The 285,231-nt window shown below is 39.5% G+C and overlaps 21 protein-coding genes, 4 long non-coding RNA genes, 1 other non-coding gene and 1 pseudogene across 42 annotated transcripts; 14 read left to right on the top strand and 13 right to left on the bottom strand.

Moving 5' to 3' along the window:
• The first annotated feature begins 22,699 nt into the window (after positions 1-22,699).
• LOC133725463 (polyadenylate-binding protein-interacting protein 3-like) lies at positions 22,700-30,367 on the top strand. 2 transcript variants are annotated; one of them, XM_062152741.1, is made up of 15 exons: positions 22,700-22,974; positions 24,021-24,170; positions 24,253-24,402; positions 24,517-24,653; positions 24,989-25,176; positions 25,967-26,144; positions 26,233-26,448; positions 26,951-27,078; positions 27,369-27,417; positions 27,533-27,566; positions 28,209-28,516; positions 28,721-28,867; positions 29,602-29,694; positions 29,798-29,860; positions 30,018-30,367. In XM_062152741.1, exons 2-15 carry the CDS (start codon positions 24,041-24,043, stop codon positions 30,045-30,047), a joined length of 1,851 nt encoding a protein of 616 aa, XP_062008725.1. In that variant the 5' UTR covers positions 22,700-22,974; positions 24,021-24,040; the 3' UTR covers positions 30,048-30,367. The 2 variants fall into 2 exon arrangements, with proteins under 2 accessions (XP_062008725.1, XP_062008724.1); XM_062152740.1 differs by having other exon boundaries at positions 22,701-22,974; positions 26,233-26,472.
• Positions 30,368-42,967: 12,600 nt separating this feature from the next.
• On the top strand, positions 42,968-47,771 carry LOC133725462 (nuclear transcription factor Y subunit A-3-like). Of its 7 annotated transcripts, none has more exons than XM_062152734.1 (7): positions 42,971-43,311; positions 44,490-44,535; positions 44,629-44,923; positions 45,288-45,397; positions 45,478-45,549; positions 46,690-46,860; positions 46,958-47,771. In XM_062152734.1, exons 3-7 carry the CDS (start codon positions 44,632-44,634, stop codon positions 47,333-47,335), a joined length of 1,023 nt encoding a protein of 340 aa, XP_062008718.1. In that variant the 5' UTR covers positions 42,971-43,311; positions 44,490-44,535; positions 44,629-44,631; the 3' UTR covers positions 47,336-47,771. The 7 variants fall into 7 exon arrangements, with proteins under 7 accessions (XP_062008720.1, XP_062008718.1, XP_062008723.1 ...); XM_062152738.1 differs by having other exon boundaries at positions 42,973-43,311; positions 44,638-44,923; XM_062152736.1 differs by having other exon boundaries at positions 42,968-43,311; positions 44,490-44,923; positions 46,786-46,860.
• Positions 47,772-49,731: 1,960 nt separating this feature from the next.
• Positions 49,732-53,126, top strand: LOC133725461 (PHD finger protein ALFIN-LIKE 4-like). The gene is made up of 5 exons (XM_062152732.1): positions 49,732-49,967; positions 50,938-50,970; positions 51,802-52,030; positions 52,464-52,596; positions 52,724-53,126. The coding sequence occupies exons 1-5, from the start codon at positions 49,856-49,858 to the stop codon at positions 52,997-52,999; spliced, it is 783 nt and encodes a 260-aa protein (XP_062008716.1). The 5' UTR covers positions 49,732-49,855; the 3' UTR covers positions 53,000-53,126.
• Positions 53,127-54,533: 1,407 nt separating this feature from the next.
• LOC133725460 (uncharacterized) lies at positions 54,534-56,454 on the bottom strand. The gene has a single exon (XM_062152731.1). It carries the CDS (start codon positions 55,852-55,854, stop codon positions 54,817-54,819), a length of 1,038 nt encoding a protein of 345 aa, XP_062008715.1. The 5' UTR covers positions 55,855-56,454; the 3' UTR covers positions 54,534-54,816.
• Positions 56,455-68,715: 12,261 nt separating this feature from the next.
• On the top strand, positions 68,716-71,249 carry LOC133741155 (high affinity nitrate transporter 2.5-like). Its single transcript, XM_062169107.1, has 2 exons — positions 68,716-70,116; positions 70,610-71,249. Exons 1-2 carry the CDS (start codon positions 68,984-68,986, stop codon positions 71,016-71,018), a joined length of 1,542 nt encoding a protein of 513 aa, XP_062025091.1. The 5' UTR covers positions 68,716-68,983; the 3' UTR covers positions 71,019-71,249.
• Positions 71,250-82,739: 11,490 nt separating this feature from the next.
• Positions 82,740-116,119, bottom strand: LOC133725458 (midasin). Of its 4 annotated transcripts, none has more exons than XM_062152727.1 (73): positions 115,636-116,119; positions 115,214-115,533; positions 114,135-114,219; positions 112,921-113,198; positions 111,995-112,192; positions 111,640-111,839; positions 110,746-110,855; positions 110,549-110,668; positions 109,469-109,547; positions 108,244-108,366; positions 108,070-108,169; positions 107,898-107,994; positions 107,683-107,817; positions 107,544-107,591; positions 107,257-107,433; positions 107,026-107,151; positions 105,143-106,942; positions 104,694-104,743; positions 104,409-104,604; positions 104,120-104,224; positions 102,957-103,724; positions 102,614-102,746; positions 102,343-102,441; positions 102,131-102,231; positions 101,911-102,000; positions 101,759-101,824; positions 101,495-101,659; positions 101,203-101,410; positions 100,222-101,114; positions 98,581-100,083; positions 98,310-98,490; positions 98,176-98,229; positions 97,995-98,083; positions 97,629-97,877; positions 97,174-97,309; positions 97,015-97,100; positions 96,852-96,937; positions 96,283-96,427; positions 96,121-96,186; positions 95,636-95,828; positions 95,219-95,373; positions 94,914-95,027; positions 94,138-94,296; positions 93,852-94,034; positions 93,580-93,768; positions 93,302-93,403; positions 93,002-93,211; positions 92,778-92,900; positions 91,897-91,978; positions 91,685-91,815; positions 91,428-91,592; positions 91,141-91,213; positions 90,940-91,055; positions 90,460-90,539; positions 90,245-90,358; positions 90,042-90,110; positions 89,692-89,890; positions 88,958-89,121; positions 88,766-88,863; positions 88,465-88,676; positions 88,158-88,364; positions 87,866-88,075; positions 87,628-87,786; positions 87,332-87,541; positions 86,879-87,175; positions 86,648-86,794; positions 85,957-86,160; positions 84,163-85,872; positions 83,794-84,075; positions 83,527-83,706; positions 83,309-83,416; positions 83,069-83,194; positions 82,740-82,987 (listed from the first exon to the last, which is right to left on the bottom strand). In XM_062152727.1, the coding sequence occupies exons 1-73, from the start codon at positions 115,732-115,734 to the stop codon at positions 82,955-82,957; spliced, it is 16,368 nt and encodes a 5,455-aa protein (XP_062008711.1). In that variant the 5' UTR covers positions 115,735-116,119; the 3' UTR covers positions 82,740-82,954. The 4 variants fall into 4 exon arrangements, with proteins under 4 accessions (XP_062008711.1, XP_062008712.1, XP_062008713.1 ...); XM_062152728.1 differs by having other exon boundaries at positions 84,163-85,869; XM_062152729.1 differs by having other exon boundaries at positions 88,465-88,661.
• Positions 116,120-116,934: 815 nt separating this feature from the next.
• LOC133741149 (uncharacterized) lies at positions 116,935-121,375 on the top strand. 2 transcript variants are annotated; one of them, XR_009861653.1, is made up of 8 exons: positions 116,935-119,199; positions 119,280-119,408; positions 119,592-119,619; positions 119,862-119,948; positions 120,307-120,431; positions 120,548-120,634; positions 120,915-120,950; positions 121,047-121,375. It is a non-coding gene; the product is annotated as an uncharacterized LOC133741149 (long non-coding RNA). The 2 variants fall into 2 exon arrangements; XR_009861651.1 differs by having other exon boundaries at positions 119,862-120,431.
• Positions 121,376-122,675: 1,300 nt separating this feature from the next.
• Positions 122,676-131,841, bottom strand: LOC133741135 (uncharacterized). Of its 3 annotated transcripts, none has more exons than XR_009861646.1 (5): positions 131,696-131,841; positions 124,602-124,758; positions 124,061-124,110; positions 123,682-123,983; positions 122,676-123,239 (listed from the first exon to the last, which is right to left on the bottom strand). It is a non-coding gene; the product is annotated as an uncharacterized LOC133741135 (long non-coding RNA). The 3 variants fall into 3 exon arrangements; XR_009861647.1 differs by having other exon boundaries at positions 123,682-123,959; XR_009861643.1 differs by having other exon boundaries at positions 123,682-124,110.
• Positions 131,842-144,702: 12,861 nt separating this feature from the next.
• LOC133725457 (threonine synthase 1, chloroplastic-like) lies at positions 144,703-146,562 on the top strand. Its single transcript, XM_062152726.1, has one exon. The coding sequence runs from the start codon at positions 144,762-144,764 to the stop codon at positions 146,301-146,303; it is 1,542 nt and encodes a 513-aa protein (XP_062008710.1). The 5' UTR covers positions 144,703-144,761; the 3' UTR covers positions 146,304-146,562.
• A 778-nt stretch (positions 146,563-147,340) lies between these two features.
• On the top strand, positions 147,341-153,151 carry LOC133725456 (aminopeptidase M1-like). 2 transcript variants are annotated; one of them, XM_062152724.1, is made up of 19 exons: positions 147,341-147,824; positions 147,910-148,055; positions 148,460-148,562; positions 148,730-148,916; positions 148,993-149,086; positions 149,204-149,357; positions 149,501-149,605; positions 149,704-149,820; positions 150,005-150,118; positions 150,331-150,573; positions 150,643-150,949; positions 151,169-151,290; positions 151,379-151,476; positions 151,598-151,775; positions 151,873-151,987; positions 152,105-152,172; positions 152,253-152,330; positions 152,491-152,568; positions 152,750-153,151. In XM_062152724.1, exons 1-19 carry the CDS (start codon positions 147,600-147,602, stop codon positions 152,930-152,932), a joined length of 2,715 nt encoding a protein of 904 aa, XP_062008708.1. In that variant the 5' UTR covers positions 147,341-147,599; the 3' UTR covers positions 152,933-153,151. The 2 variants fall into 2 exon arrangements, with proteins under 2 accessions (XP_062008708.1, XP_062008709.1); XM_062152725.1 differs by having other exon boundaries at positions 147,349-147,824; positions 150,331-150,513.
• Positions 153,152-153,284: 133 nt separating this feature from the next.
• On the bottom strand, positions 153,285-172,000 carry LOC133730551 (large ribosomal subunit protein bL21m-like; annotated as a pseudogene).
• Positions 172,001-180,296: 8,296 nt separating this feature from the next.
• On the bottom strand, positions 180,297-182,297 carry LOC133725455 (uncharacterized). Its single transcript, XM_062152723.1, has one exon. The coding sequence runs from the start codon at positions 182,177-182,179 to the stop codon at positions 180,455-180,457; it is 1,725 nt and encodes a 574-aa protein (XP_062008707.1). The 5' UTR covers positions 182,180-182,297; the 3' UTR covers positions 180,297-180,454.
• A 2,297-nt stretch (positions 182,298-184,594) lies between these two features.
• Positions 184,595-188,373, bottom strand: LOC133725454 (large ribosomal subunit protein eL20z-like). Of its 2 annotated transcripts, XM_062152721.1 has the most exons (5): positions 188,200-188,373; positions 186,693-186,749; positions 186,029-186,155; positions 185,834-185,951; positions 184,595-185,061 (listed from the first exon to the last, which is right to left on the bottom strand). In XM_062152721.1, exons 2-5 carry the CDS (start codon positions 186,700-186,702, stop codon positions 184,993-184,995), a joined length of 324 nt encoding a protein of 107 aa, XP_062008705.1. In that variant the 5' UTR covers positions 186,703-186,749; positions 188,200-188,373; the 3' UTR covers positions 184,595-184,992. The 2 variants fall into 2 exon arrangements, with proteins under 2 accessions (XP_062008705.1, XP_062008706.1); XM_062152722.1 differs by lacking the exons at positions 186,693-186,749; positions 188,200-188,373 and adding an exon at positions 186,553-186,680.
• A 124-nt stretch (positions 188,374-188,497) lies between these two features.
• On the top strand, positions 188,498-191,889 carry LOC133725453 (DNA-directed RNA polymerase I subunit rpa49). Its single transcript, XM_062152720.1, has 4 exons — positions 188,498-188,979; positions 189,380-189,529; positions 190,266-190,577; positions 191,248-191,889. The coding sequence occupies exons 1-4, from the start codon at positions 188,548-188,550 to the stop codon at positions 191,650-191,652; spliced, it is 1,299 nt and encodes a 432-aa protein (XP_062008704.1). The 5' UTR covers positions 188,498-188,547; the 3' UTR covers positions 191,653-191,889.
• Positions 191,890-192,453: 564 nt separating this feature from the next.
• Positions 192,454-195,970, bottom strand: LOC133725452 (protein phosphatase 2C 16-like). Its single transcript, XM_062152719.1, has 4 exons — positions 194,231-195,970; positions 193,446-193,805; positions 193,230-193,335; positions 192,454-193,054 (listed from the first exon to the last, which is right to left on the bottom strand). Exons 1-4 carry the CDS (start codon positions 195,086-195,088, stop codon positions 192,720-192,722), a joined length of 1,659 nt encoding a protein of 552 aa, XP_062008703.1. The 5' UTR covers positions 195,089-195,970; the 3' UTR covers positions 192,454-192,719.
• Positions 195,971-209,854: 13,884 nt separating this feature from the next.
• LOC133730526 (uncharacterized) lies at positions 209,855-210,540 on the bottom strand. The gene is made up of 2 exons (XM_062158103.1): positions 209,955-210,540; positions 209,855-209,865 (listed from the first exon to the last, which is right to left on the bottom strand). The coding sequence occupies exons 1-2, from the start codon at positions 210,538-210,540 to the stop codon at positions 209,855-209,857; spliced, it is 597 nt and encodes a 198-aa protein (XP_062014087.1).
• A 5,260-nt stretch (positions 210,541-215,800) lies between these two features.
• LOC133741126 (U-box domain-containing protein 35-like) lies at positions 215,801-220,281 on the top strand. The gene is made up of 9 exons (XM_062169076.1): positions 215,801-215,966; positions 216,576-216,673; positions 216,958-217,079; positions 217,172-217,390; positions 217,468-217,735; positions 218,043-218,144; positions 218,231-218,659; positions 218,758-219,543; positions 220,069-220,281. Exons 1-9 carry the CDS (start codon positions 215,801-215,803, stop codon positions 220,279-220,281), a joined length of 2,403 nt encoding a protein of 800 aa, XP_062025060.1.
• Positions 220,282-222,500: 2,219 nt separating this feature from the next.
• LOC133741124 (uncharacterized) lies at positions 222,501-225,343 on the bottom strand. The gene is made up of 3 exons (XR_009861635.1): positions 225,002-225,343; positions 224,417-224,477; positions 222,501-223,372 (listed from the first exon to the last, which is right to left on the bottom strand). It is a non-coding gene; the product is annotated as an uncharacterized LOC133741124 (long non-coding RNA).
• Positions 225,344-225,867: 524 nt separating this feature from the next.
• LOC133741120 (uncharacterized) lies at positions 225,868-228,979 on the bottom strand. Its single transcript, XR_009861623.1, has 3 exons — positions 228,638-228,979; positions 228,053-228,113; positions 225,868-227,008 (listed from the first exon to the last, which is right to left on the bottom strand). It is a non-coding gene; the product is annotated as an uncharacterized LOC133741120 (long non-coding RNA).
• A 6,894-nt stretch (positions 228,980-235,873) lies between these two features.
• On the top strand, positions 235,874-237,870 carry LOC133725451 (mitochondrial import inner membrane translocase subunit TIM23-2-like). Its single transcript, XM_062152718.1, has 2 exons — positions 235,874-236,591; positions 237,630-237,870. The coding sequence occupies exon 1, from the start codon at positions 236,004-236,006 to the stop codon at positions 236,571-236,573; it is 570 nt and encodes a 189-aa protein (XP_062008702.1). The 5' UTR covers positions 235,874-236,003; the 3' UTR covers positions 236,574-236,591; positions 237,630-237,870.
• A 1,028-nt stretch (positions 237,871-238,898) lies between these two features.
• Positions 238,899-245,378, bottom strand: LOC133725450 (dihydrolipoyllysine-residue acetyltransferase component 3 of pyruvate dehydrogenase complex, mitochondrial-like). Of its 2 annotated transcripts, none has more exons than XM_062152716.1 (19): positions 244,998-245,378; positions 244,356-244,446; positions 243,745-243,815; positions 243,522-243,616; positions 243,402-243,442; positions 242,459-242,514; positions 242,304-242,378; positions 242,100-242,192; positions 241,572-241,826; positions 241,405-241,477; positions 241,155-241,255; positions 240,686-240,771; positions 240,529-240,604; positions 240,114-240,181; positions 239,936-240,002; positions 239,757-239,852; positions 239,564-239,666; positions 239,394-239,489; positions 238,899-239,284 (listed from the first exon to the last, which is right to left on the bottom strand). In XM_062152716.1, exons 1-19 carry the CDS (start codon positions 245,037-245,039, stop codon positions 239,214-239,216), a joined length of 1,656 nt encoding a protein of 551 aa, XP_062008700.1. In that variant the 5' UTR covers positions 245,040-245,378; the 3' UTR covers positions 238,899-239,213. The 2 variants fall into 2 exon arrangements, with proteins under 2 accessions (XP_062008700.1, XP_062008701.1); XM_062152717.1 differs by having other exon boundaries at positions 244,365-244,446; positions 244,998-245,376.
• Positions 245,379-254,230: 8,852 nt separating this feature from the next.
• LOC133725449 (telomere repeat-binding factor 4-like) lies at positions 254,231-257,453 on the top strand. Its single transcript, XM_062152715.1, has 6 exons — positions 254,231-254,524; positions 254,894-255,060; positions 255,722-255,806; positions 256,515-256,604; positions 256,906-257,134; positions 257,231-257,453. Exons 1-6 carry the CDS (start codon positions 254,261-254,263, stop codon positions 257,260-257,262), a joined length of 867 nt encoding a protein of 288 aa, XP_062008699.1. The 5' UTR covers positions 254,231-254,260; the 3' UTR covers positions 257,263-257,453.
• Positions 257,454-257,824: 371 nt separating this feature from the next.
• Positions 257,825-260,867, bottom strand: LOC133725448 (glycylpeptide N-tetradecanoyltransferase 1-like). Its single transcript, XM_062152714.1, has 2 exons — positions 260,735-260,867; positions 257,825-259,452 (listed from the first exon to the last, which is right to left on the bottom strand). Exon 2 carries the CDS (start codon positions 259,431-259,433, stop codon positions 258,129-258,131), a length of 1,305 nt encoding a protein of 434 aa, XP_062008698.1. The 5' UTR covers positions 259,434-259,452; positions 260,735-260,867; the 3' UTR covers positions 257,825-258,128.
• Positions 260,868-265,438: 4,571 nt separating this feature from the next.
• LOC133725447 (eukaryotic initiation factor 4A-8) lies at positions 265,439-268,281 on the top strand. The gene is made up of 5 exons (XM_062152713.1): positions 265,439-265,601; positions 266,445-266,514; positions 266,641-266,747; positions 266,907-267,337; positions 267,430-268,281. Exons 2-5 carry the CDS (start codon positions 266,447-266,449, stop codon positions 268,063-268,065), a joined length of 1,242 nt encoding a protein of 413 aa, XP_062008697.1. The 5' UTR covers positions 265,439-265,601; positions 266,445-266,446; the 3' UTR covers positions 268,066-268,281.
• A 525-nt stretch (positions 268,282-268,806) lies between these two features.
• LOC133741105 (eukaryotic initiation factor 4A-10-like) lies at positions 268,807-271,332 on the top strand. The gene is made up of 4 exons (XM_062169048.1): positions 268,807-269,539; positions 269,659-269,765; positions 269,903-270,333; positions 270,413-271,332. Exons 1-4 carry the CDS (start codon positions 269,472-269,474, stop codon positions 271,046-271,048), a joined length of 1,242 nt encoding a protein of 413 aa, XP_062025032.1. The 5' UTR covers positions 268,807-269,471; the 3' UTR covers positions 271,049-271,332.
• Positions 269,253-269,355, top strand: LOC133727565 (small nucleolar RNA snoR98). Its single transcript, XR_009855248.1, has one exon. It is a non-coding gene; the product is annotated as a small nucleolar RNA snoR98 (small nucleolar RNA).
• A 163-nt stretch (positions 271,333-271,495) lies between the features above and the next one.
• LOC133724316 (eukaryotic initiation factor 4A-6-like) lies at positions 271,496-271,975 on the bottom strand. The gene has a single exon (XM_062151007.1). It carries the CDS (start codon positions 271,973-271,975, stop codon positions 271,496-271,498), a length of 480 nt encoding a protein of 159 aa, XP_062006991.1.
• Positions 271,976-285,231: the final 13,256 nt, after the last annotated feature.

Here is a 285,231-nt window from a genome sequence, read left to right as displayed (position 1 = left end):
CTATTCGTTTGCTTCTCAAATATATATCTATACTATTATTAAGAGAAGAGGCTTTGTTAGCCAAAATCTAAAATTTTGATAGAATTAACCCTAGAAGATTAATAAACTTTGAAAATTAATTAAATCACAAGGATAATTAAGACATTTACAAAATATATTTTTATTAAAAAAATTTGAAAAAAAATATCCACAACCCACTTTTCTCTCTCCCATTTTCTTTTCTCTGCAATAACCAACTTTTTTCTTTTTTATTTTCTGAAAAAAAAAAATTTAATAACTTGCACATGCAGAGCATGTGTAGAAAAATGCTAGTATTATTAAGTTACCGTGAGTGTGGAAAAGTAATCTTTCTTGGGGGGAAGTCTAAGGTGTGTTGATGTTTGTCATACATCAACTTTTTAATAAATATATATTAAATTAAATTAGTTGGTGAAACCTGTTTTACAGGTCAACAGGTTATCCACTTATAATTTGACATGTGTACTTAAAAAAAAAAAAATTACCATACTAAGTACTCATTTATTGTTTTATAGGTAAATCGTTCAAAAACTTGTAATGAAGATCGTAAATGTAGTAATTACTTTGATTACAACTATAATTATCACTTAATACGTCCAATGTGGTTGTTTGTTGTAAAATGTCTCATCGATGATATAATTTACAAAAGAAAGGACTCTAGTTACAAAAAGAACAACTGGATTACAAGAATAAAGACTTGAAAAGTTTTAGGTCTAATATGATTATTTACCATATAAACAAAGCATTTGTTGTAGCAGTGGTAAAGTGATCGGTTTTTTTTGTAAATAGGATCATATTTCAAGTAATTATCATGAAAACAACCATAATTACAACGTTATACCTCAATTGTTGTAATTTATAGTAAAATGCATTGTCAAACAAGTAATTATCTCATGGATGATGAGATTTACACAAGAAAATTATTAAATTACAAAATATAGGACTTTAATCAGTTAATGCACAAGTAAGGACTCGTGCCTCATTTACAATATATACATAAATTTTTACCACTTTGAGAACAATTCGTTGTCACATTAGTAAAATGGTTCTCAGACTTGTAATATAAAAAATTACCACAAGTAAGAGCTTGATTGTTACTTCTACAACAATTCGTTGTCTCACCGGTCAAATGGTTCTTAAACTTGTAATATTGAAGAATTACCACAAATACAACCTTGGTTATTACTTTGGACCTCAATTGCTGTAAAATCTAGAAAAAAATATTGTCAAATAAGTAAATAACTCCAAAATGATAGTAGTTACAAAATAGACAACCTTATTTGTCACGCCCCGGATTTTGAATGATAAATTCAAATCCGAAACCTGAATAATTACAATTACAAAAAAACCAAATCTCGAAACTTCGAGTTCATTATTACAATTCACTCTCACAATATATTATAAAGCTCAAATGAGCATAACACACCTCACAACTTACAATTGTTGTAAAACTCTAACAATTGCTCTAACCGCACGATCACCGTCCTGGTTCTCCTGTCCTGTAGGATTACCCGCTACACAATTTGAATAGTGTACCGGGAGTTGCAACAACACAAAACCCGGTAAGCTTTTTACAGCCAGTATGAGTAAACAAGAAAGAACTGTTGATTTATTAGATTTCAAGACTACCACAAACCCACGTTACTTTCTCACTCTCATATATATATATAGACACTTATGAGTTACTCTCAATTTAGCTCATAAGATCACTCACTCTCATATATATATGTAGACACTTATGAGTTACTCTCAATTTAGCTCATAAGATCACTCACTCTCATATATACATATAGACACTTATGAGTTACTCTCAAATTCGCTCATAAGATTTCCCAACATTTGGTAGACAGACTCATATATATATATAGACCCTTATGAGTTACTCTCAATTTCCCTCATAAGGTTACCATATATATATTGACACTTATGAGTTACTCTCAATTTCACTCATAAGGTCACTCCACATTTGGCAGACAGACTAGAGCTCTAACTGAACGTAACCACTCGTCCGGCCACAGACGTGATTACGATTTAATACTATTAATAACCACCAGCCCGGTACGAGAGCGTGATTCACTAATAGATGCCATGGTCACCTCGTGACCTAGTGATCTCCACAGATCACAACAATTTATTGTTCCTCAACAATAAAACTCAACACCTCTCACAATATATTGTTTCTCAACAATAAACTCAATACCTCTCACAATATATTGTTTCTCAACAATAAACTCAACACAACTCCAACAATACATATTATTTCACGTAATAATATATATACAGACATTCACACAGGAATGTCTAATACACCAACAATAGTTCATATGATTGCAAAATAAAGCAATTAAATATATTGGGTTCGTAATATGAACCACGTGAGGTTTACTCACCTCTAATCCAGCTGCGTCTTCTTAACAGCTCCATTAACAATCTCACGAATCGTCCGCCAAATAAATCCATCGATCACCTAATCCAATAATGATCTTAACTTAGCCAACAACTCAAAAGCACACATATACGGAAATCCAACGGTCGGATTCTAATTTAATGATGATCCAACGGTCAGATCGAATTTATACGATGATCCAACGGTCGGATCCTCACGGATCGCCCTTAGGATCATCCTCCAAAATTATCATTAAAGACTCAGATCTTCTTGAATCACTCTAACAAACATCTCCATAAAATTATATGAAAATCCGACGGTCAGATTCTCACGAATCGCCTTCCGAATCACTATTTCTCAATTATACGAAGATCCAACGGTCGGATCTTCGCCCGTGACCTCACAAAGTCACCGGGACAGTCATACGATCAACATATCCAAAATTGAAGCAAAACCGATGGTCAGATCTTCACAGATCGTAAACCGAAGATAAACGTAAAAACGTTAAATAGTAACGTCAAAACGAAAATCCACTATTTATCAACTTTTTTTAACATGACCATGTTATATATCAAAACGCTCGTATGGATGCATAGATCATCGCCTAGATAATGAAAACTCGAAATATGGTCTGATGCGCCGCCACAAGCGGTGGTCAGTGGGCGGTCAACGCGGCGGTCAACGCCGGTCAACCACCTCAGATGGCAAAGTGACCAACTACAAACTGGTTCAAAATGAAAGGGTGGTCGACTTTCATACCTGGAGCTAAGCCTGGTTCGGCCTAGATCGTCCTAAATCAAGCGTTGAAGTTGGATTAATCTCGTGCGTCTGATCAGATTCCAGATTGAATCAGGGACGTCGAAATCTTCAACTCGTGATCTTTCACTCCACACTCCAAATCGTCAAGCAAGGCCTATATGGGGATGATCAGGGGGAGGAGGAGATCACGAAAATGGGGAGGATCGGCCCGTGCAACGCCGGCACGGCCAAGATCCGGTCGGGTCGAATGCTAGGCTCTGGGGGGCTTCGATCCACGTCTGGGGGCAGCGGCGGTGCAAGGGGAGGCCACCAGGCGGCTGGGCGTGGCACGGCGAGTCCGGAGAGGGCCGGGTCGTGGCCGGAGGACGCCGGAGGAGGGAGATGGGTCCGGGTCGGGTCAGTCGGGTCGGCTGCGTAGGGAGGAGAGAGAACGGAGGAAACCGGGGGCCAAAATGCAAAATTTGCATTTTTTCGTCCTTAATGAATAAATCTGATATTTTTCCTATTTATAGAAAATTCCCAATTTTCAAATATTCATAACTTAATCATACGAACTCCGAATATTGCGTTCCACATGTCCACGAACTCGTATCGACGAGCTCTACAACTTTCATGAAGGGAGTTTTCCCAAATTTTGAACGTATAAAAAGTCAACTTTGTTGACCCCCTAAAAACGTTCGTTTTCGAAAATAAAATCGTTCGAACTAATTCCACAACTTCTCCAAGCTTCGTACTCGCTCCTACTATCGTGAAATCATTTCTAAAAATCCACGGAATTTAATTTGGATTTTCCGGGGTATTACAGTCTACCCTCCTTAAAGAAATTTCGTCCCGAAATTTGAGCGTAAGTCAATTCCTCTCGATTAAGGTTGACCTAACCATCGAATATCCATCTTTCCCAAAGCTGTAGTAATCTACAAAGCCTCAACCCTTGTATAAAAATACATTCCTATGGCCACTAAATCCTTTCATCACAAACGTAAACGCACAACACAATTGTTCAACATCAATCCACATCAATTACACAAAATCATCACATGGATCATCTCATAGATCCTCACATAGATCTTCACATAGATCATCACATAGATCTTCACATAGATCATCACTCTGTACTGGCATACAAGCACAGTAAACACTCTCACAAAGTGTTTCGCTACTCAATTAGCATCACGGTAAATCTCCATAGTAAAACTTAAGATGCATCACTCAAAACAAATCATCCCCAAAAGCACGCCAATAAATTATGTCATCCAATGATGATGACTTGGGCTTGCTCAATCCTTGGGTTAAGCACTAGGGCTGGCCAATTGGGCCGAAGAAACCGAACCATCCAAATTTCGAACCGGCCCAAACCACTTTGGGTTTAACATTTGGGCCTACTATTCGGGCCGAACAATTGGGCTTACTATTTGGGCCTACCAATCGGCCCACCAACTTCCAGCTCGGCTACGGTATGAAATTGTACATACCGTATGTACGTATACATACCGTACAGATCGTGTATACGTATGCATACCGTACAACTGTATATACGTATGCATACTGTACAGACCGTATATACGTATGTATACCGTACATACCGTATATACGTCCGTATATCAAGCATATACGAGACCCAAAAATATTTGTAAGAGGTAGGGTTCGAACTCCCGACCTCAAACACGAAGGTTTTGCTCCCAACCACTGAAGCAAGAGCTGCCTTCATTAATATATGCTCACGTGTTATATTTATTATGTCATAAGCGACATAAATAAAATAACGGGGGAGGCAAGGTTCGAAACCTCAACCTGCCGCACGAAACCTTTGTCCCCCAACCACTGGAGCACAAGCTGTGCTTAATATAATGTGTACAAATTTTATACTTATTATGTCATAAACGAACATAATAAAAATAAACAAGAGGCGAGGTTCGAACCTCAGACCTCTTGTACACGAACTGTACACTCAACCACTCGAGCACGGCTGCTCACGTTATTATCCATACCAATCCTTTTATTTAAACCAACTGTTTCAACTGTTTCAACAATTCGGCCCAAAACATCCAAGACTGTTGCAGAAACCCAGCCCAACGTATCCAAAACTGTTACAGAAATCCGGCCCAACTCATCCAAAACTGTTTCAGAAACTCGGCCCATCATGTCCAAAACTGTTTCTGAAACTCGGCCCATCAGGCCTCCACCCACAGCTACAGTGATGCCTTGATCCGAGACAGGCCCAAGTACGGCCCACTTGTGTCACGGCTTATCCCTTCCGTGATTTACGGCAGTCAAATCTGCTTTCGGCTAAAGCTGTCTGCCACAGCATCTCGAGGTTCGGCCTGTCCCCTTACACGCTCTCCACGCGCCAACAACTTTTCCGGGTTTTCGGATGACTTTAATCCAACGCGTGGATTCAAATTCTGAGATCGTTCATCCAACGGTGGAGATCTGCTCACCTTGTTCTATAAATAGGTGCATTCTGGGGAAAAACTGTTCACTCCAAAAGAAAAGAAATTTTCTTCCGAGCTCAAGCCTTTCTCTCTCAACTCTTCAGCCTTTCTCTTCTCAAATCCTTTCTTCATCAATTTCAATCCTTCTCTTCTGATCTTCTCTCCCATCTAGTTGATTCAATCCCATCTTTCCTCTGAACTTTCAGATCTTCAATCTTTTCCTCCAAATCTTCAATCCTTCTTTCTCAGATCTTTTCTTCCATTTGAAGATTCGATCTCATCTTTCCTCTGAGAATCTCAGATCTCCAATCACCAGTTCAACAACTCCAATCCTTCTAACAAAATCTCCCTCAAACACTAAACCATGTATTCCTCGATTTCCACATCCTCTCACCCCATGACCCAAGAGCCACGAACTCTGCAACTAATGGAGCTCCAAACCCCGCAACAAATGGAACCACAACAACAGCAACCAACAGAGGAGGGAGGAAACACCCAAGCAGCTGGAAGTAGTGCCAACATGGATTTCTGGCGAAGCCGTACCAGGTGGATTCCTACTCCAGAACAAATAAGAATCCTCAAGGATCTTTACTACGTCAAGGGATTTAAGTGCCCAACTACAGAGCAGATTCACGAGATCTGTCTCCAGCTGAACCAGTATGGGTATGTTGAGGGTAAGAACATTTACTTTTGGTTCCAGAACGTCAGGGCTCGAGAGAAGCAGATGAATAGGTGTAATCAGGCTGCTCCAGTGCCCATGAGAACTAGTTCTCTTGGTACTGGTAGATCCATTGATCTCAATTTTGGGTCCACTGGTTCTACTGGTGCTGGTGGATCCATCGACATCAATTTTGGGCCAGCTGGTGGATCCATTGACATCAATTTTGGGTCCACTAGTTCTACTGATGATGGTAGATCCATTGATCTCAACTTTGGTTCCACCTATTCTACTGGTAATGAAGGATTTCTTGATTTAAATTCTGTTTCATATTCTTCCTCACACTTCAACACTAATACTAGTACAACTCTTTTGGCACAACAGGAGGACAAACATCCCTGCAACAACGAGGAGGAGATCACCAGGAGGTTCAAACTCTTCCTCTGTTCCCCGTGCACGGCGAGGACGTCTTTGGTAACCTGAAGGCTACTTCCGAGGAAGGTAGCGCTTTTGGTTACTATTCTGGTGGCTCAGGCGGTTACCACAGTGGCTCAAACGTTTCTCTTGAGCTCAGCCTCAACCCATCCGGAGCTGCTGACTAGGCTTAGTATAGCATAGTCCTCGTTTCCCTTTTTGTAATATAAAATCAATAAGATTGTGTGCATGTTTTCTTTTTCTTTTTTTTGTTTAACCACAACAACACCAAGGATCGAACCTTGGTCACTTAATACTCTTTTCAAAACCATCGAGACTCTGCTGCACACATCTTTCAAAATGATTTATCACAAACAATCATTCAAAACCTAGCAATCAATTAAGTCACACAGAGGTCAAGCTAGTATCCTCTGAGTCAAACCAAACACAATAATTTCGTCGCTAGAATTAGGGATTAATAAAGCTAAACACTTCCTGAGTTAGCTAGGAAAAACCCACATCTTTAGAGTCACACTTACAACTCTAAAAAAAATCTCGATCACTCCATCTATCAATTGCTTCAACAAGCAATATGTACCATCTTAGCATCCACTAATCGATACTGGTACCACACTCAGTATCTCACCCACGAATCACCTCACTGCTCATTTGGTGGTAAGTCAACATCTAGTGGGTCAAAATTCTGTGATTATAGCACTTCACACTAACCACGTCATAATCCATAATCTGTCCTCACAACAGTATCTGGCCTCATAAATTAGTTATACAACCCTAGCACTCCTAGAGTTGAAAACAACGTTATTACCTAAGCTCATACATCGACACAATGTCTCTTCACAGTCAATCCTATCACGAGGCCATATCAATCTTTCCATAAGTCAACCATACACAAAATCCATCATAGTAACAACGAATTATGCATTACTACTCAACAATAGTCAGTGAACCAGCACTCCACAATAATTTCCAATACCATCCGCAGATCTCAAACCACACCCCGACATTTAGCTAATATATAGTAGCTATCCTAAACACCAAACAACTGTGCATGAATGAATGCTCCATTATAACACAATTCCATCACTAAGCAACCAATAACTGCTAAGTATTCTTCAACTCAAAACATCTGCATATCCAACTAATGGAAAGTATCACAACTACTAGTCAAATACTCGTAACGACTTTAGATACAAGCATTGGTCAAACACCATGACCCCAACAACCAACGACTACAATGCACATAAGGATACTGTTTTTCGTGAAAACCATCCTCAATAACTCCACCAGAGTTTAATCCAAAGGTTCCCATTCCTCAAAGGTGATAACTCAAAGAAGCTACACAAGCTCCACCACTTCACTTACAAAGTCAACCTATGCCATGATCACTTGACATACTACCCTTATTAAAGGTAACATAAGTATCTCCCAAATTACATCACTACACTCGAACACCAATATAGTCTTGAGAATTCTGTCTCATAATCTCTCACACTCCTATCATCTTGAGTTGGTGAGATCAATTCTCTTTTCAACTATTCCTAGGGTCTCAATCTCTTTCACCATTTCAACCCAAGAATAACATCCATCACATCAACTACAGGTAGACTAGGCAACTCAACCTCTAATGCCTCCACCTCATCCTCAACTGTCTCCATAGAAAGGTCCTGTCCCTACATCAGACTCGACCTCTACCTCACCGACTCATCAGAGTTAAATCCAGAGGTTCCTATTCCTCGAAGATCACAACTCGCGGAAACTAAACTTATTCTAATACGAACTTAGTAGACAACTCTACCGTCCTACGGACTTACACGTTGTCTAGACCCCATACTAAGACATACCCAATGATTTTACCAGTACCGAAGAGTATATGATGGGGATCCGCTGCAGACGGGCCATCACTCGGGAGGTACTGATTATCACCAAATATGTACCTTACGCTCTGATACCAAACTGTCACGCCCCGGATTTTGAATGATAAATTCAAATCCGAAACCTGAATAATTACAATTACAAAAAAACCAAATCTCGAAACTTCGAGTTCATTATTACAATTCACTCTCACAATATATTATAAAGCTCAAATGAGCATAACACACCTCACAACTTACAATTGTTGTAAAACTCTAACAATTGCTCTAACCGCACGATCACCGTCCTGGTTCTCCTGTCCTGTAGGATTACCCGCTACACAATTTGAATAGTGTACCGGGAGTTGCAACAACACAAAACCCGGTAAGCTTTTTACAGCCAGTATGAGTAAACAAGAAAGAACTGTTGATTTATTAGATTTCAAGACTACCACAAACCCACGTTACTTTCTCACTCTCATATATATATATAGACACTTATGAGTTACTCTCAATTTAGCTCATAAGATCACTCACTCTCATATATATATGTAGACACTTATGAGTTACTCTCAATTTAGCTCATAAGATCACTCACTCTCATATATACATATAGACACTTATGAGTTACTCTCAAATTCGCTCATAAGATTTCCCAACATTTGGTAGACAGACTCATATATATATATAGACCCTTATGAGTTACTCTCAATTTCCCTCATAAGGTTACCATATATATATTGACACTTATGAGTTACTCTCAATTTCACTCATAAGGTCACTCCACATTTGGCAGACAGACTAGAGCTCTAACTGAACGTAACCACTCGTCCGGCCACAGACGTGATTACGATTTAATACTATTAATAACCACCAGCCCGGTACGAGAGCGTGATTCACTAATAGATGCCATGGTCACCTCGTGACCTAGTGATCTCCACAGATCACAACAATTTATTGTTCCTCAACAATAAAACTCAACACCTCTCACAATATATTGTTTCTCAACAATAAACTCAATACCTCTCACAATATATTGTTTCTCAACAATAAACTCAACACAACTCCAACAATACATATTATTTCACGTAATAATATATATACAGACATTCACACAGGAATGTCTAATACACCAACAATAGTTCATATGATTGCAAAATAAAGCAATTAAATATATTGGGTTCGTAATATGAACCACGTGAGGTTTACTCACCTCTAATCCAGCTGCGTCTTCTTAACAGCTCCATTAACAATCTCACGAATCGTCCGCCAAATAAATCCATCGATCACCTAATCCAATAATGATCTTAACTTAGCCAACAACTCAAAAGCACACATATACGGAAATCCAACGGTCGGATTCTAATTTAATGATGATCCAACGGTCAGATCGAATTTATACGATGATCCAACGGTCGGATCCTCACGGATCGCCCTTAGGATCATCCTCCAAAATTATCATTAAAGACTCAGATCTTCTTGAATCACTCTAACAAACATCTCCATAAAATTATATGAAAATCCGACGGTCAGATTCTCACGAATCGCCTTCCGAATCACTATTTCTCAATTATACGAAGATCCAACGGTCGGATCTTCGCCCGTGACCTCACAAAGTCACCGGGACAGTCATACGATCAACATATCCAAAATTGAAGCAAAACCGATGGTCAGATCTTCACAGATCGTAAACCGAAGATAAACGTAAAAACGTTAAATAGTAACGTCAAAACGAAAATCCACTATTTATCAACTTTTTTTAACATGACCATGTTATATATCAAAACGCTCGTATGGATGCATAGATCATCGCCTAGATAATGAAAACTCGAAATATGGTCTGATGCGCCGCCACAAGCGGTGGTCAGTGGGCGGTCAACGCGGCGGTCAACGCCGGTCAACCACCTCAGATGGCAAAGTGACCAACTACAAACTGGTTCAAAATGAAAGGGTGGTCGACTTTCATACCTGGAGCTAAGCCTGGTTCGGCCTAGATCGTCCTAAATCAAGCGTTGAAGTTGGATTAATCTCGTGCGTCTGATCAGATTCCAGATTGAATCAGGGACGTCGAAATCTTCAACTCGTGATCTTTCACTCCACACTCCAAATCGTCAAGCAAGGCCTATATGGGGATGATCAGGGGGAGGAGGAGATCACGAAAATGGGGAGGATCGGCCCGTGCAACGCCGGCACGGCCAAGATCCGGTCGGGTCGAATGCTAGGCTCTGGGGGGCTTCGATCCACGTCTGGGGGCAGCGGCGGTGCAAGGGGAGGCCACCAGGCGGCTGGGCGTGGCACGGCGAGTCCGGAGAGGGCCGGGTCGTGGCCGGAGGACGCCGGAGGAGGGAGATGGGTCCGGGTCGGGTCAGTCGGGTCGGCTGCGTAGGGAGGAGAGAGAACGGAGGAAACCGGGGGCCAAAATGCAAAATTTGCATTTTTTCGTCCTTAATGAATAAATCTGATATTTTTCCTATTTATAGAAAATTCCCAATTTTCAAATATTCATAACTTAATCATACGAACTCCGAATATTGCGTTCCACATGTCCACGAACTCGTATCGACGAGCTCTACAACTTTCATGAAGGGAGTTTTCCCAAATTTTGAACGTATAAAAAGTCAACTTTGTTGACCCCCTAAAAACGTTCGTTTTCGAAAATAAAATCGTTCGAACTAATTCCACAACTTCTCCAAGCTTCGTACTCGCTCCTACTATCGTGAAATCATTTCTAAAAATCCACGGAATTTAATTTGGATTTTCCGGGGTATTACATTATTACACCGTAAAGGACTTACCGCAAATTTACATAAATATATGAAGTTTTACCATTATAACAACCATTCGTTGTTTTATTAGTAAAATGGTTCTAAAAACTTGTAATAGTTAAGTATTAAAACTTAATACAACTAAATTACCACTTTTTACCACAATTCGTTGTTTTATTGGTAAAACGCTTCTCAAACTTGTTATAGTGAAATATTAACACTAATTACAACTTGACTACCACTTTTTACAATAATTCGTTCTATCATCAATTCTACCACTTTGTGTTGAAGCATTATCAAAATTACAACCTTAATTACTACTATTGACCATCAAAAGAGAACATGGTTAGTCAAGTGATTTTTTTTTTTTTTGGATAATGAAATACTTCCATTAAAGAGGCCTTTCCCACAGAACCCGAATAAAGCCCAAGATAAACCTTACAGGAAAGAAAGGAAACTCAACTGCACTCCAGACAAGTGCAGTAGAAGAGTCGAAACAGAACTAAAAGAAGAAACTGCCAGTACAAGCTGCAGTTCATATCTCCTCAACATGGGGGCAAGGGAGGCCAACGTTTCGGAGCACCATTGCAAGGGAAGGTGGTGGCTGATCAGCCCATCTATGAAGACCCACCGACCGATAGGCAAGCGAAGCTGCTATGTGAGCTGCTTTGTTCGCTTCATGGGGAACCCAGTCCCAACTGATATCATCAAAGAAGGTACTTCTCCTCCTGATTTCTTTGATTATTGGAAATATTCTCCAATTTTTGCAATTGACTGGTGATGAAATTTCTGATAAAATCCCCTGAGAGTCACTCTCCATTATTACTCGTTTCAGATTCATCTCAATTGCCATATTGACACCAGAAGAGCAGCCTGTGCCTCTGCAATCTCCACAGATCCATAAGTACCCGATCTTGAAGCTGCAGTAATAAAAGAGGCCGTATGGCTCTGAATAACTACACCCAATCCACCAACAAATTTCTCATCGGGTTGGTGAGAGTTGATTTGGGTTCTTTACTATTATTTTACCATCGGGTAAAGCTTGTGGGCGCCGTCCTCTTCGTCTTCTTCGTCGTGATCGCTGCGGCGGTGCCGTTAATCAACACGCAGACGTGTCTTCCTGAGAGCCTCTTCCCAAGCGTCTTGATTGAGCTCAAGAACTGGTACGCGCGTGAGTATGACGACTATCTCATGACCCAGAAGCCTCATTTCATCATTGGGATCGTCTGTGGCTTGAGCTACTGTTTCAGTGGCCTCTTGCTCTTGTCAACCTGTACGGAATTTTGGCCTCCAAGTCTTGGTTTAACACCACCTACTTGAAACAGACTAGCCAGCTAAGAGAATTCTGTAAACTTCCACCTGCTATTAACATCAGTTAAATTGTAACAGCAAAATGGTGTAAGAGCTGTCAGCTCACTCTGAACCTCTGATGATGCATTTATGTCAGATTATGTCTCATTTTAGGTATGCATTGGATTAGAAACAGAACAACATTGCCAGATAAGAAATGTGTTTAAGCCACCAACTTGTCCTTAAAACACTTGTAGTGATGAAAATTTTATAATTGGGTTGTGAGGGATGGAGATTTTCTATTTTCTAAAGTCTGAATTGTTGAAATTCTGTTTCATATTGGATTGTCTATCTCTGCAACTTTCTTTTGTTTGATATTCTTTGCTTTTGTGAAATTTCATGTGACTATATTATCAGAACTGATTCAGTCTGGCAAGGCTTCTGATAAGCTGCTGTTTACGTACTTCCCTTTCCTGGGGTTGGGTGTTTTGGCCATGCTGCGTGGGCTGCTGACAACTTCCAGGATGAGTAGTTCAATGATTGGCAAGAGACCTTTGCTGGGCAGGAAAAAGAAGGCTCGAGATACACAACTCACTGACTCAGACTTTGTAATTCTATCGTCATTTTGGGAATTTCGTATTTGTCATTTTTTCTGATTGAAATGCTCATTGTGTTTGTTGTAGAATCGCTGTAAATCTGTATGTAATTAGGTTTTTATTTAATTATGATATCCTGTAATTATGGAAAGATTGTTTCCTATTAGAGTTAGACTACTCCTTTGTACTTGTATATATACCCTCTTTGTGGGATGAATAGAATCATCGAATTAACCCTGAATTGAAGTATTCTTTTCTACTTGGTATCAGAGCAGGTTCAATCCTTTGAACTTGCGCTGCATCCTTTGAATCCTGAATCCTGAATCCCGAAGAACACCACAAACCGCTGCGTACCACCACCGTTGAAATCAAACCATCCTGAATTTCAAACCACCATCACCCTACCTTTTTTTCGAAAAAAAAAAAAAAAAAAAATTCAAAAACATTCGTATCCATCTTGAAACCCTTGAAAATCCAATCCTGCGAAAATCATGAATTCCTCAATGATGCAATCAGAGAAACAGGCTATGGGGAATTCGGTGACTACCGAATTTTCTGTTATGGATCAACGCAAACAGGGTCCTCCAGGCTTCTCAAGACCTTCTCCACACTGTCCTCTAGGTAAACCAAATCCATATGCAAACAAAAGGTGCATTATCTGTGGGGAGTTAGGTCATAGCAAGGAGCGGTGCTATGAAGTGATTGGTTACCCTGATTGGTGGGACTTCACCAAGAAACCGCGAAAGAATCTGGGCAAGGCCGCTGTTGCTACTAAAGAGGAAGTTTACCTAGACAATGCCTCCGCTAATGTAGCGCAGTCAGGTATGAAGGGTAAGGTTACTTTTAATAGTACATGGATAATTGATACAGGTGCATCTGACCATATGACCAATGACCCAAGTCTTGTGAAAAACCTTAGACGTTCCCCTCAAGACGTTGTCTCTACTGCTGATGGTACTCCAACTCCGGTAACCGGAGAAGGTTCTATTGCTTTATCTGATACCTTAACCCTTGAATCTGTCTTAGTTGTTCCATCACTAGCTTATAATCTCCTGTCTGTTGGTCAAGTTATTTTAGCTCTTGCATGTATTGTGACCTTCTATCCGTCTTTCTGTGTGTTTCAGGACATTCTGACTCGACGGATTCTTGATTATGGTGTTAGAAGGGGGAAATTATACTATCTGGATCTGACAGAGACTGGAAAGAAACAGAAGCATCTTTTGGGACAAGCTAATCAGATCAACGGGGTAGAGAATGCGAAGGAAGCTGTATGGTTATGGCATCGCCGTTTAGGTCATCTATCCTTTCATTATCTTAAGAAGCTGCAACCTCAATTGTTTTCAGTTGTTAGTGATTTGGATTTCCACTGTGACATCTGTGAACTGGCCAAGAGTCACCGTATTTCATATTCACCAAGTCTTAATAAAAGTCCTGTTCCTTTTATGAAGATTCACTCCGATGTCTGGGGTCCTGCGAAAATTCCTTCTCTTTCTGGAGCTCGGTATTTTGTAACATTTATTGATGATTGCACTCGCATGACATGGGTGTCATTACTGAAGAATAAGAGTGATGTATTTGGAATGTTTACCGAATTTCACAAAATGGTGGCAACTCAGTATCAACAATCCATCAGAGTGTTTCAGTCTGATAATGGTGGAGAGTTTGTGAATGGCCCTATGATTGAGTTTTGCCGGTCACATGGAATTCGTCATCAAACCTCCAATTCTTATACTCCTCAACAGAATGGTTTAGCAGAACGGAAGAACAGGCAGTTGATGGAAGTTGTTCGTGCTTCCTTATTTGGCATGAATGTACCTCGGTCCTATTGGGGAGAAGCAATAAAATCAGCAGCATATCTTATCAACCGTACTCCTTCACGGGTGATTGAGTTTCAGAATCCTCATCAGAAGCTTCATACACTTTTAACCATCCCTTCTATGCCTAATTTGGAGCCCCGAGTGTTTGGGTGCACAGCCTATGTTCATATTCCCAAGCCTCAACGCAGCAAGCTTGATCCCCGTGCTCGTAAGTGTATCTTTGTTGGTTATGCTGACTTCCATAAGGGTTATCGATGTTATGATCCCCTTACTGGCACTATACATGTCTCTCTTGATGTTGCTTTTCGTGAATCCGAGCCTTATTACTCAGGGGGAGCTTCTCAGTCTTCCCTTCAGGGGGAGAGAGGTTGTGAAGGGAATCCTCGTTCTATTATTGATTTTGATGTCTTTGAAGACTTGGAAAATTTGGAGGATAGATTTGAAGGTAGAAATTCGGAAACAGAAAATGCAGTTGCCGAACAGAGCATTGTAAATTCCGAAATAGACAATGCGACTGCCGAACGAAATGTTGCAAATTCCGAAACAGAAAATGCGACTGCCGAACAGAATGCGACTGCCGAACGAAGTGTCGTGAATTTCGAAATAGGAAATGTAACTGCCGAACAGAGTGTTGTGAATTCCGAGACAGAAGAGACAACTTTTCTGGATAGTTTGAATCAAAATCAAGACATATATGAAGCTCACACACAAGATATTTCCCCTTCTGCATCACCAACTGAAGATCCCGGTCAGAATGATCCACCTCAGGTACCCCTAAACTGTAATGAGTATTCTGGGTTAGAAAGTGTCGAACCTAGGAAATCACAAAGGGTTACCAAGGGAATTCCTAAGAAACAATATGAACCAGATATCAAAGCCAAAGCTAAATACCCTATAGCTAATTTTATGTCTAACCATAGGATTTCTGGGTCACATGCACTTGTTGTTGATCAATTATCTACTGTATCTATTCCTAGTAACGTGCAGGATGCATTGACGGATACAAAATGGACAAAGGCGATGAATGAAGAATTGGAAGCTCTTCAAAAGAATGCAACATGGGAGCTAGTACCTATGCCGGTTGGAAAGAAGACTGTAGGATGTCGTTGGGTATTTACTGTGAAGCTTAATGCAGATGGAACTATTAATAGATACAAGGCGAGGTTGGTTGCCAAAGGATATACACAACGCTATGGGATTGATTATGAGGAGACTTTTGCACCTGTGGCAAAGATTAATACTGTCCGAATTCTAATCTCACTTGCAGCAAACAAAGATTGGCCCTTGCACCAGTTTGATGTGAAGAATGCGTTTCTTAATGGGAATTTGGAAGAAGAAGTGTACATGGATATGCCCCTAGGTGTTAAGAATTACCCAAGTGACGTTGGCAAGGTGTGTAAATTGAAGAAGTCTTTGTATGGCCTGAAGCAGTCTCCAAGAGCTTGGATTGGAAGATTTTCAAAGTCCATGAAAGCCTTTGGATACAGACAGAGCAATTCTGACCATACCTTGTTCATCAAGCGCAAGAGTGGTAAGATTACAGCTCTTATTGTGTATGTTGATGACATGATTGTTACAGGGGATGATCCGAAAGAGATAAATGAATTGCAAAAGTATTTGTCAAAGGAGTTTGAAATGAAGGATCTGGGACAACTGAAGTATTTTTTGGGTATTGAAGTTGCAAGGTCTAAGAAGGGGATTTCACTTTCACAGGGGAAATATGTTCTTGATTTACTTGCTGAAACGGGGATGCTGGACTGCAGACCCATCGAGACACCCATTGAGATGAATCACGGACTTGCTATCTATCCTGATCAAGTTCCAACTGATAAAGGGAGGTATCAACGTCTTGTAGGAAGGTTGATTTATCTTTCACATACTAGACCTGATATTGCTTATGCTGTAAGTGTTGTTAGTCAATTTATGCATTGTCCTAGTGAAGAGCATATGGATGCAGTCTTTCGTATTTTAAAGTACTTGAAGATGGCGCCAGGTAAAGGGTTACTGTTTCAGAAAAAAGATGAATTGGAAGTTGTTGGTACACAGATGCAGATTGGGCTGGTGATAAAGCTGACAGACGTTCTACATCTGGGTACTTCACTTTTGTTGGAGGGAACCTTGTCACTTGGCGTAGCAAAAAGCAGAAAGTTGTTGCCAGATCAAGTGCAGAAGCTGAGTTCCGAGGTATGGCACACGGAGTCTGTGAAATGTTGTGGATTCGTAATGTCTTGAAAGACCTGGGATACAAGCTTAAAAAGCCTATGGATTTGCATTGTGATAATACAGCTGCCATTGAGATTGCACATAATCCAGTTCAGCATGATAGAACAAAGCATGTGGAGGTTGACCGTCATTTTATTAAAGAAAATCTTGACAGAAAGGTTATTCGCTTTCCATTTGTAAACTCAGAGGAGCAATTAGCTGATGTTCTTACTAAAGGAGTGTCCAGGAAGGTATTTGACAGCTCAGTTGACAAGTTGGGCATGATAGATATCTATGCACCAACTTGAGGGGGAGTGTAGAATCGCTGTAAATCTGTATGTAATTAGGTTTTTATTTAATTATGATATCCTGTAATTATGGAAAGATTGTTTCCTATTAGAGTTAGACTACTCCTTTGTACTTGTATATATACCCTCTTTGTGGGATGAATAGAATCATCGAATTAACCCTGAATTGAAGTATTCTTTTCTACTTTTGTGACCTCAATCTTTTGATGAAACTAATCTTATGAATGAATGACAGATTTATACAAAAGGATTCGTTGGTAGATCCATATATCTTGAATCTGATCAAATTCCTTTCTTTCAATGTTAGATATCCTCTACTTTGATGCTCAACTCCTTAGAGATTGTATATGAATACTCTGATAAACTGCTTTCATCTCCATTCGTATTAACATGAAACATCCCTTCTCTGATAACCATATATTCCTTAAAGATTTGAAATTTAGGACATGTAAGATTTATAATAACAAATCAGATCTGAGGAAACTATAAAAACTATTCATCATTGTGTGGATTCTGACCTCCTCGAAATAATTGCTTTCTAGATTTGACAGCTTTAAAACCTCACTGAATGTGGTCATAAGAACTTTGGCTGCCCATCTAAATGAATTGAAGAGAGCAGATCGATTAATGTTTCTCAACTTCTAAAATCCACTCAGTGCACTCTTGTAGAAATTGAAATTTCTAATGAATTGCAATTTTCAAGATTAACCGCATCTTTTCACAAAATTCAGTTGCGTCTTCCTTACAGCTAAAAGAGCCGGCACATCCACATTGTTCTGCTAAATGTGCAGCTTTCACTTGGTTACACCTGAGACACACCAGATCCTGTAGGTGGTAGAGACGCTCTCTCTGCTGTACAATCTGAAGAAGGGTATTCTCCATCATCTCTCTGTCATAAGGCTGCCCGCATTGGGGCACAGCACATCGCCACTCCCCAGCTAGTAGAGCTGAATCACGGCAGATGTCTAGGTCTCTACAGTCATTGCAGTAGCTGTCAATCAAGGAAAAAAAAAAAAAAAGAGTAATGAGCAGGCAAGTTGAAAATTCAGATAATGGAAACAGATGATGGCTTGCCAGAACACCACGTTTAAAGACATTGAATTAGTGGAGAAACAAACTTAGATCATGCGCAAACCTAGATCCCTAATTTTCACCAGATTGCAAAGATAAAGATGCACCACTTTGAAGTGTTAAAAAAGAACCAACCCCCAATTAGTGAACCTTGAGAAGATCATCAGTTAACCTCTTGGAATATCATTTTGGCCTCCTAAGAAAGGTTAAAATTATAGGATTGTGACGTTTGACATGGGCAGTGAGGAGTTTCAAGAACTCATGGTGCCAGATAGTGTGTCCTCTGGGGCACTTATTCATCTTTACAAAGATTTGATTTGCCTCTCATTACTATCTTGAAGGACAAAGACAGATCCTGGACTTATCAAGTATGAAAGAACAAACTTTAGAGAAGTTGCACACAATGTCTCCTCTGGAAGGAGAATTGTATTTCCCTCTTAGCTTTACCATAGATAATGAACTAGTATTCCTTAGCTTAAAAGATGAAGATGAAGATGGAATAGTATTTGATCAAATGGCTTTATGTAACCTTGGATCCAAACTACAATTAAAACTGAAATTAGGTTGGCACATATTGGTGGCAAGTTTTATATATGCTGGTACTTGCATTGAAATTTAGCTGGTTTTGCTCAGTGATTAAGTAGAGGTCAAGAAACTTTTTTTAGCATTATGTACATAACTGATTTCTTTTTGCTGTTTAAAGTAACTTAGAATGTTTTGTTTAATAGAATGGAAGTACTTAGAAACGTCTCGACTGATCCATGTAAAATTACTTAAAAACTGGTTTTGTTCAATGTGAAGGAATTGTGTCCTAAAACAATCATTTTGATGTAATTATTATTGTAATTATTATTATTCAAAAGGGCAAGTTTATTGTTCATTGCTTATACTTAATATTTGATTGAACAAGGTCCAAGGAATATGAGTTAAAGAGAAAGTAATCTAAAGAGTTAGATGTGTGAGACCTTTACTCTTTCACACTCTTATCCTAAAAGGTTCCTAGTCATAGGATTATCACTTGGACATTGATAATCCGGAAAGACTAGCACATACTATGTATTCTCAATATGGAGGATGATATGTCTCTTGTCATTTGTGTAGAGACACTAATACAAGTATGTGGGTGCTCTTAACTTAAAGAGTATACTGAACGCGATCATTAGAGTTCTTGTATGGAGTCTTACTTACATGTCAAACTTGAACTCTAAATTTCAATAATACAAATTAGTCCTTTGACCTGAGACACCATAGTTGTCTTATGAGTGAATGGATTATCTCTTGATGATGCAATAATATCGTGTCCCTTAATGGATATAATAGATGCATTCATTGGTATAATCAATTCGGTCATGGAGACATGTGAGTGTACAACAAGGAATCTCTATCCTTAAGTAAATAAGGTGTATGTTCAAAGATGTGATTCAATGAGTCTTTGGCCAAAGCATTGAATGAGATTTAAAAAGGAGTTTTTAATCACATTCTAAGAATCACATAAGAATGAAAATCACATTAGGGGATTGACATATCAATTCCATACCCCGATGATGTGATTTAGAACATAGTGTTAGAGAAGGACCGTATTGTATTGTAATTCCAATTGAATAGGTTCTTTGTCATTCTACATTAACTAGGGTAGTCATGATATGTTGCAAGACGTCACTCATGACTTGTGAAGTCCCCGAGGATTAATAAACATTTATTATCCTAATAACAAGGGAGAATCAAAAATGGAGTTTTTGATTCGTAAACAAAATAGAATGGTTTCTATAAACTTCACTGCCTTGTTAATTAGAACCTAAGAGATCGCACACCATATAAGTGGATCCTTGAGATAGTATATGAAGAAGATTAAACAAGAGTTGGTTATGAGCAAATAATTAATTAGATTTATTATTTGAACATAATTAGGATTTTCGGGTAAAACCGAACCTATTGGGCCTAAACGATTGTCGGGTTTTTTGGTGTGGACTTGGGCTTCACTAAATGAGATTTAAATGAAAGCCCAAGACACATTTTTAGCGCCCAATAACATGTATGGACCAGCCAAAATATTGGCTTTATGAAAGTCAATATTTTTCTTTTAGTAATTGGAGTTATTTCCTATTATATAAAAGGGAAAGCATGGACAAAGAAAAGTGAGTGTCTCCACACTATTATTTTCAGATTAGAGAGAGAGAAAGAGAGTTCTCTCTTGGTCCATTTTTCAGAAATTAAAGGAAAGAAGAACACTTGCATAATTTCTTCTTTTCTTTCATCTTTCTTCATCTCTTGATTCACTTGGTGAAGATCCTTAGAGGCCATATATTTTTGTGGCTTTACTTGTTACATCAAGGAGGAGATTACAAGCACAAGAATGAGTATAAGAAGGAGTTCTTAATTCAAGGTGCTTCAAGGTGGAGGAAACACACACAAGGAGAGATCAAGGAGAGGAACTTTGGTGGTTCACTTGGATCGGATTAAAATCACGCTCCAAGGGTGAGTATAACATAAACTCCCTCTTTGTTCTTCCTTACTATGCATGCTTTGTTAATATACATATCACAATAAGCCAAGATCATGGGTTAAAGGAATGGATTTTATGTTTAGTTAGTAGTTTAATTGTTAAACTTATTCCGCACTAATTAAAATATTTTGAAATCCATCCATTCCTTCACAATGTTCATGTTTGGTAACATTGGTTTTTACTTTTTCTTCTTAGGTTGTCATTGTAGTATACTGCAAGGTGTTGAAGTATTGCAAAGGAAGCAATGTGAAAGTAGAGAAAGATGTTTCTTGCTCAATACAATTAACAAGAAACATCTTTTTGTTTAGTAGGGGCTGTATTTATTTTCTAGCTCCAACGACTTAAACTGCTCCTCATCTGTCACTCTGGTTTTTTCGCATATTATCAAATGCTGGCCTTTTAAAAAGAGAATGCAGTTGGCATAAAACAGAAAGAGCTATTTAATTTGTAAAAAAGAGAGAGAGAAAGAGCTATAGATATCATGCAACATTCCATCAGATTGATACTTCTCATTTCATTATTTGATCTAGATTATTGTAGTGCTCGAGTGTCATCCGGTGCTGGCTCAAACCTACTGTGGTCGGAATTTTGGTGATCCAAAAAAAGGGCCACGACTCTTTAAGGGTTGCATTATTTTGGTTAATTTTACAGCGCTTCCCCACCCAATTACTTCTTATGGACTCATAGTTACATTCCCTTTGTCTAATCAGAATACTAATATATGTGATGCTGGTTTCTTTTGCCAAATTGACCAGGACAAGCTCTTCCCCACCTATAGCATAGATTGAGTTCTGAAACTTGTTATTTTTTTGGTAGATGTCAACTTTTATTTGAGAAGATAAATAGATCCAAAGAAGACATCAAAACAGCCTGTATTGCGTTTCTTGTCCTCTACAAGGGTCCTGTAGACTGAGTTGGAATGGGGATGTGGAAGTGGGTCTTGGATTCCAATTACCATGCTTAGCTTCTACTTTTGGACTGAAGGCATCCATATAACTCTCTGTCTGTAAATCGTACAGGGGTTTTATCTACTTTCAAATCCACGCAATGTGTTCCGTTAATTATTGGCATTATTCAAATGGATCTCTAATGCAGCATATTGTCCAAAATTTGCAGACTGATCACATTAATTACTTTCGTGCTGAATTACGTTCATCATCACACCCTTTCCTTAACATTACTTCCAAATTTTCAATGACTTCGTTTACTACAATGGTTCAAAAACAACCCGTAAACTTCATATTTTAAAGTACATTTTTAGATTTTCATTTAGAGATTCTCAAATCAAAGATATTATATGCAAAAATAATGTCTGAAAATGAACAAAATCTTCACGTCGGAATTCCTATTTAATTTTCACTACTATTTAAGTCATCTACATGAAGAGCTAATTTAATACCCTGTCCTAATGGTACTAAGACATTGTCTTAATGGCACCAATCAATGATCTCTCTCAAGAAGTAAAAACGAAAAGAAGTCATAGAACAAGGAAAGAAAAAGAAGAAAAAGAAAAAAAAAGAGCTATATTATTTTACCATAGGGCCGAGCACAGGGGAACACAAACGCCTGCGAAATTTACAGCGGGGTGTGTCGTCGTTTCTATTTCTTCACACATCTTCAAAATCTCAAAACTCTTTTTCCTCCTTCCTCCGTTTTGCTCCGATCACACCCTCTCCTCCCTTCCCTCCCTCTATTCTCTCTTTCTCTCTCCTTTTCCTCGTGATTCGCGCCTCTGGGTTTCCAGCTCCGCTCTTCTGCCCCCCCCAAACGAAACCCTAATTCGAACCCCCAACCCTAATCTGCAGTGACTCCAATCCCCTAGCTTCTCCCACCAACTCGGAAGCAGCCTCGGAGTTATTATAGGCTTTCATTAAGCTTATTAAGGTCAGGATCACCTTTCCAATTTCCTATCTTCACCGCTTTATTTCTTTATTTTATCGGTTTTTCCTAATTCTTGTGCATTTTGGGAGGAGATTTAAGGCTAGTTAATTCAAATTTGTGGGCTTTTTATTAATGGAAAATCTAAGATTGGAGCCCTAGCCCGTGTTGTTACTATCTCTGTGGTCTAGGATGTATAAGCTAAGGAATCGAAATATTGATACTATGGTGTATCAAAGAACATATACTTTTCGTGCCGAATTGAAAGAGGAGACAAAATTAAAGGAGTTTAACTTCTATTTACCCTAGCATTTCTCTCCCAGTTTCTGTAGTTTCATTTTTGCTAATGGCCATTGTTTACGGATTATTTCCTTTCATCCAGTTAGTAAATGTTATTTCCGAGATCCAATTTGCCTCTCCATTACTCCTTGCCAGCTTCAGTGAAGCTCAATTTAGCTCCTTGCCCTTTAATATTGCTCTTGATGCTGATTGAACCTGGTGTTGCATATGAATTTGGCGATTGTTGGTTGTTTGGGATTCGAATGCTTATATTTCCCTGGTTTGTTTTTTCTCATCACGTATATATTGAGTGTCAGCCTCTCCGTGTGTTTGTTCATGTCCGTCTGTCTGTCTTTGTATATGTTGAGCAACTACATTGTTTTGTTCTTTTTGCCCTGAAGATCAACTGCGCATGTATTAGCATTTCCACTCGTGTACTTGGATGGAATTTTCGAAAGTCGATTGCTTCCTTGGTTCATGTTCTTTTGAGCCATGAACTAGATTTTGATTATGTTATTGCAATTAAAATTTAATACTATAATAGGTTGTGTAGCATATATGCACCCTAAAACATTATATAGCTTCTTCGCCTCATGGTTCGTTCCTGTTTCTTATGTTTATTCTTTGCCTCATGGTTCCTTTTTAATATATATATACACTTCATATAGAGGTGCAAGATATACCCGTCTGTCTGATTTTTTTTTATTTATGTATTTTTTTTTATATATTAGTAGTATGTTTAAACAGGCTTTAATTTTTTTTTTTTTTCATAGGTTAGAGGTTGCTACCGAGGATGAATATGCAACCAGCTGTCCATTCTAAATCATCTGCTAATGGTTTTGGTCGTCGAAGAAGTGAAAGAGAAGGGGGTGCTAGGGTCGAGAATAAGTCGCAGTCGGGGAAGGCAAACCATAGCAAATCAAGTAATACTGATGAAATTGCTAATATCAAATTGCTTGTGTATTACATTATTTTTCCTTTTCTAACTGTTACATGCTCGAACAGGCAGCAAAGCTGGTAACTATGAGAGTCCTTCGCGTGATCGCGTAGTATTTTTAACTACATGTCTTATTGGACATCATGTGGAGGCTCAGGTGAAAAATGGATCCATATACACCGGAATATTTCATGCAACGAATGCTGATAAAGATTTTGGTATAGTTTTTTCCTTATTGATGTTGAATTTGGTTTTCTTCAAGAGACTACAATTTACGCTAGCATTTTTGCTTTGTTGAGTGATCATGCATTTGTCCTGATTTTCACTTTCAGGAATCATATTGAAAATGGCTCGCATGATAAAGGATGGTTCCTTACGAGGGCAGAAGTCTATGTCAGATTCAGTTAGCAAGGCTCCTTTAAAGACATTAATTATACCTTCCAAAGAACTTGTGCAAGTGATAGCAAAGGTATTGCTGCATTTTCTAGCAATGTTATTGTTTGAACCGTGTAAAATCATTAAACTATTATTATTATTGATTTACTATCATTGTATCATTTTGCCGTGCGAGTGAATTAGTTTAAAGTGTCTTTTCTTTTCCAAAGGAATGTGGTGGTTGTCTTCTTGTTCTGTGTTCATGATTCCCTCTTTGCCGAGTCGTATACTAGGAGTAATAGCTAGTAGAGAGAGAAGGATTATGCAATAATAAAGTAGTAGATCTTGTGGTAGATTAAGCAGCTACTTTTATATTTTGTTCCTCTGATCTCTTGTGAACTAATTGCATGTTTAAATGATTAATGACAGGATGTCTCAATAAGTAGAGAGGGATTGTTGAGTGAGGTCCAGCATGAAAAACATCAGGAGCTTATGCTAGATTCCTCCATATCACAATCCCGCCGTGGTGAGATGGAGAGAGAGCTGGAGCCGTGGATCCCTGATGAAGATGATCCACGTCCTGAGTTGGAAAATATATTTGATGGACATTGGAATAGGTTGTTATATAGTAAATTTCTTTCCCCAAATCTCTTGGTAATTGTTCAACTGTTCAGTAGCTTCTCTACTTGACTCCAGTGCCATCTGGAAATTATTTTTTCAATTGGTTACATGACTTTTGCTATATCCTGTTAAAGTGGTAATCAGCTTTAATAATCTGATAGCATATTATTCCAGAATATCTGATTATTCTTGGTTACTTATGTTATCAGGGAGCTTTGTGCCATGGTGTGATATTTTCAGTTGATTGATTTTTTTTTGTTATTATTGATGGAACCTTGAATTGTTTTGAACATACTTTAAGGGTGTAGGGATGGGCTATAGTTGAGCAGTTAATGTCCTTTTGTGAAATTCTAAGTCATGTGGAAATTATGATTTGATGGGGCTAGCATTATGTGAAATCTAGCCCTTTCATTATATATTTTCTGAAGAGAGGTGTGGTGCCGAATTTCTTTGTAGCATGGTGCCTCTATTTTTCTGTATGTTGTCATTTAGTTTCCTGAGAAAGTGAAGAAGTTAAATGGGAGGAGATGGACCAATGATGTACTAGTTTACTTTATATGATGCTATTTTTAGACATGGATTTGAGAAATATAATAGCCTTCAGAGTCATATAGTAGGAGTGATAATTGCAAGTAGCGTTTTGGTTTATTGAATATAGGATTGGTGCTTAGTTCTCAAAGCATTTTGTTATTTGTATCAAATGAAACACAAATAATTTCTATAATTTATCTCAGAAGAAAGGAAAATTGTGGTTGCTAAATGTTTTCTTTATTCTTTTCTATTTAGGAACTGGGATCAATTTGAAACAAATGAAGCATTATTTGGGGTAAAAAGCACATTTGATGAGGAACTTTACACAACAAAGCTTGAGAAAGGTCCTAAAATGAGAGAGTTGGAAAGGGAAGCTTTACGAATAGCAAGAGAAATTGAGGGTGAGGATACCCAGGATCTGCATGCCGCAGAGGTGAGGCTTTGTTGATGTGATTTCATGCTTGTACAAATTTTCACTTATCCTCATCCCTTATATCTTACATGTTAATATGTTTTCACAGGAAAGAGGCATGCAGCCGTATGAAAATTTTGATATTGATGAGGAGACCAGATACTCCTCTGTTTATCGGGGTGAGGTAGTTGATGATAGTGGATACAATGAAGATGAGGATATTTTATTGGATTCACGTAATACTGAGACCTTTGGAGGTTCTCCTGGTTCTGAGCAAAAGAGTTCAATCGATTGGACCAGTGGAAAAGGCAACCATGGAGTTCAGGTGCCTTCAAGCTCTTCATCTGTGGTACTTCCTCACTATTATCTCATTATTCTGACCATAGTTGGCTGGGACTGGTGGGTTTAGTTTCTAAGTTCTATAGTGTGTAATTTGTTTGGCTGGGGATATCGTCCTGTAGGACATCTATGTAGATGCCATAAATAGTTTCTGTGCTAAGTTTCTAAGTTCTGGGTAGTCACTGAAGCATGAGACTTTTTTTTTTAATATATTTTTTTCCATCCTTTCCCTCATTCTACATTTTTTAAGGGCACTCTCGTTACTCAAAATGACAGCAATTAAGACAAATGTATGGGGAGCTTATCAGTCCTCCCTCCATCAATAATGGAGGCCTACAATTTTTACCCCAAAGTTTATCGGAGTTGATCTCATATTATTATGGATTGATTCAGTCTTTTTTGCTTGTTTGTGAGTTTCTTTTAAAGTCATTTGACAACAACTCATTTATCAATGGTGAACAGTATATTGATCATATTTTGCTTTGCAGGATTACACACACTATTCTGAATCAAATGTCGCCCCAGAGTTATATCGTTCTGGATCTTATGACCATGCTAGGCAGCTGGCATCAGAACCACCTAATAAAAGTTTTGCCAGTACAGCCGGTGAAAGCAGGTCTGATTTCTGGTTCTTTTCCAAGTCTGAATAGCTTCTTGTTACCTTGCAAGTAGGATTAGTTTTATTGTAGAGGTGTGACCCACCATCTGCTCTGCACTTCTGTTTATCGATTATTTTCATTGTGGTTACACAAAAACACCCATTTTTTGCTATGTTGGGATGGTTTTAAACTCATTATCTGTCATTTCCCATGTTCCTCCGACTGCCTGGGCTAGCCCCCAGGGTTTATGAAAATATTTTTTTTCTTTTTGGTTTTCCTTCTGATTAACAATGTGCATGATTTCCAGTGAACATGTAGATACCGACAGTGCTACTGACTCTGTAGAAAAGCATATGGTGAGTGATGGTTCCGTTCTATTATGTGAAATGTTTAAGGTGCCCTGTATTATTATTATTATTTGTTCGGGAGTCTAAAATCAGTGCTTCATGATCTATGCTCTTGTCAATACAGCTGGCCGGGGACAGTCAAACGTCAAAACCAGATGGTGAGTGCCATTCTATGTGCTTCTTCCTTAGACATCTAAAGGGAGGTTTTTATTAGATGTGGTTTTCTAAAGTTGAGCTAACTATGAATTTTTGTATTTAAATGTGCTATATTCATTTATCTTCGTGAACTTTACACTCAAAATTGTTTGTGCTCTTGAACTTCTAATTTGATCACATATGCCCTTATACTCTCCAATTTGATCAATCATAGCCAACTCTTATCTAATCCATCCATATATTTGTTCATGAATTGTTGATATGGTGAGCCCACTTAAACTAGTTTTTGGTTGTGTCACCCAAGAAACACACCGTTTACATAGTCAAGGCTAAAAATTGACCCTAGTGGACTCGCCACATCATCAATTCATGGAAAAATTGAGGGATTAGTTGGCAGATGGTTATGATTGATCAAATTGGAGAGTATAAGAACATATGTGATCAAATTAGAACTCTAGGGGCACAAATGTTTTTTTGTAAAGTCCAGAAAGGGATTTAACCCTATTTAATTATTCATGGTAATTCTTGATCTTGCTCTATCTGTGTGATTCTTCGCTTCTTAGCGCAAAAGGATGCTAAGCATTATATTATAATAGTTTGTCATTATTCTAGTTGAGAACTGATTTGTTGATTATCGGATGTAGATTCAGAGAAGACAAAAAATGCATTTGATACAGATGTGCTATCCTCGAATGCCACCTCTTATGCTCCACCTCCTGTTTCATCAAAAGGTCAGGAGAAGATGAGTTCTAGTGAACTGGAGGGTCCAGTGACGGGTAAAGCACATGCACAGACACACACAGTAAATACTCATGGACGACCTGGTAGTTCTGCATCTTCCAATTCAGAATGTGCAGGTGCTGTGTCTGCTTCTGGTGGCCGTGGTTTATCACCAAGCTCATCGCTTGGTTCCTTGTCCTCTGAAAAGTCGACATTGAATCCCAATGCTAAGGTGTGTGATGCAGCTTATGTTTTGTTGATACCCTTATTATAGTAGGCCTGAAGTGCACACAAGTACTCATCGTCATCATTAATCAGAAATACTCACTTGCTAAAATTAGGTACCTTTGTATGATGGGTAACTGATACATCCAGCTATTATAAATTTCCCTTATTTTTATTATTTTTAATTTTTAATTTTTGATTTTATTTTCAGGAATTCAAATTCAACCCACATGCAAAGAGTTTCGTTCCATCTCAAACCCCTGTTAGGCCTCCTTCCCCAGTGTCGGATGGTTCCTTCTATTATCCAACTAACATGCCTGCTGTACCACATATGCCTGGCATGCCTGTTGGCATTGGAGTAAGTACTTTGATGCTTTGTTTAGTTCTTGCACCTTTATTCACTCCCCTCTGTTTTTTTTTCTTGGTACGGACTTGTTTTAGATATGGTGCCCCCCTCTGTTTTTTTTTCTTGGTACGGACTTGTTTTAGATATGGTACGGACTTGTTTTATGTCTGCTAGACAATCTATGATTGTGTTCATACTTCACTACAAGGCATCTTACCCAGACTCGGGACCTGGAGAAGCAACTAGAAATTCAACTGTTTTCTTATTAAATTTTTATTTTAATTTCTAGGTTCTATATTCCCCAATCCCTTCTGCACTGGTATAGATAGAAATCTTAGTTTATCAAGAGTAAAGGCACTATGTCCGATGCATAACCTCGATAATACTGACCTGAATTGAAAAGATGCTACATCTCTGGAAATGTTAAGTGACATGAATTCAAAATTATATAATAAATTGATCACTTAAAATAAGAAGGTGGCTTGAATTTGATTTTAAATTCTTAATGCTATGTTTTATAGATTTTTTTTTGTTATTACTTTTTTTCTGTGTTATACTGTTATATTAGGGCGTAGGGAAGGGATTAAATTAGATGAAAGAGGAAGCTGCTACCTAGATTATTTTGAAGCATTGCACTTTTTCCCTTACAGATCTTACATTTTGGCCTACATTATTTCTTTTGGAACTCTAAATTCAACCTTTTTATTAAAGATTCTTAACCAAGATTATTTCTATGATGTATGCAGGGACACTCTTTTGCACACCAACCTGTTATGTTTAATCCACAGGTGGGGCAGATGCAAGCACCCCAAGCATATTATCATCCCAATGGGCCTCAGGTGCGACTCTCTCTTGAAGTTCATTTCACAGGTCATGTGTAAAGTTCTCGATCACACAGAGTTTAAGCTCCTGATATTCTTACATTTGTTCATCTAATTGCAGTATGGACAACAGATGCTTCTTGGACACCCTAGACAAGTTGTATACATGCCGAACTACCAACCTGTAAGCCATTTACAATGTGCTCCAACATATTTTGGCTTAGTTGATTGAGATATTCTATTTTCTTGTAGAATCACAATTTACTTGCCACTTTATCTAAAGAATATAAATTTAGTTCAAATATCAAATATAACCTATCCCTTTGTATTTGTCTTTCCAGGAAATGCCATATAAAGGACGAGATTATTAACCATTTATTTGGATGAATGCATTCTGGCTGTTCCGGTCTGCACCTAAAGAATAATTCCTCGAAGACTTGGATTAATTTTTCACGGAAGAGAGCCCTTGAGTCCAAAAGATGCTACATATTTTATGAACCTTTGTGTGCCAGGGAAGTTTTCTCCTTCCCGGATATACCTTCGTGACCTATGCATTAACCTGTACCTTAACCCGCACTGATGACTCTGGATTTCCCAATTTCATATAGCATGTTGCCAGTGTTCTTTTTCCTTTATGCAAACAGTTATATTTCAAGGAGTTCTTTGTTTGGGTTAATGTACTATTAATTCACATTTTGCTTTTTTGCCAAGCTTGTGAATGCCATATGCATACATGTGGGGTCTGTTATTTGATCGACCCACAATTTGATGTGTTTTCATTTATATGTACAAATATTGGGTATTATTGCCATGTATCATTAGGTTTTGTTGTAACAATATTTGCAAATTATTAGGATTTTTAACTTCAGTGTAGCAAGTTCTGGCAATTATAATATTGTGTTTGGGTATGACAAATTGTCGAAAGAAAGTGTTCACGAGGTAGATTTTCAAGATTGTAGGTTCTCATGTGATTTTAAGGTGTATTTTGGAAAATAAATAGAATTTTGACCTAACTTTCCAATTTCTTATTTTTTCTATATATGTAGAAGGAAGGGGAGAGAAATTAAGACCCTCTTTTCTACAAATTATATCCTTCCTCGTTTTCTTTGCACAAGTCCTACATATATAATTAACCCAAAAATAGCAGATCCAAATTATAAGAAATCCCATTGAGGCCACAATTGCAGAATTTACACTTTCATCATTTTTATTTGTTATAGTATTGGTTTATACATTACTTTTAGTCTCAACTCAAAAAGTGTTTGCGATTGGCCCAGAAGAAATGAAACAAAAGATACGGCAGTGCTAGGACAGTTATTGTATGAGGTCTACTCGATGCTAGATGCAGAGACGCATAGTAGATAGATCTGAACATCATGAGCTGTCCCGTAATAAAACCAATGGTTGTTGTTTCTTCTCTGTTCCATCTTCTCCTTCTTCCATAACCCAAGCTTGAAGAAGGAAGAGATAATAGGACTCTATGGAGAATGTGGTCAGAAATCCATAATAGAGTTTGACCACAAGCAGTGAAGGATTCCTTTTTTGGATCATCTTAAGGGGTCGTTTATTAGACTAATTTTTCAATCACATATTGGCATCTCGACCGTTCAGTTTTTAGGTCTATATAAGTATATCACTTCTGCAAATTTTCAGCAAAACATTGTTAACACATTCATAACTGTGATTTATAATATGAACATGAACAGTTTAGGTTGGACAGATTTGATTCGTCCATTGATTTAATCTAGTTTGGAACCTTCACAGCCATCAATTTGGCTAAAAATTTACATAAGTGATACACTCATGGGGTCCTAAGAACTGAACGGTCGAGATGTTGATGTGATTGAAAAGTGGCTCCCCCAGACGATCTCTTAAAATGACAAAAAAATGGGATCCCTTAGTGCAAGTGCCATCACACACACACAAACTAACTATATACACACACGCACACACAAACTACCTATATATACTTGTCATTTTAAGAATTTAAGGGATCATTTGGGGGACACACACACACACACTAACTATATATACTTGTCATTTTAAGAATTTGGGGAACCCACTTTTCAATCACATATCGGTATCTCGACTATTCAGCTTTTAAGATACCGAATAAGAACAAATCAATAGATGAACTGAATTTGTCCACCATGAACCGTTCATGTTCATAATAGTAAATCACGATTATAAATACTCAAACAATTATCAAGTGCGTCTGGTTGTAGTAGTCAAAGACTTGGTTGATCTCATGAAGGAGTGGGGCAAACAGACGGCACTGAGCGTGGTGGTTAGGGCGAGCTTTAGTGTGTGCCAACGAGGTGCCTTGCTTCATCCTATAGGCGTCGGAGAACTTGGAAATGATGCGTTGGTGTAGACAACCCCTTCACATGATGATGATTGCACCCCTCTGTCTGTTCTTAAAGCTAATGAGAATCAACCGCATCTAATAAAAACATAAATTTTAATTATTTATATGTTTTTGGTTCGATTTGGTTTTTCTTACATATTAACTGAAACCCACACCGCAACCATCGATTCAGTTAGAATTCTGTTAGTTTTCAAGTAAGTTTGATTCAGTGCGGTGTATCAGTATTCAGCTCCAAAAACTCTACCCCTAATTAGCTGCATCCGTTCCTTGGCAATGTCAACTTTGTTAGCCTTGGCCATCTTTGGACTAGTCTCTTTGTTTGTTTTTTTGCGTAGTATGTGCACCCAAGAGATTTTTTATTTTATTTTTTTATTATATATTTTTTTAACATTTTTTGAGGGAAAGGAGGTCAGGTTTTATTGAATAAAGATGTCTAAAAATTACACAACTTCAGCTGCTAATGCAGCTTGTAAAAAAGAAGGGGAAGAAAAATAAAAAGTCTCCACAGGGAGAGTCCTAGTATGAGCAGCCATCAGATGTGCCACCCTATTTGCACTTCTCTTTGTATGAACTACGCGCAGGTTTGCATAAGCATCCAAAATGTACTCCATATCATCATAAACACGTCCCAAGATGGACAAGTTACTCCCCTCTCGGCTAAGCAATTGTCGATACACCAATTGCGAATCAGTCTCCACAATAGCTGGCAAATAATGATTTGTAACTACAAACTCAATGGCCTGTTTGCAGGCTACAGCTTCCACATGTTCAGGTGATAGTAAACCCGAAAGAGATTTACCTCCTCCTGCTATAAATGAGCCCTGCCAATCCCTGACAACAAAACCAGTGCTCCCTTTTTTAGATGCTTGAAAGAAAGAACCATCTACATTGACTTTAAAACAGCCCACAGAGGGAGCAACCCACCGAGTCATTCTAATAGTACCAGCTCCACTATTCCCAATCTTCCCTTGCAGAAAACGAAATTCATGCAGCGTTGACATAGACACGATAACTACATCAACAGCCGTACCAACTTTGTTTTCCCAAATTCGATTATTTCGTTCTTTCCACACCCCCAAAGAAGGTATACCAACTCACCAAGTAACTGTAGAGATAAGTCTCTGGCACAAGAACTAATCCATTCCAACAGACCCAAATGAGCAAAATGAGGATTATAACAAACCTGTGACAACACCCCATGTGTTTGCAGCACTTGTCTAGTGAACTGACAGTCACGACACAAATGCAGTGTTGTTTCCAACTCCTGCATACACAACGGACAAGTCATGGAATCCAACACAACTCTCTTTGAGATTAATCTCTCCAAAGATGGGAGGATATTGTGACACACCCGCCATATATGAACTTTGGCTGCATTAGGGATGACAACCTTCCACAGCTTTTTCCAAAAACTCACCCCAACTGGCAGCTCAAAAGGGCTCTTAGAAGAAGAAATAGAGAAAGAGTATCGGTAAGCAGTCTTCACCGAAAACTTGCCATTCTTTTCAAGTCTCCAAACCTCCCTGTCATGCACCTCCCTAGAAGATAGAGGAATTGATAAGATTGCTTCAGCTTCATCAACCGAAAACACCCTTCGAATGAGATTAATGTCCCAAACCCCTGTATGACAAATCAAGTCACTCACCCTATTGACTTCATTCATAGCCAAATTACCTTCTCTAGGCTTACAATCCGGCACCCCAGGAATCCACGAATCCCTCCATATGTTCACCAATGTCCCATCGCCTATCTGCCAGTAAGTGCCTTTCCTTAACAAATCCCTTGTGGAAAAGATACTTCGCCAGGAATAAGAAGGAGAGGCATGGGATGAAGCTGTCCAAAAAGAACCTTCTGGATAGTACTTAGCTTTAAAGAGTCGAGCTATCAGCGATTGAGGATTGCTGATCACACGCCATGCTTGTTTGGCTAGCATAGCGGAATTAAATTCTGATAAACTACGGAAACCTAGCCCTCCTTCCTCTTTAGGATTGCACAAAGCCTTCCAAGTCTTCCAGTGAATTTTTCTTTTATCAAGAGTACTCCCCCACCAGAACTTGGCACAAAGTTGTTCAAGATCCTCACAGAAATTTTTTGTTAATTGGAAGACACTCATTGCATAAGTTGGAAGAGCTTGTGCCACCACTCTGATGAGAATGTCTCTACCTGCACCACTCAAAAATTTTCCTTGCCAATTGGAGACCTTCTTGGACAAATTCTCCTTGATATACTGGAAGGTAGCAGTTTTCTTCCTCCCTACATACGTTGGAAGACCCAAATATTTTGCATGGGAAGCCACCACCTCAACTCCCAATAGGCTGGACACCTCATCTTTCATAACTTCTGAAACATTTTTACTGAAAACAATAGAGCTTTTATCAAAATTAACCAATTGACCAGATGCCCTACCATATGTTTCTATAACATCCTGTATCTGGAAACAGGCCTCTAGAGAAGCGTCAGCATAAAGCATGCTATCATCAGCAAAAAGTAAATGATTCACCCGAGGGGCTTCACTGCGAATCTCAATCCCAGGGAGCAATCCCAATTCCTGCTTTTGCTGTAATAAGGCTGAGAAACCCTCTGCCCCAATTAGAAATAAATATGGGGACAGAGGATCACCTTGCCGTAATCCTCTACTCGGAATAACAAGACCACGAGGCTTTCCACGCAGCAAAAAAGAGTATCTGACAGAGCAGACACACTGCATCACCATCTCTATCCATACCGGATCAAAACCAAACCTTTCCATCACCTTCCTAAGAAAAACCCATTCCATCCTATCATAGGCTTTGCTCAAGTCTAGTTTAAGAGCCATACACCCATCACCACCATCCCTTTTGTTATGAACAAAATGAGCAAGTTCATTAGCGACAAGTATATTATCAGTAATTAACCTGCCAGGCACAAAAGCACTCTGATATGGAGAAATCAAGTCTGGCAAAATCAACTTCAACCTGTTTGCTATGACTTTCGAACAAAGCTTGTAGATTACATTACATAATGCAATAGGTCTTAAATCTGACATGTGCTCCGGATCATTCACTTTTGGGATAAGACAAATATGTGTGAAATTAATTTGTCGTAACAGCTGACCTGAATGTAAAAAACTCTGAACAGCAGCAGTCACCTCAGCTCCTATTGACTCCCAATAGTGTTGGAAGAATAGAGGAGGCATACCATCTGGCCCTGGCGATTTAGTTGGGTACATTTGAAACAAGGCACACCGAACCTCTTCTTGAGAATATTGAGCACACAATTGTTCATTCATAGTTTCAGAAACACATGGTTGAATAGCCTCTAATGTAGCACCCATGGCCTCAACATCTATGTCCCCTGCTTTGAACATATTAGAAAAGTAGGAAGTCACCACTCGCTCCAACCCCTCATCATCCTCACACCACTCACCAGCCTCATTAAATAGACCATGTATAGTATTTTTCCTTTTTCTATTTGCTGCCTTCCGGTGAAAATAACCCGTGTTACGATCTCCTTCCTTCAACCAAGTTACTTTCGATCTTTGTCGCCAGAAAGATTCTTCTTGAGATAATAAAGTTTGGAGACGTTCAGACAAAAGCTTCTTCTCCATAATCACAGCATCAGAAAGCGTTGCATCTAGCAACTCCTCCAAACGTGCTCGAACCCCTAACATTTCCATCTGTCTACCCTTGAACGTCTTCCTCTGCCAAGCATCCAGATGCATTCTAGTATAAGCTATCTTCTTGGACAATTGATACATTGGCAAACCGGACACATCTGTCTGCCAGGCTTGGTGTACAACGCCATCACATTCTTCATGTTGCAACCAATGTGCTTCAAATTTGAAGCGATGATGACGAGGACGTGTGGGAAGAGGAACAGTACTAGCTTGTAGCAGTATTGGCACATGATCGGAATCACTTGGTGGGAGATGCTTCAGACGTGCAAAACCAAAAATATCACACCAGGTCGGTGTACACACAACCCTGTCCAACCGTAACTGGGTTTCAGAATTCCACCAAGTTGCCTGAGGCCCCTGAAAACCAAGATCAAGCAAATCCCCATACCCTAGGGCTTCTCTAAAACCACGCATCTGCCTCTCTGCCCTAATCGGACCATCTTTCTTCTCACTGCTATTTAGGATTTCATTAAAATCCCCGATAACGACCCAGGTAAGGGTCTCCAAATCACTCAAATCACGCAAAAGCTGCCATGATTTGTCTCTATCCACCGTTCGAGCAAATCCGTAAAAACCTGTAAGTCTCCACCTAGGGGTTCCAGGTCCTCCATCAACCATAATATCAATATGATGTTGTGACGTCGTACCCACCTCCACCTTCACATCATCATTCCAGAACATGCCCAAACCACCAGACTGTCCTACACTCAACACTTCCTGAGCCTGAGAAAAACCAAGCGCCAAACGCAGATCGTTAAAGGCCCTGATATTGTTGATTTTGGTTTCGCAAAGAAAAATAATTTGGGGTCTGTTTTGGGATATCAAATCCTTCAACGCCCGAATTGTGATGTCATTGTAGATTCCTCTGCTATTCCAACTCAGTATGTCCATATCCATGGTCAATTGAATCTTGCTTTCTAGAAACCTAGAAAGTAAACCCTAGCAGAGGAGGCTAGGTCAAAAAAAATAATTAAATAATAATATATATATATATATATATATATATATATATTTTTTTTTTAACATGAAACTAAGCATTACAATTTACAATTTACAAAGACGTTCCAGGGATTTTATACAAAGCTTTATCAAAAACACTAGTAGGGAAGTTCTGAAATTAAACAATATTATGAAGAACATTTTGACTTAAAGCTGCAAAATAATTTGCTATTATATTGGAGAAATTTTAAATACACACTCCTAACCTTTTTTTTTTTTTTTTTGAACCAAATCAATCATTTCATTCAACTCAAGCCAGAATGGCACGGATACATACCTTCCCTTGCCATACCTAAGACAAGTTTAGGACGTGGTATGCTAGCACCACCCATTAGACAACCAATGCTCACTTATTCTAAAGCGAGCCTAATACTATGAAAATGAAGCATAGTAATTAGGCAAAGTTTAGCAAAATACGAAAATTAAAATTTCTCCTTGCCCTTAACAGTAGGGCTAGGAGGCTTTGAGAGATAAGCATAACAGATCTCTTGTGCATCAGTCACCTTCTTCGACTTTGGAGGATTTTTGTTTTTTGCCCCCAACGGCCTTCCTCTCTTCTTGTTTGGTGCAGGGTTGGCAGAGACCATCTCCTTTGGTACAAGAATATGTCCAGGTGCCTCAACCATTCCCAGGGATCTAGCAGAGAACTTACTGGTGAACATTGGCAGCTTTTGTTTCTTTGCTTGAACTTCGGGGAGGAGCGGTTTGAAGAGTTCTGGTAGCAGGAACTTGAGCTTTTGGGGGGATTTAGTAGGAGAGGGAAGCAGTTGACGTTTGTCAACCCTATTCGCCTTAGCTATGGTCTCCACTACTGCAGGTATACTTGTGTCTTCAAGAGTTTTTAGACTTGGAGTGTTCTCAACCGGTATGAATGGTGACACTTCCGTAACCTGCAAGCATGCTTCTGGAGCATTTACTTCAGGGTCGGGGATCACTGCCAGTGCCAGAGGTTGAGGAAACTCCGCACCTATCTCAGATAGAGCTAGGTCTCTTGCATGCAGGATAATAGGTTTACGTGGTTTGCATGCTTCCTTGGATTGGAAGAGTGACCTGCAAACATTTGGTAAAATCGGTGTTTGGACACCCTGAAAACGAAAGGTCCCATCAACAAATTTGTTAGCAGTAAAACCCAATGAAGGACCAACGATTTCTTTTCTTTGATCAGCTGTATTCGGTGTGGCATGACGCCCAAGTAGAGGGCAATGATCACTCTCATGATAAATCAAATTGCAGTGATCACACTTTCCCACCAAGTTCTCAAAAAAATATGAAATTTCAGCTTCCACCCCAGATGCAAGTTTTAGGGTTTTCTTGAGGAAAAATGGTTTTGAGATATCATGAGCCACACGCACTCTAACCTTGCCCTGATTCGCAAACAGTTTATCATCCAGTTCAAGGAACTTACCAGCCACCGAAGCTATATTCCTAATCATGTCAGGCTCTTCAAACAGCGGCGGGATGTTTATGATGCGAACCCAGAAGAAGAGTAGAGTCAGAGCGACATCCTCAATAGGCGTAACGCCGTCATACTCCTGCAGTACGATCAGGGCGTGACTGAAACGCCATGGTCCTCCCTTCAAAACTTTATTTCGATCCTTTCTCAGGTCGAACGCTAGGACAAAACGGTTTGGAGCTCTTTCTTGAATCTTAAAATCCTTGTCCAAGACCCAAACTCGCTTGAGAAAGCGCTTCAGATCGTTCAAGGAGGCCGGCTTCTTCACCAGAGGACGTGCCAACAGAAAGGACTGCTTGGCCCGTCGTTGGATTCCACCAGAGGCATTGGAGACATCAATCACATCCCTGCTAGCAAGCGCCAGCGATGCAGCAAAGGAAGAGGTGACAGCGTCGATGGTGGACATGATGGCGGTACTGAGATCGAAGGAGGAGCGACGTACGTCGCTCAGTTTGCTAGGGTTGGGCGGCTGCACACAGAGCGCTGCCTTAGGGTTTTTTTTTTTGTCCACTCCTAACATCTTAATACACATGCCTATAATTTTATATTTCAAATCAGATTTTATAGGTACATTAAATTGTCCAAAACAAACATCTATTTATTAGAAGAAGAAAAATAGTCATATTTTCTTTATATTATTCTATAATTATAAATAAATAGATAGATAAACACAATAAATTTGTATACAATGACTCCACATTTAATACAGGAATAAAGTTAGAAACCATCTAATTTAAATTTTCCTTAAACAGATAGTAATTAAATGGAGTGAGAGAACATATAATTCAGAACTTTGGAATCAATGGCATTAAATATTTTGCATCAATGTAAAAATGCCGCTCCCAAAACCTAGCCGTCTGTGCTCGGTGATCCAAACATGGCGACCGCTGCTGGTCTCCATCCTAAGTGGAGAAACCCGCTCCACCTCCCACGATCCAATCTCAGCCCTCCAACGCTGGTTCTTCCCGGCGACCACCCAACAACATGAGGGTTCTGTAATTTTCCAGGTTTCTGATCCTTGCCGAATTGACTTCGGTCCAGACCGCGGTAGACCTCTAGAGGCGAGCCTCATGCGCTTTGATTCGAGTCTCCGATCTGTCCAACTTTGGGACATGAGGAGGGTGGTGAAATCAGTGTTTCATCGCCGATGCAAGCATATCGAGGAGGATGAGTTTGCTGAGATCGGACGGGCTCGACCGCCTCGGGGTCTTCTCAAATTAAGAATTCTTGATTCTCCGCTTTGGATGCATAGGCTGATATGGGGAGACATGTCTCAGCACTCAGGCTGGAGACGAGATCGACTGCATCTCATTTGTGCGGCGGCGATTATGGTTGCGACGGAGATGGAGGCCGCAAAAGTGGGTGCTCCCAATCGGGGTGGGTTGCCTTCGAGGGGACGTGATTGCGTGTTCCATAGTACTGTGACTGTGATCGAAGGCTTCCGTTCCCCGGGAGCGATGGCAGCCGACACTGATCTCCGAGCAGAGCATAAGATGGCGAGGTCGATGGTGGCAAAGGGCAACATGGTCGCCGGTGGGGTGTCCAAATCATTTAGGTGGCCCATTTTATGTGGGTGGCCTAAATCAAACTGCTCGTTTTGGACCCAGGTGTGGCCCAATTTAAAGAGTTTGGGTCCTTTGGGTTTTCGTATTTGGCACCCCGGCGAATTCTGGTACTTCACTAATGGGCTCAGGTTCTTCATGGTTTCGCCTTTGGAATCTAGGAGGATCGACTCAGAACATCACATTACAGTCTTTCCATTCCTCCTGGCCCAACTGTTTGGGGCAATGAAAATTTAAAGTTTTGTTTTTTCTTTCTAAATTGTGCCTAATTCCTATGTTTAGTTTTCATAGTTATTAGGCTCGCTTTTGAATAAGTGAGCACTGGTTGTCTAATGGGTGGTGCTAGCATACCACGTCCTAAACTTGTCTAGGGATGGCAAGGGAAGGTATGTATCCGTGCCATTCTGGCTTGAGTTGAATGAAATGAATGATTTGGATCAAAAAAAAAAAAGGCATTAAATATTTTTAAAATATATCGTTTAACTCCCATTTTTTAGTTAATTTTCATTTTTTGTTCTAAAACTTATGCTAAGTCAATTTATTATTATCTAATATGATACATCACAGGTAGAAGACTCTGTAATTTTTGGCCCCTCTAATGACAATTTTGTAGTTCTGCCACTGTTGACAAACTATTGATATAATTTTGTTGAATGTTCAACTAAAATTTTTATACTTGATCATTAGGTGTTTGGTGGATGAGAACTCAAATAGTACAAAATCTGTTTCTAGGCGATAATAAATCTTTATGGACTTTCTAATAATTAAAACAAGTAATCAATATGGTCATTTACAAAACGTCAATATATTAAATAGTAACCTTAATATAGTCAAATAATATGATATTTAATAGTTTTTGAGATTAAGGATATTTTGGGTACTTTGGGTTGTGTATTTAGTAAAATATTAAAATGAGATATTAAATGGGTGATGTATTGAGTATTGTATGTATATTAAGTAATTAGGAGTGTGTATTTAAAAACTCTCATTATATTAGCCTCTTAGAAATATGCCGGAAAACATATAACACAACATGTTTTGTTTTTTGGGCAAGAGTTATTTATATTCCAAGGGATGGTAATTAAAATCTTTGTTCATTATACATTAAATGTAGCAATTCTCCTATAAGATGACAACCATGGCGCCTTCACGTGAGAATTTTGGTCACTTAAATGCTAGCTAATCCTTTTGCCCTCTTTTCTTGTTTTGTTCTGTGTTTGTTTTTTCGCTCTTTTCTGTTTCTCCATGTGAAAATGAAATTTTCAATTTGATCTAATCTCATGGTCTCTCATGGTCTGGCCACTAATTGAATATTGGCTCACTCGTTTAAATATATGCTGAAAGTCAATCTCTTTGAGCCAGCCCTCTATTATAAATCTCCATGACCAGTGACTAGGCAATTTTTTGTGATGCCAAGTTTCATTGGTTTTCTTAATGACAATTAAAAATTAACACCAAGGCATGTGGAGTTCTATTAATTGTTAATCTCTCTTAGCTAGGTTACAATTTCCTTGATCTTGATTTTAAGTGTTAAAAAGTATTTGTGTTCATAGCTGTTAGATTAAAATATTACTGAAAGGGCGCAATATAAGTATAATTTGAAATTGTATTGTCAACCTCTTACTTATTATACTTATTAGATGTAATTCATGTAAAGCTCTCTTAAATGTTTACGATTCAAGGTACTTACCGCAATGTTGTCTTTGACAAAATTAGAACTAATTTAACTACGTAAATATAGAAAAGTTATTTAGAGGTCACCCGTTATTCACCATCAGTCTTCAATTTTCTTCCGTTTATATAAGAAAAATGAGAAGAATGAGGAAGCGAAACAGATGATTCTAAATACCTAGTAGACACTTTTGTTATCTCTAAATTCAAACTTCACTAGCGAAATATTAAAGAACTACCATTGTGTAACTCTCGGAGCTTTTGGGAGGCTATATGAAATTATGAATATGAGTTGACACAACAAGCTTCTATTAATGTAATCCTAAGTTAGAATTAAACTACAATTAGACACTATTAATACTTCCAAATAATAATGGATAGCCATGGCAGATGGCACTTATGTATTAAATAACCCTAATACAGCTGTGTGGGAGCTGCCTTATCTTCTCTCAAGTGCTTTAGCCTTTCATGCCTTATCTTTCTTAAGAAAAGGTGAAGAGAAAACTCATGACCACAGTTCCACTCTCTTTTCAAGCGTGTATAAGAGAATAAATAAGAGCATAAATTAAGATAATGTGTAAAGGAAGTTGAAGCGAACAAGAGGTCAAGAGTGGTGATATAGACTTAGATGTTAAGCTAAGTAAATGAACTGATAATAAGTGTGTATAAACGACATTTCTAATTGAATAATGGTAATCTAATACTTGCAACCATGCATCAAATGTGGTTCTCAAACATTTTACTAGCTTGCGTTGTAAGTCGAAGGCTTCAGGCTCATGGCCTTGTGTCATTTGTGATTTTGTGTCAAACGTACAGATCTTACAGTCTTCAATCGAGATATAAGTTAGTTTGAGACTCAATATCTTTAAATTTGTAGTTACATGTTAGGGTTAGATCACCGTAAGATTTAAGCTCGAAGTTCATTATTTGAAACTCAAAATTTAGAGCTTATGAACAACTGTACTAACTTGATACTCAAGACTAGCTACAAGGCCCGATGTTAACACCTAACAACATGAGTTAATTAAAATCAAATGTATAATACGAAAAATAAATTAGTAGATGATTATTTCACAGTACTATAGTCGCGTGTCACCATCTCCTTCAAACCTTCAAAACTTAGATAGTTAGTTTAGACTTTAGCATAGAGTTTAGCTCAGGAAAGAATCAGGATCCCTCTGCAAGAATCTAACGATACCCAAAGACCTCTACAGCTTTGTCCCTTACATTACAACATAACGATCGACAGCTACTATTCTTCATACGGTCAACAATACCCCAATTCCAGTTCCCCACGTCTCATGAGCCAACTGTTCCTAAGGTTCCTAACACCCTGGACGCCGAGGAATAGATCACCGTCCGATGCAGGACCCCACCTCATCCAAGGGTCCCCAGATTACCGTACCATTCGAACGCACGACGTTGACCCAAAAAGCTCCACGCGAAGTAGCAGCGCGTGGCTGGCTGATTATCCAAAGGACGGCGTCGTAGGTGGGCATTGAATAGTGACAACGGGTATTTAAAAAGAGCAGAAGACGACAAAGTCGGAACTACTAAGGATACAGACGAAGTACCAAACGAGAAGGATCATTATCCGAAGGATTAAATAGATTAAATGACACTCGGGAAATGATTAATTTATAGTTAAAAGGACAGAGAAGGTGGGAAGGTGGTGAGAGGGATTTAATGGGTGTCGAGAGAGATTGATCTGAGTCTCTGTGTATTCTAGTGTGTGACTTTGTGAGTCTGATGCAATGAAGTCCGTCGTTTAAGGAGAGATTTGGCGACGTAAAAGAAGCTTTGCTTTGTTTGATGAGAGAGAGAGAGAGAGAGAGAGACAGTGAGTTTCTGAGGAGGAGACGGTTGTTACAAGCAAGCAAGCAAGAAGAAGAAAGACGTGTACAATTCTGAGCTGACAATCCAAAAGGTGTGTTCTTTGTCTCTGTCTCTGACTTGCTCACTCACTCTCTCTGACTCTGCTTCTTTTTCTTGACCTGGGTTTGTTTTCTTTCAGTTATTTTGGTGGAACTTACCAAAGTTTATTTTTTTTTTAGAATTTATTTTGGGAATCCTGTTTTTAAATCTACTGTGTGGTAGAAGGGGAGCCTTTGATTTGATTGCATGTGGGAATTGAGATGATTGAAGTGCTTTCTGGGTTTGAAATTATGGGTTTCTTATTTTGGGCAAGACAAAAGAGTCAATGTTTCTCTGCTGATTTCAAGAGTTATTCTTGTTATTGGGTGTAGAAAGTATCATATGGATTTTGCTTTTCTAGTATTGAGATTCTTATTCTTGGTGTTGCATGTATGAGATGGCATCCAATTCTGTGCAACATTTTTCAGCTCTGCATTTATTCCGTATCAGAAATAAATTCTGAGTTATATACCAAAATTAACGAATGATTCATTTGAACTACGCAGTGTGGTTTACCAAAATTCAAGTTATTTACTTGATTTACTTTTCTTTTTTGGAGCATCAAATATGCTTATCTGTTCCCCCCGTAATACGCTTGTTTCAATAGTGATTTGGTTGTGATTGGTGCTAATACTTTTATCCAAGTTCAAATGATGCTTGAGAGTAGAAACGGTGTTTGCATGTCTTAGATTTTCTTTATTTCATGAATATCCAAATTGTTACCATGGCTCCTGAAGTAATATGTGCATCGCAGTGGATGAGATAATAGCTCAAGTTCTGTGGCGAATTCTAATTGATGGGATGGATTCTGCTTTTCTGTGTATATCAGTAGTGCAGGGCATTGTCTTTTCTCAAATCCGATATGTCTGGGAAAATTTTGCAGATTAGTTTACCATCCCCTAGATAGTTTTCCTTTGATTACATCCATGGTTCTTGCTGGAGCTCTTCTATACTTAGTATCCTGAATAATTTTAATTGGTGTACCGTATGTAATATACTCTCATACATCATATCTACCCTTTTGGGTTTGGTGAGGTGATATGTTTCTAGTTATGCATCATATTTACTATCACTACCTCAGTTCCCTCTAGTTATATTGTTCTTCTTTCATATTCAGTCGAAATTTCTTAGTGTCATTACTACATTTGTAAGTCCATACTGTACTTTATGACTCAAATACCACTGTGGCAGTTTGGACTTAATTGGACACCTGGTTGCTGATTGGTGGACAATTCAAGTAAAAGTTCAGGACTTTCTCTTTTAACATATCTGAATATAACTACTAAGTTTCAACTCTTCAATTTGTCAACAAGCTGAATAGTTGTTTAAGACTATGCAGAGTTTGAATAGTAAAACCTCCTGTAGTTCTGCCCACTCGACATCTTCATTCATTGTTGGATCCTCTTCATGGGATAATTCTGTTGAAACTCACACTCTACAGTCATCTATATCGAAAAGTGTAATCTTGAAGATGGGTGTGCCACTACAACATTGTCGGAACACCACGAAATTTGGAATACACCTTCAAGATCAGGATTCATCCTCAACTCAATCCACTGGTCAATCGCGCTCTGAATTGGCTAGTTTGAAAGAAGGCAACCCTTGTGGGCAAGGCGTAGTTTCAGGTCCATATACTCATATCCCTATGCTTTCTTTCCCCTGTAGTCTTTTTCTTCATATCTATATAAGAAATTTCTTATTCTTGATGCATTTTTGGATTTTGTCCATTTTAAGTGGTATATTTTTTGTATAATGGGTTTATACAAAAGATATGAAAAAGAGATGACTTGACTTTACATTAATGTGCTAGAGTAGATGTTATCAATCAGGATGTGGACATCAATGTCGTGTCTTTATTCTGTTTGGAGTTGACATTCCACGATATTAATTGAGAACTTCCCCTAATAAAGTGCATGTTTTCTGCACATTGATTTCTTTAGTTACCAGACCAGATCACTTTCTAATTTTGTTAGTCATGTTCTTGCACAGGATATAATGAAACACAGGGGAGGCCTGTTGGGGGCCACAAGAAATCTCTCTCCTCAATCACAAGTCAGGAACTTGTCTTCCCTTCACAGCTTGATTTTAGCCATTCCATGGTAGGTTGATCACTGCTTTTGTATTTTGTGGTTGTTGAGTGAAGATTAAAATCTTAATCATTTGATGGCTAATAATTCAGGCTCATGTTCCATTCCACTGTGCTGAACCATACTTTGGTGGCTTACTTGCTGCTTATGGGCCACAAGCTATGGTAAGTGACTAAGTGCTTCAAAGTTAATTCATTTAATCCCTGTTTGCAACTTGTATTTGTTTGCTTCTGTGTTATGTTAGAAACTAAAAAATTATACTTTCCAATGTTTGGCTTATCAAATGAAATCACTAAAGGTTAGTTGTTCTTATTGAACTTGCTACTTGATGAATAGTAATGGGGAATGGCTATTTCCTTCAATGTGGTCGCACAGCTTCTTGAACTAAATATGGTGACTTGGGCATTAACTGTTGTCTATATGTAATAGAAAGTTGTGACTATGAAGGGAATCTCTTTTCCAGGATTCCGTAACTTATCATGAGCTTCAAAACATGAAAATCTTATTTGGAGAAAGTTTAAAATGGATTTTCTACAGCAGTAGGTTCTTGTAACTATATCTGAGGTTACATAATTAAATTGTATTTCATTATGACAATTGCAATTACAATACTGTAAAAATAATCTTTAAAGGAAATTTTGAAATCTTATGTAGGACAATATTTGTATTTCTAGCTTTTTTTTTTTTTTTATCTTCATTCTCGTTTTTAAGTGCTGTGGTTAGGTGACTGTCTTTATTAGGTAGGATAAAGGGTCCATTATCAACTCAGCATATACATATTTAAAGTTTAGACTGTACAGAGCCATTAAGCACTTTCCTAGGCCTCTGTTTGCAAATTTTTTAGCCATATACCTCAGTATTCTTAAAGTAGGTAATTATTTTATAATTCTTTTGTTCTATTTTGCTTCGCATCTCCTTTGCTCTTATTGTTCTCTATTTTGTTGATTTGGTGATTGTTTATAGTACAAAATATTCTTCTTGTCCATGTAAGCTTAGACTAGATCTTATGAAGTTAGAACATTTAAGGCATATATGCAAAGTGGGGTTAATCTTGAAGAGATTTTCTTGTTGGGATCAAAAGTCTAATCTCAAAAGTTTACAAATACTCGATTATATTCATCTCTGGATGTATCCTGTTGATTCTACAATCTAGTGGTGTTGACATAGATTCTGATTCTTTTGTCCTTCAGTCTAACTATGTCCTAAAGGTTTATATAAGAAAACACCTCTCTGGCTGTTTTTCCATGAGAATGTGTGTTTTCTGTTGCCTATTTATGAGATATTTATCATTTGTACATCTCCAGTTTCATCATCCCCAGATGATGGGGATTTCTCCTGGTCGGGTTCCTTTGCCTCTTGATCTCACAGAAAATGAACCGATTTATGTAAACGCAAAACAGTACCGCGCAATTCTGAGGCGGAGGCAATTTCGTGCCAAGCTTGAAGCTCAAAACAAGCTTACCAAAGTTCGGAAGGTATGCATTTGTAGGACATTGTGTAAAGGAGAGTTGTACTTTTTTTTATAACTGACAAGAGTGTATTCTAAGAAAGGCCATTGTGATATATTTGCAGCCGTATCTTCATGAATCTCGACATGTTCATGCATTAAAGAGGGCTAGGGGATCTGGTGGGCGCTTTCTCAACATGAAAAAGCTCCAAGATTCTAAGCCTAACTCCACAAGCCATAGAGTGGATGCTTCAGGTTCTGCTCAGCTACATTTGACCGGAAATATGTCAGAATCTGATGTTCATGAGGCTGACAACTTTCGAGATGGTGCTTCCGCAACCTCTTGCTCCGACGTCACTAGCACCTCTAACAGTGACGACATCTTTCCACGGCAAGATTTCAGGTTCTCTGGCTACCCGTCTCACATTGGTTGGACGCTGCAAGTTCCGCTAGTTGATGTGCGTGGTGGTGGAAACCAGCACCATGTTTCCTTCTTCCGGTGAACAGTCAACTCAGCAGTCTGTATTCCGACATTCTGTTGGAGAATACAGCTGCTAGTGTTGTTCCCTTTCCCTTTGGAAAGTCATCCTTGGCTCATTCAAGTTACTCTTCTACTGTTTCTTTATCGTCAGTGTTAACCTGTGCTGGCGATGGTTTAACCCTTTTTCAAGCAATGCAAGCATGCTTGAAGAACCGATGGTTAACTGGTACATTGTGACAAAGAACATGATTTTTCTTGCATGGTGATGAATAATCTGTTCTTGTGCATACAATTGACATACGGTTGAAGAAGTTTATGTATGCAATGATATTCAATTTGTGTATTCGTGCAAAGAATAGTAATGACTCGGTTTAAATTTGTGCTGAAGAGCAAACAGCCACTTTGATCAATGAAATGAATAATTAGTGAGAGGCCTCACTTTGTATGCTTTTTTTTAAGTGCCCACTTGTGTCAAAATTGATCTTTTTATGATGAACATTGAACAATGCTTGGGTCAAACCAGATTGATAGTTTAAACGCTACAGCTTAACCCAAGTATTATCCTTGCTGCTATCTGCATTAATCAATTAGACGCTGCAAACTCGATAGAACCTAAGATAGTGAACAGAGCCGGAGTTCATTGGCATTTGATAACCCCCTGATGAAAGCCATTAAAAATTAAACTTTGATGCTGCTGTAGATAACCAGGGAAGACGCTGGAATGGCGATCATAAACTTCAAAGGAGAGATGTTGGGTGTGTTGGACGGACAATATCGAGATAGAAGGACATGATATCAAATGTGGCTCATCCGTAAACCAATTACATGGCACAAAGAAAACAAACTTGAATGGACAGAGAAAATTGTCTTAATTTATTCTCGTCTAAAATATAAGATAACAAGATTGAAATTGCAAATATAAAGTTGTTCGTATAAAAGCGATATGGACAAAACTTCAAACAAAAGAAAAAAGTACCACTTGTAACATAACTACAATGACCAATGACATCTCAAAACCAAGAGTTGACTAGAAAAACACATCGAGGAGGCTGCAAACTGAGTTAAATGACCATATTAATGCCGTGGACTTGTACTAGAATATATCTGTTGCGACAGCCTTGCAAGTCGGAAGTAGCCAATGCTAAATAGAGTAATATATAGTAGTAAAGACTATAAAGTAGAGACTTGGTTGTGGAGCCCCAACATACTTAAATTGTTAGCAAACTAGGTGCTAGGTCTGAACATTGTTTAACATCTTTAGCCTTGATAGGGTGATTAGGCTCAACATGTCCCAAAATTGCATCCCAAAATTGCATAGGGACATAGCCTTCAATCATCACCGGAGCTCGACAGACATTTTATACAACTACTAAGACTCTACAATTTACATAACCTCTATCTAAAATGATTCATTTTACTATTGTTAATATTATTAAAGTATACGAATTATTGAATCAAATCCTCAGTCCAGATAATAAGTGTAAAAAACTCAAATCTAGAGCCCGAAGCTATGGAGAGAGCCAAAATGGATCTCAAATTTGAATATGAATTCAAATAGATCTAAAAATGGGTTCTATACTCAACCCGATTCTAAAAAATCAATACTCATCCTTATATTTTAAAACGTGTCCCACAAATGGTGCATCTTCCCTATTTAGTGCCACCACTCATTAAGAATCCACCATCCAAGTTGAAGTCAAAATCCACCAACAACTAACCTAAAAACGAATTCCAAACGACAGATTCTTAGGTAAAGTTGGCGTAGTGGCGCGCCACGTCCGGTCAATCATTGCTTATGCAAGGGGGTGTTTTGGGTATTTCATTATAATTAAACATGGATTGTTTTAGAATACAATTAAAAAATAAAGAGACGTGATTGGCTGGACTTACCACGTGGCTGGTACGTTTGCCCTACCTAAGAATTTCTCTAAAAACGAATTCCAAACATAGATCCATTTACTATTGTCTGATGAGCAAAGACAAGAAGACAGCCAAAATAACAATTCAAATTGAAAAAAATAGATCAAAATAAAATCAACATAAAATCTGAAAGCCCCCCACGGTCTAACCAATATCGTAAACATTAGCAAGACTGGGACCAAAAGTGGCTTCACAACCAAAGTCAGAGACAAAGGAGCGAAACACACAAGTAGAGGACAACTTCAGACCTAACAAAAAAAGATCTCACCGCAAAAATAAAAAAACCAACCGTCAGTACAAGAAGCCGATGACAATGCTAGCTATTAGATATAGGCTATCGAGAACTGCGTCACCGTCGGAGGGTGTCGCAGTCCAAAAAAAAAAAAAAATTTATATGTTATAATGATGACCTAAGAATATAAAAATTAGAGAAAGGGTAAATGTGGAAAAAGGAAGGTAGAAAAGTCTAGATCGATATAACACAAGAAGAAAGAAGGTTTGAAGGCGAAGGCTAACAAAATTCACATATTGCGTTTTTGATATAAACTCTGGCTCTGACTCAATAATAACTTATTGACTTGGTTTTCCGAGCGCACTCACTGACTGAAACACAGAGAGAGAGATGGCTTTGAACGGAGCTGGCGCCGCAGCAGCCTATAATCCTCGCACCGTTGAAGAGGTTTTCCGAGATTTCAAGGGCCGCCGGACTGGTTTGATCAAGGCTCTAACTACTGGTATTTTACCCCTTTCCTTTATTCAATTTCTGCTCAATTAGCTTCTACTTTGCCTTTTCAGAACACCCAGAAACGCAATTGGTGATTCTGGGGTTTTTGTTGTTTTCAATTTTGAATTTTGAATTGGAAATTGCCCTATTTTTTTTGTCTCTTACTGGGTCTAGCTTGTTGTGAATTTGGTTGCGGACAGATAGCCCAGGAAGTAAAACTACGCAGAATAAGGAATTGTAGAGTAAAGTGATGTTTTTTTTGGTTCGGAATAATGTGGCTTTATTCCATTGAGGTGCAGTTCTAGGGTGATGGGGGAATAACTCTTTTCCTGCATTTTGGAATTGAGATTTGGCTTATTTGGTTATCTGTGTTCTGTATCTGAAGAAATGGATAAAGGAATGGTGAATTGAGTTCATTTAGGAGTAAAGTTTTGAGCTTTGTTTTCATTTGGTCCTTTTTTTCAGATGGTTGTTGAGTTCATTGAGGAACACAGGATGAACTATTTTGATCTTGGAATCGTACGTTGTATTGTAGCTTCAGTGTTAGTTTTCAGGGAATTCCTTAAGAAAAGTGGCTAAAACGATACTTCATTTCATCGTCCAACGTATTATTAGAGGATGACATGTGTTTGCAGGTTTAGACTTAATGTTAGGAAACTTGAGTCCCTTATAACCCTAAATGGTGAATTCTTATGAAAAGAAAATCAACCTCTATTGGGATCATTGGATGTGAAGAAAACATAGGGAATGAAAAAAGAAAAGTGTAAAGAAGTTCTTAGCATGTGTGATAAGAGCTGTGACTAAAAAGGACACTGCTTTAAATCTGTTTCGTTTCTTTGTGTCTGTGTGTTTCTATCATAATGGGTCATTTCAGTTTGCTTTTAAAAAAATTTGTTGGAGCTTTACTTGTTTACAGTAATAACTGATTTTTGTTTTGTTTTGATTGAGTGATTTACACGCTTTTACATTTTTTATTGCAGATGCTGAAGAGTTCCATCAGCAGTGTGATCCTGGTAAGTATTTTTCTTTGTGTGCTTTTTAAATGCTTCTGTAAATGTGGGACCTAGTTGTAGAATAGCTTCTGTGCAATATATAAATTGTTCCTTTGTTCTTGGAGCTGTAAATGAGAGGTCTGCAACAAAATATCATCTTCAGTTTCTGTTAGCAATCGTGCACATAAATGAGCATGTTCAAGGTTCTTGTGATGTCACATTAAAAAAAAAGGGACACTTTAAGTCCTTTCCATTGCTCGAATTTCTAGTGTCGAATATTTCTGTTCTGGAAGTTGTTGAATGATGCAATTATTGAATATATTGAAATTGGTGAAATACTATTTAATTGAAATCAGCCAAATAGTGATTTTGGAGAACGAAGAAAGAAATCTTAATTTTTTCTGAGTGCTAGCTTTATTTGTGTTGTGAAATTTAGATTTCTTTAGAGCTGTAGTCAAAGGAGAGTTACCCGTCTTTTCAAATTTAGAGATGCTACATTCTGGATGAGGCTTTTATGAAGTAATGGTGACAATTCTGATTGTTGTTGTTGCTACTTATACAATGTTTGTGCTGTTCCTTTTGGTTTTTTATGCATGAGTGATTAGCCCTTATACTATTTTTTGACCAATCATATACCTAAATATCTCTATAGACACACACACACACACACACCAGGCCTTATAAAATCTTCGAATTGCTTTCTAATCTTTGAAGATCAAGCTATTAACAACAAAAGCTGTATCTAATCGAATTTTCCAATCAGTTGTCATTTGTTGATTGCTACTTCTTATTTTTGGCTATGTTTCCAGTGTTTTTTTCAACTAGTGTTTTTGAGTTGTTTTCTATTTACAGAGAAGGAGAATCTTTCCTTGTATGGATACCCTAGTGAGCAATGGGAAGTCAACTTACCTGCTGAAGAAGTGCCTCCGGAGCTGCCAGAGCCTGCACTGGGTATCAACTTTGCAAGAGATGGTATGGCAGAAAAGGACTGGCTAGCTTTGGTTGCTGTCCACAGTGATGCATGGCTACTTTCTGTTGCCTTCTATTTTGGATCCAGATTTGGGTTCGATAAGGTTGATAGGTGAGTCCACCAACTATATAGAGTTTCTTTGTTAGTTGAAGCTGTTCAAATTTAAATTCTTCTTTTCCCAGGGTGGAGAGTTAATTTGGTTAGATTTGGCCCGATGGTAAAGAATAGTCTATGGTACAGAACCAATGTTGATGCTTGCATATTATGTTTTCATAGTGTTTTATTTTCGTAGGATCTTCAGGTATACTGAAATAAATACCAGCTTCTAGCTCTATTTTGTTTTCTGGGTTTTCCCCATCATTTAAAAGAAAAAAAAGGAACAAGGAAACAAGGGCGTTTGTTTTCGATGACTTCTGGTTAATTTGATTTGTGAAGTTCAGTTACAAGTTAAAGAATATTCTATGTTTCATTGCCTTATCTTTTTGTGAGATTGACTATTTGCTTCATTTTGTTTTCTATAACTTATTGCTGTTTGGTGGTGCAGGAAGAAACTTTTTAGCATGATAAATGAACTTCCAACAATATTTGAAGTTGTGACTGGTACTGCAAAGAAGGAAGTAAAGGAGAAGCCATCTTCAAACCACGGTAGCAACAAATCCAAGTCAAACTCCAAAGCGGTAAAATAACTTTTCTGTGCATACTTATTAGCACTTATGCAAAAGTTAGGGGGAAGCTTATCCTAATTATTCTTTCTTTATAAACTAACATGCTTTATTTTCTTTTCTGTTGGTGACCAAAAAGCAGAGAGGATCAGAATCCCAAGCAAGACATTTGGAAGTGCTGCCAGCAAAAGATGAAGATGAGGGGTTAGACGAAGATGAGGAAGACGAACATGAAGAAGAGACTTGTGGAGCTTGTGGCCGAGGCGGGCCATCTTCATTAGATGAACCCTGGATTTTGTGTGATTTCTGTGAGACGTGGTTCCACATGAAGTGTGTGAAGGTGACCCCTGCAAAAGCAAAGCAGATTAAGCAGTACAAATGCCCTTCATGCAGCAACAAGAGGGCTCGCCCAATGTAATTTTCTTCTAATGGCTTTTTTCTAGTCGTAAACATACTTTCAGAACACATTAGTGATAGCTTGTTGTTTATTATTATAAAACGTTTGACTGTTTAATGTTTCTATGTAATTCTTAGCATTTTAGTACTGCAGTACATTGCTAAATTCTTAAGTATAAATATCGATGATAATCTCGATATTTTTAAAAAGACCAAAGAGTTTCCAATTCGCATGGGTTAACCTTCCCCGATATTTAGGCCATATTCCACCAGATGTTATCTAATATTTATATTAAGACATAAAAGAACTTGCAATTTCACTAAAACACAGGAGTTTATGTTAATGGGTTTTAGCTCAGGCTAAATTTGAAGCGGGAGTCAAAACAGAAATTTATGAAAGAATAGGTTTTTGAGGTTCCCTTATTTAAAACATATGAAGCGTCTAAACCATTAGGAATCTACTCAATAACTTGGAAACTAAACATGTAAATTGCTAAATTACAAGCATTTGGGCTTTTGAGCTCGATCCTCTAAAATAGCAAATAATTTTATAATTTATGATATTTTAGGGGTTTTTTTTTTTTTTTTTTTTAATGTTTTAGGATCTTTTCTAGCATTCACATTTCACACGTGAAAATATTAATTGATTAACAAAGTGAATTTTGCACAAAAACTCGTTTGTAACAGTTTTTAGCCAATGATATACAGCAATTTGATAGTTCTTCTTGCATTACCTTGTCTTTTCAATTCAACCCGTAATTTTGATAGATTAATTAATTTTTACCCTCTAAAAAATTTCAATAAGTACTCTTGTCGTATAAGACAACTCTTTCACAATGAAGTGAGTCTGTACCCGAGAATTTAATGTATAATTCATGGATTGTGATATAAAACTAGCAATTCCCAATGTTACATCCAGCACATGGGCCACATAATCATACAAATCCTGATTTGCATACAGTATATAATACAAGTGAAAACCAAGTTGGTCTGTATCCCAACGATTCCTTAAATAAACAAGTTATGGGACACAACTATGGATTAGACTAACCATCTAATGAACCCGTCATGGATAAACCACAATAAAAAAGTAGAGGTGGAATATTGATGTGATGGGTGGCCCCCTGATTAATTGAAAGTTTGGTAGAGCCCCCACCATTTAATCTAGACTTATCCACAAGGAAACCACATCCTTAATCTAGAATTTTACTCCACCAACTTGGTGGATTTGGTCGAAACTTGAGATCTAAGATAAACTCAATGTACATACCGACATACCACCAGCAGAGTAGCAGTAGCTCTAAGAGCAAGTTCACTGCTTTTTATGTGTTATTTTATTCTCTGGGTCACGAGTATAGTGTATTTCGTGACCTGGGTCACCCTGGATCACTTTCTAGGTCACCATGGTGACCTGCACAGTGTATTTCGTGCCCTGGGTCCCAGACACAGTGTATTTCATGACCCAGAGAGTGAAAATATACACTAAAAAGCAGTGAATAGTAGGTGACCCAACGGGTGAACTTGCTCTAAGGTTCAGCTACCTCGAGAGATTAGAATGATTCTCAGAAACATTGAATCACTAGTGTTATGTGACTGAGCTTTCTTATATGGTAAACCAGAAAAGTTCCGATTCTGTAAAAGATCCCCATTGGTTTAACAGCAATTAGGGGATAACATAAAAACCTGCATTGTATTACAATTGATGATCAACAACCTGTGCAGGTTCACATAAACATAAAAAAAGACAACTTCTTGCTTGCAAGAAGAGAAAACAACAATGACAACATTAAAAATAAGCAGGATCTAGAAGAAGGCATCTGAGTCTCTCTAGTTCGATCATCAGGTAAAAACCTCTTGATTCTTAGTGGAGAGCCGTTTGAGAAACTCATAGGTGGTGATCATGGTGGTTGCAGAAATCGACATTGAAGCCCATCTTGGCCCCAATCCTCTGTAACAAGCCATCCACCCGCCTTCTTTAACCAAATTCCGAACAGTCTGCCCAATGCTTGGTCCGCGCCGCCCATTGTCATCCCCATCCAGAACTTGCAGCCTCGTCTTGACCGTGTCGAGTGGCATTGTGATCAAAGCTGACATGCCACCCGCCATGGCTGCACTGGCTCCCTGAACTGCCATTATTGTCTTCGAATCAGGTCTATACGCATTAACCCCATTCTCATTCGTCTGGCTACAATAACACCCAACTCCATTCCAAACCATCCTCTGAGCAACAGAGTATGATGCCCACCAAACCGCATTGGATGGTGCATATGTCAAAATCGAAATCCCAAACCCTCTATACAACCCCCTCAGCCCATCAGTCTGAAGAATTTTCCGGAAAGCATCATACCCATTAACATATTTACAAGAGGACGCTTTAGGAAACTTCGCATTCGGATTCACACCGCCTTGCACCATCAGTCTCTGACTCACAACATCAGTTGGAGTCCACACAAGCTGAGCCGCCATCGCAGCACTCAACCCTGCAACCGCATTGGCAATTGCGGCAGCGGACGACTCCGAAAACCCTAACCTAACGGTGGCAGTGCCCACATTACTCTTGGTGATCTCAAGCGCCGCCATGTACAGCGCCCGGGCAGGTATTGTACCCATCAAAGAAGTCCCAAAGCCTCTATACAATGCCCGAAATCCTTCATGCCTGACGATCGAAAACGCCGTCTTGATACACGAGAGCTGAGATTGAGATACTTGTTGCCTGGTTTTCAAAACCACGACAGGGTAGAGAGTCGCCGATACGCCGGAAAAGAGCGCCGCTCCGAGGAAAAAGAACTTGGATTTATCAAGCATTTCCCAGTCGATTTCGGCCGGGATATGAATCTCTTTTTTCGCCGATTCATCCTCGGCGGCTCTCAAGTTCATTTCAGCCAGTTTCCAGATGAATTTTCACCCCAAAAAATTTAAAAACCTAACACCAAAACCTATCAAATTTCAATCGAAATTTCACCAAACCTCTTCGAATCTATAATCCTAACTGTACAAAATTTACAAAACTGGAAACGAATCTAATTATTGGCGCTGTACAACAATAAAAAAAAAAAAAGCGTTTAAAATATGATACACAGATATGGATTGAATTTAAGAGATCCAAATCAACGAATGAGCGTCTTTTTCCTCCTGTGGAACCAGGTATTGGATCGGAAAAGGGGACCGCCGAATGCGTCTAACATTTTGGGGTACAGCCGAAGAACCTTACCGGAAAAGAGGTCATCGGAAACCGGAGACCTCGCCGGTGGAGCAAAGCTAAGGTTCCAAAGAAGTGAAGAACATCAAACGGAGAATAGAGTTCCCTAAAAGGAGGAGAGAGAGAGAGAGAGGTGGGTGACCGGACTTAATTTTAGGCAGGAGGCGAAAGAGGAAATGGGTTTTTAGTGGTGAGTGCGGAGGAAGAGGAACCGGTAACTGAAACGTGTCGGTTTTGGATTAGGGAGTTTCTGACATGCCAGGTTTAGGGTTATTGGGATTTGTTCGGTTGCCAAGGTGACGATGGAGGCGGAGTGTCCGAGCCAGCGACAGCGTGTGACGTGTGATCCTATCCGTTTCACATGAAAATACAAATTTGACCTTGAAGCTTAAAAACTTTGTCGACCTTTAGAGCAAACGCACGCACCCCAAAGAGGCTTTACGCAAAGGCAAAAGGCAAGGTTTTGCCTCCCATTTGTGCACTATTCACTAATATTGTCTTTGCCTTTCAATTTTTTCATGCACCCCAAATTGGCAAGGTATTGGCCTCTCAATCATTCACTAATTAATCCAATGGTTTTTTTTTTTTGGATCACATCTCAAATGGTTATTGTGCAATGATATTTTTTTTATCTCATCTCCATCAATCTCATTGTGCCACGTTAGAACAAGAAAAACTAATTCAAATATGCATGGTCCCACCATGTTCAACAACCATAATCTTACGCCAGAAGCCCATCTGCCCATATTGGTCAGACCAAGTCAAAGTCCAAGACTTGCCAGTGGGCTTGGTTGGGAAGGCCTCAGGTCGTCAAAAAAAAAAAAAAACATTGGGGTGCCTGTGACTTGTTTTCTTTTTGGCCTTTTGGGCTTGTCTTGAACGTCCAAGATCATTGGGGGTGCATTTGCTCTTATCGAAGGGATATTCTTTTAATAATAGTACTAGCTTCATACCCGTTTGATGCACATTGAAGTTTGAAATGACTTAAATCTAATTTTTTTTTTTTTTTTTTTTTTGTTCTATGAAGCACATCAAAATACATTTCTTCTATAAACACACTGACAATCACCGTTTAAAATTGTTGTTGCATAGAAAAGTTGAAGAAGGGTGTTCAAAAAAATGGAAAGGAAACCCGCACGAAATAAAACTAGTTGAACCCACACGATTAAAAAGTGGATCGGCCGCAAATCAAGGGTCAACTTGCCAACACGAAGTAAACTCGTATAACCCGATTATGCTATACTTCTTCTTGAAATTTTGGACGTTGAGAGTATTTGATCCTAGGATTAGACAAATTGAAATATTTTGCTTCATCATTATAAGATTTAATTATTTATGAATTATATATAATAATTTATATTTTTCTTCTTGTGGAGTTTTCAGTGAATTTAATCAATTTATGCATTTTTTTTAGTTAAATCAGTCACAATGTTAACCCTTAAATGAGTCGTTTTGTCCAACACGACACGACCTATTTATTTATGAGTTAAGCGGGTTGGAAACGAGTAACCCGTTTAATAAATAGGTTGGATTTGAGTTTTGTTGTAAATATTATTTCTTATGTGGCTGTCCACGTTATTAGTTAGAGACCTACATGTAATATCTCAATAGTCTGAACACTTATCATGTAAACCCTACCTCTATATAAGGGAGGCCTCTGAGACTAAATAATATACTTCTCCATTTTCCCCTCATCTCTCTTTATACATTTCTTACTCTCTACAAAATAAGTCAATACTTTATAACACGTTATCAGCACGAATTGCTCTTCTATTCTTACTCTATGATGATCCAGATGTTTTATGGTGCAACGTCGTTGCCTTGAACTATAAAACGTGATCTATGAGTTCATTCTTTTTAGAATTCCCATTTGTTTACTTTACTGGTGAACTGAGCTTTGCAAATATCTTTCACGTCATCACCATATATATTGATGCCATGCAATCTTGATTCAATTGATCAACATATCTTCTGATGGCCTATGTATTCTTATATTCATAGATGTCCATGTTTGCTGTGATACATGTGCATGATTATCTCTATTGCATGATTATCTCAATGTTGTCACGATATGTATATAAGATATATGTTATTAACGTAATGGATATATCTTTGCTGTTTCATTTCTTATCGCATATCTAATATTTATTTAATTAAATTTATCTTATATGTTTTATCAAGCATACTTAATATTCATAATACAAGTGAACCTGAAGTTTCACTACTGCTACTCGAGCCTGAAGTTTCGAGTACATATTTGTTTGAACCCGAAGTTCAAAAATACGAAATTTTAGAACCTGAAGTTCTAATCATAAGAACACGAACCTGAAGTTTCGTGCATATAATTGCGATCCAATGTTCATTTTTCGAACCTGAAGTTTCGACACTGATTGCTTATTTGTTAAGAACCTGTAGTTCTAACACTATATATGGATCCTAACATACGTCATCTTCATTATGGCAGGAAGATGATGAATTTGACAAAATTGGATTTTGTCGCCCTTGACATCTTTGGCAAGAACTACATGTCCTGGGCCCTTGATGTCGAGATTCATCTTGAAGCCCAAAACCTTGGGCCTACTGTAACGCCCCAAAACTTGTTGACGTCACAGCGCCGCGTATCTTACGAAGCTTAAGTATTGACAAAGTAATACTCAAACTTCCTAAGATGCGCAAGGCTAAAGATAACGAAACTGAGTTTTTGGGCAGCTGCAAACTTGATATTTGGGATCAACGTGTCTTAACCTTTGGTGAAAGAAAAGAAACAACATAAACTCAAGTGAAGTCTGATGTTAAATAAACTCGAGGTAGCTAAACTAAATAGACTTCAAAGAGGTTTGAAATCTGAGGCTTTACACTAAAATTTGTGGAAAAATTTCAAGTAATGACAACAACAAATAGAATTTATCCAACTGAAATAACAAGCTTAGTAAGAGTAGTTAGAAACTTGAAAATATAAGATAGAAGGATGCAAATCTAGTTCACAAATTAGGGCTGAGAAACATGGCCTTTAATATATACATGGCTCAAAATAGATCACTGAGAGTGATTCAAAAGAAGACTGGCCTAGACATTTACATGAGGCAGAAGTAAGCCTTTCAACAAATTTACAACACACTGAGTTCAACTTTCCACAACAAAAGTTCAAGCAAAATAGAGGTTCAAAACACCAAAGAACATCAGGATTTCAAAATAGGATAGAAGACCTCAAAAGGCAGGAGTTGACAAACAGCAAAATGCCAAAAGCCACCACTTCAGTTCTGCTCCCTTTCAACTTCGTGCACAGTACCTGAAATGAGTAGGGGTGAGCATCACTTACGTTCATATGCTCAGTAGGAAGTAATGCTAGCCAAGTTTGAAAACTAATTGAAGTTGGTACCAATAAAACTTTAAACAACAGTAGCAGAAAACTAAAGTTTGTATGAGAGTTTCCAGTGAAAAGTATGCATGAAGGGTACCCATTTTTCTACAAACCGATGACCGGTCTTAATGCCAACTACTTACTTGCTAAAGTAAATGCACAAACAACCAGCAAGAAGTAGCGAGAGTGGCCGTTTACGCCATACCACCTAGGAGTAACACCACACCTCAAAGGATGTTAGACGTCCTCCAGTCAGTATAGCCCCTCCGGAGGTTTAGGGGATTGAAACCCAAGGTAGTCGCTTTGCTCCCTTCACTCTTAAGTCACCACTTAAAAACAATGCAATGTGTATGCACAAAAACATAGAAATCTTTTCAAGAAAAGCTCTAACTAGTGAAGACCCCCTACCTGGAATCCTTGATGTGTAACTCCCAGCAAGTACCACAGAACCACTCTTCAAATCACTTGAGTCCTTGATCCTATTATGAACATGTAAACCACCATCAGTCCTAATAATATTTCTCCCTTAGACTAAATCACTCAATTAGAGACTGGGCAATAGCTAGAGCTTCACCATATGTGGGCTTATTCCAAAAAGAGAACAAAGGTAGCTTGGTTTCGTTAACTGAGTGGTTGGTTGTAAAAGAGTCTAGATAATGAATATAAATGTGACTTTTTAAATAAACTAAGTAAACATAGGCTAAAAGACTTTTGTTAATGAAATATGCTGAAAAGGTAAGAAATAAATTAAAAGCGGGAATTATTTGATTTCTAGTTGAAGTAGAAGAAATATGACGAAATGGAAGAACAGGACTATGACTCATTTATAAATCGGGATAGGTATTTACCAAGGTTGAGGAATGCTCACTTTTGACTAGGTAACTCCCTAAGTTAGTTCCTAGAATTTAAGGCTCTCACACCTACAATCAAGGAAGGAAACTCAGCGTCCGCGCAGAATAAAGCTAAGGCCATGATTTTTCTGTGCCACCATCTCCATCAGGGATTGAAGGATGAGTACTTAATTTTCAAAGACCCACTTGAGCTATGGACAGGCTTGGCAGATAGATTCGCTCATCAAAAGACTGTTGTGCTCCCTAGGGCACGTTATGAAAGGACGCATCTGTGCCTTCAAGATTACAGTTCTGTGATAGATTACAATTCCGCTATGTTCAGGATCACCTCCCAAATGAATCTTTGTGGAGAAACTGTCACTCAGGCCATGATGCTTGAAAAGACCTTCTCCACCTTTCATGCCTCAAATATGGTCTTACAGCAACAATACCGAGAAAGAGGATTCACCAAATACTCTGATCTCATATCTTGTCTTCTGGTGGCTGAGCAAAACAATGAGCTCTTAATGAAGAACCATCAGTCTCGCCCTACAGGATCACAGTCATTCCCTAAAGCGAATGCTATTTTTACTAGTGGTCATGGCAATAGACGTGGTGGAACGCATGGCAAAGCCCGTAACCGTCGTCATAGACGTGGTCAGAGTCAACAAAATGGTCAAGCTCGTGGGGGTACAACCAGCAGTTGGGCCCAAGGAACAATGCCAAGATTATAAAAGGAAATGGTCAGATGATCAAAACTCATAAAAATGAAGACAGTGTTTGTCTTAGATGTGGTGGTAAAGGCCATTGAGTTCGTACCTGTCGTGCAGAAATTTGGTGGCACTCTATAAAGCTTCCCTAAAAAAGAAAAATGTGGAGACAAACTACATTGATCACTCTGACCCTTGGGATTCATCTGAGCCTCTGGACATTACCCCCCTTGATGTCTCAGATTTTTTTTGCGAACAATGGAAGCAATTTTGATGATATGACTAGTGGTGGAGTCCTTGACGACAACTAGTTGTTAGCCTATGCTTAGGCACTTTTTCCTTTATGTTTTCCTCGCATTAGTCGTATTTCCCTTTGTTTTGGTCTCTAAATTGGATGTTTTTATTAGTTGTATTTTGCTCTCTAGTTTGGAAGTTCAATAAAAGAAGAATGTTTCTAGGGTGGTTCTATTCATACCTCACAATTTACTCTTTGGACCTCCCATTTTAATTTTTACCATTAAACTTCTTATTTTACCCTTATAATTACCTTTTCGATCTTCGTTCTAGCAACCTCCACATGAGTCACCACCCACCATCCTTATATTACCTTCTCAATTCGATACAGTAGGTGCGAAATGATCAAATGTTGTGTTGAGCAAAAATAGTACTTGATTAATGCATGGAGGAGTCGATCTGTTCTACTGCAAAAGAAAAAATTAATCCACATGAGAAAACCATTTCCTCAAGACTCAAGCTGAAGCTCCTTTCATAATACAAAGTTCCCCTAAGATATGCCAAGCTTTCCGTATTAGATATGTCGTAATTAGCCAAGATCAATTAAGTCAACAAGGCCAGAAGCCTAGAACTTCATATTTTATAAACAAGTCTAAGTCTTCAACAACGAGAAAATAATAAATTTCTGTCCATGTAGTTTGAAATCTAGAAAAAATTGCATTCGACAACTGATAAACTTCCACCTTCCAATGACAATTTAAGCTTCAGTCAGAGAATGGGGAGAGGGAGAGAAGATTGTTGTGCTGCTTCTTCTGTTATAATCTTCTTCTTTTTTTACTTGAGGGATAAAATGGAGATTAAATTTTTACAAAAATAAAGAGAGGTCTAAAGAGCAAATTTGGAGGTCTGACTTGTTTCTATTCTATTATATATTTTTTTCTTCCCGAACAATTTGAATTTCCATTTTTTTTGTTATGATAATTACTCTACTTGTCTCTAATTATGGTTTAATTATAACTTTCACAGTTTTTTTTCTGGTCTTGCTAAAAAGAAAAAAAAAGTCCAAAAAGAAGTCCTTGTTCAAGCGTGCATGCACACATACAATCATCATAGAATCTTTTTTAACGTTTTTCAAAGTAGAATATTTGTTGTAGTAATACAGCATGCAGATAAAGATCAGTGAAACCAACTCGTGCATGGAATGTTTAATTACGTACTTTTCTTTGTGCAAGGAATATCACCAATAATTATCATTTTATCACAAGTAGATATCTCAATGACTTTATGTCTTGCGACTATAGTTATCGGTAGGAAGTTGTATTTAAAACTACTTCTAACTAGTCTTCCTTGATTATTTTTTATTATTTAAACTTCCGTTTGGAAAAAAGAGAAATTTATATTTATAAATTAAATATACGAACTCAGAGCTCCGCGATGCGCGGACGAAAGCGAGCGAACCCTAGCGCTCGAGAAAGCGATGGCGGCAATCTCCCCTCGCCTCGGGTAGAGTAGGCCGATCTGGCCTCTGGTGTGTTCGTGGTCAATGGTCGCGAGAATCTTGGTTTGGATCTGGAAGATGTTGGTTTCCGGGGGTTGTTGGCGGCAGGGTCTGGAGGATCTTCGATCTCCTTGGTTCCTGTCGGTCAGACAGAGGGCGAGTCGTTGCGGCGGCCGGCGGTATGGTGGGTTGGAGTTCGGAGGCTGAACTGGTTTAGACGTCGGTGGGCTTCTTTAGTGCTTCGGTGTGGCGTGGTCGAGGATTGCTGCAGCGGACTAGGTTGCTGCTCGGCCAGTTGATGTGGAAAGGTCTGCCGCCGGAGAACATGATGGCAGCGGAGGCAAAGGTGCAGAAGAGCACGGCGTCTCCTACGTTGTTGGCTCGGGTTTGGGCCTGGGCTCACTCGTGGGCTGATGAGGCAGGGGCAAGATCTGATTTGGGCTTGGGCTCAAGTCAAGGCAGTCTGGGCCCTAATTTATTAGGGTATTGAGCCTGTGTGAGGTTGGATTAACTTCTATGAGTCTTCTATGACGTTTCTAGTATCTTGCTTGTACCACAATTGCGTGATTGGCAAGTAGGGACTAGTTGAATGATTTCTTTTCCGTAGGAGGTGAAGTTTTTTCATTCTTGTATAGGCTCGCTTAAATGTGAGCGTCCCAGAGATTTTAATGATCTGCTCTAGCTTAGATAGTTTAGTTCGGATTTTCTTGCCGAGTTTTGCTTATGTAAGTTATGGTAGACTCTAGCCTATTGGCTGTTGATCTAATGAAATCAACTTCTATTTAAAAAAAAAAGAGAAATTTATATTTCTTTTTGGCGCCCAACTCAATGACTAAATTGTTTTGTCAATAAGAATATAAACAAATACAATATTATGCCTTAGTCAGATTGATTAATTGTTATTATTTCTTTTTATGAAGGCATGGAAAGAGATTTCGGGTGCTCTCAAGTTATGAAGGATGGAGAAAATATATGTGTTGCTGACAGTGCCACTACACATACGATCCTTCGCGATCGGGTTTATTTCTCCACTTTAACACCTTCTAAAGCCAATGTGACTACTATCTCAGGTCCTACAGACCTGATTGAAGGCTCCGGAAGAGCCCACATTAGGCTACCAAATGGAACTCAATTGTCCATTCAAGAGGCTTTATACTCTTCGAGATCCAGAAGAAATCTCCTCAGTTTTAGAGATATCCGTTTAAATGGATACCACATTGAGACCACAAATGATAATTGTGTGAAATATCTTTGCATACGTCCAATAAAAATTGTCAAAAGCAGATATTGGAAAAATTGGTTGCCCTATCATCTGGGTTGTATTACACAACCATTAAACCAATTGAGGCATACCATGTTGTGAACCAGCAGTTCAAAAATCAATATACTTTTATGCTTTGGCATGACCGTTTGGGTCACCCCAGATCCACCATGGATGCATAGGATCATTACAAATTTCAATGGACATTCATTGATGACTAAACATATTGTTTTGCCAAGCAACCCTTGCAAAGCTTGCTCACAAGGGAAATTGAATTAGTGGTTAAACCATCTTATGCAAAGATAGATATCGAATCCCCATCTTTTCTACAAAGAATTTAAGGGGACATTTGTGGACCTATTGACCCATCTTGTGGACCATTTCGATATTTTATGGTCCTAGTTGATGCCTCTACAAGATGGTCACATGTTTGCCTCTTGTCTACCTGTAATGTGGCATTTCCCAAACTACTTGCTCAGATAATTAAATTACGAGCTCAATTCCCGGATTACTCTATCAAGTCCATTTGTTTAGACAATGTTGGTGAATTTATATCTCAAACCTTTGCTGATCATTGCATGTCTATGAGAATTGAAATTGAACATTCGGTTCCTCATGTTCATACACAAAATGGTTTGGCAGAAGCTTTTATTAAGAGATTTCAAATAATAGCGAGCACTTTGCTAATGAAAACAAAGATGCCAGTTTCTGCATGGGGACATGCAATTTTGCATGCAGCAGCTTTAATTCGGTTGAGGCCCATAGCCAACCATCAATATTCCCCATTACAACTTGTTTCTGGGAGCCAGCCCAATATCTCCCATCTTCGAACATTTGGTTGTGCTATTTATGTGCCTATCGCACCGCCACAACGTACAAAAATGGGCCCTCAACGTCGATTAGGAATCTACATTGGCTTTGATTTACCATCCATTATTCGGTATTTAGAACCCATGACGGGTGATACCTTCACTGCACGGTTTGCAGATTGCCATTTTGATGAGACAATATTCCCGCCGTTAGGGGGAGATAAGACTGTTCTAAATGAACGTCGTGAATTAATGTGGACTGTACCCACTATATCTCATCTTGATCCTCGTACTAAAGAAAGTGAAATTGAAGTACGAAGGATTCTGCACCTTCAAAATATTGCTAACACAATGCCTGATGCATTCACTGACACAACAAAAGTGACAATATCACATATCCTAGCAATAAATGCACCGGCAAGAATTAATGTCCAAATTGGACAAAATAATGTGGCGGCCAATGAGCCATCTGTTGCACGCCTGAAGCGTGGCAGACCTGTAGGTTCAAAAGATTCAGTTCCCAGAAAGAGGAAATCAAAGGCACATCTGAATCCAAATGAAATCGCCCCTGAAGAGAATATTGGGCAAGACATTAATGTCTGATCCACAATTCATGATTCTGTGACTACAGAAGAGGAAAATGATATCGGTGAGACACTAGCCCATGAAGAGGCTCAGGTACCTGAAAATAAGGAAATTTCCATAAACTATGTGTACACCAATGAGTTGTGGGATCGTAGAGATATGATCATAGACAATATATTCTCATTCGCAGTAGCTACTGAAATAATAAAAGGCGATGACACTGAACCTCGCTCTGTTAATGAATGTAGACAGAGATATGATTGGCTCAAATGGAAAGATGCAATCCAAACTGAATTAAATTCTCTAGAAAAATGCAGTGTTTTCGGACCTGTTGTCCAAACACCACCCCAATGTCAAACTGGTTGGATATAAATGGGTATTTGTAAGAAAGCGTAATGAGAAAAATGAGATTGCAAGATATAAGGCGCGACTTGTTGCTCAAGGTTTTTCACAAAGGCCTGAGATAGATTATGAGGAAACATATTCTCCTGTAAGGGATGCTATCACATTCCGCTATCTAATAAGTTTAGTAGTTTTGGAAAAATTTGATATGCGACTTATGGATGTTGTTACTGCATACCTATACGGTGAGTTAGATACTGATATCTACATGAAAGTCCCAGAAGGACTTAGGTTGCTTGAAGCAACTACAAAACCACGCAATATGTACTCAATCAAACTGAGACGATCCTTATATGGATTGAAGCAATCTGGACGAATGTGGTACAACCGCCTCAGTGAGTATCTACTTAAGAAAGGATATGTCAATGATCCTATATGTCCTTGCGTGTTCATTAAGAAATCAAATTCTGGTTTTTGCAATAGTCGCAGTTTATGTCGATGACATGAATCTGATTGGAAGTTCTTCAGAACTTGGAAAAACTGTTGAATATTTAAAGAAAGAATTTGAAATGAAAGACCTTGGAAAAACAAGGTATTGCCTTGGGCTGCAGATTGAGCATTTGGATAGTGGGATTCTTGTCCATCAATCTGCTTATACCGAAAAAATTATGAAGAGATTTGGTATGGAAAAGGCTCACCCACTGAGTACCCAAATGGTTGTTCAAAGTCTTGACACTATGAAAGATCCATTTCGTCCAAGACAAGATGACGAAATTATCCTCGGTCCTGAAGTACCATATCTTAGTGCTATTGGTGCCCTACTTTATTTGGCACAATGTACAAGACCAGACATTGCATTTGCAGTTAGTGTGTTAGCCAGATATAGCTCTGCTCCAACATCACCCCATTGGAAAGGCGTAAAAGACATTTTACGCTACCTTCGTGGTACAACAGATATGGGTTTATTCTATACAAATAAATCTGTTGATAATCCCACGATTGTTGGATATGCTGATGCAGGATATCTCTCTGATCCGCATAGAAGTTGCTCTCAAACAGGATATGTTTTTACATGTGGAGACACAGCAATTTCATGGCGATCATTTAAGCAAACACTCGTGACAACTTCCTCTAATCATTCAGAAACCAAATTTTTAATACGATTAGTAAATGAGTTGACAACCCACTTCAATATTACACAGGTTGCTAAGCCCGACCCTTTGCTTCAGGCTCAAAGCACAAGCCCCATCTTTTGCAAGCCCAAGTGACAGCTGTAGTTTGGTTTTCAGGACACCACGTGCAAGGGCAAAATTCAATCTGGACCAAAACATCTAAATTTTCTTTTCCTATTTTATTGAAAGGTATCAATTTTGTCGTATACCTATTTAACTGTTTATCAGACAAATTGATTGTTCGTCAATTCAAAACTTCACCTATTACTGAACGATTTGGTCAATAATGACTAACAAAGAGTTTCAATCATAATATTCTATAAAGAGATGCGACAAATAACAAAGAATTTGGATAATTCGGTCCAACATACTTTGAACTTAAGTATATTGATACTTTTACTTAAGACCTCGTTTGGTTCGCAGAATTGAAGACTCAGGAAAAGAAAATCATTACTTTCCTTTGTTTGGTAACCACAAACTCCGGAAATACTTTCCTGACAGAGGGGAAAGTAGGGGGGGAAATCATTCCACTCAAACCCCATGGGATTGATTTTCCCTTCCCAATTCCCAGCATTTATTATAAAAGTTTTGGACAACAATACCCTCTCTTGCATAAAAAATTGATGTACTTTTGAATTTTTATGATGTTGTTTTTATTTTAAAATACAAGGGTATTATTGAAACATTGATACATTTTTACTTTCCTTTCCTGCACCAACTAAACACCGGAAGGGAAATCAAATTATCTTTTCTGAATACTTTCCCTGCTTTACCAAACAAAGGAAAGGAAACCTGACAGAAAATTTAGTTTCCCTTCCCCATGGGAAAGACAAAGGAATTGATTTCTCTTCCGTAAACCAAACGAGGCCTAAGTATAGCACCCACTAATTAGCGCTCAAGTAAATGTTCTCAAGTGGAAAAATTTAACCAGTTAGGTAATTACTTAATTTGTGGACTTGTGATCACTTAGAATTCTATATGTTAGATTGTGAGGTCGGACTTCAGACAAATTAGTCATCTTTCATTGGCTGGGATGAAAAAGGTACCTCCATCGTCTTCACCATTGTCCTTTCCATGAGTTCTTTAATTACGAAATATTAATATATATGCAACTAAATCATATGCGTTTACCACCTAAGTACAAACTTATAGGTTATAAGTGGAGGAGTTTCCAACTCAATAGTGATGGGAAGAGCACGATAATATACGAGTGGTCTTTCAGTCCTCCATATATATAGGGAAATTACCTCCTCCATAGATGAGGGTTACTTCTCTTTCTTTTTCAAGATGCTGTATGTAATACAAACAAGTTTTTGGTTTGTAATATTTGGATTTGCATGCATTATCATCCACGTAGTCCTAGCTAAACTAGTCATTTGCGTCGTATATATTTTAAGAGATTACCATATACGAATTAAGAATACATGGTGATTCTTCTTCAACCTGCTGGTATTTGGAAGTCGTTGACATGTTTTACTTTTTAATTGGTCTTGTATTTTAGAGTCGGCTTTCTAAGGAATTGTAATGCCTTTGGCCTCTTTAGTACGTTCAATAGGACATCTCATTGTTTATTCCGACCGATTGGTATGAGATACTCGTGATTTCGAAATCAAACTTCTCGAACTCTATTTAGCATATATGAGGATATATAGGTATATTCACAATATGGTTAAACTTGATATCTAAACTTTAGATAAATGCTCTTAATCATTATAATTAATTTACTATGTAAAACATCCTAAATGCTTAAAAGGCTAATGCTAAATACAACACGAGAGAGAAGAAAAAGTCAACAAGGAATCAAGCCTGATTCCATGACATCCTTTTTGGTTAAACCTAGAGTCAGATTGTCTTTTTTTTTTCTTTTCTTTTTTTTGGAAGACGAAAACGAAATTCTCTTAAGAGTCAGATAGTCTATTCACTCATAATTTGTCTATATAACTTCAAAATTCCATCTTCTTCTATACCCCTATAGAGTGAGTGAGTTAGTTCCTTAAATCCTGTCATGGAATACGATTCCCAGTCCCCAAAGTTTGCTCTGCCCGTGGACTCTGATCACAAGGCAACAGAGTTCAGAATCTTCTCCATAGACAAACCTCACATGCGAGCTTTTCACTTAGCCTGGTTCTCATACTTCTCATGCTTCCTCACCACTTTTGCCGCAGCACCTCTACTCCCCATAATCCGGGACAACCTCAACCTCACCACCACCGGCATCGGCAAAGCCGGAATCGCTTCGGTCTCCGGCGCAGTCTTTGCCCGTATAGCCATGGGAACTCTTTCCGACTTATTCGGACCGCGCCTCGCCTCTGCCTCACTCCTACTCCTCACCGCACCAGCTGTCTTCTTGTTCTCAATGGCCTCGTCCCCATTTTCTTTTCTCTTCTTGCGTTTTTGCGTCGGTATCTCTTTGGCCAACTTTGTTCCAACTTTGTTCTGGATGAGCTCTATGTTTTCACCTCCGGTGGTCGGCACGGCAAATGGATTTGCCGGAGGTTGGGGGAACTTTGGTGGTGGAGCGACACAGCTGATCATGCCACTTGTGTTTGGCATCATTCAACATAACGTTGGTGCTGCCAAGTTCACTGCTTGGCGAATAGCGTTTCAAATCCCTGCCGTGTTTCAGATGCTCTCCGCAATTGCAATCTTGCTTTTCGGGCAGGACATGCCGGACGGTAACTTCCACCGGTTGGAGAAGTCCGGTGACAAACCGAAAGACAAGTTCTCGAATGTTTTCTGGCACGGGGTTAAAAATTACAGAGGGTGGATTCTGGCATTGACATATGGCTATTGCTTTGGTGTTGAGCTCACTGTGGATAATATCATAGCTGAGTACTTTTACGACAGATTCAATCTCAAGCTTCACACTGCAGGGATGATAGCGGCGACTTTCGGGTTGGCCAATATTGTTTCTAGACCGACAGGAGGGGTTTTATCGGATTTGATGGCGAGGAGGTTTGGGATGAGGGGGAGGCTGTGGACTTTGTGGGTGGTGCAAACTTTGGGGGGTGTGTTCTGTGTGATTCTTGGAAGAGTTGGTTCTGTGAAGGCTTCTATTGGTGTCATGATTTTGTTCTCCTTGTGTTGCCAAAGTGCTTGTGGGCTTACATTTGGAGTGGTTCCTTTTGTTTCCAGAAGGTACGTTTTCAACTTTGACACATTAAAATAAATATAGTTTAGGAAAGTGAAATCTACATTTAATTTCTTTTCTTTTTTGGTTGAAATTCTTAACAAAAGACAATTTAAGTTACTAAAGATAAAATTTTAAGTTACTAAAAAGGAAAACATCGGGTGTGGATTGTAAAATGGAGAGTGTAGATTTCACTCCCCATAGTTTATGCTATGTTGATGTCCCAATATGATGATGAATGCAATTTCCATATTAGAATGCTCAAAGTACATAGGAGTATAGGACTATTTATGGTTATGGAATTGTTATTTTTTATATGGATATGTGTGTGTGTGGGGTATTTGATGGATTTGATAATGTTTAGTAGTGTATTTGATTAATTGTTGCTTGACATGTCAACAATCAAGGATATAACATTTTGTCCTCCGGTTTAAGTTAACATATGCAATCCATATATATGTGCATCATTAGGCTTGATTATAATTTTAATCTTGTTTTCAGGTCACTAGGTGTCATCTCTGGTATGATAGGGGGTGGTGGAAGCTTGGGTGCAGTTATGACCCAACTTATTTTCTTCAAAGGATCCGAGTATTCGAAAGAAACAGGGCTTACTCTAATGGGGGTCATGATCATATGTTGCACTCTCCCATTGACGCTAATATATTTCCCGCAATGGGGTGGAATGTTGAGTGCTCCATCATCTATAAACACCGGTACTGAAGAGGAGTACTACATGTCCGAATGGACTTCAGTGGAGAAGGAGAAAGGTTTTCATCGCGCAAGTGTGAAATTTGCTGAGAACAGCAGAAGCGAAAGGGGAAAATCGGACTCTTTAACAAGGACCTCTGATGATATTCGACCAACAGGCAACAGTACTTGTTTATCTAGCTTGTACTACATCAACTGTTAAGCTTGGAGCTTCAAACCAAAAGCTAGCTCCAAATAATGGGACTGATGCTGGTAGCTTTAAAATTGATCGATACTATATAATGACTATACTAGCCTCTTAATACATGCTTACGCATGTGTCAATGATTTGTTTTTTCTCTGTATACATAGTACTTTTGTGGCTAGAGAATTTTGTTTGATACTAAAAAAAAAAAACAAAAAAAAAAATGCTTTGTTTGATTCTCTAATAATACTTGGCTAACCAGCTATGGCGTAGCTAATAATAAGAGAACATGTGTCCAATAACCAGCTAAAAGTGTTTGACAAGAATGTGAAGAATATTCTACCTCAATTACTATGAGTATTATCCTTGTTAACTGGACACGTATCCTCTTGTTATTGGCTACAGTTGGCTAACTATTTTTTGACTTTGTCAAGGGGAACCCAAAGGCTTCCTAGGCCCAAGATAAACCCATTTGGCGCATGTGAAATGCTCCAACTGTACATTGCAGCACAGTGTCTGGCCACTTTGACAGCTTCGGGGTTCGAACCTAGATTGGGGAGCACATCCAACTAGGCAAGAACCACTAGGCCACTTGCAGTGGTTACAGTTGGCTAACCATAACTGGTTATCCAAATATTATCCTTGATTCTCTTCAATAAAGTAAAAAATAAAAAACAACAAGTAAAAAGACAAAAAAAATTGTGATTGTAGTAACTGTTCGCATGTTTCGATATCTTTTTTTTTTTTTGGTTACAAACGGGGCCTAAAAGACCCAAGCAAAAACAACAGAAAAGCTAAGAATTAGAGCAGGAACATCTCCTTGCTCTAGAGACAGCAGAGATGTCATCAAGATAGGCCTGGGCAGCATGAACAGGAGGGTACTCAAAAATGATTGGACCAAGCTCATGATTGATGCTATTCTTAGCCAAAGAGTCAGCCGTCATATTGCACTCTTTGAAGATGTGAGAGAGTTGAGCATTCCCCATAGCATCCATAATATTTGAGCAGCCCTTGAGGAGGGAACCAGGAGGGTGGAGAGAGAATTCAGCTTTCTGCATTAGCTGCACTAAAATGGCAGAGTCAGACTCAATTTCAAGGTGAGAGATATGGAGACTCAAGGCAAGTTTAAGGCCATAGAGTAAGCCCCAAGTTTCAGCATCAAGGATCTCCCCAATTCCCAAATTAACTTGGAAACCAGTGATCCAATTACCAAGATGATCCCTTATCACACCCCCAGCACCAATTTTGCCAGTTGACGAAGATCTAGTCCCATCAATATTTAACTTGTAAAAATTAGCAATAGGTTTCTTCCAAGCAAGCACAGTATATCTGTGGACTGTATCAGTATTTAACTTGAAGTTAGCACTAGTCCATTCTTCAGCATAACTCCAAATTATTTTGTCAGGACAAACGGGCATGATAAAATTTGGCTCAAAAACATCCTTATTTCTCCATTTCCAGATGAACCAGCAAATAAAGATAAAGAGATTGCACCATTTAATATTGTTCTTGATCACAATCTGGCAATGCAATTGGGCAGCCACCCATCCATTCCAATCCAGAGAGAAAGAGTTAAGGATAGTACCAGGCTTGAGAAAAGCATTCCAGATAGCAAGAGACCTAGGACAATCCTTGAACAAGTGGAGGAGAGTTTCATCAGCAGTCTTGCAAATAGGACATAAGGAGGTGGAAGTGAAACCTCGTTTAACTCTTTTAACATTAGTTAGAAGCTTTCTATGGAAGGCAGCCCAGAGGAAAGTTTTCAGCTTAGGAGGGACATTACTCTTCCAAACAACTGTCCATTGAGGATGCTGAAGGCTGAGAGAATCAAAGTTAGAATTATAGGCAGACTTGACAGTAAAACAACCATTAGATGTAGCTCCCCAAATCAAAGAGTCACAACCACAATTATCAAAACCAGTGGGAATATTAATAATTTGATTGACGATGTCACCTGGGACCATGGAGGAGAGAAGATCCAAGTTACAGCCATCATCAGTCCAAAAATCATTGATGGTTGCATTGATATTAATGTCAGCAGTAGGGAGAGCCAGGCTGATGAGGGGTGTGGGGAGAAGCCAATGATCAAACCAAAACTTGATTAAGCTACCATCACCAACACGCCATTTTAGACATTTCCTAAGGAGCACAGCACCATGAGAAATGCTTCTCCAAGTGCTGGAGCAATCAGGAGGGGGTTTATAACTTGTATCAATAGTACTGGAGTTCTGCAGATATTTTGCAGCATACATTGAGGCCCAAAGACCAGTGTCATTTTGAAAAATCCTCCAACTGGCTTTAGCAAGCATAGCATGATTCATCTCAGATGTTTTCTTAACCCCAAGTCCACCCAACTGCTTAGGTTTACAAAGAGTATCCCCGTTCACTAGATGCACCTTCTTTTTCTCATCAGTGTCACCCCAAATAAAATCTTTATTGAGTTTATCAATTTTGTCACACAAACTCACATGCAATTTGGCTGTCTGCATGGCGTAGTTAGGAATAGCAGAAGTCACAGATTGCACCAGGGTGAGCCTGCCAGCCATACTCAAAACTTTACTTTTCCAACTAGAGAGCCTGCACTGAATCTTGTCAAATATACTAGCATAAGTATATTTATTGACTCTAGAATGGATGAGGGGCATGCCTAAATATTTACCAAGATCATTGGTTAATGGAGAACCACAAATTCTACTAACATCAGCAGCAGTCCTCTTGCAAGTGTTAGGGGAGCAGTAGATAAGGGATTTTTCATAACTCACAGCTTGTCCAGAAAGAGAACAAAAAAGATCAAGGCATTTTTTAATCTTGCAGGCCTGAAGAGAAGAGGCCTCAGCAAATAGCATTAAGTCATCAGCAAAGAAGAGATGGGAGACCTTAGGACCCGATTGGGATGCTCTCACAGGTTTCCAGTTCCCAATGTCAACATTAGCTTGAATGAGGTGAGAAAGTTTTTCCAAGCACAGAACAAAGATGTAAGGAGATAGGGGATCACCTTGCCTAATGCCTCTTTGAGCTTTAAAAGTAGTCAGCTCACCATTAAAGCAGATTTGAAAGCTAGTTGATGATGTAATACAGTGCATAATGAGCTTAACAAGAGACTGGGGAAACTGGGCTTCATATAAAACCATCTCAATAAAGTCCCATCTCAATCTATCATAAGCCTTAGAAAGATCAACCTTCCAAGCAAAAAACCCCAAGTGTCCAGAGGATCTTTTAAATTTAAAAAGCATTTCTTGAGCAATCATGATATTATCAGAAATATGCCTACCAGGAACATAACTTACCTAATTAGGACTGATTAAGTGCTGCATCAAAGGCCGAATTCTAGCAACAATTATCTTGGAGATGACCTTATAAATGGTTGTACACAAACTGATGGGTCTGAAGTTGGACATATGCTGGGGGGCCATCAATTTTTGGGATGAGAGCAATGGTAGTATGATTTAGGTCTGAAGGAATTTTGCAGGAACTGAAGGCTTCATGAACAACTTTGAAAATTTCACCAGAGTAAGATTGCCAGTGGTTCTGAAAGAAAATGGCAGGGAAGCCATCATAGCCCGAAGCCTTGAGACCTCCAATAGCAAATAACGAGTTTTTGACCTCTAACAGAGTGATAGGCTTACAAATATTATCTAAATCCATCTGACCAATAGCAGGGAAAAGCCAAGGGATGGTAAATCTAATGTCCTCATAATTTTTTAGAGAAAAAAGATCAACAAAAAATTCCACAGAAATATTTTTCATGCTTGCAGAGTCAGTGAACCAGCAACCATCTTTGTCAAATAAACCTTCAATCTTGTTTCTCCTTCTTCTAACAAGAGTAGTTAGATGGAAGAACCTGGTATTTCTGTCACCTCCATGTAACCATTTATCCCTGGATTTCTGTCTCTATAATAAGTTTTCTTGATCTCTGATGGTCTCATATTCCTGAATGAGATCAGCTTCTAGATTAATTAAGAAAGGATTCTCATGTCTATCTCTAGCCTTCTGAATACCACCTATTCTAGCCAAAATCCTCTTTTTCTTGTGAAACAAGTGACCAAAAACTTCATTGTTCCATTGAGCAAGGGCCACAGAAAGAGCTTTAATTTTGGTAGAAAAATCACCAGTTGAAGCAGTCCAAGTAGTAGAGACAAACTCCTGGTAATTAACATGAGAAAGCCACATGGCCTGGAATTTAAAAGCAGTGGCCTCCCTGTTGACAGAATTATTAGAGTAAAGCTGCATCAAGATAGGGCAATGATCAGATCTAGTCTTAGGGAGATGCTGAATAAAAGCCTCAGCAAAGGAAGACCTCCAAGAGCAATTACAAAAACCCCTATCCAATCTCTCCTTAACTCTATTGTTGCTCCAGGTAAAACAAGAACCTTGAAACCCCATATCAATCAAGGCATTCCTGTTAACCCAATCTCTGAACCCCCCAAATCTTCCAAAAAAAGGACCACAACTTTTATCAGCAACTGAAATCAACTCATTAAAATCACCAATAAAAGTACAAGGAAGATTGACATCAGCAATGAGATTATCCAAATAAGGCCATAATTCAGCTCTAACAGAGTTAGTGGGACTAGCATAGATCACAGAGAGCATCCAAGTAGGACTACCAGGGAGAGTTACCTTCACAGAAACAGACTGAAAGTTTTTATCAATGAAATCCACTTGAACATTAAGGCTGTTCCATAGAAGCCAAATACCACCAGAAAAACCCTTAGTTTCCACAATTTGATAATCAGAGAATCCAAGTGATTTGAGAGTATCCTTAGCCCTACTGAATTGAACACGAGGTTCACAAATAGCTAAAATATCAACAGAATGTAATTTCACTAAACCTGCAATAGCATATCGAAAGCTCTCACTTCCAGCACCTCTGGCATTCCAAAAAAGAATTTTAAACATTGAGATGCAAAGAAAGAGAGGGTTGTGATGCCCCGGAAATTCGTTATTATTTTCCGAGGATTTTCCGGAATCTAATTTGTGATTATTGGACGGTTTCATGGCTCGTGGACGGAGCGGAAGTGTTTCGGACGAATTTTTATTCGAAAAGTGTGGATTTAGGGGGGCACAAAGGTTGACTTTTGATACGTTGGGATTCTCCGAAAACTTCCTTCACGAAAGTTGTAGAGCACGTCGATACGAGTTCATGGACATGTGGAACGCGAGAATCGGAGTTTGTATGAGAAAGTTATGGCCATTGGAAGGAATTTCCATTTTGGTATAAATAGAAGTTTCCCAAGTTGGAAACTTACTATTTTCATTATTTCCATTTCCGGAAAACTCATTTTCTCTCTCTTTTCTCTCTCGGTCGACTCTTTCAGAAACAAAATTTTCCGTCTGACCCGACCCGAACCAGGCGACCCGACCTGGCTTTTCCGGCGAACTGCGGCGGTCTCCGGCGACGAAACTTTCCAGATAGGATCGCCTCCTCCGTCTGGTCGTCCCTGTGGTGTTCTCTAGCGGCGATATCCACCGTGCACGGCGCAGCAAGGCGGTGCAGATTGGTCTTTTCAGACCCGACCGGAAAACGCAGTTCCGACGACGGCACGGCTTCAAGTTTCCTTCCTTGGCTTCGTGGGGGTCGTCTGAGTCGATCTATGGTGTTTGTTTGGATCGATTTACGTGGAAATCGGTTCAACTCAGATTGAGCAAAAATCCAAAGCTTGTGAGGTAGTTTTCGACCCTTTGTGCTTGTTTTCTGACTTCGAGCTAGTTATGAGAATTCACAAGCATGCTTAGATGAAGCTTTTTGATGTTGGAAGTTTTGTGAAATATTGAGTTTTGGCCGGCGGCAGTGCGCCACTTCCTGTGGCGGCGTTCTGGCGGTGTTCCGGCCATGTATGGGATTGTTTCTGGTACTATATGTCTTCTACTCGTCGATACGAGCGTTTTGATATATAATACGCATATTTTGGAGTTCGTATGAAATTGTTATGATTTTTACGGTTTCATGCCGGTTGATTTATTCGATCCGTGAGGATTCGAGCGTCCGATCGACTTGTGGTTCGAACATATCGATCGTATAAGTATTCCGGAGACATTGGGTGGTCTCGGATGTGGTTTCGCCTCATTTGGCGTCACTTTGGGAATTTTGGTTCGATTTAGAGTTTCGAACGTTATTCTTTGTGATTCATTAACTAAATCAGAGCTGTAATTCCTTAGGTACGTGCCGAGGTATTCTTTGGACAGCTAATTTGGGTGGTTTGGCTGCCTTGTTCTGTATTGAAGACTCAGCGGGAGTTTTGAGGTGAGTAAATCTCGCAATATGTGTTATGAGCCTAGTTACCATATTGTCTTGGAGTTATGGGATTAACTGTGACTATAGATGGTATTAGTGGCATTTCTGAATGGATGACTATGTGTGTGTATATATATATTATGGGGTATATATATACATATGTATTCATGTATTAGTGGCAATTCTGAGTGGATGACTATGTGTGTATATATGTATATTATGGGGTATAAATATATACATATGTATTCATGTATTAGTGGCTTCGTGATGAATCTTTGTGATGATTGTAATGTAAAGCTTGTGTAGAAATATCTATGTAGCTTGTGTAGGAATATTTGTGTGATGATTGCTATCTGTGTGATGACTAGCAATGAAGCTAGGTGATGATCGCTATCTGTGTGATGATTAGTTGAAGGATCGCTATCTGTGTGATGACTGGCGATATTTGTGTGATGATTAGTTGGATGATCGCTATCTGTGTGATGACTGGCGATATCTGTGTGATGATTAGTTGAAGGATCGCTATCTGTGTGATGACTGGCGATATCTGTGGGATGATTAGTTGAATGATCGCTATCTGTGTGATGACTGGCGACATCTGTGTGATGATTAGTTGAATGATCGCTATCTGTGTGATGACTGACGACACCTGTGTGATGATCAGTAGGATGATGGCTATCTGTGTGATGATCGGTGAAATCTGTGTGATGATCAGTGTGATGACAGCTCGGTAGCGAAGCTGAATTGTTATTAAGTTAACAATAATCGAAAGGACTGCTGTGATGGTCGGGGCTACCTACAGACGTCAGAGTGTGGGATTACGATGACTACTTTGACTTGAATTGCTTGAGTTAATGTGACCTCCTGAACTAAATTATATGCAGGGGTTACTATGAATTGTTTTGCTTGTTTTGAATTGTGATTGCCTTGTTTTCTTCTTGATTTGATTGATTTTTGGTTTGATTTATCTTGAAGACCATAGTGGTGACTATTGTGCTCTGTGTGAGGATAGAAAGGTAATTCATTGTTTTCACCTTTGATGTCATGTTGATGACAAAGGCTCCTAGTGGGGAGGAAATGAGCGTGGTTTGGGATTCGCCGTAGGGCGTTAGAATGACATCAAACATTGCTTGAGGAAGTCTTGTTTGATTAAATTTGTGTAATGGGACGCTAGTTGAGAATCTAAGCATGAGGCTGTAGTCACCAGTTGACTTATGTAGGCACGATATAGAAGATTATGGAATTGATGGCCATAGGTGTGAGCTATGTGTATATCGTGTCTAGGTTGAGGTGACTTAAGAAATGTGTTTTGCTTTGTGGTTTTGAGTTTACTCATACGAGCTTCATAAGCTTACCGGGTTTGTTGTGTGGCAACCCGGTGCACTATTCAATGGAATTGTGTAGGGGTTAATCCTGCAGATCAGGGAAATCGTGGCTGAAGTTGAGGTGGCGTGCTGACAGCATTACGGTAGGAAGCCCATTTTGTGACTTTACCGTGTTTTGACTTTCGCTTGTAGCAAAACTCTGAGGAGCATTTACGTTTTATTTTGTGATGGCAATTTAATTCGTAAGCTTATGTAATATATGACTCTGTGGGCGGGTCAATATTGATATAGTGGGTTCAGGGCATCAATATGTATGTTGTATAAGGGAAAAGTTTTCCAGGTATTTGGTATTGATGGCTGAACGTTCACGCATGTATAATTATGAGGTTATATGTCAATTTTTATTTGTGTTAAAAATCAGGGGCGTGACAAGGGTAGAGACCCTAATTAGGCATCAACCATGCTCTCCCCATCATGGGAAGGCAGGTCATCATTAATTGTCAACAAGCTATTAGCAGCAAATGTTTTTTCCACAAAGTTTGCAGAGTCATGATTAATAGATGGTTGCAAATCATCAATTGAAACAGACTCCTCAGGTGGGCAGTGGCCAAAAATGGCAGAGATTCCATCACCAGAAGCATCAGACCCCATGTTTTCAAAAGAAAATTTTTAAAAAACATTAGTCTGGTGTTTGGTAGCAGAGTTGGCTCCCCTTTAGTCTTTCTTTGGTAGTGCAAGTCCACTTTGGATCCACTACAACTTCCAATGTTAGAAACATCTTTCATAGGGATTCTAGATAGGCTTTTACTCTTCATGCTAGAGTTATCAGAGAATACAGAATTAACTTTAGTAGGAGAGAGGTTACCAGGTTGTTTAGAGCTCTTCGAAGTGGCAGCAGCAATTTTAACTTTTGTGGACATAGGGGCAACTTTCTTTTTCTCTTGAAAACTCTTCCAAAGCTTGACAATAGGGACAGTGGTCTCAACAGGATTATCATTCATAGTCTTCTCAGGCATATCAGATTCCATGCCACTCTCATCTTGCAAAACAGAAAATCTAGAACCAGAGTTCCCATTTTTTTTTGCTGCACTAGTGTCATTACCTTTTTTCTTGTTTCTATAGCTCATAAGCATCCAAGGCCCCATATCTTCTTTAATCACATCACCTGAAGGAGGAGAGACAAGCCCATTTTGCACACTTGTCATGTTCACATCAGCAAGGACAACACTGTCAGAAGTTCAGAACTATTAGAATGAGGCAGGCTAGCAGCTTGTTGGTCAGTATTGTCATTTGCAGGAACTTTGAGTGTGGGACATTTGTCCTTAGCATGACCAAAGCAGCCACACTCAAAGCAAATGAGAGAGATGCCTTCATACACAACATTGTATGCAACAGATTCAACTTCAACATATGGACGCAGTGGCTTACATAAATCAATTTCAATATAGACGCGAGCGAATTTTCCTCTAGATTGTCCAATAGTAAGTTTGTCAACCTTCACAACATCACCCAAAATTTTCCCAATTTTAGCAACAGTAAACTCCTTGAAGTACTTGACAGGCAAACCAAAAATTCTGACCCATAAGGCCATTTTTCCAATGAACTCATTCAAAGGATCAAAGTCAGGTCGCCATTTCCTCACAATCAAGGTCTGGCCAGCCAAAATCCAAGGTCCCCCACACAAAGCATAGTTCATATCCTCTTCTAAGTTGAATTTGACAATGAAGAAATCATTAGGCAGGTCAATTAGCTGCCAACCACCTTTAACTTGCCATTTCCTTCTTAAGCCTCTCAGCATAAAGTCAAAAGTATTGGTGGAATTAGGTTTTCCCATAAGTTTAACAATCACAGCACACCGCCAATCAAAATCAAGCTTATTATGAACTTTTTCAGAGAAGGAAACGTTCTGGCCATGCTTACCTTGAGAGTATGAACAGTCATCATCAGTAAACTCAAAATCCTCCGTCATGGTTTGCCTGTAGCGATCCACCGGATTTTTGAGTGTGCTAGCGTAAGTCATCTGAGGAAGTAAAGCAGGAGGAGCCTGCACAAAGGAATCTGGATCTTCCACACGGAGAGCCTCCAGATCAGTGCTAATATCACCTCCATTTTTCACCCGTTTGTGTTGAATCGACATCAGATTCTTATCTCCGCCGCTTCCCGGTGGAAGGGCGGAGAAGACAAAGGCCGGCGAAGCCACCAGAACGATTAGATGAACCAGAGAACGACGGAAATAAGGGAGTCAACGAGGCCAATCAGAGCAAGAGTTAGGCAATGGCTAAGAGTTTTGAGAAAGGCGCGTGAGGCGAGTTCCAGGCAAACCGCTTTAGTTTTCCTACATGTTTCGATATCTTTGTTTCAATTTTTCCTTTTGTTTTTGTTTTTTTTACCATTTTAACCTTTATATATTAAATTACAGATTTTTGGCCTTTACTTCCGTAGCTGGAGGGAGGCTAATGATTCATGTGCTTACATTGATTGTTCTATTTTCCATGCAAGTTACCAAGTTAGAACACTAGCATATGGGATTAGTTTGTCTTCATTTAATTTGTTAAGAAATGCAGCATCATTTTTTTGGGAGGAGATCACTTGTCCCATTTTGTCACATCCATTAATCTCTCGACATTTGTCATCTCACTAAACCAGAGTTAACTTTGTTAGTTAAAAAAAAAAAAAAAAGACTTCGCAATATTATACTGTTTCTCAGAACCCGGAAAAACTGTGAGATTTTGAGGATCTAATATCAGGGCTAGCTCTGAACAGGTGCAATAAGGGCGTAGCACTAGGCCCCAATTTTTTTTTTTTTTTTTTAAGCTTTATGTTTACATGATTAAATATCAGGGCCTCGTTTGGTTTGCAAAATAAAAATGTTGGGAAAGGAAAGTTGATCATTTCTTGTGTTTGACACATCCAATGAAATGAACAACTTTCCTGCATGAAGGGAAAATAGGGGGAAAATGGATCCTCCTCGCACACCCCACCCCATCAGATTCATTTTCCCTACATTAATTACCTACTCTAAAAATATATATAAAAAATATATTATTTTAATGGTTGTTATTACCAAATTATCCAAGAAACTTTTGAATCTTGAATTGTTTATGTTTTGATAATAAGCATATTATTGAAAAACTGATGTTATCTACTTTCCTATTCATGCACAAACCAAACATTGGAAAGGAAAGTAAAATACATTTTTCGATTACTTTCCCTGCGTTTCCACACATGGGTAGGGCTCTCAATTCCGATACGACTCGAAAACCACACGAAATAAAACAGGTTGAACCCACACGATTAAAAAACGGGTTGGCCGCGGTTCAACCCGCTACGACCCATTTAATAAAGGGTCAGCCGTGGGTCAACCCACCAACACGAATGAACCCGTATATCTCATTTATTAAGCGAGTGGGGTTATATATTTTATATCCTGTGTAGACGTTTCATTTAAAAAAAAAAAAAAAAAAATAATATTATTATTATATGTAATAACAGTCGAATAAGTCTTTTCTCACTTTTAACTAAAGTTACCACTTCACCGTTGACACTATAAATTCTCTAGTGAATTTAATCAATTAAGGCAATTTTGTAGTTAAAGGGGTTGCACTGTTAACCCTTAAATGGGTCACTTTGTCCAACATGACACGACTTATTTATTAAATTAGTTAAGCGGGTTGGAAACGGATAATCTATTTAATAAATGGGTTAGGTTTGAGTTTAAATTTTCAACACGGTTATTAAATGAGTTGGGTTTGGGTTGGTCTCTTGTGACACGAATAATACATTAACCTAACACGAACCTAACCCAACATGACCCATTGACAGCCCTACTTGTACTTTGACCATTTGAAAGTCTACACCCAAAGCCCGACTCAAATACTCACTATGGATTGCTACAATGGTTTGAAATAGTATGTTCACATGATCAATAACTGATTAAGAAAATTATGCCCAATTATTGTTGAATGTAAAAAGAATTATTTTCAACGACTCTTAAATATAAATTTAACAATTGAAATAATAATTTTTACATTCAACTATGATTGGGCATAATTTTCTTAATCAATTAGTCAGTTGAACATTTTTACTAGTATAAAATATTATTGATATTTAGAATGCGAGTGTCATCCATTTAGGATTGTATAGGTTGAGATGGTGTGTGGTGGTAGAGGACGCAAAAAGAGACGAACGGAAAACTTGCTGATTCATTGATGATAAGTTGAGTCGATGATGTAATAGTTTCCTGTTTCCCTATACAAGAATTTCTTTGGTGGGTATTTCCCATACACTAGAAGTTTCATCATCTACTATACAAATTCTTCCTTTTTGTTCTTGATTCCAGCAACATACATCCCGCAAAGGGGTGCCACTTCATTGGCAATTGCATCACTTCGATTTCAGTCCCTTCTCTGCTGCATGAGCTCAAACCACTGCAAAGGACAGGTAAAGGATTTCAGAAAATAGCAACCAAGTATGTTCACGCAAAATATGCAACAGGTTTTTATGATTACCTGTCTCAGTAGATCAGCAAGGGTCCTAGGTAGTGCTTCAACATTCCTTAGTACAATGTAGTATGGGAAGGGAAAAGATTCCATGTACTTTGTAAATTTGACCTGCCCGCCCTCATAACATGTTTCCTAAAGGACATTGCAGAGAAGAAAGTTCTGGAATTAGACCCACTTGACTAAAAAGAGAAACGTTTTAGAAAAATACACGACTATAACAGTGAAATGAAAAGTATAGATAATTACGAGCATGTTCGTCACGGAATTCTGTGGGTTCTGTGGGTTATCAACAAGCAAAAATGCAACCATCCGGTTCTTAGCCAAGGCATCCCTAACACAACGTTTCAACCTCTCCTGCACAGATGAAATTTTTAACAGTGACATAAAGAAACATTGAAGTTGAACAATATAGGCAGCAACAATAGCTTGTTGGTCAATCAAAAGAGAAAGAAAATGAAAGTTACCTTCTCATGTAAATGACCATCTGCAATTATCAAAACAAGCTGTTGTAATGGATTCCGTCCAGACGGCAGTCTTGCTCTTGCAACTGCTGTGTCTAGCTTCTTGTTCACAAACGTCAATAGGTCAACAACTGGTTCATCAAGAATAGTATTTTCTTGCTTGAATGACAAACCAGAGATCATCTGTGCCATCACAATAGTAAATTCAGCTTCAGCTCCAAAGGAATTATCAAATTCATTAGAAATAAAACTGATATCAAGGGTACTGACCTTAACTCCAGCGTCTCCAGTAAAGGGCTGATCAAAGTCATGGAGCAACCTTATGTTGCCTTTCTTTCCAAAGCTTGCAACAGCAAGGCTGCCCATTTCCAGTTGTGACATTGCACGACACACTGTAACCAGAGCTTCAATAGCAACATCCCCACAGGAACTCTCAGACATACTGCGGGAATCATCAACAGCAATAACAACTTGATAATCACGTTTGTTAGGCCGGGTCCGTCTTAGCCATATTTTATCTTTCTGGTACTCACTCGCTATGTAGGGAATCACCTAATAAATAAATATAACAGCACAAGAAAAATCAACAAACTATACAAAAATACGTAACAGTTACAAAAAAGGCCATCTTTCATTTACCTTCTTCATGTTAATACGTTTCCCAGTCTTATAATCTCCTTCAAGCTTGCTGGCCAGGGTAGGTTCCATGACTAAACGCAATTGTTCAGCCAACTCTTGGGACAACCTTGTCGTGACCCTCTCATATCTACTCCAGAGAGCAGTAGCATTCTTTGTAACTTCATCAGAAAACTCCCCAGGATCTTGTGCTTTCCCCATGTCATCGTCATCTACAGAAAGTTTACTGAGCTGATGTATGTCATCACTCAAATACGATTTCTTGATAGAAACCACATCCTCAACCATGCTTTCAGGTTCACCATCATCATGATTACGCTGAGATCCCTCATCAGGAAATTTCTCTAGACCAGAAAGATGCATCTGATCCTCTACCCTATTTTTAAGGATCGAGTCGCAACTCCTGTTAGGGAGGGTTTCATTTTGTAGCTTCTCAATTTCCATCTCAACGAAGTCATCTTCGTGCGTTGAAATACCATCTTCATTGGTCTTATTACCATTGGCATTTTTGTCAATCTGCTCTGATGTTGCAGGTCCCAAAGCCTGAGCCGTCCCCTTTTCATACTCAGAAACATATCCAAACTCCTCCACATTTTCATTCTCGATATCATCCTGTGCCCCTAGATCAGCCTCCTGAAGATCTACAGACACTCTTACTCTTTCCTCCCACTCCTTCAGTGCATCCCCAATACTACGGTAAGGATTTGGTTGACTTCTACAAACAGATGGCATTTCCTGCTTAGGCTGTTGACCTTTTGGCAGCTCACCAACATTTCTGCCATTATTTGATGAGTCCGAAGTCATCATATCCATCTCAGAGGTATTATTGGAAGGTAAACCTCTGATTGGTGTGAGCTCATTATTGACTTCATTGTTAGTTGCCCAGTTTGACTCTGGTGCTATATCCTCTGCATCTGATGTCTTTGAGTCACCCTTTGGTTGTGTTGAAGATTCTGCATTAGGCTCAGTACCATTGATGGAGTCAGATAATCCTGATTCGAACACATCTTTTCTCATTCCAGAATTCATCTCAGTATTTTCTTCCTTATCCCTACTAGAGTCATCCCTTTCTAAGGTTGCATCTATTTCTTCTACCATTGCCTCTGGTTCTTCCATGGTTTCATCGCTTGGATGTTCATGGTCATCTTCATGTGTAATATTCTCATCATAATTATCATGCACTTCAGGATCATCCAAATCCATTTCTTCAGCAGAATTTTGATCCATGCCATCAGGATCATCAGGAGTTAATTCTGTAGGGTCCAAATCTGCTTGTTTATCCAGGTTCTTGTCATCTACATTCTCCACAGGGTCATCCTGGCTTCCAGTTTCACCGTTTGGTTCGTCAAGTTCATCAGAATCAAGCTCTCCCAGTTCCTTAGTGGCATCAGAATCTCCCTTCGCTCTAAGCTCCCTAGAGCTTGCATCTTTATCAACAACTGAACTCCCAGGATTATACTTCTCATCTGAATTATTAGGATTTTCATCTTCATCCTTATTCCCACCTTTCTCGTCAACTGATGCACCATCTTCTCCAGTCTTTCCAATTTCAGTGTCTAAATCCTCATCATCCTCATCATCATTTGGATTTGTATCGTCTTCGGAGTCCTCACTGACACTAAATTTCTCAGCTTCAAAATCTTCCTCCATCTCAATCCCTTTATCATCTTTACTTGGGGCTTGACCTGGGGCATCTTTTTCCTCGCTGGGCTGCTGAAAAATGAAAAAGAAAAATTAATAACCTCTCAAGGCAAACCACCTAAATTGTTTGAAAATATCACGTGCTCAAATCAATACCTTTTCTGATGCCACAATCAACTGGTCTTCATTTGTAATCTGATCGCTGACATCAGTCCGCCCAACACCCTCCCCCATACCTGTTCCATTTTGTTCTTGAGAAACATCACGAGTAGCATCATCCCCATTGTCCTCAGGAGATATCACAGGGCCATTTGAAGATAAAGCCAAAAGACTCGCGAGTATATGAGTCGTTAGAGACACCTGCACACAAGCGTACATATTTAATATAAGAACCTGAAGAACCACACGATGACTCGGTCTATCATATATCTACCAACATAAATTTCAAACGACAGGACAACTACCATTCAATATAATATTATAGTGTCTTGTGTCGTAAATTTAAACAAACATGACATACAACATAGAAAATGAGGCCATTATATGGATTATTAGTGGCCAAGCTTTTGTCTTGGGTTGAGCAACAATCAGTACTTGTGGATCTCTAGATGTTCAAGTCAAGCTTTTGTATGTGGGGTGCTGGTTGGTGAAAGAGAGGCATGCTGTGATGGCAGAATGGGGAGGAAGGAGAAGAATAACATAACGCAATGCAGACAATGGTAAATGGTGCATAGTACAGGCTTGGTCAGTAGCATTATGGTAACGGGCAGGTGGTAACCAAAAGACAACAAGAAGAGACCACATTTGAGATATACTCGAGATGAAGATGCAGATAAGACCAACTTACAGTTTTCTGCATGGCCAAAAGTTCTTTTAACAAAGCATGGCCAAAATCCAAGAAGAAGTCCAAACACAGACGCAGCTGCTTAAAATCAGCTTCAACTCGGATGAGTGGACTGCTAGATCCACCACCCCTATGATTCACCATTTTTTCCTGAAGATAGCACATAAGATGATTATTGGGTATTCATCCAGAAGTAAAAAAAAACAAAGAAAACATAGACGTGATAGAACTCACAGCAGAAAATATTGTTCTTAGAAGCTTATCACATAATTGATCCAAGCTCAGATTTTCGACAAATATGTTAAATATTTTTTCCCAGGAGGTAATTTGCCCCAAAGACTTGTCCGGATGAACCTGGCCATTACTTGGTGAACCCAATTTCTGCATTGCTTCAACAATATGTTCAAATGTACTTCTAAGGGCTTGCTGATATGCAGCATCTGTTTTATGGTAATCGTCCATATCATGTTCACTGATTGAATCCTTTTTCTTGTCCATCGCTGAATTAAATACAACTTCCAACAATTTTACCTGAAAAATAACAAACAAAACAATTTGAGTTCATTCATAACAAAGCCTAAAAGTTATATTCAGGAAAGTTTTAACTCCGATATAACAAATCCATTTGTCATACCAACAATATTAAAAAAAGATCATATTCAGAGGAAAGGACAAACTTAGAAATACCTTCTCAAATATTTCCAGAAGATGATGGAGCAAAATATCTTTAACAGAGTTTTTCACATCTTGGGCTTGGAAAGCAAGAAGATGGGCCTCAAACTGCCTTATAACCTCAAAATTTTGAATCACTAATTTTTCCATCTGCTTTGAAGTAATAAAGGATTGAGAAGGCTGAATTGTTCTCTCTGGGCCAAGAAGATAATTGTCCAAGGATTCCTGTTACAGTTGTGCAAGGAATTAGTGTGAAAGCTACCGCATTTAGAGTAGAAGTCTAGAACACACAAGGAACAGAAAACACAAACCTTAGACTTTTGGAGCTCTGGAATTAATTTCTCGACAGAAGCAAGAAACTCATTTGCTTCATTCTTCGTAATATGACATTTGTTTAAATGGGTGTTCTCAAATATCCTTAGCAACAAAACCTCATCATGCATCACAGCATACAGACTATCAAACAGTTGCTGCAACATAACATACATTATGAGTAAAGCAAAAACAAATCAAATAATTGGATAGCGAAATCCCAAGACGAGAAACTACCTTCTGCTGCCACATACAATTCAATGTGGCATGTTGATTTTGACTGATAGAGCACTTGCTACCATTTCCATCATCAAAATCAATGCATTTTTCAAAAGTAGAAATGCATTCCTTCAAACGCCTTAACTTCTCTGCAAACTTATTAGCAGCTTGGTGTTGATCTTGTTGTATTTTGATGAATTGTTGCAGATAAGGGTCTGGCACACCAACCTGCAACGTGTCTAATATTAACACAAAAAGCCTCGGGAGAAGACAAAACATCAAGCCTCACTTTTGAAACCAGGTGTATTACCTGTTGGTGAGTGAAAAGAACAGATTCCACACTTGTGAAATAGTATGCATTGGCCATTCTCCATTCTGTAACCAAATTCTGATGGGAAGAACATTGGAGGTTGCCTGGAAGAGCTGCATCAGAAAGATGGGGCAGTCTACTCTGTGTTAGCAGCAAATGCTGAACATCGAATGATGGCTCAACGAACCACCAAGAATTAACTTCATCCTATCAAATGCAAATCAGCAACAGAAAAACCAATTAGCGTACAAATTGAGATAAAGTGTCCTCAGACAAACCAATTAACACAACCATATAACATTCATACCTCAGTAAATACATCTCTAGATAAACCACTGCTTTTTAAAAGATTCAGAAGGTCAGAGAAACTCCGCCCCTTCTTTTGACTCTTGTTTGCATCCTTCCACAGCTCACAACAATCCATCGCCTTCCTAATTATTCTTTGAAGTGTGTCCCACACAGCACTCCATTGGTTGGGAACTCCTGTAACCTCTGAGCAGATTCCTGAGTTATTAAGACCTGAAATTTAAGTAAATTAAATATGCAAGAATGAAGAAAGAGAAACAATAAGAAAACAATCATAAAAAAAATGAATAGACTTGCAGCACCTTCAGATTCTGAATGTCCAAACTCAACTAATGTATCACACTGTAATTTGCGCAGGGCAGAATCCGCTTTCTTGGTCCAACCAGTATACCACATACACCTATTACAAAGTAATCATGTCAGAAGTCTAGATTTAGACTGCTTGCATTTTGAAATAAAGCATAAGCAATAATTAAATAAGTAACAAGAATTACCTGTCTTCATCATTGATAACTGTCCAATCAAAAGCAGCATCCATCAACTTAATTTTTTTGTTCACATTATCAATGACGAAATTCTGACCTTGATGAGAACAAGTTTCAGTTCCTTTAGCGGCATCTTGCTCAAGGAAGACAATCACAGGTTGTTCCAGCAGAACCTAGGCAACAAAACACATGATTAGTATTGCTCCTTGCAATAATGTGTGAAAGTACTTGACTAAGTACATGACTGGGGAGTATTGGCCCCTTCATAAGGTAGCACAGTGAATCAACCGCTATCACACAACAGACTATATCAGACTACCTGACAAAAAGTTTGCTCCATAATTGGATATTATAAACACTCCCAACATTAGACTTTCTGCATCATAACTATATTATTTCATTTCCCTTGAGGTCATATGCTTGTAAAAAATGTGATTAGCTGAATCTATTCAAAATCATTTTTACCTTATTATCCCATGTAAGAGATACTAACCCTAATATGCACACAACTGAGAGTGTTCTTATATTGATATACAGAAACGACCTTTCAAATCCTTGGGCCCTTGCCAAACATGATGAAAAAATTATGCTGATTGCATTGGAGGAAATAATGAGGGATAAATCATCGAGTTACTAGTTCAGCATTGAGGAACACCACCAGCTGAACCACTAATTAAGTATTCTGCGCTGTATGTAAATTACTTCAAGCTGATATAAGAAATGAAATCAAATAGTTCACTTACTGTGTACTCCTGTATAATCTTCCTGAGCTTCTGCCTTGTTGTTTTGGACTTTTCAACAGACAGAAGATCTGCACGTTTCTTCTCAATAATGTTCCTGAGCTCCTGAGAACTCTCATGATGCTCCCAGTGATATGGCTTGAGAAGATCTTTGAGTTTCTTCTCAATAACACTTCTACCAGATTCTATGTGCGCGAGAATTCTAAAATGAAAAGACTATATATCAAATGCTCCTGAGAGGGAGTGAAGGAAGAGAAGGGAGGAGGAGGAGGAGGAGGAGGGGGGATGTGTGTGTGTGTGTGTGTGTGTGCAGGAGAGAGAGTAATAATAGTGTCAACTTATAAGCAACTTACTTTGGTAAGAATTGCACATAATATCCAAATGCATTGTACAAAATCTCTTCATTTTCCTTCTCGTAATAACTGCACAAATTATTACTGGTTAGTTGAGCAACCATGTTCTTGTGGGCAAGTAATTGTGGGGAAGAGGTAAAAGGCCATGAGTGCCTGTTTGTAATCAAACACCAAGGTATCTTTAAGAGTATTTATAATTCTACCTTGAGTAAACTTCCAGGCATACGCCAGTTTTTATATGGCCAAGGAACGCGAAAAGAAGTTGTAGTCTTTTTCTAAATTCGCCAATGCTGGATGTGCGAATGAAGTCCTCCACACTGTAAAGTTACAATTGTGTCATACAACCTCAAAGATATTAGAAGAAAGTTTCTGCATAAAGCAGCTTCATTATTTAAGTAAATAGTTTCTCTCAACATACCTTTGGATAGTAGACAATTTGTACGCAGCAGCATCAGGAGAAGTTCGCTTTCGTAGAACTGAGTAAAGAGGAAACCACAACTGCAAAATTTTGAAACAAATTATTAAATTAGGTAATCAAAATCATCACTTAAATCCAGGACAGCTTGCAGACCAAGGCAACACAGTTCACAATGCCATAGAGTAAGAGGCTAATGTATATTCATATCAGTTGATTAATAATTTATGCTACAGGATTCCCTCAATTACAATTAAAGTCAGAACATTGATAAATAAAATAATATAAAATAAAATTGAAACATAAGTTATTACGACACAAAGACGACAACACATCGGTTTTGTGCAAAGTTAATGTTACTTGCATCTAGTTTATTATTTCACCAGACCCCTGTAGACAATCTGAGTTCTTAGCCAAACTGTATTTCAACAGATTCAACCTTTACAAATATAAGTAGCCGGACTGACCCAGTCAAGGATTTACCTTTCCAGCATTAATCTCATATTGATCCTGCACTTCGTCAAGCAATGCCGGCCATGACTCCAATTCCAACTTTCTCCATGCATACAGCAGATCATAAATGGGCTTCTTCACTTGATCTATAAGCAGTCACAAGAAAAACATAGTACACAACAAAGCAATTCCAGGAAAGAAAGAAAATGCTTATTGAGCGAGAACTGGTACCAGCAAAAGAGAATTTTGAGCCATCTTCTAATGAATCGAGACATCTAACTAGAAACTGCAATCCTGAGAGAGTCTGGAAAAATAAAAATAAATTTAAATAGCTGATACTTTCTAGTTTCCACATAAGATAATTAGCAACAAAAACAAGCACGCAGACTTGTAGTTGAGGCACACAGACAAACACACAGCAATCCCCCAAAAAAAAATAAGTATATCCTTACAATAAGAGCATTGAGCCAGTTCTTATTACACAACTAAAAAAACAGTACCAATAGGAGTATCAATACCTTAGCCAAGGAGGTGCGCAATGGAATATTCAAAAGCATTTCAATTATATCCAATATTTTCTGAAGCTGTGGATGATCTTCATATTCATTTAAAAGGGAATAAATTCGCTGCTGAAGAGGGATAAGCGCTTCCACCATTTCATACATCTTTGTGGTATTTGGATCCTACAATAGGGATGCAATCACACAACAAAATAAATCAATATTTGATAGGACTGTAGTAAATTTTCCATATTACTACTTCAATGTATCCGGACCTTGTAAAAATTGTATCTGAAGGATGATTTGTGCGATGAATTGAACACCTGCTCATGCTCCAAACAAATACGAAACAAATTTTCTGGCACCAGTTTGGCTTCCAAACTGGCAAGAAACGAACACCCTAAACCTGGAAATAGAAGAGAGTAAACACATACAAACAAGGAGTATAATCAAATCCAACCCAAAAAGGGAATCTCCGACAGCATACCTTTAAGCATCTCTACTCCAAGTGTATGTGAAGCAGTGAATGAAAGCACTCTTTCCGAATCATGGATGAGATGATGACCCGGCTGAATTGAGAAAATGAAAACATTAAAGTTCCAATTGCATTTAGAGTTTTAGTAGTAAAAAACAAGGGGATCCAAGACACTATACATTTTCATAGGAATCATATCATTATTAAGTTCACAGAACAGTTGACAAGATATGCATTAATGCACTAAAACCAACAAAAAGCTTCATTCCAAAAATGAAATTTATTGCTAAACAGGAGAAGGTGAAAGCAGAGTCCCAACACAGCTTAGCCTCCCAAAAAAGGCTTGTCCAAAGAGCCAATGCAATAAGACAAGGTGAAAGCATCTGATTTATACTCTGCCAGTCCCTCCATATATACCAAGACCACCACCATGGGATCTGAACGATGTTTTTCCGAGATCCAAAACTTACAATTAATATAAAATCAAAAATCGTTTCACCAATTGATTACAATGATGATTATTTTCGGTGTTTATCTCAAACTATTCTATTTATTTGGTCATAATCAAACCTATTTATTCGGAATGTTAAAAATATCATTATGGCTTTTGGTCGCAGCTCTTAAAGATGACTATCTCAGCTATTTGGCTGGAGTGCAAGGCAATCAGGCTGTTTGTGTATTTGGATTATTCAATGACTATGTCTAACAAAAATGTAATATTGCTTTTGTGTATTAGGTGCCACATATACAATTATATAACTGAATGGTGCAAATAGAAGGGGAAAAGGAAGCCAGTTTTATAAATCAACAAACACAACATAGAACCTCCAAATAGGAGAACTTTTCAGCAGTAAATGAAAGTAAATTTCAATTGACTTTCTCAAAATTCTTACCGCTATGACAAGATTACTTGTCCCAAATAACTGATTGTGAATATCAACTACGTCTTTCACACTAGCATCCTCCATATGATTCAATTCTTCCTCTGAGTTTTCTTGTTCCTTCAAAGCTTCCTCCTGAGTTTTTATGAGACAAAGGAAAGAAAGAAAGAGGAAAGGTAAGAAAAATGCACCATGCAGGCAGAACACCTTGAACAAATATACAAATAAATTTGTACCTCTTCAGCAAGAAAATCCTTCCATTCTGAAAAGCTTTCATTAGCAAACGACTTCTCGAGAGACGAAATATCAAGTTCAATTATACTCTCAAGTTTAAATGCACGAGCCCTAAACTTGTATTGCTGCGAAGAATAGTCTTGTTTGGCTTTCATGTGAATCTTTGTACTCATCCAATTCTTTGCAGATTCACTAAATATCTTATCCAAGAGCTGATTCAAAAAACACATCACATCATTAGATGCCAGCTACTCCAAAAGTGATACAAAAATAACATAAACAAAGAAAAATTAAAAGCAGACCTTAAAAGATTCACAATCCATCAGTCTTGCATTGGTAACAAAATGGGCAACACGCACAAGAATGTTTTGATATAGAGCAGCTTTGAGTTGTGTAACAGAAACCTGGTACAAATAGGAACGTGTTTTAATCACTACTAACTTTCATAGTTGGTCGGTAGTCATAATACAGAACAAGAAAATAAATTCAGCAGGAAACAGCCAAACATAAGAGGGACAACCACTATCAGGCTCTTAAAAAAAAAAAAAAAAAAAAAGAATGTATAACATTAAATACATACTCGATTATTAAACCCAATATCGCTTGAAAAGGTAAGCAATTTCTCCAGAAGACCTATATCCTCAGCATCGAATACTGTAGGAATTTCCAACTTAAAAGAGGGAAATTCACTGGAACCGGTGTTTAAGTTGACAGAAATGGTCTTGGAAGAAGCTAACCTTGGGAACCTCATAAATGAATAAATAGATCCCTGCAAGAATTTCCAGTCAGATAATTGAAGCCAGAAGACCAGTAAGTTGAAGCCATAAGATGTTTAAAGAGTCAAAGAAGTACCAAAATCATATCTGTATTGTCCAGCTGAACTCTATTCAGGATTCTTTTTTGCATTACACTTGAAAGAATCAGTGACAAGCCCAATTTTATTTCATATAATGCAACCAGAATGGGTTGAACAAAGTCACTGTACTCGATGTACTTCTCTGATAACAGTTGTTCAATAAAACCAGTTGCCATTTTCTGAGAACAAAATAATGTGAACAAAAATTAGTGGTTTAAGAACAGCGCAACTTAGAAGAAATTCAAAAAGAATGACTATCAACAAATACATTCATAATTATACCTGCCAGTTGGAGCCTTGATCAATAAGCTGTTGTGAATTCATGGCGGACTTATCATTTGTAACATGTTGAAAAAACACATCAGAGGTGACACATTCAAGAAATTTATCGCATTCATGTTTTAACCCCTTAAATTTCCGAAAGTCGGAGCGGAAGATGATCTAAAGCATAAAAAAAAATTACCATTAGTTAAAAGTAAAAAGACAACTAAGAGAAGAACCTGCAGCACACTATTACTGAAGAGTATAACATATTAGACTGTCATTCCCCTGCACTTTTCAAAATCATCAAGTAACTTTGTTGACAACCAATCAACATTCAGACCGAAAACCAATCAATATTCAAAATCATTGATGCTAGTCAACAACCAATCAACATTCAAGACCAAAAACCAAACAGAGTCCTGACCAAACAAGCTAACAACCACCGATGTCATGCTCCCATGGCCAGCAAATCACATGAAGTATTCCCGTTAAAATCTGTAGTGACCGAAAACCATAAAGCTGACCAACTTTTAACTCAATCTTCCAATCCCCTTTGTAAATTCTACCGTGCCGAAACACCCCAATAACCCAAAAAACTGCAACCAACAAACAACTCCGCAAAGTTTTTCCCTGCTCTCATCAAGTAACTTTGTTTTTTAGTTTCTTAAGAGAAGAAGTTTCATTGACATAAAGATTTTAGACTGTTATTCCCCTGAAGATACCATAGCTCATCTAACACGTAGAAATTTAGACCACTGATCTGGTAGTTGAATACAAGAAAAAAAATTTAAGACCTTTCTCTGCAGCTTTCTGTGCTCCACTTCAAGCTTTTTCAATGTCTGTACCCTTTTTTCATCAGAATCTCTGTTACCAATACGCCCAGCTAAATAATCACATTTTTGTCGCACCTACAAAATCAAATTATAAACCTTTACTTTCTTCTGACTAGAAAAAATAGCATAACCCAAGTATAATAAACACATGCACAGAGTGATAGTTAATATTTTGAAAACCAATTCTAGAAAACTTGGCTTATGAATAATAAAAGAATGTTTGAAGACTGAAAATGGACTGGCAGAATATCGTCATGGAGGACAACCTGAATTTCAAGTTTCAGCAAAGAGATCTTTTCTGCTATCTGTGAATGCTTGTAATAGTATTTCATGGCAGGATCCATATCATCACAGCTAAGCAGTAGTCTAAAACGTAATATCCCAAGCCGCGACCAAGCACAACCATGATTAAAGTGAAAATCTGGAGTCAGACAGCAAATAATGAAGTCAACAATAAGATAAAAAGGAGAAAACTGAAGAAAATATGCAATCTCATAAAGAACAAAAGTAAGCACTCCCAAGATCAGTATAATATCATGGCTACATTCAATTAGATCCCCCCTCAAAACAGATATAACATTTGTGAACCAAAAACAATAATCAGATAGATAGCAACAATATGCAAACATTACTTGCTACAGATTCCAAATTTACGTGAACAAAATAAGTAAAAGAAAGATGACCTTTAGATAAGCAATGCGGCAGATACAGGTTATAAAGCAGTGGCTTGATAAACTTATCCACAGACTCTTTCAGCCCGTGATGACTTGATTCTGAAATAAGAGATCCCACATGCTCGATAAATTTTTCCATCGACTCTTTCATCCCATTGTGTCTTGACTTTGAAAGAAGAGACTCCACAAGAATGTTTCCTTTCTGTTACCATAAGAACATGTAGTGTGCAGTCAATATCTTTCAGTTTTAGAAATCAACTTGGTTTCCTATCATAGAATATCAGTATGATTGGAGTACAATTTCTTCTACATATAAGAACCATGGTATACCAGTTATGCAGTTTCAAACATTAAAGTGCATAACGGCAGAATGGTATAAACGTATGACCAATTGTAGCATCGAGAGATTACATGGTACTAATGAAATTTTGGAACATCAATTTACAAGCATCTCGGGATACATAGACCAACTACTCTCCACTTAAACAACATACCTCAAATACAGACTTTATTTCAGCAAAGTGATCAGCATCAAAAGATTTCTCATGTGCATATACAATCTGCAAGGGGGCAGAAGATTTAGATGGAGAGGATTTCATTTGATAATGCAGTTAAACAATAAAAAGCTACAGAGGAAGTCACAAAAATTAGTCTACCTGCTGGAACAAAGAGTGAGCAGCAGACAGTAAGAAACCGGGTAAATTTGCTCCAGGGTGTGAGCTATTCCAAAGATTAGATGATGCGACTCTAAGCTTTAGAGAACCCGTGAAATAATCCTTAATAGCAGAGGTGCTGCTTTGCCTATTTTGCACACCAAACAGAGTTATGAAACTTATCTATTTAAAATACACCAAAAAACTGCAGGACATATATAATATCATGCATATGTCTTCAATTGTGCATATATGGAAGAGAAAGCAGCTCCTTCAGCAAGAAACTGGCAACCACTAAATAACCGGGAACTTCTTTGGGACAAACAACCTAGCTGTTGAATTACTTTTGAAATTATATTTACCAAACATGAGAGGAACAACATACATGCATTGTTTATCCCAATGTGATTATAAATTCATCCTAATAGTCCTTTTTACAGATAGAAAGGATCATCAGTAAGAAAATCTACAATACCAGTTGCACAAGAAGCAAACATGCATGCATTATTTAGCTTCCATTTCTAATCATATGGGAGAAACAGTAATCCTGGAAAGAGAAATAAACATCTTACACTATCTGGAAGACTGTTGCTGTTACCACAGGCTGAAGGAGCACATCAGGTACTGGAATATTATAATCATCAGTCCCTGAGAAGCTCTGTATACAATAGGAAGTCCATCAATGAAACATACCAATACTATAACTATACATACAGAATAAGTTAATATATGTACCTTAACTGAAAGAGGGCAATAGATCCACAAAGATTGATGCCACCTGAACCACAGTTCGAGCACAAAACTGGCCATTTTTACATTTGCTGCAACACAAGGAAATACATAAGGGTACAGATTCCAGCAAAAGTGAAATAATACAAGAGGAAGTTCATTTACCTGCATCCACTGAACTCCACACATCCAGTATCCACAAAATCTTTTGATGTGGCAAAAACACTTGAGGTGGTCTTGATGAGAAGTCCAATGAGAAATCCAACGCATACTTCAGATGGCCAGATAGTTTGGCTACATCCTGTGATTTACAGATAAATAAACATTTGATATAGAAATGAAATGAGAGCATTGTATTCTAAGGGAGCAACCTCTCTTTGGGTTCGAAAAGCAGTCGATCTAAAAGAAAACTTAAAGAACCACAAAGAGAACTTGAAAAGCTAAACCCAGAAAGAATCAGATATCCCTAAATTAAAAGACTGCACATACAATTAAGAGATATTATCTGTAAGGGGTTAAGGAAACCCAATTGACCAATTAAAAATCAGAACTCATAAAACCTGAAACATATGTAGCTTATAGTTATATATACCGACAGAGTACACTATAGATGATCTTACTTGCTGCATTCTTTTGGGATCAGTTAAAAGAACATGTGATAACTCCAGAAGTAGCTTCATATCCAGGGCAAAACTGGTACTGTCAACTAGGGGAGAAGTGTCCCGCCAAGTATCATACCCAGATGTGTGGCCTAATGCCTCAGTTGAATAAGAACAACAACTAGATAAATTTGATCCAGAGAAAAGCTTGTTAGATGATGAAATCTCCTTCAATTTGATTCTTTGCTTTTCAAACATTTGTAGGAGCTTCTGCAGAGGGGAAAAATATACATATATACATATGTTTCCATTAGCACAGTATTGACAGATTCATGTGCTCATTGTTTCTCTTGATTACACAAAATTATACATATGAGGAGCCACAACCTGATAAATGGCGTCCAACTGCGTAAAAAGGTGCTCTTCATCCTCGACAGAATCAGATTTTCCAGTGATGCACGAAGTGATAGAAACACCTACATGAATAACAAATGTCAATAGGAAATTGAGATGGTACATCAATGAATAAATGTGGTTCCGAGAAATTGCAAGTAGGATAAGATTCTACCTTCCAGAACACGGAAGCGCATATCCGACGAAACAAAGCCAATAGGATCATTAACTGTAACAATAAACACTAGTGACCATTTTATTTCAAAATAAAAAGTTGCAATAACCAAAGAAACAGGAAATTAACATTACCATGCGCCAATAATTTTAGGGACATTGGCCAAACTGACTCGCAAAGTTCTGAAATCAGGAGTTGTTTTTCAAATATTTTAGCAGAGCATGGCAATATAGGGTGACCACCATGAACCCACAACAAAGACTTCTCTGAGTGAAATCGCCACGAAGAGATCTTTTCCAGATTCTTGCTCTCCTTCTATATCAGACAACCAAAAAAATTAATAAATAAATCAAGCTGAAGGTATATTACAGAAAAAGTAAAACAGCATATCAATATTCAACCTACCAGTAGATCATCTACTGCTTGTGGACAGAAAACCTTCAATTTTGAAGCACCCTTTAGTAATATATGCCAGGAAATTAGTGAGAGTTCAAATTCAGATGACTCAAGAGCATCCCAAAATAACATGTGATCTTCAAGAAGGTCAGTGTACATCTCAATAAGTGCATCGAAAGAAGGAGACTCAATGAGAGATAACTCAAGGAACTTATTGATAAATTGCTCCTCCAACTTCCGCAAAGATTTTAACACTTGTTTAAAACAGCTAGCTTTTTCACACATGTTGCTGTCCTCAGAATTCCACTGTTGATAACTAAGCCTCAGCGGCATTATACAGCACATGGCGTTGTGGAGAAACTTGATGGAGTCATTTGATTCGGGCACATCAAATAATTCAAAAGATAGCATTGGCACTAGCCTCTTTTCAAACTCTACTTGGAAAAGAGATGTCAGCAGATGGTAATGACAGGAGACATATTTCCAAATCTTATGCTCCATGGTGAGTGTAATTGACTTCACCAAAGAATCAAAGAAGTCACAGAAGGGCTGTAATTGAGAACGAAACCAGCTAAAAGACAGGAGATAGAGCTTCAGATCACTTTCAGTAGCTTGTTCAAACGCCCAGTTGGCAGCAAACAATAGCTTTTTCTCAACCCTGGCCAATGCCTTGTGAATTTCGGCATTCTCCCTGGGGGTTAATGTATTAAGATGGGGAGCCTTATGAATCTTCAAACCCATCAAGTAAGACACTGCAAATCCACAGGCAATTGAATCCTGGTAAATAGAGCACCTATTCCTGGCTAGATGTAATTTATATGATGCATACTTAGCCCCCAGGTACTCTAGGTACATGCAGTTAGTCATCACAGAAGACTCTTTTGAGTGCCACACAAGATCCCTGGGCTTCATAGACATGGGAAATCCTCCAGGCAAACACAAATATGGAGACAGTGATGAGCCAGATACACGTAAGTCGGTCATGGATAAATATGTATATTTCACATAACTAATAACATTTTCACCAATGGCCTCACCAAATGAACTAAGATATATGTGTTCCCAACTTGTTTGTAGGCTCCACAAAGGTTGGCTGCCAGTTTTGAGAAGTTGTTGAAACAACTGAACCCAGCGTGAAAGCTCAAGATATGTGATACAAACATTAAAACGAAATCCTTCCTCTTTAGCATATATATGTGATTTGGCCATTGAATAGACCAATTTAGCAAAGGGTATACCAGATAGAACAAGGAATCTTTTCACATCGTTTAGTTCAATTCTTCCACGACTTCTCATGTTCTCATTCATTAGCCAATATGGTGGCATCACAAATATTTCAACTCCTCTGTTCCTCATTGCTCGGGAGACTTCACCAAACCTTGGGTTAACTGTCAGGAACACACGAAAATTAGAATGCGGCTGCAGAACAACTGGCCTTCCATCAATGACCCCGCACTCATTAAGTGTAATGGATCCGGAGGGTTCCACCAAAGAGTTGATCCTATCAAGTACCTAAATTTAAAAAATAAAAAGAAACCAAATGAGAAGATAAGTGAACATTGATGAATTGGAAAATTTGGTATTACATAGGACAACAGCATAGTAACAAGAGAAGAAAGATAAGTCAACAACATAGCAGAACTTGCGTACCGAGGGATTACAACAATTTGCATTCTCTAGGACAATCCACTCCCCTCGTTCTACAGCCTTTATTAGTACTCCTGTCACCCATTCAAACTTCCCTGGCCGTCTCTCATATCCTTCTTGCAACTTGAAAATTGTCTTCATGACTTTATCGAGTTCTTTGCTTGACCAACTTATAGATAAGTTGTTGTCCTCCAGTACCAGCTTTAAATGTTTGATAATCTTAACCAACAGAGTGAGAATGCTTGAAAATCTCTCTCTATCCTCCACGTGAGTAGAAGTGAAACAAGAAACAGAGTCCTGGTCCATGCTTGATAATAAAGCAAACCATCTGGATATAGAATTATCTTTTATGATTGATAAAAAAGCTTCGTTTGACGACTCCAATTGCAAACTGCAAAACTCGTTTACCCAGAACTTGACCCGAGTAATAACCGAACGTAAGTTACGGAAGGCATTGTATTGCTCAAAGCATCCAAGCAATTCAGATATGTCAGTCCCAGATGACAGATGTAATTCATTTAGCACATTTCCAGTGAGCTGAGCCAGTAACCTGATCAATGAGGTCTTACCGGAGGAAGCTGGACCTACCAGGATACACATCCATTCATGCTCTACACAACATGCAGCAGCTTCCAAGCTCTGACGAATTCCAGGTAAAATCTGAAGCGAATTACTAGGGAGTGCAGATGACTGGGCACAACTCCTCCTTACAGCAGTATTTCCAACATATAAGTATTGAGAATTGAGCTGAACCCGTGGATGAGGATTTATATATGGCTTCATCTCAAAAATCTGCTCGTACAACTGTAGGACTTTTCTCCGGTCTGACTCTGTACGCATCCTTTGAACATAGACAACATCCAGAAAGCAATAATCTTTGGACTTTGATGGTGAATCTGAGATTGAATACAACATCTTAGAAACCAGCAACATTACATAAAATACTGAAGAAATAAATGAATAGGAAAAACAAGTGGTTCAAACCCTTTATTATTTGACAGGATCGAATCACATCTCGTAGATTAAACTCCCAGGGAGAACCATCCAGAGCAAACTTGCGATGCAACATGGTGTCTTCATGCATCCGTTTATTAAATAAAATCAGTTTTGAAAGCAGAGATGTACAGATTGAAGGATAAAGTGAGCTACAGATAAAAAGATAGTCATCATCAACCAACTCCTCCACATAAACCTGAAACAAATTAAAGGACATGGATTAAAATATTGAAATATATAAGCATCAGATTCACACACAGGTAAATTCAAGGACAAATACCTTTGTGAAACGGTTGAGGAAGGACTTTGGAAGGCCTTTTCTGCCGCCGCCTTGATGAGAAGGATTTTGACAAGCAAATATTCTAAATGATGATGGACACTTAAAAGTACAGCCCAACTCTGGTATGAAGACCTCAGCTCGATGATCCAGAATAGCATTCAAACCCTGATAAAAATCAATTCCTTATTACCCATCATGACCATCAAATAATAAAAATTAAAAACAAGAAAAATAATTCCGAGGAAAAAAGGATGAGGGATATGCCTCCAATACAGACTGCGGTGCAAGATTGAGTTCATCGAGCAAAACCCAAGCACCTTCTTTCAAAGCCTGCAAGAGTTGCACATAAGAAAGAATAATGAGAATCGTGAAAACTCGAGTCACGGAGTAATACATTCAAGTTCAGGTGCTTTAACCTGCAGTAAGATTCCATCTGACCAGGCAAACTTCATTCCTTCGTCACTTTCAACTGGTAAATCTGATCCCAACAAGTCCATCATATCAGTCTGCACCAGAAGCAGGAGAACCGTCATGGTTGCATGGAAAAGGCAAGAAGAGAGAGCAATGGAGATGTTTGCGATGAATATAGCAGTGCAACAGGTAAAAAAAATTTGGAAAAAAAAAAATATTACATACCTGCTCAGACAAATTTATCCTTACAACTTTGTGACCAGAAAATTTTCCCAAGGCAACTATCAAACTAGTTTTCCCAACACCTGGACTACCTTCTAATAGAACTGGAATGCATAAAACAATTGAGAATGTTAAAGAGGACGAAATGAAACAAAGAAGAGAACAACTCAAGACAAAGAGGACACTCAGAAGAGGCACGCATAATGCAAAATTACCAGGTTTAGGAAGCTGCATAGCTCGTAGAACACGCAATGCATTTCTCCTGGTGGTTGGTGCCAAAATCTCAAAACCTTCAGCATCACAATTCTCAGCACCTATACACCGCAATGCAAAAGGAACTGTATAAGACTGAAGATCTAGAACATCAAAAAGAAACTCACTGGAAACCAAAAAATGAGGGGGGGGGGGGGGTATATCCTGTCTCCATTGTTCCCAAATAAAAATCATTTCCTTTGAGAAAGTCCGAACCATGCAAGAAATAGTTACCTTTTTCTATGTAGAATGGATAGACACCAAAAATGTTGTCGCACTGCATGCTATCAATGCACAAATCGCTTCTAGCTGTTTCAAGATCACCCCAACCAAAATTTTGCATCGGGTAAACATGTTTATCAGTGCCCTGTTTTACCATCAGTGAACAGAAGCAAGGTTACTTTAAATTGATGGTGAAAACACTACAATTTTACACTCAAAACTAATAGTTTTACCGGTAAAGAATAGAATAGGAAAAAAAAAAACAATTTCTTTAATCAATTAATACTGAATTATATAATAAAATAAGACAGATTCAGCAGGGAGAGAAGCGTTACAAAAGGAAAACCACACACACCTTTAACTGCACTAAAAGATATGATAGGCATTGCTGTCTTAGCTCCTGAGCGTTGCTTTTAGAAATCCCACTCCCTAAACTGAGACCATCAAGCAAAACAAGGAATGCACCGTGAAGAAATGCATACTGAGGCCCTAATGTGATTTCAGTTACATTGATAAAGTCAACCCAAGACAGCAGATCTCTCACGGTAAGCATCCTCCCCAGTTTTAGGTCATTGAACCACTTCCAAAAACTCAACATAGGATCCAGGATGCACGTGAGCTTCGGAGAGGACAACCTCTTCAATGCAATACTTCTGAGCTCAGCTATATCATCTACAGGAGGTACCCAAATCTCTGTAAACCGGTTACGAAGAGCTGGAGACAGTTCCTTCTTGCCAAAATCACCACCAGGATTCATTGTAGCAAGCAAAAAGAACCTTTCATGAGCAACAATTTCCTCCAGATCAGGACCTCCTCTCTCGGCCAAAGACAGAGTTCTTTCTGGCTCCAATACACTGTTCAACCTTTCAAGTACACTATCATCAGCAAGGGAAATCTCATCCACGAGAAAGAGATCACCCTTCCTCATTGCCTGAACAAGGGGCCCATCTTGCCACATAAAAAGTTTTTTCCACTCTTGGTGCATCTTCGAGAGCTTCACCATCATCTCTTGTAAAGTCCTTCTATCTTCACTTGTGACATCAGAACTGCCTTCGTAATATCTGAACATCTTGTCTAGATACGACAACACTGGAGAGGCTTGACCTATGTCTGAAGAAAGAATCTGCAGAAAAGAGAGATGCATGAGAAAACAACAAACATACTAAACAGCAAGAAATTGCAAATAACTCCTCATAAAGCAAACTCATTTTTTGGCTGGACACCAGATCTGTAAGCGCCGTCAATTTTCTCAAAAAATAAAAATATAAAAATAAAATATAAAAAAAGAAGATGCATTTTTTCTGCAGGAAATAAATTATTAAACTTATATAAACAGATGAGAAAGAATTAATTACAAAAGAAAGTCCCATTTGTTCAATCTCCTTTCAAAGGATAGTCAAAAGCATCTAAACTACTAGACCAATAGTCCACATTCAATTAGTGTACTCTCAAGTCTCAACTAATACCACCTTCCATACAGATGCTGTAGAACAGAAAACAACTAATTAAGATGCTTACATGGTCCAGATGGAAGCGTTTAGACACTTCTGCAGTCATTAGTTCTTCAATTCCTTCCTTAAAATCTGACATCAGTCTTGATCTATCTCGAATAGGATAAAACCCCTGAAATAAGTTCATTAACTACCAGTCCAATTTCTAGAAGAATAAAAATGAGATGCTTTACAAAACACTAAGCATCATCAATCGAAAAAAATAAAAAAATAAAAATAAAAACACTAAGCATCTACAGAATACCAAATAGGAATTAAAATTAAGCCACAAACAGAATATAAGAAAAATAACCTACCCCAAGAAAATCAGAAGTCTCTGAGTACTGATGACAGTTCAAAATGTGCAATTTCGAACGTAAAATAATACTCAGTAACTGACAGACAGTTGTCTTTCCAGCCCCTGTTTCACCAACAAGAAGCACAGGCTCCTTCACTCTATAGCAACGGTCCACAAGAAAGTACAATCTCCGCATACTATTCGTCCAACTCACACTACATCGTACATAATTACTAGTGTGAGTGCAAACAATATTCATAAAACAATCAGAAGCACTAGCACTACATAAAATCTTAGCACATACTTGAGACTCTCTGGTAGTTCAGGACAATTAGGCAAGTCGGGAACATGCCCCTGCAATGAAAATAAATAAATAAATAAGAACAAGATTTCACAAATATTCAATATAATACAATTTGTGATATTTCAAACAAAGTATCTAAGCAATAGTAATTTTCTCCTGGACACACAAAAAAAAAAAAAAAACAAACAAACAAACAAACAAGGGATTTGAAATTTCTTCCAACAACATAATAAAGACTGCAAGTCCAGTGAAATAAATCCATTTCAAGTTAATGTGAGATTGACAAGTGACCAAATATGATAATACACCAATGATACAGCGCATGTTAACTAGAAAATAAAATTCAAATGCAAGTTTAAACCCAAGAAAAACAAGCCAGACCCAAAAGAACCTCAAAGCAGGAATGCCCCAAAGACAAACATAAACATAAAGGAGAAGAAAGATGGTACCTGACTATAAAGGTCAGCAAGGTTCACACGGAAGGTTGCCTCCAGAACTTCTTTAACAACACATTTCTCGCCTTCATCCCGCAACCTCTCTGCCAGAAGATAATAACCATCTCGGACCAGATCCTCTGGCTTGGCCCCAAGTTCTATGTAACGATCAGCCCAGCGGAACAAATCACGCGGAGTAATAAACCCATGCTTCCCAGCAAAAACGTTGCTTGTCTGCCTCTTCTCTTGCAATTTCTTCATCACAGCAACCATATTCTTTGCCACATTTGGAGATATTCCAGGCGGCCGCCTCTCTAAGATTGTGCTCAACTCAGAATCAGGAATTTCATCTACATGGATCTCTACAAAACGATTGCGGAAAGCCCGAGAAAGCATTTTACGCCCACCATAAAGACCAGGTGGATTCTGCGTAGCAAAAAGCATAAAATTGGGATGTGCATGAATACTTTCTTGCAGCTCAGGCACAAAAAGCTCCCTGTTATCGTCCAATAATCGATTTAATGCTTCCAGCACATCGGATGGAGCCAAGTTAAGCTCATCTAGAACAATCCAATCGCCATTTCGTACAGCTTTTACCAACGCACCTTCCTGGAATACAAGGTTCCCAGAAATATCAACTACATAGGAACCAAGATATTCCTGCAAATCTGTGTGTTCATGGTTATTTATCCGTACAAAATTATGATTCGTTACTGCAGCAAGATACCGCACAAGGCTAGTTTTGCCACTGGATGTAGGCCCCTGCAAGAGCACAGGATACTTCTGATTTTTTGTCCAAATAGCACGAGCCAAATTCCTGAGATGCTTCTCAACACTTGCAGTTATAATGTACCTCTTTTTAAACTCATCAGAGTTCTCTCCAATGGTGTAGCATTTGGACAAGTAACGATCATATGATACTCTCTTCGGAGTCTTCTTCTCCAACAAATTTTCTAAGATCACTTTTTCCATGGCTACAGCACTACTTCTATCCAATAAAGTGAGAAAAAACATACAGAACCCATCATATATTGCTTTTTCAAATCCAAAATATCTTTCTGCCTCCTCTGCATATTTTAAAGCACGGTACAGAGACCTTAAACTATATTGCGGTTTCTGATTAGCTCCATCCTGCAGCTTTTCTTCAGATAGTTTCTTCGCTGTCTTGTAAAAATACACAATCTTCTTTACTAAATCCTCTTTCAATTTTAGGTCTCCAAAAGTCTCCTTAACAAATCTTTCCAGATCTTTATCATCTAAAACCTCATCAACAAAGTACTCTGTAAATCTGCTCCTTAGAGATAAGGGCAAATCCCGCTTTCCAGCATCAGTAGCAGGATTCATACAGGCAAATACCCGGAAGTTAGGGTGTCGTTCTATATAACTAATATCCCCTCTTTCTGCTAAGCAGAGTGACCCGTGCTCTCCTTCAAGAACACCCATAATCCTCTGCAAGGTCTCCGGAGGGGCCAAATTCACCTCATCAAGCAAAACCCACTCACCATTTTTCATTGCAGTTATAAAAGCTCCTTCTACAAATGAAAATATCATTCCATGAACATTCTCCAGGTTGAATTTAAAGTTTTCCCATGCTTTGATTTCTTCATCAGTCCGAGGTTTCACCCGTTTCCGTTTTTTAAGAGACTCAGATCTTGTCTCTTCGACTGACTCAATTGTTTCCTTTTTTACCAACTCCATTCTTTCCTTCGCAGACTTCCGGAAGTGATCAACAGCCTTTGTTAAGATTTTTCTCACCTTTTTCCAATCTTTTCTGTAAAGATCCTCGTGTAAACGCGTAAGAAATTTATCGTTATTCTGCATATGAGCATAAACAACATAAGTTATCAGATGACTGTAACAAACAAGCAGTAGCAAAGAACGTTTGGATTAAATAATACCTCCACAGGAAATGATTTCTTGAATAGATTCTCAAACTCCTTACACAAGAGAGGGTACACAGAACTTTCATCCACGGGTTTATATCCCCCTAATAAGTCAGTAACATCACTTTGCTGACTTAAGTTCTGAAACAAATATATTCACATTAAACTTGCTTCAAAGGATACGCCTATAAATAAGGTATTAACCACAGATTAGAGAGAAACAGTGAGGGGGACTAGTGATAGTACCAAAACTGTTAGTTTCTGATCAAGCCTCCCAGCCAGGTCCTGAACAAGTGTAGTCTTCCCAGTCCCAGTTTCACCAACCAGGAGAACAGGCTCGTTCCACTTTACTGATGAAGCTAGTCTCTCGAGTAAACAAATGGACCTATCTAAATCAATAAAAGACTTCCTTTTGCCACATAACTGCAAGAGTACATAGAAATATCAAACCTAACTCCATGTTCGAAGTTTTACATCTTATCAAAATAAATAAATAAAACAAACTTAGACAAGGTGAAGAGCTCAGGACTAACAGTGCTCTGAGGGTAACGGAAGCAAACTCTTAATTCTGAGAGTAATTCCTGCAATACAGTTCAAATTATGAGAAACTGATGATGCCACCAAATTATAAACTAAGTTTAATGCGATCTAAGTTTTGAAATTAACTTAGACCTGGAGTTTGTGTTTGTTAGAAGGATACAAGGTCTCTGAATAATCTGATGGCACTTCCCATAACCTGGCGATCTCTTTCATTATAGTTAACCGACTTTTCATAGATGTTGAGAAAGCAGCAAATATGGCCACAGCCTAAGATCACAAGACAATGTTCACAATATGTAGCAAAGAATATATAAGGATAAAAGGGAAGGAAGGCATTCAAGTATCACCTCCTCATAGATGCGTACTCTCACATCACAATCCAAATTATCTCCATAAAAGCTTAATTTCAGCCCTTCTATGCGCTTGCACCATTTGAGGAGATCCCTGTCATTAAATTTAGTGAAAGATCCCTAAAAATCCACAGAAACTAAACAAAAACCAGAGTCCAACTCCACTTACCTTGAAGAGAATCTACTTGGGTAACTAACAGAAGCAGAGTTCCCGGGTTGATATCCACCAATTTGGTGTAATATGACAGAGTTGACACTTCCAAGTGTTTCTGGAACAGACACTAGTCAGCAGTTTGTAAATTCATGTAATATGAAACAATTTCCAACATGGTATAGAGCAAACCTGTGAGCTTGACAGAGAGAGACCCTAAACTTGGATAACACACTTTCACTATCGTTTGCAAGTCATCAATAGTTGAAGGTGCAACCATCACTCTCCTCCAAACAGCAGAAAGTGAACTCCCACCTGCCGCAAAGAGTTTTGACGTGAACTAATGAACTGAAATATAAAATATCACTTGTTCTAACGTGTAAATGCCGTTCAACACTATCCCATCTTTGAGTACAATGGTTGACAACGTAAGATTTTTTGTATTTAAAAAGGCAAAAAATTACTAATAGTCACTGTGTTTTGACCTGTTTGATGCTTAACTCACTGATATTTTAAAAATATCACTTAACTCACTCACACTTAACATTATCTTACACTTAACTCAATGTCGTTAAATTTTCCGTTAGAAGCCGTTAAAATTGAGGGTATATTTGACACTTCAAAATATATTTCCAACTTTGAAAAAAAAAAAATCTAAGTTTATTAAGTATTTTTTTCAATTTTTTTATTTCTGAAATTTCTAATAGAAAAGGCTTTTTTTTAAAAAATTGAAATATAATTTGAAAAAAATATTTGTCCTTTTTTCTTCAGAAAAAAATATATCAAGTTAGAAATGCCTTTTTTTAGTGTTTAGACAAATATACCCTCAATTTTAACGGCTTCTTACGATAGTATTAACGACAGTGAGTTAAGTGAAAGACTGATGTAAAAGTGAGTGAGTTAAATGATATTGTTGAAAATACAATGAGTTAAGTGTCGAACGTGTCATACCTCGGTGACCATTTGTGATATTTTCCCATTTAAGAAGAAAACAGAATAAAAACAAAAAGAACAGTACAAGCTGTGAACATGAAGTCCAATAAAACAAATTTAAAAAAATATTTTAAAAAAAATTTTAAAAAGGAAACCTATCCTAGAACAGCTAGGCTTCCACATCTAGACAAAGAGAACTAAACAACTAGGTAACTCTTCCAACACAACTGCATTTCAGTCTGGCAAAATTAGGAAGAAATACAATCAACAAAAATTTAAGACCAAAAACAAAAAATTTCAAAACTTCCACTAAACCTCTCTACAGAGCCAGAAAAAATTACCTGTATACTCTGTTTTCCAATTTACTTATGCAAATTAAGCCATAAAAGTTCCAACACCAAATAATAGATCGAGAACTAAATGACATTATATAGTGCTATGTACAATTATTAAGCCTTGGGACAAAAAGAAATAGGTCACCAACCTTCTGCGATGGAAGATACATCAAGATTTGAAGTTGAAATTGTCGAAAAAAGTCGAAAACTTTCTGCCACCCTAATCTCCTGCAAATGTCCCAGAAATACTTCAAGAACATTTAAAGGCTAGAATAGAAATGCAAGTTTGCACTGATGAAGAAACCACTTTCGCCGCACATAAATAAATACATAATACTCGCAACATAGATCAAAACAAAAAATCAAGGAAATCAGGGACAGCAACCAGGAAAAAAAATAAAAATAAAAATAAAAATAAAAAACAAGCACCGAAGCAACTATTTCCTCCAGGCTTTTTCATTTCTCTTTTTATAGGTCAGGACCATATAGTTGCAACAATGACTGAGTAAAATAAGAGGATAGAAGATATGTAGAGGGTTTAATACAGAAACATAGACGCACCGACCAAATATTGATATCAAAAGAACTATAAGAAAAATGCTTATTTATATCAAACCTTTTCATAAAGGAAATGTCAGGGATATTATTGATAATTTAGACCCTGACCAAAAAAATAAATTTAAATTTTCATTCATCTAAATTATGACATCTGTCAACTAAACAGATAGACAGAGACTAGATTTTGCAAAAGAATGTAAAGAGCTTGTTTACGGTCCAAGGTAAAATGTCAATTGTGGGTGTCTAACAAACATCGCTGGGATTGTTGCTTGATTTTTGCATTACCTGTTACTTTACTTGTTCAGTTGGTTAAGAAGAAAAGTTTCACAGATTTCTGAACTTCTCCAGAGCTATGGAATCCGTTACAAGTTGTTTTTATCAAAAAGAAAACAAAGTGTTCCAGTCCCGATGTTGTTTCACTGATCTACGGTCTATGCACCTCAAAAAACTCATTCAAATCCGTTGGGTGGCTGGCATACTCATAGCAGATCTATTGTGGGATCCCATAAACTTACTCGAACTTAATGATACATTGCAAGCATCCTCTGACTATGACTTAATTAGTTTCCTCTGATCCTTGAACTAAGGCTCAGTAATAATACCGATTACTACTTGACAATAAGAGTAGATTTGTTTTACTGGAGTTAGCAATACAAGAAAAGCAGAATAACCTGTCCATGCCCTGTTGCAAACGAGCGTGCACCATCCAGTAAGGGTGATAAGATAGAATGCACATCAGATGGTGCTTTGTCTATATCCTCAAAGACAACCCAATACCCCATAGAAACAGCCTGCAATAAGGAGAATTTGAGGTTAGAGAATACTTGTATGCACAAAAAGAAAATGTATATGAAAAAGGTTTACAAACCTGGGTAAGTGACCCCGGCTGCCATCTAAATTCGCCAGGTTTTTCAGTACAGACATAACTACCGATGAGTGTTCTACTATCAATTTGATCATCCATGTGAATTGATAAAACTGCAATACAGAGAGCAGATACCAGTCACACAAGAAAATAGAATCACTAGCATGAAACTAGAAACACTAGCCGCAAAGAAAAGACTAGACATAGCTAAAGAGCATGAAAGTAGAAACCGGAATTCAGATTTAAAGAACATGAAACTAGAAACACTAGCCATACATAAATCACTGAATTCATAGCTAAAGCACGTTCAACACTACCCAAGGACTCTTAAGGCATAAGCAGAAATTTATGTCCAACATTTCTAGACCACTTATTTATGCTTGCTGTATCTCAATAGGATGCCTATTACTTTTTTTTTTTTTTTTTTTTTGGAATGCCTATTACTTTTGTAGTGCCAATGTTAACAAAATACAAAAATTTCCCCATGGGCAGTATCATTTTCCTTTTATCTCATCATCTGTTTTGTTCGATAGCAATCCCAAGTCTTCATGCATCAAGCCAAATTCTGGATTCTCACTTTCACTATAGAAAAAGTTCAAACAGAGAGATGTTCCAGCTTTTGTGCCAAACACAATATCCTTGAGGATATTGCGTCTGCAAATGAGTTTCTGCTTTTACGAAAAAAGCAACACAGACTAGTTAAGGTTCTACTTTTAACAGTTCAAGGTGCACCATTCAATAGAAACCATTACTTAATGGGGTTTCTCTTGCCCGTGACCTAAATCAGTTTTAAAAATAAACGTTATGCATTCCATACTCCATCCTAAAGTACTGTAAAGTTACTTGTGTAAATTTTGGTTTAGAAGATCTGATACTAGAATATCAACTTGCATATACCTTGATTGCCACTGTCCTGGGACAACTTGCTGATGAGAGCAGATTTCCCGCTGCCGGTGGGACCATAAAGAAGAACGGGCCACCTTTGACTCACAGCTAAGAGCATCATCTCATAACTTTTCTTCACAGCTGATGTCAAGACAAATGGATTTGCACCTGATATATCATTGGGCAGAGGATTTGCACCTGATCTCTCATTCCTAAGCATACAAATAAAATTTATGCAACATGAGAAACCAAAGACCAAAGAACAGTTGTGAATGAATGTGCGTGTGAGGGAGAGAGAGAGACATAGCAGAGTTCTTAGTGGATAATATTTCATGTTCTAGCAAAAGAGAACAACCATGTAGCTCACCTTTGTCGCTTAATTTGTGGCTCAATTCCGTAACACTGTGATGAAGGAATAGGCATTGTATTAAGGCTACTAGGCTGCAAACAGCTTCTCTGACGGTAATCAATGCTCTCATTCTGTGACTCCGATTCCTCTCCATTGAATAAATCAACATACAAGCCCGCATCCTCCAACGATACATCCCGACAAAACTCTTTCCACCTAGAATAATGAAATAAAGATAAATATTGGCATAACAACCACAGATAATTAAGTTTTTCCATCTTGCGGGGTGGGGGTTGGGGGTGGTTGAACTTCAAACTTCATCCAACATCGTGAAGAAATGGCAGTAGATAACAACTATTAAAATAGCAGTCCCTATTTCTTTCTTGTTTCTCGGATTTGGAAATTGATGGTCCCTCCTAAAGGCGTCTAGGTTTGACTGGTGGATATTAGGTTAGTCAACACATGCGGTCTTGTGCAAAGGAGGACTTTTGTGTCTCTTTTACTTCATTGATGGAGAGAAAAATGGAAATTATGCATTCCTCCATTGTCCTTATTGGAAGTTGATTAGGGAGACTTCGCTGCATTATTCCAGAAAGGTGCTATGAGCTTTTGGGCACATGTTTCCAGCTTTAGGAACGAAAGCTAAAGTCTAATGGAGCTGTTTATTGGAGCAATTTTTGATGGAGCAGAGCAAACAAATTTTGAGGTTTATGAGGGGGTGGCAATAAAACTGATTGGGGATCAAGTGATGCTCGGGCTTTTTACGCACTATTTTATCGTTCTATTACAATCAACCTGTTAATGGTTGTGAAGTAAGGCTAGCTTCTGGAGTGTTCTAATTGCTAGTCTTTTGTGTTTTTTCTCAGCTCTAGGCTGTGGAGTCCTCATTCACTCCTTTGTATCGCTCTCTACATTTAACTATTTCAGAGTGAACAAAAACCAACCTCAATAAACATGAAAATGCATCCTCATCTCCAATACCCAAATTCGAAATTGCTTTATCGCTGAGCTTAAGAATAAGCGACACTATCTGCAGTCCACACCATCTTATGTCTGTGATAACCTCCACAATATCTGGAGTACTGCAGCGCAGATCAAGATTTGCATAATGGCTAACAAGTTCCAAGAAACAGGCCAAGTCCCAAACTTCAGAAAATTTATTATATTCCGTTAAAAGGAGGCGGTAAGAAATCCGTACTGCATACAATACACCAGTTCCAACCTACAAAAATAAGAAGTGAAATAAGATAAATTGATAAATGTGGACCAATCAGCTGACAAATGCCAAAGGTCACCAAAATGTAACTATGTTTTGTTTCCACTTCTCCCCACTCACTGAAGAGCTATCTTTTTTTTGTTTTCATGAGGTGAAGTTCAAAAACAGAACACTCTCCAAGTATGCAAAGAAAATTCTACATTACTGCAAGGCGCTAGAAGCTAAGGCACATATAATTTATTCATTTCAGAAAAGGCATGTTCAAGTATATTTTGAACATCTATGACGAAAATGTAGTTGAGGTTTTGATATACATTTTGGAGCATTTTGATGGGAATCTTTTTCGACCATTTTTTCACCACAAAAACATTCCATCAGGTTTGAACCATTATTATGTATTTCCAGTCTTCGTTTTTACAACAATTGAGAAAAAGTTTCTGCAATATTCTGCTACCATATAAGATCAAACTAATTCTAAAAACACAAGAAAAGCATATGAAATAAGACAAAAGTGGAAGCAGCATCAAAAAGATTATGTAGTGATATCATTTGGGGCAAATATATCAACGATGATTATTTGGAAGAGGGAATGGCATACACAACAAGTTTAGCCAATATATACTGTTGAACCTATAAGTGAAAATGTATATCTAGTGCGTCAATGTAAAAGTGCTGCCTAATCATCCAATCTCCATATTATTGAAAAATAAAACAGCAAGTACAAAAATGAGTAATAACCCCAGTAGAGACTGGCACAATTTGTACGAAATTACAGACAATAAAAAAGCTGAACCAAAATATATGCAATTGGAAATTAGAAGGAAAAAAAATAACAATAAATAGATCAACTCTTTCTTAAATTTATTTATTGGTCTCAGAAGGCAGCAAGGAAGACATAGATTTCCATATTTACAGAAACACTTGCTAGAAAATTTTACATACCTCAAAAGAGAGATCAGAAGTTTTTGGCCTCTTCAAAATGCGCTCAAATGGAGGTGGAGCAAATTTGAAATAACTTTCTACAGACCTGCAAAAATGGGAAAAGAGTAGACGGAATACATGATACAACTTCTACAGTTAAACTTCCAACATCAACCTGATAGCACATGTAAACATTTTCCAAATACCGAGAGAAAGTTGCATCTACGTACAACAATAGTTTAAAGAAAATGCTCAAGAATTAGTTTCTAAAGCAATATTCCTTTATTTCAAAAAAAACAAATGAAGCAAGGTAATGACAAAATGAGTTGACACAAGATAAATAATAAACTAAAAAGTTTCACAAATCAATGATTTATGCTTTTGGTCATAAAGATTACTGAGATTTTAACTTATTTTTTCTTGTTACGCTGAAGGAGTGATATCCTTGTGGATTACAAGTCAAGTTCCTTATATGATTACTAGCATTAGCAATTTAGCATCAGCTTAGACAGCTGAGGGAGAAAATAATCATAGAGGAGAGCACAAAATCCATCCCTTATCCACTAGCCTTTCGAGGGATTGCAGGGGGAAAGTAGTTGCTCCTGCAAAATTACACCATTTTTGCATCGGCAACCGTGGTCCACAATCTTAAGAGTCCAAGCACCAATATATTGCCCAACAACCAATAACAAACCATATTTCATCTTTTAAGTTACATTCCAAAGCTGAGATACACACAGATATGAAAGTATTCTATACAACACTTCTCTTTCATCCTAAGCAGTGGCCATGACTACGAAAAGCTACAGAAACAGACTCTGTTCCATAATAGGTAGGTTCTGCCCAAATAATCATTCGGATATTTATAAAGTTTATGCTCCTAAGAAAGCAACTTGCTTCATTCCTCAGATCACTATTCATTTATATTTGATATCTAAGTTAATCTAGTTATGTTTATGTTCCAATAATTTATCACTAAATAATACCTTGGGTAGTATATAAAATTACACACAAACACGCAAACAAGACACATATGCATGCACACAACACATAGATTATACATTATCATTCGGCTTAAACAGATAAACAGATGAACCTACCCCAACAAAAAAGGAGCCAAATCAAGGGCGCAACAGAAGGCCAAACAAGCATGCTCATGAAGATCCAATCCCCTCCCAGCTCTATTGTAGAACTCAATAACACTGTACACTTCACTTAAATCTCTATCTTCCCCAAAACTTCCACCTCTCTTGTCGGTATTAGTCCCCAAATTGGGCACCAGCCGAAGCAACTCCACAGTCTTATCCACAACCTCCTCAGCTATAGGGCGAAAACATCCTATCAGGGGAATAGTGTAACTAGGATTCACAAACACCTCAACTAGCGCTTTCACCACTTCATCTTCAGTAACTTTGTCTCCCTGCATCAAAAGGAACAAAATTCACTCACATCATTCATATTCTAGTCACTTTTTGTTCTTCAATTTCTTCAGCAACCAAACAATTGAGAATGAAATGGTTACCTTTTTCGAGAGCCAATCGAATTTCGGAAACGATCGGAGCTTTGGGCAACGATCGAGTAACCTCTCCAGTGCAGAATCCAGACTGAAACTCCCATCCATGGCGGCTTTGAAAACTCAATTGCAAAAGATGATTAAAACTATACTGGGTATATATATGTTAGTAGATACTATATATATAATCTCAAAACCAAAATCAAACCAAAACAAAATTATATGAATGTAGTTCAGTGAAAATGGAGAAATTTCGTTTCCAAAAACACAAAGCCCGTTTTGTTTTTTTCAAAGTTCAAATGAATTTGACAAAACAGATTTTCCCAAAACTTTTGAAAACGATTTTCAATTGCAGAACTCGTAACCAGAAGACGAAGAGAAATTAGGGTTTTGGCGTAGAGATTTGCTTTTCGTGGACGAAGGGTTTGAGCTAGAAAGCTTGACGTTAGGGTTTATGTGATCCTTGGTTCAGCCTCTGAGGTTTTAGTTTTTTAGGGTTTAGGGTTTAGGGGCAGAGGGGTTTTATAGAAGACAACCGGACACCGCTTAGCCAGGTGACATTCAATTAAATAATACCGGAAAACAAGAAAAAAGGAAAAAACCCCAAAAGAAAATAATAAAAATTGGGTCCAATCTTTTTTTGATGTTTTTTGTTTTTTTTAAGAAAAACGGTGGCTCTAGTTGGATATCTAAATTTAATATTTAGAACTTCATCTTTTTTTAATTGTTAATCTTTGCCTAATCATATACTCTTCTTACCTTTACGACAAATCTCGTCAATTTTTCTTTTTAATTTCACTATATTCTCTCTTCAATCTCTCATGTTTGTTGAAATTTTCAATTAGTTATTATTTCCGATCAAACTCCCTTTTGTGAAGTTCACATAAGCATCTAAAACTGGTTACATTCTGCCATTTTCTGATTAACAGAAGCTTAACTCTCTTAACTTTTTTTTTTTATTAATAGAAAATGAGAAGTTTAGGTACTATGTCCCCTCCAAGGTCTAGTGATATCTCATTCATCAATAATACAAATGGTTAGGGGTGCTTCATCCCCTACCTTTCCCTAAAAAAAAATACCTCTAACTACTTAATACACACTCCTTACTCAATACCAATGATTTAATTTCTTATTGTAATATTTTAATAAATACACAACTCAAAATACCTAAAACCCTTCTCAAAAATCATGAAATATCTTATTATTTGACAATATTAAGGTTACCATTTAATATGATTAGTATATATTAGTATATTGACGTTGTGTAAATGACCAAATTGATTATTTGTTTTAGTTTATTAGGAAATCAATAAAGATGTATTATTGTCAAAGAGATGGCCAGAAATTATAATCGTCAATTTGATTGAAATTAACAAGCTCATGCTCTTTTTACAAGTATGAATCAAATTAATGATTTGATTTTCTAATTCAAGTTTGCTAATATAATGTATCTAGATAATCATATGCTTTGAATTTGTTAAAAATAAAAATAAAAATAAAATTCCTCGAGGGAAACTATTACTCATCCTATTGAATGGAGATGTTGGAATTTAGTAGCTTTCAATATACATGTACAGGGTCATTCAAATAAGCTGCAAATCTCCAATTACATCGCAATCACAGCACCCAACAACAGATTACAACCAAAGACAAATAACTCTATACTCATCCAACACATTCTCACTCTAAAGAGTATACACTAACATGGCAATGGATCTAACGACGAAACATGAATTGGCCAGGTGATCAAGCTAAATTGACCAAAATAGGTCCCAATTAATGACCACGTACAATAGATAACTATTGGGTGGATCATCCCAGGATCTCCAGGAAACGCACGACCTTAAGCCGGCAGGAGACTTGGTTCTATTAACAATGAACCAGCTACCCGAATCCATCCACTCGTTGGAATCCATGACCACAACCTTAACTAACAGTAATGTGGCCTTATTTGAAATCTAAAAACATTTTCAAAAACTAAAAACCACAACCAGAGAAAGACAAAAATATGTGGCGCAGCATACTGATGGCAATAAACTGATACTCGGACAAACAAAGAGTCTCACAATCACAAACCGAACCAATACTAATCAACCACCAATCTGGAACCATACGACTATTCCAATGGTCGACCTAGCCACCACTATGAGTAATAGCCTCCACTTTTCCCATCATCAAAGTCTAGGGATGTTTGCCTTTATGTGACCACGTATGGCCCGACCAACCAGCCGCCGACCACCGTCCTACCTCCATCTGCAGCCACTTCACTAGAAAACTTATTAAAGAGCAACCACAACCCCAGCAGACTCCAAGATCTTTGTTGCCGATTGGAAGCAATCGATCCAAACATAGAAACCCACAATGCCACAACGCCTCCACGGCAGATCGTGCTTATAGACCGTAGTTTCCCCAGATGGATCCACAAACCACCCACCATTGTGCGCCGATCAGTCATGCTTTCCTCTGCTGCAGATTCAAGAAAAGCAAGTATGATTCGATTAAACGACTCCACTATCAACAATCGATATCCACCACCCTTACTACGCCTATGCTAAAGAATATTGCATGTTGAGGACTTTGGACCATCCAACGACGAGGAAACTGTTTTTTCTAGGGTTTTGTCATCGTGTGCTCGAGAGAGGCAAGAGTTTTTTCTTAAAACTAAAGATGTTAACTTCTATTTTTAAAATAAAAATGCAAGTAATCAAGACCCTGCGAACCTCCTCTCCCTTTTATTCATTGATTCTCTATCAAAGACAAAGTTTGGGCTTCGACCAACAAACTAAGTTTATTACCTAGAAATAGATGAAAGTACACAAAAAAAAATAGGCAACTCCCTTACAAAATTCTTCGTAGTTGAATTGATAGAGATAAATAAATAAAAAAATAAAAAACCAACAACAACAACAACATCAAAAAATAGTTGAAGATCGACAAAGATGTAATTGTTCAAGGGTTTTTGATAAAATTAAGAATGTGTATTTAGCTTTTTAAGTATTTAAAAAAGTAAATTTGAGGTTTAATAGGAGAGGTCCAAATATCAAATTTGGAGGTTCAACTAGAACTACCCTGAGGAAAAAAAAAAAAAAAAAAAAAAGGGACAATGATAAAAAAGGTCATTTTAAAGTACTTTATGATAATCCAGACACCACAAATGTCCTCCTGATAATTAAGGTCAGCTATTAACAACCTACCACTAGAGTTAAACTTAATTACAAAAACTGCCACCGCTGGCTCTCTCTCCCTCCCTTCCGTTAATATGTTATCCGTTCAAATTCAACTCTTTACCAAAATCTCTCTCTCTCTCTCCACAAACCCTTACCATCCCAACCTCCTTGACCGCGACTCCTTGAGACCTTCCTCGACTTCTCCGACTCGCCGCCCTTCACCATCGATATCTCCTTCGAGTGGATCCTCGACTCCCGTGACTCCGACACCGATCAGATCAAGCTCATTGATCGCGCCCTGCAGTTGAGATCGATGCTCCTCGAGGCCGGTAAGAGCTCGGCGAGACGACGAGCCTCCAATCACAACTCCATCTCCTGGGCTCTCCCTCTCGACCTCACCATCAAGGTAAGCCCAGGTTTTATTGTTGAAGTAAAATTTGAACTGTAATTGTTGCCGGAAACTGGTTTGATCGTGTTTGTTTTTAGGCATTCCGATTCTTTCGTTTCGAAGCTGCACTTAGTGGTGGAGAATCATGGTTTAGGAACAATATATGTATTACTTGATGCTGGTTGAGAGAGGACAGATCATATTACCTTGCGAAAGGTGTCCTGAAGGTACGTTGTTATTGTTTCATTCTTAAGTATCCTTTTATTGTTTGGCCCTTTTTTGTGTGATTCTCTTTGGTGATGTTCTCTATATTAGCTTAGAGGAGCTGACCTCAATACTCTTATTTTTAAATTTGGCTGGTTTAAATTTTCAATTTTGTTTAATTTTTTAATTTTTTGGAATTCTCACAGGAAACTCAGCGTCTCCTCAGTGAACCTGGTTAGTGCTTCATTCTTAGTCACCGGTTTTTTTTGGAGCTGGAATGTTGAATTGAGCTGTTGATTAGTTTGATTTGGGGTTTTGTTTGTTTTGTTAAAGCGATTCACGTAAAAGTGTGAGCTTGATATTGTTTGGTTGGGTTTTTGTTTTGATGTAATGTAAAGAATTGAGCTTTTGGTTTTTGGTTTTATGGGGATTTGTGGGTTTGCTAGATTTTGTTTTACTGTGTTGTGATTTTACAGCTCCGGGAATTAGTGCTTCGCCATCGGAAGACAATATGCGGTATTTCAATGTGATGATCTTTGGCCCGACTCAATCTCCGTATGAAGGTATAAATTACTGAACTTCATTCCTTTGTGGAAATGTTATGCCTTACAAGGAGATTTTGGGGTTTATTTTATCCGATGTTCATATTGTGATTAGTAGGGTATTAGTTCTGTTCATGAATTTGGAAGATTGAGCTCTAGTTTTGGTGTAAAAGCTTGATGGTAACTCTGATCCGGGAATCCTTTTCATATTCATTTATTCTGTAAGTGCATGTATTTTCTTACATGTACTGGAATGATGATATATGATGCTGGAAATCGATGATCTGCATTATTGGGTGCTTGCATTGTCAAATTTTTTCACCCATAGTTTTTCTAACCATGCATGTGTTGGGACTCGCATCATATGTGCATTCTTTAGATTGGTGATTTGGGATTGTAAATCAAAGTCAAACAACAGACATTAGTGTCTGGAGCTGTTCATGGAACTTTGCCTTGGATGGCACCTGAGCTTTTAATGGGAAAAGTCATATGGTGACAGAGAAGGTAATACTGATGCCACCTTTATACATATGTTGAAGTTTCGGGCTCTTATGATTATTGACTCTTCAAATTGGTGACTAGCTTCCGAGTTGTCATGTGTTGTTATTTTGATATTGTAGATTGATGTTTACTCGTTTAGGATTGTTATATGGGAACTGCTTACTGGCGATGAACCTATACAGATATGCATTGTGCTTCTATAATTGGTAAGGACCAATGTTTTGGAGGCTTATGATCTATTTGTGTATTGTGAATGATTCCTTCCATTTTACATTTGGTAGGTTCACTTATATAGGTTACTGTTATCATTTTTTTAATATGTGCACACCAATCTTAGAGAAGCTTCACCTTATGTGCATATACAAATTTGATTTAAATTTCATTTCTTGCTTGGAATTGTCGTCACTATCGTCTACTTCATATTTGTGTGTGTCAAATTATCTTTATGAAGTGTCAAATATGTGGTTCTTACCGGCAATGCTTCAGGATACCCAATAGGAGCTATGATGACACGACATCAAGGTGAGTTTAGCTATTTACTGATTTTACTCTACGGAACTTAATTATATCAATGTTTTGTCTTTAGTAGTGTTGAACTGACTTTGGCTTCCTTTACAGGTTTTTCTTATTTTGGTTGGGGACTATGGTACTCTGATATCGAAGCCCAGCTTTCCTTTTGAAGACGTGTATATAATAAATTAATCGTGAGTACCATGGTGAAAGCTATGTCATGAGATATAGCTTTGTGCTTCCAAATTAGACTACTGCACCAATTTTTGTTATTTTTCATTTTCAGCATATGCTTCTTTATGTCAGATGTTACATTCAGGGACATCATTTTATATGTCCAGCTTATGCTTTTGTTCAATATAAAAAGTGATTGATTATCTGTAAGAACATCTTCATCATTTTATATTGGCTATGTAGAGCACGGTAGCCTAATAAACCTCATACTTGACCTGGTGTTATTGTTTAGATCATATATGACATTAGGATTTGCTTCAGCTATCACATTGTCTCTGCAAATAGGGACAGACGTTGTCTTATTGAATGAGCATATGATGTTTCATAATCTAGTCAAGTCACTGATCATGTCGCCGTTAATCCCTGGTCAAGTCACTGGCCAAGTTATGTCACTGGCTATGTCATAGTCATGAACATGTCACTGGCAATCCCTGGCCAAGTCACTGACCATGTTACTGGCCAAGTTGCATGTCACTTATTATGTCGCTGTAGTGATATGGCCAAGTCACTAACCATATCACTACAAATACCTGACAAAGTCACTGTTAACCTCCAACAAAGTCACTAATCATGTCGCTGTTAATTCCTGGCCAAGTTATCGACTACGTCACTGGCTATGGCATTATTTAATTTACTGTTAGCCTCAAATCACCGACAAAGTCACTGACCATGTCACTAGCCAAGTTGCATGTCACTTTCCATGTTATTGTTATACACGTCACTGACCATGTCACTTACAATGTATGTAACTGATCATGTAACTGAACATGTAACTGATCATGTCACTTACAATATATGTAACTGACCATGTAACTGATCATGTCACTGACATGGCCTGTGACAACCTCACTGGCCAGGTCGCTAGACAAGTCATTGGCCAGAGAAGTCACTGAAAAAGGCCAACTCCTTGGGAACGTGTGTTAACCTCATGTCACAGATTATGTAACTGATCATGTAACTGACCATGTAATTGATCATGTCACTGACATTGTCATTGACATGGCCTGTGACTTTACTGGGCCAACTCCTTGGCAACGTGTGTTAACCTCATGTCACAGATTATATAACTGATCATGTAAATGACCATGTCACAAATTATATAACTGATCATGTAAATGACCATGTCACTTACAATGTATGTAACTGATCATGTAACTTACAATGTATGTAACTGACCATGTAACTGACATTTTGAATCATGGATACTAAATGCATCCATTGCTGTAATCTCAAGTCACTGACTATGTTACTGACCATGTCACAATCATGATCATGTAAATGTCAAAGCCACTGACCAAGTCACTGTAACCTCAGGTCACTGACTATGTTACTGGCCATGTCACAATCATGATCATGTAACTGTCAAAGTCACTGACCAAGTAACTGTCAATGACATGTGACTCATCAAGTCACTTTCAATCACCACTTATCAAGTCACTGATCGGGTCACATTACATGTCAGCTAAAACAAACTTGTATGATGACATGAATAAAAAACATAGATTAACTGTGAACATATAGGAGTGTTATGAGTCTTGACTCTTAAAAATAGCAGAGCTACATCTATTATTGAATAAAGGAAATACAACAAGAGGCTGACTGCAAATGATATAAATATTGCACATATGCAGCTAGGTTGAGTAAACATCTTTTCATTGGCCAAATACAATGGAAGTAAGTGTTGAGTGAGCCTAGATGTCACCAAGTCTGAAGAAAACCATTCGGGTACAACTATCACACAAGGAGACCGTGGAATCATGATCAACAAGAAACTTCACAGTTTGATTGGCCAGAGCCTTTGGAGTACTCTTCTTCTGCTACCAATGAGTTACTCTCAAAAGTTGAATTTTTAAAGGTCTGATGCATCAGGTGGCTCAGAGAATTTGAATTGTCTCCGTGGAAGGAAGTAGTCATCATGAAGGGTTTTAATCCACTGTAGCCCTTCATTTCTTCACCAATCACAGAGTTGACAATGATAGGGACAATCGGAGATGACACTGAATCGATTCTCTGCTTCTTAGGCTTGTGTTCCTGCTGGTGACCTGGTAGAGAACTTCCCACCATAACCTGATTTATCAGAAAAACAGAATATTAGATTATATGATAAAGATCAGTAAAATTAACATTAATGTGTCGAACTAATCAAAAATATTAGATTGATTTTATAGTGGTCAGAAATGCGCTTTCGTAGTTGATAGTAAAACAAAAGATAAACTCGACCATAATAACTCTATTAACACACTATTTTGGCCTCACTCCTCTTCTTTAGAGAAGAATCAACACAATGAATTAGTGATTTTCTAGCAATAACAGAATATCAATAAGCAACTCCTATATCCCAATGATAAAAGAACTCAGAATTCATTTAGTTACAACTGTTTTAATCACCATTGTGTCAAACTAGTGGTAGGTACTAACATTTTACCAAAAGATTTCATCATTACTTAGTCATTCAGCAGTAAATATGCTAAGATAATAAAAGTAGAATACTTTTATGAGTTCATCATACCCACTCTGGCTTCCATGACCTCCATTTGGGTTAAGAGTTAAGACGGAGTACCCCACATGGTAAGTTCAGGTCATCAGGGAACTACAAACAAGGACAAATAAACACAAGAGATATGCGCTCAAGTAACGAAACATCAAAATGGAAGAAGAGAAAAGAGTACTGCCTCTGGAATAACTTCACGAAATTACGAGAGTACTCTGTAGTACAGAGAAAAAACTTTGTGCTTACTTTTAAGATCAAGACGGCAGCAAAACATCAATACTCAATCTTTCTCCACGCTACCATTCCAGAGCAATTTTTATCTAAGAGATCAAGAATTATCAAATTCTTTAGTCACTTCTCCAAAGTTTTATTAAAGCAGCAAAAGTAGCAAACAAACCTGGCATTCCACTCTGCAGTCATTGCTCCCCTAGCCCTCTATACAGTGATCTAGATGATGAGAACAAAGCAATAGCAACAAAATCAGCTAAAGTGGCACTTTTGAGAAATGAACAAATTGATGGCAAAACCAGAACCCTAAGAATTTAGTGGCAGTAGTAACCACCATGATTCTTGAACCCAGTGTGTTGGATCATGTATGCGTACTACCTTACTGCTTCCATGAATTTAGTACACACAAGACTAAGCTTGAACATACATAACATTACAACAATCTTTTTCACATTAACAGATGTAACTATTTTTCCATTTATCATATAATGCCGCTCTTCATATTCTGGCCTTTGGAACCTAGGAGTAACTAACTGCTCACTCTACTAGGAACATCAGTTTGAGGCAAACTTAAAACTTTTTAGGAACCAAACTTAAACTTTTCAATGGGTATCTAAAAGAAGCTTGACTTTAGATAATACAAAAAGAATCACCAAAAGAACAAAAAAAAAAAACACAGACATGAGGGAACTCAAAAGATGAAGTCTTACAGCATCCTTAAATGCAATAAAAGCATCCTTTGGAGAGTATGCATACGTCGTTCCACTATCCAAGACAATTCCATGCTTTTCATCAAACACCTTTGGGTAAAACTTCAAAGCCTTTCCAGCCACATGTATCTCCATCAATTCAATATTGTAATATGGACTGTTGTGTCACACCCCAAACCCGAGACCAATATTATACTGAAATATGGTACCCGAATTCGTGATGTGGGTTATTACAAATAAAACTTCCTCAATGGATAAATTAAAGTAAAAGAATTTGCAAATAAGTCTGAATAATACTTTTATTAGAAATTGAAATTATTATTTTTACAATACTAAAGCTGAACAAAATATATTACATTATTTCTTTTGAGAAAGCGGTAGAAAATAAAACATTCATTTATTTAGAGAATCGCCCCATTTTCCCCAAGCGTCTAATCGCTACCTGAAAACAAGAAGGTGTAGCATCATGAGCAACACAAGCCCAGTAAGTACACAACATACATTCTTATATTAATGTGTCTTATAGGAAATCAAAGTGAATAACCAAGTAAAAATGTACCGGGAACCATTTATATGTTCATACGAATTCTTAAATATGTATATGTATACGCACAATACACACACACATATATACAAATATATTCATCCGTGTGAATGGTTTATAATAAATCATATAGTCACATCTCCTTATTGAACCAACAATATATTGCAGCATTAATATGTGAAATAACCTCAAAGAAATGCATGCTCAATTCTCTTTTTCACTTATCATCGTAACATATTAATAATATATCACAGACAGATATTTGATCGAAATAATATAAGTACACTTCTCTTCTTAGTGAATTTTCGGATTAACTGGTAATAAATCATAAATACAAGTGCTAGGGTCCAACGTACTATACCCAAAGCACGAGTAAGCCAGGTTGACTGGTAACAAATCATAAATCCACGTGCTAGGGTCCATAATACCAAAGCACGGGTAAGCCGCAGCATACAGAGGACAAATCCAAAGTATGTATACTCAAGGAGAACACCTCTTTCCTAAGAGTATAATAGTGCACTATCTGTAGGGACTAGGGCCCAGGCTAACTCCTCATAACACCAAAACACATTTACCAGTAATTCACTTAAGTACGGGGTAATACTAATCACTCGGCTTCACAATTGTACTTTTCAAACATAATCAAATCCTCAAAATACAATCTTTATGAATTATAGATCGTAATATATATGTATATGTACACCCACATAAAGAGACATATACTTAGGAATAATCTCATATGAAAACATATGTAACATAATTGTATAACACAATTAAGTAAATTCACTAGCAAACAACATAATTACAAATAAGCTTATACATAATTGAAATCAAGTAAAATATGTAATAATAAAGCACAAGCATTAAATGAATAACTATACACAATTTAAGAAAATTATATTATAGTTAGTATTTCAGTTCTTATGTCCAAATCCATTGAAGTTCATCAACCGTGTTCATGTTTCTCCGATTAGAGTCATCAAACTTCAAGATGTGTTATATTGTCCATCACAAGTCCGAATTAGTCAAATGAGTACACCATTTCAAAGGGTTTTTCACAAGGAATTCAATGGAATAAGTCATGTAGTCCAGATCAGAGGGATATAGTCCAGAAATGGTGAAGAACCATAACAGTGCAGAAACCGATATTTTTGATACTGACCTTTGGTGTTTAAGTCTTTACGTTCCTTGTATTTTACCATTAATTCTCAAACTCTCCAGATCACAAGTAGAGGTCCTAAGCTTCAAATTGATATAAAGTTTGTAGAAAATGATTAAGGAATGAGGGAGATATGAATTTTTGAAGTTGTAGTGGCTGTATGAGATTTCCAGCGAGTTTAAAAGTTGAAAACTTTGATTAGCCATAACTTCTTCATTTCTTAACCTTTTTTAGTGATTCAAAAGCCTAAACTGAAGAACTTTTGATGAGGAATTTAATACTGTAAATAGTTTTAACAAAACAGACTTTGTTATATACGAAAATACAGGTTTGCAGCAAAGCAGATCCTTTTCCATTTTATCACATTGATTATGTAGTTTGATAAATCTTAAAGACAAAAGAATATAGAAATGTATTCATGTATTCATGTACTTACTTAAGGAACTCAGAAGGTCTTGTGATCAAACTTTGGACTTCTTTCACAAAAGGTTCACAAAAGGAAACTTCTTAAGGGAAATAGGATGAAGGATTTGTGTGAGGAACTTTTAGTTGGGTTTTCTCTTCAACTAAGGGAGTTTTTTGATCAAATTTTGCATTTGATCTTCAAGTTGAGTATGATCAGATCATAATGATATATATAGGCTAGAATTAAGCACTAAGATAAGTGAGTGACTAATATTGTAATGCAAGTGGCTAATCCACTAGTTAGGTTAAATGATTAAAAGGAAGAGTAAAATTAAAAGAGTAGTAAAAGAAAGAAAACATAAAGCAGCTTTGCCAATTATATATATATATATATATACATGCACACATCCATAAATATATAGATACACATTTACCTAATTGATAAGTAAAGAACTTTAGTGCTTTGTTACACCACATAACAAAAACATCATCACTCTCATTTCAACATATCGAGAAAAAAAGTGAAACTTCTTGAAACCTAGGGTTTTGCCGCCCGGGTTCTAGGGTTTCTGCATAGCCGTTTACGGCCCGGAGGAAGAAGACAACTCGTCTTCTTTGGTGAAAGATGAATATCTTGGTCTGGAATTGCCAAGGAATCGTGAATCGGAAGACCCGGCATGCGCTCAAACTTCTTACCCAGAAGCACCAGCCTCGTCTTGTCTTCCTGAGTGAAACTCATTGCACCAAGCCGCAGCATCAATCTCTTCCCCAGGCGGTGGGGCTGCCAAACATAATCCATTTCGATAGAGTGGATCGTGCTGGAGGGCTTGCCCTCCTTTATGATGATTCGATCACGGTAACTGTACGAGACGTAAACTTTTTCTTCATTGATGTGGATGTGAAAGGGCCTGATGACATCCAATGGCGGTTCACTGGTTTTTATGGGCACCCGGAGACAGGGCAGCGACATCTCTCATGGGATCTGCTCCGTTCCCTCGCGCGCCGATCGACAGACAAATGGATCGTAGCCGGGGATTTTAATGAGATATTGGAACTGAGTGAGAAATCTGGAGGAAGGCTCCGAAGTCAGCAACAGATGAACGCATTTCGCCAAGCTTTGCTGGACTGCAATCTTGTAGACCTGGGGGCAGCTGGCGGACCCTTCACATGGAGTGATGCCCACACAAAGGAGAGGTTAGATAGGGTTGTTGGTTCCTCAACGTGGCAAGGGGCTTTCGGCTTTTCCAGGGTAGTTCACTTGCCCCCTAGCAGATCTGACCACGTTCCTATGCTTCTGGAAGTCCGAACGGAACAGATTGTGCATCATAGAGGCAGGAGGCGGTTTCGATTCGAAGAAATGTGGTGTTCCCATGAATCTTTTACCCAGGTTGTGGAGGAGGCCTGGACGGTACCCCAGAATGGGAGCCCGATAGTGCAAGTGTGTCGAAAAATAAAGGATACGGGAAAGACGTTGTTGGATTGGGACAGAACAACTTTCAAAAGTAGGAGGGAAGAGTTGGATTCGGTCCGATGCCGATTGGATTTGCTGCTGCAGAAGCCTTTTGACTCGGGTGACCAAGCTGAAAAGCTCCAGTTATCTCGGCGATTGAGTGAGTTGATGTCCATTGATGAAACTTATTGGCGTCAACGATCACGTGCAATTTGGCTTAAAGATGGAGATAGGAACTCTAAATTTTTCCACCAAAGAGCCTCGAATCGTAAGCAGAAGAATAAGATTAAAGGTTTGTTTGATGATAATGGGGTATGGCAGACTTCCTCTAATGACATTGAAGACGTGGTTATGAAATACTTCCAGCAGGTTTATGCTAGTCAGGCACCAGATGTTAGAGCTCAAGAAGTGGTGTTGCAGACAATTGGTTCAAGAGTTACTGTCGAAATGAACGAGTCGTTATTGGCTCCTTATAGTATGGAGGAGGTTCGAAATGCCCTCTTCCAAATGCATCCCTCCAAAGCACCTGGACCGGATGGCATGTCTCCCTTCTTTTTCCAGAAGTACTGGGATCTTGTGGGGTCAGAGGTTAGTAGAGCAGTGATTTCTTTGTTGACAACTAAGGATATGCCTTCGGATTTGAACTTTACTCATGTGGTTTTGATTCCGAAGGTGAAAGAAGTACAGCATATGTCACAACTACGACCTATTTCTTTATGCAATGTCCTTTACAAAATAGCTTCAAAGGTGTTGGCTAATAGATTGAAAGTGCTATTACCGGCCATTATCTCCCCACAGCAGAGTGCGTTTGTCCCAGATAGGTTAATCTCTGACAATACTTTAGTGGCCACTGAACTTGCTCATTATATGAATAAGTTGCGAAGAGGCCAGGAAGGATTTTTGGCTCTCAAATTGGATATTACTAAAGCCTACGACCGTTTGGAGTGGGATTTCCTCAGGAAAATAATGCTCAAAATGGGATTTGCGGTTCAATGGGTGGATTTGATCATGTTCTGCCTCTCCACAGTCCGGTATTCTTTCCTCATTAATGGGATTCCAAGCGGGTTTGTTACTCCTCATCGAGGATTGAGGCAAGGTGATCCCATCTCTCCTTATTTATTTCTATTATGTGCTGAAGGATTGTCAACCCTTATTTCTCACTCTGTGGCTAATGGTCAGTGGCAAGGGTTGCGGGTTTGTGATGGGGCCCCTGTTATTAGTCATTTGCTTTTTGCAGATGATAGTATGTTGTACTCTAATGCTTCTTCTCAGGATTGCCTTTTGATTCGGAATATATTAAATGTCTATGAGAGAGCTTCGGGGCAAAAGATTAACTTGCAAAAGAGTAGTGTGGTATTTAGTGGGAGTGTGCCTTCCATTCTACAGCGCTCATTGGCTGACATTCTAGACGTTCAGGTAGTGGACAAGCATGAGAAGTATCTTGGCATTCCTACTCTGGTAGGTAGATCGAAAGCTGACACTTTTGCTTATATCAAAGATAATTTGTCAAAGAAGCTTACAGGTTGGCGTACCAAATTATTAAGTGCAGCTGGTAAGGAGATCCTGATAAAAGTCATAGCACAGGCAATGCCCCTGTACACTATGAATTGCTACCTTCTACCGCAGAATTTGATCCATGAACTCCACCAACTTTGTGCCCAATTTTGGTGGGGGAGTACAGAAGATAAAAAAGCTATGCATTGGAGAGCTTGGGATGAGTTATGTAAACCTAAAGTGATGGGTGGAATGGGATTTCGTCATCTGTTTGCTTTTAATCTGGCTATGTTAGCTAAACAAGGATGGCGTCTAATTCAAGATCCTGGGTCTTTGGTTGGTAAGCTGTTGAAGGCAATCTATTTTCCCCATTGTACTTTTTGGGATGCGGAGGTTGGTTCAGCTCCATCCTATGCTTGGCGGAGCATTCTGAATGGTAGAGATATTCTGCAGGCCGGTATTCGGCGTCATATTGGGGATGGTAAGTCCACCAACGTGTGGACTGATCCTTGGTTGATAGGGGAGGATTTGACTTCTTTCTATACTCCTCGAGTTAATATGGTTTCAGATCTTATTTTATCTCCAGGTGTTTGGAACCAGGCTTTACTACAGGAGCTCTTCCCTTTACATATTACACAAAAGATCTTGGCGCTACCGCTTAGTAATCGTATGCATGCTGATCGGTGGATTTGGTCTGGTGATAAGAAGGGAGGCTTCACCGTCAAATCCGCCTACCATATAGCACGGGATAGAGTTTTGGGTGAGAATTCTAGCATGCCTAACCCTAGTGCCGAGCTTTGGAACAGGATTTGGCAAGCCCCGGTCCCGGGGAAGGTTAAAATTTGTGTATGGAAGGCGGCGTCCAATATTCTTCCATCTCGGAGTCGGCTAAGTGAAAGGGGTATAGACATTGATACCCAATGCCCATTCTGTGACGAAGAAATTGAGTCCCCTCTACATGCATTAAGAGATTGCTCTCATGCAAAATCCTTTCTTCAATTGGCAAATATTCCCACTGTTCCCTCTTCTGCAAGCGTGATAGAGTGGTTAGTAGCTTCTTATTCTCAGTCCCCTACTACCTTTGCTACCTTGTTGATGGTGATTTGGGCAACTTGGCGTAATCGAAACGCGAAAGTGTGGGGAGATGAAGCTAAGTTAGCTTCGGAAGTTGTGCCACTTACTCTAGGATGGTGGGAGGAATTTAAGGTTGCTCATTCATCTTCTCGCCTAGCATCTCCAATACAGAATGTTAGATGGAAGAAGCCTCCTATAGGGATGATCAAACTAAATGTGGATGCGGCTTTTAGCACTGCGGATGGGAGTGTAGGTGTTGGGGGTGTGTTTCGAGACTTTGAGGGCTCTTGTTTGGGAGGTTTTCGCCACACACTTCCTGCAGCTTCTTCCGCTCGGCATGCGGAACTGGTAGCGCTGCTGGTGGGTGTCCAGCTAGCTATCTCTCATCAATTTGTCCCTCTGATAGTGGAGACTGATTGTCAAGACTTGGTACAAGCTGTGGTGCATGCCTCCTTTGATCATTCGGAGCTGGGCTACCTATTAGGTGACCTTCGAGAGGTCTTGCAGCTAGCATCCTTTGCGCAAGTTCATCATGTGCGCCGAGCAGCAAACATAGTGGCTCATACTTTAGCACAAGATGCTAGACATGGGCAGTTTTTTATGCAGTTCTTTACTGTACCTCCTCCAAATGTGGTGGAGCTTATATCCATTGATTGTAATGACTTGTAAGTCAATGAAATCTATTTCATTTCCCTCAAAAAAAAACTTTAGTGCTTTGTTAAGGTAAAAAGAAAATATCAATAATTAGTACTAAAATGACATGCATCATAAAAATAATATGGATGAGAGTCTTGAGCTTAATAACAAAGTAAGACATTTCGAATATAACTAATAATATAGTACTCTATAGTTGACACTAATTTTCGGGTTATTACATGTTGCCCCAAAAATAAAGTGTATATGTGAGATGAAGAAAACACATTACTCAATAAAACAAACTAAATTAAAGGCATTATGAAAGTATGTACCTGCAAAAAGGATCCAAATGGGCAAGCACCATATCCCGGGGGGATTTAATCCCACCTAGAACCATAACGCCCCCACCTACACCCATTCCTCCATAACACATAAAAATGAATCACTGATAACACCTTTAGCAACAAGCTGGTCCATGACGTAAATGAATCACTGATAACTGATTACTATCCCTTAGAGCAAAAATATGCACATTGAACTTTTGCAATAGCAACAAAGGAACGTGAGAACTTCTGATTCATGGCTAGACACGTCCTACATTGAAGAAAACTAATATTTTGGTACGACTTGATGGCTTCAGTTGATTGGGCTCATACTTTGCCTTAAACACTATTATTCCCATCAAGATCAAACCAAGTTTACATACATTGTATTGTAATAAGTACTCTAAATGCTTGAAAGAAATTGGCCAAGAAAACAAGAATAGAGCACCGGGTGTGTTTTTAGTGGAGTTATAACTTTAACCTTACAATCTGAATATCAGACAAGTTCAGCAAAAGCAGCAATCAAACAATTTCTCCTGTCATCCAATGGAACATGAGTTGCCGCACATAAAAGATTATGAAGCACAACTATCCAAACTATTTAGATTGTTCTAATTCAACAAATGAATTTCGTAACAGCATGCCACAGGAATCATTTCAACAAGCACAAAGGAAAAACAACAGAACTTCAGTTCTCGAATAACCTTGCACAATTAATGACTCTCACAGCTAATTACCAAAGAATCAAATCAAACAAGTCCAATTTCATTCAATCCATGAAAAACTAATAACTACACAAAAATTACAGCTTTGAAAAACAAGTTCAATAATTCCCTAGACCATTTGATGCAGAAAAATAACAGCAGAAGTACATAAACATAATTTTTCCGGCTCTAAACAAAAGAAATGAAGGAAACACAGCTAAACTAGTGAATCTGATTTCGAATTCTTTTGGTTCCTACCTTCTTGTCAAAAGCTTCATACTTAATTTTAATTAAGCACATTAATCGCTAAGCTCTTATTAAATGACCCTCAACCATCGTAATAATCACAAAAGTAACTAAGTTATTGACTAATTCAAGCATGGAAATGAAGCCGAACCTGATGGTTATCGCATGCTTCACAGTCAGAACAAGGCACATAAGTGACTAGTACTTCCCGTATCCACAATCAGAGCGAACATCTGAGGCAGTGTTCCAATCCACAACCGCGTCGTGTAGTACCTGATTCCAATTCCAAGTTCCAAAACCTTCAGTTCACTACAACTACAAATACCAAAGCTGAAGAAAAAAAAAAGCTAGGGAGAATTGAGAAGAGAATCAAACCCGTTGGTAAGGAGATCATGTAGAGCCTCGTGCGCGTTTGGCTCCGATCTCTGGAGACGTCGACCATTGAAGGCTCGCCGGATTGCTGGCACTGCTTCAAGAACTCATCCACTGATCCCAACGATGCATCGTTCTTCGCCATTGACACTCTCGAGGTCTATAAGTGGACGACGCTCTCGGGAACGACCGCTCCATTTTCAACATTTTCCAAGCTCGAAATTGATTTCAAATCCAAATCACGTCCTGCTCCAGATGCGAAGCGACGGTAGAGAAACAGAGCTCCGGCTTCTTCAACTCGACTTCTTCTCCTCCACGCCCTTGGCTTTCTACAGCACGGCCTCTTCATCGCTGTCCTCATCGTACTGATCGTTGGACAGGAGCTTGGGTAGAGAGAGAGAAAAAGAGAGAGGATTTGAGCTTCAAAGTTATAAACGTATATTAGGCTTTTAAGGGCAAAATCGGAATCAGAAACATTAAAAACTGACCTTTTTTAACATCACTTCATTATTTATAAGGATTAAATTAATATTACTAACAATTCATTATGGATCTTTTTATCATGTGGGAAACTTAGTGATCTTTTTATCATTTCACTCTCTAAAGTGACCTTTTCCATCATTTGCCTAAAAAAAAAAGACATAATTCACATTTTTTTTTTCTTTATAAGCAAAGCTACAAGCAACAATATGCAATAATTGGATAATAATCTCCTCATTTCAATGGTAAATTTTACTCTCTAAACAATGTAGTGTTTTCAATAGAGTATGAAATTTTTTTATTTTAAAATACCTTGATTTGTCTTTGTTAGATGTGTTCACGCCCGGGGTTAAAAATCCTTTTAAGAAAATCTATTACTTAGTGATGGATCTATTAACTACATATAGTTGGAAATAGACTCACAGCATGGCGCTGCTCCATAGATAAAATAAATTAAAACAAAATAACGATTTTTTGTGATGTTGGCTTTACATGGTAACACAAATGACAATACATATATACCAATACGAAAATAGATCATACAATACCACCAGTTGCAATACAGTGGTTGCTTCCCCACTTATTAATTTAGAAGGCGAAAATGGTCATTGTGCAAATGGCCAACAAAGTGAGGAGAAGATGAACTCAAGATTATTGGCGTACAAGCCATAAAGACTTTAGGTACAATTATGAAGCACAACCTATATACCAAATTCAAATTCTACATGGCTTCTAAACCAATATGTTATTCAATTGTCTTATCTGGATTTGAGATCCAAGCAATAATATGTCACACGCCATACCAAAATTAGCCAAAAGAGAAAAAAGTTGCACTTAATTGTTTGAGATGTAAGAAAAAACTATGTGTTTTACAAACTTCAAGTATATGATAAAATTGAGAGCATTATATGTATCCATAATTTAACGTCACACTTATCTTTTATTTTCTTTACGCAAACTAACTAATCTTTGATAGATAAGTAAATGCATATGTTTTATAATTCCAAGTATATGATAAATTGAAAGCATCAAATACATCCATAATCTAACATCACATGTCACACTTTAACTTTGCTTATCCGTGAACAAATTAACCACAAACTTTGGCATTTGAGTGAGACAGTTGCATTAAGATGCTAAATCATATATATGTGCTATATATGGTAAGTATATGATAAAATTGAGAGCATTATATGTATCCATAATTTAACGTCACACTTACATTTTCTTTTCTTTACGCAAACTAACTAATCTTTGATATATAAGTAAATACAATTCCAAGTATATGATCAATTGAGAGCATCAAATACATCCATAATCTAATATCACACGTCACACTTTAACTTTGCTTATCCGTGAACAAATTAACCACAAATTTTGGCATTTGAGTGAGACAGTTGCATTAAGATGCTAAATCATACATATGTGCTATATATGGTAGGTCTTGAATGAGAGCTTGATGTTCTTGAGGGCATGGCCAATAACTTATGTGAACTAAGAAGCATAATACATCTTCGCAATGAAAACGAGAAAATTTTTGTTTCTGAAGTATAATTTTGTTGGTCAGTTAAGATGTATAGAGCAAATACAAAGATAGTTATATTTAAACTTCTCATTTTCTATATGAAATTTCTTCATCATGCATCAAAATCAGACAAACACATTTTACCCTTCTTTTTTCTTCCTCCCAATTCACTCTCATCCGGTCTTCTCTTTCTCCTTACATTTAGCAAATATGAAAATATGGGTTTGCATCATTCTTGAATCTTTAGAGTGGGAGTGATTCTTGAATCTTCAAGGTCATATTAGGTTATGTTCCAGCTCACATTTTTAGTGATTTGCCACATTCCCACATTTCACTTCAAGATCTGTACTATTAATCTTAACTATGGAGAACAAACTTGTGGAATTGGGCAATCTCTGAAAGTAAGTGTGGAACATATCGCTAGAGTTAAGTGTTTCGAAAAGCGAATCAAGTGGCACATCTTGCTTCTTCGTTGAGTGTTAAGATTGTGGAACTGAAAAGTTGGGCCGACAAACCACCACTGTCTTTGGTTCATGTGCTGGCGAACGATGATATTCCTTGCATGTCCTCCTTCTATAATAGAAAGGTAGGATGCTTTTTAACCTTTCCTTAATTAGAATTTAAAGGGTTAGATCTATTGTCCTATTTTCTCTGAAGTAGGTTTGATATAATTTTTCCTATATTGCTTTCTCTGTTCTTGGGCACTTTGTTGTTCCAGTTTTGGGTGAGGTGCTTTTTGCCTCTAAAAAAATGTGGAACGTGATGCTGAGCTTGGCCGTGTAATTAAAAGTTCCAATTTTTCCTCTAAATACCATGTTTCCATGACAAAATTGTGATTTTTCTTTTTAAAAGACTACTTCAAAGTGTTTTAATTTTTCTATAGATTATCCATCATTTACATAACTATTAACCAAATAGCATATGATTGTTAAAACGGTGATATCAACTCCTTGACAAATTAAGGTTGAAAGATTTTTCTGATGTCCTTTTACTTGATTCACTGACAGGCAAAGGAACAGATATGCAGATTAATCCAATTTGGTGCTGAAAGTGATGTCAGGCTATTGCTTAAGAAATATACATATTTCATTCTTGCAATTTTTACATAAACTATCTATGGGACGCAAATCACCTCAAATGAGGTTGTTCAACAACATTCGGGCATTGTCCATATTTAAAGCACATTTTTGATAAGACAAACTTTTATCAATAAGTCACGAAATAGAGTAATATCCTTTATCAAAGTCCTTTGGCGACATCATGGTATTGAGTAAGCTACTTGGGAGCTTAAGCTTGGGTCTGGGATTTTAAAGAAATATCATTTCTTAAACCAAGACTTAGATATGTGGTTCATCACTTCTGATTGGCTCTCTCAAATTGTGCACATATTTTATACAAAGGTGGCTGAACTATATATTTTATCAAATTGTGGTTCATCACTTCACTTTCAATCTAGCATGTTGGGTAGAACTATATTTCCTTATTTTATGATATGCATTGTATATCAAATCTTGTTTGCGAGTTGTCATTTTAATGAGACAATCATTCCGCCATTATGAAAAAAATATCGTTTGTGAATTGGTGTGAGGTTTTATCCACCATGTCTCATTTAATATTTGAGAAAAAGTCTCAACCCATTATCTTTTTTACCTAAAAATTGATTTGGGCTCGCCACCCACTAATGGATTTTCAATCCAATATCTATAAACACATATTTTGTGTGGTCATATCTGATAGTCTTCTCGCTGTTAGGGAGAGGAAATACTAATGTAAGGGCGTGAATTATGTAAAATATATAAGTCCAATGTTTAAAGCATCATATATCATGAGGTTATACAAATATTCACATTCTTTAATTAATTTATCCTTGATAGAAAACAGATGCCCTAAAAAAGGCATGGATACCTGATATGAATAAGCTTATTATAGCTAATGCATGCATATATGAATTTGCGGGATCGCAAATTGATGATACATCTTATATATAGTAGCTACTAATCAAGGGCCGTATACTATACCACATTTCGTTGTGTTGACAAACTATACTATTGGCCAAATTAGAAAGAAGCAATTCCAATGAATTTGAGTAATTGTGATGATATACTTGGATTTTATCAACCCTAAAAATTACAAGAGAGTGTACTAAAGTGAATTGAACTCACTATAACACAAATTTCTTTATATATAGTGACTCAAGATTATGAATATCATTCTAACGACAACTTTTCTATAAGTACAGTGTTACATATAGCTGTTATATTGACGAGAGGCTTATGGTAGGTTGTCTTGGTTATTATAAATATCTTAAAGACACATTGCTAAAAGCAAATCCTCAAATCGTATGTGTCATTATAAGCATATTGCTTAATCAAATCCTAAAGGATTCATATTGCCCACATGACATGTCCATGTATGTATGAATGAGCTTCAAGCTCACTCATGGAATCAAAGAGTCTAAAGTCGATCATATACTCATTCTATTATAGTCAAAGTGACTTATTACCTCAATGTGTATTATGACAAGACTAAGATATCGAATTCGAGTAATGTTGCAACATATTCTAACTTTCACGAAGTTATGAATTATCTAGAGCTCCTATAGAGCCTATGTAAAATTATAAGTTGTACAAATTGATATATATGGCCAAGCATGTCATACTATGCAAATATAGTACTACTCACTTATTCTTTTTTGAGAAGGTACCATCACCCTTACGGGATACTTTATATACAAAACAATGCCAAATGAGCTACTGACACTCCTGGCCAAGATAAAGTCTTACGCATGGACAACTTCAATATTCTTATCAAATTTGCGCCACTTACGAACGGCTCTAGATACGTTCTCATCTACACCCTTTCAATTTGAGCTAATGCTATACTTCACATACTTCATTGATCATTAATCCAAACATGTGCCTACATGTGATCATCTTAGTAGCATATTCGCTATGCCTTAATGTTGATGCAATGTTTTAAATGTCTCCATGATTATCAAGTATGACTATAAAATGCACAATATTATTAGTATCTCCACTGCGATTACATACTAAACACACATGTCATGATTTTATCTTGATTACATTACTACGTATACACTTGCGATACTCGCTTCACAAACTGTGACATGCATAGAGGCCCAAACAGTGTCATGCACACAAAATTGCCCATTGAGCTATACTCAATACTCTTATTTAAACACTTTAATCTTATATACACATGCTGCTACATGTTTAGCACCTCTATTGCTTAGTTACATGACATCTCACCAGCGAGATCAATCCTCGCTCTTGCCATGGTAAATGTCCTATACTGGGGGGGACTTGTACACCATACTCGCCATGCCTGAATGATATCATACACTCACCATGCCTGAATGGTATACACTCGCCATATTTGAATGACATAACACTCACCATGATAAATGTTCTCAATACCAGGGGACTTGTACATTCTACTTGTTACTCTGGAATGGCGTAACAATCGCCATGCTCCAGTGGCGTACACTCGCCATGCTTCAGCAGTACCTTATCTATGCTTCAACGTACGTGTTATCTATGCTTCAGCGATCTGTACTCGCCACACTTCAGCAATATATTATCCATGCTTCAGCATTTCATTTATACTTCAGCAACATATTATCCAGGCCTCAACGATATATTCTCTATGCTTCAATAGTATCTCATCTATGCTCCAGCAGTATCTCACCTATGCTTGACTTGATTCATAAACTCTCGCAAGCGTACGAATCGTTGTCAAGTAAAGGAAGCATTTGGACCTTGATTATCGTACCTCGGGGATTAGGCGTTGGACCTAATCAAGGTAATTGGCGCTAGGATACTAAAAGCACACAATAAAAAAAATAAAATAAAAATAAAGTAAAATAATATTCACAAGGCACCAAGCCTCGGAAATGCTCGGCTTAGCTCACACTAAGCCTAATCAAAGCCACTAACTTGTAGCCCAAATGAGTTATGCACAATGGAATGTAGAATTTCGTTTGGGAGTTTTGAATTGGGAATTAACTAAATTAAATGCAAACTAAAGTAAAAGCAAACAACTAATTATCAAGCAAGAAATTAAATTCGGATTTTCAAATTAATGGAAATATGAGAGTGTCGGGTGATTCACACTAACTATCTTGTAAACATCGATGCTAATTTCATAAATGCATGCATTTCCTATATGTGTCGAGTCCCGTATCTAGTACCGGTTAAGGCTACTAAACCAATTATTCTTTCAGTGTATTGACTATGCCGGTTAAGGCCACAATCAACTCTCTAATTTGGGCATTACGCCGGTTAAGGCCACAATATCCAAAATTAGAGGCCTAGAGAGCAAGATAATAGAGACCCAAGCAAGCTTAGCTACAATTAAGCTAGCTAATGGTTACCACACTTAAATCCTAGATGCCACAAGATTAATAAGTTGTCAATTTATCAATCTATTCATCATAATTGCCCACAACATAATTTCAAAGGGTGACAAAGCCTAGAAACATGCTTCTAAAGACCAATACATTCGGATTTAAAGCATACACAATGAAAATTGCATTTATTAAAATTAAAGCATCAATATTTATACAAGATGAGTTAGGGCTTCACAACCCTAACTCCCAAAATTGAACTACTCACTACCCATACTCAAATACATCATCAAATACATAAGAAATTAAGAGAAATGATAGAGGAGAGAGGGAACACAAACTAGGTTCACTATTTGTTATAGGCAAACATGAACCCAACTTGAAATTAAGCCCCTACTCTTTACCAAATGTAAAATATATTTGTGTTGATGAGCAATTGATGATGTGGGTAGTAAAAGCCCTTTGATTTTCTTTGGAAAATGGTGGAGAATGATAAATTGGGTGAGGAGGTTCTTGGTGAGGTGAAGAAATCTTAGTGAAGTGATTCTTGGTGAGGTTATGGGTGAGAGAAAATGGGAAGGAATGATAAATGGAGGTGGGTGTGTGCTGCGGTTGCTGTTGGGGAAGAGAGAGAATTGGGGTGTGCGGCTACTGTTTGGGGCTCGGATGAATGAGGTCTGCGGCAGGTGAGGAAGAGGTAATTGAGAAAATGGATCTGGGGTGTGCGGCTGGTGTTGTGCGTGCAGAGAATATGGAATAGATGAGGCCACGTGGCAAGAAAGGAGAGGGAGAGGGAAGAAAATCGGTGTGTGAAAAAGAGGATGGACGAGATGAGAATTATGGTTTAATTAAACCATGGGTGCCACATGTCAAAGCTGAATTAGTTTTCAACCAATTATATACAAATCTGCACTTGCATGCAATGTTGCTCAACTGTCTTACTTAATTAATCAAATTAATGATTAATTAACCAAATCAGTGATTAATTAACACTTTTCTTCAATTTCCTCCCTCTTCTTCTTGTAATTTCACGCACATACCCATAACTATGCGTAATAGCCCTATGCTTCTTTCTTGGCTTTGACTTTAGTTGACCACATCGGCAATTCGTCTTTTTGTCGATAATTCCAATTAACTCCATTTTCGCACAATTTCTTCCAAAATCCACAGCTTCGCCTATTTACTACAAAATAAATAAAAATAGATTAATTATATAATAATTGACTTGAGGATTTACTTATTTCTAGTGTTTTAGATACAATTACATGCATAAAAATGCGTGTAATCAATGCTTCAGCAGTAACTCCCCTATGTTTCAGCTGTATATTATCTATCTTTTAGCGGTAATTATATATGCTTCAGAATCATCTATGCATCAACGATATATCCTTCATGCTTCACCGACACATTCTCCACGCTTCAATAATATCTTCTCTAGACCTTAACGATATATTATCCACACTTCAACGATACACTATCCATACTTCAGTGATGTCATATACATGCTCCGCGATATGTTATTCATGCTTCAGCGGCATCTCACCCATGTCTCAGGCGACCTACATTAGTTATATCTCAACGCGGCGTACTCACCATGTTTCGAAGGACACACTCGCTATGTCTCAACTGCACACTCGCCATGCCTCAGCGACATATTCAACGTACTCGCCATAGACTCGCCCATACGTACTTTAGCTTCACGCTTATACCCTAACAGACACTCTCTTAACTCCCCGCTCGTGCCCTAGCGGTACTCGGGACTATACTCTTACAAAACTGCCCCTCTAGAACTCTACCAATTCTCCAATGATCTCAATGTATTCTCCAATTATCTCAATGTGTTCTCCAATGATCGCAATGTATTACTAATGATCTTAAGGAATCCTCCAATGATTGCCATATATATATATATTCTCTAATGATATTCTCCAATGATCGCCATGTATTCTCGGACGACCGCCACGTCTTCACCCATGATCGCCATGTATTCACCCACGATCGCCTTGTATTCTATCACTGCCTTTGGCAGTTTTCAATGAAATTGGCTCGATATCACCATTTCTTATCTCTCTCCATCAAAATATCGCTAAAGGCATGGGCACGCTGTATAGCAATCCCAAACTATTGCCTAACGCATAACCAAACCGCAATGGCTCAAATCAATAATATCGCTAACGGCTGGTTGTGCTGATATAGCACTATAAGTGCTATCACTTGCAAACCCTTGTATTGCCAATGCGATCAATGTGAAATGCTTAAATGTGATCACAATGAAATGGCTAAATGCAATCCAGCCGAAATGCCTAAATGAAATGACTAAATGCGATCAAGCCAAAATGCCTAAATGAAATGGTTAAATGCGATCAAGCCGAAATGATCAAATGCTTAAATGAAATGGCTAAATGCGATCAAAATGAAATGGCTAAATGTGATCAAAGTGAAATACCTAAACGAAACTCCTAAATGAAAGGCGATCAAGGCAAAATGCCTAAATGAAAGGCAACCAAGGCGAAATGCCTAAATGAAAGGTGATCAAGGCGAAACGCCTAAATGAAATGCAATCAAGATGAAATGCTTAAATGCGACCAAAATGAAATGGCTAAATGAAATACAATCAAGGTGAAATGTCTAAATGCGATCAAGCTGAAATGGCTAAACGCATGATCAAGATGAAATAACTACAAGCATGGTTGAGGTACATAGCCTAGCACTATTCTAGAAAACATCTAATATCACCACATGCATAATTATGACACGCTCTTCTTTATTTGATATCGCCATGTGTTCTCTCCAATATATGATATCGGCATGCATACATGGATTATCTTTCTCCGATACACAGTATTGCTATGTTTTATCTATATTATGTGACATTGCCATGTTCTATCTCCATTGCACGATATCGCCATGTTTTATCTCTATTATACGATACGAAATCTCTAAATCTTCTCTCCATTATACAATATCACTATGTGCATGTTCTCTCCATTATATGATATCGACATGTGTTATCTTTCTCCAACACGCGGTATCGCCATGTTTTATCTCTCTATTATACATTACCATGTTTTATCTCCATTACATGATATCGTCATGTCTCATCTCTCCATTACACGACACGATATCGCCATGTGTTCTCTCCACAAGTACACATTGTATCGAGCACACCTGATGCCATATGATAGCAAACCCTAGTCAAGACCCCCTTATCTAGGTCTTGGGGGACTGGTTACCCCAAGGAAGACACTCTTGCCAAATGTCCAATGAATGCTTGCGCCATTTTTACTTGGAAAATGAAATCATCACCCTAGTCAAGTCTCTTCTTAGCTGGGGACTTGGGGGACTAGGGGTAATGCCCGTAATAGTTGTACGGAAGCCACGTGGCAAAGATACTCGCCTTGCACTTCCGATACTTCTACCAAAGACAAACTCCCCACCCAAGAGAACTCTTGACCGGGGACTTAAAGGACTTGTTGGTATAGATACCTCTCAGGAACAAGTATCGGAAGCACAAGGCTCATTAGCCACTTAAAGTAACGCCAATAAAGCCCAGACATGATGCCGATACCATACACTTGTGGTATCGGGTAGACCACAGCTAGTTCCACATTGGAAATAAAAGGGTGACAAACCCATCCCCACACTATAATCATGTGAGATAAGATTTATTGAGAATATCATAGTTTTATTGGTATTACCCTAACACATGGTCTCACTTATGTGATCAACACATCATATCCACTATACATGGTACATGTATTTTATTAGATTCATGATTGAAGCTTGCATCAATCAGCGAGATATTCTCATCAGGAGGAGCATTAAAAATTATGTTACCTAGCTAGGACATATGCACCTTGCACTCTTTTTCTCCTTCGACCAGGGTTGTTTTTCTCCCACTGAGATTTTGTTACCTGGTAAAGGTTTTTAACGAGACAACATCAAGCGTGTCCAACACCATATCATTCATTGGTGGACATTCAACGGAGAGTGTTATAATTAAATATTATATATATGTGGTTGTCCACGTAAATACTCATAGTTATATTTTTATGATGTAAACATTAGTACTCATATATAAATGGGTCTAATGAGAGAATGAATTAAACACTTCTACCTCTTCATATATTTTGTATCTCTCTGTTCTCTGTCTCTTATTCTTTAGTTTATATCAAGAAAAATTTTGTTTTTGAAGTATACATTTTCTAGTTAGTTAAGTATGTAGAGCAAATACAAATATAACTTTAGGGGGAATATCACAAATGGTCACTGAGTTATGACTTATTCGACACTTAACTCACTGCATTTTCAACAATATCACTTAACTCACTCAGTTTTACATCCGTCTTTCACTTTACTCACTGCCGTTAATTCTACCGTTAGAAGCCGTTAAAATTGAGGGTATATTTGTCAAAACACTTAAAGATCATTTTTAACTTAAAAAAACTACATTTATTAGACTTTTTTTTTCAATTTTTTTAAATTTCTAATAAAAAATGATTTTTTTTAACTTAAATATAATTTGAAAAAAATTTCTCTTTTTTTTTTATAAAAAAAGTTAGAAATGTATTTTTTTAGTGTTTAGATAAATATACCCTCAATTTACATTTATTAGACTTTTTTCAATTTTTTAAATTTATGAGATTTCTAATAAAAAATGATTTTTTTAACTTAAATATAATTTGAAAAAAAATTGTCTTTAAAAAAAAAAAAAAAGAAGTTAGAAATGCATTTTTTTAGTGTTTAGACAAATATACCCTCAATTTTAATAGCTTTTAACGGCAAAATTAACGACAGTGAGTTAAGTGAAAAACGGATGTAAAACTGAGTGAGTTAAGTGATATTGTTGAAAATACAGTGAGTTAAGTGTCGAATAAGTCATGACTCAGTGACTATTGATGATGTTTTCCCATAACTTTATTCAAACTTTACACTTTGTTATATGAAATTCCTTCATCCTACATCAAAATCAGACAAACGCATTTTATTCTTCTTTTTTGTTCTTTACATCTTTTCCTCATATAATTTTTACATCAACCATTTATGGCAATACAAATCACCTCAAAGTGTTGTTGTCTAACAACATTCGACACTGTCCCTATATGGAGCACCATTTTGATGAAACAAACTTCTAGTAATAAGTCACTCAAATAGTTCATAACTTCTGAGTGGTTCTTATCAAATTGTGCACACATTTAACATTTATACGAAGGCGGCTGAAATATTAATTTATCACCGCATAAAGTTAATATAAAAAAAAAAATAAAGGTAACCTATCCTAAACCCTACCCTACACCAACGTCACTAGTACTAGTAGCAAAACCAGATACCCCTTTCAGATCTCTCCACCTGACCCACACCAAAACCTCTCAAATCTCAACAATGGCGTCTTCCTCTCTCTTCCAATCCCCCTCCTTCTCTCTCAAACCCCAGAAACCCATTTCCCCACCCTCCACCAAACCCCGTTTCACCACCATCAAATGCTCCTCCTCCTCCGCCGCCAAATGCCGCGACAACATCCGCGACGACGCCCACCGCCACAACACCACCCACACCCACCACTTCTCCGCCAAGTACGTCCCCTTCAACTCCTCCGCCAACGACGACACGTCGTCCGAGTCCTACTCCCTCGACGAGGTCGTCTACCGCTCCCAGTCCGGCGGCCTCCTCGACGTCCAGCACGACATGGCCGCCCTCAAGAACTACGACGGCAAGTACTGGCGCGACCTCTTCGACTCCCGCGTCGGCAAAACCACCTGGCCCTACGGCTCCGGCGTCTGGTCCAAAAAGGAGTGGGTCCTCCCTGAGATCGACAGCGACGACATCATCTCCGCCTTCGAGGGCAACTCCAACCTCTTCTGGGCCGAGCGCTACGGCAAAAAAGTCCTCGGCATGAACGAGCTCTGGGTCAAGCACTGCGGCATCAGCCACACCGGCTCCTTCAAGGACCTAGGCATGACCGTCCTCGTCAGCCAGGTCAACCGCCTCCGCAAAATGAACCGCCCCGTCGTCGGCGTCGGATGCGCCTCCACCGGCGACACCTCCGCCGCCCTGTCCGCCTACTGCGCCTCCGCCGGGATCCCCTCCATTGTGTTTCTGCCGGCGAATAAGATCTCGATGGCCCAGCTGGTCCAGCCCATCGCAAACGGGGCCTTTGTGCTGAGCATCGACACCGATTTCGATGGCTGTATGAATCTGATTCGAGAAGTGACTGCAGAATTGCCGATTTATTTAGCTAATTCTCTCAACAGTTTGAGACTGGAGGGCCAGAAAACAGCAGCTATTGAGATTCTGCAGCAGTTTGATTGGCAGGTCCCGGATTGGGTTATAGTTCCGGGAGGCAATCTCGGAAATATATATGCATTCTACAAAGGGTTTCATATGTGTAAGGAGTTGGGGCTGGTTGATAAGATTCCTAGACTTGTGTGTGCTCAAGCTGCAAATGCAAACCCTTTGTACTTGCATTACAAGTCGGGGTGGGATGAGGAGTTCAAGCCTGTGAAGGCAAACACTACGTTTGCGTCTGCAATTCAGATTGGGGATCCTGTTTCCATTGACAGGGCCGTGTATGCGCTGAAGAAGTCGGATGGGATTGTGGAGGAGGCGACCGAGGAGGAGTTGATGGATGCCATGGCGCAGGCGGATTCTACTGGCATGTTTATATGTCCTCACACTGGTGTGGCGCTGGCGGCGTTGATCAAGCTCCGGAATAAGGGGGTTATAGGCCCCACGGAGAGGACTGTGGTGGTGAGCACGGCTCATGGGTTGAAGTTTACGCAGGCGAAGATTGATTATCACTCTAAGGAGATTCCGGATTTGGCTTGCCGGTTTGCTAACCCACCGGTTCAAGTGAGGGCAGATTTTGGGTCGGTTATGGATGTTTTGAAGAAGTATTTGAGTAAGTCGGAGGCTCCAAAGCATTAGTTTTGTAGGGGGCAGTGTCCTAGTGTGTTATTTGTTATTTTGCTTAGAGCGTTTAGGCATTGGTATCGTTCTCTATGTGCTTTTTGCTTTGGTGATTCAATGTAGGATGAGGAACTGTTTTAGCTTGTAGTGCTCAGAATATGGTGGAGAAGGGAGAGTCATTTATAAGGCAGCATCGCCAAATTTTGTGTATGAGTTCATTATCATATGAATTTCACCACATTTTTCCTTATAACAAGTTTTCTTTAGCTTCCAAGTCTCTACTTGCATTCTGTTTCCCACAGATTTCTCCTTTCCACTTATTTTGCTGTGAATTGCTTGTTTCCTTGCTTTGTTCGGTATCTGATAATAAGCAGGAGAAACTTCTGATTGCTTCCTTGCTTGCTTAATTGCTGAAAGAGCAGTGAAATCGTTAGCCCCTTCCCCAAGGGCAGCTGAGGCCTTGGCAATCATGGAGGCAATTTACCTAGCAAGCTCTTTTTCCAATGTACACATTGTCATATCCTCAGATTCTCAAGGTCTCATCGATGCTATTAAGAAGCACTTATCTGTTTCAGATTGGAAAGCCTTAACAATCCTCATTCAAGTCCGGTACCCCCGGCATTTTGACTGGTCATGGATCAGTAGAAAAGCTAACAAAGCAGCTCACCTTGTTGTTTCGTTGGTTCATAGCTGGAAGTGTCCTCCTGATTGGGTTCTCCAACCACCTTCCCTCTTAGTTGAAATTTTACTGTTCGATGGTTTACTAAGTCCTTCGTCTGTTTACGAGTGGATAAGGGTTCTGCTTGGGTTCTTATTCTCCTTGCTTTCTGTTTATGGTTCTCATTACCAAAAAAAAAACAAAAAAAAACCATGTGCTTAAGGTTCTAACTTTCATTAAACAAGTGAAAATTTCACTCGAGTTCAACTTCTTTTATGCTTTCTGTACCCCTCATCTATCTGGACCACTTTTCTTTCTCAGTTCTCAATGTCTAAAATGATGGCACCCCTTACATTAAGGCAATCTATGTTATAAAAATAGAGGGATCCATGATTCATTGGCCTTTCACCCATTTATGTCTGTGTTGACTAAATGACAGAAGCAAAGACAAGATAAGGTTCATCGTTATCCTAAGACAGCCTACATAGCCATCCATGCATGACTTTCTACGCAAAGATGCAAAACTGAAACATCAGCTAACCGTCTGTTTTTTGGGTCTGCAAAGAATCATTCTATGAAGTTTTTCTCCTATCACTACCAGAGAATATATATCTAGCTCACTTGTTTAGCTTTCCTGCACAAAGCTACATAGAGATATGGAACAGAAGCAAGGCATAGAGCAATTTAAAGGCCAAGCAAGGTTACCGAATTTTGCAATCCCGAAACGCTATGATCTTCATCTCAAACTTGATCTCTCTGCCTGCACCTTCTCCGGCACCGTGCAGATTAACGTTAGCATCGTTGAAGAGACCAAGTTTCTTGTCTTGAACGCTCTTGAACTTGATGTTCATCAAGTTTGGTTCACCAACTCTCACGGCCAAGTAACAATTCTGAATCAATGATTTTGTTTTATCAAGTTGGTTTATTGGGTTTCCACTAAGAAATATCTTCATTCTTAATTTGCAGAAGTACCACCCCTGCGATGTTGTTTTGGATGGAGATGATGAAGTTCTTGTTTTGGTATTTGATAAAGCACTTGGTATTGGTGAGGGAGTCTTGGGGGTTGACTTTTCTGCAGTCCTTAATGCGCACTTGGTGGGGTTATATAAATGGTAAGAAATTTTGTTTGATTTTCCAGATAAACTAGCAGTTGCAGCACTGAAATGATATATTTCTGAAATGTACGAACTACTAAGTAGGCGTGTAGAACAGAAGAAATGCATGTCAGGCTATCTAGTTAGTTACATGGAGTCTTCATTGTTACCACTTTCTTGTCTGTTTGGTTGCCAAGGAAAAAGGAGATAAAAGATATGAATGTAGATAGATGCAGATACTACATATCAGAGTATTAATCTAACTCAGCTAAACTTAAACAAGTTATGCTCTGTGGAGTTGGAAAATTTTGATGTACTAAAAGTCCTAGACAAGTGGGAATGCTATTATCTAATTCTCTCTACCTGTAGCATCTTTGCTAACAAACTAGATTTCTAATGAAATCATTCAATGATTTTCACAGTGCTTATATGGATGGGGAAGAGAAAAAGAATATGGCTGTTACTCAATTCGAAGCTGTGGATGCTAGGCGATGCTTTCCCTGTTGGGATGAACCTGCTCTCAAGGTACTTGGGTTTGAAAAGTTCGCATAATTGGTTGAAACTCAATTTTTATCTAATAAAAAACCCCTCAATAAATTATATATTTTTCCACCACATATTATCAAACAGTCATACAAATATAAAGCATTTTGGCAATTCTAATTCGTCTGCTTCAACTGATTTCTTAACAGGCTAGATTCAAGATAGCATTAGATGTACCATCAGAGCTGACAGCTTTATCCAATATGCCTATTATTAATGAAAAGTGTGATGGAGATGTTAAGACTGTGTCTTTTGAGGAATCTCCACTCATGTCAACTTATTTGGTGGCTGTTGTTGTTGGCCTATTTGATCATATTGAAGATACAACATCTGATGGTATGCATATAGCAATGGAGAATTTGTTCAATTGTTAAACTGATTTCTTTATGTAGTATTGAAAGTTCGTTTGCAGGGGTAAAGGTTCGTGCATATTGCCCTGTTGGGAAGAGTGATAAAGGGGAATTTGCTTTAAATATTGCTGTTAAGACCCTTGATCTTTTCTCCAAGTAATTTCCTTCACTCTCAAATGTTGCTGTTCAATTCAGTAGTCATACAGACTAATAAGATTTCTTTCACTGGTCATTGCGGTGTTAAACTCCTTCTAACCTTGTTTTGTCATCTAGATACTTCTCAACGCCTTACTCACTCCCCAAACTTGATATGGTTGCGGTTCCTGAATTTGCCGGTGGGGCCATGGAGAATTATGGTTTGATCACATACCGTGAAACTGAACTGCTTTTTGATCCTTTGCATTCCACAGCAGCAAGAAAGCAAAGAGTGAGTTTAATATCTGACTCTGTTTTAAGCTTTGTTTCTCTTTTGCTGTCGCTCCTCTCAATGAATCACAACATTCCATTGTTTTGTTAGGTAGGGTTTTCTCTTTTGTGGTATGCTTTGTAATTCTTTTCTTGTGTTTTCAGATGGCAATTGTTGTATCACATGAAGTAGCACATCAGTGGTTTGGCAATCTGGTAACAATGGAATGGTGGACTGATTTATGGCTTAACGAGGGTTTTGCAACATGGGTACTTTTGAGACTTTCAGCTCTCTACTTTTTGAATATTTTTTTTCCTGGATATAGTTCTCTTATTTGTTGTATGCCTGCTTGATCATGTTTTGCCAGATAAGTTATATGGCCACTGATATTTTGTTTCCTGAGTGGAAAGTTTGGTCTCAATTTCTTCAATACACTACTGGTGGCCTAATTATGGATGCCCTGGAACAATCACATCCAATTCAGGTAACGAAATATACTAATGTTAATATTTGCAAAAAAATGCTCTGGACTTCATAAAAGATAGACTGTCTGTCTGTTCATATGCTGCAAGGAAAAAATATATATTATCACTCCTATACATTTCAGTTCCTGTAAATGGATAATTTTGATCCATCATCTACTAATATACTGTTCTGCATAATGTCAGGTAGAGGTACACCACGCACGTTCAGTTCTTGAAATATTCGATGCTATCAGCTATGAAAAGGGATCTGCTGTTATACGAATGCTGCAGGCTTATCTTGGTGATGATATATTCCAGGTACAAAATTAATGTTCTTAAGTTACAGAAACCTTTGCACCAATAACTTCATGTTTTCATAATGAATATCATATGTGGAAATGCTCTTCTAATCACTCAGCGTGTTATGAAGTCATTCTAGTTTGCAGTATCAATTTATCTATAATAAGTGAAAATCTATTAGCATTTTTTTTATTTATCACTTTAACTGTGTGACCTCGTTATCAAATCAGAAATCGTTAAGTTCCTACATAAAAAGATATTCTGAGAAAAATGCAAAGACAGAAGATTTATGGAGTGTTCTGTCGGAGGAATCTGGTGTCAAAATCAGTGAAATGATGGATGATTGGACTAAGAAACAAGGATATCCTGTGATCTCTGTAACAGCAAAGGATCATATTTTGGAATTTGAGCAGGTAATATTGATCACTTTCATAAACCAGTCTTTCAAGGATCATATTTTGGAATTTGAGCAGGTAATATTGATCACTTTCATAAACCAGTCTTATTATCTGTGAAAGACTAAAAGAGTTTTGGTTTGGCAGACACAGTTTCTGTCAGCAGGTTTGCATAGTGAAGGGAAATGGATTGTTCCAGTAACTATTTCACTTGGTTCATATGAGAGACGCAAGAATTTCCTTTTGGAATCAAAGTCCAGTGAAGTGGACATATCAGATCTTGTTGACACTTCTGATACTCATTTAAAGAATAAAGAGACATGTGATGAACAACTGTGGGTCAAGGTTAATATCGAGCAGAGTGGTTTTTATAGGGTAAAGTATGAAGATAAGCTAGCAGCTCGACTTAGGAAGGCTATTGAGAATAATAGCTTGGAAGCAACAGACAAATTTGGTATGCGTCTCTTATTAATTTCAACTAGTGATGACTGTGTTACTTTATTTATGCTGCATTCATTCAAATAATCACTGAACATTTTCTTCTGGTTAGGAGGAAAATGACCAATTCTGTGTTGGTTCTCTTCTTACATTGTTTACTATATTCTATATTTCTACAGCATATATGTTAAACTACTGAAATAAAGATGATGTATAACTCCACGTATCATTGCAGGTATTCTGGATGATGCATACGCCCTTTGCGAAGCTTGTGAACAGTCACTATCATCTTTTCTTTCCTTGATGGATGTATACAGAAAAGAAGCTGATTATATTGTCTTATCAAAACTTATAGACGTAAGTAAAAGTTTTTTGTCGGTGAGCATCAGTTACACTTACACCAACTTCTTATGGTAGCATAACTCTTATCTCATCTGTTCTGTAGGTATGTTACAACATTGTTAAAGTATCAAGCGAGGCCATCCCTGATTCAGTGAATGAGTTGAAGCAATTTTGCATCAATCTCCTCATGTTTCCAGCAGAGTAAGCAGTACTCACCCATATTTATTATGCTATACCTTCTTTATTTAAACTTAATGAGGATTGCCCGAGAAACTTTTTATGCTACCATATTTACATATCATGTTTGACTGTTTCTTCACAGAAAATTAGGCTGGGAACCAGTACCTGGAGAGAGTCACTTCAGTACACTTTTGAGAGCAGAAGTCTTGCAGGCCTTGGTTACATTTGGCCATGATAAAACTCAGAATGAAGCATTAGATCGATTTCAGAAATTATTGAATGATAGAAACACTCCGCTTCTTACTGCAGATACAAGAGCGGTAATTAATCATAGCTTTATATGTATGTCACCTCTTCATCCTTTTTGGCATTTTAAAAGTTAATTAATAGGTAGAAGTTCCAAATATTGTCCTGTAGGCTGCTTACATTGCAGTGATGAGGAATGCTGGCAGCTCACACAAGGAAGGCTTTGAGTCACTATTAAATGTTTACAGAGAAGCTGATACAATGCAAGAGAAGGAACGAATTCTACGTAAGTTTTTTGTAACAGTGAACTGAAATGCATTTTCTGTCATTTCCATTTCCTCTATCTGTCTCTTGTCTGGTTTAAAGTGACCTAAGATTATGAATTATGTTCTTCCTTGTACAGGTTATTTTGCGTCTTCTCCAGACCCAGATACAGTTGTTGATGTTTTGAACTTTTTCTTATCTGATGAGGTATTTATTTGTACACTGACTTGGGGTGTGCTTTCACTTTCTTTGCCACTTTAACAGCTACTTCATCTCAATATTTTCAGGTTCGAGATCAGGACATTGTATTTGGACTCCCTGGTGTAAGCTTAGAATGCCGTGAAACAGCATGGAAATGGATGAAGGTATAGGGTTCATGACTTCTTCGATATATGTTTCAGATGAACATTACATCATTCACTACCACATTTTCCGTAATTGGTATTAGGAAGCCACTTTTACAGTTGTATTTTTGGTTTCTACCATCTGGACTCTGGAGAATTAAATGTCTGGTTATGAATGCAGGAGAACTGGGACCTGATCCTCACCAAGTATGGTGCTGGATTGCTACTCACCCGTTTCGTAAGAGACATTGTAACACCGGTAAGCAGAATTACGTCCGTCCTTACAGTGCTAGCTAGATAATTGAGCCTTGGAATATGATACATGCTCAAGTTAAAATATCGAAAGGTCCAAGGGCTTGTATGATAACATAGAAAGCATAGAACATTGTTGCTGCTTAGTATACCATTTGGTGTTACTGACAAACTCCTTCCGTTGAAAGTTTTGTAGCAATGAAAAGGCTGATGAGGTTGAAGAATTTTTTGCAAACCGGGTGCATCCTTCCATTGCTATGACTCTGAAGCAAAGCATTGAGCATGTCCGAATCAAGGCGAGGTGGGTTCAAAGCGCAAGGCAGGAGCAATCTCTTCAAGAGCTAGTCAAACAGTTGGCAGGCAAGAAATGAATATTGCTTGTCATGCACATAATTTGATCTTGAATATTTCCCTTCTGAAAATGTATTTTGATCAGCTGCTTAAGCATCACCTGTAGGGGTCTAAATATGCTAAACTCGTTTATTGGTAAGAACAAATATTTCTTGTTCATTATGTATTAACCCTGTCAGTCTGTTGGTCAAACCCAAAATCCAAAGCTTAATATTTCTCATTGAGATTCTTTTTCTTTAGCCGACTTCTCTCCACCATCATTATAGAATAAAACTAGATAGACTAATAATAGCTTGCTGGTGTAATTTTTGATTATGATCCGAATTTGATAACTCTTAACGTTATATATAACAGATAAAAAATGAAATAAGCACAGTACGTATTCTCAGTTACATCGCAGTCACAATGTATACGTACATCTTTCAGATCTCTCCAGAACTGAGCTCTAAGGAACCTAGCTCTCTTCATTCTGAACAACAATGTCACTTTATCTATTTATAAGATGTTTCACATGTGGTATGTATGAGCATTCTCAGAATAAAAACCATTAGACAAACAATTGCACAACTACACCAGTGCAAATTATTTTATGTTATTCGTTTTTGGGTCTATATATTTCATGCTACATCTATGATTCTATGGTGATGATTTGCATGATAATTCTTACAACAAAAATCTTAACCCAAATACAGCCATCACCTATTTAGCAGGAGTATAGTCAGTATACAAGTCTTTAACAGGCTTATCATACCTGTTCATCCTCATTCCTGAGCTTCCTAGCCCATCAGCCTAAACATCAATACCTTGTAAAGAGAATATGTCTTTGTGGTGACATATGGTTCAAGCTTTCCCCCCACCCAAATGGGTTTTCCAATGTTTCACATACAAATTGAAGGCAAGAGATTAGTTCAACGGGTCATGTATAAGACATCAATTGATCCTGTCACCGATTATGCTTAAGCAAAGAAAGAGCCTGATGCAGCACAGTAAATTTGAGTGTGATCTATTAGATATGATAAATAGATGCAACTTGAAAATCTGCAAATCGATTGGAGGCACAAGAATTTCACTCATGTTACAATGCTTGCATGATATGAATTTGGCTTCGGCAAAACTCAAGCATCAAAAGCAAAACAGAAAGATTCCTCAAGACAATGAAATTATCTATCCGGGAACAAAACCGATTCATTCAGCTCAAGGTTTCATAACTTGCACTACGAAATACAGATAATACAAATGGGCAAAATCTATGTCACCAATCCTATATCTATCCAATTCCATTGTAAGCTTTCTATTTCATATGACATCCCAAGATGTACCTGCAGCAATTCAGGAATCTTAACATTCTCACCTTTGGGCACAAGACCATGACTGGGGTGCCATTATTACCAATAAACAACCGTAGGGAATATTTCTCCTATGCAGCAACTGCAACCTTTTCTGGCTTCTTACCAGGTGCTTTTAAAGGTTTTTCGGTGACTACAGGTTCAGGTTTCTGAATCCCTTGAATATCAATAATCCTCAACTTGGTTAATTCCCGCTGTTTGAGCCCAAAAGTAATTTTGGCAATATCCTTCAGTGGATCTAGCACAGCGGGCCGATACCTGCGGCCCAAAAATAAACATACTTGGTTGTGGGTTACAACTCCGCCTATTCCGGAATCCATGAGGAGAGCGAAGTCCTATTGGAATCAAGTAATAGAGATTGACTAGGAAACTCCAGTCAATAATCCTTCTACGACAAGGAGCGGTCGAAACCCTAGGTATATATACCAGGTTTCGAGGACAGATTAAGGACCTCTCTCATATCAATCAATCCTAGCGATTACAAAGCCTCCCCGGAGCAAACCTTCAACCTTGTTGAAACCCGGTGACCGTGCGCCAGTCCCAGTCTCTCCAAGAGCCGACTGTCAGCATCACCAGACCAACCCGGCGACCGTACTTCCAGTCCCAGTCTCCCAGCGAGCCGACTGCGAGCGCAACCGCCACCGTTACTACCAGCGAAGCAAGGGTAACGCCCTCGCAACCCAGCGAAGCTAAAGTCACGCTTTAGCAAAAACCCGTGCTTCTCCCAACTTCCCAGTGATTGCTCTGCTTAGTCTACAACACTAAGTATCGATTCGGTGAACGCAAGAGACCACAACCAAAGTCCTTATCCGTAAGGCAGAAGTCCTTTTCCGAAAGGCTAGAGAAGAACCCTGTGACGAGGTTGGTGCTCTCCTCGTCCACAGCGCTTGAAGAAGAAGTCAGGTCAAGGGACTACCCCAACGACTGCACCCCGCGGTGCTGGCACGCCTGCGCAATCACTCGCCCAAAAGAGACAGTTTGCAAGCCAACTGGTTTTGGAGCCAAACATTTTGGCACGCCCAGTGGGACCAAACTAGTGTCTCTTCGTGAACGTAGCCATTGGGAAGTCAAGCGAAAACCCCTACCAAAAGGTTTACGCTAACTGCCCAAAGCATAAGACCTCCAGTTACAAGCCGCATTCTCGAGCGGATTGTCGTGGTCTTTCTGAGCAACAAGTGACTCAAAGATTCGCTCTTCATCCCCATCCAACCGAGATGTCGACGGGAAAAGGAGAGAATCGCCCGACCGCCGCTGAGGGTCAAACTGTCACTAACAACCAGGCCAACGAGCCGGTTGACACTGTCGCTAGCTCCAACGCAGCGACAAGAGTGCAAAGAGAGGCTTTCGTTCCGAAGCCTATCCCAGAAGGGGCCTCCTCCGAGGTCGCGTTTGCAATTATCCTGGAGAACATCGAAAACCACAGCAAGAAAATAGCTGCTGACCTTGAGAGGGATAATGCGAGAGCCGACCAGGTCATACGCGAGATAAACCAGCGTATTTCCCAACAAGCTGAGGAAACTAAGCAGCAAATCTCACAGACTGAGAATGCTTTGATGGCCCATGCTTCAGGTATCGCAGAAGAGCAGAACCAGCGCCAGAAAGGAATAATAGAGGCCATTGCGAACCATACGAAGCAAACAACGGCTGACATGGCTGGTCTCCGTAAAGATGGAGAGATCCTCGCAACCGAGGTTGCCATGCAGAGGGCCGAGCTGAACCAGGCTAAGGAGGTATTAAACCAGACATTGGGTGATCCCAATGCTATCCTTGGTTCTCTTGGCCAACCATCCGGTTCGGGCAAATACTTGCCACCGAACCAGCGCGAGAAGGTTAGCAGCCATACTGCTATACCTGCCGCAACCGTTGCTGCCACGCCGCTGAAAAACAAAGAACAAGCGCTAGTTATCGGCGGCAGCAAAGATAAAGGTACTGCCTCAGGTGGGCAGACTACCAGGCAGAAGCACCAGGCCTCAAAGGGCGCTGGAACCTCGTCCGATTCTACGTTCGTTCAATACGACAGCGACGGGGCAGAGAACGTATATCAAGAGCTGCCGGGAAGCTACTATGGGATTGACCAGGCTGGTAATCCGGTTAGGATAACAGCGCTGGCAAAGGAGATGCCCATACCGGCAGTAACTCTGCAGCAGCCAGGTACGACCCGCGTTGTGCACGTAGGAGAAGGGACAGCGACTGTAAACCAAGCAATACCTGTGCAGCCTGTTCGCCATGCAGCGGCCATACCACCTCCTCCGCCTCCGGGTCCAGAATATGTGAGACGAGATGAGGTAGAGGAGATGATTAGACAGGCTAACCCTAGGACCCAGATGGATGGGATCTATGAGGGACCTTTCCCGCCGCATATAATGCTCGCGCCTTTCCCCAGGGGCTATAAGAATATTATATTTGCTACTTTCTCAGGGGAAGACTCCGAGAATGCGGCAACCCATCTGGCTAGGTTCAGGGTACAATGCGGCCAGTACCAGAACGATGACATCCTCAAGTGCAGGATTTTTGGCACTTCTCTCTCAGGAGCTGCCTTCAGGTGGTTCTCCAAATTGCGGCCAGGAACTGTAGCAGATTGGCCTGCAATGGAAAAGCTTTTCCGGGAGACTTTCGGGGCCACAGAACCTGAGGTAGACTTGGCCTCTCTCACCCAGATGGCCCAACAACCCACAGAGTCCGCTGTGGCCTATCTTCAGCGCTTCCAGATTCAGAAGGCCAAGCTGAATGTGATCCTGCCAGAGAAAGAATTGATCAAGTTGGCGATCAAGGGCTTAGAGCCTCGCCAGCGAAAGAAGCAGCATGGCAGCATGATCCAGTCAATGGGAGAGCTCATCACAGAGGTGGGAAGCTTCGAACACCTCCTCAGAGAAACTGACGCCAGGAAGAATGCGTCCAGAGGCACATACGTACCAGGGAAACATCGCACTGTAGCGGCCCTGAGCTACCAGCCGGCTACGTATGATCCTTACTACCACTATCACAGTGAGGATGTGGCCCAGGAGGACGAGGAGAAAGATGAAAGCGACATCGCCGCTTATGAGCTGACAGGGAGAAAGAACCCAGCCTTAAAGCAATTGAAAATCTCCAAGGAACCTGTCAAGCTCAAATCGATGGCCTTCACTAAACCTGAATTCGCGACATATACATATGATGCCAACAAGGCACACGAGATTCTAGATGAGATGATCGCCGCGAAGATGGTGAAGACCGACTTCGGACCTTTTCCTCGACCAGAACAGCTGAAAGGAAAGAAGTACTGCAAATTCCATAACCTGTGGAACCATAATACAGCTGATTGTGTGAAGCTCAAGGACCAGATTCAGGTATGGCTCAACAACGGTAGTCTTCAGGTGGAAGCTCCAGTAACTGCAGCAGCGCTTGTTGACCTAAACCCTTTTCCTGATACTGGGATTAACATGGTCGATGTGAACTGGACCAAGCAGAACCAGAGGAAACCAACTCTGGATTTGTCCACGAAAGGACAAGAAACAGAGCCTAAAGAGGTTCCTGCCCAGAAGAAGGCTAAACCATTTGGTCAAGCCTCGCTAGTAGTGTTATGCTCGCGGTGCAAAGAAGAGTGTGGCATCCAAGTGCCGCACGAAGAGGTCGAGCAGACATTTCGTTTTGGCTCTTTCCCGCCCATTAAGTGGGCTTCGCCATCACGACACTACCAGCCTTCCAGCCCAAGAGAAAAGGAGAGAATGGGATCGCCTGCATCGCCAAAGGACTCCAATCTGTTCAAGAAGCTGAAGGCAGCTACGGCTGACCAGAAGATGGAGGAAAAGGTCGCGAACAAGCACAAAGACATTCTGACCAAGCCCTACATACCACCAGCTTCAACCGCTACCATCAAAGAAGGAAAGTGGTACACCAGGGAGAAGGGGAAGGCAGTGGAGATAAGTCCTTCCAAGAAGCGAAAACTGCAGCGCAGATTTGGTGAAGCCAAGCGCGCGCTAGAGGCTTTAGACCAGGGCCTGATCAAACCTTCACAGTTGGTCAAATCTCCTGAGCAGTATCAGAAGGAGATGGAAGCGCTCGCTGCCAAGCCATTAGTGGCTCCTCGCAGTCTGCGAAAGCCAGCGAGCTCAGAATCTGGGGCATCTAAGCCCAATGTTTTTTGTAGGATTACCAAGGAGAGAACACCTCCGCTGGCCAGAAAGGAGAGCTCACCGTCCAGGCGACCACACGTCAGGCGCAGGTTGTCTCGCGAGGAACCAGAAGCCAAACCCTCGGTTTTCGAGAGACTGGGGGGCAAAGACAAGACTACCGACACTTTACAGTGGAGACCTAAGAAAGTCCAGAGTTTGGTGGTCGCTCCCCCAAAGGCGGACATTGCTAGGGAACTAAAGCCAGATTCCTTTGAACAAGCTTCAGTGGTTCAAGAGCTCGAACAATGTGAAGTAAAAGGCCTCACCGAGGAATCCTTAGTGGACAGGTTGGTCAAACAATTCAACACGGATATCCCTGTCCACGAACCCAAGCTTAACTTGGAGGACGACATAGATGAATTCGAAACGTCCTGCAATATGGTTTATGTGCTTCCAGCGCGGTATGCAATGCCGGTCGCTGCTCAGGAATGCGTAGAAGTTGAGGAATGTAATACACAGCCTTTGCAGATCACGTCAGCGGTCACGGCACCTGTTGAAGAGGCTGTCTTTCTGGAAACAGAGGACGCCAACAGTAAAGAATTCTTCATGAGCTTCACTAGGCCGACACCTGCTACGGTCCAACACATGAGACCTCTATACATCACAGCAGAAGTTGGCGGTACCAAAGTAAGCAAGATCATGGTTGATACCGGAGCTGCTGTTAATGTCATTACTACCAGGACCATGCACCTGCTAGGGATCAAGAAGGAGAAGATCCAGTCGACGTCTCTTACTCTCAAGAACTTCGCGGGGACTGTAACAAAAACCTTGGGTTTACTTTTCTTGCGTATCAAGGTAGGTCCAGCAGAGGGAGTTTACGCTTTCTTTGTGACAGACTGCTATGCGGCCTACAACGCTATCCTGGGCAGGGATTGGATTCACCGGAGCTACTGTGTTCCGTCAACCCTCCATCAGGAACTTATTATGTGGAACAGGGAGACGAACAAAGCTGAGGTGATCAAAGCGGACCCTCGTCCTTTCCCAGTATCCGCAAACTATGTAGATGCCAGGTACTACTTGGAGCCTATCGCTCCATTGCAAGTCAGTGGCATCGATAGCAAAGGCCGCCCCACAGGGGTGACGGCCTCTGAACTGGCACAGTGGGGGCTTACGCTCGCAAAAGAAGGCTTAGAAAGGCCTGGCCACGCTGTGCCTAAACCCTTGAACGATTAATGGATTACGACCTTCCAGAGGAAGGGATAGAGGCCCTCCACTCGCTGCATGAAAGATTATCATCATATCTAGTGGAAAAAGAGGCCTATGAGCAAATCGCGACTTTGGAAATCGTTGAAGAGGGACTCTCTGATCAGGAACAAGAGGATGAGGTAGAAATCCAGCTCGCTCCGGCAGCGTTGGACGACACGCCTCCTAAGGTCAGAGATCCTACCGAGAAAGTCAATCTCGGAACAGCAGATGAGCCTATGGAAGTGGCTATCAGCGCTTACTTAGAGCCTAGCGAGAAACAGAGGCTTATTGACTTATTACTAGAATTCAAGGACTGCTTTGCGGAAAAGTATGAGGATATGCCTGGCCTGTCACCGGACTTGGTCTGCCATCAGCTACCAACACTCCCTGACAAGAGGCCTGTGAAACAAGAGCCGCGAAGAATGAATTCAGAGACTCAAATCCTCGTCAAGGAGGAGGTTGAAAAAATGCATAAATCAGGCATTATCAGGGTGGCCAAATACAATCAGTGGCTATCTAACATAGTGCCTGTCCGCAAGAAGAATGGCAAGATGAGGGTCTGCGTAGACTATAGAGACCTTAATACTGCTACGCCTAAGGATGTCTACCCCATGCCGGTCGCGGATATGTTGGTCGACGCCGTTGCGCGACATGAATTATTGTCCTTCATGGATGGCACTGCAGGATATCACCAGATTCCGGTCGCCGAAGAAGACAGACACAAAACCGCGTTTCGCTGCCCTGGGTTCGCGGGCGTTTTTGAATACGTGGTTATGCCTTTTGGACTGAAGAACGCTGGCGCGACTTATCAACGAGCCATGAACCTGATCTTCCATGACATCCTTGGAAAGATTTTGGAGGTTTACATTGATGACGTGGTTGTCAAATCTCAGAAAAGAGGGGACCACATCACAGATCTCAGGAAAGTGTTTGAGCGCATGCGACAGCACAAGCTTAAAATGAATCCCGCTAAGTGCGTTTTTAGGGTTCAAGCAGGAGACTTTCTTGGGTTCATTGTCCATCAGAGGGGAATTGAGGTCCCTGAAGATAAAGCGAGCGCCGTCATCAACGCGTCTCCGCCACGCACGAAGAAAGAGTTGCAGCGTTTGCTCGGTAAAATCAACTTTTTGAGACGCTTTATCTCTAACTCTGCAGGTAAGATCCAGCCCTTCTCTCCTCTGCTGAAGCTACAGGGCCAGAGCGAGTTCGTCTGGGAGCATAAACACCAAGAGGCTTTTGATAAAATCAAGGCCTACCTGGCGAGCCCACCAGTGCTCGTTCCTCCTAGGGCTGGATTCCCATTAAAACTATATATTTCAGCAGCTGAGGCTTCCATTGGCAGCCTGCTCGCCCAAGACGATGAGGATGGTGTCGAACATGCTATATTCTATCTTAGTAGGACACTCACAGACTGCGAGACAAGGTACACTCCAATGGAAAAGTTGTGTCTCACATTGTACTTCTCAGCATGCAAGCTGCGCCACTACATGTTGTCCTTTACCACTTGCATCATCGCTCAGACTGACTTGGTCAAGTACATGCTGTCGCGGCCTATTTTGAGAGGCCGCATTGGCAAATGGGTATTGGCTTTATCTGAATTCTCGCTTCAGTACGTGCCACAAAAGGCAGTAAAGGGACAGGCTATCGCAGATTTCCTGGCACACCACCCTACCTTGGACATCCCCGTAGTGAAGGAGCTAGAGATAGCAACTGTAACCATAACTCGGCCAGATTTAGCGCGCATCCCAGAATACGCTATTCGGTATCAAGCCACAGTCTCCTTGCAGCCCTGGATACTGTACTTTGATGGTTCAAGAACGGAAACGTTAGCAGGGGCAGGGATTGTTCTGGAGAATCCAGCGGGCGATCGTTTCTCTTATTCTTTCCAGTTGGAGTTCAAATGTACAAACAATCAAGCAGAGTATGAGGCCCTGATCATTGGCCTAGAAGTTTTGCTAGAGTTGGGAGTCAGGGACGTTCAGGTACACGGCGACTCTTTGCTTATCATCAATCAGCTCCAAGGAAAGTACAAGTGTGAAAGCCTTTTGCTTATACCCTATTTGCATCGCGCCATTGAGCTTCTGGATCAATTCGAGGAGGCAGATTTGGAGCACATACCCCGTGAACGCAACTTTGCGGCCAATGAGCTCGCTCAATTGGCTACAGGCATTACATTGAAGTATGGCGTTCGCGAGCGCATCCTGAAGGTCGAGCGCCGCACACTGCCTTCGTGGCTCGCGCGGCCTGACCCACCGGATGATCCAGTTGTCGCGGTTCTCGAGCCTATTGACGTCGATTGGCGCATACTGCTGATTGACTACCTCAAGAACCCAGACCCTACAGCAGACAGGAAGACTCGTTTTCTCTCCTTGAATTATTTTCTCAGAGGTGACGAGCTGCGACGACGTGGGGAAGATGGCGTAGACTTTCGCTGTGTCTATGGCCGCGAAGCCAAGAGGTTGATGCGCGAAGTGCACGCAGGAGTGTGTGGAGCCCATCAGGCAGGCCCCAAGATGCGTTGGCTTATCAGAAGACATGGGTATTATTGGCCCAGCATTTTGAAGGACTGTATCGCGTTCGCGAAAGGTTGCCAAGACTGTCAGGCGCATGGTCCAGTGCAGCACATTCCCAATATTCCCATGCAACCTATTATTAAACCTTGGCCTGCCAGAGGCTGGGCTTTGGACTTGATTGGGATGATTCACCCTCATTCTTCGCTCCAGCATAAGTTCATCATTGTAGCCACTGATTTCTTCATGAAGTGGGTTGAGGCTGAACCTTTGAAGGAAGCTTCCAGCGCTATCATTCGCCAGTTTATTTTTCAGAATATTATTTGCAGGTTCGGTATTCCAGAAGTGTTGGTCTCAGACAGGGGGGCAACATTTATGGGCGGCGAGGTAGAGAAACTTGTCACGGACTTGGGCATCCAGTTCGTCCACAGCACACCTTATTATGCCCAATCCAATGGTCAAGCAGAGGCCAGTAACAAGATCATTATCACCTTGCTCAAGAAGATGCTTGTTGAAAACCCTAGACAGTGGCACGAGACGTTGTATGAGACCTTATGGGCTTATCGTACCTCCAAGAGAAATCCCACTGCTACGACCCCCTATGCGCTAATGTTCGGTCATGATGCCATCTTACCATTGGAAATCAACGTCCAGTCTCTGCGCGTCCAAGATCAGCACCATTTGATCGGGGAAGACTATGTTCAGGCGATGTGGCAAGAACACGAGGATCTCAGCGAGCAACGCTTGGCAGCTTTGGACAACTTAGTTTTGGAAAAGCAGAGGATTGCTCGCGCCTATGATAAGAGGACACGTGGCCGTAGTTACAAATAGGGTGATTTGGTTTGGAAGGCTGTTTTGCCTTTTGGCGAGAAGTTGACCGGTCGCGGTAAATGGACTCCGCGATGGGAAGGACCCTTCGTTGTTCATCGCATTCTGGAGCGCGGGGCCTTTCACCTCAAAGATTTGGATGGCGACCTCCACCGCAATCCCATTAACGGGCGTTTCCTGAAGAAATACTACCCTAGTGTTTGGGAGTTTGACGATCCACCGGATCAACCTTCTTCTCAGACAGGGGGGCAACCTTAGTCTCCCCAGGTTCGCTTCATCCATATTCAGGCCTTTCCTGTGGCCTTAGTATCCTGTACTTGCTTCACCTACGCATACTAGGGGGGCAACACTCTGTACATTCAGGCCTTATTTGAGGCTTTTCGTTCAAAAATGTTCAATTTCAATGTTTCTTTTCTTTGACATTATGGTGTTAAGAATGCATGTAATGGCCTATACCTGAGGCCTTATTTTATACTTTGATTTGCAAAAAGTGTTAAAAACTTTCATTCATAAAGTGGCTTTGCTGCCAAAAGCAGTACAAAGTGCAAATCAAAATAATTACATTTGCGGTTTACAAGGCCAGAAGTGGCTTAGAGTAAAAACCATAAAGTTACAGATCTACTGAGAGTTTCTGGATCTTGTGGCAGCAAAGGGGCTGTGCTCGGGCATTCCTACTCTCCCTCTCTTCACCCACATGTCTCCTCTGCTTCGAGTTGCAGCCGCTACCGTCTGTACCGGACCAAAAGGAAGGAAATAATCCATCACGACCCTTTTGGTTGGATTACCCTCCGGGATGGAGATGGTCTTCACAGAGAAGCGCAACTCACAACCACATCTACCTCCAGGGGAAAAACATAAGTCACGTAGTCAGACCCTGGAGGCAGGCTACGGAGCAAGAACAGGCGACCCATATTGGTCTTCCGCCCTTCTTCCTCCTGCTCCACGCGGGCAGTTTGAGAGAGGAGACCCCTCAGAATCGGGTTCCGCCGCTACGGGAGCACCACATGTTCTTTGGTCTAAATGAAACCGGTGGGTTTCACCGCGACTTCCAGAGACCAAAGACATGAGGTTGGACCTGAGGTTAGGCCATAAGACCTACCCAGGTATTGAGGTTAAGCCATAAGACCTAGGGGTTTGAGGCTAAGGCTGATATCGTGAGGAGAAGATCGTAGAAACTGGAGAAAGAGAAGTAGAGATTGCGATACTATTTCTGGGAAAGCCATATTGCGTTTGTGTCTATCATCTCTCCAGAGTGCAGGTATTTATAGCGCCAATCTCAGTGGCCTCAACCGTACGATGGGCAGTTGTGATATTCTCACTGTCATCAATGAGCGTATCAACAAGGTTAAATGCGAAGATCTCGGAAATGAAGGTAATTGAAGGCGCGTGGGAGACGGGGCAGTCTCCAAGGAGGTAACTGCTCCATTTCGAGATTATCTTTTCAATCTTTTCAAACGGTTTTAAAGCAATAAAGGCAACTTAAAGCGTTGAACCGTTTGAGAGAATAAGTTATGATTTGGGCCAAGCAAAGTGGGCTAAATAGTAAGTTAATAATAATAATAATATTGTTCATACAAAATATGGGCCTAATTCTAGGGGCCCAAAAGTCTTCGGCCTGCATGGGTCAGGCGAAGGAAGAGTTCGTCCAAACGAAAACTGGCGTCCGCAGCAGCTTGTGCGGCTTGTTGGGCTGCCACGCGTGCCTGAGCCAGTTCCTGGGATAGCGTCTCGAGAGCAGCGAGGGGTTGTTCCAACTGAGGCTCTGCATGAACGAGTATAGCAGTAACATCGGTTAACCGGGCTTGAAAGGCTTTAATTTGGGACCTCAAGTGGTTCCTCTCGAGCGTCAGTTCCCTGATGAGGTTAGCTTGGTCACCCAAGAAGTCGCGCGCGGTCTCCGTTTGCTGAGTAAGGTTCTGATAATGCATTTCGGTTTGCCTGGCCTGCGCATTCGCGACTGCCCGCTCGTTGAGCCCTTGAGGAAGATCCTGCAACAGTTGATCGATTTCCTGGAATTGTTCCTCAGTGATGGCTCCCTCGCGGAGGAGCACCCTCAAGTATTCTAAGACCCTCACAGGCGCACCAGGAATCAAGATGTCAGGGCCCAGGAAGCGGCGAAGGCCTTCTCTGACTTCATCTACGACCCCAGGGGGGGGCACTTCAAGTACACGAGCTAACCTTTCCAAAGTAGAGGGAGTAGGAGGCTCAGCGACAGGGGCCTCAGGAGGTTCAGCGATAGGTACTTCTGGCACTGGTTCAGGTACCTCCGGCGCTGGTTCAGGAAGGTCTTCCAATTCTTCAGCTTCAGCGACTTGGGGGGCAGGGGGAGGAAGTTCCTGATCAACCACGTTAGGAACAGGCTCAGCAGCTTCTGCTTCTACTACTCCGATTACATCGTCCCCAGTTCCAACGACGTTTGGAACCTGGAAAAAGACATTGTCAGAATACTTGAACCAGGAAATAATGATGAAATAGTTGGTTAGGGGGAATACCTCTTCGATTGGGGGCTCATACACAATGATCGCGAGCATTGTCTCTGGGCTAGCTTCGCTGGGAACAGGAATTGATTCAGGCGCTATCTGTTCCAGGACAGGAACGTCGCTTGGTTCCTCGCGAGGTGCGTCTAGTGGCAGTACTCTATTTTCAGCCTCCGGCGAGCTATCATCTATGATCTGCACTGGTATCAAGGCCAATTGTGCATTATCTACAGCGCCCGCAGGAGGTGGAGAGTGGTTCACAACAGTTGGCGTTGGAGCTTGGGAAGCAGATGTGCCTTCACCAACAGTTGAAGATCCTTCTTCAGCATGTCTCGAGGACCTGTGGCGAACCTGCAAATGAGGATTGTTACAGAGTCGCACAGAATGAAAAGAAATTTCTAACAAGTGCTTAGTGTGCTTGTGTCTTACCAGTCGGTCAGCGATTGGTTCATCTTCTGCCCACAGGTCAGTTCGAGGATCAGAACGAGCGCGCTTCCGAGCCGAGAGAGCAGCGATCTGTTAGAGGCAGGGGATTAGGTATGACTCGTAAAGGAAGCATGATTTGTACAAACAGAGGGCTCTTACCGTTTGCATGTCATCATCATTAGAGGAGGATTCTTTGTCCTCAGGCTCTACCATTACTGCCTTTTGCTTCCCAGACCGGCCAGCGGCTTGGGAAGCGTTGGCTGCGCGACTGCCAGAAAGTGGCGCGCTCCCCTGGAAAAACAAAGTTTGAATTTAAAGGGGAAGGGATAAAAGAACAAAGGGGACAAAACATGAGTCAAGATTAGTTACCTCTTGAAGGGGTTCGCGGATTACGATACCAGCTTGGGCCTGACGTGGGGCTCGCGCGGGCCGCGGAGCCGGTTCAGCAGCAGGAGGAGGAGCTTGTGCAGCGTCTTCAGGGATGCGAGCAAGTTGATCAACGTCGGCGGCGTAGGGATATCGCAGTTCCCCGAAGATGGCAGCGAATACCTCATCGTGCTGTTGCCGCCAACAGTTAACAGAGACTTCTGCCCACCATGCATCATATCCTTCCTCAGTCGCGTCCACAGAGTCAATCTCTTTGGCCCAGTCAGGAAGATCAACTAGCGCGAGCGTGCTTTGTGCTGGCGGAGGCCCAGAAAGGGGCCCAATTCTACGCCAAGAAGTGTTGTAGTTCCAAGCATCATGTAGAGGGAATGGCACTAATTGGACAAGACCAAGTTGACGAGCGAAATGGTTGGGAGTGTAGAGCTCATAACTGAGTTCGTCAGCGGCAATCCTGATGTCGGAACAGGAGATCGCGCGGCGAAAAGCCAAGCGCACGCGATCACTGTAGCGAGAGGCGCCAGGGAGGAATCCATGTTCAAGCGGAGCTGGGAATCTTCTACTCAGCACTAAGTCGCAGTACGGCATCTCGTGCAGTAAGTACAAGTATGTGAAGCACTCAAAATAAGGAGGGGATGTGTATCTTTCGCCGCGACTGAGCCATCGACCCAAGAGTTGGTCAGTAGGTGGAAGCAATGGGATGTCGTCGCGACGAAAGTATGGAAAGTAAATTTGAATCCAGAAGTCAAGGATCCAAAAGGGGCCAGAAATGCTAGTCTCAAAGGGATGCATTGTGGCTTGATACAAAGTACGGTAGAGGGCACCTAATACTGGTTGTCCTAGTCCCACACGGTGGCCGTTGTAGAGGGCCGTCGCCAGAGAAGTCCAGGCACCAGTGGGCTTACAGGAGGAAGTGCAGAAAATAAATTTACAGAGCCAGTACTCCAAGAATGCAATCCCGCCAGTCGCATTGTGCTCCTGGCGGTAATAGGCCAGCCACCGCGGATAGGAGCTGTTATGGGCACCGCGACCATGTTGGGCCATGGTGGAGGTGAAAGTATCAGAGTCGAATTGGCCATGCAGATAGGGTTCACCATCAATGGGTAGGCCAGTAATGGTGAGAATGTCCAATAAAGTGACACTCATTTGGCCAAATCGAAAATCAAAGGTGTTGGTAGCAGTGTTCCAGAAACAAAGAAAGGCAGCGAGTGGCGAACGATTGCCACCGCGCGGAAGACGAAAACAAAGATCGATAGTATGGGTGATACCTGCTGCGTTCCAGCGGGCTAGATCTCGAGCGCGTGCTTCCCGGTACCAAGAAAGCTCTTCCGCACTGATGGAGGATGGCCAATGCCCTATTTTTGATCGATGGTTAGGGGCACTCCAACTGGTAAAATCCCCAGGAGTCCTTCGGAGGACTGGGATGGGGCGGCGAACAGGTAGACCATAAAAGGCGATAGCGTCGGCCGGGAACGCATCTCGCGGCGTTGGGCCCAGTCCGGCATGATTATTCGAGAGTCGGAGGAGCAGAGGTCTTTGATGGTGGTCTGGAGAATCAGGCTGGCGCCAATCCCAGTTCCCCAAGAGCGTGCAGCCTGTTCATTCAGTTCTTCTTCTTGGTCGATAACCATCTTTTTCGGGGGAGCCATTTCTGGGTTTCTGTGAGAAGGATGTGTGCAAAAGAGGGTTTCTGGGTTTAGGAGACTAAAAGAGTTTCTGATGTGACAGGTCTGAAGTGGCTGCGGATTTAAATAAGAGATTTTGTGAGGGAAACGATGCGACAAAAGGCGTTTCGCGAGTGAAAAGACGCAACCCTCATTAATGACATCGTTTCGAGCATCGAACGCGTCGTTTTAGTCCCCTTCAATCAGTTACACTTTCATGGGCCTGATTTCGAGGCCTGGGGGGCAATGTTTGAGCCCAAAAGTAATTTTGGCAATATCCTTCAGTGGATCTAGCACAGCGGGCCGATACCTGCGGCCCAAAAATAAACATACTTGGTTGTGGGTTACAACTCCGCCTATTCCGGAATCCATGAGGAGAGCGAAGTCCTATTGGAATCAAGTAATAGAGATTGACTAGGAAACTCCAGTCAATAATCCTTCTACGACAAGGAGCGGTCGAAACCCTAGGTATATATACCAGGTTTCGAGGACAGATTAAGGACCTCTCTCATATCAATCAATCCTAGCGATTACAAAGCCTCCCCGGAGCAAACCTTCAACCTTGTTGAAACCCGGTGACCGTGCGCCAGTCCCAGTCTCTCCAAGAGCCGACTGTCAGCATCACCAGACCAACCCGGCGACCGTACTTCCAGTCCCAGTCTCCCAGCGAGCCGACTGCGAGCGCAACCGCCACCGTTACTACCAGCGAAGCAAGGGTAACGCCCTCGCAACCCAGCGAAGCTAAAGTCACGCTTTAGCAAAAACCCGTGCTTCTCCCAACTTCCCAGTGATTGCTCTGCTTAGTCTACAACACTAAGTATCGATTCGGTGAACGCAAGAGACCACAACCAAAGTCCTTATCCGTAAGGCAGAAGTCCTTTTCCGAAAGGCTAGAGAAGAACCCTATGACGAGGTTGGTGCTCTCCTCGTCCACAGCGCTTGAAGAAGAAGTCAGGTCAAGGGACTACCCCAACGACTGCACCCCGCGGTGCTGGCACGCCTGCGCAATCACTCGCCCAAAAGAGACAGTTTGCAAGCCAACTGGTTTTGGAGCCAAACACCCGCAAAAGAATTCCAAGAAAAATGACTATCAATGTACCCAAACAAGCACATTACAACTGTTTAGACAAGGGATTTTTGAACATACCTGGCGATGACCTTTGGTCTGACGGTAATTCTTTCTCCTCTTTTTCTTAAAAATAAGTACCTTTGCATCTAATGCCAGCGTTAAAAGGGAATATCTGAAATATATATATATATATATATATATATATATATATATATATATATATATATATACAGATCCTATCCAGAGCGGAGCTCCGCTTTGAAAATTAAAGTGTGAAGTTCGAGTTTTGGGTCACTTTTCGGTCGCACATCCACATCTCGACCGTTCAGTTTTTAGGTACTAGTGTATAGATCATCTCTGCAAATTTTCAGCCAAATTGATGATCGTTAAGGTATCTAACTCGCTTAAACCAATGGACGGACTGAATCTGTCAACCTGAACCGTACTAGCTTTAAGGCAGTTATCAATGCCTTAACGATCATCATTTTGGTTGAAAGTTTGCAGAGATGATCTATACACTAGTACCTAAAAACTGAACGGTCGAGATGTGGATGTGCGACCGAAAAGGGACCAAAAACTCGAACTTCACACGTTAATTTTCAAAGCGGAGCTCTGCTCTGGATAGGATCTATATATATATATATATATATATATATATATATATATATATATTCCAAATTTTAGGGAGCAAAGACATCTAACAACGAGTTACAAATCTTTAGTCTAGTGCCAGTCAAATTGTTATCCCACTTCAATCATCAAGTATTTAGTCGATGTTTCATACATTTATAAAGCTAGATTCTCTACTCTCTTCTCCAGAGTTGGCTACAGAACCCTCATCTTCATTTGGAAACTTTATTCTTTTGCTCTTCTAATCCCATTTGGTTGTGCGAAAAATGCACAGTTAGTACTACTCACACTCACGCACACACGAGGAATAAAAGAATGAAAAGGAGGCACACTTACATGCTCTTCAACAACTGCATGAACTGCTGCATCTGGAACTATTGGCCTGCCGATCATTGTCTGACTACTTGTGAGTTGTGCCCACCAAGAGAACCTTATTCAATATCAACTGCAGTAGACAAGCAAACCAAGCATTAAAACTAAGCACCCATATATGTAAAGTTTAAAGTGCAAAAGCTTAACTATTCAAATCTTGTCCATGGATCAGATTTTCATAGCAAGGTGATATACACAATGCTAAATGTGACGTGAAAGTGCACCAATCGACGTTAGCACTTAAAACGTACATACCTACCTTATCATTGACCTCACAAAACTTCAATCTTTCAGTGAAAATGGAGTCCCCATTACTAACTTTAAACTGATGCGAACCAATCTACAACAACAAATGCAATGACAACCCATTACCATGTTAACAGTTTGATCCAAATTGCAAATGCAAATGATGTAGCCAAACCTGAATGACAGCGAAAACGGGCTCATAGGGCTTGAAAACCCCACCATCAGTGTTGTCAAGCGGCCCAACCACTTTGTACCCAATGTTTGAATCCAAAATTAACATTTTTTCCCGACAAGGGGGACTCGAAGAAATCGGGCCAATATTGGTGGCCTAAGCCTATATTTTCGACAAGCTCGGAATATATTGTTTAGAGGCTAAATAAAGCCTACTTGAAGATCAAGCAATCTTGAAGTAAATCTGGATATTCCTCGATTTACTATTTAATTATCAAATATTTGATAATTAATGGTGATTTGTATGCTTGATTACCAAGATTATGCAAGAGAAAATAATAACGTGCCCATGCAAATATTCATATATTCCCATGCAATTAATGTGCAATGGCATATATGGAAGCATGCAATCATGCTTGATGGTGGTCAAAGAGGAATATATATATATATGATGTATGAATGGTGGCTCATGCATGGTTCAAGTAAGGAAGATTCCCCATGCAATTAAACATGGCAACGTGCTGTCCTTCTCCACTTATATTCAAGAGTATTCATGCAATTAAATAGCATGGTGAGCCATCATTCACCAGCCAATCATATTTAAGCGACCAAATGCTTGCCCATGCAATTGATGATTGTAGAGTCCCCGTGAGGAGTCCTCGCCAAGTCGCGAAGATATATATGAACATATATACATGCATATCCAACAGTTTGCTGAAGAGAAAGATTACGTCCAGGACTCTAAAAGGTAATTAACCTTGCCTAGAAGATTGCTACAACAGAGTTAATCTTTCATTGACTACGATATATATCTTAACTATTAAGAGTTTTGATTTGATTCAAAGGCCAATAACTGTGGCCTAAAATATAGTATTTCATTCATATTTGGAAGGAGAATCTACAAGCAGCCTATATATAGAGGCTAAAGCGATACAACAAAGGACGAACAACTCTTCAATCAATCTCTACGATTGCCCAAGTCTCCCCGGAGCAGCCTCTCTTACCGGTGACCACACTCCAGTCCCAGTCTCTTCAAGAGCCGACTGTCAGTGCCACCAAACCAACCCGGCGACCGTGCTTCCAGTCCCAGTCTCCCAGGAGCCGACTGTTAGTGCTACTGCCACCGTTACTTCCAGCGAAGCAAGGGTAACGCCCTCGCAACCCAGCGAAGCTAAAGTCACGCTTTAGCAAAACCCGTGCTTCTCCAGACTTCCCGGTGATTGCTCTGCTCAACCTACAACGTTGGGTATCGATTCGGTGAACGCAAAGAGACCACAATCAAAGCCCTTACCAGTAAGGCAAAAAGTCATTTTCCGAAAGGCATAGAAAAGAACCTTGTGACGAGGTTGGTGCTCTCCTTGTCCACATCGTTTGAGAAGAAGTCAGGTCAAGGGACGCCCCGATGACTGCACCCCACGGTGCTGGCACGCTCGCGCATTCAAAAGAGACAGTTTGTACCAGACTGATTTTGGGAGCCAAACACCCAATACCCGCCGCCTCCGCCTCCATCTCCTCTCTTTTCGACCACCCACCACCACCTTTCGAAAAACTCCCATCGTCACTACTATACCCAATTTCATCATAGTTGTCGGCATCGTCTTCTTTACTGTCCTCATTTACGTCGTCGTTTCAGTCTGACGAGAAATGGCGGGAGACGCGGCGGGTCAGGAAGCCATGGCGGTGGTTTTTGTGCTTTGGGTTTTGAAATTTTTAGCGTTTTGAGTTGGGTTTAGAGGGCAGTGGTAAAAAAAATTATTTAACAGTATAGTTTAGTAAGTTTTCAAAAATATTATACACGTCGCATTTTTAAAAGATTCGTTGAAGTCAAAATAGATACAAACATCCATACTAGTAGATAGATACATAAATGTGACGAAAGAATACTCGATGTCACTTGGAGGCCTGCTAGAGGAAGATTTTCGAACCACCGGAATTACAAGCAGAACAGGATGATGCAAATATAATTTACAAGATTGATGCAAATATACTTGATACAGGGACTGAAGCAGGCTTCAGTATAAGTAAGCAATACGAGTTGAAAGAACAAATCTGTACGTATGAAATTAATATTGCATAAGCGCTAGAGTCGTTTTACCCAAAAAGACAGAAAAATATTGTACACATGCAGAATATTGAGATGAAACAATTAAAAGACCTAATCTCTTTGCTAACTTTCCAAAATTCCAAACACAATTTCAAAATTATCTAGTTCTCCATTCTCCTCAAACGTTGACCATTGAAACTCTATGATTGTTTTAAATTTACTTTATAGAATCTGGTTGGGCCGTATGATTTTGTTGAGTTTGGCTTTGTTGTTCTTGAGTGGTGTTGGATTTTCGATTGCAGATTTGAGATGATTGTTAGTTCACTTACTAGGTTTGTTTTTGGAGAGAGATCTGGGTTTGCTTTTGGAAGAAGAAGAGGGAGATAAACAGAGGAGGAGAGAGAGCTGGAAGAAGAATGGGTAAAAAGAAAAAAAAAAAAAAAAGAGAAAAGAGAGGAAAAAAAAAATAGTTAGTGAGGGTAAAATAGACATTTTAGCATGAAAATGGTGCCACGTCAGCAATTTAACGGAGAATTTGACGGAGAAGTGACGGTAATGACTAATCGTGTGAAATTGGAGAGTTTAGGGGGTTTTTAAGTGAAATTAAAAGGCGAGGGACTGAAACGTCGACTCCCTGTAAGTATAGAGAGTAAACAGTATTTTGTCCTTTGTATATCCTTATTATGTAGGTGTATATTTTGTAAATTTCTTTTTGATTACGAGCAATTACTTACCATATAATTGATTAGCTTCCTATTTGCTCACCTAAGAGACAGTTTTAAGGGATAGTGAGGGACAAATGCATCTCTTGGATGTATTAAATATAAAAACAGAAACTATTACAACTTAAAACTAGTATTAAATATAAAAACAGAAACTATTACAACTTAAAACTATACATTTATTTTCAGCCGTCAGATTCACTTGTCCCTCACAGTCCCTTAAAAACTTTTCCTTTAGGTGAGCAGACATTTCATTACATATATTAGTTTGATTTTTGATTTGGTATACATTACATTCAGAGCCAAAGTCTTGATTTACCCAACGGGTGAAAAGTTAAGCCCAACACAACTATAAACGACAAATTATTATACATTTATTTTCAGCCGTCAGATTCACTTGTCCCTCACAGTCCCTTAAAAACTTTTCCTTTAGGTGAGCAGACATTTCATTACATATATTAGTTTGATTTCTGATTTGGTATACATTACATTCAGAGCCAAAGTCTTGATTTACCCAACGAGTGAAAAGTTAAGCCCAACACAACTATAAACGACAAATTATTCATTGGCAGAAAAAAGAAGAACGATCGAGCCCAAGTCGAAGCACCACCTTGAGCCGGCACTCTTTGTCTCCGGTCTGCATAAAGCGTTTGTGGACTGCCATCCTATAGGATCGTCATGCCTGCATATAATTAGAGACTTTTTTTTTTTTGGTCTGATGCATGTAATTAGGGACTTGGGGAGTGATGCCTTACTAAAAATAATAGATATAGTGAAGGGATCACGGATTTCTTTTTTGATCGTCACTGCCCACCATTTTCTTTCTTTTTTCCATCTTAACCTTCACACACCATGCACAAGTTAGTTAAATCATGTCCCGCTCTGTACTTTATAGCGTGAGCGCACATTAATCAATAATTATTTGATAATTAACGCAAAAATTAAATTTATTTTCTTATATTATAATAAGTTAACTCGCTCTATGCACCTCATTAGAAAAATCAACTCAGAAATTTGGTTAAACCAACTACATTGTGTGAAATTTGATGATTTTTCAGTTTTCTCCACCATCCTATCATATAAGTGACTACATATTGTGCTTGCATATTATTTCTAGTTTTCTACATGCTAACTTTCATGCATTTTGTAGTCCGTCACGGTAAAAGTATTGAACATTTTTCACATGAAAATTAAGCTAGCTAGTTAAAATGAAATTATATATGTCCATGATTAACTACTAGTGTCATACGTCCAACCTGAAAATATATGATATCAACCCTATATTTGGGAAGATGATTGGTGAACCCAAGATTAATATATGCACATGAAGCTACAAGAGAAACCCTAATAAAGGTTTTAACTTGCCTTCTAGTACACATTACCTTGACATCAATGTTGGAGAAGTGTGGCTTAAAAATTAGAGCCCTTTGGAATCCCACATCAGAAATGTGAAGAGTCTGTTAGAAAGTTAATCTTGCATATCTTCCGTATGAGATAAGCATGATCTATGTATATCTGTGAATATTTGTATTCCTTGGTTGTAGTTCCTTAATTGTAGCTGTAGCTTGATTGTAGGAATAGTTACCTTGTAATTAGGAGTCACTCCTTGTATATCTATTCACCGTGAATGAATGAAAATCTATTCTAGCCAAATATCTCTTTTTCATGGTATCAAAGCAGGACTAGAATCCTGACTCCATAGCCGCTGCACCTTGTCCCCTGTGCAACAAATTTTTTCTTCTCATTCCATTGTACTCTATATCTCGTACAACAATCCTCGATCTCGTCTCCATGGGAAATCAAAATTTCAAATCATTTTTCATTGATCATTCTGATCATCCAGCCTTGGTGATAGTGTTCAATCAACATAATCGACCAAATCAATCTAATCGGCAAAACGGTTCCTCCAGTTGCAATCCTCTCTCCGAGCAACAACTTCAGCAAGTTTTGGCTATTTTGAATCACAAAGGATTTGATGATTCTTCTAGTCCTCAATCACATTCGGCTGCCATGGCAGTTAAGAGCAACATGCCCAATCAGTCCTATTCTTCAGGTTTATCTAAGATCGCTTCCCGCAACTGGATCATTGACAGCGGGGCGACGGATCACATCTCTTCATCTCCTAAATTATTTTCGCATAAGAGTAAAAATTGTTCATTGCCTTCTGTGTTATTACCTAGCGGAGAAAAGGCTAAAATTGTTGCAAAAGGATCATTGCCTCTGAATTCTGTGTATTATCTGCTTGATGTATTATGTGTGCCTACATTCAAAGTTGATCTGTTATCGGTCAGTCGTCTGACAAGGGGCTTGAATTGTTCAGTGACATTTTTCCCATATTGGTGTGTTTTGCAGGATCTGGCTACAAGGAGGATGATTGGTTTGGGTAAGCAGCGTGATGGATTATACTATTTAAAAGCATTGGCAACGAAGAAAACCTTGACCAATTCCTATTCATCACCAAACCATCTACCAGCCTGCAACCTCACAACCTCCTCTACTAATCTCTGGCATAGCCGTTTAGGTCATGTTTCTCATTCCCCGTTAAAATTCATTGCTAAAAACTTCTTAAATCTTTCCGTTCAGCCTATCGATGCTTGCCCTATTTGTCCTTTGGCTAAACAACATCGCTTGCCATTTGGTGTTAGTTCCATTTCATCGGAAAGACCTTTTGATCTTATTCATTGTGATATTTGGGGTCGATACAAAAACCCTTCTCTTTCTGGTGCTCATTACTTTCTTACTATAGTGGATGATTACACACGTTTTACTTGGATATTTTTGATGAGACACAAAGATGAAGCACAATCACTTTTAAGACATTTCTTTCATTATGTGTCCACTCAATTCACATCTCGTATTAAAACTTTTCGAAGTGATAATGGTGCAGAATTTCTTTCACTTCAATCTTTCTTCAAAGATAATGGGGTTGTTTTTCAACACTCTTGTGTTTACACGCCTCAACAGAATGGGGTAGTGGAACGCAAACATCGTCACATTTTGCAAGTAGCACGAGCTCTCAAATTCCATGCACTACTCCCTACCCAATTTTGGGGGGAGTGTGTTCTTTCTGCAGTCCATATCATTAATCGTCTCCCCACTCCTCTTCTCTCTTTCCAAACACCTTTTGAACGTCTTTATAATAAATCTCCTTCTTTTTCTCACCTTCGGACAATCGGTTGCTTAGCTTATGCTACCAACCCTCGTGTCATTCATAAATTCTCCCCTCGTGCTATCAAATGTGTGTTCATCGGATACCCAGTTGGTCAGAAGGCTTACAAACTGTTTGATTTAACAACCCGAAAAGTTTTCACCAGTAGAGATGTAGTTTTTCACGAAAACACCTTCCCTTATGCATCTGTAGAATCCAGCCCCATTCCCTCACCTTTGGCCCACACATCTGGCCCAATTCATTTCCCCATTCACGACCCAACTCCATCTCTTGACCCTATGTTTGACTCTGCCCCTATTCCACCTGGCACTTCTCTCGAATCCACCGAGCACACAGCAGCCTCACCTCTCCCATCTCCTGCCATACCCATCGTCCTTTCTCCCTCAGCCACAACATCCTTGTCACCGGAACCACCTGTTCCCTCCTCTCCGTCACCTTCGCCTTCACCGGCGTCTTCACCAGAACCCTCACCCGACCCACCCGCCCCTGCTCCCGAGCCTCTTCGTCGCTCCAGCCGCACCACCGCCCCACCGGTGAAATTCCGAGATTATCTCTGTTCTCAGGTCACGCTTTCACCCTCCGACCGGTCATCTCCTTTGTTTCCAGGTCCACACAAGGGCACTCGCTATCCTCTCTCCAACTATGTCTCCTATCACCGCTACCCGCCTGCACATCGCTCATTCATCGCTCAGATCAGTCAGGTCACCGAACCGCGATCCTATTCGGAAGCTGCCGCCCATCCTGAGTGGCAGGAAGCGATGCGGTCTGAGTTGCAGGCCCTCCAAGCTAATGGCACGTGGACTCTCACTTCTCTTCCAGCCGGCAAGATCCCGATTGGCTGCCGTTGGGTGTACAAGATCAAACATCGCTCTGATGGCTCCATCGAAAGGTATAAAGCTCGTTTAGTGGCCAAGGGCTTCACACAAGTGGAAGGTGTTGATTATCAGGATACTTTTTCTCCCACTGCCAAAATTATTTCTGTGCGTTGTTTACTTGCTTTGGCAGCAGCTCGTGGATGGTCCCTTCACCAATTGGATGTTAATAATGCCTTCCTCCACGGGGATCTCCACGAAGAAATCTATATGTCTCCACCGCCAGGGCTTCGGAGACATGGGGAGGAACACTTGGTCTGCCGACTTCATAAGTCGTTGTATGGTCTGAAACAGGCGTCTCGCCAATGGTTCGCAAAGTTCTCTGAAGCTATTCGATCCGCTGGTTATGTACAATCCAGAGCTGATTACTCTTTGTTCACCAGAAAACAAGGCAAGTCCTTTACTGCTCTTTTAATATATGTTGATGACATCCTAATTACTGGAAATGATCCTGTGAGTATTGCTGTACTCAAGAAATTTCTTCATAGTCATTTTCGTATTAAGGATCTTGGGGACTTGAAATATTTCCTTGGAATTGAGTTTTCTGCTTCTAGAAATGGGATTTTTATTTCCCAACGTAAATATGCATTGGAAATCATTAAGGATACAGGGTTGATGGGAGCAGCCCCTGTTGACACTCCTATGGAACGAGGATTAAAATTGTCTGACAAAAGTGACCTGCTCAAGGATCCGGCTCGTTACAGAAGACTAGTCGGGAGATTGATATATCTTACTGTTTCGCGGCCGGATATCACATATTCTGTACATGTATTAAGTAGGTTCATGCATCAGCCTCGACAACTTCATATGGAAGCAGCTCTACGTGTTGTACGTTATCTTAAAAATGCTCCTGGACAAGGTTTGTTTTTCTCTTCAACAAGTGATTTCAGACTGCGGGCCTACTGTGATTCAGATTGGGCAGGCTGCCCGATTACTAGACGATCAACCACAGGCTATTGTGTTTTTCTTGGTCCTTCGCTGGTTTCATGGAGATCCAAACGACAGAAAACGGTGTCGCTTTCTTCAGCTGAAGCAGAGTATCGAGCCATGACCGGTGCTTGTTGTGAGTTAACATGGCTTCGATATCTTCTCAGAGATTTAGGAGTGATGCATCAGGAACCCGCCTTGCTATATTGTGATAATAAAGCCGCATTGCACATTGCAGCAAACCCTGTTTTCCATGAGCGAACTCGACACATTGAGATGGACTGCCACTACATCAGAGATAAAATCCAAGATGGTTCAGTTGCTACAAAATTTGTCAGTTCTACACATCAATTGGCGGATGTCTTAACCAAGGCTTTGGGAAAGGAGATTTTTACTCCTATGATTCGCAAGTTGGGAGTTCGAGATATTCACTCTCCAACTTGAGGGGGAGTGTTAGAAAGTTAATCTTGCATATCTTCCGTATGAGATAAGCATGATCTATGTATATCTGTGAATATTTGTATTCCTTGGTTGTAGTTCCTTAATTGTAGCTGTAGCTTGATTGTAGGAATAGTTACCTTGTAATTAGGAGTCACTCCTTGTATATCTATTCACCGTGAATGAATGAAAATCTATTCTAGCCAAATATCTCTTTTTCAGAGTCATCCTTAGGTTATAAGGAATGATACCACAAACATTAATGCCGAGACCTTTTGTATTAAAACCCCATACCCGTTCTGCACCGGGTGACTAAAGTGGGGGGAGTATCGGCATTATTAGATCCGTGTGTGGGACTCATTTGCCACTTCCGCACAACAATCAAATAGGGGTCAGCATTGGGAGAGTTTGTTGGTTGTTTGGCCGGCTCGTGGACACGAGCCGGTATGCATCGAGCTTCAATTGCGGGCAACATAAATGAATATTTTCCGTCATTTATATAATTTAATGTTTACCTATTTCACTTCTGAATCATATGCTTAAGCAACATTTACAACGATGCTAACTTGGTAATTAATTCGTATATATACCATTGGTAAGCATCATTTATAAACCATACTTAATTGGTCATTAATTACGTTGCAAATTTAGCTGTTCAAGTTCTTGGTCAAACCAAAAACAACAAATTTATATGATAATTAAGTTCTAATCAAGTTTCTTTTGCTTCTAGTTTACTTCTACATATGATTGCCAAGAGTTGCGCGCAGCCTGTAGACAACTTATCTAGGTATGCAAGTTGTTGACCACTGTTCTCTACCACAGAAACAATGTGTCTAATAAGCATGGATTATAAACGGGTTGGTTTTCTTGCTTTACAAATCACAAGTTGGGTTGGTTCTAGCCTTGATCTAAAAGCAAGAAAAGGATATAAATTAGTTTGGGATATATAATTACAGCCGCCTTAATTGTTAGCTGTTATTTCTTAAGGTCACTAATTCTTTTGAACAAACTATTCAGCTCTTGAAAACTTCCGTTGTCAACCTAGCTTTGTGTGTTGGTTGCATAAATTACGGCAGCATCAGTCATCGATCATTTACTATATATTAAACCAGATCGACACTGTTCATCGGTTTAGTAACGATACTGGTTCGAGCCGAGCCGCTAAATTAAAAGACCGTTTTGTCCTTATCTTTCTCTTCCTGCGCTCGCTCTCCTCCCTCTCTCACCTCTGCACATCTTTCTGTGTTTGCTGAGGTTTTTCCAGCCTATCTCACTTGCAGACGACTTTGTAAAACATTTTTTTTGATGCGACTTTGTAGAAACATTACGTGCTTGTGGGATTCACAAGTCATAACTAATACATGAAGCCTAGAAAACCACTTCAACATATACAGCTCGTTGTTTAATCAAATGAATTATGTTAGCAAAAACTTCTTACCTCTTAAGAAATAAATATGATGACACACCTAATTAGAGTATGTAATTAATCGTGTATTCCAATTTTATAGAGAAAAACTATTGTATATGTAAAGATCTCTCATTTATTATAAACGAAGGTTACCATTATTATTCGCTCTCATATAGTCGAGCATGTATTGTATAAAGAATATATATCAAAATTCAAATTAAAAAATTGGTATCAAATTTACTCATAAACAAATTAATATATAAAAACTAATGAATTCCATACAAAGTCTGACAATCATGAAATCCAAATTCCCAGGCTCACAAAATAAAATGAAAGAATTGTACCTCCAAGAACTAAATATTGTGTATACTGTTTGTATATGTTAGAAAACTCCATAAACAAGTAAACAACTCAACTCAACTCAACTCATATAAACATATCTACCATATCCTCAACCTCAATGTATCCATAACCGAGTAACCTCAACTTGGGCCTAATGGGCCTCATCCTTCCCTCGAATCCGGGCCCAAATTAGACCTCCTCTCATTCACAGAGTTGATCTTCTCCAACCTCAGACCAGCTCTGAACCTCGCAATGAAGGTATCAGCTTTCGTGTTCACATCTGGGCTCGGACAGAATATGGGTCTTGCCGGCGATTCATTTCCACTCAATGGGCTAGTCTCACTGGTCGGCGAATCCTCACCTCCGTCATCTAAATCCGGCGACCCACTTCTTGAGCTGTTGTTGCTTTTGATTCTAACAAAATCGCCGTGCACAGCATACTTCAGCTCCGGCATTCTGAACGGCGGCAATGGCGGCGGCGGAGGAATGCGTGACATTAGTGGTGAGTCCCCTCCGCTGTTTGCATTATCATCTTCTATAATGTTGGAGCTCTTAACCTTGACCGGCAATGGCGGCTTCTGAGCCGTCATCATGGGCCTGACTTGGGCCTTGTTTCTCGACAATCGAGTGGCGGAAGTGACCGGCGGCGATGGAGGCGGCGGCGGTTGCTGTGAATTTGAGTGATGAGATTTTTTGGGTTTTGGTTTCTTTGATTGGAACAAGCTGTGGAAGACTGATGGTGGCGGCGGCGGTGGGGGTGGCGGAGGTGGCGGCGACGGCGGAGGATGTAGAGGCATTGAAGAAGAAGCCGCAGCAGAGTTGAGTAGAGCTTCGAAATTTTCGAGACTCTTTTGTCTCTGCTTCTTTTTCTTCCTCCTCAGTGAAGTTATCAAGAACTCTTTAGTAGTGGCAACTCCTCTCTTCTTCACATTCTTCCCTCTCTTTTTCTCCACCTCTTCATATTCCGGCAACGCCGCCCATTTCGGCGGCGATGGTGAAGCCGGTACAGGCGCTGGCTGTCGGAAATTACTCTTCACATCCGAATCATCATTTCTGCTCTCTTTCTCCCCAACAGCTTGGTACGTCCTCTTCGACTTCCGCGGCTGAGGCGCCACCTCATGCGGCGGAGATAACGGCGGAGAAGGCGACGATACCGGCGGCAGAACAACAGACTCCTCGGATGTTGGTGTAGATGATGGAGAAGCTTGTTCCGTACGGATCACATAAGTGTCCACCGGAATATTCTTGATGCGACTCGCATCATATCCATATGCTTCGTGCCAGGACGCCCGACGGCGGTGTTGCCGGACCTGATCGGAGTCGGGAACCCGGTAGTTGCTGACGTGGGTATCGTCGTAGAATCGCCACCTGTCATCTCTGGCGATCCATTCGGAGTCTTGTCGGAGATCAGGGTACGAGCTGCTGCTTCTCATGGAGCCCACTCTGTTAACAACACGATCATTGTACACCGTCGGATCTGAATACTCGTACCACTGACGCGGCGTGGACGGGATTGATTTGACCACCTCTTGCGGCTGAGCAGCAGCAGCAGCAGTAGCCGGAACGCCGCTGCGATCGCCGTCGTCGTCGTTGCCGGCGGTGTTTCTGCCTAGAAAGCCGCAGACAATGGCGAAGAGGACGAGGACAAAGTTGAGGGAGTCCCAGCTCTTCTTCACCGTGTTGGGTCTGAAAATCTGAGAAGTAAAGGAATGCACAGATGGGACTATGATAAATATGAAGGCAAGAGCTACGGCGAGGAGGAGGAGGAGGATGAAGGCGCCGGAGCTGAAGAGGAGAGAGGATGTAGAGCGGCGGAGGCTGCGGCGGGGAGTGTTGGGTTGCTGCCGGAGCCAGAAAGGTGGAGACATATCTTCGTCTTCTTCCATGAGAAATTCTGGGTTCTTGTTCGTTTTGGCTTTGGTTAAGAAAGTTGGGAGCTTTTGTGAGAAAGAAGAGAATAATGGTGTGGTTTTGCTTCTGGTGCTGTTTTTTTTGCTTTAGCTTTTGCGGGTTATATAATAAGAGAAGCATAAGTTGTGTGCTGCCTGTCATTGCTCGAATGACAGCGAAACCAAATTGTTTGTTTTTGTAACACATGCAGAGAAAGAGAGAGTAAAACCATGTGCTCTATGATTGAGATTTTTCTTGGAATTTTTTTATGGTCATACACTCATACACATTCCGCGTATGAGCGCAATCATTATACAAGAAAAGAAGAAAATGACATAACTTTGAAATAGAATACTCTAGGATGAGTGACGTGCATAAGTGCATTGGCTTATAGAAACTTATTGAGGCTCCTCTCAAGTCTCCCCCAAGTACTATGTATCATCTATTTTGTTGTGTCTCTAAAAGCAATTCCCTTTTTTTTATATAGTATATATCAAGAATTTCATGGGGAAGTACTGTAGCAAGCTTTGGCCGCAAGAAAGGCATGGATTTTGGACTTTTTGGTCTTGGAAATGGCCAGGGCATAGTGTTTTTGTTCTCATTTAGCTACAATTGAAATCCCACTAAACTATTTTGGCAATGTACCTTGCCAATAGAGAGGCACAAGTTACTCGGAAACTTTGCTCGGCAAGATTTTTCAATCCACGAAACATAATCTTCTCAAAGAGGATTAACATGGTATTCGTTTGGTTGGAGGAGATTTTAAGTTTGAATTATCTAATAAATTGTTGGGTTGATTTGTACTTATTCACTTCGTTCGTATCATCTTACTTAAATGGCTAGACCTACATTACGCGTGACGTGTGTGGCCGACCTTAGTTTTCTAGCCTAAGTAGCAATTTTCAAACTAAGAGTTAATAATTTTTCTTCTAAAAATATATACCATTTATTTCTTAAATGAAAGTAGGAGATCTAATTTTGAGTAAAAATAGGGAGGTGCCTTACACTCTTGCCCCAAATCCAGGTTGACCCGGGTTTTGCAAGAAGAACAAGTAGCAAGTACAGCTTGCAAACACACTAACTTGTGTTTGAAGACACTGTCTATCCCAGCTGGGTGGCATAAACTGAACTTTCAACCCGCTGAAAAAGAGGCTGCCTTACATTGCATGAAAATCAAAACTGTCAAAAATTAAAAAAGACGACCCTCAATAAGTTTTATTTTCTTTTTCATCTTTTTCTTCATACAGATCAGGTAGGAAGGAGATACTGGACCTCAGTAGACGACAGCATGGGTATGATATAGACGATGGTAAGTCTGGAGTCCCTCCAAAACAAGGCTTCTTTCGGCGTCAGAGTAACAGCTCTTATTGCCAGAGGAGGGATTCCAAGCACGTGATGTATCAATGGTTTTGTTCAAGCACTCAGGCTAAATGGTATATTATAGGGTATATGCTGCTGGATTAAAAATAATGTGAATGCTGTATACGCAATGTGAAAAGCTAGTTTTGATTCTAGTCAAAATGTAGGGTGAATTACATAAAAATAAAGGTGAAATGGGAGACACACCAGACGGAGAGATTTTTTTTGTTGGTACTTCGAAACGTGACATACTTAAATTTTATTACAATAAGGTGAGGAAACCCAAAATATATCTTAACACCAATAAGTTTTCGCAATTGAAATTGCTAAATGGGACTTAATTTCCACACAAACGCAAACATGAACTTTCACATTCACATTTGTAGGTTATAAGCTTTAGCATCTCTGAGCTATCCGCTGAGTTGTTGTGTATCGTATCACAACTATAGTTTAGATAATTCAAATCTGTATCACTATTTTTTCTTCACAAGGTGAAAAGGTCTTTGACCACCACCAGAATCATTTCATTTTGTTTATAGCGCCACTGTCCCATTGATGTTGAAAAGCATCGGTCATGCCCCATCCAAAAGAGAAAAGGGTGTTCAGACCGGCCGACCATGATATTTTATGTATAAATGGGGCACAAGTGAAGTTGGTGATGAAGGTAAAGGGATTAGGTATAACGACAGATCAGTTTTATCGATTCTGAAAGCCAAACGCCATTATAATTCTGCATGTAATACATGTGAAAAGCAGATCATCCCAAAGAAGTTACTATTACTTTGGATAGAAATTTTTTTGCATTGACTAATAAACAAGAAACTGAAGAAAGGGCAAAACCACCAGATCATTAAAACAGAAGTATACCTTTCTGTATACCTCATAGTGCAGGACTTCCAATAGCTCAAAGAAAGTGGCAAACTGAAGAATAACTCGATCAAAATCGAGGTCTTGTAGGAGCTTGCAATCAAACAGAAGCAACATTTTCAAGACAGATTCGTATCCTAAGCTCCTAATTGACTATGAAAATACGTCAAGGCACAGAAGGAAAATAAAGAATGGAATCAAATTCTTACTTGCTGATAATTAACCATGGACCAAATATTATTTAAACAGGGACCAAACCTAAGTTGCAGCCTCTAGCACTTGACTTCAGTTGCTTCACAGATGCAAGCATGTCAAATGAAAGTTTCTCTCTAAGGTTGGTGCAAGTACTATTTTTCTACAATATTTTCTGTACATCAATACCCTACTAAGGGGAGCTAAGCTGTAGCATGCTACTGTACACGGTTTGCATCGTGCAAACTATCACACGTAAACCTGAAATTCTTCAGAAACCAGTACCCCTAGCATTCCATAATGCCAATTTTTCTTGTTGACCGTGATTTGATTACAGGAGGACGCTTGATCTGAACATCATCAGCACTGGGATATTTATATGATGCCAATGTTATGGATGCAAGGATTTGATAACAATGACTATCACGGCTATCAAAACACCAACTGTACAAACCGAAGCCTGCAACAACAATCACAACGTTTGTGATCAGTGACAGGGTGATGGGGGAGCACAATCTTCATCACTACAAAGTAGTTTAGGTATACGTACATAGTTCAATACGTAAGAGATATTTCACTAATGCACAACATGGTTATCAGCCAACAAGGAAGCATAAGAATAAGGCCAGTCCCTAAGACAGTGAGTAATGCTACATGGTGCTTTAGCTAATTAAAGTATGCCAGCCTCACTACACTGAAGATTCACATACTGAGGTCTCTCTATCACATTATGATCATGGATGTAGAAACATAAGCAAGGGAAGCGCACTCAAATGTAAAACTAACCAAAATATTGTAGACAAAAGGAAGATTTGAGAAGGGAACTGTTAAATCCATAACAGAGTACAACTTAATTTGGGGTTCTATTTCCAGAATCTTGTATGCCCATCATACCCTCACACTAAAAGATTTCAAAAGTTTATAATTTTAACCTCTCATATTCTTTAATTTCTGGTAACTTTAAATATTAAAAATTGACTGGTCCAGGCAACACCCACAGTCCCATACAGCCATAACAAGGTGGTGCCAGGGCCTGCAAACATTTAAAAATAGAAAAAAGAAAAACCAGGGTTCCGGGGAGAAGGGGAAGAGGAAACAATAATCCTTTTTATTTTTTTCATCTTTCAAACCTGGATGAATAAGAGCAACATGAGTATCACACTATCTCGCATGGGTGCAGTGAGAAGAAGACGGGTACAAATAGATTCAACTTCAATCTAGCATAAACTTACAGCTACTGCCGAAGCACCAAGCCCAGATCGTTCCCTTGGGTCTTTATCATAATATTTATAAAAGTAGAGAAATGCAGCATAGTACCACATCACTGGGAATACAAATCCAAGCAGAAGTCTGCAAAAGGTCCATTCATGAGAGAAGGAGAGACAAGAAGTAGAGGATACAAAGACAGTGAAAGCAGGAAGACTCACGAAAACCATCCAATTCCACAACCACAAAAAGGAAGGGGTTTGTCAAACATTCCCAACTCTGGGTCCTCTGGACCATCGATACGAACATAGTTGCCATTCTTATGGTTCATTGCATCTGTTGAGAGCCCTGTGCCCACAAAATCACTGTCAGAAAGTAATCCAAGAACATCTTGCCATAAATTATTAAAAACTGATTATTACTCTTTTTTTTTTTTTTTTTTACAAGCTTAATCACCAACGAGAATATTGGATAAAATGAAGACATAATGAATTCTAAAGTTGCAAGTTTGAAATTTCCTCGATGTTAAGGACTTCTAGTTGTCTTCCAAAAAATATTTTCAGTGAATGGTCTGACCTGTGAACCCGTAAATAAGGACCTTTGCAGTTTTAGAGAACTAAGCAACCTAGCAACCTACATAAGGAGATCTCCCTATAGTTTTTATGCCAACTGATGTTGAATCTTGAAAACCAATAACTAAGCAGACAACACCATTCCAATCGGAAATTACAAAGAAAACTGATACCTAGATATTTGTGTACAAAACAACGGAAGGTGGGTGCTTGGATGTGTGTGCAGAAGTTGGTATCATAGAAACTTTCTACATGTTCCTGCTACCATGCATAGAATATTGAATAAAAATAGCATCAAGGAGGGGTTCCGTACTCTGATCCATGTGTCCCAAAGACAATCCCTCAGTTCTCCTCTCTGCCCCAAAGGTAACTGTTACATGAAGAATCCATTTTATCACACAAGTGAAGATATGCTGAAATATATGCTTAAAATGTAAACAGCACAAGTCACCCAAGACAATATAAAAAGGATAGTGAGAATAAAATATAGGGCACTATAGTTGTGGAAATTAATATTCCCACAAAGAACAGGCATGTTATAATTGGCAGAGGCTCAAAATACTTATTAATCATGTGACACATATAATCACTTTGGTTTTTAAGCCTGAAGTCTTGAACACATATCATCCCATTTCCGTATAACCTGGATATCTGATATGGGCTAATCATAACTCAAGCAGTATTTACTCTCAAGAGATCGTTATTCTTTTCAGTTCATACTAAACCTTTAGAAGCTATACATGGATAAGGGGTCAAAAGAAAAGAAAATGCCTCCAACCAAAAGAAATGCATAGAACTCCTTCCTAGAGTATTGATAGTGCATCCAACAAGGAAAATATTGATCGAACGATGAGTCTGGCTTGCTAAAAAGAGATACAGTGGTCCTGAATATGATCTGATCATCACATTTAAAGCCTACTCACATTCTACACCTGGTACAGTAACTGCATTAAGATCTTTGACTTAACAAAGAATTTGTAATTAATATCATTTCCACTCTCAGACATGTGACTGCCAATGGTAACTGCCTGAGATTGAAACTTATATTATACTGATCGTGGAATTTCCAACAGGTAAAAGAACGGCCAAAATACAGAACGTAATACGGTTGATGCATTAAATAGACCTGTCATTTAAATAACTATCACAATATCTTTAGTTCCTTAAGAACTTCCCCCATACAATATGTAGCAAATACCCAGATTTATCAATTCTGATTCTCAGTTGCACCCATGCCAAAATGAAAGAAAGAAGAGCCACCTCTATCCAATTGTTCCCCAAAACACCACTACTCTTGTAGACTTAAGAGGGCCAACTAGCACACATCATGACAGATCTTTACTTCTCTTCTTTAGCTACTCAAAGTAGAACATAATCAGAAGTCAAACTATATTTGATTTTAGCACCACCCAGGAAAGACATTAACTTGAGAATCAATCAAATATATCCAATTCCACAGACACTCGATCGAAACAAACATAAAGAACACCATAAGAGCTTTGTAGGTCTAAACAGCATTGTGATTAACACCCCTGGAAACCTTCCTTTAGTTTTTGCAGAGAAGACTTTGAATTGAATGATCATGCAAATCCCTCACCAGAAAACAATGTAACAGTACGAAACTTTTGAGAAGTACAGGAGAGTTATGACCAAAATTCAACAATCCCAGATTTGGGCTTCCCTTATTCAAAACACCATAGATTACTGTAAACACGTAGAAAGTTCACCAGCACAGCTAAAAAATCAAAACAAGAAAACTAACAGAAACGAACCCAACTCGAAATTTCCAATCTTGAGCCAAAAAAGACTGAACATTTTACCTCAGAAGCAACAGTAGCCGAGAAGCTCAATCAGCAGATTAAGCTTTTTCTTTTAATAGAAAAAGCAATTCCTGATGCCAAGCAAGCAAGGAATGAAAACAAATTGGGTTTTCTGGTAAGAAGTGATTTTCTCCGTATTTAAAGTACGAACCTTCCTCTCTCCATTTACGCCACTGTTTCTATTTCTTAAAGTTTTGACAGTTTTAGACGAAAAGGAAAAGAACGGTAGGTCAGGTGGTGGGGGCATAAAAACGACACGTCGTCAGCGTCTTAAATGGAGTTAAAAACCCTACCAAAACCCCCTAAATAGCTCTAAACCCCCAAAAAGCTTTAATCTTTTGTGAGCCAATGGATTCAGACACAGAAGAAACCAGGTCCCAAGTGACCGCAACCAAAGCAGAGCCATCGCGCAAGCACAAGAAGAGGAAGAAGCTCGCATCAGAAGGCAACCCAGAGAAGCCCAAATCAGTGCAAGCCACCATCAAGGTCATCCCGGGAAACCCAGAGAGAATCCCACCTCTGGTGGGCTATTTCCCATCTGGGTTCGACCCGACCCAGAACCCAGACCCGGATTCGACCAAAGTTGGGGTCTTTAGGCACAAGGAGAGAGGTGGGACTAGGCTTCAGGTTGTGGTGACCCCAAATAAGGAGGCTAAGGTTGATTTTGTTGGGACTAGCTATGCTGGTGAGGCTCAGGCTGGGGAGCTCTGCTCTTTTGGACTTGGGATTCTTGATAAGGACACCCAGACTTTGAAGATCGTGCCTATTGCTAGCAACAAGGTAATTTTGGACCATTACTTCTTGAATTATCTGAAACTTTTGCCATGTATATAATGTGGGTTTAGGGTTTAATAATTTGTTTTGTTCATGTTTGTTTAATTTGTAGCTGGGTTTACTTGTATACTACTTGGGTGCTATGTGAGTGCAGTTGTTTCAAGTTAGAAGGATTACTGAGAAAATGAACTTTTGCTCTATTTAATTTACATTGGTTGGTTAATGATGCACTGTATAATGTGTGAAGTTTACCTATGGACATGTCTTGAGTGGAGAAGTAAAGTAAGAACCTTACTTGAAAATTCAAGGATAGAAGAACATGTGTTGTGTTGTATACTGAGTACTTTTCTTTAAGTTGTCATTGTGAGGATATACTTGTGAACTTACTTGGTATACAAATTTTCAGATATTTAGATTGGAGCCAAAAATTCAAGGCCTTCACTTCTCTGGTAAGGAGCCTGCAAGTTTAGCGATGGGAGAACTTTCTGCACATGAGAAGGCAGAAAAACGTATGGACCTTCATAATCGTTATGGAACAAAGAAGTCAATACGGCAGGTAAGACCCCTTTTTTTTTTTTTTTTTTTTTTTGGAGTTTTGAAGGGATCATCACCAGCATTTGTGCAGTCACAGGTGCCTTGTCTGATTGTGTCTGTTCGTAATTAGAAATGTAGTTCAAAAAAAAAAAAAGATTAAATATTTCAAATTTACTAAACATTATAGTAGGACTGTAATTGTACTTGAAACAGTGACTAGATGTCTATATACTTTACATAGAATTCAACTTATTGGTTTTAATGATTGTGAAAGAAATATTCCTTTAAACTATGGTGTGCAAAATTTTGTGCATTATATGATGTTTAGTGTGCTTGTTTAGTGAAAAGAAATGAAATATTAGGAAAATGATAGGGAAAACTCTACCCCATGTGTACGAGCATGTTTCTGTTGTACTAAATTCCATTATTACTGTTTGTTTTCTCCATGTCTGCTTTTCTTACTTTGCAGTATTGAGAATATAATAATAAAAGACCAAGGATTGAAGAAAATTTAAAACGAAAAAAACCAATACTGATCAGTAGCTATGTATTTTGCAGACGGTACCTTTCTACTTGATTTCATTCTTTTTTATTAATGGTTTAAAATTTTAATGGAGAAATTTGTGAAAGGACTTGATATCAACTAGAACTATGTGGGGTTCATGATATTTCAATTGAGACTATTTCAAAATCTCTGTCCAATGATAACTTAAACTGAAAGCATTAGTTTGTAAATTTTTTCTTCTGTGGCATTGTAGAATAAAAAAATGCAGACCTTGAAGCAAGAAGATGATCCTGATTCTCAAAATGATATGGATGCAATCAAACAAGGTATGACAAACAAGGAGGATACTGAAGCTTCTGAAGGCCATACAGACCGCAATACCCCACCATTTAATGCTTCTGCCACCACTCCCCAGGAGGCTTATCCACTGGATAAAATCATCACCACAGGGGAGTGGAAATTCCTCCAAGATATTAATAAGCTTTTGGAAGGTGGAGCAGAAATCTCACAGAATTCTTTTCCAACATTTGTTTGCAACCGGATCCATAAACTGCAGCTGATTGAGGTCAGGGTTCGAAAGTTAGTTGTAATGTTTAATTTTCAGTTGTGTTTAGGTGAATTATGAAGTTCCACTTCTAATGACCATTAAACTAGTGTAGCATGTGATTGATAGTTTGCATTACTATGTAAGGCCGATTATCCATTTTGTTTCTAGGAGAGCATATTGAACTGAATAGCCAATCATTTTCAGTTGATTACAGATTACAAGTTCGAAGAATTAGACAAGCTTGGTAAAAGAATCAAAACTTAGGTTTACTGCAGTAGTTACCAATTTTTTACACTCATCCACTTTCTTTCTTCTCACCTATTTTTGCCTGCAATACCTTCCATTATCACATACATGGAGATGTCTATTATTGTATAACCCAAAAATGGCTGGTACCACCGTGCCACTAATCTGCTGCATACAAACAGTAGTGAAGATATGAGTCTTAAGCCTCTTTAGTGTGGTGAGTTGCTGACTAAGGGTTAATATCTGTGAAGTTCAGTTTTTGATGTTGTCCCTTAATGGTTGCGTGTTCATGTCAATTAAGTTGTGTAATCTACTAGCATAAGAAAAGGAAAACATTAGAGATCTGGAGCCATGATATTTTTGTTTATCTAGTGTGATTTGAAACATCATGGTGTTTCTTATCATTTTCAATACTCATTTTTTTTTTTGTCTATGGTTGTAGGATGAAGACAAGAAGTATAAGCTATCTTGTATTTTCTCATATATTATGCATCTTATAAAGTTCAAAGATCTCCACTCCATGGATGGGTTTTCCTCGGCAAAGGCCCACAGATTCCCAGGCATTATAAGGGATAGATTTTCAAGCATGTTTGATGCAGTGTCGAAGAGGCTATCAACTGAGAAAAGTAATCTTCTCATTAGTTATGTCTTGGTGCTCACTCTTTTTGCGGATGAATTCCAAACAAGTATGACAGACATAGCGAAGGATCTGAGAATGGGGACTGCAACTTTGAGGACGCATTATGAGAAGTTGGGTTGCAAGGTGTCTAAGAAGAATGGCGTATCAACGGTTACCCTTCCTGTCCCCCTCCAATTTCCAACAGTGAGGCGCAAGCGACGCAATTGATGATTACTTTGTTGAATCTTTTTTATTGTGATTGATTGACGGCACATGGAAGAATACGGGTACTTGGCTCAGAAAATGTCATGACCTTTACATTCTGTTTGTATGTTTTATGTTACTGTGCTTGTGCAGCAGTAATCAAATGAAAGTATGGCCTTGCCTTTTGTGGTTGCTATATATTGATTTCTTCGATACACTTTTGTTGGCTAAGCTAACTAGTTATTAAATCATATTGCCCTATGCTCCTTTGTGTCATGAAAATCTGAGCTTGACATCTTCTATGGTTATTTGAAGAACTAGGAAGTTTAAAATGTGTGGTAACAGTGGCTGCAAATTTTGCTTTGTTAAGATTGCCAACTCTTAACGCACTCTCAAACTAGCTTCATTCCATGCTTTCCGTAGCATCCAGAGCATCAACAGCAAAAAAAATAAGAGAGCCTGGACTCCATATTCCCTTGCTACTTTTACATCCCCAAACTGCAAGTATTATATCTTCCTCACACTAATTTGAACGAAGCCTAGAAGATGCACCTTTCTTTGTTTAAGTGTTATACTTCCTCACACTAATTCAAATAGTGATGTATTTTACAGAATTCGTTGGAATTGCAGCTATTCAGGGCACTAACCAAACCATTAGATTATTTTTTCTAACAAGAATATTGCTACATGCACTACATTTGCTGATCACTGTGGGTTTTCTTTTATCTTGGTAGAATCTACACTTTTTTCAATTGTCACCTAAGTGGTAATCATTTCCACGCACAATAAGTCTATTAATAGACAACTAAAGTGGGCTCATTCAGATAATAAAATGCAAAATGCATAAAATTTACATTACTAGTTGAAAATGCACATCTTCAGATACTGTGTATCTAGAATGTTGCAAAATACACAAAAAGCAAATATGCCAATGCATTACAGTTGCTACAGTACATAGTACATACAGATTTCTATAATTGTACACACAGAGTCCATGAGGAAAATCAGTAGACCACCATCTCTATATAATTATCTATCTTAGATATAAGAAAATAGCCAAGGCCATTCAATGTGGCTAAACCTTTCCTCATTCAAGATTTGCACTTGAACTTTCTATGAGCTTTCAAGTCCACCAGAATCACAGAGATATTGTCTCTGCTTCCTTTTTGGAGGGCAAGAGTTGAAAGATATGAAGCCGCTTCCTGCGCTGCCGGATCAACTCCTGTGCCTCTTTCCGCCAGAGGAGTAACCCCGTTCTTTTTGTGCCACAGCAGTATGCGCCTTCGAGCCACTTCACATGCTTCCTCGTTCGTCATGACATCCCATAATCCATCACTAGCCAAAATGAGGAATTCATCGTCTCTGGCTCTAGGGACAATCATGACTTCTGGATCTGGAATTATCCAGGGTTTCAAATATCTATCCCCTGTAGTATAATGAAAAAGGTTAAAAAGAAAAAAAAGTCATTCTGAATCTGAGATACTACTCACAATATATGCATGCATTTGTTCAGACATTTCAAGCAACTCATAAAGGAACAGATGATATCAATTTCTTCTCTTTTCTTTTCAATTGCATGACGGGGTAGAGTATAGACATACCAATGGACCTCGACATTGCAAGAACTCCAAATACACGATGTCCATTCCACTGTATGACCTTCCCTCCAGAAGCCTCAATTCTTGCGTATTCATCTTCTCTGTTTGGCTGATAAAAAGTAACGAAGTAACAAGATAAAAGGGTCAGTTTCTATATAAGAGATAAAATTTAAGTTGTTAACAACTAACAAGTAATAGGCCTTCCACAAACACACTTACTTTATGATCTACTGATAATGGTACTGGTTGTTTGCCACGACAAAGAACGGCTCTTGAATCACCACAGTTCGCAACTATAATATGGGAAGAACAGACTAATGCAACCACAGCTGTAGACCCCACAGTTTCTGCGGCAACAGGCTCAAAGCTGGAGCCAGAAGCATCCTCATTACTTCCGGTGATGCCTCTGCTGACTTTTCCTCCTGTCTCATCATCTACACTCTGGAAGCAATTAGTGAATGCTTTCTCCCACTTCACCTGCTGAGTTTCTCCCATTATTCCATCAGTCAAATCATCCTCAATAATTTGAAGCTCTTCAGCCAAAGCTGAATGAAGCCGTTCACAACAATAGTTAGCAACCTGCAAGAGTGTCCTTTCAATCAGGTTAACAGATTCTGAAATCCGTTCAGTGGAAGGACATTTCAATCCAAATATTTGTACTCCATTATGGACATGAAAGAAAATAGTCATTTCCTAATTTCCTAATCTATATAATGGGGTTGAAAAAAAAAATCTAAATAATGGGGTTGAAAAAAAAAAAAAAAAGAAGCAATTTAAGGAAAAGAAGCATGTACTGCCATCAAAAAATTTGTTTAGTATAGCTTATGCTTCAATTAGTTACCAGTATCCCTTTCCACTACCCTGGGATTCATTTTGAAATCATTGAACCATACAAATACAGAAAACATAATAAGCCTAAAAGATTTACTGAAATACATCCAGTTGCAGGAGAATATACTTTAAACTTCAATGAACAAAATAAATGTATGCAAGAAGGTACATACCTGAGATCCTCCATGCCCATCATAAATACCAAAAAAATGACTGGTTAGGTGGGTCAAACTTGGGCTTATTCCATTGTACACATGATTGCCAATAAGCATTTTAATTGGAATATTAATGAACTGAGGCACAGCAGCAATTGCATCTTCCATTTCTGGTCTTCTTCCACAGATTGAAATGGAACCCCAAAGAGGAATACAGTCCAGCTCAAAAACACTTCGGATGGCTGCTTTACTAACATTCTTCTCCCCGTTTGACTGCAAATCCACTGCTGTAGAGGCTGCTAATTCAGTTTTACCAGGTAACTCAGAAACTGGAGTTACTGCTGCCACAATGACTTCACCAGAAGGCACTTGCCCTATAGTAGATTCGACCAAGACAATAGCTTTTGCAACAATCTGACCCTCGCCAGTATTTCCCATCTCCACAACCTCTGTCAAGCTTATCTCAGACCCCAACTCTAACGTTAGCAACTGCTCACTAACAATTCCATTAGTATCATATCTAAAGGATAAGATTTCTTCCTCACTTTCTTTAACCACGGAATCATTAATAACCAAACTGTGTCCATTCTTTGGCAGCAACTTCAACACATCAGCTCCCCCATTGTTATCGTCTTGTGATGGCACGGTTACCACACTAATTTCATTCCTAGTATCATTGCCACTTCCATTTGAAATCAACTCCAAAGGCACCACCTTAGTGGTATCCGATGAAAGATTTCCTGGGTCTGTTACTAGCTTTAGCCATGCGAACTCCACATTGGTTGCAATTGCGGAATTATCACACACAGTATTACCTAAACTAAGTGTCACTGCAACTGCTGGAGACATGTCCTCCATTAATTTCCTTGTCTTCATACAATTTCGACAGTCACTCCAAACCCCCCTCGGTAAATTAACGATTCTTTTTTTTAAGTTTAGACAACAACCCTCTCTTTGCAGATTACATCACTGATCCACTAATTCTCTCACAATTATAGTGATATAAACACAGTTCTGCACCACTATGACCAAACAAAGATGGGCTACGTGCTTAACATGAGCACAACGAAAAGGGGTATCAGATCTGACCAGCAACAACGAATCTAAACTCCCAATGACACAAATTTCAAGACTTCACAGGTGAATTAAGTTCCTTATAAAGCTTAGCTTAGGAAACACTTCCTCTTTCTGGCAAAGACTCAGCCACATGAGACCGAAATCCTATCCTCACCACCAACCCTCAAATATACACCTAAGCATATGAAAATGACTGCAATCCAAACTCTATTTATAAACCCAAGATGAGAAAGCAGAGGGTTCATGAGAAAGAACCTAGGAAAGACAGAAAAGCAACCCTAATGAATCACAAGAAAACCCCCAGCAAAAGGTGGAAGCTTTTTTCACATAAAACTTGGGTTTTCCTGGATCTAAAGGCAACCCATCTCAATCTAATCTGAAAAGGGTCTCAGTTACATTTCTTCTCCTTCTCCCAAGAAACACAGTCAACCCCAAATCAACATCAATCATCACAAATTGACCATCTCAAAGACATTTATCATCATCTGGGTATGCTATTAAAAACATGATCTTTATCATTCCCCAACACAAAAATTGAAAACAAAAATCACACAAAATCTAAGAAAAACTTTAGTGGGTTAATCTTACCAAGGAACAAAGACTAACCTGAGTCAGTGGTCAGTGAAGCCCTCCTCTCCTCTTTTCCCTAAAGCTGTTATCTTTGGTTGTTTTTGTTTTGGCGCAAACAGAGAGAGAGAGAGAGAGAGAGAGAGATTCTGTGTGTGTGGAAACCTCAATGCCTTCTACCCATTGGGGGACCTCGTTGGGGGACACGTATACACGTACACGTACTGTGGTGACGTCACCGGCTGTGTGCGACAGAAAATGGTGAGCTGAGACAGTGCTGACACGAAGACAACTAACCCGGCCATGGACTTTTCGTGAGACAAAACTTTGAGGAGGGACACGTGTCCCCTGGGCCTGACAAGGACACCTGGGACGGCCTATCATGTCATGTCTCTCTACCTGCACTTAATGCACAGTGGCCTCCATAGCGACCGCTGCTCCTTTACTCCTTACTGGTTTGTCGGTTACTACTTACCAGTCTTCTTATTATTGTTTTGCTTTTTTTTTCTTTTTTTTTTTGGTTACAATCGGGGCCTAAAAGACCCAAGCAAAAACAACAAAAAGGCTAAGAATTAGAGCAGGAGCTCCTCCTTGCTCTAGAAACAGCAGAGATGTCGTCAAGATAGGGTTTAGGTGAGCATTTTCCATAGCATCCATAATATTTGAGCAGCCCTTGAGGAGAGAACCAAGGGGATGGAGGGAGAATTCAGCTTTTTGCATTAGTTGCACAAGGATGACAGAATCAGACTCGACTTCAAGGTGAGAGATATGGAGGTTCAAGGCTAGTTTAAGACCATAGAGTAAGCCCCAAGCTTCAGCATCAAGGATTTCCCCAGTTCCCAAATTCACTTGGAATCCAGTGATCCAATTGCCAATCTGATCTCTGATAACACCACCAGCACCAATTTTGCCAGTGGATGAGGACCTAGTCCCATCAATATTTAACTTGTAATAATTGGCAATAGGTTTTTTTCCAAGCAAGCAAAGTGTATCTGCAAACAGTATCAGTATGTACCTTGACATTAGCACTAGTCCATTCATTAGCATAGCTCCAAATCACCTTGTCAGGACACGCCGGTATGATAAAACTTGGATCAAAAACAGTCTTATTCCTCCATTTCCAGATAAACCAGCAAATGAAAACAAACAGATTGCACCATTTAATATTCTTCTGAATCAAAGTCTGACAATGCAACTGTTCAGCAACCCAGCCATTCCAGTCTAAAGTAAAAGAGTTAAAAGTAGTCTCATGGCTTAAGAAAGGCCTTCCATATAGCAAGAGATCTAGGACAGTCCCTGAACAAGTGAAGAAGAGTTTCATCAGCAACCTTACAAATAGGACATGAGGAGGTGGAGGAAAACCCTCTCCTAGCTCTTTGAACATTAGTCAGAAGCTTTCTATGGAGAGCAGCCCAAAGGAAAGTTTTCAACTTAGGAGGAACATTGCTTTTCCACACAACAGTCCATTGAGGATTTTGAAGGTTAGGAAAATCAAATTTAGAGTTGTAGGCGGACTTGACAGTGAAGCAACCATTAGAAGTAGCTCCCCAAATTAAAGAGTCACAACCACAATTATCAAAACCAGTAGGAGTATTAATAATTTGATTAACAATATCACCTGGGACCATGGAGGAGAGAAGATTCAAGTTCCAACCATCAACAGTCCAGAAATCATTGATGGTTGCATTGATGTTAATGTCAGCAGTAGGAAGAGCCAAGCTGATGAGGGGAGTAGTAAGAAGCCATTGATCAAGCCAAAATTTAATTGAGCTGCCATCACCAACACGCCATTTTAGGCAATTCCTTAACAACACAGCACCATGAGAGATACTCCTCCAAGTACTGGAGCAGTCAAGAGGGGGTTTATAGCTTGTATCAATAATACTGGAATTCTGCAGATATTTAGCAGCATACATAGAAGCCCAAAGACCAGTGTCATTTTGAAAGATCCTCCAACTGGCTTTAGCAAGCATAGCCTGATTCATCTCCGCAGTTTTCTTAATACCAAGGCCCCCCAACTGCTTAGGTTGATAGACAATATCCCAATTAACTAAATGGACTTTCTTTTTCTCATCAGTGTCACCCCAAATGAAATCTCTATTTAGTTTATCAATTTTATCACACAAACTCACAGGCAACTTGGCAGTCTGCATGGCATAGTTAGGAATAGCAGAAGTAACAGATTGCACCAGAGTGAGTCTGCCAGCCATGCTCAAGACTTTACTTTTCCAACTAGATAGCCTGCATTGAATCTTGTCAAATATACTAGCATAAGTATGCTTATTGACCCTGGAATGGATGAGGGACATGCCTAAGTATTTACCAAGATCATTGGTCAAGGGAGAACCACAAATTCTACTGATTTCAGCAGCAGGTCTCTTGCAAGTGTTAGGGGAGCAGTAGATAAGGGACTTCTCATAGCTAACAGCTTGGCCAGACAAGGAGCAAAACAGATCAAGACATTTCTTGAGTTTACAAGCCTGAAGAGAAGAAGCCTTAGCAAACAACATTAAATCATCAGCAAAAAACAGATGGGAGATCTTAGGGCCAGATTGAGATGCTCTAACAGGTTTCCAACTCCCAATATCAACATTAGATTGGATGAGGTGTGAGAGCTTCTCCATGCAAAGAACAAAAATGTAGGGAGAAAGGGGGTCACCTTGTCTAATGCCTCGTTGAGCTACAAAAGAATCAGTTAGCTCATCATTAAAACAAATCTGAAAGCTAGTTGATGTAATACAGTGCATAATTAGCTTAACAAGAGGCTGAGGAAATTGGGCTTCATATAGGACCATCTCAATAAAATCCCATCTCAGTCTATCATAAGCTTTAGAGAGGTCAACTTTCCAAGCAAAAAATCCCAGCTTTCCAGAGGATCTTTTAAATTTGAAGAGCATTTCTTGAGCAATCATAATATTATCTGAAATATGCCTGCCCGAGACATAACTAACCTGATTAGGGCTAATTAGGTGCTGCATCAAAGGCCTGATTCTAGCAACAATGATCTTAGAAATGACCTTATAGATGGTTGTACACAAGCTGATGGGTCTGAAATTGGCCATATGCTGGGGGCCATCAATTTTTGGAATAAGAGCAATGATAGTGTGATTCAAACCTGGGGGAATTTTGCAGGATCTGAAGGCTTCATGAACAACTCTAAAAATTTCACCAGAATATGTTTGCCAATGATTCTGATAGAAAATGGCAGGAAAACCATCATGACCAGGAGCCTTGAGACCACCAATGGCAAATAAGAAGTTTTTAACCTCCAGCAAAGTGATAGGCTTACTTATGGTGTCTAAAGTTATCTGATCAATAGCAGGGAAAAGCCAAGGGATGGTGAATCTAATATCCTCATCATTTTTAAGAGAGAACAAGTCAACAAAAAAATCAACAGAAATATTCTTCATGCTTGTAGAATCAATAAACCAGTTCCCATCTTTATCAAATAAACCCTCAATTTTATTTTTCCTTCTTCTAACAAGAGTAGTTAGATGAAAGAACCTGGTATTTCGATCTCCACCTTGCAGCCAATTGTCCCTGGATTTCTGCCTCCAGAATAAATTCTCTTGATCTCTGATGGCCTCATATTCCTGAATAAGATCAGCTTCCAGATTAATTAAGAAAGGATTTTCATGTCTGTCCCTAGCCTTCCGTATACCCCCAATTCTAGCCAAGAGCTTCCTTTTCCTGTGAAACAAGTGACCAAAAACATCTTTGTTCCATTGAGCAAGGGCCACAGAGAGAGCTTTAATTTTATTAGAGAAATCACCAGTTAGTGCATTCCAAGTAGTAGAGACAAATTCAAAGTACTTAGCATGGGAGAACCACATGGCCTGGAATCTAAAAGCAGTTGTGATGACCTGGATTTCTGTTATTTAATTTTGGTAATTAATAATGGACCAGTTGTACGAATAATTATTATTGTGCTTTATTCGTAGATTGTATGTGAAGTGGAATGGTTTTCGTACGTATAAATATTTGAATTTCACAGTTTAGGGGGTCGTGTGAAGTTTGACTTTTTATATGTTGAGATTCTTGGAAAACTTCCTTCACGAAAGTTGTAGAGCGCGTCGATACGAGTTCGTGGACATGTGGAATGTGGGAATCGGAGTTCGTATGAGGAAGTTATGGCTATCGGAAGAAGTTTCCGTTTTAGTATAAATATGGAAAATCAGAATTTTATTTCATTTTTCCCTTTCCTTTTCCGGAAACCCTTTCCCTTCTCTCTCTTCTCTCTCGGTCGACCCCTTCAGAAACGAAAATCTTCGACTGACCCGACCCGGACCCGGCCGACCCGACCCGACTTTTCCGGCGGACTGCGGCGGTCTCCGGCGACGAAACTTTCCAGACAGGTTCGCCTCCTTGCTCCGGTCGTCTCTGTGGTGGTCTCTATCGACGATTCTCCTCCACGGCGGCGCTGCAAGGCGGTGCAGTTCGTGGTTTTTCAACCCGACCGGAAAACGCAGCTCCGACGTCGGCGGCGCTTCAACCTTGGCCTGGGGAGTTCGCAGCAGCCTCCTTGTGCGAGCTGTGGTGGTTGTTTGGAAGGATACACGTGAAAACTCGATCAACTCAGTTGGGTTTACTGTTCACTGCTTGTGAGGTAGTTTTCGATCCCTTATGGTTGTTTTCTGACTTCGAGCTAGTTATGTGTTGGCACAAGCATGCTTAGATGGAGCTTTTTGATGTTGGGAGTTTTGTGAAATATTGAGTTTTGGTCGGCGGCGGTGCGCCTCCGTCTGTGGCGGCGTTCCGGCGGTGTTCCGTCCATGTATGAGACAGTTTCTGGTATTATATGTCTTCTACTCGTTGATACGAGCATTTCGATATATAATATGCAAGTTTTGGAGTTCGAATGAATTTGTTATGATTTTTATCGTTTCATATCGATAAATTTATTCAATCCGTGAGGATTTGAGTATCCGATCGACTTGTGGTTTGGACACATCGATCATGGAAGTGTTCCGGTGACCTTGGGAGGTCTCGGATGTGGTTTTGCCTCGATTGGCGCCACTTTGGGGATTTTAGTCCAAAACAGGGGTTTCGGATTTAAATCAAATGTGAATCGTTACTAAGTGGATACCGTTGTGATTAGGTACTTGACGAAGTATTTGGACGGTTAATTGGCGGATTTACCACTTTGTTCTTTGTTGAAGACGCAGCGGGAATTCAAGGTGAGTAAATCTCACAAGGATCTTTATGAACAGAAGTACCATTATTGTTTTGGCGTTAATTATTTAACTGCAAACTATAGTTGGTATTAGTAGGCATTCCTGAGCGAATGACTACGTATATATATATTTACGTGATATATATATATTCTTGTGGGTGGTATTTGATGAATAATATGCATGATGATGCTTATATTATTGTTGAATATGACTTTTCATGGAAACAATATTGTGGAAAAAGATGTTTTCTATTGTTGAAATGTATTGATGTTTGATGTTACATTTTTGAGTCAAGCGTGACTCATTTAAATGTATTGGTCTTTGTACCAAGAGTCACAGATGGTGAGCAGGGATAAGGAAAGCCGAGATTAGATGTTAGTAACGTTTTAGGTCAGGTGTGACTTACTTAACGTTCGACTTTGAGACCGGACAGGGTCTGAAGGTCATAGGTCACAGATGGTGACAGGTTGCAGATGGCGACCTTGATGTTTGATTTCATGATCAGACGGGGTCTGAAATCATATGTCACAGATGGTGACAGGTCGCAGATGGTGACCAAGGCAGGAAGTTGGTAATCACGTCCTTGGTAGGACAAGTGATTACGATTTCAATAGAGCTCTAGTCTGTCTGTCATGATAGCTTATGGGAGTAACGGTCGAGGTTGCTTGAGACTCATAGGTATGCAGCTTAAAGGAGAGTTCTGATGGCATTCTTCTTTAATTGTCTAGATGAGACTTGAATTGTTACTTGATGGTTAAGTTAGCAAATAGGGCATGGTCATAGCGGTGACTCATGTTGTCCTTTCTATGGAAAGGATATGGAATGTTAGAAGGAAATCATGGTGGCATGTTTCCTTAAGTAGATTGACGTGAGTTGTTGATTGATGTTCATGAGTTACTCATACGAGCTTGAAGAAGCTTACCGGGTTTGTTGTTTGGCAACCCCGGTGCACCATTCTATGGTGTAGGGGCTAATCCTGCAGGTCAGGAAAATCGTGGCTGAAGCTGAAGGAGCTTGTTGGCAGCAGAACGGGTAGGAAGCAATTTTTGTTGGCTTTGCCAATATATGACTTCCGCTATGCAGTAAACTCTGAGGAGCATTTACGTTTTATTTTGTGATGACAATTTAAATTCGTAAATCTTTGTAATATATAACTCTGTGGAGCGAGTGTATATTAACTTGGATGGTTCAGTGTATCAGTAAGTACTTGTTTTAAGGGAAAGATGTTCCAGGTATTTGTATTGATGACTGAACATTCACGCATGTATAATTATGGGATTATATATATCGATTTTTATTGTTGTTAAAAATCAGGGGCGTGACAGATTGGTATCAGAGCGTAAGGTACATATTTGGTGACAGTCAATACTCCTCGAGTGATGGCCCGTCTGCAGTGGATCCCCATCGGATGCTCTTCGGTATTGACATAGTCATTGGGTATGTAGTGAGTCGTCAGGGTAGTGTTGGCTCAGTGGATGAAGGTTAGGAGCTAGATGTAGCTTCTATGAGTTAAAGACTTTTGAGGAATGATGACCTTTAGTTTTAACTCAAGATTGACGTAGGGGATGGAATTGTATCCTCTGACGTAGTATCGTGGTTGATTGAGTCATAGCGTTGACTTATACTTGTGTTTGAGAGTTATACAGGTATTAACCACATGTTGCTATGCTCCTTAGGTGATGGATTCTCAAGGAGGCAGAGCTAGGGGTCGCGGTAGACCCAGAGGCAGGGGTAGAGCCCGAGGTAGGGGCAGGATTCCTCCTCCTGTTGAAGAGGTATTCGATAATGACGTTGAGGCATCGAATGTTGAGCTGCCTGTTCCACCTGTTGTGGAGGCCGCAAATGTTGTAGATCCCATTCGTTTGTCAAAGTTGGCAAAGGAGATATCGAGGTTGGGAGGAGTCCCATTTCAGGGAGGTACGGATCACATGTTGGCAGATCAATGGATCGAGAACATGAAGACCTACTTCGAGATGGTCGTCTGCGACGACATTGAGAAGAGGAAGATTGCCACATTTATGCTCCAAGGCGATGCACGGGTGTGGTGGAACGGCACACAGAGGGTGATGGATGTGTCCACCATGACCTGGGACGGTTTTGTGGAACTGTTCAGGAGGAAGTACTTTCCGCCTTCTGTGAGGGAGCAATTGGAAAGGGATTTTGTCTCGTTAGTCCAAGGGACTAAGAGTGTGAGGGAGTATGAGGCTGAGTTCTCAAGGTTGTACCGCTTTGTAAGGCAGATGGATGCTGAGAGCTTAGCTATGAAGTTTCAGTGGGGACTGAATGCTTCAATCCGGCGCGATGTCGCTGTTCTGGAACTGAAGACGGTGGAACTCATTTTCGCTAAGGCTATGGCCATTGAGCAGGAGAACCTGACTTTCCAGGAACAGGAATCGGCTGAGAGAGATTTCCAAAGAAAGGGAAAGGCAATTGCGGGGAGCAGTAAAGCATCTGGAAATCGAAGTGGATTCTGGAAGAGACAGAGGACTAATCAGCAGGCGCCAGCTAGGGCTGCAGCTGCACCTGCTAGGGTTGCGCCTAATAGGCAGGTGGCAAACCCTAAGTGTTTCAATTGCAATGAGATGGGCCATGTTGCTCGAGCTTGCACGAAACCTAAGAACTTGGCATGCTTCACATGTGGCCAGACGGGGCACTTCTCAAAGGATTGTACCCAGCAGGGTAGGGGACAAGGGAATCAGCAGAGGCAACTGCCTCAGGGGCAGGCTAGGGTGTTTGCTATTGGTCAGCAGAATGCCGGAGTGGAAGGTACCTTATCCTTATTTGATTTCTTTGCTAGGGTGTTATTTGATACGGGAGCGTCCCACTCTTTCATATCTAGTTCTGTGGTTGATATGTTAGGTTTGACTCCTAGGCCTCTTGCTAGACCCTTGTGTGTTATTTCCCCACTTGGTGTTTCCCTTGAGCTTGATATGTTTTGTGATGCATGTCCAATTGTGATTGGTGGTAAGGAGTTTACCGCGACCTTGATTGTGTTAGCAGATCATAAGTATGATGTCATTTTGGGTATTGATTGGCTGAGGCCAAATCATGCTATGATTGATTGCTTTGAAATGGTAGTGTCATTTCATATACCTGGACAGCCAGTGTTTCGTTACCGGTGTCTTAGGTCAGATACTGCTATGAGGGCAGGATTCTTAGCTCACGTGGAGTCAGTGAGTTGTGCTGCGGTTATGACAGAGATTTCTGTGGTTTCCGAGTACAGTGATGTATTTCAGGATATACCAGGGTTACCTCCAAGGAGGGTAGTGGACTTTGCTATCGATGTGATACCAGGTACTGCACCTGTATCTATGGCACCATTTCGGATGGCACCAACTGAACTTAGAGAGTTGAAGGAGCAAATTGATGGTTTACTTGAGCAGGGGTTCATTAGACCTAGTACTTCTCCTTGGGGTGCACCTGTGGTGTTTGCGAAGAAGAAGGATGGTTCACTAAGGTTGTGTGTGGATTATCGGCAGTTGAACAAGGTGACGATTAAGAATAGGTACCCTTTACCTAGGATTGATGACTTGTTTGACCAGCTTAAGAAAGCTACTGTATTCTCGAAGATTGATTTGAGATCTGGATATCACCAGTTGAGGGTGAAGGACGAGGATATTCCTAAGACTGCTTTTAGGACCAGGTATGGACACTTTGAGTTTGTTGTCATGCCTTTTGGTCTAACCAATGCACCTGCTGCATTTATGGACTTGATGAACCGTATGTTCAGTCCGTACTTAGATAAGTTCGTGGTAGTGTTCGTGGATGATATTTTGGTTTATTCCAAGACGTTGGAAGATCATGATAGGCATCTGCGGATTGTGCTACAGATTTTGAGAGAAAAGGAGTTGTTTGCGAAATTCGAAAAGTGCGAATTTTGGCAAAGAGAAGTTAAGTTCCTTGGTCATGTAGTTTCGAAGGATGGAGTCTCTGTGGATCCTTCTAAGGTGGAAGCAGTGATGAACTGGGGCCAACCCACTACAGTTACTGAGGTACGTAGTTTTCTGGGTTTGGCAGGTTATTATCGGAGATTCATTGAAGGATTTGCTAGTATTGCTTCAGCTTTGACCAAGTTGACCAGGAAGGATGTTCAGTTTGTGTGGACTGAGAAATGTGAGCGAGCATTCAATGAGTTGAAGAGAAGATTGACCACAGCCCCAGTGTTGACTATTCCCACAAGCGGTGGTGGTTTAGTCATCTATAGTGATGCATCTCATCAGGGTTTGGGGTGTGTGTTGATGCAGCATGGCGGTGTTGTCGCTTATGGCTCTAGACAGTTGAAGGTGCATGAGCGTAATTATCCCACTCATGATTTGGAGTTGGCTGCAGTTGTTTTTGCCTTGAAGATTTGGAGGCATTACTTGTATGGAGAGAAGTTCGAACTCTTTTCGGATCATAAGAGTTTGAAGTATCTGTTCTCTCAGAAGGAGTTGAACATGAGACAGAGAAGGTGGATGGAACTCATAAAGGACTATGATTTCACCTTGGAGTATCATCCAGGAAAGGCCAATGTGGTGGCGGATGCTTTGAGTAGGAAGCCCAGAGGTATTGTTGCTTCTGTTATGGTCCAGGAGTGGCTTATGTTGGAGACTGCATCTGAATTTGACCTTGTACAACCAAGAGTTGAGAATGGGAGTTTCCTTGGAAGTATCACGGTACAGCCTACCCTGATTTCCAGGATTATTCAGGGTCAAGCGCAGGATGTGTTCTCACGTGCAAGGCTGGCAGAGTTAGTTGCAGATTTGATTGATGATTGTCCTTCTGAGTGGGCAGTTGGATCCGATGGTGGTTTGAGGTTGAGATCGAGGTTGTGTGTTCCGGATTGTGATGAACTCAAGGGGGAGATCCTTCGGGAAGCACATCGATCTCGATACACTGTACACCCTGGAAATACTAAGATGTATCGGGATTTGCGAAGGCAATTCTGGTGGAATGGGATGAAGAAGGACGTGGCAGAGTATGTTTCCAAGTGTCTTACTTGCCAACGTGTGAAGGCTGAGCATCAGAGACCTGCAGGTATGTTGAAGCCATTACCTATTCCCGTGTGGAAATGGGAGCAGATCTCAATGGATTTTGTCACTGGACTGCCTAGGTCCAAACGGAATCACGATGCAGTGTGGGTGATCGTGGACCGTTTGACGAAGTCGGCACACTTCCTACCTGTGTCAATGACGTATTCGGTTGACAAGTTATGCGAGCTTTACATCGAGGTGGTCGTGAAACTTCATGGAGTGCCTGTGTCGATTGTTTCTGATCGTGATGCTCGGTTTACTTCAAAATTTTGGAGCGGTTTCCAAAAGGCCATGGGAACTGACTTAGATATGAGTACGGCATTTCACCCTCAGACTGATGGGCAGACTGAGCGAGTGAATCAGGTGTTGGAGGATATGTTGAGAGCCTGTGTGTTGGACTTCAAGGGAAGTTGGGAGGATCATCTGCCGTTGATTGAATTCTCCTACAACAACAGTTATCACTCCAGTATTGGCATGGCACCATATGAGGCCCTGTATGGTAGGCCATGTAGATCTCCGATCTGCTGGGCAGAAGCGGGAGATAAAGTGTTATTGGGTCCTGAGATTGTGCAGGAGACCACTGAAAAGATTTCAGTTATCAGGGACCGGATTCGAACAGCACAGAGTAGACAGAAGAGTTATGCAGATTTGAAAAGGAGACATGTTGAATTTAATGAGGGTGATCATGTGTTCTTGAAGGTCTCACCCATGAAGGGTGTGGTGAGATTTGGCAAGAAGGGGAAGTTATCACCAAGGTTTGTTGGACCTTTTGAAATTCTGGAAAGGGTAGGAGATTTGGCTTATAGGCTTGCCTTACCTCCTAGTATGTCTGGTGTGCATAATGTGTTCCATGTGTCTATGTTGAAGAAGTATGTCCAGGATGTGTCACATGTGATCGATTATGGCCCGATTGAGGTGCATGCGGATACGACCTTTGTTGTTGAACCTGTTCGTATTCTGGATAGGTCAACAAAGCAACTTCGAAGGAAGGAAGTTGACTTGGTCAAGGTATTGTGGAGTCACCATGACGAGGGTGATGCTTCTTGGGAGTTGGAGTCGGATATGAGAGCGAAGTACCCACAGTTGTTTGTTGATGAGCAAGCGTGAATTTCGGGACGAAATTCCTTTAAGGAGGGTAGAATGTGATGACCTGGATTTCTGTTATTTAATTTTGGTAATTAATAATGGACCAGTTGTACGAATAATTATTATTGTGCTTTATTCGTAGATTGTATGTGAAGTGGAATGGTTTTCGTACGTATAAATATTTGAATTTCACAGTTTAGGGGGTCGTGTGAAGTTTGACTTTTTATATGTTGAGATTCTTGGAAAACTTCCTTCACGAAAGTTGTAGAGCGCGTCGATACGAGTTCGTGGACATGTGGAATGTGGGAATCGGAGTTCGTATGAGGAAGTTATGGCTATCGGAAGAAGTTTCCGTTTTAGTATAAATATGGAAAATCAGAATTTTATTTCATTTTTCCCTTTCCTTTTCCGGAAACCCTTTCCCTTCTCTCTCTTCTCTCTCGGTCGACCCCTTCAGAAACGAAAATCTTCGACTGACCCGACCCGGACCCGGCCGACCCGACCCGACTTTTCCGGCGGACTGCGGCGGTCTCCGGCGACGAAACTTTCCAGACAGGTTCGCCTCCTTGCTCCGGTCGTCTCTGTGGTGGTCTCTATCGACGATTCTCCTCCACGGCGGCGCTGCAAGGCGGTGCAGTTCGTGGTTTTTCAACCCGACCGGAAAACGCAGCTCCGACGTCGGCGGCGCTTCAACCTTGGCCTGGGGAGTTCGCAGCAGCCTCCTTGTGCGAGCTGTGGTGGTTGTTTGGAAGGATACACGTGAAAACTCGATCAACTCAGTTGGGTTTACTGTTCACTGCTTGTGAGGTAGTTTTCGATCCCTTATGGTTGTTTTCTGACTTCGAGCTAGTTATGTGTTGGCACAAGCATGCTTAGATGGAGCTTTTTGATGTTGGGAGTTTTGTGAAATATTGAGTTTTGGTCGGCGGCGGTGCGCCTCCGTCTGTGGCGGCGTTCCGGCGGTGTTCCGTCCATGTATGAGACAGTTTCTGGTATTATATGTCTTCTACTCGTTGATACGAGCATTTCGATATATAATATGCAAGTTTTGGAGTTCGAATGAATTTGTTATGATTTTTATCGTTTCATATCGATAAATTTATTCAATCCGTGAGGATTTGAGTATCCGATCGACTTGTGGTTTGGACACATCGATCATGGAAGTGTTCCGGTGACCTTGGGAGGTCTCGGATGTGGTTTTGCCTCGATTGGCGCCACTTTGGGGATTTTAGTCCAAAACAGGGGTTTCGGATTTAAATCAAATGTGAATCGTTACTAAGTGGATACCGTTGTGATTAGGTACTTGACGAAGTATTTGGACGGTTAATTGGCGGATTTACCACTTTGTTCTTTGTTGAAGACGCAGCGGGAATTCAAGGTGAGTAAATCTCACAAGGATCTTTATGAACAGAAGTACCATTATTGTTTTGGCGTTAATTATTTAACTGCAAACTATAGTTGGTATTAGTAGGCATTCCTGAGCGAATGACTACGTATATATATATTTACGTGATATATATATATTCTTGTGGGTGGTATTTGATGAATAATATGCATGATGATGCTTATATTATTGTTGAATATGACTTTTCATGGAAACAATATTGTGGAAAAAGATGTTTTCTATTGTTGAAATGTATTGATGTTTGATGTTACATTTTTGAGTCAAGCGTGACTCATTTAAATGTATTGGTCTTTGTACCAAGAGTCACAGATGGTGAGCAGGGATAAGGAAAGCCGAGATTAGATGTTAGTAACGTTTTAGGTCAGGTGTGACTTACTTAACGTTCGACTTTGAGACCGGACAGGGTCTGAAGGTCATAGGTCACAGATGGTGACAGGTTGCAGATGGCGACCTTGATGTTTGATTTCATGATCAGACGGGGTCTGAAATCATATGTCACAGATGGTGACAGGTCGCAGATGGTGACCAAGGCAGGAAGTTGGTAATCACGTCCTTGGTAGGACAAGTGATTACGATTTCAATAGAGCTCTAGTCTGTCTGTCATGATAGCTTATGGGAGTAACGGTCGAGGTTGCTTGAGACTCATAGGTATGCAGCTTAAAGGAGAGTTCTGATGGCATTCTTCTTTAATTGTCTAGATGAGACTTGAATTGTTACTTGATGGTTAAGTTAGCAAATAGGGCATGGTCATAGCGGTGACTCATGTTGTCCTTTCTATGGAAAGGATATGGAATGTTAGAAGGAAATCATGGTGGCATGTTTCCTTAAGTAGATTGACGTGAGTTGTTGATTGATGTTCATGAGTTACTCATACGAGCTTGAAGAAGCTTACCGGGTTTGTTGTTTGGCAACCCCGGTGCACCATTCTATGGTGTAGGGGCTAATCCTGCAGGTCAGGAAAATCGTGGCTGAAGCTGAAGGAGCTTGTTGGCAGCAGAACGGGTAGGAAGCAATTTTTGTTGGCTTTGCCAATATATGACTTCCGCTATGCAGTAAACTCTGAGGAGCATTTACGTTTTATTTTGTGATGACAATTTAAATTCGTAAATCTTTGTAATATATAACTCTGTGGAGCGAGTGTATATTAACTTGGATGGTTCAGTGTATCAGTAAGTACTTGTTTTAAGGGAAAGATGTTCCAGGTATTTGTATTGATGACTGAACATTCACGCATGTATAATTATGGGATTATATATATCGATTTTTATTGTTGTTAAAAATCAGGGGCGTGACAGCAGTAGCTTCTCTATTGACAGAATTATTAGAATAGAGCTGCATCAAAATAGGGCAATGATCAGATCTAGTCTTGGGAAGATGTTGAATAAATGCCTCAGCAAAAGAAGACCTCCAAGAGCAATTACAGAACCCTCTGTCCAATCTCTCCTTAATTCTATTATTACTCCAAGTGAAACAAGACCCTTGGAACCCCATATCAATCAAGGCATTCCTGTTAACCCAATCTCTTAATCCACCAAATCTTCCAGTAAGGGAGCCACAACTTTTGTCCTCAACGGAAATCAACTCATTAAAATCACCAATGAACATGCTAGGAAGATTAACATCAACAATAAGATTATCAAGATAAGGCCACAGATTAGCTCTAACAGAATTGGTAGGGCTTGCATAGATTACAGTGAGCATCCAAGTGGGTTTACCAGGAAGAGTTACCTTAACAGAAACAGATTGAAAATTTTTATCAATGAAGTCAACATGAACTTTAAGACTATTCCACAGGAGCCAAATACCACCAAAAAAGCCCTCAGCTTCCACAATTCTAAAATCAGAAAAACCAAGTTTTCTGAGAGTATCCTTAGCCCTACTGAATTGAACACGAGGTTCACAAATAGCTAAAATATCAATAGAGTGAAGATTGACTAAGTCTGCAATAGCAGATCGAAAATTCTCACTTCCAGCACCTTTGGCATTCCAAAATAAAACTTTAAACATTGAGATGCAAATAAAGAGAGGGTAGACACCCCAATTAAGCATCAGCCATGTTCTCCCCATCATGGGAATGCAGATCATCATTAATTGTCACCATGCTATTATCAGCAAAAGTTTTTTCCACAAAGTTATCAGCATCATGAATAGTGGATACCTGCAAGTCATCATTAGAAATAAACTCCTCAGGTGGACAATGACCAAAGATGGCAGAGATTCCATCACCAAAAGCATTGGACCCCATGTTTTCAAGGGAAAGTTTTTTAAAAACATTAGTCTGATGTTTAGCGACAGAACTAGCACCTTTAGCTTTCCTTTGATAGTGCAAATCCACTTTGGACCCACTGCAACTTCCAATGTTTGAAACATCTCTCATTGGGATTCTAGTTAGGCCCTTACTTTTCATATTAGATTTATCAGCAAATACCAAAGTAACTTTAGCTGGGGAGAGTTTGCCAGCTAGATCAAGACTCTTCAAAATGGCATCAGTGTCAGAAGCAGAATTGGCTTTGGTGGATACAGAGGCAACTTTCTTTTTCTTTTGAAAATTCTTCCAAAGATTGACAATAGGGGTCGCAGTGTCAACATGATTGTCCTTTATAGTCTTCTCAGGCAGAATAGATTCCATGCCACTCTCCTCCTGCAAAACAGAAAACCTGGAACCAGAATTTCCATGTTTTTTGGCTGCACCAGTGTCATTGCTTTTCTTCTTATTCCTGTAACTCATAAGCATCCAAGGGCCCATATCCTCCTTAATAACATCACAGGGAGGAGGGGAGGCATGCCCATTTTGCACACTTGTCATGTTAACATCAGAAGGGACAACTCTAGCAGAGTCATTGGTATGGGCCAGAGCAGTATCACTACTAGGGTCATGTTGAATAATGCTATCATTTGCAGGAACTTTGAGTGTGGGACATTTATCCTTAGAGTGACCAAAGCAGTCACACTCAAAACAAATAAGGGAGATGCCTTCATACACAACATTATAAGCAGTAGATTCAACTTCAACATATGGACGCAGAGGCTTGCTTAGATCAACTTCAACACAGATACGAGCAAATTTTCCTCTAGATTGTCCAATAGTAAGCTTGTCAACTTTCACAACATCACCAAGTATCTTTCCAATTTTAGCAACAGTGAACTCCTTGAAATACTTGACAGGCAAACCAAAAATTCTGACCCACAAAGCCATTTTTCCAATAAATTCATTCATAGGATCAGAATCAGGTCTCCATTTTCTCACAATCAAAGTCTGTCCAGCCAAAATCCAAGGTCCTCCACACAAAGCATAGTTCATATCTTCTTCAAGGTTAAATTTGACAATGAAAAAATCATTAGGAAGATCAATGAGTTTCCAACCACCCTTAACCTGCCATTTTCTTCTTAAACCTCTCAGCATGAAGTCAAAAGTGTTGGTAGAATTAGGTTTTCCCATGAGTTTCACAATCACAGCACAGCGCCATTCAAAGTCAAGCTTATTATGAACTTTAGCAGAGAAGGAAACGTTTTGGCCATGTTTACCTTGTGAGTAAGAGCAGTCATCATCAGTAAACTCAAAATCCTCCGTCATGGTTTGTCTATAACGATCCACCGGATTCTTGAGTGTGCTAGCGTACGTCATCTGAGGTAACAAGGCAGAAGGAGTCTGCACAGAGGAATCCGGATCTTCCACACGAAGAGCCTCCAGATCGATGCTAATGTCACCGCCATTCTTCACCCGCTTACGTTGAATCGACATCGGAGTCGTATCTCCGCCGCTTCCCAGTGGAAGGGTGGAGAAAACAAAGGTTGGGGGAGCCACCAGAATTATTAGGTGAACCAGAGAACGTCAGAAAGAAGGAAGTCAACGAGGCCAATCGGAGCAAGAGTTTGGTAACTGTTGAGGGTTTTGGGGAAGGCGCGTGAGGCGCGTTCCAGCGTAAAGATCGTTTTTTACTATTATTGATTTGCTTTTCTACCTCCGGATTTGTTAGATTCCATTTATTTGCGATTATTTGCCATATTTAATGAGCTAACTAGCTAAGAACTATAACGAGTTATAAAAATTTTGATGTTGTTTGACGCGGAAACCAGTTGGCTTGCAAACTGTCTCTTTTGAATGTTGTGATTGCGCGGGCGTGCCAGCACCGTGGGGTGCAGTCGTCGGGGGAGTCCCTTGACCTGACTTCTTCTTCAAGCGTTTGTAGACGAGGAGAGCACCAACCTCGCCACAAGGTTCTTCTCTAGCCTTCCGAGAAAGGACTTCTTGCCTTACGGATAAGGACTTTGAGTGTGATCTCTTCGCGTCACCGAATCGATACTTAGTATTGTAGACTAAGCAGAGCAATCACTGGGAAGTTTGGAGAAAGCACGGGTTGCGCTAAAGCGTGACTTTAGCTTCGCTGGGTTGCGAGGGCGTTACCCTAGCTTCGCTGGTAGTAACGATGGCGGTTGCGCTCGCAGTCGGCTCTTGAGGAGACTGGGATTGGAAGTACGGTCGCCGGGTTGATCTGGTGATGCTGACAGTCGGCTCTTGGAGAGACTGAGACTGGCGCAAGGTCACCGGGTTTCAACGAGGTTGAAGGTTTGCTCCGGGGAGGCTTTGTAATCGCTAGGATTGATTGATTTGAGAGAGATCCTGGTTTGTCCTTGAAACCTGGTATATATACCTAGGGTTTCGACTGCTCCTTGTCATAGAAGGAATATTGATTGAAGTTTCCTATTCAATCCCCGCTACCCGACTCCAATAAGGTTTCATTTTCCTTATGGATCACGGAATGTGTGAAGTTGTAACCCAAACCCGAGTAGACTTATTTTTGGGCCGCAGGTATCGGCCCGCTGTGCTAAATCCACTAAAGGATTTTGCCAAAATTACTTTTGGGCTCAAACAGATGTTTCATGAGTTTCAATATCGTGCTCTTGAAACTGAAGAAGGCCATAAGGTGGACGTATAATAATAGAGGAGAAGGCCAGACAGGCAACATGCCCCCATTTCCCAAAACAAATTTGATCAATTCTAGTGGATTAGTATTAAATTGTTGTGTTAGTGTTTCAACTTTACTTTGCACCGCGATAATTCAACCATTCAGTTTGCACCATAATATTTTTTTTATTTAAAATGTTTTATAATTCACTAACTTCGAAAGGTAAACACCAATTTTGAATTTCCGGCGAGAACCAAATTCTTTCTTCTTCTTGCTCCCGTTCTCCTTGTCTCTAACATTTTTTTTTGGGCTGTGACCACTTACCCAATTTTAACCAAAAAATTGCCCACTTGCTCCATTAAGAGTTTTTTACTCTCATCTACCCAATTTAAATGCAAGTGACATTTTTACCCCCAAACTAATTAATAAATTACAAAATTCTCTCTCTCTCACCTCCTATCAGACTCTCTCTCTCTCTTCGCCGTTCCTTCACTCACAATCAAGCAAGACCAAAACTGACCCGCCGGAGAAGTCAATTAACCCTTACAGCAACCACAACGTCGTCATCGTCGAGTTCTCGGGTTTCTATTATGTGCAGGATGTCGTCCGGGTTTTGGGGTTTGAGATATGCAGTCGGTGTCGTCGCCGCAGGGTCCGGGTTCTGCGTCCGGCTTGATTTCTTTTTTTTTTTTGGTAAATTTGGCAGAAGAATGAAAAAAAAAGTTTTATTGAGTAGTTATACATGTCTATTGCGGGGCAATAATAAGATTATTGGGAGGCAATAATATGAGTATTGGGGGGCAATAATATGCATATAAATTGATCAATTGTGCCTGTAGTGTGTTCATTTTGGTTTTGGGAGTTTATGCAATTCACTTGAGGGTAATAATATGATTATTTGAGGCAATAATATGATTATTGGGAGGCAATAATATGAGTATTGGGGGGCAGTAATATGGTTACTGGGGGGCAATAATATGATTACTGGGGGGTAATAATATGGTTACTGGGTATTGTTCGGGGGCAACAAATTCAGACGCCGGAATCCGGTCATCGTTTTTCGGATTCCGGTCACCGGTGACCGGAGTTCGCGGCCGGCCACTGGTCACCGGAGCACAGCAAGGTGGAGGATGACTTTTCTTTCTAAGTGAGAAAGAAGGAGATGGCAAAAAAGTCCCAAAAATAAATAAAAAGAATAAAAAAAGAATTAATTGGGTAAATGGGAAATAATCTCTTAGAGTGTTTTGGGTAAATGAGGTTAAAAAACTGTTAGTGGAGCAAGTGAGCAAATTTTAAGCTAAAATTGAGTAAATGAGCATTTCCCTTTTTTTCTTTTTTTTTTCCTTCTTTTCTTTTCCTCCTTCGTTTTCTTCCCCTTCACCTTTTTTGCCAAAAGCACCCCCCTAAACTTAAGGTTGTAGAAACCTTTAATTTGCTCAGTGGCTTCCCCAGCCATCACCACGTGGAGCAAGTAATATAAAGACTAACCAAGATAATAACCTTTCTGAGTTCTTCTATTAACAAATAAACAAAATATAATAAATAACAAATAAATAAACATTATATTTTTATTTTCATGCCAATTTATCACACATTTATTTTCATGCCAATTCCTTCTCTCTTCTGTCTTCTATTTAGATTATCTTCGGACCATGAATTTCTCAACTTCAAATAAGTGAACTTCTCATGACTCATGAGTGTCCTTTCAAAAAAAAAACTTGTCATGAGTGTTTAAGAATGTTAAACAATAACATATCTTTATAGTAGCTAGTATGTTGATTAAATTCTGGGGAAGCTCAAAAGAGTTCATTGCATGTGTTGATTTGTTGGTTAGGATCATTGCGTATAGTAAGAAGTAGTTGAAAGGGAAATTTCCCGCCGTGACTTATGTTAGATGAGTTGTAAATATTCTCTTTAATTAATTAATTTGAATCAATTTCTCAGTTACGCATAATTCTCTCTAATTTAAGGACCGGGCAAGTGAACTTCACACGCTTCTAGCAATGGCCACTAGGGTTTAGGACTTTAGGACATTCCATACAAATACAATAGTTGTTAAATAGGTTTTCAGTTTTTGACCAAAAAGAAAACTGGGTTTTCAGTTGGCACTGATTACCAAATTCAATAACAAGAAAGGGCGGGTTTTGCATTGAAGGCCAGGAAGAGAGGATGAGATTGTTCGAGTTGGTTGAATTAGTTTTTTTCCCATACAGCTAGTCACATAACATATCAGCTTTGCCACCTACTTTCATTTCCATTTTTCTTTGTCTTTTCAATCCTTCCTCCTCCTCCTGCAGCCACAGTCTTGGTGGCGGTAGCAGCGGCATTGGCGGCGGTTCTGAGTGGTGTTGATTGGTAGAATGGCGTTTCTCAGATCATCTTCAGTTGCTCATGACACCGGCCCAACCTTGGTGGCCATTGACAAGGATAAACACAGCCAATTTGCAGTCAAATGGGCAGTTGATAATCTGATCAGGACCTCCAAGTGCATCCTCATTCATGTTAGAAACAAAAGCTTGCATCCTCGTAGGTATCCGTCACTTCGGTATCACCACCACCGTACTAGTCATAGGGACACATTATATATACCGGTTACCCCCATTAATTTAGGTGTATTTCGTCATGAGTTAAGCAACCTAGTTTCATGGCGCATGCATCTTAAAATTTTGAAGTCCTAATTAATGCATGCGAACCATAAATATATAAGAATTATGGGGCTCAAAGCAGTTGCCTCATTTGGCTACCCTTGGATATGCATACCCTGACATGATCCGTGACAAGTTTTTGTGATGCAAATCATTAGTTCTAGCTACATCGATCCATATCTCAAGGTTGATATAGATTATTGACTCATTTCTTAATATATAGCTTAAATTTTTGTGGTCTAATTGGAGCTCATACTAGGATGTCTTGGGTAAAAAGCCTCTCCAATTCTTCCCACAACTCAATTTGTTCTTTAACTTTACAAGAAATAAGATTAGACTTAGTGCCACAGCACCATAACCATGTTAAATTGCCCTCTATAAATGCAATTTTTGTGATCATGGTTGATTGCCTCTTTTGTTGTCATTTTTCTATATGCGCATTAACAATGGCATGTACGTGTTTTGATATGTTGTTCATTTGGTTTTGCAGAGGATGCTGCTGCAATCCCCAAAGAAGGTCGCCCTCCAACTGAAGCCGAGTTGCAACAGTTCTTTCTTCCCTATCGAGGATTCTGTGCACGAAAAGGGGTTAGTAACTTTGTATTATACAAAACCATCTGATTTCTAGTCATTTGACCCTTTTGCTGTGTAGTTCATGAATGGCCTAAACTTCAATTCTTCCCTGTTTATAATATGCAATCTTTGCTTGAGATAAGGAAGTGAATTTAATACAGATTCTGAGGGTGAATGCGGTGCCTAGAATCATCTATTTTCCTTCTACACCAACTTGCTAAAATCTTCTCATGGATATTGCCTGATAGATTAAGATCAAGGTGACCTGATTTTTCAGTCTTTGACTATGAGCATTTCAGATTATAGCCATGGAAGTGGTCCTCCACGACATTGATGTTCCAAGTGCACTTGTTCATTATATTATTCACAACGCCATCTCCAATATTGTCGTTGGCGCTTCCCATCGCAATGCTCTTACAAGGTCTCTCTCTTAATACTTTCTGTGTTCATTTCTCTGTGATAAATTAATAGAAATGGACACTTTATGAGATTAACAATCATGGTTTTATGCAGAAAATTTAAAGACTTTGATGTGCCAAGTAGCCTACTCAAATATGTACCAGATACCTGTGCAGTATATGTTATATCATCAAAAGGAAGACTTCAGGCTAAACGGGCAGCGAGTCAACCTCAAACACCGAAATGTGATGCAGAGCCTCTCAGGGATACTTCTCAAGAAAACCATCTTCCTTCGCATCCTCATGATGGTTCAGACTCTGAAGACATCTGTAGGTATAATATCCACAACTTCATTACCTTTGATGAGTCAAGTTTATGTCGCTTGGTTTTGAATTTTTCTTGCACTGCAGATCACAATTTAGTCATGGGAGCTCAAGTTCAAAAAGTGCTTCCTCAGACAGAATATCTTTTGATAGACTCTCTGACTTTAAACCGATAACTCCCCACAAAATGAAAAGGTCAACAAATTCACCAAGATTGTCAGTTGACAGTTCGGCATCAGAAACTTCATCTCATCAATATTCACTCTCAGGCAGCGATTCCTCGGGGCCACTTAGCTTCCAATCAAATGGCTCAGATAACGAGGGTAACAAGAACTCTCTATCCTCACAAACTCAAGTAAGTACAACATCCCTAAAATTCTAGGCTCTCTTTTATTATCTACAACATCCGGGCTAGTAAGTTTTATACTGAAGCGTGTGTCAAATTAGTCCGTCACAAGTTACTCAAGAAGTCAAGATAAGCACCTTAAACTCTTTAAGGTTGTAAAAAAAAAAGTGAATACCGAAGCCTGAAAGTTAGTTTATTATGAGTGACGATGACAATTACAATTGCATCACCAATCCATGTCAGTTTTCATCATTCAAATTTTTTCTTTTGTTAGCAAGAAGATAAATGATTCTAATGCATGTTATATGTGTTACAGTCTGGCTTGGATGGAGAGATGATGAGATTAAGGCAGGAATTGAAGCAAACAATGGACATGTACACTTCAGCTTGCAAAGAAGCTTTAGCATCTAAGCAGAAGGTAAGAACGTGTAGAGATATGATTATCAATATCTTATATTTTATCCAATATTGCAAACACTTAAATAAAAATTGGTACGTATTTAGGCATGGGAGCTCCAAAAATGGAAAACAGCGAAAGAGCGCAAGTTAGAGGAAGCCAAGCTTGCTGAAGAGGCTGCTGTGACCTTAGCAGAGAAGGAGAAGCAGAAAAGCAAGGCTGCAATAGATGCAGCGCGGATGGCACATAGGATAGCAGAGATGGAGACCCAGAAGAGGAAAATTGCAGAAATGAGAGCCAGGGAGGAGGCTAAAGAGAGAAGGAAAGCAATGGAGGCTCTGGCACAGAACAAAGCTAAGTATAGGAGATACTCCATTGAAGAGATTGAAGTTGCCACAGATTACTTTAAAATTTCAAACAAGGTTGGGGAAGGTGGATATGGACCTGTTTATAAAGGCCTGCTTAACCACACCCCGGTTGCCATCAAGGTCTTGAGGCCAGACATTTCACAGGGGAAGAGGCAATTCCAACAAGAGGTAAAATATGTTCTTTGTTCATTTTTACAGAAGGCAGATGGTGTACCATTTGTCCGAAACTAGTGTATAAGCACTTCTTTTTGGTTCTGTCAATGTAGGTTGAGGTTCTAAGCTGCATTAGACATCCACACATGGTTCTCTTAGTAGGTACCTGCCCTGAGTATGGATGCCTTGTATATGAGTACATGGAAAACGGAAGCTTAGAAGACCGGCTCTTCCAGAAGGACAACACGCCTCCAATCCCATGGACTGTCCGTTTCAAAATAGCTGCAGAAATTGCCACTGGCCTTCATTTTCTTCACCAGACAAAACCAGAACCCATTGTGCACCGTGATCTCAAGCCGGCAAACATTCTCCTAGACCGGAACTGTGTGAGCAAGATTGCTGACGTAGGCTTATCCAGGCTAGTCCCGGCATCTGTGGCTGATAGTGTCACTCAATACCGCCTGACAGCAGCAGCCGGTACATTTTGTTACATTGACCCGGAGTATCAGCAAACAGGAATGTTGGGTGTGAAATCAGACATATATTCCTTGGGAATTATGCTGTTACAGATTCTTACATCAAAGCCTGCAATGGCATTGTCCCACCAGGTTGAGGAGTCCATTGAGAAAGGTACATTCGCGGAGTTGCTTGATCCTGCAGTGCCAGACTGGCCTGTTGAAGAGGCTTTGTCATTAGCAAAACTGGCTTTGAAGTGCTGTGAGCTCAGGAGGAGAGATAGACCGGATCTTGGTTCAGTCATCTTGCCTGAGCTGGACCGGCTAAGAGAGTTTGGGAATCAGAAGGAAGCCAATAACTATGCCATCGTTCCCTATCGAGGGCATTCACACGCATCACTTCCACCAGTACCAGTAGGGAGATCAACCACAACTGCCAGTCAGGTTAGTTTCTCTGCAGAATAACAGGACTGATTTGCCTTCAGTAGAGTCACTGGACTGATTTTTCTTAATTTTATGCACATTCATGAAAATTTTGGTTGGTCATGGGCTCATGGCTAGCTAGTTATAGTTATTGAGCTTCTGTTGCACTGCTATTGTCCCCAACTTAACTGCGTAGTATTATCGCAAATCAAAAAGACCTCAGTGCAACTTAGGAAAGCACCCCACTTAGTAAACGCGATGATAGACTATCAGTTATCTAATCCGATGTGTAAAATTCATATTTGATCCGCAGATCCTAGCAAACTTCCTGGGGGGGGGCCTTCACACACATACACAAAGAGCTAGCTAGCTAGGGTTGATTTATCAATTAGACATTTCTATAGATTGACATTTTAGATGAGGTAGCCTAGTAGCATTTCTAAAGTAAATCTACCTTGAAGTAGATTTGCAATTATAATTTTGATTATTATGTATAATCAGGAAGGAATGAGAGAACCCTAACGTGGAAATGGGATTTCAACGTAGATCAATGTAAGAAAAAGGTGGATGCGGCTTCAGTACTCTATGACGAAATTGATGAGCTTCAGGAACAATATTCAGAGAGCCAGTCCATCATCCCCACAGAGCAGATTTGGAAAATCAAGCGAGAAGCACAAAGTGGGTTGTTGGTCTTTTGTAAGCAATTGCTCTACTGCCGTAGCTGATGCTCCTTTGAGGAGGTTCCAGTCATTTTCATAACCAATGGGAAGGCAATTTGTACATGTTTTTGAATTGTAAGTGATGCTCCTTTGAGGAGGTTCCAGTCATTTTCATAACCAATGGGAAGGCAATTTGTACATGTTTTTGAATTGGCTACTCTAAGCAGAAGCCATCTTGTTCATATTCTTTTCATCACTATTCAATGATATATTGATTATTGACCCTTTTGTTTCTGCACTAATTAAGATTAAGTTTGACTGCTAAATGTGCTCCATATACTGTGCTCCATTTTTGAGCTTTTTAAAAAAAAAAAAAAATTAGAGAAAATTAGATAAAAACCCAAAAAACAAAGCTCCTATTAAGAAAAATTCATCCCTATATTTTCTTTTAATCTACACCCAATTCACATAATTGAACCTTCCTTAGTTGACTTTTTTGCCCTTCTGATTGAATAAATAAAATATTCCTCAAATATAGCTGTTGACTATTTTTTTGAATTTAAATATTTAGAATTTAATATAATCAATTTAATCCTTGATTTTTCTCTTATTTGAAACGATTAATTGCCTTAATTATCCTATATTTCTTCATTTCCGATGTGATCTATATATTTGCTATTGTGTATCATCAGATTCTGTTATATTCCTATTATATAAATATTTCTCTTTCTCGACATGATTAAACATTCTCTCATTAAGGTATGCTATTTTGCTTATCCGTTCTAATAGGTGTAGTTATACAATCATTTCATATTCATTAATTTTCTAAAATGGTCGAGTTAATGTAATTAGCCCATGTAAAATGTACTTGATGTAGACTGATTGCTTTAAGATTTTTTTTTCCGCCCCTACATTTTTCTCCACATAGGTGCCTGATTCTATGAGGTGGTCAAGGACCACATAATAGTTATGTGTAACTGTAGAGTTTGCTTAATATATAATTATCCCTTAATTTTGGCACATTGAATAATTTTGAATGTGCAAGAGTTTTTGCACTATAATTTAGCAAACTCATTATTATCATTCATTGTTTTACAATTGAAATTGAACTTTACAATATTAAGAAATTTATTTCTAATATCAAGATAATTTAAATACACATTATTTTTGAAGGAATAAACCTAAAAATTTATTGAAATAGGGACAATGAGTACAACCATAAATGATGTTTATCCAGTATTGAAATAAACAATTTTAAATTTGTTTTTACAATTGAAATATAAACTTTACATTTTCGAACCTAATATAAAGAACATTATAACACTTCATCCGTCATCTTGACTAGCACTTTGCAATGTAGTCTTCATAAATCTCCCAACTACTAGTGCCCTGCATGTTGCGATTCCTTATACAATTGCAAATTACATTCATACATCTATTTCAAAGGTAAAACTCTATTAGGATTTAAATACATATATCCAAAATATAGGTATATTAATTATCAATACTATAGGTTATGGAATAAACAACCTATGATATAGAGTCACACAAATAATTTAAAACTACAAAAACAAACATCTAAATCATAGGTATTACATATTAAAGCAATCTAAGTATCAGGTAATTAGAAACAACGATTCTATTTTGAAGGAATGAAACTAAGTTTTGTACCAGATTCATAAATTGAAATTTCTAATTACTAAAAATCCATCCAATTCAAGCTTTACACAAAATCAAAAGATTAACAAAGATATTATACTAAATAAATCTGATGAATAGGTAATTTGAATTACGAATATGATATATGTACCTATTTGAAAGAAAGTCTCCAACCCATAAGAAAATGATGAAATAAACCTCATGAATAGGTCGTTTGAAATCATCCTTTGAAATCATTTGCAACTTTGTGAAAGGTCTCCACCCAAAGAAAAAATGACGAATGAATTCACTAGCTTCTATATATAGGAAGAAACATACCAAAAATTCATCATTATATGATAATAATGACATTAATGTAAACACCTAAAATTAAGTTCTGATAAAAACCTAAAATGAAGGTAATACCAACAATAACGTCAATCAAACTCCATAATATTTGCTAGATGATTTTGACTATTAATCCTATTTAATAGGTGAATGGGGAATTTGATAATGGCAGCTTCAGTAATTCTTTTTTTTTTTTTTAAAGGATTTGATATTATTAGAAATCAAAGCCATAACCAGGCCAGAGTCTAACAAAACACTTACACAAGAAATCTGATACATGCACCAGATATCCTATCTAAATCTATACTAAACTCATTAAAGTCTAAATGAACGCTCGCTGGAGAGCAAGCCTAGCTAAGCAAGAAAAACTCGCTTCCTAAGGAAAACTCAATCAACTAGCCTAATCTGCCAACACTCAATTGTGGTACAAACAAAGACTAGAAACATCTTAGAAAAGCTCATAGAGAAATTTCCCGCTTGAAAAGACTTGCATCCAGAATGTCTAGGCACCATAAGATTTAAGACAGCACCATCTCCTTCCCCTTAGGGTTGGAGAGAGTACCAGCTTCAATCCCTTCAGCAGCTAACAACCTCGGCATCAGGTTGGTCTTCCTGCTCGTGTTTGGAACCTTCTTTGCCGAGTCACCCTCATTCTTAGTATTTTTCCCTTTCCCGCCATGCCATACGGCAATTTATTCACACTTCCTAGAGGTCGGCCTCTCTTTCTTTTCAGTTATTCAACCTGCTTGGACGGCCCTTCCAACAGTCCCATAGTTACTGCATCCAGATTCTTTTTGCCAATAGCCAAACTCAATTTCATTTTCTTGGGAGAAATAAGTACCTCATCACCATCTCTATCCCGGCGTTGACCAAGGATAGACTCGACCTGTTGTCGTGGTTCTGTTAGCTCCCTAATCTGTACCTGTCTCTTTGCTCGCCGGGCAGCAACTTCTGGAGGGAGACAGAACGCTGGAACAGTGCTAGGTTGACAGGACCCGCCCCGAATTTCACCCTGAAATCCGAGGTGGCCCTGCGGGGCCCACCTTAGAGATAACTCTACCGAGAACTGGTCGAGTCACCCCTAAAGAGGACTACCCAAAATAGTAACCCACAATAGATCAGAGCCAAACAAAGAAGCGCGGAAGCTATTCGTCAACTATGCCTCGATCCATGTACGCCCGACCTCAACTAATAGCGCCTGCAAACTGGGCATTAGAAACCGAAAGGCCCAGGGGAAAGTAGACGAAAAACGTTAGCGTGAGTGGACAAAAATAAACAATTTAAAATAAGAAGGATTTCATACTTTCCCACATTTATTCCTTTAAAAACTCGATGCATGCACAAATGGTAAAACACATTTAGCTTTAAAACCAAGAATTTCAAAACGATAAACCGACTAGCCTCGCTAGTCACAACATTCGAAAAATATATCGTAAAACCGAAATCTCGTTTCTCAAAAAGATAAGACCAGCCCCGCTGGCTACAGTGAAAATCGGACTAGCCCCGCTAGTCAAGCAACGATAAAATATGGGGAAGAAGTTTCACCATACGAAAGAAGGGAGCCTCCCAGGCTCGGGTCGGAGTGTCCCACACTCTGGAGCATCCCATGCTCTGCTCTTACTCACCCACAAACACATAGTAAGCAGGGAGGAGTACTAATAGGCTAGCTAGCAATAAATATGACGACCCAGGTATGGCGGGTAAAAACTAATAAAATCCAATAAATCCTTAAGGCTTCCCCATGTCCCACGAATAAAGAAAACACGGGTACGATTCCCAACCGTACCCGGAAATTCTCGTAAAACGTCGTATAAATCAACAGCGTGTCCCACACGCTAAGAAAATAATTAGATCATCAACAAGGCATTCCCAATGCCAAAACCGAAAGTCGATAGATAAATAAGAAATAACTGCATCGAAATCCCATTTCGAAAAGCTTTCCAGAAATCTCAAAACAACGAATAGAAATATAATTAATTCCGGAAATCACCTCGGAAAAATAATTCGTCCAAATTCAACATCAATTATAAATTCGAATCCGAGCATAACAAATTAATAATCAAAATTCACAACCGGTATAAATCATAATTACTTCATGAAAATCATTATTGAAAGCAAATCCACGAGATAAATTGAAATCAAATTCCAAAATCAATTCATATGCTCGGAAAATAATATGTTAATTAAATAAAGCATACTTTAATAAATAAATGCATGCATCACTTATTTGAAAATAAAAGTCCACTCACAGTACTAATGGGCGACCACGCAAACGAGTTCCTTCATCTAGCCGTAGCTCGCAACATTGCCCTGTACACAATTATATTTCCGTAAACGGCAATTCGAATAAAATAAATACGAACCTAAACGAAACCCGAAAATCTCTATCTCCAATACTTCTCAAATTCCACCCAAATCTCTTCCACAACACCAATTCCTCAATCTACATATTCCACAATGAAAACGAGGGAAATCCAACGGCCGGATTTCCCACAATTCCATCACAAAACTTCAAACTTCGGAAATTCACAAACAATTCCAAACTCCTCCAAAATTCACCAAACTTCACATACAAGCTCTATGATAATTATAGAATTTAACTAGCCAGAAAAAGAAATTAAAAAGCTACCCTAGCCGCCGCTACCGCCGCCCACAGTGGCGGCGCCGCCGCCACCGCCACCAGCTCCGTTGGCCACCAAACTTTGGCAGCAGCACCTACTCAACGGACCCAACGTTTTATTCAACTACCACTAAGCCAGAAAACGTCTAGAACTAGTTCAACAATTAAGGTAAACATTGAACCCGAAACCGTGAATAGTGCAAGAATTTCAAACCTTCAATTCTTCCTCCACGCTTCAAATCGCTGCAAAATATTTGGGGAGCATCATCTACATCGCAAGGCGCTTCCAAATGATTATGGTTCGTCGCCGGAGGTGGCCGGAATCGGGAGAAACTGGCGTTGACCACTTCTGCTACAGTGAAACTTCCACAGCTCGATGCGTCATTTTCCGGCCAAGCCGCCATGAGCCATCACCGCAGGCACCAAGAGGAGGTCGAGACGAGTCCGTAGCCACCGGTTTTACGCTTTTTGGTGGCCGGAAAGAGAAAGCAACCGGAGTTGCAGAGGTGAGAGAGAGAGAGCAAGAGCTCGGGGACGAGAGAGAGAACACGCGGGGGAAGAGAGAGAGAAAAAGAAAAAGTTACCGGCCACAGTGAAAAATTCAAATATATACTACTTACCATGAACAGTAATTTTCACATTTTTGCTTATAACTTTTGCATACGAGCTCCGATTTTTACGTACCACATATGTACGCGCTCGGTTTAACGTCCCCTACAACTTTCATGAAGAACATTTTCTCAAATTTTGACCCGAACAAAAAGTCAATTTTTAGGGCCACTAAAAGCACTAAACCGAAAGTAAAAGTGAAAGTAAAGGTCGTTTACCGTCCAAATGACTAGTAAACAGGTAAATTGAGATACGGGACGTTACAATCTCCCCTCCTTTTAAAAATTTCGCCCTCGAAATTAACACGGACAAGTAACAACCATGCACGTCCCCAAATGTCACTTACATAGTCGGTCACGTCATGTAACACATCTTCCGAGACTCGTCGTCAGAACCGATATCTCACAGCTTAACCCATTACCACCAGTAATAGCACCAAAATATTAAGACCACTCAATTCCTCCAAAGCAATCCTCTACATGTATTAAACTCAAACAACAAACAATTTTCCCGGACGACAAAACACCATTCACCAAGTCTTCCATAAACGGTATCCATGATAGAGAACAAATGGCACTCGTCCAATATCTTGTATCAAACACCACAACACTCGGATCCGAAAGTGGTCCCACCACATAACGATCCAATTTCCTCGAATTAATCACCACTAGAATACTCCACCATTATCAGTGACCATAGTCACTTGAAAACACGGCATCTAGCCATAAAAATTCAAAATATTTATTCAATTTCCTCTTGTAAATGGTTTCCAACACTGAGGTTCCCAAAGAATCACCAAAAACTTCCAATAATATTTCAAATGCTACATAACAACCAATCACAACACAAAACACGTTTCCTCGAAACTTGGTTCCAAGTCAAAACCACCATTAGTTCCAATCCCACCAACGATCCTGATTCCGAAACAATTATATCATCCAGAGGCAGCCCAAAGCTATCGTCACTCGTCTCAGACACTCAAACACAAACTTGAACTCTGGTTTCCGCACCATAATCCATGCCCCAACAAAATGGTTGGCAACGAGGAAAAGACAACCACAACATTTTCCTCGAATCACATTTCGTAGTACAACTCGAAACTCTAGAGTAGTTTTACTCTACCATCACCAGGGATAGGCGCAAGACACTTAATCAATCGAATACACAAAGGAAACCCTAGGAGGTCGGCGTACAAGAGGCATAGCACCAGAAGAAAACCAACTAGCTTTGTACCTTACACACTTGATGTATACCACAGTACCGAAGAGTACACGATGGGGAACCGCTGCAGTCGGGCCATCACTCGAGAGGTACTGGGCAACACCAAGCATATAAGGTAACAGAATAGAAACGAGTCTACAGAACCTAACAACCTAATGCTCTGATACCAAATTGACAGGACCCGCCCCGAATTTCACCCTGAAATCCGAGGTGGCCCTGCGGGGCCCACCTTAGAGATAACTCTACCGAGAACTGGTCGAGTCACCCCTAAAGAGGACTACCCAAAATAGTAACCCACAATAGATCAGAGCCAAACAAAGAAGCGCGGAAGCTATTCGTCAACTATGTCTCGATCCATGTACGCCCGACCTCAACTAATAGCGCCTGCAAACTGGGCATTAGAAACCGAAAGGCCCAGGGGAAAGTAGACGAAAAACGTTAGCGTGAGTGGACAAAAATAAACAATTTAAAATAAGAAGGATTTCATACTTTCCCACATTTATTCCTTTAAAAACTCGATGCATGCACAAATGGTAAAACACATTTAGCTTTAAAACCAAGAATTTCAAAACGATAAACCGACTAGCCTCGCTAGTCACAACATTCGAAAAATATATCGTAAAACCGAAATCTCGTTTCTCAAAAAGATAAGACCAGCCCCGCTGGCTACAGTGAAAATCGGACTAGCCCCGCTAGTCAAGCAACGATAAAATATGGGGAAGAAGTTTCACCATACGAAAGAAGGGAGCCTCCCAGGCTCGGGTCGGAGTGTCCCACACTCTGGAGCATCCCATGCTCTGCTCTTACTCACCCACAAACACATAGTAAGCAGGGAGGAGTACTAATAGGCTAGCTAGCAATAAATATGACGACCCAGGTATGGCGGGTAAAAACTAATAAAATCCAATAAATCCTTAAGGCTTCCCCATGTCCCACGAATAAAGAAAACACGGGTACGATTCCCAACCGTACCCGGAAATTCTCGTAAAACGTCGTATAAATCAACAGCGTGTCCCACACGCTAAGAAAATAATTAGATCATCAACAAGGCATTCCCAATGCCAAAACCGAAAGTCGATAGATAAATAAGAAATAACTGCATCGAAATCCCATTTCGAAAAGCTTTCCAGAAATCTCAAAACAACGAATAGAAATATAATTAATTCCGGAAATCACCTCGGAAAAATAATTCGTCCAAATTCAACATCAATTATAAATTCGAATCCGAGCATAACAAATTAATAATCAAAATTCACAACCGGTATAAATCATAATTACTTCATGAAAATCATTATTGAAAGCAAATCCACGAGATAAATTGAAATCAAATTCCAAAATCAATTCATATGCTCGGAAAATAATATGTTAATTAAATAAAGCATACTTTAATAAATAAATGCATGCATCACTTATTTGAAAATAAAAGTCCACTCACAGTACTAATGGGCGACCACGCAAACGAGTTCCTTCATCTAGCCGTAGCTCGCAACATTGCCCTGTACACAATTATATTTCCGTAAACGGCAATTCGAATAAAATAAATACGAACCTAAACGAAACCCGAAAATCTCTATCTCCAATACTTCTCAAATTCCACCCAAATCTCTTCCACAACACCAATTCCTCAATCTACATATTCCACAATGAAAACGAGGGAAATCCAACGGCCGGATTTCCCACAATTCCATCACAAAACTTCAAACTTCGGAAATTCACAAACAATTCCAAACTCCTCCAAAATTCACCAAACTTCACATACAAGCTCTATGATAATTATAGAATTTAACTAGCCAGAAAAAGAAATTAAAAAGCTACCCTAGCCGCCGCTACCGCCGCCCACAGTGGCGGCGCCGCCGCCACCGCCACCAGCTCCGTTGGCCACCAAACTTTGGCAGCAGCACCTACTCAACGGACCCAACGTTTTATTCAACTACCACTAAGCCAGAAAACGTCTAGAACTAGTTCAACAATTAAGGTAAACATTGAACCCGAAACCGTGAATAGTGCAAGAATTTCAAACCTTCAATTCTTCCTCCACGCTTCAAATCGCTGCAAAATATTTGGGGAGCATCATCTACATCGCAAGGCGCTTCCAAATGATTATGGTTCGTCGCCGGAGGTGGCCGGAATCGGGAGAAACTGGCGTTGACCACTTCTGCTACAGTGAAACTTCCACAGCTCGATGCGTCATTTTCCGGCCAAGCCGCCATGAGCCATCACCGCAGGCACCAAGAGGAGGTCGAGACGAGTCCGTAGCCACCGGTTTTACGCTTTTTGGTGGCCGGAAAGAGAAAGCAACCGGAGTTGCAGAGGTGAGAGAGAGAGAGCAAGAGCTCGGGGACGAGAGAGAGAACACGCGGGGGAAGAGAGAGAGAAAAAGAAAAAGTTACCGGCCACAGTGAAAAATTCAAATATATACTACTTACCATGAACAGTAATTTTCACATTTTTGCTTATAACTTTTGCATACGAGCTCCGATTTTTACGTACCACATATGTACGCGCTCGGTTTAACGTCCCCTACAACTTTCATGAAGAACATTTTCTCAAATTTTGACCCGAACAAAAAGTCAATTTTTAGGGCCACTAAAAGCACTAAACCGAAAGTAAAAGTGAAAGTAAAGGTCGTTTACCGTCCAAATGACTAGTAAACAGGTAAATTGAGATACGGGACGTTACATAGGTATTGTTGCTCTGAAGATTAGAGTCGGGCCAGGAGCCAAAACCTTAGATACATTGGAGCTGGTCCCAGGTTCTTCATGAAGGATCGCTAGGGCAGATGATTGTGCCACTACTCCCGCAACCTCCTCTTCATCCTCCTCCAGTTCCGGGCCGGAGCATGGGAGGCCAACGTGGGTAACAAATCCACACCGTCCACACCGTCCAAAAATCTTGTCATATTTGAATTTGACCAGAAACTGGACATCATCTTCAACCCAGAACCTCTGTTTGAACAATATAGGTTTCGCATACTCGATCTCCACCCGTATACGCAGAGTCCGTTGTCGGAAAGCTGTTCTATCAAACTCTTTGAACTCGCCCACGGTGCTACCAATAAGCCTCATAATTCTTTCAGATCGAAAGGCCGGAGGAACCCCCAATAACGTCATCCAGTACGACGACGTCCTCAATGGCACCTCCGAGATCCATCCGATGCCATCGTATTCTGCAAGTGCAATCGGAGTTTTATTGAACCCCCATGGCCCTCCCTTCCAAACCCTACCTCTATCGGCCAGATCTGAAAAAGAGAACAACACACGGTCATCTTCTCTAGTTTCCTCCACCCGGAGAGCCATTCACCCTCCATGCAGATCGGAACATCCCCAGAAACGAGCGGCGCGTATAGTCCCGCGCTGTGAGAAGCTTCCCCACCATGAAAGCCTCCTGTTGTCGCAGTCCTTTGGATGGACGCAAATCCACATGCCTCTTCCCCTCCGCCAGAGCAAGAGAGGCAGCGAGACGTGCGGCCATTGCATCAATTGCCATTGATGTTTGAATGAAAGCTGCAGACGCGAGAAAACCCTAAACCCTAGATGCGGTTAGAGAGAAAACGCGGCTGCCTAGCTTCAGTAATTCTTAACAACATTGGGTTTTAATATTTACCCTATTTAATAGGTTTTTTTATTTTGAATAAACCTAATTAATTGGTTTGGGTGTATATTAAAACACTCTTATGGATGGGTTTATTCTAAAAGGGGTGTGTGAATTTGGGTGTAGAATCAAATTCCCCTTTTTTTTATCGAGATCACACGGTTCCTTAAAGGCTTCCTAGGCCCAGAGACTAATCCGTGCCGGGGGATCATGTCAGAACGCTTCCTCCCCCCTGGCCACCAAGAATAGATTGGAATTTAACTCCAATCAGCGTTGACGGGATTCGAACCCGGGTGTGGGGGTTCCACACCTGGAGGCTCTTACCAACTCGACTACCTGTGGTGGTTATTTTGGATCTGTTAATCAGGCACATACTCGATGGCTCACATAAGTCAAGGACCAATCATGAAAGAAAAACAAAAACATAACAAAATTTATAAGTTTTGATAGGCCGGGAACTTTAGAACATCATGTACCATTCAAAAGATTGAAACCGATCGAAATCTTAGCTTTGAACATCATAATTCTTTCAATTCAAAGCTAAGATTTCAATTGGACTCAATCTTTTGGATCTATATGATATTCATGTTTTTCTTAACAAAATTACGAATGTGTGGCATCGTTTAATATTTATTGTGTTATAATGGTATTTTGTCTCATATCTTTTTTTAAAACTCTCATAAATAGGATGATGGCCGTTGTATTATTATTTGAGTCTTAATACATTGCATAAAATTTAAGTTCGTTACCCAAATTCTTAAATTTTAAATATATATATATATGTAGAAAGAGTTTTACTTTTTAACCCCCCTGAAGACTTTTCTGTCGTTATTGTTTAGTGTTTTACCCCCACATTGTTCCTTTCTATTCATTTTTTTTTTAAGAAATAGATAATTTCACTACTTATCCATGACTAAAAGGCACGTATATCATTTGCTGTCTTACACCAAATAAAACCTAGATGACACAAACTGCGAAATAAATGACAAGTAACCCTCATTGTAAACAAAATGAGCACAATTATTAAACCTAGCCATATGAACACAAATCCACACTACCTAAATCCTTGCCAAAGCAACTTTAATCACCTAGAGACCTCAATTGGTGTACAACTAGAGAAGCTAAACTTAAATAGCAAAATACCAGAATCCAAATGCTAGATAACGAGAACAGAAAGCTTAGAGCTTCCCTTTGCCCTTATCTTTAGGGCTAACCTCCTGAACAGCAGCAGCAGTAGGGTAAGTGAGACGCATGGAGCCACACCCACCTTCTTTTCTGAGCAATGGTTCTTGTTCTTGCTCCCAAGTGGTCTTCCCACCATCCAAGTGCGGTGAAAGTGAGCTTTGAATGCCGTAGGATCAACCGGCTTGCAGGTCAGAGGTTTTTCAATTAGGAAGGATTGGGAGGACCTGCGAATAGGACCAACACCAATCTTCCCTAGGTCAGGAGCACTACCTCCTTCAGCGAGTGCAAGGGAAGCAGCGAAGCTTGCGGTAACAGCATCAATAGAGGCTATTGGGTGGAGAGAAGTCTAGAAGAGAGCGATAGAAGGAAGCTAGGAGGTGGAGGCTAGGGCGCTGTTGAGAAGCTAGGTTGAGAGAAAAACTCTCTTAGGGTTTTTGTTATCACTGAACTATGATTGATACGTGAGAAGAAGATGGTTGATCACGTTATCGCTCGTCTGGCAGCAGCTTTGGCGATCTCCGAAGATGGTCGGACATCCTTTGGTCCGGCTAGTGATGCTGCTGTGTCTTCTCATCACTTCGCAGTGGGGAGACTTCTCTCTGTCATGACCAAGCGTCGGGCTGACCCAAGGCCTTCTTGGGGACTATGACCTCCTTATAGGGGCTTGGACATCGTTTCTCTGCATGCGCAGTCAAGGATCGGTTTGTTTTTCAGTTTTCAAACCTAGAGGATCGTCTGAGGACGATCGAGGGAGGGCCGTGGTTTTTTGGAAAGTGGGCGCTGGCTATGGCTGAGTTCGATTGTTTGAAAGATCCAGCGCAAGTGTCGATCTCTTCTTTTCCAATGTGGGTGGAGATTATGAGTCTACCACCGGCCCTAGTTACTGAAGGCGCTGTGGCGCTCATTGGAGCTACTTTAGGGGAGATCGTGCATCTGGATAAGGTTGGTATTCGCAAGGGTACGGCGGCACGGGTTCGTATCCATCACCTTCTGTCGTCTCCGGTGAAGCAGGTTTTCCCTCCATCCACTTTTGATTTCACCTCTGGGGCATCTACGATGGTAAGGTTCCGCTATGAGAGACTCGTCGGGTTCTGTCGGGTCTGTGGTATGATGGAACACCAGCGGTCGGGCTGTGCTGGTCCTCCAGAAGCGCTGCAGGTCTCTGTCGACGCCAACCCTAACCCTAGTTTGGTTGGGTCTGTTGCTCCGAGTCTTGCGGAGGTTTTGGCTCAGTCCACAGTACCTAAACTCTTTACTTCCGTGGCTAAGTCGACCTCAGGTTTCCTCCAGGGTTTCTCAGCGTCAGCTATAGCGGCCCAACTGGCCGAAATCCCATCTCCGGTTCAGGGGGCTAGTGCGCCCATGCAAGCTACTGCAGTTGTCAGATCTCTCAGTGGGAAGAAGAGAACGGCCTCTGCGGCCCTCATGCAATATTCTAAACGTAAGAAGACAGTTGAGGAGGTACCTCAGGTGGAGGTTGTTGATCTTGGGTTTGAACCTGAATTGGCCCTAAAGAGCAAGAATGGGGTTATCTTAGTTTCCCCGGTAAAGAATGTTAAGTTGGGACGTCCTCCTGGGCGTAAGAATATTCCGAAACCCGTGGGTCTGCAACCTAAGAAGCTGATTTCTGAGAATCCAAAACCTCGGAGGAAGAGGAGTTCTAAGGCAGTGGCATATCCTTCCTCTGGTGATGGCAGCTCGGGTCTGGCTGCAGGAACACCAACCCTTACTGGTGGGGAGTTTCACATGTCTTCTGGCAAAGGTTCTGAGTCTGAGGAATGCACTCCCATGGGTGCCCTCGAATAGGGGACGTCGATGGGAACATGAATAAATTGGGATGGTCTTTTGTCTTTGGTCGGGGACCATCCTAGTAGTGTCGAACTTTGTTTCTACAGCACTTGAGCTTCATCTCATGGATTCATTATGTTTGATTAGTCTAGGTTTGTCTTAGATTTTTCATTCATGACTCTTTATGTCGTTGCTCGGAGTCTGGGTGAGTCATCTCTTGTAATGTTTCCTACTTTATTTCAATGGACTGACACCCCCCGCGTTAAAAAAAAAAAAAAAAAAAAAAAAACTATGATTGATACGTAGCTTTGACACATCATGTTCCTTTCTATTCATTTGCAACTATCATTGTTATTTATTCTCGACAAATGCAAAGTTACACCAAGAAAAGCACAACCAGATATAAATAGACCAAATCAAACTAATAAGTCAGAGAACATAAATCAAACGACAAAAAAATGAAAAAATGGGATGCTCGAAATAATCAAATCTGACAATGTCGCTGTGCATCCCAACAAGATTGTTCATGCTGGTGCTCCCATTGGCTCTAACTATAGGATGCACAACTCCATCCCCCTAAAGTTACAAAAAGCTTCTTCGGAGTCCATCCGATGGAAACCCCTCCTGATCAAGTCTTCAAGCTCAACTTTCATGGGTTGGTTAAGCTCTATAGTCATGCTGATCGATGTGGGCTTTATCATTAGAAATTCTAATGGTCTCTCTTTCCTTGCCGATACTCGGAATCTCGGCGTCACCAATGTTCCTATTGCTGAGGGCAATGCACTCAAGAATGGCCTTATTCATGGTCCTCGTAACAATATTACAAGAATTCAAGTGGAATGTGACTCCAAGCTCATCATTAGTTGCATTAACAATTCCCATGAAACCCATAGCGTCTCAAATCCCTTATTCGTGATTTAGTTTAAACTCATCAAATTTTGGTTTCCTTAAATATTTTTCGCTTGTAAATTTCTTTCTCTTCTCAAAAGTCAAAAGAAAAATGAAACTGTGTGAAATAAGCAAGGTTTTAAGTTTATCCGAAACTGCCGAAATTTCCGTAAATTTGAAGTACCGAAACGAAATTCATATGCTATATCATTTCCGTCAGGAGTTTCCCGAAATTTTCCGAAATTTTCCGTATATTTCCGCGAAATTCTTAATTTCCGAAATATCTACACACAAAAAATATATTAAAAAATTCACACCGAAATTTTGTTCGAAATTTCTCTGAAATTTCTGTGAAATTCGTTTGTCACTGACAAAATACGAAATTTTGATTTTTTTTTTTTTTCCAATCAAGTTGAAATTGGATACAACAAAACCCTCTTTGCTTTATCTGCTACCAAAGTACTCATGCTCCAAGTCGATCTCCAACCACATCATAATTCTATTTGCAATCGTGAGGCAAATTATGGAAATGACAGGGGGAGTGACAAATCATGGCACTACAACCAATATAGTAGTGATGATCATACTACTTATCCTGGTGCAAACCGTGAATACAATTCAAGAGCTAGAGATGCACAAGGAAGACGCGATAGCCATTTGTCTCTAAATGAGTTTGAATCACTTTCTTCAAGTCTTGACTCAATGGACATAGGAACTCAATATAGTGATAACCCTAACCCATTCCATTCTCATTATCCTCATCATGAAATGAGTTCTACCTCATAAAGTACTTACGGAATTGGATCAAGCTCACAAGGTGGAAGCACATATGACCTTTTTTATCATTCTTCGTCCCAAATGTCGATGTTCCATACAATGAAACACTTTATTGAGTAATTCCACAATATCCGATATATGGATTGCATGTGGGAAGAGATCAACACACATACATTACCCATGTGATGAAGTACCAAAATTATTTCCAAAATTCATGTACTTGGGAGCAGTATGCCAGTATTGTATGATACTAAATGGGTAACCACATGGATCGAACCACATCGTAGTAGCTCTTATTACTAATACTTTATATTGCTTTTGTTGTACTTTTTCATTTTCATTCACGGGGTTTTGGTATTACGTCCCCCCCCCCCCCCCCCGGTTGTATTTTTTATAATTATTAGTGAAAAAGGCGTGATGGCCAAACCTCCCACTGGGTTCCAGCCATAAAAAAAAAAGTAAATCACATTCACATTGTCAATATACAGAACATTTATAATTACATATAGATAAAAACACTAGTTTAGCAATTTACTACAGTTTTAGTTAATTACTCGTCTATATTAAATATCACAATTCTATTATTTATGTATAATTTTAGAGAGGTTATATTGTAAATAGATTTATTATAGGTTAGTTTAGTCTATATAAAAATTTCATTCAAAAATATCATTTTATAAATGCAAATAATGTGATTTCTTTATTTTTAACCGAAATCTCCACCGAAATCGAAACTTTCTCCGAAATTTCCTTAAATTTGAAGTACCGAAATCGAAACCGAAACCGAAATTTGAAACCTTGGAAATAAGTGCCTTGGCCCTTGTGGAAAAGAAGAACGGAGAAACGTCCCGAAACGTTGATATTTCCAAAACGCGTTTCGAGGTCATGCTCAGAATCTTTTGGTCGTAGGTCAATCTTGCGAACACGTATCAAAGCTCATTGATATTCGACCCGACCCACTTAACACCGACCCAAAATGATTCCTTTAATTTCTTTTTTCTTTTTCTTTTTCTTTTTCCGCACGAAAAAATAAAATAAAATTCCTTTTCTTCTCTGGTCTCGCCAAAGTTGCGACCTTTCCAAACCAAACCCTAAACGAAGCCCCTTCCCCTTAAACCTGAGAGCTCCTCTCTCTCTCTCTCTCCACCTCCACCACTATGTCTCAACCCATGTCCTCCGATCACGACCACAACAACTCCGACGCGGTCCCGACCCGCCTCTACAACCCCTACCAAGATCTCCAGGTCCCAATTCAAAACCTTTACCACCTCCCCACCTCCCCGGAGTTCCTCTTCGTCGAGGAGGCCCGCCGCCAGCGCCGCTCCTGGGGCGAGAATCTCACCTTCTACACCGGCTGCACCTACCTCGCCGGCGCCGTCGGCGGCGGATCCGTCGGCCTCGTCTCCGGCGTCCGATCGTTCGAATCCGGCGACACCACCAAGCTCAGGATCAACCGGGTCCTCAACTCGTCGGGCCACACGGGTCGGGTCTGGGCCAACCGGCTCGGCGTGATCGGGTTGCTCTATGCGGGTATGGAGAGCGGGGTTCAGGCGCTGAGGGATACGGACGATGTCTGGAATAGCGTTGCCGCGGGGCTCGGTACCGGAGCGGTGTACCGTGCGGCGAGGGGAGTGAGGTCGGCGGCGGTGGCCGGCGCCGTTGGAGGAGTGCTAGTCGGAGTGGCAGTTGCGGCAAAGCAGGGGCTGAAGCGATACGTGCCGATATGAAAGGAGGGTGGAGTGATGGTATGGCTTGTTTTGTTTAGTTTTGAAGCAATTTTGATAGTACCATTTAGGCATCGGAATTGATAAAAATGTTTACTTGGGCAATGCTATGCTTGGAATTTAAATTAAAATGAAATTATTGATTTACAAGTAGTTGAGCATGGGAGACACATGCAGTTGTAGCTTCTTTTTTTTTTAGTTTTTGGTTAGATTTTTGATGTAATCTGTCGAATTGTCCTAATAATGAATAATTGGGTTGCATTTGGAGTTCTGGGTGTGCATGGTATATTTGGTGATATTACAAAGATGCAATCTTTAGTATGTCGAACATTGGTATGCAATGTAGTTGTTGAATTTTGATTCTGCAATGGTTGATGGCTGGCAAAAGTCTGTGCTTTTGTTTCATTTCTGCTAGTTCGTTAGTTTTCCATTTCATTTCCAGCCAGTTCTGATAAGGGAACAGAGCCCTGTACCTATTTTCTTTTGAAATAACGCTTTTTGTATGAATACATGAGTAAAGAGGGTTTCTTTAGAGGTTGCTTATCATTAGGCATGTGTTGTTCAATCTTTCATGAATGCGTTCTGGGCTATGGTCTTTCATCATGGATTATTCTCTTATATCACTAGGTAGCTTATCAATATATGGAGGCCAGAAGGTTTTGTCTAGTTACTTTCATCGTATGAATTCAGGATGGCAGATAAAGCTATGTTTTACCGAGTATGGCTTCTCTCTATAGGTGACATTTGGAGTGACTTTGATACGTTTGGGTTTGGATGGATATAATAAGTTGCTTTCTTTATGGTCTTTGTGTTGATGGTAGATGACATCCTTCTGGAAGTGAAACCCACACAAAAGTAGGAGCAAAGTACAAACACCATGTCTATACTCTATACAAATATGAACTACTTTCATACTTCTGCCACATAGGATATTTATATTGAACTGTGTCATTTCTCTGTTCTCTTCATATTTTTTGCATCTTGATTTCGGATGGTATTCAAAGCTGGTTTCAAACAAGCTCTGACTTTCTTGTTGCGTCACTTGTCATTACTTCCCAGGATCCTGAAAGTATTTATTAGCTACAGTAGGTGGTGTGGGTAGATTCAAAAGTGAAAGCAAGCTTACAGTTGCGATGCGCGATGTTAAATCTCGATCGCAATTTGAGTTTCTTGGGGTCATCTTTAGAAATCTGTTTATTCAACATATGTCACTCTGTATTACAAATCACATTCCGTTCTTACAGTGTATTTTTGAACAATTTACTTTCATCTCTAGTAAATCTTCATCTTTTCTAAAGCCCATCACACCTTTGAACATTGACTGCAGTTTGCGTTACTTGTGATATACATATAATTTGTGAATGCTAAGGTTAATAGAGATTTTATATTTTGCAAAATTCTCGTACTTTTAGTATCCTTGTTTTGTTGATATCAGATTCCAAGTTAATAGGGTGAAGATTGATAGTTGTGCATGTGTGTTCTTGATTCATCAACTTCCTTAACTACTTTTCCTCATTAAGGATGAGAGAAACGGTGACTCATGATGGTTTGCATATGAAAAACAGAGATATAAGAGAATAAATGCTATGGCGATGATGTTCTTCAGCAAAGGGTGTAGGTTGTGAGTAGTCGAATTTATGGGTTCATTTGAAAGTTGACCCTGTTTCGTCCATTTTCTCCCTATGTTCACTTCCCTCCGCTCTTTTGTCAGATACGGAATTTCTAATGATAACCTGTTTTACTGTAATTCTGTAAATGATACAACAATTGGATTCACGGCTCACCGTCGATACTCTGAAACGATGCGATACAATTTAAGCCAAAGCAATTCTTCCTTTTAATTATCACCAAATCTTAACCGTCGGCTTATTTGAACTGTGATTACAAATAAATAGAATCTAATGCTTGGACAGAGCAACTCAATGATTAGTCATCCCTGGAACAAAAATTAAATTTGTTGCAATGAGTAAACGACTTTGTTTACCATGCATGGAACCAATCATTGCAGGTCTCCATCGAGACTCGGCTGACTTAATACTACTTTCCCACCAATGTTGGGCATAAAAGACTAGAGGAGAGGATGAGTTAAACTTGGGCTACTTTTGGGTAGATAACAGCTCCAATTTAACTAAATGAAAACATTTCACTTCCACAGTGATGAATAACAGAGTAACTTCTCTTCAAAAAATAATTAACTCGAGAAAAAATGTTCACACTAGACTTCACTTATTTTCTTTATGCTTTTCGCTAGAAATCGGGATCATTGTTGGAGCAAAAGCCAAAATGCTGAGCTAGGACCAGATATGCAATGATCTTGCGATGTAAGAGTTAAATAGAATGGGAAAAATCTATATCTTCCAAATATTCACAGTAATATGATTAAAAACAAAGTTGAAGTCAACTTTCAGGTGAGATACAATGGGGCTTTATACTCTACATAAGCAAAATTAAATTCAAAATCTGATGCCTCAAACAACCCCTTTTATTTCAAAGCTTTACTCTACTTTGAATTAATGAACACTGCAAAATGAATTCCTCTGTGACGGTCATCTGAATCCCATGGGATTGGTTCATGTCCCTTGTCTTGATGAATTACACAAGGGGGAAAAAAATTATTTCAGTGAAGATCAAAAAACCGTTGATTTAGAGCAACATTGACTCTGGATTCTCGATGTAGCCTTTGAATGCTTTTAGCCACTCAGCACCAATTGCACCTAAAACCCAGAGCAAGCGACATTGTTAAGTTGTTATATTTCAGAGATGTACATCTTGTCTTAATAAATTTCAGATTTTCAACTCTTAAAAAAAATCAGATCAACATACCGTCAATAACACGATGATCACAGCTTAGTGTTGCAGATAGGAAAGATGCAAACTTGTATTGCTCGGGCCCGGAACTAGGTACAACCCTCTTCTCAGCTGCTCAATGACAACATACATTAAACAAAGAAATAGTATTGTTCGAAGAGGACATAATTAAGTTCCAATCTTACCTGACCCAATTGCCAGAATGCCTGATTGGGGAGGGTTAATGATGGCACAAAATTGTTTGATGCCAAATGGACCTCCCAAATTCGACACTGTAAATGTCCCTCCCTGTAAAAAGTATAAACCAAGTATCCTTAGATAAGAATCATGAGGCATCATTAACTGACAATCAATTACTGATATAGAAACTATTCTAACCTCATAATCTTCTGGCTTTAAGCTGTTCTCCTTGGCTTTTTGGGCCAGCAGCTTAACCTCCTCAGATATAGCGGATAGTCCCTTTTTGTTCGCATCCTACAGATTTAACCATGTAGATTCAGGCAAAGTTCTATTATAACCAAGTATTCCAAAAGGATGGGACCAGGCCCAGCACTCACCCTGACGACAGGAACATATAGTCCATTGTCTGTCTGCACTGCAACATTAACATTCACATTGTGATACCTATGAATAGAAACAAAAGATGGAAGTGTTACTACAAATATGATATCACAACTTAATCAATTTTTCATATTGTAAACTTTTCTTTTCAAAAGAACTATATGGTAAACTCACTGGCGGATGCAATCATCTGTCCATGAGCTATTGACCTGAGGAATCTTTTGAAGAGCCAAAGCAGCAGCCTGCAGTAGTAGTTAATGCACAGTTAATTTAGGGTAGAAAACAATACCATATACCTCCACCATACTATCTATATATCTGCTCTTACAACTGATAACTCAAAAATTATTCTGATTCTAGTGATCCCCAGAAGACTAGAACTCATCAGTCATCCCCTTGATACACCTCGGTAGATTCATATGATCACTAGAATATCTGCTCTTACAGATCATGAGTCTTATTTTCATCATTATACACACTACAGATTACTACAACCATTCTCATTCTGCATCCAAACACCTCATAAATTCCATTTCTTACTGATACCCACCCAGTAGGAAACATAATGAGTTCCGGGTGAGTACTATACCTTTATTACAAGATCATTGATAGATATCCGCTTCCCACCTGTAGCTTCTTGCAATGAATTGAGCTGGCCTCTCAACCTACACATAAAGCAAGAGTTCAACACGTTTTGCAATATTCAGTTTGTTCAATTCTAAAATGTTCAAGATACTTATACTCACTCAACGAGCTTGTCGACACATGTATCTACTGTCAAATAATAATGAGGAATAGTTTGCTTTGAGAATAATAATCTTGAAGCTGTAACCTGCCAAAATCATACCAGAAATAGCTTCAGCAAGATTACAGTTAGAAGTTATAACGAGGAATGATCAATTAGAAAGATAAAAAAACCTTTTCCGATAGAAGTGACAAACCAAATAAAACATGTTGAAAAATCATCAGAGGCAGTTCTTCAGGTACAACAAATACAATAAACGTGGTAGTAAGAAGTAATAAGTTGACGAAAAATTGCCAAAAAGACAAGAATATAGACAAAGACAAATATTGCAAGTGTAATGATAGGCCAGAGCTGAATGGAAGAATTTGGCCTAGTGATTCTACAGAAAAAGATTCCATATATCCTCTCAACATCATCAAATTCGACTTAAATGTGATAGTAATGAGCACAGTCGGTCCCTCTAATTTTACCTTCCGTATCTGAGTATGAGGGATGTCCGTGTAATCCAGTGCTGGGGCTGCAGCACCCTTAGCCTTCGGAGCTGGTTCAGAAACTTGCTTCCCACCAGAAGCTACATAATGAGAAGGGAAACAACACCCAAAATCAATAATCTATGTGGATTTACTACAACAAAGGTATGGAAGACAAGAATTAAATGAAATATTAAACAAAGAGAAATATATAAGTAGTAAACAAAATTTAGGTGATAAGATATCATACCCAAGTACTCTTCAATATCAGCCTTCACAATGCTTCCATCCGGGCCTGTTCCTTTGATACTTGAGAGGGGTACCTAGAGCAACACAGAAGTCAGAAATAGCCAAATGACGACATGTTTCCAACAATCAAATGATAACAATTTAGTCATGGCATTGAATATGGCACACCTTGTGTTCCTCAGCCAAACTTCTTGCAAGAGGACTTGCAAATACACGATCTCCAGAAGGAGGAGCTGCACTGGGCTTTGAAGTCTTTGGCTCGGGAGCAGCAACTGGTGCTTCAACTGCCTCTTTTTTGGGCGGGGGAGGTGGGCTAGAGTCAGATGACCCTTTAGCTACATCACCACCAGAACCTGATGCTGATGGTGTGTAATCTTTGAACTTTGCAATATCTTCCTCATCTTCAACAGTTACGCAGATCACCTAAGTATCAAATTGTAGACGTTAGCAAAGTACAAACATAGTATCAAGATGTTTCTTTCTTTTCAGTATACTTTATTTCCATTCTTAGACACATCAAAAGCAACATGATTACATATTAAAACCCAAGATCCCCTACCATCAAATATAGTTGCTACATCACCAATTTTGATTCCTTAGATACTTTCCCATTCTTAAACACCACCGACCACAACCCAAAAACGATAAAAGAAAAAAAAAAAAGGACAGAAAAGTGCTGCACAACAAAATCTATACCTCGCCAACTTTGATTCCTTGGGCCCCTTCTCCTTGTACAATCTTGGCAAGATATCCGTCCTCCATGCATTCCATCTCAACTGTAGCTTTATCCTTAACAGGTATATGGATAAAGTAAATGTCAGCTTGCCATCATGAAAAAAAGTTTAGCAACAGACATTATTACTTTTCCAGACTTGAAACGCAAACAGTACAAGAACATACAGTTTCAACTTCACAGAGCACTTCACCAGGAGAAACTTGATCACCCTCTTTCTTCAACCACCTTACAATATTACCCTGCATATCATAAATAATGATCAAGGGAAACAAAGTTTGGAAAGGTATGTTATGCTGCTAAGCTTCAAAACAGTACATACCTCAGACATAGTAGGTGAAAGAGAAGGCATTCCAATTTCTTGGTGCGGAGGAAGGCCTGAAGGATGTTGCAGATGATCCAAAATGTGTTAGATGATCACATGATTCAAGATTATGTTTTAGGAAATGATCAATCAGCAAAAAGTAAAACGACGAAAGAAGATGACACTTCAATAGGAGATGCAGATGCAATTCCAGAAAATAATCATGTAACTCATGGAACCACAATTCATTTCCAAATCATGGAGGACATTTTTTTGCTGTAAAATTAGAACATAAGAATGTTTATAAATTTTAGTGATTCCATGGAAAGAAGATTAAAAGATACAATCTATGCACACATGTGGGGTCAAAAGCAATAAGTTGAAATAAGATCTTTAAAAGATAAAGTATAAAGAATATATAAAAAAAAGCTTCAGCATGAACTTAAGTTCTTGGAATTACGAAAAATTATACATAACCTGTTTCTAGAAAATGAATGGCATGTGCGTCTTGAAACGATTTTACGGATGGAAAAGAACTACCAAATGAAAACAGTAACCAACATAAAAACCCAAAATTATCAATGACAATGGCACACTTTCAGAACCAACATGAATAGCCTATTGCTATAAACTTGTATTGTTGATGCTGCTCTTAGAAGGGACATGAAGGGTATCCTTGTAATGGTTTGTGCCCACCCTCAAGTCTTAAAATAATTGAATAGTAATCGAAAAGCACTATCGCATGAAAACAATAACCAACACAAAAAGGCCATGACCATCAATGACAACAGTGCATCTTCAGAACCAAACCTAATAGACTATCGCTAGAAACTTATATAGTTGAAGCTGCTCTTCTAAGGAGAATGAAATGCATCATCTTATTAGGGGATGCAAATGCTGAAGTGCACTAAATGACACATTCCACAGTGAGATACAGAAATCCAAATACCAAGAGTCATACCTGCATCAGAGGAAAAGCCTCTCCTCAATTGTCCCTGCAAACTGGTATAGTGGAAAAATAGATGTATCAATAAAGAATTTTGACACGCTTACAAAGTAGCAAAATCCAGAACTGTCATACCATGAAATCTGATTGTTATATATTGATCCAGAAATTGAACTCCCCATATTCATTGTTGTTGAGACATTCCTGGTGAATGTGCCAGACAGTGATTTCTACAAAGCATGACATGTAATAGTGTTATACAAAGGGGTGACCCAACACTATTTGCACAGAATTCTGATCACGGCACAGTTTGTAATATTTATTGCTATATTACATGATGGAAACCAGCTGAACTTACAGTGCTACTGCTGAACGACCTAGTTTCTCCTCCCAAAGGCGCAAAACCATGACAATGAACCTTACGTATATCTGAGAGAAAATTTGACTTTGTTCAGCTAGACAAAGGCCATTGGCCACAGAATTAACTAATCCAAGCAGCTACGTTCATTCAATAAACACCACATCTCTTCAAGCCTTAAAAAAAGATTAATAGGAATGTCCAGGAATTCAGATTAAGTGGCTAAACTACACTAATATTAACTAATGAAATTCAGAATTCTCAGCACAATTATTCTTCTCTGAGTCTCACTTAAAGATGTGAAGAGTGACAAGAAATGTATCTGAGTACATATAATCCAGTTGAATGTCCTTTCTCAATTGCATGCAGTCCGGTCCGGTCAGCAAGTTATCGCAATTTTACACAGACAACCATAAAAAAAGAAAGAATGATAAACTTCCATCTTAGTGCTACAGCAACACAACATGCTGCTTCTAGCTATCATCGGGTCAGAGCAAAGCATATTTTGACAGCAACATAGGTAGCGTTCGCATGAGAAACTAACAGGAACACTTAAAAGACTTGCACACAAACAAAGAAATGAATAAATATAACACAATAAAGGCATTCACTTGTCTTACCAGTAGTGGGTTGAGCATTGTGTGAAAAACAACGCACCAAGAGGGCACGATCATGCCTTAGTAAGTTGGGAGCATTCCTTAACTGCAATGGGACCAAAAATATTACAAGTTTACATTAAAGAACCCATCAAAGCAACACCGAAACGTAAGTTTCATAAACTAATACTGGAATCACACATGGATAAGTGAAACAAACCACGGAAAACAAGAGTAAACACTCAACCTTATACATTGAAAAAAAAAAAGCACGAAGAATTTCAAAACTAGTGAAATTCAAGTAAAACCATCCTGGACAAAGTAATTTTAAACCACCGAAATAAGAAGTGAATCTGAAAGTGACAGTGCCTCCATCTATATTCTATAGTCTATACCCACACAGAGGCAAGCCCCAACAACCCAAAGCAAAATTCAGATACAAGCTCTGTGAATAAACTAAAACTTAAAACCAGAAGCACGAAGAACATGAGCAGTATTCTATATATCACTTTAAAACTTTGGTTTAATTCAAGTTTCAACACTTTATGTATTCAGATTAACCAGTAGCAACTCAAAGCTTTAGAATCAAAAGGCCAACAAAATCAACAGCAATCAGCCAGATTAGAATCAAAACCAAATTGAAATTGAGGAGCGGACCTTTTTGGAGTGGTGGATGATATGAGATGCGTAAGAAGACATATTTGGAGGCAGAGCGATCGATCAAGTAACCAAAACCCAGAAAAACCCGAATCGGGAATGTGGCGAGGAACCAAAGTTTATTAGGGAGGGTTGGTTGATCGAAACAGATCCGCGCGGTGATAGTATCTCTCTATTTATGTTTATGTGTGTGATTGATTGTATGAGAGAGAGAGAGCTACTACTGAAACCCCAAATGGAATAAAGATGGAGAGTGGGAGAATAGTTGGGCCGGGTGGGCTTTTTTTTTTGTTTGTTTGCTGGAATCGGGTGAGTTGGCGCCCGCCTTTCTGGAATCACCACCTAACTCGGCTTTTTAAGCAGCAGCTGCCCTCTGCCCTCTGCCTGCCATCTCCTATTTCAGGATCCGTCAAACTTTTATACCTCATTTGGTACTTTCTTTTTATTAATGTTCAGAGTACAAATGTGGTGCTCTCTTTTGCTTTCGTTTTTTTTTTTTCTTGTGTGGGACCGTTTTGTGTTCGGTTGACAATTTATTTTCACGAGTTGGATGTAGAGACAGGTAAATTGACCGGATTTTGACCCAGACGGGTTTGGATTGAAAATTTTGATCCGTTGATCTGTTAATGAACTGAATCCATTAACCTGTTTATTTAACGGATCAAATACGGATTTAGGTCGATCCAATCCATTAATGATCCAGTCCGTTTTCATAATAATAAAATATTATTTTTTATTAATACATTATTATTTTAAAAAAAATATAAAATATTAATAATTTCTTAATATATTTTTTTTTTTTTTTTGCAAAAACATAAGGGACGGTCTTCATAAACCGAGTCCATCAGTCCATCACCCAAGAAACATTATTGATAAAGGCTTTGTTTAGTTTACCAAAAAACTAAGAAAGTTGTAGAAGCACAATTAATCTCATACACATCTCCTGACGTCTCTTTTAATTTATGGTGCAGCTATTGCCACCCTACCATTTTTTTTTTTTTGGTACATATGGGGCCATCAGCCCAGAAAGAAACAACTAGCTAGCACAGCTAGCCATAAAACCTCTAGCTCTAGAGGTCCCAACAATATCGTCCAACAAATATTCAGTAATCAAGGCAGGAGGGTCATGCAAGATGCAGATTCCTTATTGCCACCCTACCATTTTCTTTGTTCACCCTACAAATATTTGAATTATTGAAAGACTATATTACTCAAATGCAAAATGACTAATAAGTACACTAATTTTCTAAAATTTAAATTTTTAAGGAAAACTAAATACATAACTAATTAAATACACAACTACTTAATTTCTCTTCTGATAACATTAATCTTCATCTTCTCCATCCAAATTTCAATTTATTACAATTTTCTTTTTTATCTTTTTGTTGCGTCCTCATTAACGCAATTCACAAAACCATTAGTGTTAACTTCATCAAAATCTTTATAATGCCTTTATAAACACCGAAAGTAAAAAATTTAAAACACGAAAAAAAAAATCAATCTTTTTTTCATTGCTCATAATAGCACTTACTAATTTTTTTAATATGGATTGAAATAAACGAACATTGAAATTGAATGGAAAAAAAAAATGGAAGTAAATCAAATTATGATTTTATTAGGAAACTTTAATATATTTTAGGACGTTTTTTAATAGGGAAATGATGGAAAATGTCACTTTAGAGAGTGAAATGATAATAAGGTCACCTAGTTTCCCACTTGATAAGAAGGTTCATTGTAAATTGTTATTAATATTAGTTTAGTCCTTATGAATAATGAGGTCATGTTAAAAAATGTCAGTTTTTAATTTTTATCATTCCGATTCTGCCCCTAAGGTAATAAACCTTTATAACATTCCATTTCAAAATCGGGGAGCTCAAATTTTCTCTCTCCTTTGATCAGAAAGCTTCCGATTCGATTTGATCGGAGATCTCTTTCCGAGATTCTTTCTTCGCCGCCCTCTCCGTCGGAAGCTTCCGATTTCTCTTTGTGCCTCTGCGACGATCTGAAAGTGGTTTTGGAGCTTCCTCAGCTCTTTTCTCTTTTTCTGGATCTCTGGCTTCGTCGGTGTTCGTCTTGATCACGTTATTGTGTTCTTCTTCTTCGTTGACTCAGTGCTTAGTTACAGTCTCTCTATTTCTTCCTCTCTTTGGTTTTCTCTGATCTGATCGGTAAGCCTTCTCTCTGTGAATTTGTTCGTTTTGGTTTTTGCAGTGTATTTTTGTTGTTTGTGTTAAATTGTTGAATTGTTCGTTTTGGATTACTGTTTTCTTCTCCTTCGTCGACTCAGTGCTATGTTGAATTGTTGATGATGTTTTGTGCTATTGCTGTACTATATTTGTTCTATACTGTGATTTTTTTATCAGTGACATGGCCAGTTACATTTTTAATACTGCTGATTTGTTCAGGAATTATCATTTATTTTGCGAGTATGATGTTGTTCTTCTGTTCAGGCATTAATAGTGACTTTGGCAGTGATAATTCTGTTGATTCCTTAGTAGTGACATGGTCAATTACGTTTATAATATTGTTATTCACTTATTCTGTTCAGGCATTAACAGTTACTTTGGCAGTGACTTGTTTGTGTTGATTCTGTTGATTTCCTTAGTAGTGACATGGATAGTGATTTGTTTTATTCTTGTGCAGTTGTTATGGATACTAGCTATGTTGTCAAGTTTATTTATTCTGGTGAAGCAGCGACAGTTCCATTGTTGCATAATTGGTCGTTTGTTGACCTATGCAATTCCATACGCTCTCGTTTTCCGGATTTGATTCAAGGCAATTTCATGTTGAGGTACATTATTCCTCCGGATTCTACTTCATGTTTTCTAGAGAGTGAAGTTGATATGAGAATGATTTTTAGGAATTTGGTTCGTTACAATTCTGATTTTGTTGAAGTGTTTGTGACTGATTTGCCTTCTATTAGTGAAAGTGTGGTGAGTAATACAGTGTGTGAGGATTCTAGTACCATGCTTGAGGAGAATGATTATTTGGGGTGTTATTGGGCAGAGGCACCGAAGAGTTATATGACGAAAGGTTGGGAGAGTTATGCTACCATCTGTTCTAGCCTTTCACGTTCAGCATCTGGCAGTGAGGCCTTCATCTCCTTTTCTTTTTCTTTCTTTTCAGCATCTTTCAATCTCTCTTCAATCTCCTTTGCTTTCTTCCTTCGTTTTGCTTTCACATCCCCCCACCAGTAAATGTTGTCCTTTTTCTGTGTTCTTCTCCTGTTCTTTAATCTCACAACGTAAGAGTAGAGACCCATTGATGATACAGTTTCACCAGAATGTTGCTCTGTAAGGCGCATTGTTAACTCGCCTTTTTTGTTCTCCTCTGGTGTCTTCTGCTCTTTCTCTGGGCTCAACGTACAAAGTGGAAAGCCACGCGCAGCTACAAGACTTTTCACTATCTGAAACATGTCAGGTTGTTTTTCCATTTCTTCGACTGTGAGCATGCAGACTGTGGGGCTCTGGAATAGTGAGTCCTTTTGCGATGGAGGTGTCGATTGAGTTTCTTCTTGCACTGTGCAGTGAGGTGGACAGTGCAGATCCCATGGGACTGAGCTTCCTCAACAGTCGATTGATCTTTATTTTCTGTGTTTTCAGCAGCCTTAGATGCAGCTCCATTTGATTCATTTTTTTCTTCTGCAGAGGTAGGTGGTGGGGAGCTGTGCTGCTGAGCTGCTGTTGAGGTGTGAGTCTTTGGGCTCAACATTTGCTCCAATTCCTTCAATTTTATCTCTAACTCCTTCACCGATGATGCAAGGCAGAAATTCTCGGTCACAAGTGTAGCATTTCGTTCCTCCAGATTCACCATGTCCTCCGTGATTTTTCTTAATTCCTATTCCTTTTCGTTCAGTTTTTCCTTCAAATTATCTTTCTCCACAGTCATATATCTTATCTCCTCCTCCTTTTTCTGAAGCTCATTCTCCCACTTGTTTTTTTCTGAAGTTGTTTCCTGTTCAGCCACCTCAACTTGTAGGTTATCTTCTTTGTTTTCACAATTCTGATCATCAGTTCCTTTTTCCTCTCATTCCGGAACTGTCTTTGCTTCATCTGATCTATTCTCCTCTTCCTCGGATTTTGATTCCTCTCTATCCTCCTTCAGGTTTTCAAAGATTTTCTGAAAGAAACATATTCAATATGTCAGTGACATGCTATGTGACATGAGCAATGACATGTTTACAACAGTTATGAAGGCCAGTGACATGAAGTGTGAATTGGCCATTGACATGCAGTGTGATAGTGACTTAATCGGTGACTTTTAACCAAGATAGTTACTTGGCCAGTTACTTGGCCAGTGACGTGTCCAGTGACAACTACTTTGACAGAGAAGAAAATACCTCTAGTTTTTTCAAGCTGTTAAAACTTGTCCAATTCTGTATCAGCTTCTGGATGTCCCATTTTCTCATCCCATGATCTTCGTTCTCCCTTCCAGATATTGGCTTGATTTTTCCAGTCTTTTGACAGAACCAATACTGCTTGCACAAAAAACAAAAAAAATTAGTCATAGTGACTTGACGAATGACATGCAGTTTGTCTTGATCAATGACTTAACCAGTTACATTTCAGTCTGACAGTAACTTACCAGTATTATCAGAACGCAGCCCCCCGTATTACCATATGGGCTGCTTGACTCATTTTTCTTTTTCAAAGTCTTTATAGACTTTTTTAAGAAGCTTCCAACTTCCCTTGCCCAGTCATAAGATCCGATCTTATCCAAATTTTCGCAGGCTTTGACGTAGTCCCATGAAATTGTTCCTCCTGCGTTTGGGAACAGAAACTTGATGGACAAGTCCAGCAAGATTAATCTTGCCACATTTTTGTCCTTCTTCTCAATCCCTTCCTCTGTTGTTGGATTGTCTTTCAGCGCATCTTGCAGAGCTTTCTCCACGGCTCTCTTGTTAATTCTCGCTGTGTTTGAAAAAAACTGCTGGACAAAGTCGGACTGATATGCACCCTCAGAAGTCTTTGGGACCAAGTCACCTTTTTCTGGCATTCCTAGGATCTTTGAAATATCTCTTGTCGAGATCCTGAATTTCTTCTTTCTAAAGAAGAAGAGGTCATTTTCATGGTCGTAGGCCTGCAGGAGGAGTGTAATGAAATCATCAGATTTCTTGGCTGACTTCTCCTCTATGTAGCCACCATGGAATGCATCGACAATTTTTCCAAATGGTGACTGCCTGAGCAAATCTAATGTTCTTGCACTGAGATTCTTCTTGTTATCTTTAATTGTGTTTAAGAAACTTATTAATGTGCACCTGTACTGCACATGTCCTGGTTTCACATTTCTCTTCCTCTTTGGTGATTGTTCTACTTTTTCTTCTTCTTCTGTTTCTTCCTGTCTTTTTTTTTTTTTGATTTCAAGCTCTTCTTGAGAATCTTCTTCAGTGATGGTTCTTCTTCTTCTTCTTCTGTTTCTTCCTGTCTCCTTTTTTTTTATTTCTTCAAGCTCTTTTTCGAATTCTTCTTTCTGTGTATCGTTCGATCGTGTTCTTCATCTTCTGATTCCACCTCTTGGTAGTCTTCGTCATCATCGCTTGGTTCCCTTTCTTTTCTTTTTGTTCTTGCCATTTCTGATGTTTAAATTCTGTTGAAAAAATAAGAAGGTTAGCATTGAGTTTGCAGTTACATAATCAGTTACGTAGTCAGTTACTTGGCCAGATACATATATTGTAAGTTACATGATCAGTTACATGGTCAGTTACAGCTAATGTCAATGACAACGTCAGTTACATAATCAGTTACTTGGCCAGTTACATATGTTGTAAGTTACATGATCAGTTACATGTTCAGTTACATACATTTTAAGTTACATGGCCAGTTACATGATCAGTTACATGATCAGTGACAGGAGTTTAACACACGTTGCCAATGAGTTGGTCTTTTCCAGTGACTTATCTGGCCTTTGACTTGTCTAGCGACCTGGCCAGTGACCTCACTGGCCAGTTTCATTATCTGAGCCTATAAAATATGTATTTGCACTAGCAGAATTTCCATTCAAGTAAAGCCTAAAGCCTAAACAGCATGACACACAGTCATTATCTCCATATAAATGGTTATGTTACTGTCCATGTCTCTGTATCAAATCACACCAAAATGGAAACAGAGCCCCTCAAAAATCAAATGATACCCAGTCAGTAGCCTATGTCACTGGCTATGTTACAGCATCAAACCTAAAATTTGAAGACAGTCATTGATCATCTCCACTCAAAAAAGCTTTAAATCTTCACTCAAACCAAAACTTGGAATCGAATTGTTTTGTTTCAGAATCAAATGCAGAAATACTATATCAATGACTCGAAATTAAGTAAGAGAAGATTCTGAGAATCGAGGCTGAAAGATTACCCGGTCGAGGTAGACGATTCGAGTTCTGCAATTCTTCGAATCCCTAAAATTTGGGGCTTTTTCTGTGAAGTACTTTTGCAGAGTCGGCGCTGCTTCACCGTTGACCAAAACAGTCGTCGGAGAATGTATGTGTCTCATAATGTGGCCGCCGGAGATGAAGATGAGACGGAGTAGGTTTGAGCGGTTTTGGAACTTTGAAATTCCGAATTATAATGTGGAGAAGATAAACAGTTGTGAAATTTCCAGTTAACTGCGAAAGAAACTGACGGTGGCAGTTTTTGTAATTAAGTTGAACTCTAGTGGTAGGTTGTGAACATGTGACCTTAATTATCATGGAGACATTTGTGGTGTTTAAATTATAATAAGGCACTTCAAAATGACCTTTTTTATCATTATCCCTTTTTTAATTGATATAAATTAAATGAGAAATTTTCGTTAAACAAAATTTATTTTTTAATTTGATATGTCATATGATGGAGGATATTCCTGGAAAGAGAAATGGGTTGGATAAGTAAATCTAATAATTGAAATTAAAATGTAGGGTGTAATGAGCAAGTAGGGTGAACAAAAAAAATTATAGGATGGCAATAGCCTCATCCTTTAATTTATCGGGTGTAGGGAATATTTTGATAATATAATTTTACTTTTGGTGATAATCTTCATGTTGTTTTAATATTTTATTAATATTTTATGAGGTATCATAATATAAATTTAATATTACTATTTAAAATTTAAAAATATTTAAAATTATAAATGGATCGGATTAGCGGATCAGGTATATGTTAATCTGGCAGATATGGATTTAGATCAAGCTATCAACGATCCGCGGGGTTAACAGAGCGGGTTCGGGTTGAATTCTTTTATTAGTAAACGGATTTGGATTTAGGTTGATCCACTCCAAATCCGGTCTATTTACAGGTCTAGTTGGATACACCTTGTGATATTTCGTGTTAGTAGTTAATATAGATTTTTACAGGTGTGAAATAGTAACTAAGCATGATATTAAAGTAATTGGTTGTATGAGGCATTTGGTTTTCTTATTATCGTTGAGTGACTTCAACTGTAATTTTTATTTCTTTTCTAATTAAGAAGTCATGTGGCAACAATTATTCGACTAATTTACTAATCGTGTTTATTATGGCCCGTTGATTACGGAGATTATGACTATACTTGAGAGTTGAGACGTGGTTAATATTGTAAACAAATGCTTGTAAGCAAGAGAATGTTACTGGCTGTAGCCCTAGGATTTGTTGTTGCGATCTTTCTAAGGTATTTTTGAGTGTAGACGATGGATGTGCCAATAGGAATAAGCCCTATGCTCTACTCCAAATGAGTGAGGGCCGGGGTTCTCATGATTGCGCACGACAACGGCTACTGGTTAGGGTATTATATGCTTTATTGGCTTTGTGGTTAAGCGATAATTGAGCTTCAATTATCGGTTGGAATAAGTTGATATTGATAATAGACAGACCTTGGTTTGGTTAATCCACAGCTCAAAAGGCTAGAAGCTTTAAAATTGAAGTCCAAACTACTTTTACCCATCTTTTTTTCCCCCTCTTTATGCCATTTCAATTTTCTTTTGTTTAAATCCGCCTCAAAGTTAACTCTCTTAAAGGTCCCACCATCACCTCCCTCTATCAGTATGTCTCATTTCCATCGTCATTTTTTATTTTTTTTATCCCCACCATAATGTCATTGAAATTTAAAACTGTGACCGTCACTGTATTAATTAGACTACTTAACTAACAGGCTACGACTCACAAATAAAAACACATTGCAGTGACTATGCACCAAATTATTGTATAGTTTTCAATGCAAGTAACCAACATTTTTTTTTAACAACTGCTTATCCAGTAACATCCACCCAATTGCTACATGATTCGATATTGGATAACTGCAATTTTCATATCTTCCACCCTCCATATGAAGATTTTGACGGTCTCCAAAACGGACTAAGCTGAAATCCCCATGCATGCCTCCAAAATGACTTGTATTCTTGGTTTCACATCACCTCTATCAAAATACCTAACAGAATATTATTGATCACGAATCAAGATTTTGATCGTCTCCAAAACAGCCAAAACAGACAAGTACTCGTACCTATATGAATGTTAATGCCAAATCGATTCACATGCTCTGTTTAAATACTATGCCACTATATCAAAATACGGTGTCAAAGGCTGTTAAACACTTTAGTCTTCTGGTCTTGGTAATCAAGCCTCATATACAAGTATCATCTCCATTACCAATCTGTTAACTAAGGCCACCCACCAATTCCAATTCCAATAACAATTAAACAATTACAAGCATCACGTAGGCAATAAATTCAAGCTCTAGCAAAGAATACATATAATATAATATATCATTCACAATTGATGCCCTCTCGACAACTCAGAAGGCCATTATTCACACCAACTCATAGCGTCTCCACTATCTCGTCATAGAGTAATAGAGACGTCCAATGGGTACCATGATATCGCCCTATTAACTCAACCATCTCTTCTTTCATAGGGTTAATGGTTGTCCAACGAAAGTTTACCGCTCAATGCATATGTTAAGCTATTTACCTTACTTTCGAGCAAGAACAAACATGGTTAACAAATTCTCGGATGTCGATTTATGCGACCTTGTTACGTGATGTACTTTAATTTTATTATGAATAAACAATCGATCATCATACTAATTAAAAGAAAAACAAAGAGTGAATCCCAAAATAAACGACTCCGATTATAAAAGTGTAAAGTAAACCTAAGCTCGTCGCGTTACAATAATGTTCACGTAGTCAGTTACTGATCAAGAATATCTTGCTCAACTACCCAGCGCGTTACACATTGGGCCGACCCAATGCATTGGGCCTCAATCCAGACTAAAAGAAAAGTACCGGACACGTAAAGAGTCTTCTATTGAGTCCACCACAAGATGTCGTCTTCTTCCCCTCGGAAACAGAAACGAATTTCCGAGAGAGAGAAAGAGGGTTTCAGACAGGCACACAGAAAGCTCGGAGTGAAAGGTAGAGAGAGAAACAAGGGTAGAATGGGAAACCATAAGCAAAAGTGGACCTCGCAGGAGGAAGATGCTCTAGTCGCCGGAGTTGCAAAGCACGGCGCCGGCAAATGGAAGAACATCCTCATCGATCCAGAATTCGCCCAATCTCTCATTCTCCGATCCAACATTGACCTCAAGGTTCTCTCTTATTCACCTCCATTGCCACTCAATTCACTGTTTCCCTATTCCTTCAAGTTCAAAATTTCGTTGCGAATTCTAACATTGCAGATTGCTGTTAATTTCTGCTATTTTCTTAGCCGAATCGGATAATGCTTGAATTTTTAGGTTGAGTTTCTAGGAAACATGTAATTGCTTGGTTAGGAAACCCTAGGTCTCCCAATTTCTGTTTAAGCTGATCATATATGAATTTGTATAATGTGTTTTTATAGTTGAATTTATCTGGTAAAAGCTTTATGGAATTGATTAGCTTATGAATGTGACTCGTTTTTCCGTCTGCTGTAATATAATGTAAATTGGTTTGGTAATGCTGTTTTCGCACTCGAGCAGGATAAATGGAGGAACTTGAGTCCCAGTCTTGCACTTGCACAAGTTACGCAGAAGAAAAGGAAGAATTCAAAGATAAAGAATTCAGTTCGTTACTCTGCACCTGTGCTTGCACTTCCTAGTGGAACATCTCCAGATGCTGTCATGGATGATTCCAACACTGAAGAACGGTGCGTTTTTTTTTCTGATCCTTATGATGTCAGTTGTGAGTCCACAGAACTGTCTTACTCTGTTTTAGATTCTGATTGATAGTGGATAATACTTTCTTTGACTCCAATGATGTTGTGACTTAGTTTAAAGTAGAAATTAGGTTGAGAAATGTATGTTATGTCTAAAACTCTGTATCATGTAAAGAGAGCAGGAATTAAAAGGCCTCTCCTATTTTCATCATAAGAAGACAACTTTAAGTAAAAAGTGAAATACCTGCTTTCAGTGTCTCCTATTTTCATAATAATTAAAAGGTGGAAATACTTGCTTTGTTCAAAACTGATTCTAACTTTGGCTGAAAATGTTCAAGTGCAAAGGAATCATCAAGGCCTGCTAACAATTTATTAGCTAGACCCAGTGTTGACTTCTTCTGCAATGTAATATAGTACAGTAGGAGGACATAGTATAACTGAACATAGACACTGAACTGATTTTTAGGCAAGGATCCTGCTGATATAATCTAGAAGTACCTTATTGTTCTCTTTATTGTTTCAACCAATTATTTGGTTCCTGTGGTCATAGCCATACTTTTTTTATGCCTATGAATAAACTTAAAAGATTAATTTTTAAGGTATCTTTTTTGGCTTCTTGATCCTTTATTTTCTTTATAATATTTCTCAACAGGTACAACGCATTGATTTTTGAGGCTCTTTTAACAATGAAAGATCCGAATGGATCTGATGTGGATGCCATTCGTAACTTTATTCAGGTCAGATGGAAGTCTTTATTTATGTTTTATTCTCAAATATTATATTAGATACAATCATTACTTATCATGAAGTAGCAGTATTAGATTATGCAATGTTCCTAGCATGTTGGGAACTAGTGTCTCTGCTGAAATTTAAGGGAATTATGATGAGAAAAATCTTGCATAGCATTAACTCTTCAACTCAACATGTATAAAATTCCAAGTTTTGTTGCACCAACTAATTAAAGATTCAATCAGTGTAAAGCTCCAAGGTTTTGATTGGAAAAGCAAGTTCAGAATATTTCTGTACTTTTATCACAAATAGTGCTATATCTGCTCTTTATATATTGAAATCCGCGGTAAGCTAGATGGGCCATTTCAAGGAAAATCACAGATTCCTATGGGAAACAGTGGTATAAAGCTACCAAGAGTATCACTTTCTGAAAAAGAACTGCTGTCATAAAACGATGAAAAATTGATCCAAGGTCAATTATTTAGGCATTATCTCCAATTTTTTGTTCTTTTCTTGCCATAAATGTTCGTTTCGCTCACCTTTTACGGGATAATTTCTATTTGATTGACGTTAGTTTATCTGAGAGCATAGCACAGTTATTACTCTTGCCGTTAACAATTCCAAGTTTTGAGTTAGCAAGTAATCTCTTGCTGTTCTTTTTAAATTTTATCCTAGTACAAAGAAAGGTGGTGACTGTGTTGATACACATTCTGCAGCAAAGGGAAGAGGAGCCCATTCCACATAATTTCAAAAGGTTAGTGGGTGCGAGGTTGAGAAGTCTTGTTTCACTAGGAAAACTTGAAAAGGTAAATAATTTTCTAATTCTAATGATAATTTCTTTGTTTTCTAAATGTCTTTTTTCCTCTTACGGATGTGCCACATCTGAAATAGTATAATAAAAATGAATCATGTTTATGTATTTTGGATGGCACTGACAAAACTGCTGTGAGAAGATGATGTCGTAAAGATGTCTTTTTTTTGTACCGTTGAAGTTTTAAAGGTTTAACTTTTATGTAGTAATGCTGTCATGTAAATTTGCTCCAAGTTTATTTAATCCTCTGAGCGATACCTAAAATTGTTCTGAGTGCTTGTTTCCTCCAAATGTAGACCAGAAATGGCTTCAAGATCAAAGTTTTAGGAACAAAAACTCCTAGGGGGTTGGCGACTTCTACTGAAACAGAAGATGATGCTGTTCATATCGCTGCCTATACAATTGCTGATGCTGAAAACAAATCATTCTTGGCTGCTGAAGCAGTGAAGGAGGCAGAGAGAGTTTCAAAGATAGCAGAAGAGACCGAGTCTATGCTACTGCTAGTGAAAGAGATCAATGAACAATGTAATGTCAGAAACACCTATTCTTACATGAGTGATTATCAGTCGTTCCATTATCTTGATTCGTCTTATGTTCATATGTTTGCCTTTTATCTTGCAGGTTCATGTGGTGAAGTTGTCCACTTGGCTTAGGTCAGCGGTTGTAAGTCTAATTAGTGGATTCCTTGTAACTTGTAGGATGTGCTTGTAAATTTGTCCTTGTATCTTCAGTTATAGCTGAAGTCAATTCCATGTGAGATCAGAGATAGATGATTAGCATACAAAGTTGCTTTTTAGTGCATTTAACCTGCTTTTAGTTGTGGCAAAGTAAATAATTTTCCATCCTTGAATGACCAAAAGAAAGAAAGAATTCAAATTGTTGGTATGAATTGATCTGTCTATGGAATTTAGTGGTGCAAAACGAAGATTCAAAGACACTTGCATCCATTAAAGCGTGTTTTTACTTTTTAGGGGTTTGTCAGTTGGTCTTATGTATTGCTTTCTCTCAAAGATTACAGTGGTTTTCCAAATACCTAAGCGTGAATATGGTAGATCAGACTTTGTGATCAATCCCTGAAAGAAAAATGCAATGGACAACTGCCGTCAACCAAGCCATCTACCCATTATCTCTCACTGCAGAGCTAGTTGGTAATTACTAATTAGGTACATTTGGATTGTAAAGAGATTTCAACCGGATGAATGTAGATCCTGAAGAAGCAATAAGCAATCCATTTTTCAGTATACTTTGGAAAACGAAGCTAGATTGCATGAAACTAGAACAGGATAGAAAATGCTGGTCAAAGAACAAGGATATGGGCTAAAATGTTCTAAAACAAAAATGGCCATCACTAAAATCTTCTTTCGAGTCTCTAGAGTCTCAACAACAGAAATTCCAGGCAAAGAAACTTGCACAAAATTGCACGACGGGCAAAACAAAATCTACAATCTGAAGGAATGCTTTCCCACCCAAAACAATACAACGTGACTATCAAAACTATAAGCATGTATCAGATTATAACTTATAAGAGCACAAGCCCAAGCTCTGATGGTCTCAAAGGATTTCTTAGCCGATAATTGTAAAGATAGTAATGAAGCTTCCCATCACCTGGCCCAAATTTCAGCTCCTTCAAGAAAGATTCATTGAGCATGACATCCAAAGCATTGAAAACATCATAGTCATTCTGTCTTGCGACAATAAGAGCATCATTCATCAATTGAAGCAACGGAGTCTTAGTTGAAACATTGTAATACGAATAAGCTGCTTTCAAAGTCGAATAATTCTGATTGCCAAGGATAGTCGAAGGAAGTGTATAAAAACTGCAGAAATCAGTGATGTCATGAGTCTCTGGACTTTCAACAAGATAACTATTCACAACATTCTCTTTTGGAAGAAGCCAATGTTCCACATCATTCTCATCAAGATCAGGGGCTACAATAAACTTGCTTAAGTAATCCCTAAGTAGTCGTGTGACTGCAGGAACATCATGGAGCTCCATTTTTCTGAACCCTGGGGTGACCGTTGATTCTGGTAACTTGTACAGTTTGATTGTTCGACTCATTGTCATTCTTGCACCAAGTCTAGAAAACCCAACATCTATCAGCTTCTTTGGATTCAAAGATCTGTGCCAATACTGGCAAGATGACATAGGTGTAGGGAGTACAACACCAGCAGTATAAGCTGCTTGCCATATATTCTCTAAGTGAACCCTCCTGGTCACCTCTTTGATCATAACAGGAGCAAGTCGCTTTGATCTAAGCTTCTTATGAACACATAGGAAGTTAATCTCTGCCATGGTAACAACATCATTACGGACCCGAATTCTAGAAGGAACACCGGTAATGAAGGCAACTAACTTCTTTGAACTTATGACGCGGACACCAATGTGCCAACTCCTAAAATAACCTGGAGGGTGAAGAGCCCAACGAAGAAACTCCTTCGAATAGTTAAATCTAAACATGTTCTCATCATCCTCGACATAGTTATTTGTAAGAAGGTTATAGACCTCAGCACACATCTCTTCACTGTCCATATCACATGTTATCCATTCATAGAGATTGGGAAGCTTATAAGGTTCCTGTTTGACTTCAGATAATGGTGTTGGGTCCTCGATTGGGCCTTCAGGCAAACTGTTGTCCCCAAGGTCCTTGAATTGACCAACAGGTTGTGTTTCCCAAAACTTATGTTTCTTTCCAAGAGAGAGAGATTCTTGAACCTTTCGGGCTAGAGAATCACTCATAAGGTCACTCTCAGAAGGTGCATTTCCATCAGGTTTGGGGTTTGGGGTGTCTTCAGTTGTTGCAGATGATGCGTTGCTATCAACCATTTTGAACTAGTTTCTTAGCCTGAAAGACAATAAGCAAAATAACTAAATTATTAAAATAGGAGTAAGGGAACAGAAAACTTAGATACAGAGAAGGAAGAATAGTAGGAAGAGAGTTAAGAAGAGAACAAGAGATTTAGCAGGTTTATTGTCTTACCAATAAAGTCTTCAAATCTGTCTAACAAAGTACAATGCCTCTATTTATCTATAATTCTAAGAGGTAAATCCTAATAACAATAGGCTAAACTATATATTTCTAAGAAGACCCTAAACAAAGTACTTTCCTTATTTATTATATTCTGCATCAAATCCTAATAACAATAGGTTAAACTAGATATTCCTAAGAAAACTCTAAACAAAGTACTTTCCTTATTATATTCTGCATCAAATACGAACATATGACTGCTAATGAATATAAATCGAACTGGACCTTCAGTTCCACTCGTTTTCTTTTTCCCCAACGATGGAAACACCTAACCAAAAATCAGCATATCCTACTGACAATTTTCACTAGTAGTATTGACATAAAACAAAACTGATAAAGAATACTAAGTATGGAAACCAAAAACTAAAAGCTACAGAATCAGAAAAACACTGCATAAAGGAGAAAAAAAAAAAAAAGATGAATTAGCAAAACAGAATCAAAGTTCACAATGTACAGAAAAAAAAAATATAAAAATCATAGTCTCCAGACGACATAGAAGTGAAGTTGAAAATTGCAGGTGCACAATAACATGAACCATAAACTGGTAACTCATCCAACTAATACCAATACAAAGCCCTGAAGATGTGCTCATGATCAACGAGTACAAACTCCTATCAAACTACTAAAACTTCATTGCCAAAAGGTTGAAAAACAAAATCTAATCTAAACAGACCAACAAGAACAACTATTTTCGTCACTTGAAATTCATATTCCATCTAAATTCTCCTCTCTATTGTTTTACCACCCGAAACACATCCAAGTCAGAACAAGTACGAAAGTGTATTTGCCTCTTTTCTTAGCTGCATTTTCTCAGCGATCAAACATTGATTAAGACAATGCCAATAAAAAACTGCCAAACCCTATACGCAATAAATCACTAAAACAGCACCATCAGTAGCAATTCAGCCACAATTTTAACAAATTTTAGCTCCTAATTTAAAAACCCAAGACCAAGAAACAAACAAGAACAGAGAATTGGGGATCTTTCCTGAGCTTAGAATCACAATATGCTCTTTCTTAAATGTTCTGTGACCAAGAACGCAAAGTTTAAATCTTCAAACTTGAATTATAAAGGGGGAAAATGATGATGAATTGTTACCTGAAATCTGTATATGACGGTGGAGCTTGGACCCGATCTGTGAGAGCTCGATCGATCTAGGGTTTCCTCGGGATAAAAGGTTTGGAGAATTCGAAGAAGAAGAAGAAGAAGGTGGGTAACGGATGACCCTATAATTGGAAATGGAGTACTCATCTGTGATTTAAACAATATTGATGGGCAAATTTGTCATTATGGGTACGTGATTATTGGATTCTAATCCGATTCGCTACCATATTTTAATGACGATTCGACGATCATTATCCTCTACAAATTTACCAAAAAAACCTTAAACACGTTATTACTGATTAGGTGACTGATTCCAACTAGCAACCACGATGAAGTTTTTTTTTTTTTTTTTTTGATGCGAAACCACGATGAAGTTATAAAACTAGTTTTATGTGTTCAAATTCGATGTAATCTAGGGTTCTTACCTAAGGTTTTTTGACTAGCAATTTTAATTATAATTATGACTTTATGAGATGATTCTTAGCTCAAAGAATTGTAAAGGCAAATATCAGCTTCACCCATGAAATAGCTAATTTTATGTAAAAAATTACTTAGTAACAGAAATACAAGATAGAGTGGAACGAAAATAACTAAATACACAACACCATTAAATTCACAAATCGACAACAAGTCAAGTTAAATCCCCACTAGCTCTACGAGCATTAGTTGACTCATTGCATGAGTTGTATCGTGTGACCGATGTTTAACTCCTCTCATGCAGTCAATTAATTAAGAGCTTCGTTCATTCATTAGCTAAGGAATTAAGTGCAGATATCATCTAATATACATTTCACCTAGCAATCTAGCATATTTCAACCAAAGAAAGTTTGGCGAGTACATGTGAAACATTGATACGTTCATGCAGTTGAAAACATAATAGGGCCTCCCTGAATTAGTTAATAGTCATTGATCATTTGATTACCAAGTACAAGCCTTTGTGACCTTAACCAAAGACTACAAATTCAATGAGATTACTTATGCCAAAACTTGGATTCCCGGCCGGCGACTTGGGATTCAGGCAGCCACCAACAACGACAGAACAATTAATTAGAATCTTATAACATGATGATGACAGAAAGCAATGAGCTTTACAAAATCAGAGTGGAAAATCGATTTGGATGTGAGGTGGTTTGATTTTGGCAATGATATCCAATTTTGGCCGGACACGATAAAATTTGGGTAGCAATCAAATCATGTGAAAGTATAGTGGTGCCTTGATTCCTCCTATGACATGGCCAGCCGTATATGACACAAAAAAGGCGCCAACTTTTTCCTCTTTTCTCTTCAATTCTGAGAGAAAAAGGCGACATTCCACGTCGGCGCGCTAATCTATTTCATGCTTCAATTATTTCATCAATGTGTCTTCATGTATATCTAAATGACTTCATCAATGTGTCTCAACGTAGATAAAACACTTTTATTGGAGGAGGAAAGTTCCTCATAAAGATTCAAATTAATAACACTCTGCGCATGTTCCTTATGGAAGCTAGCTTGGAATAATGCAGCATATGATTAGTGCACCTCAATAGTCTTTTGTGCCAAATACCATATTTGATCGAATAGAGAAGCGATGAACGTGAACAAATTAGTAAATGTATGCGGATTTCATTATCCATCTCTTATAGTTTAATCGAATGGTTGAATGAATGAAAGAATTTACTTACTTTATCATGTGGAGTCCATATGCATTTTGATTCTCTAATTAAAGTAGGGAAGTCTTATTTTTTGGTGTTTCCGTATCTCTTCCACGTAAGTATGTATATATATAATAAGGGTCTTTCTAAATGTACCCAGCAAATTTCTATACAGACCCAGCAAGTTTTTTACACCCAATAAAAAAATAGAATTTATAATTGTACTCAGCAACTTTTCCAACAATACCCTTAGCAAAACTCATATCCAGCAAATCTCACACCCAACAAAACTTGGATTATCTCCGCATCAATTTTTTATGTTAATTGTTGCAGTGTGCATTTGAGCCATAATTTTGAGAATCTACGTTGGTGTAAAAGATTGGTTGAAGTTCCTTCATATTTCCAAAATCTTGAGAATCTTACTTATTTAGATCTGGAAGGCTGCGTGAATCTGAAAATCTTTTCGGCGATGCCGTGTAATATAGAATTCATATGTTTGAGATGGAGAGGAATAGAAGAAATATCGCCATCAATTTGGTCTCACGAAAAGCTTCATACATTGGATCTTTTAGGCTGTTGCGAGCTCAAAAGATGGCCTTCCTCGTCGTCAGTTGTGGGACGATTGTGCTCTTTGAAAACTCTGAATCTCAGATACTGCAGTGTATTAGAAATCCCTGATAGTCTCATTTGCTTATCCACGTTACAAGATATAGATCTAAGTGGAACCATGATTGAGAAAATACCTGCAAGCATCAAATATGTTTCTGGGCTGCGCTGGCTATGCTTGCTCGGATGCAAGAAGCTTCGATTTTTACCAGAGCTCCCATCGCAGCTAGAAGAATTGGACGTGGGTGGCTGCACGTCATTGAAAAGCGTGGCAAGTTCAAGGAGTACACAGTGTACACTCATGCAGCCTCGGGAACAATATAAAGGTCCGCGTTATGGTGGAGAGAGGGTTATATTTACTGATTGCTGCGAATTGGATGAGAGTGCAAAGAACAGAGCTTAGAATTACGCGAATGGCATCATCAAAACATGTACGTCTCTCTCTCTCTCAAGTCTAAAGTAGGTTGGTTCCTCTGCTTTTTTTTTTTTATATATATATAATTAAGTTTTTGGATAGTGCAGCTATTAAATATTCATGACTAGATTCGAGTACCCGGCCATGAAGGTGAAGAAGTGTGGGATTATTTGAATATATGATACCCGGCCATGATGAGTCTCCTCTTTTCTAGCCTTTGTTCTGAAATGATCAATTCAGCCAATTCCTCATCAGTCTTGATCTTAGGCTCATAGCACATTCGATTCGAAAGTTAAACAGAGATAATCGGAGAGATGGAGAAGAAGAGGTGTAAAGATTGGAGCGGGGAAGAGAGTGAGGGACTGACTTGGTTGTCGCGACGATGATTTAGAGGCGGAGAGGGAGAGTGAGGCGGAGAAGCGGCGGTGGGACATGGCTCAAATGCACACTGCAACAATCAACATCAAAAATTGATGCGGAGATAATCCAAGTTTTGCTGGGTGTGAGATTTGTTGGGTATGACTTTTTGGCTGGGTGTGAGTTTTGCTAAGGGTATTGTTGGAAAAGTTGCTGAGTATAATTATAAATTCTATTTTTTTATTGGGTGTAAAAAAATCTGCTGGGTCTACATAGAAATTTGCCGGGTACATTTAGAAAGACTCATATAATAAGTGCTTATATGATGTTTTTGAGAGTGATCTTGATGATTCAAATGATATACCGTAATATTTATAATGGGGGTGAATGGGTGATAAATTGTTGATGAAATTATTGTTAAGAACTAGTTTGGAGGTCATGCATGTGGATCATTTTCTCTATTTTTTGCCCCTTTATGTCTCACAAATGTTAGTTTATTCATTTTTTTTTTCACCTTTTAACATGGGTTGTTTCTACAAATTATCCTAACTACCCTCCCTTGTATTATGTTTTTTTTTTCTTTTTTCCCATTTGGCAAGTCAGTCATGAATCAAATATCATTATACAATAAATCAATTTTCTTTTACCTATATAAATGAAGGAAAAATATTACGTTCATTAAGTGGAATGACCTGTATTATTAGACAAGGAATATGATTCCCAGGTAATTAAGTTTATCAATCTAAATTGCAAAGTTGTCCTCATACAACTATACAAGTAGGAGGGGTGAGAAGCATGCTTTACTCTTTTGTTGTCTCGGGTTCCAATATTGCACCTAGTTATTTCGAGTTTCTCGTTTTTTTATAGATTGGCAATAATCCATTTTCAAACGCAGTCTGCAAATTTGGGAAATTTCTAGGTACATAAAAAAAAATTGGAGTATAGTTCAAAATTAATTGTTTGAACAAGACTCACCTGAGGAGCTAGACATGCAAATGCAGACACACGCATAATCAATGGTATGAAACTCTAGCTTAAAATTTATTTATTGTATAATGATATTTGATTCATGATTGACTTGCCAAATAGAAAAAAGAAAAAAGAAACATAATACAAGGGAGAGTAGTTATGGTAATTTGTAGATACAAATTGAATTAAAGTAATAGAAAAATAGAGGGGGTGTGTGAATAGAGAAAATTGGTGTGTGAATAGCACGTGTCGTGAGTTTAATTGATTTTATTTATTTATTTATTTAAATAAAGAGCTGGTGCGGCTGCCCTCAAGTCTTGATTAATGAAACTGTTGAATACAGTATGTCTCCCCTCTGAGCCTAAACCCTTAATTACAATAAGCATCTAGAGACCGTACTAAAATGATTTCATCTTTTGTTGATCTAAAAACACATCTCAAGATTAAGTTCTTTGTATCTAATTCAAATCATAAGTTTAACAAATTACCAAATCAAATAATGAAATTTGGTAAAGATCTCTGAAAATTATTAAATTTAAAAAAAAAGAGAAAAAAGGAAAAAAAAAAAAAAAGCTTGGTAATTTGGTAAGTGGAAAATTACGAGTAGGACGAAATGTTTTCCTAGATAGTGAGTGATAAGGGCAAGGGCGTATCCGTAATCTCAAGTGGGTACACACGAACGGTGCAACACATAAAAAACCTAAAAGAGAGTGAGACTGTGAGAGTATAAAACGCAGCCTCCAATTTCTCACTTTGTCTCCTTTTCAAACTCCACGGCGCAGATCCGAGGAGTTTGGCAAACCCTAGCTCTCTACCTATTCTTCAGCTCTCTCTATCTCTCTTTGCTTTTCTCCGTCAAGCTTTTCATCAACTCAATCAGGTCCCTCTCTCTCTCTTTCTCTCTCTTTTTATATACCACGCATTGAAAATGTTGGATTTCTTTGATTCTGTTGTATTTGCTGAATTTATTGTTTTCGGTTCTATCGCGTTGTGTTTTGGGGGATCTTGATTTGGTTTGGTTCTGTGGATTGAATTGATGTATTAGATGAGTCCGATTGGTGTTTTGTTCTGATTGCTAATCAAGGTGTTTTGTTTTGTTCTGTTCTCTTCTTTATTCCATTGATACGATATGGTCTTGGTCTTTGTCGAGCTTTCGCATAATATTAATATCAGACAGGGAAATGATTGGTTACTCTGTTTCGTTGGAATTGTTTAGTGAAGCCTTGTCTACTCTGTTTTGGTTTGCGTCTGTTTCTTCTATTTTGCAAATGAATTATGAGGCTGATTTTCGACTGTAGAGTTGTAAATTCTATCTCTTTGCATATTTGTTATCTTTTGTCGATTGTTTTTTTTTTTTTTTTTGGATGTGGAACTGGTTGAACCTTGTTGAGCTTTGGGGGAGTGGGCGAGCGATGTTCATCTGCTCTTGGGTTTGTTCCCTGTATATGCAGTTGAAAATCTGCTCCAGAAAGTATAACAGGAGTTAATGCTTGTCGTCCTTTTTGTTTGGTTAACAACTTTAAGATTCTGTGACATTTTTTCTGATAACAAATTGCTTGAGATAAGTGTTGAATTCCGTCTTTATCTTTGAGAAAGTAAGAAGTGCAAGATGTCAAATGATTTTCCTCGTGTTTGTTTCGCACATACCCAGAACCTGAGCAAGTATTTCTTTCTATGAGGTATCTACTGAATCTTAAAGTTGCAAATGCTTTCCTGTTCACAGATATGGCAGGTCTTGCTCCTGAAGGTGCACAGTTTGATGCTAAACAGTATGATTCTAAGATGAGTGAGATGTGAGTTTTATGATCAATTATTACCTTTTTTTTTCAGTATTTTTTTGTGTCATTTCTTCTTTCAAGATAGCTTGATACAGCTTATGGTTTGATGTCACTATTGATGTTTTGCCTAATTTGTTGCAGCCTCTCATCTGAAGGCCAAGAGTTCTTCACATCGTATGATGAGGTTCATGACAGTTTTGATGCCATGGGTTTACAAGAAAATCTTTTAAGGGGAATATATGCTTATGGTAGGTACAGATGGTATATATGCTGTTTGCTTATTGTTGTTTCTAACTTTTTTTTTTTCCTTTTGAGATATTGAATTATTGGTTTTGCAATTGAGATATTTATTCAGAGTGTTCTTTTTCTTATGCTTGTAGGTGTATAATTTTACTGTTATTTTGTAGGATTTGAGAAGCCTTCTGCGATTCAGCAAAGAGGAATTGTTCCTTTCTGTAAAGGTTTGGATGTGATTCAACAAGCTCAGTCAGGAACAGGCAAAACAGCAACCTTTTGCTCTGGAATTTTGCAGCAACTTGACTATGGTTTGGTCCAGTGCCAGGCTTTGGTGTTGGCACCTACCAGGGAGTTAGCTCAGCAGATTGAGAAGGTTATGCGGGCACTTGGAGACTATCTCGGCGTGAAGGTTCATGCTTGCGTAGGTGGGACTAGTGTTCGTGAGGATCAGCGAATTCTTCAGACTGGTGTGCATGGGGTGGTTGGCACTCCTGGACGTGTGTTTGACATGTTGCGGAGGCAATCTCTTCGTGCAGATTACATTAAGATGTTTGTATTGGATGAAGCCGATGAAATGCTATCTAGGGGTTTCAAGGATCAGGTTAGTTATTTCTCTTCTGTCTATCTATTTTTACGTGACTTGGATTTGGTGTGTGGATGTTTAGATATCTGACATGATGTTTTTGTTGTCAGATCTATGACATTTTTCAGCTTCTGCCTTCAAAAGTTCAAGTTGGTGTGTTCTCTGCTACTATGCCTCCTGAAGCCCTTGAGATCACCAGAAAGTTTATGAACAAACCTGTTAGGATTTTGGTTAAGCGTGATGAGCTCACCCTTGAGGGAATCAAGCAATTTTATGTTAATGTCGATAAGGAAGAATGGAAGCTTGAGACACTTTGCGATCTCTATGAGACCCTTGCAATCACTCAGAGTGTCATTTTTGTTAATACAAGGCGCAAAGTGGATTGGCTTACAGATAAGATGCGAAGCCGTGACCACACTGTGTCTGCTACCCATGGTGATATGGACCAGAACCAGCGTGACATTATCATGCGTGAATTCCGATCTGGTTCCTCCCGTGTTCTCATCACTACTGATCTGTTGGCACGTGGTATTGATGTGCAGCAAGTGTCGCTTGTAATTAATTTTGATTTGCCGACTCAACCAGAAAACTACCTTCATCGTATTGGACGAAGTGGGCGATTTGGAAGAAAAGGTGTTGCCATCAATTTTGTGACTAGGGATGACGATAGAATGCTGTATGACATTCAGAGGTTTTATAATGTGGTGATTGAGGAGCTGCCTTCCAACGTGGCCGATCTTCTGTGAGGAGCTGATTTTGTTCTTTTTGTTTTTGAGGCAGATTTCTTATTCCTGTTTTTAAAGTACTATTTAAATGTTTCTTTTTTGCCATTTTGGTTTTAATTTATGCTGTCAAACACATCTAACTGTTTAATTGTATGTGCCTCAGCTATATTTTGGCTTATAAAACCTCTTCAGTATGTCTGTTGCATGCTTGCCATGCGATATCCAATTGGTTTTTCATGTTATGAAAGGTTTTCATTTTGTTGCCTATGGTTGAATGGGGTTATATAAGTTTGGAAGTGTAAACATTAGGCAAATGGTATCACACTATTCCCTCTCTGGGCTTTAAAAACTAGCTCAACAAGTCTTTCTTTTCTGATTATAACACCATGCCCTTTTTGGGCTTTTCACATTCGCTTCCAGAGGTTGTGCCATGCTTAAATGAAAGCTTGTACTGAGTAGTCTCTTTCTGCTTGGTTAAAAATCCGAACGCATCTTACCTCCAAGTCTCCAAGACATCCACTTCACTTGGAGTATGCCATATGGCATATGCATCTGTCGAAATTGAATATGCATGGTAACTGACCTCGTTCTCGCGAGAGAGAGAGAGATATAAAATTTTTATTTATTTATAATTAGTTACATATAGTGGGTGGGGTTTCTAACCGACTCCAGAAAGATCAATAAGGGCGGTTCACAACTCCTTTTAGGATTCGTTGGCTCTCCTATAAATACGACATGCAGCCCTAATACGCAATAATAATAATACAGAGACTTCGAGAAAAAAAGTACTGCGTTCATCTTTTATTCTATTTCAGAATCTCTAGCTGCACTTTTTCACAAACTGTTTTTGAGTACTCATGATCTATGCAACCTTTCTCTTTCTTCCTTTTTCTCGGCACAAAATCATGTTTGTTTGGGGTTTATCTCAATCACTTGCAACACAAGTCATGTTTATTTAGGGTTTTGCTTAATCACTGTACTGGATTTTCTGAACTTGGGGGTCGTAATTAGTCGATTTTCTGACTGCTATGTAATTCCAAATTCTAGGGCTGCTCATTGTTAGATAAAGACTTGTTTTATTTGTTGCCTTATGTCAAATTTTTTGGTGGATATGGAAGTGCTAGCTTCAGCCTTGTTGCGATTATTGGGGGGAGTAGGCAAATTGGTGTCTGTTTGCTTTTGGGTTCAATCCCTTTATATAGCAGATGGAAATCTGGCCTTTATAAATTTCTTCCCCTGAAAGAAAAACAGAAGTTAATGCTTGTACTCCTTCTCCGTTTGGTTAACAAGTTTGGCTATTCTGTGACAATTTTATCTGCTTAAGGCTGAATGTGTAGTACCCCAAACATTATGTAGTGTCTTAAAGATGGTAATTTGTTTTTGGGTATTGATTTGAGTCAATTACTCGTTGTCTGTTACTTGCAGATATGACAGGTGTTGCTAGTGGAAGTTCACAATTTGATGCTCATCAATATGATGCTAAGATGAATCAGTTGTAAGTTCCTAATGATGCTATATGTTTTATCATCAATTGTGTGCTGCTGTTGTGCGAAGATAATTAGTAATTACAGATTTTTATGATTTGGTCTCACCTTTGATGTCGATGTGTTGCAGACTTTCAACTGATGGACAAGAATTCTTCACCTCATTCGATGAGGTTTATGAGAGTTTCGACTCTATGGGATTGCAAGAAAATCTCCTTAGAGGCCTTTATGCATATGGTATGTATAGCAAGCTGGTTCATAATGAAGTTTAATGTATCCCAGTAGAATACGTACAGTTTTATCAAAGGTTTTTCTTTTTAGTTAATTCTTGTATCTTGTGTATAATATTGCTTTTTTTTTTTTTGGGGGGGAAGGTTTTGAGAAGCCTTCTGCGATTCAGCAGAGGGGCATTGTTCCTTTCTGCAGAGGTCTTGATGTGATTCAACAGGCTCAATCCGGAACCGGGAAAACAGCAACTTTCTGCTCTGGAATTTTGCAAAACATTGATTATGATCTCTACCAATGCCAGGCTTTGGCTTTGGTACCAACCAGGGAGTTGGCACGACAGATCGAGAAGGTTATGCGAGCACTTGGTGACTATCTTCGCGTGAAGGTTCATGCTTGCGTTGGTGGGACAAGTGTTCGTGAGGATCAACGAATTCTTCAAGCTGGTGTCCATGTTGTTATTGGAACTCCGGGGCGTGTTCTTGACATGTTGAAGAGGCAATATCTTAGGTCAGATTGCATTAAGATGTTTGTATTGGATGAAGCTGATGAAATGCTTTCTCTTGGTTTCAAGGATCAGGTTCGTTTTTTATTTTGCTTAGAACATTTGGAGTTAAGGCTTTGATTCCAAGTCCTAACATTTTTGTTTTGGTTATCAGATCTATGATATTTTCCAGCAGCTGCCATCGAATATTCAGGTGGGGGTGTTTTCTGCTACTATGCCATCTGAAGCCCTTGAACTCACAAAGAAGTTTATGAACAAACCTGTGAGGATCTTAGTAAAGCGGGATGAGCTCACTCTTGAGGGTATCAAACAATTTTATGTCAATGTTGATAAGGAACAATGGAAGTTCGACACACTGTTTGATCTCTACGAGACCTTAACCATCACCCAATGTGTCATCTTTGTCAACACAAGGCGCAATGTGGACTGGCTTACTGACAAGATGCGCAGCCGTGATCACACCGTCTCTGCTATCCATGGTGAAATGGAACAGAACACTCGTGATATCATTATGCGTGAATTCAGATCCGGCTCTTCTCGTGTTCTAATAACCACTGATCTCATGGCTCGCGGTATTGATGTGCAGCAAGTATCTCTTGTGATAAATTATGATTTGCCAACTCAACCAGAAAATTACCTTCATCGTATAGGACGAAGTGGAAGATTTGGAAGAAAAGGTGTGGCGATCAACTTTGTGACATCAGACAGCGAGAGAATGCTGCATGACATTAAAAACTTTTACCAAGTTGTCATTGAGGAGCTGCCGGACAGATTTGGTGATCTCCTCTGAGGAGCTGATATTGTTTGGAGGAATATTTTCTTATAGGAGCAATATGTAGTGTTTCCTGGTGGCATGCTATAGGTTTTTTGTTGTACCTTTTATTTTATGTTTTTGGATAGACTATATAGCCCCAATGATATTTTGATCAAAGGGACCAATCTATTGGGGTAGCTCATGCCCAATTTTGTATTACATATGTAGTGCCTTTTTTTGGGACCTGCTGTAGGCTACAGATTGTTTCAGTTATAATTTTCTATTGTAAACTCTAAACTTTGTCTGGACTCATTGGTTCGCCAACGCGTTACCGGATTATTTGGGAACTATTCTTTTTTCTGAAAAATGGATTGGAGGATGTAAAAACACAAAGCAAAAATATGAGAACCAACTTTTAACATACAAAGTCAGAAAACAATTCAAACGGAAAGAAGCTAAGAGTTAAAATGATCTCATCAGAATTTAGCTGGTGGAAAATGGCAGCTCCCTGATGTCCATATTACAAACCCTCTCGATATCGTGCAGCACTCTCTTCTCATCCCTGGTCACAAAGTTAATGGCAACACCTGTTCTTCCGAACGTTTCAATCCGTCTGTATTGTTCTGGTTGAGTAGGCAAATCATAATTTATGGCTAGAGATACTTGCTCCGCATTGTTATTAGAAGCCATCATAGCGGTACCGGTGATCAGAACAGGGCAAGTGCCAGAATGGAACTCACGCATAATCCTGTCACGATTGAACTGGTCCATGTCGCCATGGATAGCAGAGACGATGTGTGCCTTGCTTCGCATCTTTTGAGTAAGCCATTCCGCTTTGAGCCTTGTATTAACAACGATGACACTCTGGGAAGTGATGCACAAGGTATCGTAGAGATCATAGAGTTTGTCAAACTTCCCTTCTTCCTTTTCAACGTTTACGCAATGTTGCATTACACCTTCCATTCCTGTAGAGTGTAGACAAACGGAATCCCATAAGTAACATTATAACTCCCCAAATTTGGCTTCCAATACTTATTTCATCCTTAGTCCAGAAGGCAGAAGCCATCGAGATTTGTCTTCATGGTGACGTGGTAAAGGCGTGGAGTGTAGAATCGTTGTAAATCTGTATGTAATTAGGATTTTATTTAATTAGAATATCCTGTAATTATGGAAAGATTGTTTCCTATTAGAGTTAGACTACTCCTTTGTATTTGTATATATATCCCCATTGTGGGATGAATAGATTTATCGAATTAACCCTGAATTGAAGTATTCTTTTCTACTTGGTGGAGCAGCTTCTCTGAGACATTCATCGAATGACAAAATACCCTAAATCAAAGTATTCTTTTCTACTTGGTATCAGAGCAGGTTCAATCCTTTGAACTTGCGCTGCATCCTTTGAATCCTGAACCCTGAATCCCGAAGAACACCACAAACCGCTGCGTACCACCACCGTTGAAATCAAACCATCCTGAATTTCAAACCACCATCACCCTACCTTTTTTTTCCAAAACATTCATATCCATCTTGAAACCCTTGAAAATCCAATCCTGCAAAAATCATGAATTCCTCAATGATGCAATCAGAGAAACAGGCTATGGGGCATTCGGTAACTACCGAATTTTCTGTTATGGCCCAACGCAAACAGGGTCCTCCTCCAGGCTTCTCAGGACCTTCTCCACACCGTCCTCTAGGTAAACCAAATCCATATGCAAACAAAAGGTGCATTATCTGTGGGGAATTAGGTCATAGCAAGGAGCGGTGCTATGAAGTGATTGGTTACCCTGATTGGTGGGACTTCACCAAGAAACCGCGAAAGAATCTGGGCAAGGCCGCTGTTGCTACTAAAGAGGAAGTTTACCTAGACAATGCCTCCGCTAATGTAGCACAGTCAGGTATGAAGGGTAAGGTTACTTTTAATAGTACATGGATAATTGATACAGGTGCATCTGACCATATGACCAATGACCCAAGTCTTGTGAAAAACCTTAGACGTTCCCCTCAAGACGTTGTCTCTACTGCTGATGGTACTCCAACTCCGGTCACCGGAGAAGGTTCTATTGCTTTATCTGATACCTTAACCCTTGAATCTGTCTTAGTTGTTCCATCACTAGCTTATAATCTCCTATCTGTTGGTCAAGTTATTTTAGCTCTTGCATGTATTGTGACCTTTTATCCGTCTTTCTGTGTGTTTCAGGACATTCTGACTCGACGGATTCTTGGTTATGGTGTTAGAAGGGGGAAATTATACTATCTGGATCTGACAGAGACTGGAAAGAAACAGAAGCATCTTTTGGGACAAGCTAATCAAATCAACGGGGTAGAGAATGCGAAGGAAGCTGTATGGTTATGGCATCGCCATTTAGGTCATCTATCCTTTCGTTATCTTAAGAAACTGCAACCTCAATTGTTTTCAGTTGTTAGTGATTTGGATTTCCACTGTGACATCTGTGAACTGGCCAAGAGTCACCGTATTTCATATTCACCAAGTCTTAATAAAAGTCCTGTTCCTTTTATGAAGATTCACTCCGATGTCTGGGGTCCTGCAAAAATTCCTTCTCTTTCTGGAGCTCGGTATTTTGTAACGTTTATTGATGATTGCACTCGCATGACATGGGTGTCATTACTGAAGAATAAGAGTGATGTATTTAGAATGTTTACCGAATTTCACAAAATGGTGGCAACTCAGTATCAACAATCCATCAGAGTGTTTCAGTCTGACAATGGTGGAGAGTTTGTGAATGGCCCTATGATTGAGTTTTGCCGGTCACATGGAATTCGTCATCAAACCTCCAATTCTTATACTCCTCAATAGAATGGTTTAGCAGAACGGAAGAACAGGCAGTTGATGGAAGTTGTTCGTGCTTCCTTGTTTGGCATGAATGTACCTCGGTCCTATTGGGGCGAAGCAGTGAAATCAGCAGCATATCTTATCAACCGTACTCCTTCACGGGTGATTGAGTTTCAGAATCCTCATCAGAAGCTTCATACACTTTTGACCATCCCTTCTATGCCTAATTTGAAGCCCCGGGTGTTTGGGTGCACAACTTATGTTCATATTCCCAAGCCTCAACGTAGCAAGCTTGACCCCCGTGCCCGTAAGTGTATATTTGTTGGTTATGCTGACTTCCAGAAGGGTTATCGATGTTATGATCCTCTTACTGACACTATACATATATCTCTTGATGTCTCATTCCGTGAATCTGAGCCATATTACTCAGGGGGAGCTTCTCAGTCTTCCCTTCAGGGGGAGAGAGGTTATGAAGGGAATCCTTGTTCTATTATTGATTTTGATGTCTTTGAAGACTTGGAAGATTTGGAGAAACGTTTGAAGGTAGAAATTCCGAAACAGAAAATGCAACTGCCGAACAGAGTGTTGTAAATTCCGAAACAGAAAATTCGACTGCCGAACAGAGTGTTGTAAATTCCGAAACAGAAAATGTGACTGCCGAACGGAGTGTTGTGAATTCCGAAACAAAGAATGCGACTGCCGAACAGAGTGTTGTGAATTCCGAAACAGAGAATGCAACTGCTAAAACTGCCGAACAGAGCGTTGTGAATTCCGAGACAGAAGAGACGACTTTTCTGGATAGTTTGAAACTAAATCAAGACGTATCCGAAGCTAACACACAAGATATTCCCCCTTCTGCCTCACCAACTGAAGATCCCAGTCAGAATGATCCACCTCAAGTACCCCTAAACTTTAATGAGTCTTCTGGGTTAGAAAGTGTCGAACCTAGGAAATCACAAAGGGTTACCAAGGGAATTCCTAAGAAACAATATGAACCAGATATTAAAGCCAAAGCTAAATACCCTATAGCTAATTTTATGTCTAACCATAGGATTTCTGGGTCACATGCACTTGTTGTTGATCAATTATCTACTGTATCTATTCCTAGTAACGTGCAGGATGCATTGACGAATCCAAAATGGACAAAGGCGATGAATGAAGAATTGGAAGCTCTTCAGAAAAATGCAACATGGGAGCTAGTACCTATGCCGGTTGGAAAGAAGACTGTAGGATGTCGTTGGGTATTTACTGTGAAGCTTAATGCAGATGGAACTATTAATAGATACAAAGCGAGGTTGGTTGCCAAAGGATATACACAACGCTATGTGATTGATTATGAGGAGACGTTTGCACCTGTGGCAAAGATTAATACTGTCCGGATTCTAATCTCACTTGCAGCAAACAAAGATTGGCCCTTGCACCAGTTTGATGTGAAGAATGCGTTTCTTAATGGGAATTTGGAGGAAGAAGTGTACATGGATATGCCCCCAGGTGTTAAGAATTACCCAAGTGATGTTGGCAAGGTGTGTAAATTGAAGAAGTCTTTGTATGGCCTAAAGCAGTCTCCAAGAGCTTGGTTTGGAAGATTTTCAAAGTCCATGAAAGCCTTTGGATATAGACAGAGCAATTCTGACCATACCTTGTTCATCAAGCGCAAGAATGGTAAGATTACAGCTCTTATTGTGTATGTTGATGACATGATTGTTACAGGGGATGATCCGAAGGAGATAAATGAATTGCAAAAGTATTTGTCAAAGGAGTTTGAAATGAAGGATCTGGGACAACTGAAGTATTTTTTGGGTATTGAAGTTGCAAGGTCTAAGAAGGGGATTTCACTTTCACAGAGGAAATATGTTCTTGATTTACTTGCTGAAACGGGGATGCTGGACTGCCGACCCATCGAGACACCCATTGAGATGAATCACGGACTTGCTATCTATCCTGATCAAGTTCCAACTGATAAAGGGAGGTATCAACGTCTTGTAGGAAGGTTGATTTATCTTTCACATACTAGACCTGATAATATTGCTTATGTTGTGAGTGTTGTTAGTCAATTTATGCATTGTCCTAGTGAAGAGCATATGGATGCAGTCTTTCGTATTTTGAGGTACTTGAAGAGGGCGCCAGGTAAAGGGTTACTGTTTCAGAAAAAAGATGAATTGGAAGTTGTTGGGTACACAGATGCAGATTGGGCTGGTGATAAAACGGACAGACGTTCTACATCTGGGTACTTCACTTTTGTTGGAGGGAACCTTGTCACTTGGCGTAGCAAAAAGCAAAAAGTCGTTGCCAGATCAAGTGCAGAAGCTGAGTTCCGAGGTATGGCACATGGAGTATGTGAAATATTGTGGATTCGTAATGTCTTGAAGGACCTGGGTTACAAGCTTAAAAAGCCTATGGATTTGCATTGTGATAATACAGCTGCCATTGAGATTGCACATAATCCAGTTCAGCATGATAGAACAAAGCATGTGGAGGTTGACCGTCATTTTATTAAAGAAAATCTTGACAGAAAGGTTATTCGCTTTCCATTTGTAAACTCAGAGGAGCAATTAGCTGATGCTCTTACTAAAGGAGTGTCCAGGAAGGTATTTGACAGCTCAGTTGACAAGTTGGGCATGATAGACATCTATGCACAAACTTGAGGGGGAGTGTAGAATCGCTGTAAATCTGTATGTAATTAGGATTTTATTTAATTAGAATATCCTGTAATTATGGAAAGATTGTTTCCTATTAGAGTTAGACTACTCCTTTGTATTTGTATATATATCCCCATTGTGGGATGAATAGATTTATCGAATTAACCCTGAATTGAAGTATTCTTTTCTACTTGGTGGAGCAGCTTCTCTGAGACATTCATCGAATGACAAAATACCACGACTCCACGAGACGATGCACTAGCTAGACATAGGAATAAAATAGAGGAACACTCACTAGACGAATTCACCAAATATTAACACATGCTTAAACTACTAGAATAAGCACGTTTAATACAGTTTACTTGTGATCAAGTAATGCTTACCTGAAAATCTTGTTGGATGCTATTAGCGGCAAAAATTTCCCTAATATTTTGAGACTTCAATTCTACCAAAGATCTACCTCTCAAAGCTATTTCTTGCGCTGCAAGTAATTAAGAAGAGGAGTGCTCTCCAAGTTGAGTAATGTTGAGAAGTAAATCAGTTTGTATCTTCTATATTAGGAATGTAGTGATCTGTTTGTATTAGTATTCAATTGCGAATATTCTGTACACCTTAATTGTAGGGATAGTTGCCTTGTAGAGAGAAACACTGCTTGTATATCAATTCAATCTTGAATGAATGAAATCTATTCTAGCCAAACTATCTTCTTTTCATGGTATCAGAGCAGGACGAAAATCCTGTCTCTACACACGCTGTGCTTTACGTTCTCGCCCAGTAATCTTCTCCAAATCCTCTCCTATCGCTGCCGCACCCTAGCCTCTCGTGCTGCAGAATTGTTTCACCCTTCACCATGTCTGGGGATGAAAAGACAGGAGGAAGCAAGAACGCTTCTCCCAAATCGGATCTTTCCAATCCTTTCTTCATTCACCATTCGGATCATCCGGGTTTGGTTTTGGTATCCAAAACGCTTAATGGAGATAACTACTCCACATGGCTGAGAGCCATGACCATAGCTCTCAATGCAAAGAACAAACTCGGCTTCGTCAATGGCACCATCAAACCCCCATCTGCAGACAAGTATCCAGATGATTATGCGACTTGGTCACGGTGCAATGATATGATTCACTCTTGGATCATTAATTCCGTAGATCCGGAAATCTCTGATAGTGTAATCTATTACACAACTGCTCGTGAAGTTTGGGAGGACCTTCGTGAGCGTTTCTCTCAAAGTAATGCTCCTCGCATCTTTGAGATCCAGCGAGAAATCGCTTATCATCGGCAGGAACAACTCTCTGTTTCAGCCTACTACACCAAATTGAAGAGTCTATGGGATGAATTGGCTTCATATACTGATGCCTCCTCATGTACCTGTGGTGCACAACATGACCGGCAGAAATTAATGCAGTTTTTGATGGGCTTGAATGAGTCCTACAGTGCTACTAGAGGCCAGATACTTTTGATGAATCCTCTTCCCACAGTTCGGCAAGCTTACGCAGGAATTTGTCAGGAAGAGAAGCAGAGGCAGCTTGGGAGTACACATGCATCTGATTCACATGGTGGAGCAGCCATGGCCGTGAGAAATAATAGGCCAAATAATTCTGGCCGACAAGGAAGGATGGAACACCGTCCGGATCAATCCTCAAATGGCTCACAAAGTGGACAACAATCTGATCAAGACAGGCGACGTATAGGCTCTTCCAGAGGACGTCCTGAATGCACCTATTGTGGAGATATGGGACATTTTGTGGAAACTTGTTACAAGTTGATTGGCTATCCACCAGGTCATCCAAAGAATAAATCCAACCGTCCCAAGCACAATAGAAGTCGTGGCCATTCTGCAAATCAGGTATCTGATGGACAAACCAAAGATGAAGAAAGGCTCTTGAACACTGCTCTCACCGAAACACAACTTCAGCAGCTTCTTAGCATCCTAAGTACCAAAGAAAAAGAAGGTGCTCAATCCCAAGCTAATTCAGCAGTTGCCAAGCCAGGTTTGTCTCAAATCTCCTCTCGTCGCTGGATCATTGATAGCGGCGCGACGGATCACATTGTTTCCTCTTCCAAATTCTTATGTGAAAAGAAAAGCTCTTCATTGGCACCGGTCTTATTACCAAGTGGACAAAAGGCACCAATTGTTGCCACAGGATCCTGTCCTCTAAATTCAGTTTATTATCTCAGAGATGTGCTTTGTGTTCCTACATTCAAAGTTGACTTAATGTCTGTAAGTCGCTTAACAAGAGGCTTAAATTGTTCGGTGACATTTTTCCCTTATTGGTGTGTTTTGCAGGATCTGGCTTCGAGGAGGACGATTGGTTTGGGTAAACAACGTGATGGCCTATACTATCTGGTGGCTTTGGCGACGGAGAAAGGATTAATCAACCCATCAACCATATCAAAAAACCAACGCCCTCACCAAACCAACTTCCTGCAACCTCACCACTTCCTCCACCGATCTCTGGCACCGACGTCTAGGCCATCTTTCATCTTCTCGCTTGAGTTTTATTGCCAAGCAGTTTCTTCATGTTTCCGTTAGTCCAAATAACGCTTGTCAAGTTTGTCCTTTGGCAAAGCAGAGTCGTTTACCTTTTGGTGTTAGTTCAATTTCGTCTGTAAAACCTTTTGACATTATTCATTGTGATATTTGGGGTCGTTATAAACACCCTTCACTTTCTGGTGCTCACTACTTTCTCACTATTGTTGATGATTACACTCGATTCACATGGGTGTTTTTGATGCGTCACAAAGATGAGACACAATCTCTCTTAAAACAATTTTCTGCCTTCGTCACTACTCAATTTTCTTCACAGATCAAAGCCTTTCGTAGTGATAATGGAGCTGAATTTCTTTCTCTCCAACCTTTCTTTAAAGAAAAAGGGATTGTCTTTCAGCACTCTTGCGTTTACACGCCTCAACAAAATGGGGTTGTGGAACGCAAGCATCGTCATATTTTACAAGTCGCACGAGCACTCAAGTTCCATGCACATCTTCCCTTTCAATTTTGGGGAGAATGTGTCCTCATTGCTGTGCACCTTATTAATCGTCTCCCTACACCTATTCTCTCCTTTCAAACTCCTTTTGAGAGTCTGTATCAACGCTCTCCTTCCTTCTCACACCTCCGTGTCTTCGGATGTCTAGCCTATGCCACAAACACTCATGTCCAACACAAGTTTTCTCCTCGTGCTATTCGGTGCGTCTTCATTGGTTACCCATTAGGTCAAAAGGCTTACAAATTGTACGACCTTTCCTCTCGTAAGGTATTCACGAGTCGTGATGTTGTCTTCCATGAATTTGTCTTCCCTTATGAACCTAGTTGTCCAGTTCCTAACCCCTCCTCCTCAGCTGGACCACTACCCTCTCCAATTGCCGAGCCATCTGATTCACCAGAACCAGACGATCGATCGCTCCATCCTGACGATCGATCGTTGTCTCCTCCAGAAGCACCTGCCCAAAACGATCGATCATCCCCTACCAGCGATCGATCGTTTCCACCTCCAGAACTTACTGCCCCTTCCAACGATCGATCGTCCCCTACCAGCGATCGATCGTTTCCACCTCCAGAAGCACCTGCCCAAAACGATCGATCGTCCCCTACCAGCGATCGATCGTTTCCACCTACCGAACTTACTGCCCCTTCCAACGATCGATCGTCCTCTACCGGCGATCGATCGTTTCCCACTCCCGACCCTCTTGCCCTTTCCAACGCCGGTCCTCCTTCACCTCCTCCACCTCCTCCTCTCCGTCGTTCTAGTCGCTCCACTGCTCCACCACTCAAACTACGGGATTATGTGTGCTCTCACATCACGTTGTCATCTCCGGATCAATCGTCTTCCTTGTTTCCTGGTCCAGCTAACGGTACCCGGTATCCCTTATCCAATTATGTTTCCTATGCTCGTTATGCACCTGGATACCGCTCCTTTGTTGCACAGATCAGTCACGTTGTTGAGCCTCGTACTTATGCCGAAGCCGCACCTCATCCTGAATGGCAAGACGCTATGCGTCATGAGCTTCAGGCTCTCCATTCTAATGGTACATGGTCCCTCACACCTCTTCCTGCCGGCAAGAAACCCATTGGTTGTCGTTGGGTGTATAAGATTAAGCACCGTTCTGATGGTTCTATTGAGCGTTATAAAGCTCGTTTGGTGGCTAAGGGCTTTACTCAGATGGAAGGGGTTGACTACCACGACACTTTTTCTCCCACTGCCAAAATTATCACCGTGCGTTGTCTTATTGCTTTGGCTACTGCTCGGCGTTGGTCCCTTTCTCAGCTTGATGTCAACAATGCCTTTTTACATGGCGATCTTCATGAGGAGATTTATATGACACCTCCTCCTGGTCTTCGGCGACAGGGGGAGGAACATCTCGTTTGTCGCCTTCACAAATCTCTATATGGTTTGAAACAAGCATCTCGGCAGTGGTTTGCCAAGTTCTCAGATGCTATACAGTCAGCCGGTTATGTTCAATCAAAAGCTGATTATTCGCTATTCACAAGACGACAAGGCAAGTCCTTTACTGTTCTTCTGATTTATGTTGATGACATCCTAATTACTGGTAATGATTCTGATAATATTGCTGCACTCAAGAACTTCCTACATAGTCAATTTCGTATTAAAGATCTGGGTGATTTGAAATATTTCCTTGGCATCGAAGTCTCTTCCTCAGCTCATGGGACTTTTATTTCACAACGCAAATATGCCTTGGAGATTATTAAAGATGCAGGATTGTTGGGTGCAGCTCCTGTTGATACTCCCATGGAGCATGGCCTAAAGTTGTCAAATACGAGTGATGTTCTTAAAGATCCATCTCGGTACAGGAGACTAGTTGGAAGGTTAATTTACCTTACTGTCTCAAGACCTGATATTACTTATCCAGTTCATGTTTTGAGCAGATTTATGCATGAGCCACGCAAATGTCATATGGAAAGCGCACTCCGTGTTGTGAGGTATCTTAAGGGTTCTCCAGGTCAAGGGTTGTTCTTTTCATCTAGTAATGACCTCAGGTTGCGTGCTTTTTGTGATTCAGATTGGGCAGGATGTCCACTAACTCGAAGATCAACCACAGGTTATTGTGTTTTTCTTGGATCTTCATTAATCTCATGGAGGTCAAAGAGACAGAAAACTGTGTCGCTTTCTTCAGCCGAAGCGGAGTATCGAGCAATGACAGGTGCGTGTTGTGAATTAACATGGCTTCGATATCTCCTTAAAGATTTAGGGGTATTGCATCAACACCCTGCCTTGTTGTATTGTGACAATAAGGCAGCACTGCACATTGCAGCCAATCCTGTTTTCCATGAAAGAACTCGACACATTGAAATGGACTGCCACTACATCAGAGATAAAATTCAAGATGGCACAGTTGCAACAAAGTTTGTGAGTTCTACACATCAGTTGGCTGATATTCTTACCAAAGCCTTGGGAAAGGAAACTTTCCTTCCTATGGTTCGCAAGTTGGGCGTTCGGGATATCCACTCTCCAACTTGAGGGGGAGTGTTGAGAAGTAAATCAGTTTGTATCTTCTATATTAGGAATGTAGTGATCTGTTTGTATTAGTATTCAATTGTGAATATTCTGTACACCTTAATTGTAGGGATAGTTACCTTGTAGAGAGAAACACTGCTTGTATATCAATTCAATCTTGAATGAATGAAATCTATTCTAGCCAAACTATCTTCTTTTCAAGTAATTACTGTAATTAGATTAAGTACAACTAGGAAACCGTACTCAAAGCCACACACAATTAAAAACTAGATTCTGGTGAGCTGGTTCTAACTCCCAAGCAGCTATCACACCGATATATGAATACATTGACACCGACGCATATGGTTGCATGGGAGGGGATTGACCCCAAACTTTAAGCTAGTTCTAAATCTCTCACCACAAAAATATAAAATTACACCCTTGAAGAGTAGTCTAAACAAATAATATTTGTGTTATTTAATCTTTTTCGGTTTGTTTTCTTCTTGCCAATAACATAAGTAGGATCTCTGCACATAGCTTTAAAACCCTAATTGCGAAAAAGAAAAATACAGAACCCAAACTCTAAAATCAAAACGCAAAAGGGCTTCGAGGCAAGAACAAGCAGCTAGGGTTCGTTAGACATCATATAAACTACACCTTCAAAATCTCTTTGTTTCTGTTCTCCATGCAATCGAAAGTCTTGCAAAGTTAGGCATCATTCATCAAGAAAAAACATGGCCTTCAAAGTCGAGGATATGGATCGAATATCCAAATTGACGAAATCCATTATGGAGAAAATCCTCTTTTGCTTGCCTGCAGAAGATGCAGTCCGCATGACCCCTTCTCTTCGACTACATGGAAAAGTCTCTGGGAATCGCTTCCAGAGTCTAAATATGACTTCGATTTGGACGTACCTCTGAGGGAATACTTTATTCTAGAGAACACTTGCAGTTTTAACTGCCTAGAAGAGCTCCATCTGTTTAATGTTGATTTGGGTGGATTAGCGGGGAATAAGTTCCTTCCTAGATGCCCTTCTTGAGACTTTGAATTCCACACTGTGACGGTCTTGAACTCTCTGGAGATTTTATCACCAAGCTCAAGAAGGTTACTTTCAGATCCAGTCAAGGCATGAGCATGCATAGTTAAAAGATTGAAGCAGCCAATCTTCAGACTTAAATATTCGAATCCATATAGCCAACTGAACCTTGGAAAAATTCGCTGGCAATAATCTTTAAGATTGTAAGAATGTGACGACATTACCAGCCACTTCATTGAGAAACTTTTATCTAAATTTCCCTTTCTTGAGTAGTTGAAGTTGAAGATTCAGCAGTACTAGGTGAATTATTTAGAGAAGTTGAAAGTAAAAATTTCTAGTGATCGACTAAGGAAATTAAAAATGACATTGGTTCATGGCATTGAGGTCAACCTAGAGACTCCCAAATCTTCTTTGTTACTCATGCAATGGTTACCAAATCCAATCTTAATTTGTTTTTGGCGAATGTTGTGAAGCAGCTAGCAAAACATAGTAGTTGTTCTTGATTATGTACCCTTCCGATTTGGTTATGATTTTCTGGTGCATGTTGATAATTGGTTTCTTAACCTGCGAGAAATTCCTCTAATGTTCAAGCAACACAAAGCATTAGCCCTACGGATACAGCCTCCTGCCAAAGTAAGTCCAAGGATTCACTTATCAGTTACTGTAATTTCATTTTCTCTTTTATATTCACGTGTCAAATTCAATACTTAATTGTGTTGTAGTGAAAATGAAATTGCAGGGAGAATTGTGTTGTATTATTGATAATAGGAGCCCTTTATATAGAGAGTTTACAGAGTACATGAAAGGTAATAGAATCCGAACATAACTAGGAAATCTAGAACCTTCTCCTATTACAACTCTACGACTAAAACCCTAGTTTGAAGAGGCACACATGATGTCGACTTCCTTCAACACTCCCCCTTGTGCCGCTCAAACTTGGTGATGACGCTTTGATCGTTGCCTCACTAAAAACCTTGCCAGGTAACAAAAAGCCTGTGGGACAAAAATAACCCTGGTCGAAGGACAAAAAGAGCACAACACGTCCTTCACTCTTCGAGATCGAACATGTAGACATCATACCTCACCCTGATGTTAATATCTCCCCCTGATTGCAACAATCATGGGAGTTTGGATAACTTTCTCAATCTGATGCTCTTCACATGTTTCTCGAAGGTGGATTTAGGTAACGACTTAGTAAATAAGTCCGCTACATTATCCTCGTATCGGATTTGATTCACTTCAATCTTTAGAAGTGCTTGTTGTTGCTGATTGTAAAAGAACTTAAGCGATATATACTTGGTATTGTCGCCCTTGATGAAACCTAACTTCATTTGCTCAATACAACCTGCATTATCTTCATAAATGCATGTAGGTTCATCTGTGGTAGACTTCAAACCACAAGTTCCTCGAATGTGCCTATATGCATTCTCGCACGGCTTCATGTAGAGCTATAATCTCTGCATGATTTGAGGAAGTAGCAACAAGGGTCTGCTTTGTAGACCTCCAAGATATCTCAGTACGTGCTTCCCATGGTAAAGACATAACCCGTTTGGGAGCGACATTTATGAGGGTCAGAGAGATACCCTACATCAGCAAAATCCATCAAAACATCATCATCGTTTTGATGTAAGGGAAGAGGATGGGTGGCCGGCGGCTTTGCCGATCACAGCGTCTTGGACGGTGCCACTTGGGCTAATGAGATCCGTTCTCATTCTTCCGTCATTCTTTTCTCTCTGCAGGGATAGAACAAGCCCATATCTATCGTACATTTTAAGTAACGAAAGATTGTCTTTATACCAGTCCAATGGCGTTGCGTTGGCGCAGAGCTACATCTAGCCAACAAGTTCATAACAAATGAGGTGTCCGGTCTTGTATTGTGTTAAGTACAATAACCGCCTATTGCACTTAGGTAAGACACTTCTACCAATTAACACATCTTCGTCATCATCTCTGGGACGAAACGTATCCCTCTTAGGGTCAAAACTACGAACGACCATGTGAGTGCATCTTTGACTTTATCAAAATGCAAAGCATTTATTGACACGGTATACAAGTTCTAATCTAGACAAAACCGTGTTCTCCCAAGGTCCTTCATCTCAAACTCGGATTTCAGGTGTTCAGCGGTTTCCCTTAACTCTCAAGGGTTCCAATTATGTTTATCAACATAAACCGTGACAATTGCAAATCCAGAACTTGTCATGAAAACACATGGGCATAGTTCATCATATCCCTTCCCAATCAAGTAGTCACTTAGTGAGGGTTTCACCCTCATTGCAAACGCGCTCCGTGGTCAAGAGCCA

Source organism: Rosa rugosa, chromosome 1 (genome assembly GCF_958449725.1).
Source record: "Rosa rugosa chromosome 1, drRosRugo1.1, whole genome shotgun sequence".
NCBI classification, from domain to species: Eukaryota; Viridiplantae; Streptophyta; class Magnoliopsida; order Rosales; family Rosaceae; genus Rosa; species Rosa rugosa.
The sequence above is the reverse complement of the archived record's forward strand: the minus strand, read 5'-3'. Positions and strand labels throughout refer to the sequence as shown.

Bases quoted from the DNA above. Each gene is read 5' to 3' on its own strand.
- LOC133725463 (XM_062152740.1), top strand. From the start codon at position 24,041: ATGAATATGCAACCAGCTGTCCATTCTAAATCATCTGCTAATGGTTTT. The intron at 24,654-24,988 runs GTATTGCTGCAT...GATTAATGACAG, and splicing joins TTGTGCAAGTGATAGCAAAG to GATGTCTCAATAAGTAGAGA. The intron at 29,695-29,797 runs GTGCGACTCTCT...ATCTAATTGCAG, and splicing joins ATCATCCCAATGGGCCTCAG to TATGGACAACAGATGCTTCT.
- LOC133725462 (XM_062152735.1), top strand. From the start codon at position 44,632: ATGCAGAGTTTGAATAGTAAAACCTCCTGTAGTTCTGCCCACTCGACA. The intron at 45,550-46,689 runs GTAAGTGACTAA...GTACATCTCCAG, and splicing joins CTTATGGGCCACAAGCTATG to TTTCATCATCCCCAGATGAT. The intron at 46,861-46,957 runs GTATGCATTTGT...ATATATTTGCAG, and splicing joins AGCTTACCAAAGTTCGGAAG to CCGTATCTTCATGAATCTCG.
- LOC133725461 (XM_062152732.1), top strand. From the start codon at position 49,856: ATGGCTTTGAACGGAGCTGGCGCCGCAGCAGCCTATAATCCTCGCACC. The intron at 49,968-50,937 runs GTATTTTACCCC...TTTTTATTGCAG, and splicing joins GATCAAGGCTCTAACTACTG to ATGCTGAAGAGTTCCATCAG. The intron at 52,597-52,723 runs GTAAAATAACTT...ACCAAAAAGCAG, and splicing joins CCAAGTCAAACTCCAAAGCG to AGAGGATCAGAATCCCAAGC.
- LOC133725460 (XM_062152731.1), bottom strand. From the start codon at position 55,854: ATGAACTTGAGAGCCGCCGAGGATGAATCGGCGAAAAAAGAGATTCAT.
- LOC133741155 (XM_062169107.1), top strand. From the start codon at position 68,984: ATGGAATACGATTCCCAGTCCCCAAAGTTTGCTCTGCCCGTGGACTCT. The intron at 70,117-70,609 runs GTACGTTTTCAA...TCTTGTTTTCAG, and splicing joins GTTCCTTTTGTTTCCAGAAG to GTCACTAGGTGTCATCTCTG.
- LOC133725458 (XM_062152727.1), bottom strand. From the start codon at position 115,734: ATGGATGGGAGTTTCAGTCTGGATTCTGCACTGGAGAGGTTACTCGAT. The intron at 111,840-111,994 runs GTGAGCTACATG...TTGTATGCTTAG, and splicing joins CCACAAATTAAGCGACAAAG to GAATGAGAGATCAGGTGCAA. The intron at 83,707-83,793 runs GTCAGTACCCTT...GTGATGGCACAG, and splicing joins CTGGAGACGCTGGAGTTAAG to ATGATCTCTGGTTTGTCATT.
- LOC133725457 (XM_062152726.1), top strand. From the start codon at position 144,762: ATGGCGTCTTCCTCTCTCTTCCAATCCCCCTCCTTCTCTCTCAAACCC.
- LOC133725456 (XM_062152724.1), top strand. From the start codon at position 147,600: ATGGAACAGAAGCAAGGCATAGAGCAATTTAAAGGCCAAGCAAGGTTA. The intron at 148,056-148,459 runs GTAAGAAATTTT...TGATTTTCACAG, and splicing joins TTGGTGGGGTTATATAAATG to TGCTTATATGGATGGGGAAG. The intron at 150,950-151,168 runs GTATGCGTCTCT...GTATCATTGCAG, and splicing joins GGAAGCAACAGACAAATTTG to GTATTCTGGATGATGCATAC.
- LOC133725455 (XM_062152723.1), bottom strand. From the start codon at position 182,179: ATGGAAGAAGACGAAGATATGTCTCCACCTTTCTGGCTCCGGCAGCAA.
- LOC133725454 (XM_062152721.1), bottom strand. The intron at 185,952-186,028 runs GTGAGTCTTCCT...GACCTTTTGCAG, and splicing joins TGTGGAATTGGATGGTTTTC to ACTTCTGCTTGGATTTGTAT. The intron at 185,062-185,833 runs GTAAGTTTATGC...TTGTTGTTGCAG, and splicing joins TTGGTGCTTCGGCAGTAGCT to GCTTCGGTTTGTACAGTTGG.
- LOC133725453 (XM_062152720.1), top strand. From the start codon at position 188,548: ATGGATTCAGACACAGAAGAAACCAGGTCCCAAGTGACCGCAACCAAA. The intron at 188,980-189,379 runs GTAATTTTGGAC...ACAAATTTTCAG, and splicing joins TGCCTATTGCTAGCAACAAG to ATATTTAGATTGGAGCCAAA. The intron at 189,530-190,265 runs GTAAGACCCCTT...GTGGCATTGTAG, and splicing joins CAAAGAAGTCAATACGGCAG to AATAAAAAAATGCAGACCTT.
- LOC133725452 (XM_062152719.1), bottom strand. From the start codon at position 195,088: ATGAAGACAAGGAAATTAATGGAGGACATGTCTCCAGCAGTTGCAGTG. The intron at 193,806-194,230 runs GTATGTACCTTC...ACACTCTTGCAG, and splicing joins ATGGGCATGGAGGATCTCAG to GTTGCTAACTATTGTTGTGA. The intron at 193,055-193,229 runs GTATGTCTATAC...ATTATACTACAG, and splicing joins TGCAATGTCGAGGTCCATTG to GGGATAGATATTTGAAACCC.
- LOC133730526 (XM_062158103.1), bottom strand. From the start codon at position 210,540: ATGTTTAAAGTTTTATTTTGGAATGCCAAAGGTGCTGGAAGTGAGAAT.
- LOC133741126 (XM_062169076.1), top strand. From the start codon at position 215,801: ATGGCGTTTCTCAGATCATCTTCAGTTGCTCATGACACCGGCCCAACC. The intron at 218,145-218,230 runs GTAAGAACGTGT...GTACGTATTTAG, and splicing joins CTTTAGCATCTAAGCAGAAG to GCATGGGAGCTCCAAAAATG. The intron at 219,544-220,068 runs GTTAGTTTCTCT...ATTTCAACGTAG, and splicing joins CAACCACAACTGCCAGTCAG to ATCAATGTAAGAAAAAGGTG.
- LOC133725451 (XM_062152718.1), top strand. From the start codon at position 236,004: ATGTCTCAACCCATGTCCTCCGATCACGACCACAACAACTCCGACGCG.
- LOC133725450 (XM_062152716.1), bottom strand. From the start codon at position 245,039: ATGTCTTCTTACGCATCTCATATCATCCACCACTCCAAAAAG. The intron at 240,772-241,154 runs GTAAAATTAGAG...TGATTTTGGCAG, and splicing joins CTCATACTCAGATACGGAAG to GTTACAGCTTCAAGATTATT. The intron at 240,003-240,113 runs GTGAGTTTACCA...TTCTATTCATAG, and splicing joins ACAGATGATTGCATCCGCCA to GTATCACAATGTGAATGTTA.
- LOC133725449 (XM_062152715.1), top strand. From the start codon at position 254,261: ATGTCGTCTTCTTCCCCTCGGAAACAGAAACGAATTTCCGAGAGAGAG. The intron at 254,525-254,893 runs GTTCTCTCTTAT...GCACTCGAGCAG, and splicing joins GATCCAACATTGACCTCAAG to GATAAATGGAGGAACTTGAG. The intron at 257,135-257,230 runs GTAATGTCAGAA...TTTATCTTGCAG, and splicing joins GAAAGAGATCAATGAACAAT to GTTCATGTGGTGAAGTTGTC.
- LOC133725448 (XM_062152714.1), bottom strand. From the start codon at position 259,433: ATGGTTGATAGCAACGCATCATCTGCAACAACTGAAGACACCCCAAAC.
- LOC133725447 (XM_062152713.1), top strand. From the start codon at position 266,447: ATGGCAGGTCTTGCTCCTGAAGGTGCACAGTTTGATGCTAAACAGTAT. The intron at 266,515-266,640 runs GTGAGTTTTATG...AATTTGTTGCAG, and splicing joins GATTCTAAGATGAGTGAGAT to CCTCTCATCTGAAGGCCAAG. The intron at 267,338-267,429 runs GTTAGTTATTTC...TTTTGTTGTCAG, and splicing joins CTAGGGGTTTCAAGGATCAG to ATCTATGACATTTTTCAGCT.
- LOC133741105 (XM_062169048.1), top strand. From the start codon at position 269,472: ATGACAGGTGTTGCTAGTGGAAGTTCACAATTTGATGCTCATCAATAT. The intron at 269,766-269,902 runs GTATGTATAGCA...TTGGGGGGGAAG, and splicing joins TAGAGGCCTTTATGCATATG to GTTTTGAGAAGCCTTCTGCG. The intron at 270,334-270,412 runs GTTCGTTTTTTA...TTTGGTTATCAG, and splicing joins CTCTTGGTTTCAAGGATCAG to ATCTATGATATTTTCCAGCA.
- LOC133724316 (XM_062151007.1), bottom strand. From the start codon at position 271,975: ATGGAAGGTGTAATGCAACATTGCGTAAACGTTGAAAAGGAAGAAGGG.